General features: G+C 44.8%; 1 protein-coding gene across 5 annotated transcripts; it reads left to right on the top strand.

Annotated features, from left to right (window-relative positions):
* The first annotated feature begins 50110 nt into the window (after positions 1–50110).
* Positions 50111–285038, top strand: C1H10orf90 (chromosome 1 C10orf90 homolog). Of its 5 annotated transcripts, none has more exons than XM_015995841.3 (9): positions 74540–74612; positions 200975–201066; positions 210859–211975; positions 254235–254522; positions 257590–257774; positions 259846–260023; positions 280965–281028; positions 284725–284824; positions 284908–285038. In XM_015995841.3, the coding sequence occupies exons 1-9, from the start codon at positions 74540–74542 to the stop codon at positions 284944–284946; spliced, it is 2136 nt and encodes a 711-aa protein (XP_015851327.3). In that variant the 3' UTR covers positions 284947–285038. The 5 variants fall into 5 exon arrangements, with proteins under 5 accessions (XP_076410462.1, XP_015851327.3, XP_076410443.1 ...); XM_006976934.4 differs by lacking the exon at positions 74540–74612 and adding an exon at positions 194553–194708; XM_076554347.1 differs by lacking the exons at positions 200975–201066; positions 254235–254522 and adding an exon at positions 50111–50296.
* The last annotated feature ends 3320 nt before the right edge of the window (positions 285039–288358 follow it).

The following is a 288358-nucleotide window of genomic DNA, read 5'->3' as shown; positions in this document are numbered from 1 at the left end:
TGGACACCTTCAACGGCTACACCATGTTATTCAGAAGCTGGTGATATTTCCCATGGGTCCCTTCTAGCAGGTGTAGGGTTTGTTCAGTATGTAGACTTGAGTGTTTCCTGGCTGCCCTGGACCTAGGGAATAGGCTCTATGGAGAAGCAGCCTAGGAAGTATGTATTTGGAGCTCATGCATGTTAAACTTTGGGAATCTATTGATTGATTGATTGATTGATTGTGTGTGTGTGTGTGTGTGTGTGTGTGTGTGTGTGTATGTGTGTAGTTTGCCTATGTATGTTTGGGTGCTCATGCATGTGTGTGCTTCTGTGTATGGAGGTCAAACGACAGCCTTCAGTGTAGTTCTTCAGGTGCCATTCAGATATATAGTTTTGAGACGAGGTCTTTCACTGAACCTGAAAACCACAGTTTCCTTGGCTAAGATGGCTGGCCAGTGAGTTGCAGAGGTCCACCTGCCTCCATCTCCCCAGTATTGGGGTTACAGGTGTGCATCGCCAGCATGCTCTGCTTTTTACGTGGTTACTGGGGCTTAAAGTCACACCCTCAGGTCTGCAAAACAATCACCTTACCAACTCAGGGGACAGTTCTGATCGTCTCAAATCCCGTGAGCCTGTGTGTGCTGAGAACGACACAGGAAGCAACAGGAAGTCCACAGCACTGGGAATTTCCAGCCTGGTTGAGACCCCGTGTCTCTGTCTGCTAAAAGACTTGAGTCTTAAGTCCTTTAAATGGTTCAGCACGTGTCTTCCCTTCTAGTGAATGCCTTCTTATGGCTTCACCTCGAGCAAGATTAAATGAGTTATTTAATCTACTTCGAATTCAATTTTGTTTTTCTCATTAAAGAAAGCAGCAGTAGAAAAGAGTTGAATTTTAATTCTTACCTTCATTTAGCATGAAGGCTAAGGGCAAGAGGGTCACTTTGTAAAGCTGAACTTTTTGCTCCAGTACAGATCATCTAAATGTCTCCATAAACCGTTGTTCTCCAATCTTTCAGTGATACGGACCCCTATGTAGGAAGAGAGATCAAATCTGAAGCTAAGTGAGATGACAGTTGTCTTGGTCACTTTTCCACTGCTGTGATGGAGCACTGTGATCAAAAGCCAGTTGGGGAGGGAAAGGTTTATTTGGCTTACACTTCTTCCTCACTGTTCATCATCGAAGGAAGTCAGGACAAGAACTTAAACCAGGCAGGATCCTGGAGGCAAGAGCTGATGCAGAGGCCATGGAGGGGTGCTGCTTACTGGCTTGTTCTTCATCGCTTGCTCAGCTTGCATTCTTATAGAACCCAGGACTACCAGCCCTGGGGTGGCACCACCCACCCACAGTAGGCTAGGTCTTCCCTATTAGTAACTAATTAAGAAAATGTCCTACAGCCAGATAATACAGAAGCATTTTAACAGTGGAAGTTCTCTCCTTTCAGGTGACTATAGCTTGTGTCAAGTTGACATAAAACCAGCCAGCACATTGGTCTAAACACAGTGATGGGGGAAGCTCAGGGTTTTTCAGGACTGTGTCTTATGCCAGCCTGCCCAGTGTTTCCTTCCCTATCCTTGCAGTTATTGGGATAGTGGAGGATGAAATCTGTGGAGATAGTGACTGGAGAGATGGCTCCCACCTGAATAGCACTTGCTGTTTGTGCAAAGGACCTGGGTTCCATTATCAGCACCCACAAGGAAGGCTCACAACCTTAGGTAACTTCAGTTCTTGGGGATTCAGCACCCTCTTTTGGCCTCTTCAGGCCCTAGGCATGTGCTCAGCACACATACATGCAAGCAAAACACACACATAAATGAAAATAATCCTTCGAAAAATCTATAAGGGTAGAAGGGAGATGAGAGAAGAAAAAGCAAGAGAGGAATAACTCCTCCCAGAAACGCCCAGAGGCTTGTCTCCTAGGTGATCCCAGCTCCTGTCAAGTTGACAGTCAACACTAACCACCATCATTGTGGTCTTGGACCCTAATGTGGGATTCAGCATGACAGTCACTTTGTCAGTGTTAAGTGTAAGCAGGGAGTCTGGTGAGGAAGAGCCCCCTGGTGGGAGGGCTATGTACTGAGTGCTGGTTGCCTTCTGGGTATAACGAGGTCTTATTCCCTAAGCACTGTTCTCCTCAAAGGGAGTGTCTTGCTTTTCTTCTGAAGCCCATTCTATTCCCTACTTCCATTTTACCACAGGGCTGCTAGGATTATAGATGTGCATCACTGCATCTGATTTTACACGGCTCCTGGGCATTTGTGGAGTGCTCTGGTGCTCGGTGGAGTTTACCGTGCACTGCTCAAACAGAGCAGTGATTAGTCGCTGGGGGTCCAGAGCCTGCCCATAATTACCAGTCTCAGAGAACTGATGACAGGTTCCTTCTGCAGTGTCTTCGTTCTGTTTGTCACCAGTGGCCTCAACACTGAGCTGCTCAGATTCCAAGCAGAATTGGACAAATGGGAATCCCTTGCCTAGGGTGAAAATGAACGCACTTTGATGGAATCCAACCCTGTCAGCCAACTTCTACACGTTCAATCAATCACCAAATAACCCGTAGAAATTTTAGGCTCATAAATAGAGTTCAATGTGTTCACTAGATAGACTCTTGTCTTTTACTTTATGTGTCCTTTGCCCCAAAGAATATAAAATATCTGAAAATTGGCCATGCATATGGTAAATCCTCTAGCCAGGTAAGGAGTATTCCCACGACAGATGTGGGAATTTACAAGACAAACGTCAGAAGCAGAAGAGATAATGGTTGGCTGAGGCCATTTGGAAACATAAATGTGATTCATTCGTTAGCAAAAGGTTATTTAGCAGAGTTGTGTGAAAACATACATAATTGGTAGTTACAACAAGCTTAAAAGACACAATTATTTTAATAACATATCCATACCCCCAAACTCTTATTTAACAAATAAACAGAAGTCATAATTGCTCTTACTAGAATTTGTCATAACAGTTTCATAAAGTACACAATTAACCTTCGTGACAGCCTGTGAGGCGAGGATTATTTCATTTTACAGAGGAGAAAATGTGTGGTAGAGAGGGCACATGCCTTGCTTCAAGTCATTTGGTTGGTGAGTGGGGGGATCAACCTCACTGTATGAATCCTAATCCCTTTCTTGTCATGTCTGTAATTTTTTTCTAGAAGGATCATCATTGAACATAATAGAAAAGAATTCTTTTTTCTTAAACTAAAAAATATTTTTACGTGTGCGTGGTGGTGGTGGGGATGTGTGCTTACTCCGTGTACATGTGAGTGTCAGAGAACATTCTGAAATGCTGGTTCTTGTCTCTCTGAGATAGATCTGCTGCTGCTCCCTAGATGGTGTATGGGCTTGGGGATTTTGTCTCTGACTCCCATCTCACTGGAGGAGTGCTAGCATTCACAGAGGCACACTATCATGGGTTTACATGGGTTCTGGGGATCTGAATTCAAGCCTTCCCATTTCCACAGCAAGTGTTTTTCCCACAAAGCCATCTCCCCAGACCTAAATTCTTTTTTTTTTTTTTTTTAAATCAAGTGATCGTGGCTCAAAAATTGGCTTGGAGAAACTTTAAGATCTGGTAATGTATACCATTTTCTCTCATGTTGTATCCTTGGTTTTTAATCCCAGTATCTATTGTTCAAAAATTGAGAAAACCCAATGAGAATCCAGATCAGATAAAAGGCCTATATCCTTTTTTTTTTTTTTTTTTTTTTTTTTTTTTTAAAGTTTATCTGCCAACATCACTATCTAATTGGGAAAAAAACACATCATGAAGTGTGCCCAGTCTTATTTTTTTTCTTTTCTATAATGAGTTGTCACGATTCCTTAAAATAGAAGATAAATGTCTCCTAATTGAATGTGTGGATAATGGAGTGTGTAATAAGGGACCATCAGGGACTCAGGACATGAATAAGCAGTTTGATTCCCCAAGAAGAGAAGCATCACTGTCTACATTTCCATTTGTCCACAGCTCACATTACAGACTCACTTAGCTGGTAAGAGGGGTGTTTCTGAGTTAACCATTGCCCCCTCCCCCACTTTTTAAATCAGCAGCTAACATAAAACACCCTGACGCAAACAACTTCAGGGAGAAAGGATTATTTCAGCTCCTAGATCAAGGGTGCATCATGATGGGGGAAGTCAAGGCTACAGGAGCCTGAAGCAGCTGTTCACATCACATTCACATATCGTGAAGCAGAGAGTGATGAATGCATGCTGCTGCCCAGCTCCCTTTCTCCACATATAGAGTCCAGGATTCCAGCCTAGGGAATGGTGCTGCCCACTTTCAGGATGTCTCTTTAGACCTCATTAACATGGTGAAGATAATTCCCACAGGAATGCCCAAGGGCTAAATAATCCCTCACAGGTGTGCCCAAAGGCTTGTCTCCTAGATGATTCCAGACCCTGTCAAGTTGACAGTCAACACTAACCACCCCAATGGTCTTGTACCCTAAAATGAGGTTCAATATGATGGCCACTTTGTTGGTGCTAAGTTCAAGCAAGGAGTCTGGTGGGAAGACAGCTGAGCCACACACACAGGCTCTTCATTGAGTACCAGTTGCCTTCTGGGCACTACTCTCTAAGCTCTGCTCTCCTCGAAGGAAGTGCCTTACTTCTCTTTCTAAGCCCATATCTTGTCATCGGTTTTATGCTCCAGCTCCTGGTGCTACTGTCTGCAGTGTGTGCTGATGCTATGTCTTATTCCTCCCATAGTTTAGGCCCCAGCACCCCTCCATGCAGCCACTACTCAGGTATGATTGTCCATCATCTGCAGGTATGATTGTCCATCATCTGCAGGTATGATTGCACTTCTCTCCCCCCATTTTTTTTCTTCCAAGCCCCTATGATTCCTAGACCTTGTTGTATTACAGACTTTTCCTGAGGAGAGGCAACACACACACACACACACACACACACACACACACACACACACACACTGACTCACCCCAGATAGGGAGTCCCATGGCAGACCAAAGTATGGATATCACTCAAGTACAATTTGGTGAGCCAATGAGTTTTATTGATGCTAATTAAAGGACTGTGGATGAGCAGAAATCACACAAAGACAGCTGCATCACCAAAGCCCACTCACTCTAGCATTGGTTACAGCTCATAAAAGCTGGAAACCTGGAGCACACTGCCCCACAACAGGCTGGAGATTGTCCTTTCCAAGTGACTCAGTTGGTCTAAACATCTTCCAGGCAGTTCAGCTGGTCTTTGTTTCTTCCAGGCTGCTGGGTTGGTTTGAGAGCCTTCTTTGCAGCTTGACTCAGTCCTTACTGCTTTGAGGGAGGGAGGGGCCTAGTGTATCTGGTCCATTTCAGGGACTTCCTGAAGCTATTATGAATTGTTTACCTCCTGACTTCTTCTCTATGGGATGGAGTGTTACACACACACACACACACACACACACACACACACACACACACACACACACCCTGTTGTTTTATTTCCTTTTTACAGTCTATGTGTTATGAATTTTCCCTCCAAGACAAAAGGCTTTAGCTATGTAACAATCCCATGTGACAGTGCTTGACTATTCCTTCTGACCTTAGGCTTGATCTAGCTGACACTTGAACTCATCTGCTCCATGGCATCTCCAGACTCCTAATGTTTAGCAGGAAGTTTTAGACATCAACATCATCCAGGTGACTACAGCTGTCTCTTTTCATGGAGCTCTCAACTGTGTTTTCCGTTTTGGCTTTTACATATTGGAAATATAAGAAACTAAAGAGGTGCATATCCACTGTTTGAAATATCACATTGAGAAAGGACATGAAATTAAATTGTGGACATTTAATGATGGTCTGAATGAGAAATGTTCCCATAGGTTCATCCCCAGTTGGTGCCTCTGTTCGGGGATGTTGTGGAATCTTTAGTACATGGAGCCTTGCCAGAGGAAGTACATCATAGAGGGCAGGGCTTGGGAGTTTATAGCATTGTCCACTTCCAGTTCACTCTCTTTTCCTAGTATGCACAAAAATGTGATCAGCCGGCTTCCTGCTCTGGCCATCTGCCGCTGTGACTCCCCTGCCATCCTGGACTCTGGAACTGTAAGACAAAATGAACTTTCTTCTGTAAGTTGTGTCTAGTCATGGCATTTCATCACGGTAGCAGAAAAGGGACTAATGCCGAATTCTATACTCTGTGCAAGCATTTTGTAAATATATGTGTATATACCTACATATATTATATACATTATTTTATGATGTTTAACAGTTTACTCTTTCAGGCTTAGTTTTTTTTGTGTGTGTAGTTGCAAATACAGATTTATCTTTTTATCTCTTTCTTTTATGTGATACATTTTACTGTATTAAATATTTACTGGAAAATCAATTTAAGTCATAGAGTGACCTATTATATGTATTTATGAACTTGTTCAACAAATATATATTGAACGTCCTCAACAGGCCAGGTACTGTTCCTGATGCAGGAGAAGAAGTACATTAAACAAAGTTCTTGTTTTTATGGAGTTGACATTCTGGAAGAGAAACACAAATTGTAATCAGAGAGATGTTACGCGCATAGTTTGTCAGGCAGTTGGCAGTGATGAAAAGTGGAGGAGAGCATGTAGGGATTGCTACTGTATATCCAGTATGAGCTAGATGGACGTCTTTACTGAGGCTGTGTTTCAGACATCAGGAATCAAAGAGGTAAGAGGGAAACTCAGGACCGCTGATCCCAGGCAGAGGCGTGGTGTGCCGGCAGACAACAGCAACCCGCTCTCTAGGGTTTATTTGCAGAACATTCTGATTCCTGTGATGTAAACGTGGCTGCTGTGGCTCATTTCTAGCTGCCCCCCACCCCACCCCATCAACAAATGCACAGCAGGAGTGAGAGAGGCTTGTCATTTCTGTGGGGCCGATGAGTTTGAAGCATACCACGGATGGACACAGAAGGTGTATTCATTCTATGGGTTCCAGGGACAGGCAGAAGGACCACATAGCTGGAGTAGGCTGAACAAGGAGGAGAGTAGCAGCTGAATTTTAAAAGGCAGCCTGGGGCTAAGTAAAATAAGCCAGCTTCAAAAGGCCAAAGACTGTGTGGTTCTACTTGTGTAGACAGTGAAATTCCTAGAGAGGTAAAGTAGAATGATGCTTGCTTGATGCTGATGGGGTGGGGGAAGGGAGAGAAGTTTCATGGGTATGGAGTTGACGGTTTCTTTTTATTACACTTGTGATAATAAAGTTTACTTAGTGTGTGTATACATGCCACTGTGTGTGTGTGTGTGTGTGTGTGTGTGTGTGTGTGTGTGTGTGTGAATCAGTGGGGTTCCATGCATACTGCATTAATCTCTTCTAAAGAGACATCCCTAATGACCTAAAGACCACTCACTAGGCCCTACCTCTTAAAAACCCACTACCTCTCAACATAGTCAGATGAGAAACCCTGTCTCAAAAATCCAAATGATAATAATGATAATAATAATAATAATAATAATAATAATAATAACAGCAACAACAACAACCCAGGGGAGAGATATGGGTAGCTTGACCCCAGGTGTCCATAATGGAGATGCTGAACTGTGTGTGGTTTGTGTATGAAGGTGTGGCAGGAAACCTAAAGACTCAGCTAACTGGGCATGAGGTGAGAAAGAAATAAAAGAACCAGATGATTCCATAGTTTTTTGACCCAGCAACAGAAATGATGGTGTTGCCATTTAATAGGGCTATGAACCTGCAGGAGGAACAGATTCAGAGAGGACATCCATTCAGGTTTGGGTGTGACGTGTCCCAGATGTCCATCAGACATGAAGATGAAGCAAGGGAATAGGAGTTCCTGGCAGATGCCTCAACCAGAGCTTTAAAGGTGGTGTCATCAGCTTGTGCTGGGTATTACATATTTACAAACAAGGCACAGCATTCTGTGTAGCTTTGTGACTTTTCTGAAACTCACTCTGTAGTCCAGGTTGGCCTTGAAACTCAAACTCACAGAGACCCACCTGCCTCTGCCTCCCAGCACTGGCATTAAAGGCATATGCCACCACCGCCCAGCTAAAGCACAGCTTTCTTATGCTGCTAGCACTTAACGCAACTCTGAAGTCAAATTGAGTGATTAACTAAATACAAGCAGAATTACAATCACAATAAAGTTCAAACCACAATGGTATTGTGACAGATGATGGTGTTTTGCTGAAACGAGACATTGATGTTAGGTTTCCCAGGAGAAAGGTGTGTTTTCACATTTTTCACTTGCTTTTGTTTCTAGTTCATCTTTCAGAGTTATTTTCCTTTGAGCCCTGTGGACCTTGCTCTCCCCTGCTCCACCCCATCTCTACTCCTTTCAGACTGGAAATCATAGCACATTTGAAGGCTGCTATAGACAGAAGCAACAGGCCATTGTTGACTCTGTTGGTGAGTGTCTACCTGGTCATCCGCTTCTCCATTGTTCCTTAGCTACTCTCCATACTGTTACCATGTTATTCTTCTTAGAGCACAGCTGGGATGACATCATTGCTATACTTCAGTTTAAAGGCATCCAGCTGGCTCACTTTCAACTAAACAATGTCGAATGTCTTAGCTGTCATTCACAGAGTCACCATCTGTCATTCTGTGGGCTGTGCATGTGATATGCCCCAGAGAGGGCCCGTTCATGTTTCAGAATCATGGATTCTCCACCACAGACCTCAGCCCACACCCAAGGGTCCAGTTGCCCTAGAGTTTTTTTTTTTTTTTTTTTTTAAATTCTGAGACATCCCTTCAGGTGTGTGTTCTGTAGACTCCAGTTCTTGTTTCTCCACTGAATATCTGTTGATGCCGAGGTCTCCCAATGCCATGTCCCATTTGCATCATCTGGAACTTTCTCTGAGTTCTCTATGGCTTTAAATCCATTAGGAATGTTCTCCAGGCTAAAGCTGTAGGTGTAGTTTTATTCTTTTCTATCTTAGTCCCCAGGGGTCTTGCCCACAAGATGCACACAGCGGATCCTTTGCAACAGTACATGGCATTCACCTCTTTGCCCGAAGCTGGGTTTGCTGTGCTTATGCATTACATAACTAACTGTAAACTGATGTCTGAAGTTGAATGCTTCCAAAAATTCCTATGTTAAGGAGATCCTGCCCCAAGGCCAAGTACTCAGTGAGAAGGGAGAGCTGGCATGGAACATGAGTGGACAGTTCCCTTCTAGGAAGCTCTACGGAGGCAGGCAAGCATAGGGATTGCTTTACAACCTGGGACTCTGCTTGGCTTGGACTGTGCCCACATTCCTTTTAAGACAATTCACCTTGAAGCTTGGCCCTTCCATCTGCATCCAGCTGCACATGTACCCTGTTCCAAACAATGTGGCTGCCACTGACAACCCTTCTGAGTCATTCATTCATTTGTGAAAGAAAGTTGAGTTGTATTAGGAGCATTTGAGTGGGAAAAGAGGGGTGCTTCATGGAAGCTGTTACTAACTTTAGGAATAACACAAAGCTTGTGACTTCTGACAGGAGGGCCGAAGCCCTGCCGTGCTTTACTAGCATGGCAGGTTGCGATGGGCTGAGGGCTCAAAAGGGGGGCGGGCATGGAGATGAGAGAGCTGCTTCTAGGATGCTCACAGCTCATCCCACCACCTGTGTCCTTGCACACTTGCATACATCACTGCTCCAACCCACACAGTCCATAGAACAGGAAGCTATTCAGAAGTAATTTCTTCGCCTCTTGATAGAGCATCTTCATTCTGAAAGAATCAATAGCCCGAAAATGAATTTTAAAAGGACTTCTTTGCAAGTCAGTGTTGTTGGGGAGAAGTGGGAGGGAACCTCGTATCTAGCCCAGAGATAAATACACACAATCTGAGGCTCTCATGGTATTTCACCATCCTAGACTACAAGTTATCAAACACTTAAATATTTAAAGCCTCGAATTAACTTCAAGATAACAGTAAAATGCACCAATATCCTTTACCCTGATAAGAAGTGCGATGAATGGCTCTAAATTAATGCCAGTGCACAAGCTCGGAATCTATTAAGGAAACACAGCAATTTGTATGCCCGGCTAAGCCGAGGCCGGCTCATTCTGCAGTCGAGGGGGGCTGAAGCTGTTGAACAATGCCAAAGAGGAAGCAGCAGCGTGGCTTCTAAACAGCAACAGGAGCAGGCCGGCCGCAGCCTGGGTCTGCCCATCGCAGCTGCACTCAGCCAGCTGCCTTTTTCAATCCTCTCTGGTGACTAATCCCTAACATTGGCATTCTGTGCTGTGTTTTCCCGGGGAGGCCACACAGTGGATCTGATCTTGTTCTCATCCCCCTTTGCTGGCGCGTCAGCAGGGGGTGGATGACCAGTTGTCGTATTATAAGTCAGGAAACTGAGGCACACAAAGGTTAAGCCGCTTATCCACGCTTATGAGCTATTTTACCAGCCTGTCATGTCAGCCCCCTGTGGATTTTTGGAGATCTACTTGACATTGCCTTTTAAAAGTAAAACGTGCATAACTGTGACTCTGCTGTTGTAGTTCTTGGTATCCACCCTATACACACTGGCGTGGGGAGCTCTTCCGGGAAGCAGGAGGAAAGAGCAAAAATGTCAAGGTGCAGACTAGCAGATACAGTAGTTATATAATAACAGACAAACACTGATTTTCATGTGCAGAGACAGGTTCTGGTCAGTGGCTCCGCAAGAAGACACAGCAGCAGCCAGCAACAACAGCTTCTTGGAAGGAAAACGAGGAGTTTATTGGTGAGCATAGCTGTGTGTTGGGCATTCTTGGTTCTTGACTGATTGAGAGCTCCAGCATCAGATAGAAAAGGCTCAGAGCAGCTGTGTTTTCTACCCGTTTCCCCCTGTGTTACAAAAGTGACCTTGAATGAAGCCCATATCTGGGTTTGGGCATCTCCAGAGCATTTTATGAAACATGTGAAATCACTTACAGCAGGACCCCAGACAGTGCTGAAGGCATCCCGAAGAATTCCAACCCCAGGCCCTGACAGGGAGAAACATTCTACACTGGCCTCATCACCTACCACATGTGCAGGGCATATTTTTGCCCCCCCCTCCCCCGGGGGGGCTTACAGATTAAAAGTGGCCAGGTGATGTCATTCTTAATTGTCCAGAAGGCTTGTCAAAGTGTATAAAAGACTTCAGGAAGAGTCTGATACCATGCCAAGAACCCCGCTTTCCCTCTCCCTGCCTTGAGCTCCCGGGAAGGCTCTGGCTGCACTGTGCATTGGGAAGAGGTCTTTGACTCTGCATGAGAAACAAGAGTGCAGATGTGTCCCAGATGTAAACTGGCTCACGGGTACAGGACATCTGAAAGCTCTGTGAACTCGCCGGACCACATTCTCTCAGCTTCACAGTCTGTCTAGAACACAGGCTACTTTTGCACAGTTCCCTGGAAAAAAAATGGCTACATTCCATCAGACTGCAGAACTGTCTTGGCAATGATAAAAACGAAGACCATTTGCCAAATGGTCACGTGAGTGACTGGTTTGGAAGTGCCCAGCATCTAACAGCCCTGCATATGTTTGGAACTGGACTTGCAGGATTTGAAGGTCAGGTTTTCTACTTAATAGAAGCCACAGTCTTCTGTAGAGGTTTTAGATCTGGGTCTCACAGGTTTAGAATCTCAGTTTTTAAGGTTTATGGGAAAACTAAACCTTTTTTTTTTTTTAAGACAGCATTTAATGTATCTCAGGATGACTTTAAACTCTCTGTGCAGCCAAGGATGACCTTGAACATCTGATTTTCTTGCTTCTACTTCTGGAGCGCTGGGATTACAGGTGTGTGCCGTACTGTTTGTGATACTGAAAATGGAATACAGAATTGTGCATCCTAGGCAAATATTCTATTAACTGAGTTATAATTTCAGATTTTATATATTTTCTAAGATAGCATCTTGCTATGTAACCCAGGCTGGCCTTAAACTTATGACGCTCCAAGCTCAGTCTCCTGAGCGCTGGTATCACAGACTTGCACCACCATGCCCAGCTCACTTATAAAACTTCTGTCAGAGTTTTTCTATGTGTGGACGGAATCTGTGGCCCCACCAACCTCACCACTCTGAGTGCTTGCTCTGAATGCAGAAGTCTGATCTAGATATCCTTGCTAATAATTTTTTTATCTCTCCATTTTTATGCTCCCTTCATGATCTTTCTAGTTTAGATGGATCTGCTGGAATCCACACAAAGATTTTGTTTTTTTTTTTTTTTGCTCTATCACCTAAACCAGTGTTGCCAGTGATGGAGTCAGATATCTCTTCCTCATGCCATGGTGAACATGCTTTTCCTGATGGAGATTCTGCAGAAGATACTCAGCATCTTAAAAGAACAGCCATACTCATGTCTGTATTGTTCCTTAGTAACCTGGGAGAATTTTCAGTGACAACAGGAACGTCCAGGCTCCCCAAACCCTAAGATTCAAGATGGGATTTCTTTCATCTCTGAACTAGCCACCTTGCTAGGGCACAGTTGGCTGCAGAATATCCCTTCAAGAGCAGAGGTGACTATGGTCTCTGCAGGCATGGAGGCCTTCATACACAGGAAAGCCTGGGCTTTGGACAGCACAGGAGGAGTGGTGACAGGCGCCACAGAGAACAGGGGGACATTCTTCCAACATCCTCCCTCATGGCCCATCTTCCCGCTACTGAGTGGCCAGGGAAAGGAAGCTTGGCTGGGTGGGGAAAGTGGGGTTTTCCATGCAGTTGGGACCGAGGTACACCCCTGAACCTGTTGGGGATGTTTCAGATGCGAACTGGAGCATGCCCCTTGCCTGGTTTCTTCTGTGTCTGTATTAGACATTTTGATGATGTCCCACATATTTAGTCTCTTCTTCCCTTTGGAGTTCGAACCTAGGAAACCAGGCCTGGTGCTTTTATGTCCTGTCAGCAATTCCCAGTCCCTATTGTATATGCTCCAATTCTGAGATATGTTTTTTCCTATTGTCTTCCATTTCCACGCCTCGGTTTGAATGTTTCCTATTGGATATAATCAGTGCAAATCGGAGCCTTGTATTCTGCGTGTTAAGCTTGCTGGTAACTCCAGCTAATGAGCTCCTAATTCAAACATTATCTTTTCTATCAGGGAACATCCCTTTAGTTAATATTTTTGTAGATTATGAGCTATGCTAACATCATCTTTATTATCATATCTAGTGGCCATCTTTTTCTATCATCATAAACTTGTTGAAAATAGTTATTTTATAAAGTTTGTCAAATAACTTTAACATCTGGATCCTGTGGGCACATTGGTTTTGTGGTCTCTCTCTTGGTTCTGGGTCATATGGTTCCTTCTTTTGCTGTAGCTAGTAATGTTCAATTTTTTCTTTCCGTTTTTTTAGATAGGACTTAATCCTTTCCTCTGGTGAAAACAGAGGCGTGGCAGATGCTTCATCACAGCCAAGGTCAGAGCTGAGGTGGTAGCTGGTTAGCAAATGCAATTAAAAAGAGTGATTAATCTTGGACCTTCCAGGATGCTTTGTTTTCTTTTGCCTTCAATTAAAAAAAAAATTAATTGCGCGTGTCTGTGTATGGGTTTGTGTATGTGCATGCAGTACCTGTGGTGGCCGGAAGAGGGAATCAGACCCCACAGAGCTGGAGTTACAGGTGATTTTGAGTCACCCTATGCAGGTGCTGGGAACCGAACCTTGATTCTCTGTATGAGTAATAAGTGCTCTTAAATGCCGAAGCCAGCTCTCTGGCTCCTTATTTTGTATCAAATAGAGATACAGTGTTGTTTCTGCAAGATGTGTGTAGTTGAAATTGCAAAGTTCAAATTCTTATATCATGAGCCTGTGCTTTCCAGAAGTTTCCATCAATGTTTGCATTGGTGTTCTATGTAGCCCCAGAACTCAGTTAATATCAAGAAGCAATAGATCTGTGTTTTTGATGACTCCCAAGTGTCTGAACTCCACTGCCTTTGCTGTTTTGCAGTGACCCCTACACAGCCTCCTGCTGTACTGTGCACAGACTTGTTGCTAGAGTTTTCCGGCCTTGCCCACAGTCAGGACAAATCTTTGTCACCCGCCAGTCCCACAGCTGCTCAGACCCAACCAAGTAAACACAGAGACTTATATTGCATACAAACTGTATGGCCGTGGCAGGCTTCTTGCTAACTGTTCTTATAGCTTAAATTAATCCATTTCCATAAATCTATACCTTGCCACGTGGCTGGTGGCTTACCGGCATCTTTACATGCTGCTGGTCATGGCGGCGGCTGCAGTGTCTCTCTCCTCAGCCTTCCGCTTCCCAGAATTCTCCTCTCTCCTTGTCCCACCTACTTCCTGCCTGGCCACTGGCCAATCAGTGTTTTATTTATTGACCAATCAGAGCAATTTGACATACAGACCGTCCCACAGCACAGACTCCTCACTCTCCTTTCCAGACCCAGATTCTAGCTGCCCTCCTAGGGTGGTTTCCCTCTCCATGGTCTCTTCTTTGTGAGCTGTTGACTCTGCCAATTCTCAGGCATGACTCCTTTCTATGGCTCCCACACACAAGGCTGCCAGAGGCACAAGAATGGACGCTGTGGAGCACCAAGTATTGGAGCTGTAATGGATGGCAATCTCTAGTTGCCAGCTTCTGAAATCTGTAATGCCCTTGTGCTGAGGCCACTCCTTACAGGGGCTGCCATAGCCAGTGAAGGAAGATCTCAAGGCTGTAAGGCATACCCAGGACTCCGCTCCCCATTGACTGCGGCTGAGGGCTCCCTAATGGCTTAGACTGAACTTCCTTCGGCACCAAAGCTGAGCTCTGCTCTGCCAGCCTTCACAGGCATCATGGTGTGACATGTGTCCCCTCGCCAGCTCCTTTCTTATGTTTCCTTACATGAGGTCACTGTAAGAATAATGTCATCTTTTCTGCTTCTTGGGGACTTGAATTCTTACAGGTTGTTTCTGTATTTGAATCATCTGGGTGTCTGTCCCAGGTGGGACAGCTGGTCGGCCACCAGTGAGCTCAGCCCATTTGGAAGCATGTGTCTCAATATTTTGAATGATTAATCTGTCTACTCCCCAGTATTTCTCTCATTTTTTTTCTAAACTTGTCGTCAGGCTAGGATTAATAATATTAGTTTACCCAAAAGGCCAAGAAATTAAGAGAGTCAAATTTCCCCTTTGTTTTCAAATTTGAGGTAAGATAAGATAAATAAGACACATAATAGGACTTAAAAGTCCTATTTTCTTGTTCCTTTCTTGAAAAAAAAAATGTATCAGGGTATTGGTCAATGCAGTTCAGAGGGGGATTCCCGGAGACAGATGCTGGGGTAGGTTGGTAAATTAAGATGAACTGTTTTTGAGACAGGGTCTCATTATATAGCCCAGGGTGGCCTTGAACTCATGATCCTTCTGCCTCAGTATCCCAAGTATTGGCACGCAGATGTGTATACCATGATCCATTGAAGGTTGAGTCAGTTTTTGTCTCAAAGGGGCTTCCTCTCACAAGGTGCCAATGGGCAAATCTTCACAAGACAGCCCCTACATTGTAACTAAGTGCATTTGGGGTCCTGAGGGAAGCCACAGATCTTCCGAGAGACCCGCCCACCCTGCTGGAGAGCGAGGCAGGTTGCAAGGGCCAGGCCTTTGAGCCAGACCTCCTGGCTGCGACTTCCCTCATCTAGATGTAGGGCTGGGCAGAGCACGGAGAATGAGATTCAGGCTGTCCATCCGGATGTGCTTCCCCGCGGGAGTGGGGAGTAACTTGGTGGTTTTTGCCTTGAGGATGGATCTAAGCTACTTAACATCTGAGGTGTTAGATAAAGCATCTTATCTCTTCATTCTTCCCCTAATTAATTACGACACTGCCGCTGTTTCATTCTCTCGGTTTAAGCCTTTAGAGTCACAGTAACCTTGTCTTTTACAAGAATAATGTTGTTGCCCTTTGCAGAGAACACCTCTGGGCGGGGGTAAGCACAGAAGTGGGACCCGACTTGCAGAAAAGGCAGAAGTTGCCTGTGCCCCGTACCCTGAGAAGTTCTGTTAATACCTCAAGGCCATTGGGGCTGAATGCCTGGGAGAAGCCTCTGCTAACACTTACCTTGAAGTTCCTTTGGGTAGCAAGGGCTTCCAAAGCTGCGTGGTGCTTTAGGGAGCTGCATGGGGCCCAGGAAGCATGAGACACTGAGGCTCTGGGACCTCCTCGCCCTGTTTTAGGAGCAAGGTCCTTTACTTTACTTGGGCCTTCTGGAATCCCACCTTAAGTGGGGACAGACCCCACCCTACCCCCATCCCTCACCCCCGGGATGCACAGGGCCTGAGGTCTGTGTAGAAAAGAAAGCCTTCCAGAAGAATGACAGCCCAGGACCAGGCACTGTAGGACTGCTAAAAGCAAGCTGTGAGTATGTTGTGTGGATTTTCCGGTGGAGACATGGACAAATGTCTACTCACCCCAGATAGGGCACAGACAGCTGACCAAAGGAACTATTCCACTCAAGTCTGGTTTAGCGAGCCAGTGAGTTACTTGAGGTAACATCGCAGGGGAAGTGAGGGGTTCCTTACAGGAGCATGGGTGACTCAAAGGCAGCTTTATCACCCCAAAGCCCACCTAGCATGGGTGAGGACCCCAAAAAGCTGCATCCCTGGAACTCTTTGCACAACTTGAAGGCAGCTTGGCTGGCCACTCTTTTCTCCCCAGCGATTGCTACTGCTTAGGTAATGTCGGGGTGGGGGTAGGGGGGATCTTGTCGCTTTCTGAGTTGCCTAAGCCTGGGAAGTTGAGCGAGTTTCTCTCCTCCCACCAGGAGGCACGTTTTAGTTCAGAGGAAAACAGCAACAGAGAGAACAGGAGATGATGGAAGAGATGTCAAAGCACTTGGGGCTTGACTGCTGTCTGATGCCAGGGGCCACCTTTCAGACGGTGGGGACAAAGGGTTAGGTCTTTGTCACCTGTCCCTCTCACACCCACTTCCCCAGCTTCACCCTACCCATAGAGCACACAGGACCTGGCTCGCTCTGTGTGTCCCATTTCTCAAGACCCATGGGATTCTAAGGAGTCTTTAGCATGCCTTAGTCCCAGTGTCCCCACTGGCAGACTGGACCGACTGTCAGCAGAACAGCCCCAGAATCCGAGTCAGTGTTTCTTCAGAGGGCTCCTGAGCCCATTTCTGCTCTACTTCCTCAGTCCCCAGGGGCTGGGGCGGGAGGAGGAGGTGGGAGCCCAGCAGAAGAGCTGATGTGACTGGAATGTTCTCCTGGCTTCTGTAGTCCCTCCCAGACATTTTTGCCTGAAGCTATCACAGCAGTTGCCCTGACGTCCTTTGAGCCCAGGTCAGCAGATATCTATAGGACAATGGTGAGTTAGAACCCATAGACACCAGCAGAGTGAGCATCATTCAGAGCCAGGTCAACTTGCTTCACCTCACACTGCATCACCAAAGCTGGAACACTTGGGGGCTGGTGCAGCCCTGGCCTATCTCTGTACCTGCTGCATTTCCTTAGCTTCTCTTCCCATATCCTTCTCCATACCACATGCCTGCATCTCAGGTCCCAGCCTGGTCAACCCCACCCTCTTCTTCCTTCCTTTCCAGCTGGATGCCACTTACTGTCTGGACATCTTCCTTGCTTATACCCTTGTTGGGTCCAAATTCTAAGCCTAGTTTCCAATGGCCCAAGGAGTCTGACCTCTCCACTGATGCCTTTATCACATGGGTTTCATGGCTAATCTGCCTTGTTTCTATCTTTGAATCTAACCTCTGCCTGGCAATGTCCTATTTGTTTATTTACTTTTGTGCATAATGTGTATATATGTTACACAGTAACTTCTCTCTCCTCACCTCTACATGGATTCTGGGATTGAAATCAGGTTGACAGGCTTGCACAGGCTTTACCCACTGATGCCTCTTGCCAGCCCCGAATTTCAGTTTGTAATTTACTATGGTGTTGCTTAAATTCCTTCCCTGGGAGAGAGGTAAACAATTTCTACCCCTTCTCCTTGGGTCCCAATGACTAAACCAATATATGAGTCCACCAAAGCTCACCCTGAGCAGCAGTGTGTTTTATTGGACTTTCTACAGAGCATGAGTGAGGGGTTACGGCAGGCACATGGGTGATGTCAAGCAGCCACACTGGATGGTTGGCACCCAGAAGGAATGATGGCTACCGTGTGGTTGTGTGGAGAGAGCCCCCCCTTCAGTGTTCCCCATCTACATCCTCTCACTCCTCCAATAAGACACAGGCAATCACAGTGGAACTACGTATTACTGCTGGGAAGGGGCAGCTGGATATTCAGGTGAAGGTCCCATGACCCTCCTGGCCCTTTTTCTATGAGGGAGGGTAAATAGTCAACAGACCCAGCTGTGATGATCTTTTGCAAGCAGGCCCAGAGGAATGCCTAAAGATGGTGACAGTTAGGCTTGAAGGATAATCCTGTACAATGTGTGGTAAAATACATGTAGCATAAAATCAACCGCTTTAACTGTGGTAAGTTAACAATTCTGTGGCATTTACTATGCTCCTGATGCTATACAGCCTTCACCTCTAGTGTGCAAGGCTTGCATCCTGTCACCAGGAGCACAAGTCCTCTCTTTCTAGTCCCAAGCACCCCTACTCTACATTCTGTCTCTATAAACTTGCCAGTGATGCCACACGTATGACCTTTCCAAGGCATCTTGTGTCTTAAACCTCGAATACTATCAAGATGAGTTATGTTGTAACCAGTCTCAGCATTGCCTTTAGTAAAAGGCCAGATACAATCCTATGATGTGGACAAATCACATTTCATGCCTGTATCTGTTAACAAGCTTCCAGAAGTTTCCAGCATTGGGCTTTTGGGAATAGTACTGCTTTGGACATTCATGGGTGGGTTTTTGTTCGGGTGCTGTTTTCAGTTCTTTTAGGTAGACCCCTTGCAGTGGACTTGCTGGGTTAGAAAGCCGGAGTTTGATTTATGGAGGAGCCCCCATGCTGCTTCCCCCAGCAGCTGCTTGTAGCAGGCTTTCTTTGGGCAGCCAACCAGCTCCCGAATCATGACACAGAGACTTTTTAGTAGTTATTAATGCTCAGCCTTATCTTAGACTTGACCCACTAGCCCTTATAACTTAATTTAACCTGTTTCTCTTCATCTACATTTTGCCTCAGAGCTTTTTACCTTGCTTTCATTCTGTATGTCCAACTCCATGTCTGTCTGTCTGGCAGCTGACTGGCTAGCCCTGGGTGTCTCCCTTTTTTTCCTCCCTCCACCTCTCCTCTCTCTCCAGCCTAGATTTCTCTTACTTATTCTCTTTGCCTGCCAGCCCTGCCTATCCTTCTGCTGCCTAGCTATTGGCTATTCAGCTTTTTATTAGACCAATCAGGCGCCTACATAATTAAACAGATACAGCATAAACAAATGTAACACATCTTTACCTAGTTAAACAAATTCATCATAAACAAATGTAACACAACTTTACATAGTTAAAGTAATAGTCCACAACATACAGATGTAATACATCTTGGCCCAGTTAAACAAACACAACAGAAACTAATGTAACACACCTTTGCCTAGTTAAACAAATACAGCATACGCAAATGCAACACACCTTTACATAAAGTAATATTCTGCAACATAATCAAATGTAACCTATCTTTACATAGTTAAATACAGCACAAACAAATGTAACACACCTTTACACAGTTAGAGTAATAGTCCACAAGAGCTGCACCTGGCCACATTCACATGCAGTGTTGGAAGATCCCAGTCTGTCCATCTTCACTAACACTTGCTGCTTTTCTTCTTTTTAACATCATTGCCATTGCAGTGATACCCATGGGCAGGTGGGATGCAGTCCACAGTTACAGTCTCAGGAAGTGTCGGGCAAGTGGTATGGCCCAGAAGGGAATCATGGTTTCCTTCCTTTGCCACAGGAAAGGCCACCTCCTACCCCATCAGACTCACTGAGCTTCCATGGGTGACTCTGAGAAGGGTCAATGTGTTAGACCTTCTGCTGTGACAAAATATCTGACAGACAGCTGGTGACAGGGCTCAGCAGGTAGAAATAATTGTCTCCAAGTCTGTTGACCTGAATCTAATCCCTGGGACACACACAGCCAAAGGAGAGAACCGAGTCCCACAGGTTTTCCTCTGACCTACACACACACACTGTAGCACCCCCTCAAAACTAGCAAGTGCAAAAAGTTTTTTAAAAAATATTTGACAATTTTAAGGAAGGAAGAATTTATTTTGCTCCTTTATGGTTGCTTCCATCATGGCTGACTGTTGTTTCTGGGCCCATGGTAATGTAGAACATCACAGTGGTAATATCATGTGTCAGAGTCTATTATCCTCATGGTGGACAGGAAATAGAGAAATGGGAGATGAGCCCGGGCTGGGGCAAAATGTAGCTCAAGGACATGGCCCCAGTGACCTACATCCTTCAACTAGTTCTTGCATACTGCTTCTTACTATATGCCAATAACATGACCCTGTTATGAATCCATCAAGAGATCAATTCAGTCATTAGGTGGTCAGAGCCCCAGGATCTGATCTTTCCCAGAGCCCATCAGCTGACATCCAAGTCCTTAATACATTAGTAGGCTGGGGACATTGCATATTGGAAACACAATAGTCACCTTCTCCACCTCCTGTCACAGGGCTATTGGAACATACTGACATGCCCATGGGTGGGGTTGCTCTTCGCAGGGGTCTAGATCCATAGTATCTCTTCCATCTTGTGTCCACCTGCTCCACATGGAATCTTTTAAAGGTGTGTGTGTGTGTGTGTGTGTGTGTTTTAAAAAGGGGTTCATGTAGTTAAGGCTGGCCATGAACTCCTGATCCTCCAGCCTCTGCCTCCCAAGTGCTGGCATTGCAGGCACGCACCACCACACCTGGCTCCACACAGAACCTAGACCTGAGGGACAATTCTCCTGGCCTCTAATGTGCCTGCATGCTAAGGCAAGCTCACACACAAGCCACAGATTCCTGCCTTCTGTTTCTTTTCCCTTTCCTGCTGTGACTTCCCACTCACTGTGACTCCAGGATCCTGAGTTTCTTCTTCAAACGCTGTGCGCAACAGCCAGGTCACTGCCTTCAAGGGCTGCTTTCATGTTAGATCACCTGAAAGTAGTTTGGATATTGGAGCTGTTACAGAAGCCTAGGGCACAGCCCAGTGTAGCACGAATCTTAAAAGGTATTAGTAATAAAAACAAACCTGGATCGAGGTATTGGGGTAAATGTTGGAAGATCAGAAAAGCAGAACAAGCCATAGCCACCTCACCTTGCCAGTTCCTCAGCTGATCCTGTTTCCTCAGACTGGAAGCCTCTGAGTTCTCATCCAAATGGATCTCAGCTGAACTGCTGCTCAAAAGCCTAAAAGCTTAACCAGGCTCTAGTTCCTGGTTTTCACGCCTTATATATCTTTCTGCTTTCTGTCATCACTTCCTGAGATTAAAGGCGTGTGTCACCATGCCTGGCTGTTTCCAGTGTGGCTTTGAACTCACTGAGATCTGGATGGATCTCTGCCTCTGGAATGCTAGGATTAAAGGTGTGTGTGCCACCATTTTCTGGCCTCTGTATCTAGTGACTGTTCTGTTCTCTGACCCCAGATAAATTTATTAGGGTGCACAATATTTTGGGGAACACAATATCATCACAGTCGAGCACTTTGGGTGTTTTCCTTATCCTTCTTTGGGAGGTAACCCTTACTGGAAAACCTCTCGGCAAACACTGTCATTGTTCTTGTCCCTGTAGCTCAGCTGGGGTCACAAGCCCTCTGTCACATTGGTTCAGGTAGCTGTTTGGAAGCAATGCAAGCCGGATTCAGTTAGCCTAAAACAGGAGTTCAAATTCACCTGGAAGGTGCAGTAGGTCACAAATGGATGGCAAACTGAAGGGTAAAGCTTCTGATGAATATCAAAGGGGTAGCCTATAATCCAGTGGTTCTCAATCTGTAGGTAGTGACACCTTTGGGGGTTGAATGACCCTTTTAAAGGGTCGCCCAAGACCATCAGGAAACACAGGCATTTACATTACAATACATAGCAGTAACAAAATTACAGTTACGAAATAGCAACAAAAATAATGTTATGGTTGGGGGTCACCACAGCACGAGGAACTGTATTAAAGGGTCGCAGCATTAGGAAGGTTGAGAACTACTTCTGTAATAGGTACCGCTTTGAGGTAGACCATGCCAGGTGGCTAGGCAGAAGAATGGGGGCTGCAAGTTTTAATCCCACCATCACTGTGTCCATTGTCTGAGGGCTGAGTCCTCAAGGCCAAGGGTAGTTTGAGGAGGAGAGCAGGCAATTGTGCTGCCTACAGACTCTAGGCATGTTGGGAATTCTTTAGTGGTTGATTTCTGCAGAAATGCTCGACAGACCCCCAAGAAGAAGGGTCTTCATGACAGATGTTTCTTCTTTGAACTGGAGTTTTCAGAGGAAGACGTGCCTGTGTTAAAGATACAAGAGTAACTGACTAATTAGAAGTTGCCGCTGTAGAGAGTTGGAATGGCACAGATCCAGGGTCAGTTATCTTGGGCTTTCTCTGGTCCCCTTGAGAGACATTCATTGCTAACCTCTGTGCCAGAACTAACGTCCTTGTGGAGTGTATTAATTTAGCAGATCAGGAACTTCCAGCCCATCCCAGAGCTAAGAATGTCATCAGATGACATCTGTCTGTAACCTGCCTACATACTGTTCCCACCAATGTGCTGGAAAAGTACCCTGAGTGTTGATTTTCTTTTGTCCTATATTTGTAAAAGCAACATGAAACTATTTCCACATTAGAACATGGTATTTGGCTTGACCTGGATCTATGTTCCAGGGCCATGCTCACTCCTGTTTTGATCAGGAATAAACCATAACTTATTCCCTTTGAGGTGAGTGCTGTGTTTGGGGTGACACTCTGTGCTCTGTGGGTGCACCTTGCACCAATGTCTCATGGAGAAGTTTAAGTGCAGTGTCTCACCCACCCCATGGAGAAAACCTCAAAAATCTCTGAGGGTGGGAAAGGGGCTGGAGAGATACCTCAGTGGTTAAGAGCACTTGCTGCTCTTGCAAAGGACCTGAGTTTGATTTATAACCCCAGGGAATCTCAATGCCCTCTTTTGGCCTCTGCAGGCACACATCTATACACATATATCCACATAGACAAAAATAAATAAGAAAATAACCCGTGAGACTGGGGAAATGGCTCAGGGATTAAGAGTACTTGATGTTTGTGCAGAGATGTGGGTTTGGTTCCCAGCACCCACACAGCAGCTAACAACCACCTGTAACCTCAGTTCCAGGAATCTGATGGCTTTTTCTGGCCTCTGTTGACACCAGGTATGTATGTAGTACACAGACATTATAGGCAGGCAAAACAGGCTCTGAGTCTGGATTTCAGCACGTTTTTCTCTGTGATTATGAATGTGGGCCTGGCCCGGGCACACCCTTTGAGCATCTCAGGTTCAAGATCAATGCTCTGACAGCCCTTTCGCCCCCTGAATATTGCAATTCAGAAATCTCTGTGTGAGAAGCAAACTCTACCAGAAGCCAGTGTGTGGGGGTGTAGGTGACAAAGACGATGCTGTATCAAGGAGAGGCAGCAGAGCCTTGGTGGCCATGAAAACCATTTTCTCCATTAGCTAAAGCTAAAACTTAGGTCATTTTGGGGATTTAGCAAAGTGGGAGCTTCTTTTTCCCACCAAATGATAATACAGTGTGTTTGTTGAGTGAGTAACCTTTGTATTATCCTCAGGAGTTCAGAAATGGTGATGCTTTCTCTATGCTGCCCTGGATATTCTAAGCCAGGAAAGAGAGGCACAGAGACAGGCTGGAGCTCACCCTTGGGTGCACAAGTGGTGACTGAGCTGCTAGGAAGTCCAGGCACAGCCAGCCTCTTAGGACACGCTGCCTCTGATTAGCTGATGGATGCTTTCTTACAGCTGGTAGAAGGCCTGCCAGCAGGGGTCATGTGACAATGTCCTGGTACTCTGCTACTCTGTTCTGTCAGGGCAGTGTGGCTCAGGTACTTACTGAAAGCCAGATGCTGGTAGCGAGGGGTACCAGGGACACTGCCTCTGCCTTCATGGTTCTGGGGAGGGCTACAGAAGAGCTAGTCAGAATGCTGGTGGAAAGTATAGTCCCCTGACTCCTCAGCTTGGAGTGATCATCTTCCTGTATTCAGGCCTTGCGTCTTACACTGGACCAATGTGCAGCTGACCTGGTGTGTGCCTTCTCATAGGGATTACCCTTCGGTACCATGCTCAGAGCATTCACCCCACCCACTTAGTTGGGTTCTATTCTCAGCCTTTCTTTGGTCTTCCCAGGCTTCCTTCACAAAAACACATACCATGTGGCTTAAGCAATGGAAATTGGTACTTTGTAGCTGTAAGATTCCAATAGCAAGGGTAAATTCCCAGCTCTGAGAGCCCCAGTAGGTTCTGGCTTGGCCACCTGATTCAACTCACCAGTTAGAGACCAGTAATGGCTGAAAGCAAAGAGAAGATCTAAGTAATAGGTTGGGAAGAGGACCAAATGAATGGTTCTGACAATCCCCAAGCCTGTCTCTAGGGTACTGATGTGAGCTCTAGCTTTATACAGAGGAAGAATGGGGACAGGAACCAGGAAGTACATAGACTCAAGCAGCCCTGTCTAGGTGGAGACTGGTTGACTGTTGTCCTCAGTTTGGTTCAGCAATGTAGTCTGGGAACGCTGGCACTGATGCCACTGCATGGGGGTGGGTGCCAGTTTCGTTCCTTTGAGAAGATGGTGAAGCCTCACCATGGGAGAGAACCATTGTCAGTTGAGGAGTAGTGTGACCTGGGTCTATGAGACTTTGTAGCTCCTAGGCTCCAAGGTGACTGCAGGTTTGGGACAATAACTCTGAGCCTTCAGCCTTTCAGGGAGTTGAGATGGGTTTGGTCAGTGCCACCCTTTGTAGATGGACATTGTTGTATTATTATCATGCCTATGCAGAATCTAGCAAAAGTCTGACCAAATTAAAGGAGACAGACGCAGTGTGAAGCCAGGTCCTCTGTTTGCTGTGATCTTGTGGGCCCTGCTGAGGAATGCTTCTAGCAAAGGCAGTTTCTGATGCCTGTCACAGTAGGTTTTATGCAGCAGCTTCTCCTTGCTTGGAGGTGGCTGCCATATTGCCAAATATCCGTAGGAACAGCTCTCTGGCGTCTGTTCTTATAAGGTCACTAATGCCATCATGGGGACTTCCCTGGTAACTTCATCCTGCCCAATGATTGACCTCCCAAAGGTCCTGTCTCTAGATAACATCACACGACATTAGAACTTCAACATAGGCACTTGGGGATAAGACAGACCACAGGCACAGTCCATAGGTGCTAAATCTGATGCTGGCTCCCCTGCCATGGCCAGGTGTGGAAGACTCTGTAGTTTTTATTTGATGCTCCACGACTAGCTGTCTACACTACAGTGCTGTGTGCTCTGACTGTGGGTCAAGTCCACAGCCTAACTAATGTGTCAGTGGAATGGATTCAAAACTGTAATTTGGGACTTCCTAGCAAGAGGGAAGGCAGTTCCATTTTTGGAGAAAACTGAAAAGCAAATTTCTCTTAGCATCTTGTTGAGCCCTTAGGCTTTCATAGTTACACATTTTTATCTGATTGAGACATCATTCAGAAAAGAAACCATTAGCAATCCCAGGCCATTGCTGGCCTCCCATGTGTGATTTGTTTTCTGTTTGTATTGAACATGGAAGTTTTAGTAATTTCGGATGTATGTTGTAGGTTTTTATTTTTTCCCTGATTTTTAAAATCAAAATTAGTATGTAGCACTTTTTACAAAATTTATATAATAACTTAAAATATCTTACAAAGAAGTATAAATCACCTCAACTACCGCTTTAAAACCACTACTTATATTTCTTTAAATTTCTCAGTGTTTTTCCCCCTAGTACATGTATTTAATGTAGGACCTTGAGAATATAAGGCAAATACTCTACTACATCATCTATTGAGCTACATCCCCAGCCCTTCTCAATGTGCTTAGGATAAGCAAGGCTTGTTCTTAAAAATGCTGATCATTTCAAAACTCTAACAATACAAGCCAGGTGGAGTGTGGCATGCACTTTTGATTCCAAGACTCAGGAGGCAGAAGCAGGTAGATCTCGGAGTTTCAGGCATATACATACTACACTAACTTCTTCTTCTTCTTCTTCTTCTTCTTCTTCTTCTTCTTCTTCTTCTTCTTCTTCTTCTTCTTCTTCTTCTTCTTCTCCTCCTCCTCCTCCTCCTCCTCCTCCTCCTCCTCCTCCTCCTCCTCCTCCTCCTCCTCCTCTTCCTCCTCCTTTTTCTTCTTTTTGCCTTAGCCTCTGATGTGTAACTGGGTGTCATAGTTTTGTTTCTGTTGCTGAGATAAAAATACCCCTACAAAAACAAATTAAATGAGAAAGGGTTTATTTGTCTCATTATTCCAGATTATACTCCATTGTTGCAGAGAAGTTGAGTCAGCAGAAGCTTGAAACATTTGGCCAAAGTTAAGCAGAAAGCAATGGATCAATGAATTCACTCTAGTGCTCAGCTCACTTTCTCCACTCCAGGGTCCCCTGTGTAGGGAATAGTGCTACCCACAGTTGGCAGGTCTTCCCACCTCAACTACCATAATCAATATAACCCCCCACAGACCTAGTCTAGACAGTCCCTCACTGAGACTTCCTTCCCCTAGATAGCTCAAGTTGATAACTAAAACTGATCATTATATTCAGTAAACTGAGATTAGCTATGGTTACCTTAGTCAGCAGCACATAAATCTGCATTGTATCTTGTTTCATAAACTTCCATTTCCTAACATCATTGTGATGTTATGGTTGGCAAATACCAGTCATCATTTTTTTTTTTTTAAAACAAACAAGGGCCTTACTCCTGAAAAGCATTTGTTCATTCACCTTCTAGTCCGATTGCAATCCTCCTCCTCCCTTTGTGCCTGGTGTTACTCTTCTCCTCTCCAGAAGAAGAATGAGAAATGACCGAGAGAGGGGTCTCCTCAGCCACCAGATCTCTTCATTACTTCCATATTAAGAAACGAGTTGAGGAAATGCTTATAGTCTCAAGAGTCTCATGATTCAACTTGAAGTTGAGAGTAATTGCAGCTGTGCAGATGAGTGCAGTACTGGTAGATCTCCCGAGGCCCTGGCCCACTTTCTGCCTAGGTGAGCACCTTATCTAATGATGGTATATTTGTCAAAACTAAGAATCTGGTGTTGGTATAGTGTTGTTAACGAAGCTACAAACTTGGTTGGATAGCCACAAATTTTCCATTAACATCCCTTTTGGTTGCAGGATTGAATTCGGGACCCCCATAGCTTATAGCTCCCAAGGCACCTGCTTGGCAGCTTGAGGAATGCCCTCAGTTTCCCCTGAGGTCATTAACATTGTTGCTTAGAGGATGCGGCCAGTGGTATTATAGGATGTTTGCTCATGAGGAGGCTGGAGATAGAGATTTGGTGGCAGAATATCACAGTGACTCTGTATTCTTCTTCATGTCATATGATGGTCATGTGATAACACCCTGATTCATTACGATTGATGTCAGCCTTGGTGCTCAGGGACAGGATTTTTTCACAATACCGTGAATACATTTTCCTCTCTATACACAGCTTGTTGAGAAATCTCATCTAAAGGGGTGCATTGATTGTTTATGAAACTGTGGCACAGGGGCTGGGGAAATGGCCCAGCTGGGAAATGGCTTGTCATCAAGCACAAGGACCTAAGTTTGAGCCCCAGAAACCCAGATAAAAAAGATAGAAAGCTGGGAGAGACGGCTCATGCTTGTAACACCAGCACGAGGGAGACAGAACCAGGTGGATTCATTCCTAGGGCTTGCTGGGCAGATGGCCTGGTCTACTTGCTGAATTTCAGGCCAACTTGAATGACAAATGACACCCAAGTTGTCGTCTGGCTTCCACACAAATGTATACACACACACACACACACATACACACACACACACACACACACACACACACACACACACACACACACACACGTCCCTTTGTTGGTTCTTCTTGCCAGTCAGGGAGAAGCCAGCCCCATAGATTGTCAGCAGGTAGCTTCACTGGAAGTCTGGGTCTGCCCCACAGTCATGGATCTTGAGTGTGGATCTCAGCAACACTGGGAAACTCTCAGAAATGCAAATTAGCAGGTTCTACCTGACTATAACTTGGACCGTGAGTAGCTGGGAAAGACAGTCCAAATTATGAGCAGCCCCTTCCCGCCAAACCTCCAGGGGTTTCTGAGGAAGCTTCTGGGGACCCCTCATTGTCCTGGTGGTACTTCATGCAACTAGTGGGAGTGTGGCCCAGCACTGAGAGCTCTCGGTCTCCTCAGTGATTTTCCTGTAGAGTTAATAAGAATTTGGGCTCCCTAGCCACGGGCAGCTTTGTGAACTTGCAGTTGAAGCAGACCATCTTCATCTGAATAATGGTGCCTTCTATTGTTTATGGCAGATTTTTCTTCATCTCTCTAATCTGTATCATAAAAGAGTGGAAATGTAATTTCCCAGTTAACTTGTATTTAACATGAAAAATGCCTCGCTCGAGTCAGAACAAAGGGAAGGCATCCTTCCAGGGCTAACTGCCTCTGTTTAGTGGAGGGACAGCCTGCCCCCTCAATTTGCTTTTCCTAAATTGATTATCTTCAGGGTGCCTTTCTCCTACACAGCTTACTTCCACAGATCTGGCCTGGTAGATAAAGAGAGGCAGTCCTCTGGCCACTCTGTTCCTAGTATGAGTGTTTGCACAGGTTGATCTGACTTAAGACCCTCCCTTCTCCCTCTTTCTCCTCTTCTTCCTCCTCCTTCTTTTCTGAGTCAGTGTCTCTTTGTTGCCCAAGCTGGTCTGAAAGCCTGGGCTCCAGTACTCCTTCTCACCAGTGCGCCTCCTGAGTGTCCTGGCTGGATCAGGAATTTCGAGGAGGAATTCTAAAAGGTGATGGTGATGTCTATTGGGGAGCAGGTGCAGTGTTATTTGGTATATTCACTTTCAGTGACCTCTGTGATCTTAAGCAGGCCTTGTTAGGTAGCTAGACAAGTCTCAGCATGTTTGAGGGGCCCTGGGGTGGTCCCTCCCTCATATGATGAGCAGCCTGTAAGACCCGACATTGACACTGCAGGATTCTGATTATTCTTCTAAAGAATGGGCTCTGAGTCTTGTCTTTGGCCTTGAGTGGAGACACGGCATCTGCCTAAAGTTCATATGAATACCATAGAGCTGGAGGCGTCTGGTTAAGAAAAAAGCATACCATCACCCCTTCCCTGACCAATCCAAACAGGCCTGCCAATCATCTGGGCAGGAAAAACCCCCCTCAGGAAGGCCATTTCTTTCAAAGATTTTTACCAAATAAGATAAAACCCACCTAAACATGTGGGTCAGCACAATGGTCCCGTTGACTATTGTCCACTCTCACCCCTGAGTGTTCCCTACACAGTGAACTCTCTGTCCAGTGCTCACTCCTACCCCTTGAGTGTGTTGTCCTCTGCATTAGGTCCTTTGACTATTGTCCATTCTCATCCCTCAAGAGTATGCCCTACTACACAGTGGTCGCTCTGTCCACCCCTACCCCTGGAGTCTGTTTTCCTCTGCTACCGGCTCTTGGGGCATGACTTGTCACCCTTGAGAGCTGCCTGTTATTCTGTGATACAGTCTGCCTTTCCTTCTGCATTATGCTCTGTGTATCCCTCTGAAATCATTTGAGGGAACTCATAGGGACTAGAGAACTGAGGGCACATGAGTGAGGTCCTGAGGCACATGAGTAACACCCTCAGCCTTAGCCTGGTGACACTGGGGGCAGAGTCACCTTGCACATCTTTTGTAGGAAGATATAACCTGGGTATTAATAGTAGGGTGTTAGGCTGCCCCCTTGGCCCCTGCTACCAGATGCCAGTTGTGACAGTCACAGATATTGTTAAATGTTCCTGGATGATAGAGACAGCAAAGTCAACTCCAGCCCTATATACCACCTGTCTCAGGGGGCATATGCCATAGCTCTGCCAATAAATGTCTACTTAGCTGTCCTAGGGGATCAGGGTCTTCAAGAGTCTGGGCTGGCCAGCTACCACCCAGGCCCAGAACCAGAGCTATGAAGTGGTCCATTCCAACATCCACCTCATCTATGAACTGTTGGAGCACGTGAAGGGGATGAACCTACAGATCCAAAACAGCAGGCTCTCCACGACACAGGACAACAAGATATCCAAGAGAAGCCCAGTGAGGGCCCATTATTAGGGTTGTGGCAGGCGCCAATGACTCATGGCAATGAACACTTGCAAATAAAGATGAAGGAACCCAAGGATACACTGTGTGACTTAATGGGCCACACTACAGTTTCCACAAGGTTCTTCTTTTTTGTTTTTCTGTTTTTCTTTTAAATTTGGTTCTGTTTTTTGGTGGGGAGGTTGCAAGGGCCTGGGGTGAATGCGAGGGATTGGGGAAATGAGTGGGATCAGAAGGTATGATATGAAATCCATAAAGAATCAATAAAAGTAAAAAAAAGTCTGGGTTGACTCTGGGGCCTCCCCATCCCTCCTCCACATGGTCTCTGGGCCAGCTTCCACCTCCACACCTACAGACTATTCCCTGTGGGGCTTCCTGGAAGTCCTGAGAGTAGAGGTGAGTATCTTACAGATAGAGTGGTAGTAGTGGAGCATCCCTTGGATCCTGAGATGGCCTAACATCACCCCTAAAGGGAAAGCAGCCCTGCTTTTCCGACTGGCTCTCTGTAACCCTCCCATCCCTGGTCTGTCCTGCAGCAGCCCTGGGTCATGCTTTCCATGCCCGCTCTTATTGAGCCCTTGGCACCCCTGCCTGTTCACTGTGTTATCTGGCCTCAGTGGCTCCTTGTTGATGGTTTCAAGGCTGCCAGCCCCTGGCTAGGTACTGTGCTTAACTGAGCCACTAGCGCTGGGCACCTCTGGGTAGAGTGGCTGCCAGGTGGTAGATAAGGCCCAGGAGTGATCTTGGACCCTCTTGCTTATGTCTTTCCCCTGAAGGCAGTACCGGGGCTTTGACAATCTGAATGTGGGGAGGGAGAATTAGCACACTGGGAGCAGGGGCCTAGGGGAGTCACCCTCTGACCAGTATGAATCAGGGGCCTAGAAGCTGCTTTTCCTGAAGAGCATGGAGTCCTCACTTGGGGCTATAAAATCACCAAACACAGGATGGAAGATACATTTACCTTCCTTTCATGTTCTCCTTTTCTTGGGCCCCTTACTCACCTCCACATAGGCATGTTTATCTCTCAAGGAATGTCCTTCTAACCCAGCTCACCCACTTCAAATCTGAAGACACAGAGATAAGCCATTGCCCTAAGCCGGCAGGAATCTTGGATTCTAAGAACAGCAGAGTCTAGCAGGACAGGCCTCCTACCCCACCATCCTCAAGAGGGCAGTTATCCATCACATCAAGACTGCACCCTAATGCTGTGGGATGGTCTGTATGTCAAATCTGTTGCTCTGATTGGTCAATAAATAAAACACTGATTGGCCAGTGGCCAGGCAGGAAATAGGTGGGACAAGGAGAGAGGAGAATTCTGGGAAGCGGAAGGCTGAGGGGGGAGACACTGCAGCCGCCACCATGACCAGCAGCATGTGAAGACGCCGGTAAGCCACCAGCCACATGGCAAGGTATAGATTTATGGAAATGGTTAATTTAAGATAAAAGAACAGTTAGCAAGAAGCCTGCCACGGCCATACAGTTTGTAAGCAATATAAGTCTCTGTGTTTACTTGGTTGGGTCTGAGCGGCTGTGGGACTGGCGGGTGACAAAGATTTGTCCTGACTGTGGGCAAGGGAGGAAAACTCAAGCTACACCCTAAAGCAGAAGGAACCATCTCCTGAGAAAGAGGCTTGTCCCCTGAAACAAAGACAGCAAGAAGGATTTCTTTGGATCACCTTGGGAGGATACTGTTGGTGAGAGGATGGGCGGGGCCAGACTGGTTACCTTAGAAACTCTTCTTGTCCCATCTACCCTAACCTTTTCCTCATTTAAGTCTAAGGCTCATGACAGCACCTTGAGTGTGGACTTGGGAGCCCTGGACCTCTTTATCCGTTCTTCCCAGCTAAGCCTCCTCTGCCTTTCGGTACCACTTAGGCCTTCCCTTTCACTGGTATGTTGGTGACAGGTGGATGAGCCTAGTTTTGGGGCTTCTGGAGTCCAGGCTTTTATTTTTCTTTCTAAAATCTCCAATAGCACATGTACTTATCCTCACTTCTGTTCTATTAAAGCCATGGAAACGAGCTGAGAGCAGGCCGTTTCTCATGCCTGCTTATCTTATTCTGACATGTGTTTCCCACGCGCGTCCTGAGGCCTACATTTGCCCCCTTTATATAAATATCTGTGTGGCTTCTTTGAAGAGGGTTTCCTTTTACTCGGCTTAGAGGTTAATAGAATCAAATCTTCAAGGCTCTCACTCCCCTGCAGGCCTATCCCGCTTCCATTTGAGTTTTTACCTTGCGGGCTACTTTGATTCTATTAGTCAACCCGCTGCTGGCCTCTCCCAGTGCGTTTAGTGTAGAGAGCAGGTATCCGTCCTTGGCCTGCTGATAGGATTTCATTGATGCCTCTGAGGGGCGATCCTAGTTTTTCTTTTAGAGATTTCACACTTGGAAGAAAAAAGGCAGTTGTTGGTGGGCATTCCCAGCTGTGACACAGGCCAGGGTGTTCCCAGCCCTTCATCCTCATAGGAGCAATCCAGACAGGTGGCAGGTTCTGCTTTCTCAACAGAATTTCCTCCCAGAAGACCAGCGAACCCTTTATAGTCCACACCTGAAGCCTGGAGCCTGGCAGCCCCATGGAACCAAATGTCTGTGAAGATGCCCAGGCAGGTGTCTCCAAGAAACTGACCAGGGAGACTTGTTAGGGTGGCCGGTTAAGGCTATACTGCAGCCTGGTACCTGGTAAAGAGAGCGTGAGACAAAGGAGTGGGATCCTCCAAGATCTGTCTACATTCTTTCCTCTCAGGAAGATTGTGATTATGAGTCTGGACATGTCCAAGGTCCACTGGCTGTGGGGTATGGATTTGGCGTTTGTTTTATCTGAATGTAGATGAGAGCCTCAGCTGAAGGCAAGTGAATCAGTAGGGTTGGAACAGGTTACTCCTATCCAGTGGGAAGCCAAGGTAAGGGAGAGGCTTCCCACCTCCCTGTCCCAACACAGGATGGGGACAAATAGACATTTTCTGGAGGCCAAATCTGGCCAGTAGACGTTTTCTTCCTGTGATAATAATTAATGTTGACCAGCCTGCATCCATGGTCAGTAGGAGCCATGTTATGATTGTCCCACAAGGGCTCACTGAGTCCTCAAAGGGAATGTGGGATATGTGGAGTATGGAGGGTGAGACTAACACAGAAACAACTAAAGAATGAGACCAACAAGACGTGGATATCAGGGCTTGTAAAATCCCAGGGGCTTGAGTGGGAATGAGTTTGAGGATCCAGGAAGGCTTTGTTTAGGAAAAGAGCCTTCTTGGCCTTGCAAACATGGCTTGTGGACAATGTTAGTGTCTCCAAATGCTACAGTGCTCCTCAATTCCCTGATGACCAAACAACAGGAAACTCTGTCTCTGTTGACTCATGTTCCTATCATGTGTGAGGAATCTACAGGCAGAAGCCATAGAGGGAAGAAAGCATTGGCTTATTGGACAGATCATTTCCGTACATGATCAGCTGGTTGGCACCTACCTGGTCTGGATCCTATTGTATTAGGCTGAGGACCACTGAGCATACCCAGAGCCTTGGTTTCTACTTTGTGCGAAGCCTGCTCTTGATTGGGATTTGTTCTCCTCACTGGGTGCTGGGTTCTGGACCTTCTAAGTTTACCTGCTGTTATGCCTCTGTAAACACCAGTCTTCCTGATGGGGAACAATGCATTGGAAAGCTGCATCACAGGAGTGCCCAGGTGGCCCAAGCAGCCAGTTTTCTTAGAGATGGTGTCAGAGCATAGAGGAGCTTTTCACATATCGAGGGCTCCTCTATGCTCAGAATCAATTAGCACAGGCTGGATGGATGGAACTAGGGGCTCCCCCCTACTATGAAGGGACTGTACAAGAACCTCCTGGACACTGACTGTGGCCATTACTCCAATGGTAGGACTACCCAGTGATCCACTGAGTACTTGCCTATTAGATAGGATGGTGGCTACAAGTAATTAACCAGTGGTCTGTGAAGCTCCTTGTTTCTTGGAGATGTAAGAGCCTGAAGATTGTGTGTTTGGTTTGATCAGGCTTGAAATGCTAACTATATGACTGTAGAAGCTATTTAACAAACTATAGCTAACTAACTCTCTCGGCAATTGATGAGCTAGATAGAAACATTCTAAAGGTCTGTGTACATAGTTCTCAACATCTTCCTGATGTGCATACAGTTAGCTTGGCCAAGCTTTAATCAGGCCCCTCTGGGCCTTCTGTTTGATCTGGCTTTGTCTTGACTGTTCTCTTGTCTATGACTTGTCCAGTCTTAGCAAGAATCTCCCTACCCTTGATATCTGATCAAGTTCTTTATCTCTCAGCTTTGAAGTTTGAGTCCTTGGCCTTTGACAAGAATCTTGTTGGGCCCATTTAGTAAGAAGTGCTGACCCTTGGTGCTTGTCCTAGTAATTTTCCACTACCCCCTTGCCTCCCTCTTGGCCATAAATCCCCGTTGACCTTGTTTGGTTTGAAGTGGAGCTCACTTGCTTGCTCTCCTTTTGGTGCAATACAGTTCCATCTATTGCCACAGTCTTATAGAAGGACACAGTTTTATCATGTGTCTGAATCCCTTTTCCTTTAATAAGCTACTTTTCAAGATGAATAAGACAGTATTGCCCCCTTTTACTCTAATGAAACCAAGAATCCCATTGTTCAGCAGATTATAACTCTGGGACTAGAGCCTAGAGCCTGGTTTCTGATTGGTGGGCTCTCTGCTGGCTGGGCGAACTGCACCTTCCACCCACATCTCTTCAAGCCAGAAGCCTTGATGTCCTTCTTCACTCCAGATGACAAGAGAGCCCACCCCAGGAAGGACGGTGAGGACTGATCTTTGCTGTCAGCTTGACTGGACTTAGAATTACCTGAGGAACACACTACTCGGTGTGCTTTTTTGTAGATGTTCCCCAAAAACGTTTGAGGAAGGAAGACCCCAAGCTAAAGGTGAGCCACACTGGCCAGTGGATTCAGGTCTTCTTGGGACTGACTTAAAAGAAAAAGAAGGAAGCCAGCTGAGTAGCCGCATTCATCTCTCTCTGCTTTCTAACTGAAGACAAGAGAGGACCGGCTGCCTCAGATTTCCACCGGCACACCTTCACCGTCATGGCGAACTGCATCTTTGAACCGTGAGTGAACACAGACCCTCAAGTTGTTTCCTGTCATGTGTTTGGTCTAGCGGTGAGAAAATGAACTGATACAGGCGAAAGACATTCGTTGGCAGGAGGGAGAGGAGCAGCCAGATCCTAAGGTACGAACAGAAAACAAGTTTCAAATGAGCCAGGCTCCTGGGCTGGGGGATAGCTCAGTGGCTTTGGTCCCCCAGGACCTTCCATGAGCAGCAGAGGAGGCTGTGGTTTTTCTTCTGTTTCTATCAATACTTGGGGTCATCACCCCCAGCCAGCCTGCACTTAGCAGAAGCAGAAAGGGCGCCTCCAGCAGGTGGTGTGGCCTTGAGTATGTCATTTAATCCCTTTGTGTTTCAGTTTTCTCTTATGTTCAGTGCAAGAGGCAGCCAGCTATAAGGCTCGCAATTCCCACTATAAAATATAGGCACCTAATAGTCAATACCACTTTGGGTTTTGGAAACCGGCTTGGGATAGACAGGGGAGAGAGCCCTATCCCTGGTAGAGTGGAAATCGGAGACTTACCTCCTCTGTTCGCGGACCTTTCTTCTCTATTTATCCGTATCACTCCCAGTGGGCTCTCAGCAAATCTACCTAATACTATGGAGTGCTGGCTACAACTGGCCATTTGGGATGCGAGGCCAGGAACCAGGCGCTAGCCTCCAGCAGGGAGCTTGCTTCTTCCAACTGTTCCTCTGCCTAGCACCATCCATGCAGCCTGGGGCACAGGGTGGGAGAAGTCTGAATAATAATGGTGCAAACAGAGTGATGGAGAAGGCAGGAGGAAAATGAGGCAGGACATGCCTCTGAATTCCGTGTTCAACCAACTTTCCTGCCGGTGCCCTGACCACAGACTCTCAGGACATTGACAGGCAAATCAATTTTCATTGGCTGGCTCATCACAAACTCCTGCCCTCATTGTTGGCAGCAGTTATGAGTCCCTGTCACTACTTTTCCTTCCTACGGTGGGCACACGTACCCCATTAGAATATGGTGTGTTCCTAGAAAGAGAGGCATTGCCTCTGTCTTTAGACCCTTGGTGATTAGGATGGGACGTAATGAACAGCTCTTGATGAATGTGTTATCAAATTTCCTGGATAAATCCCTGGCCAGGGAGGGTTAGAACACAGCTGGAATTCCAGCCTTTCTGGTGATGAAGGGTGTGTCACACTGTGAGAGAACAAGGCTGTATGCTTGTTCTGTCCCTCCCTATGGTGAGATAGTGTACCTGACCCCCCCCCTCTCTCTCTCTGTGTGTGTGTGTGTGTGTGTGTGTGTGTGTGTGTGTGTGTGTGTGTGTGTGTATGCTGGTACATGTGCATATGGAAACCAGAGGACAACCTCAGATGTCCTTCCTAACCCTTGAGCCCCAAGGTCTACTTGTTCTCTCTCTGCTCAGCACTGGTATTCCAAGCATGCACCACCAAGTCTGGACTTTACATGTTTGCTGGTGATTGGGCTTCGGCCTCGTGCTTGCAAAGCAAACACTTTACCCACTGAGGCATTCCCCAGCCCAGGAGCCTGACTTCTCTGAAACTTGTTTTCTGTACATACCTTAGGATCTGTCTAAGAAGTCAAGGAATAATACTCTTAGTTAGTTTATTTATCTACCATGTGTATGTATGTATGCTCGTGGGTGTGTGGGTGTCACAGGCACACGTGGAGGTCAGAGGACAACTTGCAGGAGCCGGTTCTCTTCTACAACATGTGTCCTGGACATAAAACTCAGCTCATAAGGCTTGGCAGCAGGTGCCTTAACTTGCTGAACCATCTTGTTGGCCCAGGAGTATTTTCTGTGATACTTTGAATGGATCTTCTTTCCAAACACATGGCCTTGAATGCAGACACTTGCTCCATCCTGAGTTTGGAGGGATGATTCAGGATTGGGCAGACATGAGTCTACCTACTGGCTGTCCTTGTGCCCAGGTCACTCAAGTAGAATAAGGAACATCTGGGGGTTGGAGTGTGGATACTGTCTTCATGGTGCCCGGTGACCACCGTTACACACTAGTGTATGTCACCCATCTCATCTGAATCCCAGGCCGACCTTCCAGGTACTCTCTGAGCAGTAATGGGAGCCGTCTTAAAAATATTTCTTAAAATTATTTTAATGAAGAATAATGCATATTCATTATAGAAAAGGGCAGTAAGAGGATATTGGCTTAGTGATCCTACACAAATGGCCCATCATGAATGTACATGAATATGTTCTCATTAAGTGGCTTTCCTAGTAGAAGTGCATTAGATAGTACAAAATTGACAATTTTCATGAACATAAGCATTCTAGCCCTTGTCTTTTTATATAATAATACTGTGTGTGTGTATAGTATGATGTATGTAGGATGATGTTCTCGTGTGTGTGTGTGTGTCTGTCTGTGTGTCTGTGTGTCTGTGTGTCTGTGTCTGTGGATGTGTGTGCATGTGGAGACCAAAGGTTGATGCTAGGAATCTTTCTTGAATTCTCTCCACTTTATATACTGAGGCAGGATCTTTCTCTTGAACCCAGAGCTTGCTGGCTCACCTACTTTAGCTTATCCTAGGGATCCTCTGTTTTTGCTGCTAGAGTACTACTGAGCTGCCAAGTCTACCCAGAACTTACCTGGGTCCTGCCGATCTGAACTCAGGTCTTCATGCCTGCAGGGTGAGTACTCGCCTTGCTGAGCTGTCTCCCACTGTTCTTTTACTTTCTAAACAATACCGCATCAGCGCTGCCTCTGTCTGGTCCTGCTGTGGTGAATCCTTAGCTGGGGATGGTGAGGGCTGCTTTGTTCTGAGGACTTTTGCATCCTCTTTGTCTCCTTGAAGATCTTCTACTTGTAGCCTTCTAATCAGCATCAGTTCCAAGCCACTTGATTTCAGAATACTCACTTATTTTTATATGCTAATTCCAGAGGGCTATTGGCACCTCTGAGTGATTTCAGATTCCTTCGTGGATCTTTAGAAAGTCTCTGATTCCATCCAAGGGCATTATGAATGTCCCCTTTTCTCTAGCTCTCTCTACATGTTCTATTTTAATATTTAGCATATCCTTCAATGGTTGGAAATTCAGGAGGCATGATTTGCTTTTGATAACCTCCACTTTAAGATAATCTCCTGTAAGTGTCCAGGGTGGGAGAGGTTGGCTCTAGCTCCCTGGCTTTATGGGGAGAGAGTGGCTCTTGTTGAAATGGAAGAGCCTGGAAGATCCTCCACAGCCACCCACAGCTTCGGTTGGTTCTGGTTTTTCCCTCTTTCCTTGTGTCTTGTACTTCCATCTCGCTCTACCTAACATGTACCTCATCACAACCGTGCACTCTTTAGCCCTCTTGCATTTTGGTCCTCAGTGTCTCACAAGCACAGTGGAATTTGTGTAAAGGAAAGTGGGACATTTATTCACTCTCCTCACACTTCTGGGATATTTAAGTTTCAGCCTTTATCTGGCTTTCTAAGGCCCAGATGATCTTTCCACTTTATTGACAAGAGGCCAGGAGGAGGATCCAGTGGGCCCTGCCTTCCTGGTGGGTCCTGGCCATCTTAATTCTTTATTATGTTCTTGGATTCCTTAAGATAGCAGGCTCCCCTCTGCCATGGTGTGATGATAAAATGTCCCTCACAGGCTCATCTCTTTGAACGCTTTGTCTCCAACTGACGGTAATATTTTGGGACATTGGGAAACTTTTAGTAGGTGGGGCCTGGCTGGATAGAGTGGGTCCCTGGGAGGTGAGCTTCAAGCTTGTGTAGCCTGGCCCCACTTCTATCTCCTCCCTGCTTCTCGATTCAAATAGATTGGAGGTGTCTCAGCTACACACCGTGGCCACCATGGAACAGCCAGCTGCCACGCCTTCCCTGCCATTGTGGACCTATGTCCACTCAAACTGTGAGACAAAACAAGTCCTTTCACCTAGAAGTTGCTCTTGTCACATTTTGGGTCACAGCAGTGAGATAAGTAACTAGTACAGCCCTGCTCTGGGCGAACGTCTGCCACCTGCAGCACAAGAGTCCCAGTGACATGTGAACTTCTGTAAACTCTTGGAGAGTGTTCCCTCCAGGGCTGGAATGTAGCTCAGCCTGAGTACTTGCCTAACATGAGGGGGGACAGGAAGAGGGGGGGGGGGAGAGAGAGAGAGAGAGAGAGAGAGAGAGAGAGAGAGAGAGAGAGAGTTTTCTGCATCTGTATTTATCTACTGATCCCAACGGAAGGAAAGGAACTAGTTTCTGAAACAAATATTAGATTAGATTGGTTGCAAATTAAACAGAGGGTTTGTAGTCAGATTATCGTGAAGAATTTGGTTATATGGTCTTTGAGTATAAAGTTCTTTTCAACTTGCAAATTCTGTTGGTTTTAAAGTAAGGCATCAAGTGTACTAAGCCTTAGAGATTCCCACCATGAAGACTCAGGCGTCTTTTTAGGATATAGCTGGCTGTGTGCCTGAAGCCTTCTCCAGAGGTCCTTCCTGAAGAGCTGGTAACTGAGGAAGGAGCAGAGAGAGTAGAGGGAACGAGGCTGCCAGCCTCAGGGAAGCTTCTGGTGTTGAGAAAGATGGAGAAATGTCAGGCTGGTGGAGGTTTATGCTGCATCATCTGAAGCATCTTTTGATGCTCCATAGCCAGGGCAACTGCTGGACTGTTTGAGGCAGGCGTCTCATTGTTCAAGTCACATAGGACTTACCATTTAAAGCCGGGATGCATTCCAGGGAACCTAGATGAGAGGCTCTGGCCATCTTTGCTACTTAGCTGTTCACTATCCTCTCCACAACGTAGCTTCTCACCATCCCAGTGTGCACAGTTTCGTGCAGTGACTGGACTCAGTCGCCATCAGTGTCTTGATTAGTTCCTGAAACTAACTGACTCCGTCTCTTTGTCCCTCGTTACAACGCTTCTTGGAGAGAATTTAACTACACTTGAATCAAACCTCCATCCTTTATCCCATTATCTGTGGTAACCTGCCACCAGACGACTTAGGGGCCACTCCTATGGAGAGGTTAACTACCCTCAACTTGCTTAGGACAAGAGTGAGAAAAAGCCAGGCATGGTGGTTCTTGCCTACATTACTATCACTTTAGAGGCTGAGGCAAAAGGATTGCCACGAGTTCCAGGCCAGCCTGGGCTATGTAGAAAGTTTTGAGGGCAGCCTGTGCTGCATAGCACGGTTCCAGGTTAGTATGGCCTATATAACAAATTCTAGGATAATCTGGGCTACAGATTGAGACCCTGTATCCAAAAAAAAAAAAAAAGGAAAACACCAAACAAAAGAAACAATACAAATAAAACTGGGTGCTATCTTTGTATATAATAAACATTTCCATAAGAATTCATTCTTCAGCACAGAAAATAACTTACTTTTAGTTTACTTTTTTTTAAAGCAATCCGAAACCTTTCACATATTTCAAGAATGACCCAAACTACAACGTCCTTGACGTAGAAGGAGATTCCCGGGTGGCTGCCAGCTGTGTTTGCCGAGGCGGCCTTCAACTTCACCATTAAACTTGTCTACAAGCTTACAAGGCTGTCAGGCGGTCGTCCCCTCTGCAAACGATAGCTGCTTCTTAGAAGGTTGCTGTGTTGTTCTCATTCAACACATGGGGATGTTTATGTAGCCCTTGAAAGAAAGGAGGTGAAGGAACAGCAGCCAGATAAGGACGCCAGAATGTACGCACTGGAGGAAAACCTGCTGCTCTTAGCTGGGTTACTTTCTACAGCGACGTGATTGATAGAACAACCACAGGACAAGGCAAGAGGAAATAAAGCCAGAGTATGAGCCTATTCATCGGATTAAAGATCGCAGCCCGGGAAGCACTCTGTGGACACAACGGGCTGAGATACAAGACAGAAACACATCCTTATGTCTACCAAGAGGGGGACAGGTAGGACATGAAGGTCATGTGGCCACCGTAGGAAATCTAGTGAGAGTAACAGATGTTTGGCCTTGTAGTGCTGGGTTCTTTCCTTTGCCCTAAGTAAATATACAGCATCTTCTTATCTCTTTCTGCTCTGTCTCCTTTTAGACATGGGTAGCTAGAAATGGTGTTAAAACGGGAAACAGAGTTAATGGCTGCCCATAAAGTGTGTTTTACATAAATTTCATGGTAACTACAGAGCAACCGCTTACAACTGGAGGAACTAGAGATGGGTCAGCAGATAAAGGCACTGACCGTCATGCCTGATGACCTGAGTTTGATCCACATATTGGATGGAGCTGCCCTCTGACCTCTACACGGGCACAGTAGCATGAACCTGCACACTTACATGCAACATCCAAACACACCCTGGTACCCACATGATGTTTAAAATGTTTAAAGAAAGGAAGTGAAGCCTACCAATCAATCCCCAAAGAACTTCACAAGAAGGATTTAAAAAATAACTAGAAAACAACAACTGAGTCAGTCTTTATCTATCAATAGTTACACTGAATGTAAGTAGGTTAAATTTTCCTATAAAAAGACACGGAGTGGATGAATGGATTAAATAAAACCAGACCCAGCTATGTGCTACCTACAAGAGACTCACTTCCACTTAAGGACAAGTATAGACTGGCTGTAAGAGTTGGAGAAAAATACTCTAGAGACAAATGAAAATTAAGAGGCCAAAGGTAGTTAGGATGGTTAATCTGGATTGTCAACCTGTCCTGACTTAGAGTCACTTAGGAGATGAGGTTTTGGTGATGCCTGTGAGGATGTGAGCAGAAAGGTTTAGCTGAAGAGAGGAGGTCATCTCTGTGGGTGATCAACAGTATGTATTCCCCTCTTGAAGCAAAGTAAAGGTTTCAGACGTCTTCTTCGAGTCTCTGTGAACATGCTGCTCACCTGGCCTGGCCTTATACTCCCCGGTTCCTCTCAGCTGTCCAGCACAAGGTTGTTTTCTTCACTTAAAAACAGGGCTGCCGTCCGATTTGAATTTTAACTGCAAGGTGAGGAACAGACAGAGCCGTGGCTGAGGCAGACCTGGATCAGGGAAACAGAAGCCAGGGTAGAGAAAGCGCCGTTGAAAACAGAGAAAGGAATGCTTTGTGAGCCCTGAACAGGGAGGAGAAACTGAATCTGAGGCCCACTTCCCCTTGGTGACCAGACTGGCTGGGAACACACCCCTGGAGGTGCAGCTGAGAGTGAAGAGCTGCAGGGCTGAGAACCTGGAGGGAGGGGTCCACAGGGTGCAGTGGCCTTGCCCCCAGGCCCTTGTGAGTGCACACAGCAAGGGGGCAAGGGACAGATTCATCCAGGTGACCTTTCCTTCCCCATGCTCAGCAAACATGCTACGGTGCACTGTGGGTCTCCTAGCAGGGTATGAGGTCACCTCGAACACAGCAGAGAAACGGGATCTGCTAGGAAGACTGGAATGCTCGGTCTGTCACGCTTATCCCATCAGTTAATCAGAAGCCTGTTGTCTCACAAGGGAGAATCCTTGTGATGGTTTGGGTACAAACTGTCCCTGCAAATGCTCGTGTATTGACGGTTTGATCCCCAATGCAAGTAGTGTTGGGAAAGTGACATCCCCGAGGTGCTTGGGACACTACAGGTGAAGGTCAAGGATGGACTGGGCCATGCACCTGTGGTGAGCCGTGGCAGGACATAAGGAGGAGTTGGAACAGGGCTCCGCTAAGTTCTCCAGAGAATGCCCAGCAGCATCCGCTGACCTGAGAAGCCTATTTCAGGAATGCAGGAGGTAGGGGATCAGGGGCCGGGGAAGCCAGCAATCACAGCAAAAAAGGGGAGCCATAGGTGGCCACTCAAGAGCTATTAGCATGTCATCCACAAACCCCTGAAGCAAGCTTTTGAACAGTGCTTCAGACCTGTGCTCTCGGAGCCATCAAATCCCATGTTCCAATAGCCCTGCACAAAGCTAATCAAGACGTGCACAAAACAGGCGGGAAATTGACTTGAAGAGATTGGCTGGTGCCATAATGGCCTTCGCATACACACCCAAGGGCTGCTGCAGTGACCAGATGCTGTGAATACCTTTTGTCTCCCCACATGACTGAGACTGTCTAAACCTCATGATTCCTTTGTTTAGGGGAACACTCCCCTCAGTACCTACATTCTTCACACCCTATGCATTCTGCATCTTGTTTAGCAATGTAAACAATGGCTAGAAGGTGTGGAAGGGGTACTAGAGGAAGGAGGGGGAGGATCTAATTTGGAAACCGCCACTGTGGAGTGAGCTGGTGCCCTGCTGTCTTGGAGCAAGTGAGAGACTGTAGAAAACAGCCATAAATATACCTGCTAAGGCAAGAACTAACATCAGAAAACCCAGGTCAGGGAAAGGAGTTGTCAGGAAGGTCACTTTGGGAAGTGGCTTCTGGGCTGAGTCTGTGAAGAATGAAGGTGGAGCCAGCCAAGAGTGTGGACCAAGAAGCTAGGGTCCGGGTGGGAGAGTCATTGGCAAATCCCAATTGCAAGGGAGCCTTTGTTGAATTATTTGGACAAATCCTCCCTCCACCCCTTGCTATGAGGAGGGGCCTTGCCATCTTTTTCTTGGTTAATGACCCATCAGTTTGATTTGCTTATATCTTAGTTAGCATGTAAATTGGTTTGTTTTTATTGGTGTTATTTTTGAGGCAGGGTCTCTAGTCCTGAAATTCCCTATGTAGATCAGGCTGGCCTTGAACAGAGTTCTGCCTGCCTTTGCCTCCAGAGCTGGGATTAAAGGTGTGCCTGGCTACAAATAGGTTTTATAATAGAACTTTCAAAACAGTTTGTTTGTATTTCTTCTCTTCCCCCCAGCTCTTCCCCCTCGTCTCCTTATATTTTCATATCACATGTTATATTTTCCCCTCCCTTAATACCTTTTTACTCCTCACTGGTTCCCTTTCTAGTTTCAAAACATTATCCATTCTCACACTCTTGCACACCCACCATTATACACATGTGTAAAAATAGAAGCTAGGATCCACATGAAAGAGCTGTGTGGCATTTGTCCTTCTGAGTCCGAGTTACTCACTTGATGTACGGATTTCCAGATCTGTCCTCTTTCATGCAACTTTAAAATTTTCATTCTTCTTTACAGCTGAATAAAATTCTATCATGTATACGTAACACACTTTCATTATCCGTTCATCTGTCCACAGACTTTCAGGTTGATTCTATTTTCTTCTTATCCTCAATGAAACAGCAGCAGACATAATGTGAAAGTATTTTTGTGGTTGGATGTAGAGTCTTTGGGCTATATATTTAAGAATGGTATACTTTGGTCATGTGATAGTTCTATTTTTAGTTTTTTTGAGAAACCTCCATACTGATTTCCATAGTGACTGAACCAGTTTACATTCCTATCAGCAGTGAATAAGGATTCTACTTTCCATAAATCAATTCCCACCATCATTTCTTGTTATTATTATTTTTTTAATGATAGCAAAGATCTCCAGACATTTAATGGTAGCATCCAGATGCTTAGGTGGTATCCCTAGGCAGTTTTGATTGGCATTTCCCTCGTGGGAAAAGATGTGGGATAGTTTTAAAGATATTGACCATCTTTGTTTCTTCCTTTAAGAGTGGTCTGTTAAGTGTTTTTTGTTGGTTTGGTTTGCTTTGGCAGGTAGCTATTGTTGCTATGAGTTCATGGGAGAATTTGGAAGCCAAAATTCTATTCATATCAGTTGTCAGTATTGGTATATGAGGATAACCCATTGAGCCACATCTGTCTGGCCCCTATCATCTTGAAAAGAAAAATCTTTGGGTTATCACCTTGGCACTAAAAAAGTGGGTCTTTGAGTGTTCAAGGAGATCCCTTACAACCACGATAAGACTTGCTGCTATGGGGTGTGGGATGCCCGAGAGGTAGGGCATATAGAAAGTCATTTTTATTACTAACAATCCAGGACAAAGCACACACATTGGTCAAAGAGCTAGGCTTTATCTATCAGGTGCCCAGAGTCCCACACTTCAGGTCAGCCGTTCCCACCTGTCACATGACATGATGAGAGTTCAGGAGGCTGGCAGTAGCTGTAAGCCAGTAAAACTTTATTTAAGAAGATGAGGCAGCTAAGCTTAATATTGCCCATGGGTATTTTGCTGGTAAATATTGCATTTCAGAAATCTGTTTATGTAAACTCATTAAAAAATTAATTTACTCGCATAAGAAAACATGGCTGAGAGAGATGGTGGATGTGTTTGTGTGGAGTTAATTGGAACAAGCGCGTGTCCACTCTCAGGCCACAGCAATAGGTCTCTGTCCTTTGCTCCTCTTGCCAGGCTTGTAACTAAAGAGCTGCCTTGTGCGCATTGGCAGAGGAAGGCACAGCCGTCCTTTGTGGAGAGGAGAGTGGCAGCCAACTAACTCTTCTTGTTGAGTTAAATTGCTCTAGGATGTAAACAGGAAATTGGGTTTAATATTTCCGGAAAAAGTCAGCTGCAACCCTCCTCCCTCCTGCTTGTCAAGATCTACTCTCTAAAATCAAATGCAATTTCTAAAGTCATGGCTTTTCTTTGTCAAGATCCATTAGAGATGTTGGAGGGAAAATAGGAAAACACCGTGCATTGTCTTCAAATAACTCTCTCCTCCCGGTGGATCTGAAGAAGAAAAATATGATTTTCCCCTAACCGCAGGTTGCTTTGGTTTTCAGCGACATTAGAAGTGGCTTTGAATATTTAATCAGAGCAGTTGGCACAGCACTGAACACCCAGTGGGTGCTAAATAAATGATTCTCGATTGTTTGCAGAAGTGGGGGCAAGTGAATGATGTCGGTGAATGTGCCAACATTGCTGGGATTCCTGTTGTAGTCCCCACCCCCACCCCCTGTGTTTGCCACTTCCCAAACATCAAATTATCATGATTTCCAAACACTCCAAAGGAAGTAGGGGAAAGTTTCTGTTCCCAATAGAGAGAGTGGTGCATAAAACCATCAACTCTTTTTGTTGCTGACTTTTCCTGGGAAGACATAAACAGATGTTTATTTACCCCACATGACGATAGAACAAGGAGACGACTTTACTCAAATCTAGCTTGGAAGCAGTGAGTTTATTGGGGTTACTTACAGTGGCATGTATGAGGAGTTACTTACAGGGATGGGGGTCACTCGAAAGCAGCCACATCATGGAAAGCCCACCTGGAATGGCTGGTGACTGCATCCATGGAGCTCCATGCACATCTTACAGGTGGCTCCACCAGAGAGTCTCCTCTCCTTGTCCATCGGTTGCTTACTGCTTATAGAACCCTAGGGACCAGCCTATGAGTCTTGTGTTGTTCTGAGCTTGTGGAGTCTTGAGGAGCCTCAGGAACACCCCAAGGAGTAAGTGTTTCAATCAGGAGGAAATATCTATATAACATCTCCTATTTCCCACATCTACTGAACAAATAACTTAGTTACTTTTCCCATTACTGTGATGAAATATGCTGACAAAAGGGTTTATCCTGAGTCATATCTCAAAAGTATAATCCATCATGGTGGGGAGTCAAAGTAGCAAGGTCTTAAAGCAGTTTGGTCACATCGAATTCACACTGGGGAAGCAGAGATCAATGCATGCTGCTGCTCAGCACCCTTTCTCCACTTATACTGTCTAGAATCCCAATAGGGAATGGTGCCGCCTGTAGTGGGCAAGTCTTTCCATCCATCTCAATGAACACAATCAAGATAATCCCCCACAGGCATGCCCAGAGGCCACTCTCCTAGATGATTCTAGATTCTGTCAAGTGTACAATTAATACTAACTATCCCACACTTACACTTGACGGCTGAAAGATTCCCCCTTTCCTACCACCTTGAGGCAATCACTCAACACAGCCCAAATATGTAGCAACAGATGGAAGACCAAATAAACTCACAGTTCCTTCCTCTTACGTTAAAAAGCCCAGTTCCCCCTACACCATAGACACAGCACTCTCAATCCTTCTCTTTTGTTCTAGCAGGAACAACTAACAGAAGGGTATGTGGGTTTGCCACAGTCCTGTGTGGCTCCTACACTTATCTATTTGTGTTAAAAGATGCTCCGGCAGTCAGCCCTTGTACCAGGAGACAAACTTCAGTTCCCACCTGATGAGTGAGGCAGTTATAGGTGAAGTGTCTTCCCCTCCAAAAGGGAGACTTGGTTATGCATTCAGAACTCCATAGTCATCTGTTTTTATTGTTGCCTAATGCCTTTTAGATCAGCACAGAGGCCTTGCAGGAAATCAACGCTGAAGCTGCATAATTTGGACGTCTTTCATAGTTGTAAACGGTAATCCCACCGGAGAACAGATTAAGAATTCACAAGCATGGATTTCTGGCACCAGGTACCCACAGTTCCCTTTCTTTTTGAATAATTCATTATTTAAATACTTCAATGCATGTTCTATGCAACTCTGTATATCACATCCAGGGTATGGAGAGTAAGAACCTTGTTCCCCATCTGTCCCAACTGTGAACGTATTTGAGGCTCATTGCTGGGGCTGGTTGTCATGGAACAGCAATGGCCACCAATATCAGTTTCAGTTAGTCACTTTTAGGGCCCATTTAGGGAGATTCGGTTGGACCTTCCACAGCACATTAGCAAAGCAGAGGTCTAATTTTCATAGTGCACAAGATGTTCACTTTAAGGAAAAGAGGGGCTGGGGACATGGCTCACAAGTATGAGGACCTGAATTGAAATTCCCAGAACCCTTGTAAAGCCAGGTGTGGGGATGTGCATTTGTAATCCCAGCGCAGTCAGGAGGCGAGACTCCTCCTCAGGTGGGAAGAGAAACTCTCTGCTGATGTATGTCTGCAATGGTCTGAACGGATATACTCTTAAGTCTAAGGCTGTCAAAACAACCAGGGGGCCGCCGCTGACAAAGGGGACTGATGCTGGAGCCATGGAGCCTCATCCAAATCCATGTGTTTGTTAGGTCATCCATGCAAATTCCTCTCCCAACTGTCTATCAGTGGTTGCTCCAGCCCTCTGACTTCTCATTCAACTTCCCTGCTCTCTGGCCTTCCGTCCTGACTCCCCACACTGATGGCCTCCAGACTCCCATTCAGCCCTCTTGGCCAAGACTCTTGAGACCTTTATTTGGCCACACTACAACTGTGTCCCATGAGCAGCCACTGTAGCACTCAATTGGGGCGGGGGGGAGTCACCCACAGGCCAGGTGAGCTCATCATCTGCCTCAGAGAGCTGGTTACCATAACAACCAGCCAACCTTGAGTAAACTACCCCTGGCTGGTCTTGGAACTTCTGGATAGGTAGCTCTGGTAGCTTCTACATGGCTCAGAGTCCTTCAGTATGTTGTGGTACTAGAAGAAAAGTCTTGATTGTTCTCAGACCTACAGGACCTGCTGGGCAGGAACTCAGAGGTACCAGAAGCAGATTTTGAGGAGGCAGTGGGTTAGACCTTCAGAGCCCAAACCAGGTATACAGATCCCTTTCTTTGTTGAGGTCTTCGATAAAAATTAATTACTTTATGTTTTCCCCTGGCTGCCTTCATCCTATTGCTTCTGAAATCCAACACGGCATTCTTAGCCTCCCTGGAGAGTTTCCAGTGTGAATAAAGCCTGCCACCAGCTGGGTTCTATGCTCTTATTGACATCTTTAGGGAAGCCAGAGTCACAGATGAATACAGTAGACATGCTGTTGTGACCCTGGGCTGATATTCAGTCTGTGCCTACTGTTTTCACACTCAGTTGCAGACACTGGTGGAGATGACCTCAAGCCTTTCCCATCTCCTCCTGAGCTTCAGTTCTCAGCTTCAACAGTCAACTCTTGGCCCCAGTAACAGGAGTCTAAAACCCCAGCATCCAGGCCCTAGCGACGGACTATGACTTGCAGAGACCCTGTACACAGCAGGAAGAAGCAAGGTGTTAGCTGACATTGAGCTCTGCTTCTGGGAAAATCACCAAGGCCTTCTTCCTTCACCCTTCCCTGGCTTGCAATGTGGGGGGGGGGGTGTAAAGTTTCCACCAGGTCATCCTTGGAGAAAGCCAGGCAGAAGTCCCCTGCAAGAAGAGTTCTGTGCCTTGCCATCTGCTTTGTCTTGTGCACACCCTTTGACTAACGGCTCCCAAGACCAGCTGAGTAGAAATGGCCCCAACACAGGAAATGAAAATGGGCGGCACTCCTTCGACTGTATTCCAAGCAGCCTGACATTCAGAATCTAATAACTTTTTGCATAAAGTAAACCTTCATAAACATGGCACTATTGGGTTCTGCTGTGGAGAGAGAACTGTGCAAAATAATTTTTGAGCAGAAACTGTAACTATCTCTCAAGAGCCATGTGTACCACAGCTCTGGCACATTCGCCAGCTCCAGGCACACACAGCTCTTTCCTCGTCATGTAGCTCACCTGATCCTCATAACCTGGGGAGGGGCAGGGAGGGAGGGCCGTTCTATCCCAGTGCTCTTCCTGGGGGAAACTGAGGCTCAGGGTTCAAGTCCACGGTTGACTCTGGATGGGAACCCCTACCTGAGCCTTCCTTCCAGGCACGGTGTCTCTGCATGCCCACCTCCAGCTGTCACTTCTGTGAGCCCCTTTTCCCCTGAGTGTGCTTTTACTTTTTGCAGAACTGAGGCCACGCTTTGTGCCTGCCCGTGGGCAGTCTGTATGAGTTCCTTTCAGGCCCCTGCCAAGCAAAAGCAGGCATTCTAAAAGAGCAGCAATTATCCCTCCTGGTTCCTTTGTTCAGAGCTCTGTAAATAATTTATTTGGATTTGAGGGTCTAGAGACGGAAACCCATATTGAACCTCTCGGTAACCAGGTGAATTCAGAGTCTGGAACTTAAAGGCCAGCAGAAAGCAAGTGAGAAAGAAGCGTGCCTCTTTGAAATCAGAGAAGACAGCAAGACCTCAGAGCCCAGGCGGGAGGCTGGAGTTGGCCGGGCTGCAGCAGAGGAAGTTTTCTCGTGGCATTTAAAGGTCACCCGAGGGGTTTCCACAACTCTCTCGTGAGCCCCCCGCAGCAAGGGTTTTTGGATCAACTGTCTGTGAAGTTGGAAAACACAGGCCTGCACTGGAGCTGGTCCCAAACCCCTCCTGCTGCACTCAATACCTGCATCTAACAAAGAAAATTGTGTTTGCCGGGCTGGCTCGCTGAAGTCACAAGATTCCCAGTGTCACACAGTGCTCCGGAATGCCCGGGAAGCCTCCCGAGGAGGGGAAGGTTGTGCTCCCCACCTTTCAGATAACTGCCTTTAGTACCAGCCTGAAAAACCATGTCATGGTCATGGATTTGGTGAAGAGGGACTGGCTTCCTTCCCAGAGAAGAGCCAAAGTTTGTTTCATCCAAATGTGCCCCGGGCTGAAGGTGGCTGAGCAGCAAGTCAGCAGATATGAGGTACAGCTGGGGCTGGCTTGGTGGGGTTGGGGGGGGAGGGCAGCTGCCCCCTGCGCTTGGAGATACTGATGGAGGGCGATGTGCGAGACCCTCGGGCCATGTGTCTTCTCTGGTCTTGCAAAAACATTGCTTTGTTTGTATCTTGGAAAATACTTTTAAATATCCTTTAACGTAGGATTTCAGTTTTTGCAGTATGTTGGAGGGGATAACACCCTGGGTGAATGTGATCGATATACAATTGACAAGAGAAATCTGCTCCAAGGTTTCCAGGGTGGGTCGCTGGTATCCACACCTGGGGACTGCAGCGCGCCGTGATTCCACTGCGGTTAGCCCTGGGAGTCTGCACTTATCTGCCTCTCGGAAGAAACGTCTATTTGTCTGCCTGTGTGTTTAGAGGGAGCATATTCATGACTTTCTTGCTGGAGTTGAGATAGCAAGATTCCAGACTGGTCTTTTCTTTGTAAAGCATGGGCTTTAGTTTTCAAGCCCAGACAACTTTTTTGGAAAATGGGAAGGACTTTTGACAATTGAAAATGTCAACCTGAGATAAACACATCACCCTGAAAGATATCTGTATTCTACTCTGGGTACCAGCCATAAGTGCTTATCTTTCCAGAAAGTAAACACACATGAAATCTGATCAGCGTTTCATTGTACATGGAATAAATTATGAATGACACTGTAATTGACTCCCAGATAGCTCACTTACCCGTCTCTTTGGATGATTGTAACATGCACATTGCTAATGCTTTATGAAAAGGTAAGTGTTTGAATATTGATGCTGTTATTAGGAAAGCCCTCCCCTGAGTTCAGGCAGATACTTGAGACCTTTAGTCATCCATACTTGGCAGCAGAGAAGCCAGCCTGACTGGAAGGAACAGGTTTTGCAGGGTTCAAGGCTAGCCTTCTTCCAGTTCCAGTCCTGGTCAAGTGAATTTCCATGTTCACAACAGATATGTAAAGGCCACAGGAAAAATGGTGTTAATTAAATTCAGTAGTAGTCCTTATTCATTAATTCATTGCCCAATCAGCCAGAGCAAAAGGTGTGCAATTAGAATATAATTGAAAGAAACCAGAGAAGTTATTATTCACAAGTAATTAATCGGATGGGGACAGAATTTTATCATTGTATAATTTTCGTTGTGGCTATTTTCCAGTCCCCCGGAGAGGAGAAAACTTGTTGAATGATCTCATCATGCATTTTACAGTAGTGCTCATGGCTCCATTTTAAACCTTCCTAGTGAATACCCTCTCTTGCACTCCATTTTTCATAAATAAGACTTCTTCATTCCTTTATTATTGTAGCCACACTGAAAGCAATGTGAAAAAAAGTGTTTTGCAAGAGTTGGTGGGAAAACTTCAAATATGCTGATCGCTACAACTACATGTTTCTGTGGCTGAAATGTTTACTATCATTAACAGCCAACAGCCTAGCCATGTGTGTTAAATGAACCCTAGGCCACTCTCCAGCTAACAGTCCAACCAGGTGGATGGTTTTTACTGAATCTATATATAAGACATGGTGTATACAGGGCTTGCTTCCTGAACTCAAGGGCTGGCCAAGTTTGAAGACAATGAATAGGATCCAGGTTTCCTGACCTTCTGAATTTTGGAGTGGGGAGACATGGATGGAGGTGATGGAGGTGTACCCAGGAGGCCCACAAGCCAGGCATCTTCTCTGGTCTGGCAAACACATCGCATCTGTCTGCTGCCTGGGAGTGGAGTGCAGTTTATTTTGTGTATGATCTCGTTTCTTATCAGATTTCATGTGTTTACTTTCTGAAGAGACAGCCGCTTACGGCTGGTACCATTTACAGAATACAGATATCTTTTAGGGGTCCTGTGTTTATCTCAGGTTGACATTTTTCATCTCCAAAGTTCAGTAGTAAACATTTCAAGAATTTAAAATAGTCTAAAGCCATTGAGCTGTTACAGTTATCCTCGCTGGGGCGTGTCAGTACTGTTTAGAAGGGGTAGGAAAAAGAAGCCCTGGTGCTCCATTTCCCAAGCTGAACATACCCGAAAGACCAATTAACAGCCCAGCCTGCCATTGGACTCAGCTCGGTGACTTCTCCTCCTCCATCAACTCAGAGGTTTCCTGTTAACCTGGGCTTGGCCATAAAGTGACTGATGAGGTAGAAAATGAGCAAGGTCGCTGGGATGAACTCTCAATCCACAGGGGTACTAGATAAAAGAAATGGGTTCATTTTTCAACAAAAGTGAAAAATTTTTTTTTTAAACTGATGTCAAGTTCCTGGGGGAAACTGTGAGTCTGCTGATCTGAGGATGAGTTCTATAGATGGGGAATTCTCTCAAACCATGGTCTTAGTCCTGAGCTGTGTTAATGCTTGGAGACATCGCCATTCATTTGGGAGAACAGTGATTGGTTAACTCCAGCCCAGGCATGGTCCAGGTGTATCTAGTCTCTTCCTTAAACTGTCTTCAGTTGGAGCCATGAGAAGAACCGGTGCTGAGAGATGGCCAAGGCAGGAAGCAGATGAGAGTGGGAATGTTGCAGATCCCAGTGCCTGATATTTGCAAAGCTTGGATTCCTCTTGACCCCAAATGTACCCCAAAGTAACAGGGACATTATGTGTTAAGGAAATTCTTCTTTAAGTGTTCTGTATGGTTAAGAAATTAACCAAGCCATAGGTGGATGTGGATAGTCCCCTCTAAAAACTATGTTTGCTGCTCACATGATGAATATACCTTCCTGAGGTGCCCCACGAAAAGGCTCCGATGGCTTCACCAACCATGGGAAGAGAAGCCATAGAGTTGTACGATTGATATGCATCTCCCAGGGTGGGTTGTTTAAGTATCTCTGTTCTACAGAGTGCAGGGAATAAGCTACAGCACCCATACATTTGGTTTTGAGTAAGTTATTAAGTATACAACAAGCCAAATTAAAAGAGTAAATAGCAATTATCAGATAAAGAAATAGATACATAGTTGGCAAAACATTACCAAACTGGGCATTCAGAACATCTTGCCAAAATGGGGAAGCCCCTTTAAAGCAGTCAGCTGGTGTTCCCTGTAGAGACTACACTGGGCAAAGCAGACTGACTCATCCAGAGATGCTTCCAAGGAAAAGAACTAATAACAACAAAAAGGTGACGTCACCAAATCAAGGTTTACAAACATCTAGCAGAAACCAACTAGGGAAGCCCTGATAAGGCAGTCCGTTGGAGTTTCCAGCAGAGCGGGGGTAGAGGGTATGAGGGTGGGGAGACCCTCAGGTGAGGCTTCCAAAGGAAAAGGAGTAGATGTAGATAATGTTATGGAATCGGGTGCTCACAACATCCAACAGAAACTGATTGGGAAGGCTGAGGCAGTCAGCAGTTCTCCATTGAGCATCCTCCCCATGGTTGGCCGTCCAGCTTCTCCTTCCCAGTGCAGACTCTTTTATATCCCAAGATAAGCAACAGTAACCTCTGTTGGAAACAGTTCACCTTCTCACTGTTCTAAAGGTCACAATTTTAGCAAAAACTAAAGGTTTTGCTCATGGGCTGTTTTGTGTCCCCTGAAACAGAATTGGGGTGGGTGACTCATCCCCAGACAAAGGGCCTCAGAGAAGTCTTTGAGACAAACATGCTTTGGTCTAAAATGGGGTTGGGAATGCACACTCCAGAGCCAGCCCTGGTGATCTCAAATAAAACATGACAATTTGCCATTATAATATTCATTACAACCTCTCAAAAGGTTATTGAGACCTATCTAGTAATAGGTGCATGCCAGAGCTTGAAGGCTGAGGCTTGCCTATCTGTTTTCTGATGGGTGACAGTTTTAAACATTGTCTTCAGGAAATGAGCGAGGGGAAGGTGTTATATGTGGGAAACACTATTTACCTAAGCCTCTTTCACCATCTGATTTTTTATTTTCTACTTAACTTATTATTACTTTTTACAATCTAATGAGGAGACTTTTGCCAGCAAAAGTCTGGCTGCCTAGAAGAGTCATGGTGACATTTGAAAGTCCCTCTATATGTGTGACCGAGCTAAGACCACTGTGACTCAGTGGGCCCAGAGCAATATCAGAGCATCAACACCAAATAGCAAACAAAGTAAAACAATTCCTAGGCGGCTCCTTACAGCTCCTACTTCTCTCTGGTTCACAATTCTCTCTACCTTCCCAAGTACATGAGGCAAACACTAATGGGGGTCCAAAGCTCTTGCTGGTGACACTCACCCTTCTTACTTCCCCATCTATTTCTACTGATCGTTTTGCCTCCTGTTATGAGTTGTGTTTTCTTTCTTCATTACGTACGAGGCAGTTTTTCAGTTGGATGTCAGCTATTGTGACTTTTGCATTGTTGGATGTCTGATCTTGTTCTGCTTCTGTAAAGAGTATTGGCTGGGTTCTGGTAGCAGACTAAGCAGCTTGCAGACAGCTTGGACCTGCTGGGGTTTACCGGGGAGGTCTGTGAAAGGTCTAGCTGAGGCTCTGGTGCAGAGTAATGGTTTTCAAGTACCATGGCTTTGCTCCATGGTGATACCTGGAGACAGTTTTGGTGATGGATGCTTGGAGGAGGATGCCACTGCTAATGGTCATAGATGCTGCTATCTTCTGTGTATGTAAATATGTGTGTGCACGATTGTGTGCATGTGTGTGAATATCTATGGATTCCAGAAGTCAACTTTGGATGATGCCATTCACCTTGCTTTTTTTTGAGACAGGGTCTCTCTATCACTTTTACCTGGAAACCACTGGTTTGGTTAGACTGGCAAACCCTACGAACTTACCTTTCTCAGCATCTTGAAGTCTGAGACTATGAGAGAGCATACCACCGGTCCAACTATTTCTTTAAAATATATTTTCTAGGGATCAAGTTTTTGTTTGCATAGCATGTACTTTACTGACTTATTCCCCAAGCTCCAATGGTGTTAACTTCCTCCAATACACAGCCCAGCTCTCTTCCTTCTGATGGAGAACACTCCAGTCCAAAATGCCTGCAGCATTGAGGGGGAGAAGTCCTATTCTAGGGCATATTTAGTCCCACCATTAAGACACAGCCCTTCTGAGGAGTCTCTCTGGCTTTTCTGGTGTGATGAGACCTTCCTGCAGGTGGGAACGTGAATTCTTTCTGCCTGTTTGAGGTCCTGCTCCTTTCTGGAATTTCTTTCCCCTTGCTATCAGATAGTATTCTCTCAAGCAGATGCAGGTCAGAAACCGTGAGGGGTCCCTTGTGATCAGCCGACACTCCCTTTTCTTACAGTTCCTACCCTTCGTGAATGTCAACCCCAGCCACCTGAGCCCTGCAGATGTCTCCTGTGCTCAGTGAAAACACAGGGTCTGCTGAGTCTCCACTCCCAGGGTCACAATCCGGAAACCACACATATAGGGATAATTGTGGAGTTCTTCTCTCTCATTTCCCCCTATCAGGGATCACAGGCCTGTATTGCTGGCTTACAATGAAAAAAAAAAACAAAAAACAAAAAAAAAACTATTGTTTTGCAGCTTTTACTATTCTGTTATACTCTATTTGTAGACAGAAGTAAATGCCTGGCCATACGGTTTGGGTGTTGTACCAGTGCTGGGAAAGTGGGAAAGTTTGCTCGTGTGTGTGTGTGTGTGTGTGTGTGTGTGTGTGTGTGCATGTTCATACCAGTATAAATGTGAAAATGAGTGTATATGTGTTCAGGTATTTGTAAAGGCCACAGGTGAGGGAGGCGTCATCCCTCATCCCTCTGTAACTTTGTATCTATTTTGTTTTTGGACATGTCTTAATGGCCTGGAACTTACCAAATAGGATAAGGTGGCTGGCTGGCCAGTGACATCCAGACATCCTCTTGTTTCCACCTCCCCATTATGGGAATTGTAACCACATACTATCATGCTTGGCTTTTTAAAAATCTGGGTTCTGGGGATCTAACTCGGGTCCCCAAGCTTGCAAGACAAGCACTTCACCAACTAAACCTCCTCCCCAGCCCCTCTACTATGGACTTTGATGAAGGCTTTCAAGTGACTGGGATGTGTCTTGAGGCCTGGAGTAACAAAAACACTCAAATTTGAAGCGCTCAGGCTTCATGATGACTTGATTCATGGAATGATGAGGTCACAGAGACCAAACGGGAGGGAAAACAAATGCTTTCTTCTCTTGCTTATCAAAAGGGATGTAGCAGAATTACCCAGCAGCTAGCTGAGTTGACAAGTCTGAGCCAGATCAAAGTTTTCCCAATCTCGATTTTCTTCCCGGCCTCAAAGCAATGATTTTGCTGGAGGAGTGTGCTGGAGATTCCTGTTGAAATGGAGGCCCGAGCACTCCAAGGCAAGCAGGCAGAGAAAAGCCAAGTAGATAGCACTGAGGCTCAAGATGATCGTTTCATTTCCTCTTCACTCCAGGGCTTTCTCTCCTCCTCTACTGTCCATGGCTGGTTCAGAAATCCATGGGCTATTGAATTTGTATGTGTGGTGCTGGGAATTAAACCTAGAACCACTGGGCTGCACGTCTAGTTCCAGAACAACATGAATTCATGATCTGAAGTTCTAGAACCATCCTTTGTATCGCTAGGATCCAGTGGAAGGCAACAAAGACGCCAGTATCAACCCCTCCACTGGGAGAGCTGGTGTGTGAAGGGTGGGGGTGGGGCTGTGCACCAGAAGGGAGAATGGCCAGGCCAGGATCACTGTGTGTGTGTGGGGAGCTCAGTGGAGGCAGAGGTGGAACAATGGAGGCTGGTGTGGCAGATCCCTGAAAAGCCTCATTCATCCTCGCCACAGCTGTGGGAGACACATGAGCCCCATTTTTTTTTCCAAAGAGAAAATTCTGAGAGGCTTGGAGAGTTGATACAAGCACCACAGAGACACAGCTAGTGTGGCTAGGAGGACTCTGGCCTCATGATGTCCTATTCTGAGGTCTGTGTTCCTCATGTGGTGCTCAGGAAGAGAGAAGAGGAGGCAAGGTCCCCCCCCCCACACACACACACCGGCAATAACTGCTGGAGAGTGGATCCAGGGTCATCACAGACACAGGGAAAGCCAGTCCTGACTACGGCCAGGGTCAGACGGTGGAAGGTCAAGTCAGGGTCTTCTACTGCCCTTCGGCCTCCTGCTGAAGTCACGGTTCTTTGTCACCCCCTTCTTGCCTGGCACTTCCATCCCTCTATTTTTGCTGCCCCAGTTTCGACTCATGCAGAGAGTAGAGGAAGTTAGGAGGAAACACTCTGGCTGGCTTGCTGTAAAATATCTACCAACCAGCAAAAATCATTATATGGTTTTAATATAGCTTTTTAGAAGTTTGTTGTCCAAGCAGATGATAAGAGTCAAAAGTTACAATGTATATGATGTGTGTAAAGAAAGCCAAATTCTGTCGTATGCTGATTCCCCCGTAAGCAGCTCATCTAGAATTATAGACAACTTTCACAGGTTTAGCATAGAGAGGAACAAACTATTTCTGATAGTGAATGTGGTAGTTTTGTGGCAGGCTTGACTTGATTTGTGAATTGAACCCATACTTTAGGTACTGTGTAAAATGATCTTTATAACTTTGGTACTTTAAAAAAATATATAACATTTTCTGTTAAAATATAAACACCAGGTTTGGCGAGATGGCTCAGCAGATAAAGGCCCTTGCTGGCAACCTGACCACCTGAGTTTGATCTCTGGAGCTCACATGATTGAAAGAGAGAACTGACTCCTGCAAGTCATTCTCTGGCCTTCGCATGTGTTCTGTGGCATGTGCATACCACACCCATACAATAAAAACCTAAATAAAGATAATAAAACGGAATAACCAACACTAATAACTCATATGCACATATCATCTGATCGCTGGACAGTGAATCACAAGAGCATAATTACAATGATGGGAAAACTGGACAAGTTCAATATGAAGGCATGCAGCTTGAACTCCACGTGGAACATTGTAAGATTTCAAGCGCTTAACAATATTGATTTTGGCTTATGAGGCTTTATTCTCTACATGATAAAGATATCTTTTGCAAACACTAATGAGGAAGGCTGGAGAGATGGCTCAGCAGTTAAGAGTACTTGGTATTCTTACAGAGAACGTGGGTTCTGTTTCCAGCGCCCACAAGACAGCTCACAATCACCAGTAACTCCAATTCCAGGGGTCTGATGACCTCGTCTGGCCTCCTTGGGCACTGCAGACATCTGCTGGACATAACTTACATGTCATACATGTAGGCAAGCATTCTGACACATAAAATATGAGTAAACCTTATTTAAAAAGGGAAACAGTAGTAGGGAAGCCATGCATTCACATGAAACAAACACAAGAGTACAGAAGTTCTGCAACCCAAAGCTTGAAATTGTGTCAGCATCTTTAGCATGAGTAAATGTATTTGTGGCTTTCTTTTATGACTATAAAATAAAATAGAACAAAATAAAATATTTACCCGGAACCCCCTATGAGCCAGTAAACTATGCTAGGTGCTGGGAACACAGTACTGAAGTCTGGTTCCCGTGCCTGCTCATCCTCTGGGAGGGCAGCTAATAAATGTCTACACAGAACTTTGAGTACAAAGGACCCAATAAGACTGTTCAGAAATGGAGACATCCGGCCGTGTTCCTCTTGTAAGACTGGGAGGGTTTTGAGGCTCAGTGGTAAGAGTGAGGTATGTGCTAAAACTGAGTAAGAGGAAACTGTTTCTGGCAAAAAGACCAACAATTTCCAAATAGCTATTCGGGTCAGGAGAACCTAAACAGAACCCAGCAATCTCTCTCAGCTGAAGAGACTTGAAGTTATAGATAGAATTCGAGGTCACAGTTCTTGAGAGGAGGAGGCCAACACAGAAATAGCTCTAAAACGGTTGCTGCAGGTCTCCTTGACTCTGGCTGCAAACCTGCCTGTGCTTTGCTGAGCTGTAGAGCCGGGAAAGAACAGCTCTTGAGAGGTCTGAGAGGACCGGTCCTCAGCACTCTCCCAGGGCTATGGGCCACTCAGGTCTTCAACCATCTGGAACAGAGAGACTTCCTTTCCTTTGGAAGCAGTCTAGTAGGGTCACCAAAAGGTCATGCCTTTGTTGTGTGTCCAAAGTAGTTTCTAGACTCAAGCCTCAGACTCATTTCACTACAATTTAAAAACACTGAAAAAAAAAACCACACAAGCGATTTCTTATGTAGTTTAACTGGTTAGCAAAACAAAGTTCATGTAAATATAAGAATACAAAAAAAATCAGCAATGGATAATGTAAAATTTATAATATCTAGCATCCACTTAAAAATGACTAGACATTCAAAGAATTCAAAAGACTGAATCATGAGCAAGATAAATGCCAGTCAATAGAATCGTTCATTGAAATGATGGAATCAGCAAACATGGACTTTCACAAAGGGTATTATCAACATTATAAGTATATTGTTTTTTCTTTGAATTCCTTGTATTTAAAGGGAACCATCATCATGATGGAGAGACACATGGATGATATATAGAAAGAGCAATACAGAATGTCTGGGGAAGAAAAAAGAAATAAACTAGCAACTTTACTGGGTGTAATCAGCTGCAGACTTGATACTACAGAAGGCAAGATCATTGGGCTTCCCAAACTCAGGATGGGAGAGTTTAAAGAGTAGAGGGACCAAGAGAAAGGAGGAGAGTGAGAGACTACATGCAGGAGACAGGGAGCAGACTCAGTGACCAATCTGATGATGTTGAGTCCAGTACACACATTAGGAGAGTCTCAGGAGTGAAGAATGGATGAGGAGAAGAATCCAAGAAGGAGATGATGGCCTCAAAGTTCACAGTTAATGAAATGTATAAAGAATTGCCTGCCAAGCATCTTTATTCCCCAAATGGTGGTGACAGGGTGACGAGCCGGGGTACCCCAATCTAGGGAAAGTGGGTTTCTTGTGGCCATCTTGCATTGATGACTGAAGCATCCAGCTTTCTTCCTTAAGGCCAGGATTACAGCAGCACAATGCATCACTGCAGATGGCTTTAACTGGGATTGGCTCTCAGAGGCAGGAAGCACACCCGGGCAAGAACCATCTGTATTTGTTCTGTATTGCTGTGTAGCAGATGGTCATGTCTGACAGTTGTGTAGACTACAAGCCCTTGTGTGGGTTAGATGGCGCCTCTACATAGAGAAGCCCTCCCCAGTCTGAATAGGTGTCAGCCTCTCACCAAATGCTCAGGGCCCTCTTTCAAGGCTACTGGTAATCGGAGGTAATCGTTGGTACTGCACCAAGGCTACTGGTGCAGTACCAACGTCTCCATTTCCTTGTGGGTTACAGACAGCTATCAACTAACAGAGGCTATCTGCAGGTCCCTGCCATGTGACTCTAGCCAGAGAGAACATTAGTTTGTCCTTTAAAAATTATTTATGTTACTTACGTGAGTCTGAGTGAGGATATGTGTACCACGTGCATGTAGGAGCCCCCAGGGTCCAGAAGAGGGCATCGGAGGGAGATAAAGGCTGCTGGGAGCCACCATGCAGGTGCTGGGAACGGAACCTGGGTCATCAGCAAGAGAGAGATCTCTAGTTCTGTGTTTGCCTTTTCAAGGTCATCTGGAAAAATCTTTCTGCATTCGATCTCTCTTGACTTCTTTACACATTCCACCTGTTAGGTCAGGCCCTCCTAATATATCCTCTAATTCTATTGATTCAATGACAACAGATTTGTAACCTCAGTATCGTCAGCAAAACCTTTTTCCAATGTAACATAGCTTAGCCATAGGAACAGGCTCTGTCCACAGCTGCTGCTCATACTCCAGGGAAGAAGACTATGCAAGGTATACACAGCAAGGGTAGGAGTCTCAGTGGCTGGCTGAGTTGTCTGCTTTCCAGCGAATTTTCAATTATTTGTATAGGTGAAGAAAAGAAAATATAAGGAGGCTTTGGGAAAGGCCACATAGGTTGGAGTCTATTTGAGAGCAGCATGGGAGAGGGTTTTATACATTGCTGTATGGAACCACACTCTTACTTCTGACATCAGATCAGCCTTGAGTAGATACTTTAGGATTGTGCCATAAATAAATGATGAACAAAAGCTCATTAAATATATCTCGGTGCAAACTGGCAGCCAGGAAAGTGACAGTTACTGCACAGATGGTATCTTCTCTGACTCGATGCTTATAGTTGCCCCCCTTGTATACTCAGGCTTTTGAGTGATTAGCAGAGAAACAGAAGGATGATGGGCAGCTGAGTACCAGCTCTCAGTTGGCCTAAGTGAAACTACAAAGTGGAAGTCACCTGTTCGATTATCTTTTCTGTTAATAGGATTCTGAAATAGGGAAATAATCTCAAGTGTAATTCACATCCTCTCTCTGTCTCAACAAGACAACACTAAAATTGAGTATCTTCAGCAAACCCCACAATTTGGAAATGACAATGTGTCTGAGAAGCAAATAGAGCTGACAGCAAATGGAGAGAATAGTTTTTCAAAGCAGATAGCTAACTGCTTACCACCTTGTATGGAAGGCAAGAAGTCGCTTCATGTTAAAGCAACCTCCCACCTAGAGCAAGGGACCGGCCACATAAGGGACTCAACCCCCACAGAGGCCCAGATGCCTCTAATTCAGTCATGTGTTTACAGGAACTTCATGAAAACTGTGATTTTAGCTTATCTCCCACTGATTGTTCTAGGTGCTACTGGGTTCTCTGCACTCTGCTTTGCCCACTGGTTCCTCAGTACTCTGCTCTGTCCTCTGTGCTATGTTGTTCTCTAGTCCCTGAGTGGCGCAGCCTATTGACTGGTGATGGGCCAGGTCAGGCATGTAGAAGGATTGCATCTTGGTTGAAGGGTATGCAGAGAGGGTTCCATGAGTGTAGGGGAGAGATGTGTTTCTTGGGATGGAACAAACGTTGTTGGCTTTCATACTGCACTAGGGATTCAGGAGTACAGGTAGGAAGGTTCTCCTGAGCAGTCTCAGAAGAATGGCCACTTGTATTGGGCTGTGTAATCTGTGGAGAATGTTGCAAAATGAAACCATGAGTAGTCCTCTTTGAAAACAGGGAGAGCTGTCAGAAAAAGGTCTTTAGTAGATTTCAAACTTTAAAAAAATTTTTTCCCTTTCTTTCAATTTTCCACGATGTTTTATTTTATTTTATTTTTTAGTGAATGATCTCTGTAAAGATAAATTACAATTTTACATTATAAGTGTGGAGTTTACTGCTCATCTTTACAATGTCCAATGAATGCTGTCTTTAGCAAAAATGGAGTTACAACATTAACTCTTGAGTGGAATCGGCACAATGACAATTAGGTCGCAGCTCATCTATGGGCACGTGTGCTTCATTCTTACAAGAACAATGTGTTTGCTGCACGAACCAGCTCAGCTGTCTCATTCCCATCCTTGAATACGGTCACTTTCCACCAATGCTCACTGCTTCTAGCTTGCTGGGAAGAAGGCAAGGACTGCACACGTGGTTTGGGTTTTCTGAGCTTTCCTTCTTTCTCCACCATCATCTCATTATGCGTGGTTGATCACACCCAGGGAAGCGATGTAATCATGTTGGTCAGATTTTCTGTGCCTGTTGTAGAAGCATGGCCTAGAGTAGGCCTTGGAGAAACCAGAATTGTTAAGCATGCAGGCCTGCTTCCTTCCAGGAAGAGGATGACAGCTGGACCTGCGTTGCTGGAGTAAGTGGTCAAACAACCCTATGATCCTTTGTTCTTAGGAGCCAGCCTCTACCCGAATTTCCCCCAGATCCTGAGAATTGTTTAGACTCTAATCCTTTGTCTCTCAGTGAACAGAACTCATCCTTGTGAAAGAGGCCCAATGTACTTGGCATCCTCCATCAACGGAATCCATCTTTAAACTTACTACAAATCCTTCCTCTCTAGGCCCTAGTCTAGAGCAATGTTTCCCAGTCAATAGAGCTCATTCTTGTAATAAAGGTCTCAGGAACTTTGCTATAGCTGGTATTTTGCAAGAGATTTTTGATGTGGCCATCCCTGAAGCTTTGTCATGAGAACTATCACATGGAGAATTTCCCCAAAGTTTGACTGTGTTTAAATGTTAAGAAAATTAAATCATCGGATCAGACTGTCTAGAAGTTTTGATCGAGTCTGACTGACCAAGTTTAGCTATACTGCGTTTCCATTCTCATCTCTTCAGGGTTCATTTCCCTGCCAACTGTGATATCTGCAGGCACCCCACCCCCCAACACCTTGTACAAACATATTTGTCAGAATCCTCTAAAAGGAGGAGGATTTATTCTAGCATGCAGTTTCAAGGTATGAAGGTTAATTTTCATTGCCAACTTGACTACATTTGGGGTCACGTGGGTGACATACTTCTGGACTGTGGTCAGGAATGCCCTCAGAGAGCTTTAACGAAAGGGGAAGAACCCAACCTGAGTGTGGGCAGCACTGTGCCATGGGCTGTGGGCAGGACTGAACAAAAAGGAAAAGGGAGGAAGCCAGGGAGTGCCGACCTCCCTTGTTCCCCGCCTCCCTGTCAGGGTGTGCACTAAGGTATGTCCGCTGCTGGGGCTTCCCGCCCCAGTGGCCGGCCTCCCTCCCTCCGAGCTGTGCATCAGAATAAACCTTCCTCCTCTAAATTGTTTCTTATGAGGTATTTATCCACAGCAGTGAGGAGAATAGCTGGTATATGTTAAACTCCTTGGCGCCATGGATGATGGGCCTGCCTTAGGAACTATCAGAGTGGGAGAAGCATGCAGCAGAGGTCACTCACTTCATAGTAGACAGGAATCGGGAAGAGCAACAGAATGGGGTCTGGGACAAGATATAGCCTCTAAGAACACACCTCCAATGACCCACTTCCTCCAGCCAAGCCCAACCTCCTAAAGTTTCTAGACTCTCCCAAAATAGCGCCGCCAGCTGGGACCAAGTCCTCAATACCTCAACACTTTTGGGGGCAGACTTCTTATCTATACCACGCCAGTGAGTAAGCCACCATCGGGCTGTTTGGCGATTTGATACCTGCTAAGTCTGCAGTGAGTCAGGAGGTATGTCCTCCGTGTGGTGGGCATTGTTCTGGTGGAGGCTCCATCTCAGCCCCTGCCATCCATATCATATACCCAAAGAGTTTGGGATGATTGGATGGAAGCCCTACCTCTCTCTCTCCCCAGACCCTGCCCCCAAGAAAGCCCGCCAGACAGCAGCCCCTCTCTAGAGCTGCCCTCCCCGTTCCAGACCCCCAATCTGTGAGAGAGCCCGCCAAAAGCCAGGCCCTCCCTGGAGCTACTCAAGACCACGCTGACAGGTTACTTAAGGCCTGGTAGCCACATTTACCATGTGACTCTTTCCCTGCCTGCCTTTCCAAGCATTACCCAGGATTGCTTTGCTCTGCTCATTAAACCTGGATTTATTAATTCGGCTTGTTGGCTTATTACATTGGCAGTGGAAGAACCCAGCAACCGGGGGGTTTAAAACTTATCAGGTATGTGGACACATTGAAGTCCAGACATGACCTGCTCATCTTGCATTCACTGCGAGTCTATCCAACCCCAGAGTACCACAGGCTTCTGGGACTCTGACCCCGAGGGGTTCCTTATGTCAAGGCCACCATTCCCTTTACCCACAAGCCAGCTCCACATCCCAGCAGACTTTGCTTCTGAGTTGTAAATTTAAAAATAAATTTATTGAAAATTTCAATATGGTAATACTAGAAGCAGAGACCTACAAAAGAAAAACAAGGAATAAACTTGGACTTAATAAACATTAAAGGTATCTGGGTCAAAGGGTGCCAGCAACCACAGAATGGATGCACCTTGAGGATATTATGCTAAGTCAAGGAAGTCAGTATTAGTGGACTCTAGCTTCACAGGACAGCTGGCAGAGTCAAGTTCACAGGAACATAAGGAAGAGCAGGGGCTAGGAGGGACTGATGGAGCATGTGCAGAACTATCTAATGGCTACAGAGCTTCCTTCTGGGGGAGACAACGTTCTGGAAACTGACAGTGGCTGCATTAGTTACTTCACTGTTTCTGTGACAAAACACCAACCAAAGGGAGCTTAGAGAAGAAAGTTTATTTCAGCTTACAGTCCCTGGTAGGAGAGCACGGGAAACCATGGCATGGTGGCAGGAGCAGGAAGCTGGCTGATGACATGTCATTGGTACAGGAAGCAGAGGGGGAGGGGAAGTGGTCTGAAGCCAGAAACCCTCCATAACCCCCGCTCCTGCATCGGTGACATACTTCCTCCAGCCAGGCTCCGCCTCCTAAAGGCGCAGGTCTTCAAATACATGAGCCTGTGGGGGACATTTCCTATTCAACCACAACGGTGGTGATGGCTGAATGACATCACAGAGGCGCTTGATGACCTTCAAAAATGATTGCAAGGGGAGCTGGGAACTGGTTTAGTTGGTAGAGTGCTTGCTTGACTGTAGCTCGGGGACCTGAGTTCAGATCTCCAGTACCCATATAAAACCTTAAACCCCAGTGCTGTGGTGAGAGGACACAAACAGGCATATCCCTGGAGCTCACTGGCTAGCCAGGCTCACCAAACTGATGAGCTCCAGGTTCAGCGAGAGAGCTTGCCTCAAAACATATTATGAAAGATGATTTGGTAGGCACTTAAATTTGACCTCTGGCTTCCTTAGGCATCTGCACATATGTATAACCTCCCCCACATGTACACCCACATGTACATTGGCACACACATGAAAAAGTACACACATATACCCATGTGTGCACACACGTTGCAATGGTGAGTTTTATACTATGTATCTTTTACTACCATAAGAAGTCATTTGAGATGGCAGCATTAAGCCAAATGTGGAACTTCTGTGTACAGACACTTGAGTAAACACAGGTCCCACACTCATAAAGCTGGCCTTGCACTTACTTGTGCTTAAGGTCCATGAACTCTAGGCACACATCTTAGTCCTCACTTGTAGGTTTTTCCAGTGGGTGTTAAGATACCCAAGGGTGACCTACTGACCCGGTTTATTTCCTGTTAGACATGCTGGTTGAGTCAAACTCTAAGCTAAATCAGAGCGTATTCAGGATATGCTTTTTTTTTTAAGCTCACCATTATTAAAAATAAAATTTCCATATATCAATATTCATGGATTTTAAAAAGCGCATAGTTCATTTTGTTTGGGCAGATGCAGACAGTGGTGTAACCAGTACCAAATCGTGATCTGAGACATTTCCACTGACCCGAAGGTTCCTCCTGCCTTATGCTCTCAGAGCTCAGCATCCACCCACACCAGGTACCTGGCAGCCACTTGCTTGCTTTCTAGAAATGACCAATAGCAGAAACCCTGTAGTCTACAGTGTTTTATGCCATCGCAAATGTTACTTTTGTGTTTGTGTGTGGCTTGCATATGTACATGTTTGTATATGCACATGTATGTAGGAGACATGTGTTTCTGCATAGGCAGAGATTGGCACTCTGATGTCCAGTCATTCTTAACCTTATTTTTTTATTACATGTGTGTGTGTGTGTGTGTGTGTGTGTGTGTGTGTGTGTGTGTGTGCATGCCTGCTTACATGTGTTACAGCACACATATAAAGGGTAGAGGGCAGCTTTTAGGAGTCAGTTCTTTTCTCCTATCACGTGGGGTCTGGAGCTTGAACTCAGGTCAGCAGACTTAAGCACCTCTCGTTGCTGAGCCATCTTGCCAGCCCTCTACCTTGTTTTTTGAGATACAGTCTCTCACTGAACCTGGAACCCCTTGGTTCATCCAGACTATCTGAATAACCAGCTCCAAGATCCTCCTGTACCCACTACCTCAGCCCTGGGATTACAAGGGCATGCTGTCGGGAAATATTATTTTAAGGTGTGTTACTTTTGTTTATGTTGCATTTGTTTAACTCTGTGAAGCTGTGTTACTGTGCCTGTCTAAAACACCTGATGGTCTACTAAAGAACTGAAAGGCCAATAGCAAATCAGGAGAGAGAGAGAGGTGGGGCTGGCAGGCAGAGAGAAGATATGGAGGGAGAAATCTGGGAGGAAGAAAGGAGCCAAAGGAGGGGGAGGACTCCAGGGGCCAGCCACCCAGCTACACAGCAAGCCATGGAGTTAAGAGTAAGATTTCCAGAAGTAAGAGAACAGGAAAAGCCCAGAGGCGTAAGGGTGACGGGATAATTTAAGATAAGAAATAAGCCAAGCTAAGGGTGGACCTTTATAATTACGAATAAGCCTCTGTGTGTGATTTATTTGGGAGCTGGGTGGCGGGCCCCCCAAAAGAGCAAAAACAGCAACAGCATGCTGTTGCACACAGCTTTTGAGGTGAGTCCTGGGGACCCCAAACCAGGTCCTTATGCTTATTACCCAATGACTCACCTCCTCAGCCCCAAGTATGTTCATTTTATCATCACCATGACCAAATGCCGGGCAAAAACAGTACAAGAGAGAAAAGATTTGTTTAGCTCAGGGTTCAGAAGTCTCAGCTGATCATGGAGAGGGCATGGCAGAGCAGAGACTCACATCAGGACACCCAGAAAGCAGAGTACGGTTATGATCAGAAGGCAAGAGTGGGATACAGCCCTCAAGGACAGTCCCCTGTGACCTACTTCCTCCAATCAGCTCCCCACCACCTGACAGTCTAGTCACAGCTTGAATCCAACAATGGATTAAACCGTTCAGTAGGTCAGAGCCTTCATGATTTAATCATCTCTGGAAATGCTCTCCTAGACACACCCAGAAGTGTGCTTTACAATCTCCCAGGAGTTTCTCCATCAAGTCAAGTTGACAGTCAAGATTAACAGTCACTCCAAGTTTCCAGGGCAACTTCTCATCATCATAATCAAATCAATCATTCCCTCCTGAGACAGCAGAAGGCTGGATGTGTGGGGCCCTGATACAGTCAAGTTTGTCTTTTAGCATGGCCAAGTTTAACGCTGAAATTGCCCATGGACTGTTGTTCTCTCCATCATCAGTTACTTCAAAGAGCTAACCATTACATTGTGGGAGACCCTTTGACAGTTGCTTCTTATGTAAGATGTTTTTATCATGATGCCTTCAAGGAATGCTGCCATGGGGCTGATGTATGGTCACATGCTGAAGGGGCTCAAGATGGAGTTTGGTGCACAGTAGGGACTCAAGAATACTTCACTCTTGACGACACTATTGCTGACAGTTTTACAAACAACGATATTAAAAATGACACTTCCATGCTGTGAAGATGGGGTTATGGTAGACCCTTTCTTCTAGGGTTGCCATGGAAACCACATAATACCTCAGAAGCATTTAGCACTGCTCAGTTCATGGTAAACCCTCAAGAGCACAGCTGTGATCATTTTCTTGTGATAAAGTCATTAAGGACCAAATTGTGCTCTCCTCCAACAAGTAGAAGGTATAAGTGTCTCTCCCCTTAATTCTTAAAAAGTGTGAAAGTCAGGTATAAAAAGGCTCTCTTTAGATTGCTTTCTATAAATTTAGTTTTTACATATATAAAACAAAAACAAACAAACAAATACCACTCCAGCAGCTACTAGCTTAAAATGTCAATCTCTTCCTCTTAGGCCAGAGGAGGAGTTCCATGCAAGGTCAGTGAAGGGTCTGGAATTGCCCTGATCTTGCTCAGTGTTTTTGATTTTGTCTTTGTTGCCTTGAATAAAGGAAAACATAAATGGCTGAGTTATTACCAGTCATAGATTGGAGAGGACTATTGAAATCTCAGAACTTTCTGGGGTGTTTCAAAGTCAGAGTGACTTTGCTGTTTTTGATTCTCAAGTAGTTCACACTGCGGGGCGGGGGGGGGGGGGGGGGGGGGGGGGGGAGGGAGGGCCAGTCTCTGGGGAAAGCAGGAGTGGCACTAAATGATCACTGGGAGAAAAGTTTCCTCTTGGTACAAGAAACAGATTCAGCTCCTTAGAGTCATCATCTCATGGGAAGTAAGAGAAAAGGAGAAGGATAATAGCAAACGTGATAGAACATGCTGGAAGGAATACTTAAGGAATCAGGGGATGACATCTTCTGAAATACAGAACAGTTTAGTTAAATTTGACCTTGTAGCAGGGTCATCAGCATCCCTGCACTTTGGAATGATTCTACCCACCATGCCTGGTGCTCATCTAGGAATTTCCCATCAACAGCTCTGTTCTTGGCTCCTGTCACTTCTACCCGCAGAAGGCAGCTGACACTGCCCTGGTGGGAAGATGAAGAACAGGGTATTCTCTGCAGACTACTTCTCATGAAGCAGCGAGAGAAAAGACAGATGCCCTTCATGCGCCTCCAAGAGAAGGGGTGATAGAGATTACACCCTGATTTGATGCATTCTCAAACCAGAACCCCACCGGCTTCCACTTTCACAAAGGAGAATGCAGGAAAAGCAAGGAGAGACTGAACCATGCCATCTTCCTTCAGATCCTAACAAGGGAACAATCCTCCATTTGCAATCAGATAAGGGGAATTATCTTCGGTAATAAAAGTCAATTGAGAATCTAAATGAAGAAATCTAATGCTTTTCATGCTGATTTATTTTAGATTAGAAAAAGTTAAACCAGAAGTAAACATGAAGAGACGGAGCATGGAGAGGGAGGCATGGTAGAGAGAGAAAGCGCAGATTTGAGCTATTATAGGTGCGGGGTTGCATTAACCAGAAAATACACTGTCTGACATTAATTACTGTTGCCGAAAAGAGTTCAGAAGATTGAAAACAAATATGTACCACTGGCAAAGATCAATCATGCATCTGACTGGCGGAGGAGAGTGTGTGCTGTTCTAATAGAGCCCTCACTAAACTGTGGTCCAAGGCGACCCAACCACACCACCCCACGTACTTCCTGCCCCCTAGTGGAACTTTATGTATTCCCAGGAAAAGATATTTTTTTTCTGTTGGAAAGAGATGGTCATTTCTTTGGACTCCCAACAACTTCTGTCATTATCCTAAAGATAAGACCCACCCCTAAACCTCTTGGTCTTGGGTTCCTTGGGCTACAACTAGACTTGCGATATTCTTTCCTTTGCTCTGATGACTAATCACCATCGGCAACTTGACTGGATTTAGAATCACTGTAGCCAGCCCATAGATGTGTCTATAAATGGGTGTTTCCAGAAGAGCTTAAGAGAGTAGAGGAGACCCACCCTGGATGTGGATGGCACCATCTCTTGGGCTGGGGATCCTGGTGAAGGAAAGTGAGCAGAGGACCAGTATCATCCCTGTCTGCTTCCTGACTGCAGATGTAATGTGATCAGCTGCCTTATGCACCTGCTGCCCTGTCCTTCTCAGGATGACGGACTGTATCCCCTTGAACTCTGAGCCCAAATAAGTCCTCCCTTCCCTTTAGTTGACTGCTGGGCATTTTGTCACAGCAATAAGAAAAGTACCTAAGGCACATGCGTCTGGAGAGGCGGCGTTAAGGAACTGGGCATAGCCAGCCGGCTTGCATCTAGACTGGAAATTCCCCACTGTTTTTCCCTACTCTCTTCTCTCCTGGGGTATGAGGTTCAGTGTCTGGTTTGCTGACTTGATGTTTTCCAGGCTCAGGAATCGTCTCCAAGGCTGTTAGGCAAGTGCACGTGCACACATGTCACACGCTTGTGGACACTGCACTCTAGTCACAGAAAGGGGAGCTGGAGTCCTTGAGTGCAGAGGTGCAGGGAGAGGGTGTGAACTAGGCTGGGGCTGCTTCTGGCTTGGTGCTTAGGAGGTCCACACTCCCTGACTCTCTGAAGACCTATTTGGGTGCCATCTCCAGTAGGAAGCACAGGACATTACTGAGAATCTGAGGAACCAAAGGAATTATGTTAATTTTGTATATTTTTTCACTGTTTGGAATGATATTTTCATGAGTGAGGGCTTTTACTTGTGTAGCCGCCATAGTGAACCCCTTCAGTGCTTCCTGTTGTGTTTATGGTGGATCACGAGCGTTTCTGCTCTCAGCACTCATCTGTTCATCCATCCATCCGTCCATTGTTCTGTTTGCATTTGGGGGATAAACTATGGACCTGGGGCTGTTGTGGATTTTGCAGTGTGGTTTTGAACAAAGAACTGACCTATTAGGGGTTACTTTTCATGGGGAGGAAATGGAGCACACACCGATCCATACACTGTGTATCTTACAGAGTTAAAACAGAGCTGAGGAGTGTTGTCTGTAACAAAAGCAGCCATCAGGGGCAGCTCACAGGTGATGACTACCATGAAGTTCAGATCTTATCTCTATGCAGGACTAAGTTTGTTAAAAAGAAAAAAAGTAAGTTTGGTAAACAAAACAAAACAAAACAAAAAACTGTCCTTTAATAAGATGCATTCAGATTATCTTAGCATTTGAGATCACTCGTGACAAACTGTAATAGACAGATGAGGTAGATGTAGCCAGGATCACAGGCAATGTCATAATGGTGGCAGATGTCTGGGTTTCATTGTACACATGTGCTGTGACCTACAAAGCTGTTCTCTGATGTTGGCTAATTCAGATACTTCTGACATTTTGATATTATGAACTACTCTATTCAGAAAAAGCTCATGAAAATGAATGGCCTTTACTAGGTTTTTAATCTATTGGGAAAAAAAAAAACCCTGGAAGCTGGGGAGACAAAGAGCTAGGATTTCTTTATGGAAATGTCACAGGTGATGGAGGAGAGAGGGAGTAGGATGTTGCATAGGTTTTCATCAAGGCTATGGGAGACATGGATATGGGATGGTGAGATGCTTAGGAAGGGTAGCCAATAGGAGCAGCTGGTAGGAGCCATCCAGGAGAGTTGGCAGCATGGGCCACTGCAGAGCAGAACAAGAGGAACTCTGGGATGTGGGCCACAGTTTCAATGAATACTGACAAACTGAAGAGTGAGTGGGGATCACGGGAGTGGATGGCACCCTCAGGTGAGTTTGTGGAGAGTAGAAAGTCAGGGAGGAGAACATCTGGGAGGTGGGGGGGCATTGTTCATTTAAGAGTCTGGGGCAGATGGGGATGTTGAGGAAGGTGTGGCTGGACATCCTGATGGGGGAGGTCCCTATGGAGTCAAGCCAATGGATCCTGGAGTACTGTGCACCATGTTCCTAGGAAGGGAGGCTCTGTTTTGGTTTATTCATACACTCATTCATTCCTTTACCTCCCCCCAGCCAGTTCTAATTGAGGGATCTAATGTGTCCAGCCATATATTTGGAGCTAGGAATTTGTTGGCAAGCAGGGTACGATGTATTTTATTCTCACAGGCATTACAGTTGAGAAACAGACAGGTGTAGCCCCATGCTTTCCATTGTATTTAGAAAGGAAGGCATGTGTTCTGAAGGTAAAGAATGGTAGGTGAGGGCATACAGAGCATGATCCTGACCTGGTTTTGAAGGTAATGTCAGGAGAGACTGATAAGGGCAGGTCATATGAGATAAGTTCCATAGGAAGGCCTGGAAAACACATTAAACAAATTCCCAAGTACGGGAAAAGACCCTGTGGTGGATATAAGCGTGTGCAGTCAGGGGGATGGAGAAGCTCACAGAGTGTGACCTGGGGATGGACTGAGACTATCAGGGGCAGACACACAGGGTCCTCTTGACACTTTGCCTTCATCACAGTGAAGGGGCTGTTCTGTATAAAGGGATGGCTGTGAAAGACCTACCGAGAGTAGAGCCAAAGCTAGAACTTTCCAGACATTGTGAGTGGGTCAGGCTGACAAAGGAGTTCCAGAGTCACCTGTCACTGGGAATCCTTAGATCCTTAGTGGCCAGAGCTGCTTTGGAGAAGCAGGGCGTTTGCAGAGGGGCCTAGTCTCTTAGTGACTCATCTGCTGCGATATCTGGGGTCCAACAGACAGAAGCCATCCTCAATCCAAACTGTCACACTTAAGTGTTGGTTAGTTCACAGTGCCCCTGAGGTCTTGATGGAATATAAATCAGAGTAAATAAGTGAAGGTGACACCTGTGATGTCACAGCCCAGCTGCAGTGACTTGATAGGTACCCTCAAAAGTGTATACAGCAGTCTCCTTAAAACAGCTGCACAAGACCACAGCCCAGCTCTAAGCTCACACTGGGCAGGTCCCTGCTTCATCCCTCTACCTCCTGGCTGTTTGGGTCGCAACTGCTGTTGAACTTGGCATTTAAATTGTTTTCCAACACCACACTCAGGGCAACTTTTTCCCCTTCCTGAAAGTATTTCACATGTTATCCTGTATTTCTTGTGACATGTCCACACTAAGTGTGAGACTAGAACAGAGAGGAGTATAGTGGATATGTGAGCATTGCCGGAGTCTGCTGGTCAAATACTAACATTCAGTGATCATGGTGACAGCCATGATGGAAATGATGACAGTGGCCTCAATGATGATCATGGCACTAATGGTAATGATGCATGTCTCAGTTCATGCATGAGCCATGTCCCAGCCCCATTATGAGATTTTAGTGTGTGTGATTTTTTTTTTTTGAGCAATTTGGTGCATGGTTCCCGATCATGAACACCCTTTTGCCGTGTCAAACAAAGTTGGACAAACCTTTTGTAGCCTCACTCTCATCATAGCCAGGTCCAACAGTGTCACTCATGGTGACTGCTTTTACAAAGACTAGAAGAATTTCAACCATTTGCCTCTGAAGGGGAAAATCAGTGTGATAATGTGCTTACAGACAATAGAACTCTTTCATGGACATTAATCTTATTTTCATTGGACTTTACAAGCTAATTCTTGAAATTTAATTGCTCAGTTAGTCGATTTACCAATATTTATTGAATGTTCAGGTTTAGCATCCACCCAACACTGGGAGGTGGTTTTTTGATCTACTAACAAAATCCACCTGGAATCAATGTTAGCTGATTTCAACACCTTCCCCCTTCTTCCCTTCCTCTTTCCCTCCTTCCCTCTCTCTTCTTCTTCTGGCCTTCTGTCTCTCTCCTCCTTCCCTCTTGGACATTTTTGAAGTAATCAGAAACCATTGCTTTACTTAATCAGCAGTGCTAATTCGATGGAGATATGCTCATAACACTCTCTGGTTCTTTCTTGGGAGAACAGACAGATCCCAGGGATGTTTCTAGTTTTAAAAATAATGTATACTCTCTCTCTCACCCTGCCCCGTGTGTGATGTATACGTGTGTGTGTGTGTGTGTGTGTGTGTGTGTGTGTGTGTGTGTGTGTGTGTGTGTGTACAGGCACGCATATGCCACAGTGCATATGGAGGTCAGAGGACAACCTTGGGGTCAGTCCTCACTTCCTACCTTGCTTGGGACAGGGTCCCTTTGTTGTGCACTGCTGTGTGTGCTAAGCTTGCTGGCCTGGGGTTCTTGGAATTTTTCTGTCCTCCATCTTTCCAGAGAAGTCCTGGGGATGGTAGATGTTCTCACCCCGTGCTCAGCTGAACATGTATTGTGGGGATCTGACTCAGGTTGTCAGGCTTACACAGCAGCTGCTTTTCCCACTGAGCCGACTTCCCAGCACTCGGATGTGTGCTATTGATCAGAAAAAAAAAACAGAGAACTGGAAAAGTTTCTGTTGTTTTCCAGATGAACAGTCGACTTTTCTCATCCCCCAACGATGACTCTGTCTGGGAAAGAAATGAAACTCTTTCAAAAGCAGGTAAAGACTGAGCCTCTCAGATCCTCCCCCGTCCCCTGCCCTCCTCTCCCCTCCTCTCCCTTCCTCTGTCTTATTAATAATGAAATGTTATTTGGAGCCCATTTTCTCTTCAAATATGAGGTGCTAGCTAAGTGGCTGATTGGAAGGTCTAGCCTTTAGGCTTTCAGGTTGGGAGTCTCTGAGAAACCAACAAAGCAGTGGTCACCCCAAGTGGCGTCTCTGGAACCTATGGTGAGCACAGGGCACCACAGCTTAGTGTACAGAGCCAGGCCAGTGCAGACTCAGATTCTACCAGGGCTGAGCAACAGGGCAAATGGGAAACATTCTCAGAATGTGCTGGGTGTGGTTTAAATGTAGGAATGATAACCGTATGGCTATAAATCATTTTTATGAGGCTTAAACTCGGAGTCACTACATTGTAAAAACAGGAGGTGAGACGGTTACAGTTCATAATGTTTATGAAGTTTGTTAATATAAATTATGTGAAAAGAGCTCATCCCTACTGCCTTCCTGGTAGAAATCATATGGATTTAGGTCAAATGTTCTGATGGTCCTGAATAATAAGACTACTGGGTTAATAAAATATTCAATTCAGAGACACAAGCAAAAAACAAATTTTAAAAGAATGTTTTAATGTTGCAAATTATGTTTCTGAGTCCTCATTTTAATCTTAATTCATAAGCATGGCACATGAATAGCTATAGATGCAAAGTAGGTATATGTTTGTGTAGAAATGTATGCATGTATATGTATGTGCATTATATATCGTATCTGTCTATCTGTCTCCATATATCTCTTTTCTTTCCAGTATCTGCTACTGCCTGACTGTATAAAAGATATCAGGCACCCGAATGTCTTCCCTCATCAGCATAGTCAACCCAAGACAAAAATGTTATTAGAAAGAAGCCTTCATACTTAATCCTCACTGGAAGCCCCCAGAGTGTCCTTTTACCGCTTGTTCTGTAATAACGGCAGATATTTAGTTTGGGAACATATGAAAATGTAGCCAAGAAGCTGCCCAGAGTCAGAGCATGACTCTGTTGATGGATGAATCTGCCTGGACAGCAAATGCCATCCCTGGAAGCAGAGCTGGCCATCGGCAGCTCCAGGGAGCTCAGTGACATTGAGAGGAGTGATACATTGTCGCCAGGACAGCCATGGTGGTTGTGAGAGCAATCACCCTGGGTAGCTGAAGTGTGTGCCTGTGGTACTATATCTCAGAAATGGGTCATCTCTGGAGGAGCTAATTAGGCTTTCCATAGAGGATGCCGCTCGAGAGCAAGCAAGACTGTGATGGCTCCAGATGGGCGTTTGAGGGTCCAGGCTGCAATGAAATGTGCCCAAGACATTCTGGGTGTGTCAGTGGAAGGGGAAACACAGCCTGAGATACTGGCTGTGCAGCCTGAGGAGTTCACCTTAGAGATCTCTGCTTCGATAGGGCCAGGATCTTGACTGATATCACAGAAAATAATTTTGCAATGAGTCAGTGTGTTAATTGCTTTTTGTCTCTGTGATAAAACACTAGGTGACCAAAAGTGACTTACATAAGAAATAATTTGTTTTGGTTTATGGTTCCAGAGGGCTAGAGTCTTTAATGGTGGAGAAGGCCTAGGCAGCCAGAGTAGGAAACTGAGAAATCACATCTTTAACCACAGACAGGAAGCAGAGAGAGTGAACGGAAGTGGGATGGGCTATGAACTCTCAAAGCCCTCCCCCAGCAATGAGCTTTCTTCAGTAAGGCTCCACCTCTTAAAGGTTCCATAGTGTCCTCAAAACAGCACATCTGCTGGACCAGGTCTTCAAATACATGAGCCTATGGCGGGGAGGGCGGGCATGTCTCATACAAACCACCACAGTCAGTATGAAGCAAAGTTGGGTTTAATTAAGAAAATTAGAGCAGCCACCCAGGAGTGAGTGTGTTTTTCTCTAGAAAGAATAACCCTTAGGTGGCTTTACAGCAGTTAGGCATCTGATTTTGAAGTCACAAAAATGTTTCAGGATATGATTTGCAATCAGGTTCAAAGTTTACATGTTGAGTAAAGTTACTTTAAGTAAGGATGATGAGCTGGCTTACATATTTCTCATCTCTTAAGAATGTCCTTTGTGATGGAGGCTGTAAGCAGGGGTTCTGAGGTAAGTTGTTTAGGTGCATGGGTGAGAGATGGGGCAAGAGTTGAGAATAAGGTCACATATGTGGAATTTGTGGTTTGAATACTTCATGCCAGAAGTCAATGTGACATCTGCTCTAGATGTCTAGAAAACGGGGGCAGCTTGGTGTAGTGTTTAAGGTAGGGTTACAGAATTTTTTAAAAATTTATTTGTCTGTCTATGTATGGAGGGGCATTCTTGTGCTGGTGCATGTGAATAGGTCAGGGATAACTTATAAGAGTTGATTCTCATTCTGGGGATCAAACTCAGATTGTCAGGCTTCGTGGCAAGCATACCTACTCTGGGTGCCATCTCGTTGGCATGTGAATAGGTCAGGGATAACTGATGAGAGTTGATTTTCATTCTGGGGATCGAACTCAGATTGTCAGGCTTGGCGGCAAGCATACCTGCTTGGGGTGCCATCTTGTTGGCTTAGGTTATTTTCTTGCACAGGTTGGCTGAGGAAGCACCAGAAAGGCAGCTGAGAAGAACACGGGAGAAAACGGGAGCTGGGAAGTGTGTAGGGCTGTGAACCATGGAGTCCACATGTGTAGGTAGGAAGAGACCAGCATTCTTGAGTGTGCTTTTCTAGTTGAGACATCTCTCATGCCAACAGGGGACTTAGCCATCAATTGGATTTCACCTTATGGAAGGCCCTGCCATTTCCTCATTTCTTGGGTTCCTGAGATGGGTGAGCATAAGATTTTTAGTCTCTGTGGGGTTGCTCTAAAGCTCATCGATGAGGGGGATCAAGCTGTAAGAGCTTGATCAGGGTACTGGACCATAGGCTAGCAAGGTCTTGGTGCTCAGTCAGGAAGACTCAAGTAATACAGCTTGGGATCTTCATTTCTGCATCCCCAATAGCACCATGTAACTACTCATTCACTCATGTGAATTTCCATCATGCGAGGGCGGAGAGCCTTATGGTTAAATTGCCTTCTTGGCAAGACCTTGAGAATCTGTTGGCTTGAGTAACATTTCAGTTTCCTATGATTAATAGGATCTGAATACGAAGGGAGAAAGAATGTGGGAAAGATGACTATTTCTACCCAAATTCACATCTGCTTTTAAAATCAGAAGATGGTGGAAAGTCCCTTCCAAAGTCCAATTCTCCATGTTCTAGAAGAGTCCCTTTGTCCCTCACTCATCGCCCTGTGGCCTGGCTGCAGGCAAGGCTGCAGGTGTTAGGAAGGGGTGGTGGGGAGTCAGTTAGCCTAGCTGGAGCACACCTGGGAAACAGGTTAGCAGCAATGTCTGTGAAGGGAACAGACAGAGGTTGCCTGAACTTGCCATTACGGATTCTGGTGGCTTAGGGAGGAAAGCAGGGTGAAGGTGGCATGAATTTCCTGCCTCCTGATCAATTAGGGCTGACCTTTACAACTGGCAGTTTTTAAAGGGTGGGTCTATGATGAATGAGAAGGATCAAGTCTTTGTAGTAGTTCCCTTAAACGAGGAGAATAATGGTTTCTCTGTCCAGCTCTACTAAGAACAGAGTCTCACCATCTTTCCAATGATGGTTTTGGCTCCTGGGTATGAGTGGAACAGTAATCCACACTACACACAAACCTTTGGTTCTGCTTTGAGTACTGTCCCATTTCTCCATAACTACAATCCCATTGCAGTTCCCACCACCATCTCTCTGTGTGTGCAGGGCCCCTCTTACACAACCATCTCTTTCTGTGTGTGCAGGGGCCCCTCTTACACAACCATCTCTCTCTGTGTGTGCAGGGCCCCTCTTACACAACCATCTCTCTCTGTGTGCAGGGGCCCCTCTTACACAACCATCTCTCTCTGTGTGCAGGGCCCCTCTTACACAACCATCTCTCTCTGTGTGTAGGGGCTCCTCTGCCTCACAGCCCCTGTTCAGCTTCCCCGGGAGTTTCATTTTTCTTCCACAGTTTGGGGCAGCATCTCCTGGTTTATCTTGTCTACGGATCATCCTGCCTTCAGTGCTATGGGAGCCAAGGATGAGGTACCTCCCTTTCTTCCTTGCTACATCTACCGATGCGTAGAAGTTATTCAATAGATTAAATGGCAGGATTGATATCAGGCAGCTTCTTGGAGCCATTTCTATGTGAGGGGATCTTATTGAACCCCAAGTCTCATAGATGAGCAGGGAGGGAACCTGATTGTGTGATAGTGGTTCAGAGTCTGGCAGGGAAAACATCTGCTTTTGGAAAACATCTGCTTTTAGGTTTCTTCAAGATTCTTTTACATACTTGTTAAGAGGCACCTGACTGTGTGTTGGCCTGCTTTGTCAACGGGGATGGGGTCTGATTTAAGGCTGCTGGGCACTTCCTCTGAGCAGTGCCCACCTTGTTCTGTTGGGGAGAGGTGGTCCTGCTTTTTTGACCCCTTAGAAGAAATATCTGCTGCTGCTACCCACAGAAAGCCCGAGGAGACACAAGTGAGCTTATTGTACTCAGTGAGGTAGGCCATTTACTGGAAAGGACACATCCCTGTCACCCAGGGCCGTATGACAGCCCTATCTGCTGTGTCGTGAAGAATCATGACGGCTGTGTCCCTTCCTGAATTCTACCTACTGGCTGCCTGAGCCTTGGTTTTCTGTTGTATCACAGTCCTCTATAAATAGTACAGTTAGCAGTTCTCTCCGCCCTGTGAGAGTTTCTCTCTGTAGCTTCGTCTTGGCCTTTATCACCTAGTACATAATCTAATTTAAGAATAATTGGTAAAATCCTGTACTATGCAGAGCCCGCCTCTGCTTCCCAGCCCCAGCTTTGTGTCAGGCCGAGCAGCAGTCAGAGGCTTCAGTGTTTTCTCTTGAACTCACCAAAGCTCGCTGCTGCTTTGGGAAGATGAAGGGATGAGGCCATGGTACCTTACCAGGAGCTGGCATGAGGCAGCTTGTCCATGAGGACCACTGCCTTTCATTCTTAGAAGGCTGGAACTTTTCTCTGCAATTTCGTTCTTTCTTTTCCTTTTGTAAAACACAACACAACACAACAAACAACCAGCAAACAGTTTTTTGTTGCCTTGAGACAAGATCTTATTGTATAGCCCAGGATAGTCTGAAACTTAACTGTGTAGCCCAAGCTGACCCTGGACTTGTGGTAGCCTCCCTGCCTCAGTTTCCCAAGTGGTGGGATTACAGGTTCAAGCTGTGTGCCTGCTTTCTATCTGTAATTTCAATTCATGTTCTCCCTGAAGCACACAAGTTCTGCCTTGCCCCATGTGTTAGGGAGGTGCCTCTGATCAGGGAGTGTCCTGAGGGACAGACTGTTGTTTCTGGGCTGTTTCTTCAGGGAAGCATCACTGAGAAGCCTGAGGGCACTATTGAGTAGCAGCTCTGTGCCACTCAGCATAGAGTCAAGATCTCTTAAAATTGCAGGGTGAGCTACTTCTGGCCTCAGAGTAGTACCTACCCAGGGAAGATCAACCTGAACCATCAGTAAAGCTCACAACATAAGGGTCTCCAAGCCCCACCCAGAACCTATAGTATCTGAACCTATAGGGGCAGAGCCTATCTTCTTACCATGAAGGTCCCTGCTAAAATCCCTACTCCACGTCTTCTAGAATATCGTGGTTAGAACGTGAAGTGTCCCCCACAGGCTTATTGTCGTACACTTGGTTCCCAGCTGGTGGCGCTGTCTGGGAAGGTTGTGGAACCTTTAGCTGGGGAAGCCTTGCTGGAAGAAGCGGGTCATTGGGAACAGGTCTGAGATTTGATAGTGCAGCCTTTACTTCCTACCTTCTCTCTACTTCCTAATTGTGGGTGGAATGTGACCAGTTGCCTCACACCCTTGCCATCACTGTCCCTGCCATAATTGACTGCATCCTTTCTTAAATCATGAGCCAAATTACATCCTTCCTTCTTTAGGATTCAGTTAGCAATTTTGTCACAGCATCTAGAAAAGTGAATAGTCCATAGGGTCATCGGCTGCCGCATTTTTAAGAACGAAAGGGGTAATAGTTGCTAGTTTCGTGACTACCATTGAATTGTGTAGAAGAGTCATGCAGAATAGCGTTTAATAAAGGGGTGTCTTACCCATATCCTCTTCAGGTCAGAGGTGAGAAGGAATTCATGCTCTGGCATTATGGGATGGCCTGACAAGACACCTGATGCTGGTCAGAGAAAAATGGCACAAGTAATTACTGGAAGTTACAGACCCTTTCCAGAACTGTGTGTTATCAGGGTGAACCTGCACAAGGAGGCATGTGAACCTCCAAATTCACATGGACCCTGATGGGTAGAAACTGCTTGTATGAGTGAAACGTTGTTAATAAGATGCAGCAAGAATGGACTTGGTTATGAACTAAAGTGGGATTTTTTTTTTCTTACCCAGTTGGCCATTTAAGGAGAGAATTTCTTCCCCTATGAATAAATGCAACATTAACTTAAAGCAACACATGGGATCGAATGCATTTGAAACCCATTGTGATGTGTAATCTAACAGTCACAGTAGTATCCAGCTTGCCAGGACAAAAGGAACATTTACTGGGCAGCTGAGCTGTGACAGAGTCAGAGGGGGTTAAGTCACCAGTCAAGTGAGCTTCAGATGACACCAGACCCTCAGTGCTTCTACTGTGCACCAGGGTGCTCCTGACTTGTATCACAGGTGGGGACTGATGCCAGCACTCTGCTTTGGAGGAAAGTGTCCTTCTGCCTGCAACCCTTGCTCTTGTGAGGTCCAAGTCCCTCTACCTGTGCAGGTGAATGGTGTCAATGGCAAATGGTGGGAGAGATGGATTATGCAGGGAGCCCCGAGTCTGGCCAAGAGAGAGCTTGCCCATGGAAGTAGCACAAGAGGCTACACTCCTTTGTAGCTGCCAAAATTTGATGACCCAGTGACGTCACGTGTCCAGAGACAGCCTGTATCCCCTTGTTTGAGCAAGAGATGGGGGCGATCTGGCTTCCTATTCATAGGTGCCATGGGTCTTTACAAAAGCCTTGGTCTTATGTCATATGCCTACCTTGGGTACACAAGGAAACATGATTATAAAAACCTTCTGGAACGTTCCTCTGACTGGTATTTGACACCCTGTCACTGACTTCTGTGTAGAGAGGGAAGCTCCCAAATAGCATTTTAAGATTCTGCTGTGAAGTTTCTGTTTCCTGAAAACTGCCTTAACCATTTAGGGTGAGCACAGATCACAGAGGGCTAACTTTCCCTAAAGCAGAGTATGTTATTTTTAAATGAAGTCTTTTTGAAAGCATGCCTTTATGTGAAGCCAGTGTAGGAAACAGATGAAAGCAGATGGGCTCGGGCTGAAGGGGTCAGGGAGCCTTGCCTCAAGTGGGCCTTCGTCCCTAAAGAACAAGGCCGTTCAATGGCATGCTTTGCAAGCTGCCCATTACAGCACTCCAAGGAAAGAATGGGCCATTTGAATAAGAATTGACTGGTTGGTTTTGTTTTGTTTTGTTTTGTTTTGTTTTGTTTTTAATGTGGAGATGTCCCATAGTTAACCTGGAGCCCCCATGGACCATATAATTTATCACCATGGGCAGTCCATTTGACCAGTCATATCCCTCTTCCTTATGAATCTGTATACCATTTCCTGAAGCACATGTCACTTTATTGTGTATTTTCCTGGGCACCTCAGAGCCTCAAGCCAGAGCTCATATTGCACAATATTTTCCTCTTCATGGGTGGAGGCCTTCCCTTACAGGTGTAGAGGTGGTGGAAATGTGCTCTGGGATTTTAGCTGCAAGATGGACAGAGCCATCATTCATGATAAGTTTGTGCTTTTAAAATTCTCTTCCTTTTCCAGTCTCCAAAAGCTTTGCATTAATGATATGCAGCTATGGTTTCTTCTAGAGCCTTCTTACTCAAGTTGGCATGAGTCCAGCTCCCCACTCCACTCTGAATGTGGCTTTTCATGATGCTTCTTATATGCTTAGGTTTGATTTGTTCTTCTTATGAGATTTAGGAGGTAATCTGTGAGGGTGATTAAAGGCCTAGATTTGTTTCCTGGTGTGTGTTTGGGGGTGGGAAAAGGGAAGATAGGCAGTGTAAGGGTGGAGTAGATTTTAGGGTGTGGACTCTGCGTACCAGCTAGAGTCTGGGTCAAGGAATAATGTCCTTGCTTTTAGACATGTGAGGACCTCAGACCCTGATGGTCAGAAGGCTTGCTGTAGCTTTGATCCTGAGTCATCATAATTACTGGTTTTTAAACTACCATTTCTGGAGGTCAGTATCCTCACCGGCCAAAACAGTACACATGCTTGTGGGGTGTTACCAGCATTGTCTTCTTTTCTGAAGCATTCAGTTTGTGCTGTTTGGAGAAACTGAGAGGTTAGGAGAGAGGTGGAGAGGAAGGGCATGGAAGGACAGGACAACTTGCTAGATGAACTGTGGGCTGGTGCCAGGTCAGTTGTTTTAACATATGAGGATTAGGGGTGGAGGCAGATAAATCTGGAGGGTTGTAGTGGGTACCAGAGACAGCCCAGGCTCCATGTGGCCTTGGAGATCCGATCATGTCAGAGGACCCATGAGAGAGACAGGAGCCCATGCTGTGGTTCTTCTCTTTCTCTTCTCCCTCCCTCCCTCCACACTCCTCTCCTGACTCCTGGCTCCCACCACCTCTAGCTCCACAGTCCCTCTGCTCCATATCAGAACTTAGCTCAGGCCATCACATCAGAGCCACTCCTCTCTCCTTCCTCCTCTGCTCTCACCCCCAGCCCCTCAGCTCATCCACAGTGACCATATCACGCTGCTCTTGTCTGCTTCACCAGCATCTTTGTGACTCAGTACCTGGTAGGGTTTGGGTTGTGTTGGTACATTGTCTCCTGCAGGAACATCAAGTTGGCAGGCTGGTAGGTGCAGGTGCATCAGAGGCTAAAAATCTCTTATACCTTCTTGTTAAAATGGAGCAATGGTAGTCTCTGCAAGCCAGGGACAAGGTGAGAATAAAAAGAGGTTGCCCTGGCATAGGGCTTCGTACATAGTGTACATGTAGGCAGTGGATGGTTTTATTTCTTTTTTCTTTTTCTTTTTCTTTTTTTTTTTCTTTTCCTAGACAGGGTTTCTCTGTGTAGCTTTGGAGCCTGCCCTGGAACTTGCTCTGTAGACCAGGCTGGCCTCACAGAGACCCACCTGGCTCAGCTTCCCGAGTACTGGGATTAAAGGCGAGCACCACCACCTCTCCGGGAGTAGATGGTTTTATTATCTGTGTTTTGAAAGGAAAGAAATCTGCAAAGTGTCACATGTTCTAATTTAGGATAAATCTCTAAGGAATGTTTGCAAGATAAAAGAGAAGTTGGGGTCTGGGTAGATGGCTCAGTGATTGTGAAGTGAGGGCTTGAGTTCAGATCCTCAGAACTCGCATAATTCCAGAGGTGTCAGTGTATGTCTGTGAGCCTGTGTCCCCAGGATGTTTGTGTTCCCACAGTGAGATGTGAGGCAGAAACAGGAGAATCCTCAGAAACTCATGGGCCAGCTAGCCTGGCAGATGGTCTCCAACAAAGAGAAAGGTGAGGACCAACACCTAGGGTTGTCCTCTGATCTCCACACGTTCACCAAAACATAGAGGAACATAGAGGTACATATCAACACACACACACACACACACACACACACACACACACACACACACACACACACACGAGAGAGAGAGAGAGAGAGAGAGAGAGAGAGAGAGAGAGAGAGAGAGAGAAAGAAAGGGAGAAGGATGGAGAGGGGGAGAGAGACACACACAGGGAGAGAAAGATTAGAGGATATAAAAGCAAGGCTTGTCTAATGACGTTCATGGATGACTCCTGGGTACTGGAGACCCCCAGCATGTTTAACTTTCCCAGCAGCCGGCATTCATCAAGCCCTGCTCTGCCTGGCCCCATCCCCGGACAGTGCTTTATAGTGCTGCTGGCTCCTGTCTCTACTGAATACTAAGTGTGGTTATGGACTTCCTAATGGAGAGGGTTGCTGCATCCACACGGAATACAAAGCATGGGCTGCCACAGCGCTCACAAACCTATCTCCTCACAAACCTCACATGAGCATCCTCCCTCCATCAAGTTTAACTCAACATTTAAGTGTGCAGAATTCAAAATTACTTTGAAAACTTCCCCCCTTTCAAGTCTCTGCGTAAAGAATAGATCTCTTTAGATGTCCACATCTGTCAGACAGCTGGAAGGTCCATCCCCTGCTCTTGCTTCCACACCTGCCATTTGTCTCTGCACAGGCATTCTTGATAATTGAGATGTGTTGTGCATGAGGCCTCACTCAAGGGTGCCAAGGGCACAGTTCCTGGCCAGCTGCTTCCCCCTCATTAGGATGTGTCCATCAGACACCGCTCATGAGAAATCCTTGCCGGGGGTATCTGCCTGCGTCATCCTATTAGCCGGGGTAAGCTGGGCTTCTTGTTCCCTCACCCAAAAGATGAAGTTAGCTCATAAGAAGCTGCTGTCATAAGAGTTTTCACCCTTTACAATTAAAGCAGGAAGAGGTCAATGGTGGGAGATTAACGCGGCAGTAGTCAGCCTTCATCATTCATGAGCAGTTAGGGCCCTAAATGCCACGTTTGAAGGCTGTTCTGCCTTCCAGTTCTGAGGGAGGAGAATGTAATTGTATAGAACACTGGCTGTGTTTGGAATTTTAATTTGTCCATTGGCAGTGTCACAAGGAGTTCATTTAAGACCCCAGATATCCTTGTGATACATGTGTATTGTGTGTATTTGTGTGTGTGTGTGTGTGTGTGTGTGTGTGTGTGTGTGTGTGTGTGTGTGTGTGTGTGTGTGTGTATACCCATACATGTTTTTGTGGAGACCATGTCCATGTGTACACTTGTTTGCGGAGGCCAGAGTTCAATATTAGGTGTCAACATCTCAGGAGCTGTCCATCTTGTTTTTTTCGAGACAGAATTTCTCATTGGCCTAGAGCTTGCTAAGCAGTCTAGGCTGGCTAGTCGGCGAGTCCTAGGAATTCTCTCATCACTCCCTCACTACTATTGAGAATACAAGTGTGCACTGCCATCTCTGGCATTTTTTTTTTAAACCTGGCTTCTGAGGACTGAATTTAGCTCCTTATGATTGCATGGCAGCTACTTTACTGATGGATCTCTCTCTCTCTAGCTCAGGATCCTAGATGCTTACAGAAGGGCCATCCACAGGTGTCTTTGAGGCCAAGGTGGGCCACAGGGCAGAGCAAATGGCTACCTACACAGCCGGGGTAGGGACACAAAGGAGCACAGTGTTTAGAAGAAACAGAATAGCTCAGAGCTCAGCACCTTGTGATGCTACGGCTGACCAGATGACCTCTGCCAAGGAGGAAGTCAAGGATGCATGGTAGGGTAGACAGGTGAACCTGGCGCCAAGAAGCTATAGGAACAGGTGGACATCGTGACTGCAGAGATGACAGCTGCCACCAGAATTGCCCACTAAGCAAAGCAGATTCAAATTACTCATTCAAATTGCTCTGATTGCTAAAAAGCTAAACCAGTGGAAAGCATCTACTTGCTTGAGGCTTACCCCTAGCAAGGTTGTCACTATACCCTGGGCTCTGCTTAGTTTTCCAATTCACAATCAAAATACACAGAGAGGCCTTGGCAGGAGTCCTAGAATTCTTCACAAATAAAGAACCCACAAAAAAATAATCAATGCAGCATGCAGTCTCCTAATTCCACCCACTCACCTATCCACCCATCTATTCACCTACCCACCCCCACATCTTTCCACTCATCCATCCATCCAACATCTAATAGGTACCAACTTTGGGTAGGGTCTTGAAAATACATAAGTAAACAAGACATACACTTTGGCATTTTGTATTTTCTACCATAAATGGGCATCTGGAGGTCTCAAGGATATCAAAGGCTCAGGGATACCAAAGTGATCTTCATGGAAATTTGCTTGTCTGCTTTGACCAATAAGAAGTCCCTAAGCCACAGAGTAGATGAGTGGCCCCTCCAGCAATGAGAACCAGAACTGGAGATGAGGATTCCTCACTGCAAGATGAAGGGATTTCTACCAGTCACATTGAGTACCAATCTTCATGGTTGGAATAGACTTTTACCCTCTAGATTGGATGTCATTTCATGAGTTTTCCCAAGACATACATATTGTTTCTGACAAAGAGAATGAGCAGGACCCATAGTCAGGGAGCACTATGTAAATGAACCAGGTATATTCACTCTGACATAAAGTGGGTGGTACCCAGCAAGAGAAATGAAAGCACACACCCTTGCCTGTTGACCTCAAATCCTCTACCTTGAACTGCTGAGAGGTCAGAATGAACTAGGAGTGATTTCTTTCCCCCTAACAGTTGATCTCTCTGGATCTAAGCATCAACTTTAAAACAATCAATCGAGCAAGCAAGCAAGCAAATAAACAAAATCAAATCACTCTGGAGCAAGTTCTGGGCTTGAGGCATGAATCATAGAGACAAGAAGAAGCTGCTCTCTTCCAGGGCTGCCCTTTGGTCCCCAGGCTTGGTAAGTCAATGTTATCGCATTGCTGTCCATCAAGGTGGACCATAGCAAAGGTCTTCCAGCCACCCACTGGACATGCCACAGTGGGACCACCCCTTAGGATTTTAAACCACTTCTTATGCCCATTATTCTTTTTAGAGAAATCCTCATTCCTATGTGGCCCTGCCATGCTTCTGAGCCTTCATTAGATCTAGTGGAATGGCCATTATTGTAGCACCCAGGCAGCTGTGAAATGGAACCGCGCTTGCAGACAGTCAGAAGAACTGAGAAGTTGTGACAGCCCCAAGGACAGGTACACCTTCACTTACAAATCAAGGTTATGTGCTCATGGTGAAGCACTTTTAAAGTCGACCCGTTTCTTTAATTGCCAGTATCAGCCTACCCGGGAAGCCTGCAGCAACTGCACCAATATAGCTCAGGTTATTGATCCCTGCGAAGCAGGGCTTCTGCTCCAGGCACACTGCAGCACTTTCAACAGATCAGCACAATAGTTCAGAGATCAATCATTATTTCTCCCTACCGGTCCATTTTAATTGTGAAATCAAAGGTGTGGTAATCGCTTCTTAAGTTGGGAGAACACATGTGAAACCAAGGGAAGGTGTGTCCTCCTGGTAGCAAGCCTTTCACATAGAAGGCAAGCTGTACATTTTCCTGAACTGATCCCAAGTGTCCAGCACCCTTGAGCTTAGTGGAGGTTGGGAGCCTGCAGTTTTCCATCTAGAAGACCAGTTTTCCTCCCTCCATGTCAGGAAGACAGGGGTCCAGGAGACATTCGGAACACAAGGTGAAAAGGAACAGTCTGGTTCCAGGATTTGCCTCCTATGAGGGATGAACAGAGTTGCTGAGGTTGAGGCCACCTTCCATGAGAAGCTAGCTTCAATGGACAGAGGTCTCTGAGTCTCCCCACATCTTGGGAAGAGACTTAGCACTCTCTAACAGCTCTCTATTAAGAAACAAAGTGGTTGGATTTTGAGTCTCAAGAGAATTCCCATGTTGCCACCCACCCACTCCATTTTGAGGCTTTGATATCTTTTAGAAAATGTCAACTTGAGGTCAGCCAACTGAATTTCTCCTAGGCATTTTGGAACCAATCAGATACATGAAAGGACTTTATCTTCTTACTCTCTCCTGGAACTAGTTTCTCAAAGGATGTGCAGCTGGATACTAGTTAAGCAGGGTGTGAAATTCTAGTCATATTAAACATCCTTGGTTCTGAGCTGTTTCCTTTACTGGGTCCTGTTGCTAGAGTTTTCCTGCCTTGCCCACAGTCAGGACAAATCTCTGTCACCCGCCAGTCCCACAGCCGCTCAGACCCAACCAAGTAAACACAGAGACTTATATTGCTTACAAACTGTATGGCCGTGGCAGGCTTCTTGCTAACTGTGCTTATATCTTAAATTAGTCCATTTCCATAAATCTATACCTTGCCACGTGGCTGGTGGCCCACCGGCATCTTCACATGGCGGCATCTGGCAGTCAGTCCTTCTGCCTTCCTGTCCTTTTATTTCTCCTCTCTGTTAGTCCCGCCTATCCTTCCTGCCTAGCCACAGCTGATCAGGTTTTATTTATTGATCAATCAGAACAACTTGACATACAGACCATCCCCCAGCACAGCCAAGTGCAGACCATCTCAGACACCTGCACTCAGGCCCATGGTCCTAATCATCCTCTATGCGGACCTGCTGGGTAACGCCACAAAGAACCCAAGAAGGGCTCCCACAGGACATACAGAACATCCCACAGCAGGGTCCCCAGTGTACTGATGGGCCCATTTGCTCGAGTTCTGCAAGCTGCTGTGGTGGCCTTCGCATGATGCCTGTTTGTGTCATGTGGACATGTGGGGAGTGCAGCTCTGGCTTCATGGCCACTGAGACATTTGCGGAACAGTGCTTGCGCTAGGCCAGCCTTGGGGAGATGGAAGGAAATGAGCAAACATCTTCTTAGGTAGATCCTCTGAGCGTCCACGAGCGAAGCTTGTGGGGAATTCTGTGTTTCTTCCAGGCACTCCTCTCAGGACCCCTCAGATCCTCACATTGACTTCCTCTTGTTGAGGTTCAGCAGGAAAGAGCAGCCAGCACTTGGAGGGGAAGGTCAAAGAAGATCTTTTCCAGTCTCTGGCTGCTCAGAACACATCGCTATTTCTCACAAGTGTGCCAGATTCTTCCCGAGGGTTCCTTGACCCACGGCTCACTGCCCTGTTGGGAAAATATCTGGATGCCCGCTTCCTCTTGTGGAAGCTGAAGGAGCCCTTGGCCAGATAATTCTGCTGGATCTTTCCTCTTCCTGCTGTGCATTTGGAATGGGTTCACAAGGTAACCCCTGGATGTCCTTTCCTGGGCCATTGACCCTGAAATGATTAGCATAAGGAGGGTCTAAACCACAGAAGGCCACTTGGCACCATCCTCTTCTCCTGCCTGTCTGCTTGGCAGTGAAGTCATAACTAACTGAGCTGTGAGGTTCCCTGGAGCCCACTTAGCTCCTGCCAGGTGCCAAATCTGTTTTCAGTCTTCTTAGCAATTCTATGAGCTCTGCAAATCCCACTGGCATAGGTTAGCCAGAGGCGGATTCTGATGAGGCCTCTTAATAGAAAACAAGACAAAAAAGAGACCAGGTTGTATTATCTTGTAATCACCCTACAGGGCTGGCACTTGCTAATGTGCAGTGGAAACACCTAGTGAAATTTCAGAGTATTCCTGTTGAGTGGATTGGCCAAGTTTCCCATCTCTTTGTAGTGTGAGGATAGACCCCTCCCAGGTATGATGATGGGGCGATCACTCAAAAGACATTTAATAGACATCCACCATGTCCTAGATTCCATTCTGGGATTGGGAATATAACTTTAAATCAAAGACTCAGTCACACAAAGCTGTTGTTCTATTTGGGGGTGGGGCAGATAAGTGTGGATGTAAATTGTCAAGCAGGGGGGGATAGGGGGATGGGTGAGGGGGGGTGGAATCTACAAAGAATCCATGTGCATGGGTAGAATGAAGCAGGGACACACTTCCCCCTTTAGGTGGTCAGGGAAGGCCTCTTGGATAGAGGGCTATTACGAGAATTTAGTGACCAAGAAAGTAGAAATTTAGGGAAGGCATATGGGGCCAGATCCATGCAGCCTAAAGATCAAGGCTAGCCTAATGATGAGCAAGGGCAGAGTAGGCACAGCAACATGGGGGTTGGGAGATCTAAGAACATCAGGATCCAGGAAAGGGCCAAACAGAAGGGAGCATGAAGTCTACAGTGACATCCATTGCAAGCTCTTTTAGCAACTCTCCAGGTGGCTGACAGGCAGGTGTGGTCTGAGTTTTGAGGGAGTGGTGCATCATCCTGCTTCCATATCAACCCTAGAGGAAAGTCACATAGAATACTAGGAAATCAAATTATATTGTTAATACTGCATGTCAAACCTTCCAATATTGGTACTTAATTTGTGGAATGAGGAGTATGTGTGAAAATATGTGCTTGCACATGTAAATGAAATAATTTCATATCAAGCAGACGCCTGAAGGGTTATTGAAGTTTCTTTGCATGGTAGGAGTGTATTCTTTTTTTAGTATGACAGCATGTTGGCGCTGGCAGAAATAGGGTTTTTGACTGTAATGGGTGTGGCCAACCCTGATGAAATCTCTCCCTGCTATTTATTCAGGCTTCCAGGAAATGGTGAAGGCAGAAAGATGGAAAGACAGTGAGGGTTGAAGTCCCTGGGAAGGATGGAAGGGAACAGCGTTTCTTATCTTCAGCACCGCTGGCGTGGGGAACAGACCTTTCTTTGTGGTGTTTGGCTGTCCTGGGAGCCATGTGTTAGTTACATGGCTGGCTTCTGTCTCCTAGAGCCAGTAGTGCCTCTCTGCTCCAGTCATGAAAGACAAACTGGTCTCTAGACTCCCACAGATGACCCTGGAGAAGGCACATCACTGGCTGAGAACTGCCAGGTGGCAGGGAGAGGAACCTAGCCACTGGGTAAGGAGTTTTAAAAGTGGAAACCTGGGGCTGGGTCTCCTTTCTGATAGGATGGCACTAGCTGAGCTGCAGAAATGAGGAACCTGGAATGTATTTCAGGAATTTTCATCCACCCACAATGCTGGGGTTAATAAAGCCTCAGGGTCTAGAGTAGACTTAGATGAGATTTAAGGTGAAAGAGTGGACGCCAGTAGGAGAGTAAGCCAGGAACACCTCCTTGAGTACAAATGATGGAGGGAAGGTCTAGGTGGAAATGAGGGAGGAACACTAGAGTTTGCTCCATGGGAGGACTAGGCTAGGAGGATGTGAGCTAATCTGGAGTTAAAGGTTCTAGGGGTGAGTCAGTAAGAGGTGGGGATGGAGCAGCATGGTTGAAAAGGTAGAGAATGCCATTCCTTCAGTATTGATGAAAGGAGAGGTAACTGCCTGCCATTTAAAGCAAAGCGTTACACACCCCCACCTGTGTGTGTCTCTCTGCGTGTATGTGTGTGTTGTCAACCTGACACATCTGGGAAGAGGGAGTCTCAATTGAGGAAATGCTTCTATCAGACTGGCCTTTAGCCATGTCTGTGGAGGCATTTTCTGGCTTGTTAATTGACTTAGGAGGGTTCAGCTCACTGTGGGGGTGTCATTCCCTAGCAGGTGGGCCTGGAGTGTATAAGAAAGGTGACTGAACACGATTTTGGGAGCAAGCCAATAAGCGGTGTTCCTCCACAGTTACTGCTTTAAGCATTTGCCTTGATTTCTTTTTTGTTTCCCTTGATAATGATCTACAAAGTGTAACATGAAATAAACCCTTTCCTCCCCCAAGTTACTTTTTTGGTCATGGTGTTTATCATAGCAACAGAAAGCAAACTAGAATAGTACTGATGAGTTAAGGTCAATTCAAGAGAATTCTGTCTAAAGCTTCCATATTTATATGCAGTAACCAGATAGGGGTATTTGTTTGTTTTAAAACAGCCTGATTCTTTATCTTAGGCCCACCTGGAACTCATTATGTAGCCTAGACTGGCCTTGAAATGCAGTCTTCCCATTCCAGTCTCTCAAGTGCTGTGATAGGCATGAGCCATCATACCTAATGGGATTTTTATTAATATCAAAAATAAGTGGGATAGCTTTAGAAAGAAATCTGTAAGATTGTTGAATTAAAAATGAGCAAATTAGGGAGTCTTATTTATAACACATGCCACTGAAAATAAATATACCATATGTCATAATTATCACAACAAGCAATCAGTGTTCATCAGTTGTCCATGAACAGACACAGATGGAGACAATGTATGGAAAACACTGGGAACAGGCAGGCTGCATTCACTCTATAAATGTTGATTAAGCACATGCTGTGTGCTTAGTTGCATTGTCACCAGCAGTGACAGGAAGATAATCTGGGTCGTCCTTGACCTGAAGGGTGCCAAAATTCTAAATAAAGACAAACGGCTATGAGTTTTGTCCAAGAGGTGCCCTGCAGTCAATAAGAAAAGCATCAAGAAATCGTTCTATCAGGCAAATGAAGAGGAGACACAATCGGAAAACGCATCAAAAAATCATTAATCTCATTAAAATGTAAATTAATTCACAATTAATATAGCAAAACAGAGGGGCTGGGAAGATGATTTAGTCAGTAATGCCCTTGATCTGTAGGTATGAAAGCCTGAGTTTGAATTCCCAGCACCCATGTAAGAAGCTGTGTATAATATGTATGCCTAGAATCCCAGTGCTGGGAAAGTAGAGAGGAGGATCCTGGGAGCTTGTGGGCTAGCCAGCTAAATCAGCAAACTTCAGGTTCAGTGAGAGATCCTGCCTCAAAAAAAGTCAGGTGAGGAGCCTAAAGAATGGTATCTGACAACTTCTGTCTACATGTGCATGCTCCCACCCACCTCTCTCCCTTTCTCTCCCTCTCCCCTTCCTAACCCCCTTCCCTCTCCACTTCCCCTCTCCCTCCCCAGCTCATTCCCTCTTTCTCTCTCTTCCTGAACTGAATATTACTACTGGTCATCTAAACTGGTAAATATTCACTGGGAAGAAAAAAAACTCAGTAGAGGGGAAACAACAATTTTTGTTGCTCTGTTAAATCTATTCCTCAAAGAGCCTGAAGCAACCTAAAATATGAGAGTAATGAAAGGATTACATAAATTTTCATAATTTATTCTATCAGTTATTATATTTCATTTTAATGGAAATTATGGGGTTGCCAAAAAATCATAAAGCTATGAAAAATTAGAAAGCAAAAACTGACTGTGTGTGCAGAATAAAAACCAGGGTGAGGCACAGATAGTTTACATTCAGTGAGTTAATTAGGAAGAGAGGCCATAGCTCCCCTCCATCCACTGAAATTTAGAAGAGGGATTTCCTTTCTTTCTTGTTTTGGTTTATTTTTGTTTCTATAATTTTTAAAAATAATTTTCTCTCCTTTTATTGTTTTTTCCTTTTATTTATTCTTCTCAAATACAATATATCCTGACCACAGCCTCCCCTCTCCCCACTCCTCCCAGTCCCTCCCCACCGTCCCTCTCCCCCAGATCCAATCCTCCTCCATTTCCTTTCAGAAAGAGCAGGCCTCCAAACTGAACATGGCATAACAAGATGCAATAAGACTAGGCACACACCCTTTAATCAAGGCTGGATGAGGAAAAGAGTCCCACAAGCAGGCAAAAGAATCAGAGATACCCCCACTCCTACTGCTAGGAGTCTCACAAAAACCAAGATAAACAACCACAGCATGTCTGCAGAGCTTATAGCATAGATTCATGCAGGCTCTATGGTTGCTGCTTCAGTCTCCGTGAGCCCCTATAAGCCCTGCTTAGTTGATTCTGTGGACCATGTTCTCTTGGTGCCTCAACCTCTCTGGCTCCTACAATCCTTCTTCCCCCTCTTCCGCAGGGTTCCCCAAGCTCCAACTAATGTTTGTCCGTGGGTCTCTGCATCTGCTCCCATCAGCTGCCAGAGGAAGTCTCTCTGGTGACAATTGGGCTAGGCACAGATCTATGAATATAGCAGAATATCTTTAAGAATCATTTCTTTGGTCAGTCATGTTTGGTTCTACCCGTAGGTCTCTGAGCCATCCAGCCTCTGGTTCCTGGCCATCCAGTGTCTGGCATGGGCTCCCTCTTGTGGCTTGGGTCTCAAGTTATCCCAGTCATTGGTTGACCACTCTCACAAGCTCTGAGCCATTATTGCTCCAGGACACTTGTAGGCAGGGTAGGTATGTCTTGTGGCTGGGTTGGTGTGCCAGTCCCACCACTGGGAGTATAGCGTAGTTAAAGAAGATGGCTGGTTCAGGCTCCATATCCTCCATTACTCGCAGTTCTTACTAGGGTCACTCTCATAGGTTCCAGGGAGTTTCCACTGCACTAGGTTTTCACATCACCCAGTAAGTGCCCCCCTTATTGTCTCTCCTTGTACTCTCGCCCATTGTTCCTCCTCCTCCCATCTGGTGCCCCCATTCCCATCCCTACCCATCCCCAATCTACCCACAAAATCTAGTCTATCTCCCCTTCTTAGGGAGATCCATGTGTCCCCCTCAGAGTCCTCCTCCTTGTTACTTAGCCTCTCTGGGTCTGTGGATTGGATCATGTTTACCCTTTACTTAACAGCTAATGTCTACTTATAAGTGAGTACATACCATGTTTGTCTTTCTGGGTATGGTTTGCCTCCCTCAGGATAATATTTTTTCTAGTTCCATTCATTTGCCTGCAATTCTCATGATGTCATTTTTTTTTCTAACAGCTGAGCAATACTACATTGTTTAAATATATAATATTTTCTTTATCCATTCTTCAGTTGAGGGACATCTAGGTTGTTTCCAGTTTCTAGCTGTTATGAATAAAGCCACTATGAACATAGTTGAGCAAATGTCCTTGTGGCAGGATAGATCTTTTTTTTTTTTTTTTTTTTTTTTTTTTTTTTTTTTTTTTGAGACAGGGTTTCTCTTTGTAGTTTTTGGTGCCTGCCCTGGATCTCACTCTGTAGACCAGGCTGGCCTTGAACTCACAGAGATCTGCCTGGCTCTGCCTCCCAAGTGCTGAGATTAAAGGCATGTGCCACCACTGCCCAGCTCAGGATGGAGCATCTTTTGGGTATATGCTCAAGAGTGGTATAGCTGGGTCTTGAGGTAGATTGATTCCCAAATATCTGAGGAACCACCATGTTGATTTCCATAGTGGCTGTACAAGTTTCACTCCCACAAGCAATGGAGGAGTGTTCCCCTTATTTCACATCCTCAACAGCATGAGCTGTTACTTGTGTGATCTTAGCCATTCTAACAGATATAAGATGGAATCTCAAAGTTTTAGTTTACATTTCCCTGATGGTGGGGTGGTGGTGGTAAAGAGAGCTTAGGGGAGCGGGAGGTCCCAGCTGGATCAGGAGCAGAGTGGGAGAAGAGGGAGGGAGATACCATGATGAATGAAGACCCCAGGGGAATAGGAAGAAGCAGAGTGCTAGAGAGGTCCCCAGAAATCCACAAAGATACTCTACTGTAGACTACTGGCAATGGTTGAGAGAGTGCCTGAGCTGACCTGCTCTGGTGATTGAATGGCCGAACACCCTGGCTGTCATGATAGAACTCTCATCTAGTGTCTGATGGAAGCAGATGCAGAGATCCACGGCCAAGCCCCAGGTGGAGCTCTGGTAGTACAATAGGCGAGAGAGAGGAGGAACTGTATGAGCGAGAGATATTGAGACTATGATTGGAAAAAGCACAGGGACAAATAGCCAAACTAGTGGAAATGCATGAACTGTGAACCAATGGCTGAGGCGCCCCCATGGAACTGGATCAGGTGCTCTGGATAAGTGAGATAGTTGATTAGCTTGAACTGTTTGGGAGGCCCCCAGGCAGTGGAGACGGGACCAATCCTTGGTGAATGGGCTGGCTTTTTGGAGTTCGGGGCCTATGCTGGGACACTTTGCTCAGCCTTGGTGTAGAGAGAAGGGGACTGGACCTGCCTCGGCTGAGTCTACCAGGCTGGGCTAACTCCCCAGGGGAGACCTTGTCCTGAAGGAGATAGGAATGGGGGATGGGTTGGGGGGGAAGGGCTGGGGGTGGGAGGAGGGAGGGCAGGGGAATCCGTGGCTGATATGTGAAATTAAGTTAATTATAAAATAAAAATATTTTTTAAAAAACCCCCAAAAAAAGATGCTGAACATTTTTTAAAGTATTTCTTACTCATTTGCGATTCCTTTATTGGGAATTCTGTTTAGATCTGTACCCCATTTTAAAAATTAGGTTATTTGCTTTTTTTTTATATCTGGTTTCTGAGGGTTTTTTTAATATATATTTTGGATTTTAGCCCTCTGTCCAATGTGGAGTTGGTGAAACCTTTTCCTATTCTGTAGGCTGCCATTTTGCCCCATTGATGATGTCTTTTGCCTTACAGAAGCTTTTCAGTTTCATGAGGTCGACCTTAGTGCCTGCATTATAGGTGTTCTGGTCAGGAAGTTGTTTCCTATCCTAGTGCATTCAAGGCCATTCCCTACTTCTCTTCTACCAGGTTCAGTGTGTCTGGTTTAATTTTGAGGTCTTTGATCTCTTGAGTTTTGTGCAGGGTGATAAATATGGATATATTTGCACATATATTGTAGATATATCTGCTACGTGAAGATATCCAGTTAGGCCAGCACCATTTGTTGAAGATGCTTTCCTTTTTCCATTGTTTATTTCTGGCAACTTTATCAAAAATCAGGTGTCCATAGGTGTGTGGTTTTATGTCTGGGTATTTGATTCAATTCCATTGATTAACTTGTCTGTTTTTATGTCAGTATCATATGTTTTTTATTACTATAGTTCTGTAGTACAGCTTGAAATCAGGGATGGTGATATCTTTGGAAGTTCTTTTATTGTTCCAGGTTGTTTCAGCTATCCTGTTTTTTTCCCCCCGTATGAAATTGAGTATTGTCTTTTTCAAGGTCTGTAAAGAATTGTGTTGGAATTTTGATGGGGATTGCATTGAATATGTAGATTACTTTTGGTAAAATGGCCATTTTTACTATTTTAATTCTACTGACCCATGAGCATGGGAGATCTTTCTGTCTTCTGATATCAATTCAATTTTTTTCTTCAAAAACTTTAACTTTTTGTCATAGATATCTTTCACTTGCTTGGTTAGACTTACCCAAAATAATTTCTATTTTTTTGTGGCTAATGTGAAGGGTATTGTTTCCCTGATTTCTTTCTCAGTCCATTTATCATTTGCATATGGGAGGGATACTGATTTTTTTTTAATTAATCTTGTATCCAGCCACATCACTGAAATTGTTTATTGGCTGCAGGAGTTCCCTAGTAGAATTTTTTGGGTTGCTTATATATCGTCTTAGGGTTTCTATTGCTGTGAAGAGACACCATGACAACTCTTATAAAGGAAAATATTTAATTGGGATTTCCTTATAGTTTCAGAGGTTTAGTCCATTATTATCATGGTGGGACATGGCAGCATGCAGGCAGACATGGTGCTGGAGGAGTTGGGAGTTCTACATCTTGATCCACAGGCAGCAGCAGAAGAGAATATGATATTGGGCATGGCCTGAACATAAATGAGACCTCAAAGCCTTCCTACACAGTGACTCACTTCTTCCAACAACACCACACCTACTTCAACAAGGCCACACTTCCTAATAGTGCTACTCCCTAAGGGCCAAGCATTCAAACCTGTAAGTCCATGGGGGCCATACCTGTTCAAACCACCACATGTACCATCATATCATCTGCAAATAAGAATACTTTGACTTCTTCCTCTCCAATTTGTATCCTCTTGATACCTTCAGTTGTTTTATTGCTCTATCTAATACTTAAGTAACTATATTGAATAGACCTGGAAAGAGTGGACATCCTTGTCTTGTTCCCAATTTTAGTGGAATTACATTGTTTCTCTCCAGTTAATTTGATGTTGGCTTGCTGTAAAATTACTTTATTATGTTTAGGTATAGCCTTTGCATCCTTAATCTATCTAAGACTTTTATCATGAAGGAGAATTGAATTTTGTCAAAGGCTTTTTCACCATCTAGTGAGATGATCATGAGGGTTTTTTTTTCTTTCAGTTTATTTATATGGTCAGTTTACGTTGACTGACTTTCATATGTTGAACCATTTCTGCATCTCTGGGATAAAGCCTATCTCATCATGGTGGATGATCTTTTTGATAAGTTCTTGGATTCAGTTTTTCTTGAATATTTTTCCATGTATGATCATAAGGGAAATTGGTCTGTAATTCTCTTTCTTTTTGAATCTTTGTGTGGTTTGGATATCAGGGTGACTGTGACCTCATAAAATGAATTTGCAATTTTCCTTCTATTTCTATTTTGTGGAATAATTTGAGTAGTATTGGCATTAAATCTTCTTTGAAAGTCTGGTAGAATTCTGTGCTAAAACAATCTGGTCCTGGGCTTTTTTATTTGAGAGACTTTTAATGACTGCTTCTATTTCCTTAGGGGCTTATTTAGGTTATTTACCTGATCCTGATTTACCTTTGGTAAGTGATACCTATCAAGAAAATTATCCATTTCTTTTAGATTTTCCAATTTTGTGGAGTATAGGTTTTTAAAATGTGGCTGATGATTCTTTGAATTTCCTCAGTGTCTGTTATGCCCCCTTTTCATTTCTGATTTATTAATTTGGATATTTTCTCTCTGCCTTTTAGTTAGTTTGAATAAGGTTTGTCTAACTTGTTGATTTTCTCAAAGAGCCATCTCTTGGTTTCATTGATTCTTTATATTGTTCTATTTCTAATTATTGATTTTAACTCTCAGTTTGATTATTTCCTGCTGGCTATTCCTCTTGGGTGTGTTTGCTTATTTTTGTTCTAGAGCTTTCAGGTGTCCTGTTAACTTGCTGGTATAAGATCTCTCCATTTTTTTTTTTAAGGTAGGCACTTCGTGCTATGGACTTTCCTCTTAGCACTGCTTTCATAGTGTCCCATAAGTTTGTGTATGTTGTGCGTTCATTTTCATTGAATTCTAGGAGGTCTTTAGTTTCTTTATTTATTTCTGTCTTGACCTAATAGTCATTCAGGAGAGAGTTGTTCAGTTTCCATGAGTTTGCAGGCTTTCTGTTATTTCTGTTGTTGTTGAAGTTCAGCTTTAATCCATGCTAGTCTGATAGGATGCAGGGGGTGATTTCAGTTTTCTGATATATATTGAAACTTGCTTTGTGGCTGAGTATGTGGTCAATTTTGGAGTAAGTTCCATGAGGTGCTGAGAGGAAGGTATATTCTTTTGTGTTTGGGTGAAATGTTCTGTAAATATCTGTTAGGTCTATTTAATTCACAACATCTGTTAGCTCTAGTATTTTTATGTTTAGTTTTTTTCTAGATGACCTGTACATTGATGAGAGAGGGATATTAAGTCTCTCACTGTCAATTTGCGAGGGTTGATTGGGGATACGGTAGGTGGGCACTGAGAGATGGGGGGCAGTCCTTGGGTGGCCGTCTACCAGGAGTTCTGACAGCCAGCATGGCCTCTGGTTGAGCAGGAGGCTATGAGTCTATAAGTTTTAATATCAAGAAAACAACTGCAAACAAACAGTTAACTCTTTATCTAATTTTAAAATTTATTTATTTATTTATTTATTTATTTATTTATTTATTTATTTATTTATTTATTTATTTATTAGCAGCTCCTTCCTCCCCAACAGTAAAAATGATCTTGGATCTACTAACTTTTCTTTCCTCTTCTCTTCAACAAGAAGAATCCTGGGTATTGTCATCTCTTCCTTCTCCTCCCCTCCCCCTCCTCCTCTTCCTTTTCCTCTCCCTCCCATCACTTCCTTCTCCTCCTGGCTTCTGAGAGGGAAAATAGAAGGTCAGACTTCTAAGAGAGAGGGAAAAGATGCTGAAGAAATAACATTCAAGATGTGCAAATAAGTTGTCGAGTCAATTTGAAGTTCCTTTTTGTGTGTTCTTTTGACTAGGAGAGTGAGGTAGAGATTCTCGTGACATTTAACATAGAATTTACACCATTAACTTAAGGCAGTCGAGAGAGAGTGGGGCTGATGCAGTAACAGAAGGGCAAGCCCAGAGGTAGGCCACCATGTGGTCACCTGAAGTACCACAAGAAGGTACCACAATGGTAGCACAGGAAGATGGTCCTGAGCTCTTGGATATTTACCCAGGATTCTCTTCTTCGTAGTTTGCTTACCCTAGCTGAAGAACTACTGGCAGTTGATCGCTGCTGGGAGGGAGGCTTGTTTTCCTTTGGGAGCGTGGCTGCTGGCGGGTTCCCCACAGTCAGGTGAATGCCCCACTCCAGGTGCATCCAGATAGCACTAGTTGTACTCAGTGAGTTAGTAAAAGAGAAGAAGACATGGACATTAAGACAGTAGGGAGTACTGTGGGGGCCTCAGAGTAGAGTGAGACGGGGGAATATCAGTTGGATTTGATCCAGATATATTATATACATGAATGAAATATCCAAAATGAATGAATACTCTAAAAATAAATAGACTTTAGGAGATCACATGGTAAATGAGAGCATTACAGTTCTGGAGGAAAAGGTATCCTGACTTATTGGGAAGTCAGATTATACCTGGAGTTGCAATAGGAAAGCTCTGAAGGGTAGGGCTGTGCTGGGACAGCTCTGGAGGCTAGAGCTGCAATAGCACACCTCTGGAGGGAGAGGTGTCCTGACTTGTCAGGAAGCCAGGCTATAGCTGGAGCTGCCATAGCACACATCTGGAGGGAGAGGTGTCCTGACTTGTCGGGAAGCCAGGCGATACCTAGAGCTGCCATAGCACACATCTGGAGGGAGAGGTGTCTTGACTTGTTGGGAAGCCAGGCGATACCTAGAGCTGCCATAGCACACCTCTGGAGGGAGAGGTGTCCTGACTTGTCAGGAAGCCAGGCGATACCTGAAGCTGGGGTGCAGTAGAGAATGGTCTCCCCATAGGAGGTAGCAATCCTGCTGCTCTCCTAGAGAACTTTGCTGGGCTTTGCCCCGACCCTTAAGGGGGCTTCCCAGCAGAGCTCTGCTTCTACTCTCTGGCCCACGATGTTGCTTCTTCTGCTTCACTCTGCTAAAGGGGAAGCCCCTGCAGAAATGTAGCCATCTCCTCCGGCTCCGGTAAAGGGGAAACCCTTGCAGAAATGTAGCCATCTCCTCCGGCTCCGGTAAAAAATTGTTACTTCTTTCTGCTCAGCATTGCTTAACCCTTCCTAAGGGGACATCTCACAAGGTTTTCCTGCTCAGTCTGTAAGGGGCATCTCAGCAAGGTTCTTCTTCTCTGTGCTGTTGAGTGAAGATCTTCTTCACCCAAGACTCTTTTGAGAAAGAGATTTATTTGGGAAGGAGGAGTCCAGGAAGAGTGGGTACCTCTGCCAGGGTGGGAAAGCACAGCCAACAACTGAACAGGCAGAGGGGCTTATATAGGGCTTCTTAGGGGCAGAGTTTCTCCAGGGAGATTTTCTGCTCAGGGATTGGTTAGTTTCCTTGGCCAGGGGCAGAGGTGGCTCAGATTTCAGGACCAAACTGTGCTTCTTTCACTGGCCCTTTTTAGCTTTTTGGCTTTAGTTTACCAAGACATATTTCTTTCACTGGCTCTAATTCTAGGGACAAAGTGTGTTTCTTTGGCTCTGGTTTCGGTGTCAGGGTGTGTTTCTTAGGTTCTGGGTTCAGGGCTAAAGTATTTCTTTCACTGGCTCTGGTTTCAGGGCCAGGGTGGGTTTCTTTGGCTGTCCCCTTTCCCCTACAGTAAATAATTTTTATAGTTGGGGAAAATGTAAAACAACCACAAATGAAAAAGTTATAGAGCTGAATTACTTTAAGATTAAATTAAAATTGAGAATTCTTGCTCATCAAAATATACTATGTAAGAAAAAAAATCAGGCCAGTGAAATGGTGCAGCTTTGGATAAAGGTAATTGGTACCAGGCCTGATGACCTGAGTTTGGGCCCCAGAACCCACATGGTAGAGGAAGAGAATCCAGTTGCTCTCTGATTTCCATACATGAGCTGTGTCATGTGTACCTTCCTCCGTGAAATAAATAAATGCAATAAAGTTTTTAAAAATAGTAAGCATCATGTAATTTATTCCACCAGCTGTTGTGTTTCATTTGTATATTTTATTTCATTTATATAATTTATGATATACATAACTGAGTGATATATCAAATATACTTATATATAATTGAATATGTAAAATATATGCACAGACAATACAAATGAATTACAGCCAATATGCATAATGTATAAGAAATTTCTAAAAATCAACATGAAAAATAATGCAGTTTTCACTTATTTATTATTACTTTTTTTAAAGACTAATCTTGCACTATAGCCAAGTCTGGCCCGGAACATACTAAGCACCCGAGGCTGGCCTTGAACTCATATTGAGCCTCCTGTCTAAGTCCTGGGATTCCAGGTGTCAGCTACCATACCCTGTTATTGGGAAGTTTTTAGAAAGGTTCTTCACTGGGAAGGACAGACAGTGAGCAAGAAGCAAATGAAAATGTTCTCACGGCCATTCATTCATCCTGGGGAGAGCACAGCATGGGCCACGCATAGACACATCATTGAGTGTTGATGCTTGTGTGGGGCAGTTCTGCTTGTTCATTGCTCGTGAGGGTTGGAAAAGGCGGGGCTCCTTGGGACACTATGGAGTGGTCAGTACTGGAACTGAACACATAAGGCCCTGTCATCAGGTGGCTGAACCCCTCCTTATAGTCCCAGCAGCAGCTGTGGTTCTCTCCTGGGGAACAGGTGTGAGAACACCTAAGACAGCAGAATGGTACTTAGAACCGTTGTGAATGGAAAAGTCCAAGAGGGAAACATACAGGTCTGACCGGGAACTGGGTACCGCTGCGCACTCCTGAAGGCTGCAGAATGCCAAGAGACACCGTGCACTTCATTTATGTCTAGCCCAGAGGAGTCAAATGAGGCCGAGGCTGGTTCTGAGCAAAATGGGAGTGGTTAGTTTGGCAGTGAGCCTAAAGCAGACCGGCATGAAGGTGGCTCAGTCTCTCTTTTTTAATCAGTGTAGTGACTCCCCAGATGTGTTCCCTTCATGAAAATTGCCGGCTTATACTCTTGAGACCCACTCCTGCTCTGGACGTAGAAGTCCTGTACCAGTAAAAAGGAATAGGGGTTGTTTGACATACGGGAGGAAATACGATGAGTAGCATTAAGCAAATACAAGATTTTATTTCAAATAGGGAAAGAGAAGCTTAGCTTACATTCAAGAACAAGGAGGCTCAGGCAAGTGCAAATTAAAATACTAGACAATGCGGCTGAGTGAGAGGAATAATTTCTTGGGATCAGGGGTGATTCTAACCTAACAGTGTTTTCTGGGGGGTGGGGGTACTCTCTGACCTGGACTTGTCAGTAAGAAGAGTCACTGGCCAGTTGCCAATAGTTTGGCATCTCCACACTGATGTCAGGGGCAAAGCTAGAGAAAAATAGCCTATCTCATTGTTATGCATTTTATCACACTTGTACACCTCTGCAATTGGGATGCATTCCACGGTACATAGCCCTTTACAATTAATGATAGTGTCTTTCTTTCTTAGGTCCAAAAAAATATAATAATGGCGCATCAATCTAAGATTGCAAGATTGAAAGGCACCTTCAAATTGATGAAATATGGTAATAGAATTACATCTAGCTGTAAGATTCCCTTCCAAGCATCACAGTGAGGGAGGCTTATTCCCCTGGGAAAGCACTCTCTGTCCTTATGGACGGCTGTTCCACAAGAGGGGTCAGAGGGCCCTCGTCCATTATGGGCACTCAATAAATATTAAGCATCAACCCATGGCCCACAGCCAGCTGTGAATAAAAATTGGCATATGTTAGCATTTATTGCTCATAGATTCCATGAGTGATGATCTCAAATCTCTCTCTCTCTCTCTCTCTCTCTCTCTCTCTCTCTCTCTCTCTCTCTCTCTCTCTCTCACACACACACACACACACACACACACACACACACACACACCTCTGTGCTAAAAATGGCAAATCCCAAGGAAGATGCTTTTTGGTACAGAGATGAATTGTGTGAGGGAGAAGTCAGTCAGTCTGCTACATCTTCTCTGAGGGAGGTGACCAGACAGAGGCAAGAGCACGGGTTTTTGTATCAGAACTCCTCGTCCTAGCAAAGACCTTGGAAGTCATCACAGCAAATGAGGCAGAGTGTTGGGATGCTTTTCCTACAGACAGCTGAGGAGTCTCAGTCTCTCTCTCTCTCTCTCTCCCCCTCCCCCTGTGTGTGTGTGTGTGTGTGTGTGTGTGTGTGTGTGTGTGTGTCCGCCCAAAGACTGAATATTCAGCCCTGATACAGACTCCTGCTAAGTAAACTGGCTCTGGCTTACAGTGGTCTAACCCCAAGTCAGTAATTCCAAGTGGGAATCCATAGAGTCTCTTCAGGGTGTGTTAGGCCCACAGAGGTATCTTGCCATGAGATGCCCATGTTTGCCAATTTGCAAATATAACCTCCTTCTCACTGGTGCACCAGGGAAAGGGTTACAAAGCAATCACTAGTCTTATATTCTAGGCCTGGATACCAAATTAGAGCATACATTTTCTTAGTTGGTTAGAAATCGTTTGTGGGGAACCAAACAGAAAGCAGGAAGAAAATTAGCCCAACATCCACACAGAAGCCTGCAGTGTTTTTAGGCACAGTGTTTTTATTTTCTGTTTCCTTGGGTTATAAGAAAGAGGGAGATGTTTCTCAGGGAAGGGATTGAAGAATTTGGTTTCCGAGAGCCATTTAGTACAAGTGCAAATTGGGAGGTCAGTCTTTTATTAACATTGCTTTCAAGCCAGACTAAATGGGTCTGGATAGAAAGGAAATGTGTGTGGCATTGAAGAGAGGCCACATAGCACTTTCCAGGTCCTGTGTTGCTGGGGCACTGAAGGTCACAGGTTCCAGGAAGATAGACCTGCTATTATTTGTCTTTCTCCCTGAGATTCAGTTAGAAGGAGACAGGCAAAGAGCAAGGATCAAAAGGTTTTGCTCTTGAAGTGGCCTGAATCGCCACAAGCTCAGCTTCAATCCCGAGTAGCTATTAATTAAAGAGATGAATTGTTAAGATCAGAAAGACAAGGCACACATACCCCACAGCCCTGCATCTGACCTCCAGAGTAAAGATGGACAGAGAGTCACTCTTTCCCCCAGTGAGAATGTTCCTGAAGCTGCCAGGTAATTCTGCCACATGATCCACTTGGCATCTTTGCCCATGCGGGTGGTCAAATCATCCTGAGACTTAGCTCTCGGGCAGGCACCTCCTACAGGAACAGATGCTCACTGGATGCCAGGCTTTCTAGGAGACGCGGGGGAGTAGGGGAGAGCATGCTGGAGTGACTAATGGACGTACTTCTCCTCTACCTACTGCCTACATGGCATCAAACTCTTCAGGGGACCCCCCCAAAACATTTCCCTGGGATGGGGAGAGCCCACTTAGCCACTATTGGATGGGAAAAGTCCGCTGCAGAAACGGGCCATGGCTGGCGGTAAATGCTAGTTACTGGGCTCAAAAGCCATTACTTTAACTGTGGGACTAGCAGATTTGCATGCTTGTCTTTGCCGTCCCCAGAATAGATAAAACACTTGGATGCTGGAAAGACAGCCTGCTCAGACAGGAGCAGCAGACAGTACAGACCACCAGCTTCAGCAGGGCAGGCTGCTAGCATATTGCTGGCCGGAAGTCCAGGAGAAACAATACTCATTTGTGCCCCAATATTGATAACCCAATATCCAGGTAATCTCAGGGCATGCTCTTCTGGTCAATAGGACCCATCAGTCAGAAGTCCCCTGCCATTCATGTGGAGATATTGGACACCAATAATGATGGTGGGCTGATGGGAAGGCCCTGGTACCTGGCCAAATTGGGCCCAAATGGAAATTGCCTGAGGATACTATGAGTTAAGCAGTGAGGCACCATGGGATATTGGCAGAGTACAATCTCAAGCCATTTGGGTTTTCCTTTGTCCTGCTACTCCCACAATGCCTTCCCCCCTGTTTTATGGCAAGTATTACGACAATCTGGGCACGGTTTTTCTCTCTCCCAGTGGGGTAGAGATCGCAGCTCTGGCTAGGCGCTTGTTCTCTGCCATGCTTTATATATCCTAGGATCTGAAAAGAGACATTTCAGAACAGCTACAAGAAAACTTGAGAGAATAAAATACAGGGATTTGATTAGAACATACGAGGAAATTAAAAGCACGAACTAAATCTTAAATTGTATATTTTTATAACCTTGCTTTCAAAGGCATCATGCTATAAAATCTTATTAATCAGTATAACTCAGCTTCAGGCATCATCTGTCAGTGTTCCGAACACTATCTCATTCATAGGGGATATGCTTTCTAGTTTGTGGTACCTAGGACCTCACATCTGTGGCAACATCTGGAACTGTAGAACTGTCCTCCAATGTGTTGAACCCTTGTGGCTGCACTGTTGAATGTTCCTCCCATGACCCCAGGTTGTGCGGCTTACTTTAGTCAAAGGGACATTAGCAAATGAGCATTAATGGAGCAGCTAGGAGGTGGGGCTCCTCACTTCTAGTTTCTGGAAAGCTTTGTGTCTCCCTAGGACAGAGCTTGAGCTCATTGCCTGCTGGGTGCGAACATGTGGAGAGAAATTCACTGCACCAGCTAGGGCCCAGACACCCCGGGAAGGCCATTCTGGATCGCACAGCTTCAGCCAAAGCAAGAACTAAAGGGGCACCCCGTGAGTACACAAAGCCACAAGGAGTGACAAGGGTGTCACCTCTGGATGTGGAGTTTTGTTATACAGGAGTTTTGTCCACCCCTTGTGAGGTGGACACACAGCTGAGTCTGATAGTCAACATCAAAGCAGAGTGTTCAGCTGCTGCCCTTCCTAGATAAAGTCAGATACTGTCAAACATGTAGATATGATACATAGGAGCTGAGAATCGAAGTCAGTGCCAGACCTCTTAACAGTAGTTCTCAACCTGTGGGCCATGATGCCTCTGGCAAACCTCTGTCACCAAGAATGTTTACATTATGATTCATAACAGTAGCAAAATTACAGTTCTGAAAATAATTTTGTGGTGTGTGTGTGTGGGGGGGGTGTCACCACAACATGAGGAACTGTATTAAGGGCTCACAGCATTAGGAAGGTTGAGAACAGCTGTCTGAGAAGGAAGAGGCCCTTTGGGGTCACCATACAGTGATTCTCCTAGTCAGTACCACTCCTCAAGTCTGGTGGATCTTTCTTGTGTTGAAAGTTTGAGCTTAGTGTATAAAACCATAATGGAGATTGGCCTTGGCCTGCAGACTATACTAAGGATGAAGTGGGGGTTCCTCATCTAGCTTCCCCATGCCCTCCTTAGTCTGTAAAAAGGGCAGGGGTGACTTCATCCTGCTTGGCTCCCAGCTTGAGCAGAAGGAGGTACAAGGTGTGCGGGCTTTCTTACGCCTTTCTCTGGAGTCCCTGGGACATGTTCTTGACCTTGAGGCATCCTTTGAAGATGCTAACTGTATTTTAAAAGTTCTTTTGATGGTATCAGACTACCTTGATTTCTGTCTTATCCTGGTGACCTTGGGTGACTCGTTCAATCTTGGTGGCTTTCTCTGTAAGATGAAGGATGAAATTCTAGCCTTGCCTCCTCGGAAGTGGGCAGAGTGAGTGTAGGGGCTTTGTTCTGTGACCTCACCCCACACTCTTCCCCCGGCTCTTCAGTCACTTTGGAATCTGTGTTGTAACCAGTGTCACTGATATTTCCTGGCATTATTTTGCCTCAATGGGATCCTCCCAACCAATCGGAGGAGGTTAAAAGGCTCTTGAAGGAAGGAGTCTGGCCTGACTTGCCTTAGTGTCGACCTCCTTTGTACTTGAGGTGGTCAGTCTGCCGACATCTCTCAGTTGAGCAGTGAGGATCGGGCTGGGTTCTTAGATGTTCTATTCAGGTGAGAAACATTGAGACTTTGGCTCCTGTGATCCCTGAAGCTCTCATCCAAAGAGAAGAGTTCTGTCTAGCAAATACTTGGTGCTCACTTGCTGTGACTTTGATTTCTCCCGGTGGAGACGGGACTGGCTACCACTTGAACTCCAGATCTATCAACAACACACTTATGCATTAACTTAAAGGAAGCAGAGTTTGATTTTCCAAGTTTCTTCATGCTTTTTGTTGTTGTTTTGTCTGAGATTTTTGTGACACTGGATTAAAATGGTCACTTGCAACTTTGGTCCTTGGTCGTCCTTGAGTTTGTGACAAATGATGAAACTGAATTCTTGAGACAGGTCTAATGACCACTGATATCTCACGCACAGGTACTAAGAGCTCTTGCTTTCATTTCAAGGTGTAAATGAATGAACTCTGAATAATAATCATCAATGGTGTGTAAAATTCCGAATTTGGTATGCTGCATGGCTTCCCGGGGCTGGAATCCAAGGCCGCCGACTCCACTTCTGTATGTGACACGCATTGCCGCTGCAAGGGCACACTTTTCTCTCATAAATGGCTCCGTTAACATTTCTAACATGCTGGAAGTGGAAAATGTTAATTGACTGCTAATTATTAATAACACTTTATGCAGCAGATTCTTTTTTTAGAAATGTGCCAATGCTGGAGCCTTGAATTCATGGAAGAACCTTAGGAAAAAGATCGCTGGAAATGTTTAATATTCCTCATCCCAGATACCAAGCCTTGGGTAGCTGGACTTGAGGGATGAAGAGAATACTTAAATGCCATACCAATTAGAAAATAGCATGGTCTAACGTTTTACATTTCCACATAAAACTCACTGAACTCCCTTTTATCTGCCATTTTCAAGAATGCTGAGCTTCACTGGGTGATTGGCAAAAATGGGCCATGGTGAGGAGTGGTGAGGGAGCTGAGTAACTTAAGTGAAGGGGTCTAGAGACAGAGCCATTCACACAGGCTAGTGCTGTGTGGTGTAGCTGAAGTTTCCTGTGTCCCGGCCAGGCCTGAGGTCAGGACAAATCTCTCTCACCCACCAGTCCAACAGCCGCTTGGACCCAAGTAAACACACAGAGGCTTATATTAATTAAAACTGCTAGGTCATTAGCTCAGGCCTAGCACTGACTAGCTCTTACATTTAAACTCAGCCCATTTTTGATAATCTATATGTTGCCATGTTTTCTGTGGCTTTACCAGTGTGCCGTGACATGCTGCTCCCTGAACAGCGGGCTGGCGTCTCCTGACTTATCCTTCCTCTTCCCAGAATTTTCCTTGTCTGCTTATCCTGCCTATACTTCCTGCCTGGCTTCTGGCCAATCAACATTTTATTTATCAACCAATCAGAGCAACATAGATTCACAGCATACAGAACATCCCACAGCAGTGTGGTGCCTGTTGTCTGTCTCCTTTGATTCTGCCCAGTAGAACACTCGAATAGCTGAAGATGTGTTATGCCCTCCTGGTCCAATATGGAAAACATCAGTCACACATAACTCTCAGAATGTAAAAGGTTACCATGGAGGAAAGGTGTGTGTAGTGGTATACGGTCCTCCATACTGGACAGAGCAGCCCCAGAACATCTAAGGGTCCTTTGTGTAATTTGTCTGGATTCGAAGGTACTGCTTTATTCTTGGTGATAAGAGTGGATTCTGAATGGTCAGGTGCTGGGTAAGCAACTCCAGAACAAACCCTCAGCATGTGACTCTATATGTGGGGTGGGGTTGGACAGCTAACTAAAGTCATTTTCAGTGAAAACCCCTTCTCTTTGGAATGTTTAAGAGGAAACATAATTGCATCATAGAAAATAGAGGCAATAATATGTGTGGGAAGGGCGTGAAGGAATTAGAGTCCTCGCTTCCCTCCCTCAGGTTGGGAGGGAAACTGATGCTACCACCCTGGAAAATGATGTGGAAGTTTCAAAGACTGTGCTGGTCACCACATGCTTCAGAACTTCTCCTTAAGAGAAATAAAAATGGAAGTCCACATGAAGCTTGGACACGTGTCCAGAGCAGTGGTTTTCACAGTAGCTTGAAAATGGAAACAATTCAAATTGTTTTCAAATTCAAATGGATGAGGGGAATGACAGGAAATGGGAGTGATTTCCAATGGATATGTGGTGTCTTTCAGAGCTGTGAAAACATTCAAAATGAAGAAGTAAGCTTGGAACCACTCTGTGGGTAGTCTAAAAAGCATCAGGGTACACAATTCCAGTGGGCGAATTGTACTATATATTCACTATGGATCCATCAAATTGCTAGGTTAAAATAGTATATGAGCAGGCATAAAACAGAAACAAAGAATCTGGAAGGAAACAGAGTGCAGTGTTTGCCCTGCACCTCCAGGTGTAAGGATTTGGGGGTAGCGATTTCAGGGCCTTAGGGGAGTGCTCCTCACTGATCCTTTGCTGTGTGTCTACATTTCATTTGTTAACTCTGGGTGAATGGAGATTTGATCACAAGCCATGGATTGAAATAATGACTAGAGGAGGCAATTAATTCCCATTCTAAAGAGTTCTGGAGCCTTTCATTTAGCGTGCGAGAGAATCCCAATGAAATCCATTCTTCATTCGTTCATGCAGTATTTAACAAGTGAGTACTAGGTGCCAGGAGTTCTTCCTGGCCCTGGAGGACAGCAGAGAGAGCAGGACAGGGGACATGCTGTCCTCCCTCAGGGCCTCCATGTCTAAGGGAATCCTCAGTCAGAATCATGGGGAAAACAAAGAACACATTCCAGATGGATTATTGTGTATTTCAGAATAGGACGGGTTGTAAGCTATGGGCAGGCAAGAGGCAGAGTGCAGGACTCCTGTCAATCATCTCTGATGCTGCTGACAGTGACGGGTGACGTCAGGTTGAAGAGGGTGGAGTGTGGATGGCGGAAGAGCCACCTGTGGGACCTCAACTAACTACAGAGAAGGGCAGCACGGAAGAAGAGGAGTAATAATCTCAACTCTCTCCTTCTTGCAACCTATCTGGGATTCCTTTTGGGGGGGACACAGTGGAGGTTGGAGGCAAGTGAGCCTAGGAACATGGTTTCTGTGAGTCAGCATATCTGGGCTGTGTGAGCAAGAAAGCTGGAGTGGGTTTGGAGAGGTGGGAGGGAAGGAGAGGTGGGTAGAGCTTAAGAAATTCGAGTACCAGATAAGAAGACAGGCTTTCAGAGACACTTGTCTCCAGGACCCGTGGAGCAGCAATGTGATGGCGTATTCTGCCAGAGGTTCCTGAGAAGGCTCCGCATACCAAGCCCCTGTGATGGGAGGGGTTTGCAGTCAGAGCTTGGAGGTACACATCCTGCAGTGTGTGTACTAACCTGGTAGCCCTTAGATGCGAATCCCAGCACCCTTTCTCAGCATCTCCTCTGCCCTTCATCTCACTAGGCACAGGTCAGTCTCTTTGCTCTGGCCAACCATGTGGGCTGCCCAGGCTATCCTGCGTGGCCTCCTGCTCGACGCCTGCCCCTTCTGCTGTCCAAGCACATGCTGCCTTCTGTAGGCACGCTTACTCATCCTGGCTTAGTACAACGCAGCCTGCCACCCACACAGACCTTCCGCTGTCACGCATAGCCACCTTGTGTGGTGGAGGTGGCTCTCTCTGGCAAAATGAGAAACTGTGAGCTGGGATGTGTGTTGCTTTATCTGTGGGGGCCTCCCCAGCCCATGGGACACTTCCAGTAATGAGGTGCCTTATAAATAAGTCCTAGGTAAGTAACAAGATATGACATCATTGATCACTTACCACGGAACAGGTGCAGTACCACATGTGATTGACATGTTATCTCCTTATGACCCTGTTTTCAACATGAAGAAACTAAAGCAGAGGAAGGTTAAATCTCTGGTCTAAGGCCACACTGCCTGTAAGTGGCAGAGGCAGGAAATGTCAAGCCAGTCATTTTCTAGGTTTTGGGTTAGGATTTCTACACTGTGTGTGTGTGTGTGTGTGTGTGTGTGTGTGTGTGTGTGTGTATGTGTCTACTTTGTATGTGTACATGTGTATATGCATATGTGGCATATATCTATTGTGTTTGCATGTACATGTATACATGCCTCTAGGTACATTCATGTGGAGTCCAAGGAAGACACTGGGTGTCCTGCTCCATCATACTCTGCCTTGTGTCTCTCACTGAACCTGGAGCTATGCTGGCAGCCAGAAAGCCCCAGAAATCCTTCTGACTTTGCCCCCACCAATACTGGGTTTATTACCATGTGCCTTCCTATGTGGGTCCTGGGGATTTGAACATGGGCCCTCAATCCTTCTACAGCAAATGCTCTTTCTACTGAGCCACCTCTTTTGAGCTTTGGTTCATGCAGTCTATATCTGTCCACTTTCTATATCTGAACCAGAAATTAAAAACAAGAGCAATTAAAATACAAATGTCTCAGTTGACTTGAAGTATACACTTCTTACTACTTCTAATAAGTAAAGACAAACCTATTTGTGATGACACAAAAACATTTTGATTTAAAAAAAAAACTGTGTTTTTTTTAAATGAAGATTGTAAGAACCCTGGTATTGGTTTGTGTTCTCACACTGTCTTTAAATGTCCGGGTTGATAGAAAACAACCAGATTCACATCCAGCTTCAGCTTGTGTTTTCTTTGTTTATGTTATTCTTTAGGTTTTTATGTGTGCAGTGTATGTGCATGTTCATGGATATGTGTGCATGCATGTGTGCAGATGCATGTTGAGGTAAGGTTGATGTTGTGTCTTCCTCCACTGCCCTCCACCTCATCTTTTGAGGCAGAGTCTCTCACTGATTCTTGACCTTCATTGGTTTGGCTAAGCTGGCTTGCCAGTGAGCTCCAGGGACATACCTGTCTCCACGCTGCAACACCCAGACATTTAAGACTATGTGAGAACACAGAACAATGCCGGGCTTCTTACAATCTTTGTCTTTAAAAAAATATAGTTGTTTTTAAAATTAAAATGTTTTTGTCTCATCACACTCAGACACATGCCACCACATCCAGAGATTGAGTTTTTCTATGTGGGGTCTGGGGACCTGAACTCGGGTTCTCTATCTTGTGCTATAGGCACGTTATTGACTGGGGCATTTCCCTTGCCCCTTGTTTGTGCTTTTGCATGCGTTTGCTGCAGTCTGATGTCTAGATTGTATAAGATGAAGAAAACCAGATGTCTTTCTAGGTTGTAGCTGTGGGGGCATAGTGTGAGAGTTTTTTTCAGATTACAGTGGGAGTTCTCCTTTCATACTTCATCTCAAATTGGGCAAAAGGTATTCTCTTTTTGGAAGTGTGTGTGTGTGTGTGTGTGTGTGTGTGTGTGTGTGTGTGTGTGTGTGTTTTGTGTGTGTGTTAAAATAAACTTACCACCTTAAGAAGTATTAAGTGTGCAGTAGATGCGGAGACCATGTATGATGTTGGGCAGTTATCACGACCACCCATTTCTGGATGCCTTTTTACCTTGTAAAACAAATATATTCTCCATTAAACACCCCATTGTCGCCACTGCAGTCCTTGGCCACCATTCCACTTCCTGTCTCTGTGCTGCCACTTCCTGTCTCTGTGCTGCCTCCAAATGGAATCCCTAGTCATTGTCATTTTTCAGCTGGCTTATTTGACTTTCCATGATGTGATGAATGGCATTTGATAACTATGGAACCATGATGATGAGTTTTCTTCACTTTGTCACTTTAAAACTCACTGGTAGATTGCACACTCTGAATGCATCTTTTATGTATGGGTCTAAGTATGAATTTATGATGTCCTGCACTGGTGAATCAGGACACACACAGTTACATGGATCTTCAACATAGTGGCACACTTTATTTTACAAAACAAAACTGAGTTCGTTAATATCAGTAAACTCATCCCAAAGCTTCTAATTATTGAGAATCTGTCAGGCTTGATGCGGCATAAGCAAGCTTTCAAAATTCGAAGTTGACTTGAAAGTTCAAATTTGAGTGTTGACAACTAGGATTTTCAGCTGTTTTCTTGAAAATGACAGGCTCACTTTGTTTTGGAAAAAAAACAACATCTGAGAAATCATGGTTTGTCAGCCGTTCTTTCAAGTAAAATGATGTTTTAACTATGTTTCATGGAAACAGTGGCAAGTCAGGTTTGCGTCTGCGACCACCGACAGCTGTGCTGATGATTTTCATAAAGATATAGATGTGCAGTGGATAGCAAAGCGTCCCCGCTTGTCACATGGGATGGTGACGTGATAGGCACTCCAGGGCACCTGTGTCATCAAATTGGGAATTTTCCTTGCTTCACCAGGAATGTTGGTGAGGCAAGTTGGCATTTAGATTTTGTTTTGTCTTGTGAATATACGGTTGTGAAGAATACAAAGGCCACCATGGAATTTGGTGCCTCGGCCTTACCCACTATTACTATATACCCCTCAGTGCAAAGAATATCTTCATAATATTAAGTAATTAACACCATATGGAATTTAAGGATTATGGGTACTACAGATCCAATGTATCCCACAACACCAATGGGTCAGAAACTCATTGTTCAGTACTGCAAGGTTGAGAAATGGGGGTCTTCATGATTGACTTAGTGTTGCTATGGGGCAGTGGGTTGTTTACTGTAGGAGTCCATGGGGACAGTGAGGTTACCTCTTCTTCTCCTGTGACCTTATGATTTACAGTCCTTCTTCCCTCCTCCATGGGCAGATGCAGAGTGGGAGCTCTGTGGGCTGGATAAAGCTACTTGCACTTCCCAGTCTGTATCACTCTGAGAGCTATATTTTGTGAGCATGTGCGTGCATGTGTGTGTGTGTGTGTGTGTGTGTGTGTGTGTGTATGTACATGTGGCAGCCACAGGTCAATGTCATGTATCTTCCTCAATTTTTTATGATTTTGAGACAGGGTTTCTTAGAACTTGCTAATTCAGCTAGATTGGCTGGCCAGTGAACCCTGGGGACTCAACTGTCTCTACTTCCTCACTGCCCAGCTGACAGGAACATGCCATCATGCCATGCTTTTAAAATGTGGATTCCAGGAATCAAACCCAGGTCCTCATGCTTGTGTGGTAAACATTTTACTGACTGAACCACCTTCCCAGCCCAAATTTCTTCTTTTCTTCTATTTTCTCTTCCTTCCTTCCTTCCTTCCTTCCTTCCTTCCTTCCTTCCTTCCTTCCTTCCTTCCTTCCTTCCTTCCTTCCTTCCTTCCTCTCCCTCCCTCCCTCCTTTCTTTTCTTTTCTTTTCTTTTCTTTTCTTTTCTTTTCTTTTCTTTTCTTTTCTTTTCTTTCTATAAATTATTCAGTTGGCTGTATTCTGTAATAACAATTCTGAGCTAGAGGAAGACAAAAATTTGGGACAGAGAAGTGGAGTTGTTGCTATAACTAACACCTGGTGATGTGGATGTGGCTTTGCATCTGGGTTATAGAGAGAGCTGGGAAAATTTGGAGGAACAGTCTAGAAAAGCCTAGACCATGTGAATGGCGACTCCAGGGTGATTCTGATGAGGGCGCCAAAGAAGAGGAGAAAAGTTGGGGTGCATGCTGCAAATATTGTGAATGTAATTTTGGAAGTGTGGACAGAAAGGCAGTTCAGAGGTCTAAAATGGAAGTGAGGGTTAAGGAATTGGAAAGGGAAGAAAGGCCATGTTTTTTGCAGGGTTGCAAAGAACGCTGCAGAACTTGGTCACTTTCTGGGCCTTTGGGGAAGGAAGAATTTAAGAGTGATGAGCTGGGAAGCCTGGTAGATGGGGCCCCAGGAAGATGAAGAGTATCATGGAGCTGTGTGCTGTATACAGTAAGAGCCTGCGGGAGAACAACTTCTGGTGGGACATTCAGCAAAAAATGGAGCAGAACAGACTTTGCAAAAGTGAAGCCTAATCACAGGGGTGTAAAAGAGGGGCCGAGATGTGGCTCAGCAGGTAGAGTGCTTGCCTAGCATGCACCAAGTCCTGGGTTCAGTCCCCAGCACTGTATAAATGGGCATGGTGGTGTACACCTGTAATCCCAATACTGTGGAGGTAGAGGCAGGAAGACCAGCGTTCAAGGCCATCCTTGGCTAACATAGCAAGTTTGATACTAGCCTGGGATACATGAGAGCCTGTCTCAAACAAAACTAAAGGAAAACTGAAAAGAAAAGGGAGTTCAAAGCTAGGCTCAGAATAAGTGAAGGAGGAGTTATGACCACTTGCTAAGGCTTTTCGTAGAGTTAGAAGAGGGTCAGACAGTGCCTTTGAAGACATTTCAGAGAACTCCTACCACACTTGCAGGAGACAGATCTGGATTACCGTGCACAGACTGTCCAGGGTTGCCTCTCACAGGTCTCTGCTGCTCCCTGCATCCTAGTGTAGACCACTGTCACTGTCCTCTGTCACTGTCCTAACCATGCTTAAGCAGACCCAGGCATCGCTCACCACATTGCTCCAGGAAGTACAAACTGTAAGTCTTGGTGATATCTGTGTTAGGTTTATTCTGAATGTTTGTAGGATGCAGGGTCTGTTGGGGAGCATCAAAAGCAATCAGTCCATCATGTGTCACAACCAATGTGTAGCACACCCAGCAGCAGTGGGAACCATGGCAAGGGACTGCAATTGTTTTCTCCCATGAGCATTTAAAAGCAGAATCATTTATCTACTGGTAATAGCCTACAAGGGTGACATTATTCATCTTATTAATATCACTTTGTGTTCTGGGTGACATAATTATTTTCTTTCTTCAGAATCTCAATCCAGCACTCTCCTTTCTTGGCCACTGTACCATGTACTGTGGGTGAATGCTTGAGTCTCTGGGATACAGTGGGACAGTGCTCACATGCTCGTCTCTCTTGTGAGTGTAAGGTCACTAACTTTAGTCTCAATGATGAGCATCCTTTCAGATCATAGGTACAGTTTTCAAATTTACTGATTATTCTTTAGCTTGAGAAATCCTTTCCCTTCTTTAAGCTGCATTTTAATTCATCCACCCACCCACCAATCTATCCATTATCTGTCCATCCACCCACCCTCCATCCAACCAACCATCCAGCCAGCCAGCCAGCCTCTGTTCATCCATCCATCCATCATCCATCCACCCATCCTCCATCCATTATCCATCCATCATCCATCATCCACCCACCCATCCTCCATCCATCCATCCACCCACCCATCCTCCATCCATCTATCCTCTGTCCATTCATCCATCCATCTATCCATCCATCCTCTGCCCATCCATCCTCTGTCTATCCATCCATCCATCATCTGTCCATCTATCCATCCTCCATCCATCCATCTACCCATCTGTCGATCCATCAAACCATCCATCATCTGTCCATTTATCCATCCTCCATCTATCATCTGTCTATCATCCATCCATCCATCCATCCATCCATCCATCCATCCATCCATCCATCCATCCATTCATCTATTCTGTTAGTTGGTTGGTTAGTTATTTTGGTTTTGTGAGTTTTTTTGTTTGTTTGTTGTTTTTAATCTATACCCTTTTGGAGTTCTGTTTCATGAGAAGCTACCTTTACAGGCTACTGGATGCTTCTCTACTTTTGGGCTTATGGACTTCTTAATCTATTTCACCATGAAGTATTTTTGCTATCCTCATGACAGGGTTAAAAGTGGTCACTGGAGAAGCAGCTGAGTTGGTAGAGTGCTTGCCTATCAGGCACAGGGTACTGGATTCCATCTCAGTACCACATAAACCAGGTATGGCACCATATACCTGCTATCTCAGCACTGGGAAAGCGGGGACAGGAGGATCAGAAGTTCAAAGTCACCTTTAGCTATACCTTTAGCAACTTTGAGTCTTGCTGAGGATATAGAAAACTCTTACAAAAAATTAAGTCATAAGTTAGCAAAGATATAAAGTCATCTTTAGTTGAAAATCAATTTCTAGTAATGTGTGCAAGTAGAGTACCTTCTGTCAGTAGTGCTGGCTGTTTTCTGGGCTCTCCTGGTGCTCCAGTTCAGGAGGGTGTACTTTAGTGAAATGCCCCCCTCTTATGCAGAATTTCTGTGACCAAATCCAAAGATCCATTAATAGAAAACTATGCACGCCACTCATGACCCATTATGGAAATGTGCCTGATCTACCTAAGTAAGCTGTCAGCTCTCATTAATGAAGATCTGCTTGGGTGCGGAGATCCCTGGTTGGTGGAGCTTTCGGGAAAGTGTGGGTAACCTGCTGCCTCTGCAAGATCCCTGGACCCTTGGGATATTGAGAGACACTTAAAGGGAGAAGCAGGCCCTGTCCCCATGGTCACTGCTGGCTGTGGAGGGGAAGATTATCTCCCATGCATGCATTCTGGGTCTTGTGCGGTATCTCCCATCTGCAGTGACAGGCTGAGGAGCAGCCTGAAGGAGGACCCCCTGATGTGGCAATTTGCATTCTTCTTTGAAAAAGTGAACATATATGGATGGGTTCATAACTTTCTCTTTCATTTAAAGATTAAGACTGAGAAAGGAAATAATAATGAAGCCATCCAACAACACGAGCAAACGAATCAGCTAACTCACTGGAAGCTTTTTCCCTTCTGGGTTCTGCATTGTGGGAACATGGCTGAGGAGTGAACAGCTCTTAGCTGAGGTCCAGGGATGTGGGGGCCTGATGCTTTCCATGGTCCAGTTTCACAGAGAGGTTGAAGGTCAGTTGAGTAGAAGGACAGGCTTGGCTAACAGCAAGGGATTGGTGAAGAAGACCACGTGGCTTCTTCCAACCTGTGTTCCTGGATGGAGCCTAGCCTTGACCTGGGACAGGTCCCACCATGGTGTGTGGACATACAGTCCTTGTGAGGACCCAAGTATGGAGAGCACTGGGTCTCTTTCTTTTCCACCTGACAGAAGGGTTGCTCTGCGCCAACTCCTGCTGTATACATCTATTTGACCTGTCATCTCCAGCATCAAGCTCCTTCCCTTCAGAACTTACCCACCGCTGAACACAGGCCTTGGGGGCACACAGCCAGTGTCTCCGTCATTTCCCAAGGTTTGTGTTGACTGAACCACACCCAGCCGATGACCTTGAGGGTATCTCCTCCTTGATAGTGTCTGTGAACCTACACCTCCTTACATAAACAGCAAGAGGGCTATGTGATCCTCAGAAGGCTTGGTGAGGGGCAGGGCCACTGCACACTGGATGTCAGCCTTAGGACAACTGCCACACTCTCAGCAGCTGTTTATCATGATGGATGCTCATGGTTAAGGGAGAAACTTACAGGCAGAGTCCCAAGCACCCTGTTGTACTCAGAGCCCAGGAGAAGGTGGTATGGACTCCAGCACACGCCTCTGATATGACATGGCTCTTCAGAATAGTTGGCACTGAGAGGGGACCCTCATCCAGGATTGAGGTCCTGCATCTCCTTGGAAGGCCAGCTGTACTCCCAAGAGTAGAAAGTGGTTTGAGAGAAGATGCTCACAGAGCCACACCGATGGCAGTTTAAGTCTCCTGGCTTTGCATCCTGAAAGGCACTTGCTGGTGTTTTGTCCCGGGGAGCAGGCACATCGAGACAGCTACAGAAGAGCAAGAGGCCAGGCTACAGAACATGACACGGTCCTTGCCTGCCCCGCTCCCATATTGTGCCACACTGTACATGCCAAGGTGCTATCCAGTCTCAGCATCTGCCCTCTGAGCTTTGTGTCCTAATCCTTCCCAGGAAGGTGGCTTGCTGGTTCTTCTGAATCCAGTAGGAGGCAGAATGTGGGGAGCCTCCTACATGGAATTCACCAGCCCCCAGATCCAACATGGAACCATAGAACCTTTTAATTAAGACCAAAGAGCCACAGAGAGCAAATGCAATGTTGGTGGGCAAATGTGCCAAAATAACACGAAACTGGAGAACTGGCCATTTGAGATCAGGTGTCACCTAGATGGGAGATTAATTTAAGGGAAACACAGCCCAATTTTGTTCTTAATGTCTCTTAATTGAGGCAAGACACTGCATTTAAACATATGGTAAAGAACATACACACACATACAAGTACCAAGATGCTGGTGTACATATGCTTGACTACATAATCCCACAAACATATACACACATCTGTATGGACACATATGCCTGTGTAAACATACATACCCATGCATACCCATGTGCAATTGCACATGTGTGCAGTGTCATACATGTTCATACATACCCCTGTATACAAACACATATATTTATATATATGTACATACATATAGCTAAGAAGACACACATGTGGATACAAATGTACATACGTGCTGAAGATATACACATATACATCTATACATACACAATGTGCAAGTTTACATGACTGCAAATGCACATATGTATACACAAATACCCCAGTACATGTGTGCATTTGTATAAACACATATGCCTGAGCCAACATACATATATACTAATGCATAATGCATGTGCAAGTGAACACATGTGTAACTGTACACACATATACACATATCTCCTTCACACATATGTGCACATTTGTATAGATGTTCCTGTATATACCTGAGGAAACACACATATTCACAAAAATGCACACATATGCTGACAGGCACCCTATGCATGTACATGCCACACAGACATGCATAGACATATTCATACACATGCACATGACATACACATGCCTGGAGACACACAATGTACACCCGAACACCTCCATATCCATCCATACATAAACATATTCTGCCTGATTAGACAAACCACACACACACACACACACACAATGTACACACACATACTCAGTCTTAGAATGCATTTGAGCCTGAAGTATCTTGGAAATCCTCTGGTCTGAGCAGAAAGGAAGCCAGGGGCAGCTTTTCTTCATTTGAACTTCAGAGCCTGACAGACTTCACAGAAATGGTCCGGGGACAGAGCTAGCTCATCTCTGCTGTCTCCTGAATCTGGCACATGGCGGGGCTCAAACACATTCCATGGGTGTTGCCATGGGCGCAGCAAATGCTCTGTGCTGCTTGGTCATGAGTAGCTTTGCTTCTGCACACAGACGCCTGGGGCAGGTATCTGTCTGCCTGGCCCTCGGAGAAAAGAAAGCTTTTGATATGTTGCCTAGCATCTCCCAGGATGGCAGAAACTCGCACAGCTTGGGAACCTGTGCTCCCCATGAACCTGGTGGCTGCATGCTCTAGACCATCTTGGCCATGAGGAAAGTCACTCTCTGCACGCACACACTCACATGCATGCACACTCACAGGCCCCTCATGGAAGACTGTCCACACCATGGATTCCCTTCAGTCTTAATCCAGATAATTTGCCCACAGTGGCCGGAGTAAAATTCTTGTGGGGCAAGACAGGCATTTGTGTTTTAGAATTTAAAAAGTCTGACAGATTACATTCTCCCTTTCTCTTCCCAGTGTCTCCCAGGGACCACAAAGTTTGTGTTGAGAAATAACAATAAACACAGAGTCTCCTACATGAAAAAAAGAGAAAAGCCAGATACTTCCCTGCCATGTGACATTTTCTCTTCTTCCCTCTAATGAACGAGTTAGTATTTGTTACATAAGGAGAGGGAAGAGCACTTTAATTAATATTAACAACCGGAAGGGGATTAGTGTCCAAATCCCCCATTACCAGTTAGTCTAATCCACCTAATTGTCTGTGCAGCTACTGGTGAAGTACTTGGAAGCCAGCCGGCCAAGCTTAGGGACCAGCAGATGGAGGCAGGCAGCCACACTCACCTCTCGGGAGTGCCTGTGACAGACACCCCTGCTTCCTGTTTGTCCCCACGGTGGTCTGCTCCCCCACCCATTCAACAGCTCTGCTGGCATTTCCAGCTCCAGCTCCGCAGAGTGCCGATGGGCCTAGCGTGGCTGTCTCCGAGGAGCATGAGGAGATCTACTTCCTGCACAGGTGACCACCCTTCCACCACAGAAAGATCCCAGACAGGGGAAATTACAGGCAGGATTAAGTTGAAGCTACAATTGAAGAAAGGTCTCCAAGTTACTGGGCTGGGGAGATGGCTGTACTGGTCAAGTGCACAAGTTCGATCCCCAGAACCAACGTGAGAACACCAGGTGTGGCAGCCTACACTCATGAACCAAGCGTTGGGTACGTGGAGGCGACTGAGTCCCTGGGGCACCCGGCTAACAACCAGTGTTGTTGCAAATTCAATAAGAGGCTTTGTCTTAAAGGAGGCAGACAGCATTCCTGAGGATAACACCCGAGAGGCTGTCCTCTGACCACACCCATGTTCACACACGTGCATGCACACCACACATGCTTGTACCCTTTCGCCACATACACACAAGAATTTTTTTTAAAATGTGTCTCAAGTTTCTAAGTTACTGTTAGCAAAATACCAATAAGAAGTTAACCAGCATGGATGTACAACAGTTACCTTGGGAAACAGAGCCAAGAGGGCTGAGAGATACCAAGAACCAGCCGATCAATGGGAAAGGAAGAGGAAATAGAGGGAGGAGTGGAGGGAAAGGGGAAGGGAGGAGGAAAGAAGGAAGGGAGGAGGGGACAGAAGGAGAGAGGGAGGGCAGCTTTGACTACTCCAGTGCCTACTTCCTCTTCCCCAGGCTAGGGTCACATCCCAGTAACCTCAATAATTTCACCTCATTTTGACATCCCGTTTAAATCCACTTAGACATGCCACTGCTGAATAAGCGCATCTACGAGTTGATTCACGCTTCCCTCAGAAAGTCCAGCTCACTTGGCAAGTCCAAGTGAAACAGTATGCACACAATGACTTCATTACAGGGCTAGGGGGAGATGACACAGAGAATGTGTGAGATACAGGAAGAGAGTGAGCTGAGGGTGTAACACCAGACCAGTGTGATGGATGTTTAATCAACTCGTTTGGTGGCGTGGCTGGAAGACAAGATGGATTTTGTTCTAAATACCTACTTTCAGTGGATTTGGTGTTCAAAGATACTAGTTGCCATGTGGCCAGACTGTCGGATGTGTACATACACACATACACCAGGAAGCAGGGCGGGGGGAAGACATCTCGTTGGAGGATATTTGTTCTTTCTGTCCCTCTTCCAAGAAGAGCACAGCAGATGTAATTATGGACTTGTTTACCACACACTGACAGGAGGACCGAAGGTTTCCTCGGCAAGTGCTCTCATTTGAGACTAAAGCTACTGAGAAAGGGTGGGTGTGATGAGAACTCAGTATCTCCCATGGATAGGGGCATCTCTGCCACCGACCGCTGACTGTGGACCAGAACCACAAGGATGTGCTGAGAGATCTTTGGTGGTGGAGGGGTAAGGACTGTTTATAAGAAGGGGAGGTTGTGTGATGCCACCCACCTGCATTTGGTACTACACATGGAGCTGAAATGGAACATGTGACAAAGGGCAATTTAAGGAAGAGATGGTTCATTCTGGTCTGTTGTGGTGGCGAAATCATGGTGGCTGGAATGTGAGGCAGCTGGAGACGTAGTATCCACAATCAGGAGGCAGAGAGAGGTGGATGCTGCATTCAGCTTTTTATTCAGTCCAGAGCCCCAGCCCATGGGATGGTATCCCCCACATGTAGGGTGAGTCTTCCCTCACAGGCATGCCCAGAAGTTTGTGTTCTAAGTGATTCTGGACCTGTCAAGTTGACCACAAATACTAACAGCTACTGCCCTTCATTTTTGTTGATATGCTTACTAGAGCAGTAGTGTGTGTGTGTATGAGTGTGTGTGTGTGTGTGTGTGTGTGTGTGTGTGTGTGTGTGTGTGTGTAGGAGATGCCATGGGGATGGAGCCTCTGGGTGCCCATGAGGCATCTAACTAGGTTCCTCACGATACCTTGGACAGAAGAGTAGGGAGACATGGCTGGGTGGGTTCTTGGCTGAGAGAGTTGTGACTGGGTACTCTTCTTGTTGAGTTCATTTTCTGGCACAAACAAAGAATTAAACATCGAGAATTCCAGAAAGACCAAACCATAGAGAAAGGGGAAGTAACAGCTTTATTCCTTCAGGATGGGAGGGGTTCCTAAGGCTGGGAGTTTGCTACACTGATGGTGATTTGGATATTTTATAGGGCTCCTGGATCTGCCCCTTTCCCTATTATTGGATCTGCTTAGAAACCCACCCCTGTCTTCCTGCTGTTTCTCCTCACAACGCCTTCTGAAAACAAGATGTCATCATCTCAGGGAGTCCACTTCATTTGCCTTGTCTGCCCATGTCTCTCTCACTCTCCTTCAAGAATGAGATTTTTTGTTCTGAGTCAGCTCAGTGTCATGTCACATGTCCCAATGTTCCTCATGAAGTTTCAATGGCAGTAGCAATGAACCAGATGACACTGGTCAGAACTGATCAGACATGGTGTGGATCCTCAGGGATTGTCCGTGTGCCAGAGTCCCAGGTGAAGACTTGAAGAAGACCTTCCCAAGGACCAGTGGAGCACCTACTCATCTTAGACACTGTGATTTTTTCAGATACTCTTGTCCTCTCACAACAATTCCACACACACACACCTTCTCTACAGCCCCATCCTCTCCTAGCTAGTATCAACTTGTCTTCCAGCAGGTTGTCTCCCAGGAGGTCTGCCAGCCTCCACTCTTCATTCCTTCTAGTTTATAATCTTGCCAGTGTCCATCTGTATCTTAAAAATGCAAACCTGATCAGGTTGGGCAGCTGTCACTTGCTGTCCTCATCCTTAGGAAAGGTCTAAGCTGATGAGCATGGCCCCCAGACCCTCCTCCCTGCCTCTTTCCCAGCCCTTTCTACCCCAGCCTTCTCTTAACTTCCTCTCCAGCCTCCATGCCCTTGGATCTATCCTTATTCAGGCATACTGCATGGTCTCTCACCTCCAGGTTCAGGAATACACCGTTCTTCTGCCCACAAGATATGGCTATTTATTTTCATTGCAGAGTAATATTTTAGTACAAGGATGTACCACTGTTGTGATTGACAGTTCCATACTTTCTCATATAACTCCTTAAGTGAATGATATTTGGGAAGAAAGTGGTAGGTGGATGGGTAGGGGTGGATCCCTAGAAGTAGATTTACTGGGTTGTGTGATAATATATGTTTGACCTTATAACAAACTTCCATACTTCTTTTCAGAGTGACCCATGTCTCACTTTATACCGCCAACAGCAACATATGGAAGTTTGACTGTCTATAGCCTCATCTACCCTCGATATTGTTGTACTCTATCTATTAGTAGATAGTATTAGTTTGGGTCCTTTCAGACAGTGACAAATGAAGTTTCCCCGTGGGAGTCTTGTGACCCTCTCATAAGTTGCCTATCACTGTTTTACACCACCTCATTTCTTAATTTCTAGTTATTTGTCATCTCATTAAGTTATGAGAAATCTTTATATACTGTGAACACATTTTTTTTCTTTTTTCTTCATCCGTGTAAGGCAAATATTTCCTTCTGGTTTGGGGCTTGCTCTTTATTTTCTTACTGATCATTTGAGGTACAGAAACACATAATGCAGTGAAATTTTCCTTTTGTGGTTAGTGTTTCTGGCATTCTGATGAACAACATCTCTGCCTTCCCTGAAGCATAAAGATTTCCCCCCTAGATGGCATTTTATAAATTATGTAGCCGACAGCTTTTACATTCAAGTCTATAATCTATTTCAAGTTCATTTTTGTATGTGGTGTGAGGTAAGGGCTAGGTTCATTTACCCCACCTCTGGTCCTGAACAGGTGGTCCACTGGGTATGAAGAGTAGGAGGCACCATGTTTAGGGATCATGAGGACATCTATATGTTTGGAGGAGGGGTGGGGACTGTGTTAGTCTGAAACCTCCCAGGTGCTCCCCAACCTCCAACTGTGCCCTTTCACTTTTATGTGTAGTTTGAGGGGTCAACTGTATAGTTGAACCAGTGGGTCTCACATTTATTAATATAGACAGCTATCCAATCCCTAAGGTACAAGATGAGATCCAGGGCTGCAGGAAAGCTGAAGCTTGCTCGGTTCCACCCACACCAGACCTGGAGGCAAGGCCTTCTCCCACACCAAACTGATCCTGCTTCAGGTACCCTATTCTGACTCTCATTGGGGGACTCTGGAGGTACCCCCAAACCCTCCACTGTGCAGCACACCCTTTGGCAGTTTAAATACTGAAACCAGGAGGCTTGTAAGCTAAATAATTTAGACGCTCTTCTCTGCTGCTGTCAGTTGCAGGGAGAGAGTGATGGGGCTGTCAGGAGGGGTGGCAGCCATCCAAGGGCTGCACAAGCACATCCTGGATCCCCGGGGAAGAACCCAATCTATCAAGCCCCATGGAGCAGAGGTCAGCGCCATGGGTATCAGTTAAAGATTTTCGCCCCTACCTTCTGCAATGTGATGTGACAGTCTAAGGATCTGCTTATGTTTCCAGAGTCTCCGCATTCCTGCTACTCAGCTAGTACCTGTGAAAGCAGGTGGGCTCACAAAGGAGGCTAAATCCCACCATTCCACTGTCAAGAAGAAGGCCAGAGAGTCGGGACACCTTAGTGGGGCTTTCAGGTGGCCATTTTAATGGCGCCACCACCTCCTGCATCATTCGGGTCTCTGAAAAGTTTAGCTCTGGGTGAAAGGACGTGTGCTCATTAATAGCTATGATCAAAAAGCCCAAGAGAACAACTTAAAAGGAAGAAAGTTTATTTCAGCTCATGACTGCAAAGGGTTTGGTTCATAGTCCCTTGGCCCTATATACTATCTGAACATCATGGTGATGGGAACATCTCTGTGGTGTGAGGAGTATCTTTGCTTCTGCATTTGTACCCTCAAGGACCTGCTCTCAGAGACCTACTTCTTCTACTTGCTTCCCATGTCCTAGAGTTTCCAGAACTTCTCAGTTTGGCATCACCAGCTTGAGCTCTTCTATGAGCTTAACTAGGGGACATTCAGTCTTCTTAGATGCCACTTCTGTTTTGTACCTAAGGGGTGGGACAGAATTCTAACATCATTGAATACAAAAGCCATTTGTATTTATTATTTTGTGTGTAGGTTATTCAAGTGTACATGCATATATGTGTGCAGGTCCATGTGTGCACTTGTGTGTGGAGGGCAAAGGTCAATGTCAGGTGTCCTTCTCAGTTACTTTCCACTTGGTTTTGGACAGTCTATCTGTGAGCCTGGAGATCACTGATTTAGCTAGACTGGCTTGCCAGCTGGTCCCAGGGATCTTCCTGTCTCTACTTCCCTAGCTCTGGGATTCAAGTGCCTGGCTTTTTGATGTAGGTTCTGGAAATTCAAATTTAGGTCTTCATGCCCATGTGACATGTGACAAGTACTTTCCCTACTGAACCATCTCTCCAGCCCTCAAATCTTTCTTTCAAGTGGAACTTTATGAGCCTGTGAGGGGAATTTTACATTCAAACCATCGAGGTGCACACACAAGACATGCATCTTCTCTCAATGTGCTCAGAGCATCACCTAAGCACAGTAGTTGAAATCTTCCTTCAGAAATCACTCCTAAAAACAACCACTTTACAACATTTCAGCTGCTTCTTCCCAGCTCCATCATCCACGCCAGGGGACCAGGCCTCCTCCTCATGGGCCAGTGTCCTGACCTTCGGAATATTGTTCTCGGGAAGCTGGTCACACCTCTCTGCTTCTGTCTTCATCTCTGCAGGCCCTTCCCTGTTTCAGGAAGGAAATGGTCCAGACACTCATTCTTCCTGTAAGACTCTCACATACCTTTTGGAACTCTGCTTGCCCCATTCCCTCTGTCAAGGACCCTCTAGCTACATGGATCTTCAACAGAGAAAATTTTTCTTGGAGCCTTTGGCCTGGTGGATCTGTTATCTAGGATGCTCTTGTTCTAAGGCTCCCAGGATTCTATCTTCAGCATCAGCCAGCTGCTTGGAAGCACTGGTGAAGTGAGAAACGTTTGTTGAAAGCTGGAACGATGGCTCAGTTGGTAAAGTATTTGCCGCATGAGCAGAAGGGCATGAATTTGGTCCTCCAGAAGCGATGTAAAAAGGCAGGTGCATGCTTCTAATCCCTGCATCAGGGAAGCACAGACAAGCAGATTCCTGGTGTCTGCTGCCAGCCAGCCCTGCCAAATCAGAAATCTCCAGGTCAATGAGAGAATCTGTCCTAACACAACAGCAAAAAACAACGGTAAATGAAATAACTGACGAGAGACAGCTGAGGTTGTCCTTTGACCTTTGCCTACACGTGCATGTGTGTGTGTGTGTGTGTGTGTGTGTGTGTGTGTGTGTGTGTGTAAACGGGAAATGTAAATGTAACCAACCGTCTTACTAAATAAGAAACACAGAACCAATGTAAAAGAGAAAACCAAGAAGTCAGAGCTCAGAGCTAAAACCTTACCCTTCCTCCTGCGGTGGTCCTTTCTCTCTGAAAGAGAGCTACTTCCTGTGTGTTTGTCTTTAATATAGTCTTTCTGTTCTGCCTTCTCATTGGTTGTAAACCCAAACACATGACTGCCTGTAAGTACTGCCCTCCAGGTCTTAAAGGCGTATGTCTCCAATGCTGCCTGTATCCCTGAACATACAGTGATCTATCTAGCTCTGTCTACCAAGCGCTAGGATTAAAGGCGTGCACCACCACTGCCACGCTCTTGCTATGGCTCTAATAGCTCTGACCCCTGGGTAACTTTATTTATTAACATACAATTAAAATCACATTTCAGTACAAATAAAATACCACCATAGGGAAACATACATAACTTACTCTCTTTCTGCTTCTTTTTGGTTCCTCAGCAAGTGACCTCTCACCACCCTGTCTTATAGTGGCTCCTTTCACTTGGAAATGGCCCACTAGCCTCTCGCCCTTAGCACAAGGATGCATGCATACTGTGTTTGGCCTGTGCACTTGGCCTGGCCTTCTGTAGGTTGGTAACTGATTGGCCATGGGTATGTGGGTGCTTTTTGCTCAGTAACTCTAGACCACAACCAGTGATGTTGCTCTGGGTTGCCTCTGCTTCCTGGTGCTGACTAGACCTCTCCTGGTCATGTCTTTCCTAGAATACTACTCCTGGAGCATAGAGAAGAGAACTTTCCTACCACTTGCCAAGTATAGTATTTGAAAATATGTAATACCAACAAAAGACTTTAAGATTGCAAGTTTGCTGAGGACACGCATGTAAGGAAACAAACTTGAAATAGCATACCTCTGTAGCCAGGCCTGGGGGCACAGCTCTGAAACCCTAGCTGCTTTGGAGGCTGACTCGGGCAGCTCACAAGTACAAAGCCAGTCTGAGCTGTGGAGTGAACACGAGGCTAGCGTGGGCAGCTGAACAAGACCTCATCTCAAAATGAGGAAGAGAGATGGGGAGCTAGCTCAGTGGATGAGTACTTGTTTAGTATGTGCAGGGCCCTGGGCTCCATTCCCAGTAAATAAATGAAGAATGAATGAATGAATGAATGAATGAATGAATGAGTCATACTTCTGAAAAAATATCTTAGTCTTGACAGATCTGAGCCACCCTTCCCTGGGATCCCCTGATGTCCTCTGTGGGCTATGAGAGCATGAGGTTCTGTGGGTGCACCCTTTCTCATCTTGTCTCTTGCTCCCCTGAAAGCACTCTAGATTTCCCCTCGGCACCTTATTTCATCCATGGCTATGCAGCGGCTGAACAGCACTTTGAACAGAAGTTCATGGGGGCTTTTAGGTTGTATCTGTTGGTGTGGTGCTTTAGCTTTCTGCTTTTCATCGATTTTTATGAAAGGGCTGAGGCCCACAGAATCATCTCACCAACTCCACAATGTGGAATAGCAAGCACAAAAATTAATATTACAAAGGATTTTCTACAGAATACCCTTTTACATCACTGATGGTTGATGGACATGGTCAACTTGATTGAGGAAAGACCTTTGGGTTATTTCCAGATAGATGGGTTCCATTGTCTGGAGCCCCTCTGTCTGTCTGTCTCTACACTGGAACAGAGACTATGTGATGGTCCTTTTCAATGCAGGCCTCTCAGAACTTGGCTGGCTTGGCCCTTGGTCCCCGGGGTCAGGTCCTGAGGTCTACTGAGAAGCAGTCCTCCTGAGATGGGTTGGGTAAGCACATACTTCGCAAGTGAACAGTGTCCTCATTAAAGCCCTGCTTTGTACTCCTTCAGCTATTGCCTAGCCTCTTCCCTGCAGGGGATTTAAAAGCCTTGGGGTCCCTGACCTTCCACACCTGACACCTCTCTCTGAACTTCTGGGGATTAAGGGAGCCAATTAAGAAAGTGTTCTGTAGGTGTGCTCTAAGAAGCAGCCTGAAGTTTAATACTTGAGGAAAGAGAAGAATGCAAATGGCCATTCTGAAGGTGCTGGGCGGCAATTACGGATGTGGCCTCTCAACTCTTATTGTGTGAATGGCATGAGGCAAAGAGAGGTGTCACCCGCAGCCGCACCAAACCTCCAGGTGCCTCACACAGTGGCATCATGCTGCCTCAGAATGAGGCTACATTTCTTTCACATTGCAGACTTGGGGCTCCCTAGCCCCAGCCCCACAGACACTCTGTTACTTAATGAAGGCGGAGGTGTCATGGGCTGTAGCTTCAGGGAGCATCCGCATGTAGGATCCTCATAGCTTAAGCCTTAAACAGGCTTACTGTTGCTCTCTCTCTCTGTCTCTCTGTCTCTGTCTCTCTCTGTCTCTGTCTCTCTCTCTGTCTCTGTCTCTCTGTCTCTCTGTCTCTCTCTCTCTCTCTGTGTGTGTGTGTGTGTGTGTGTGTGTGTGTGTGTGTCTGTCTGTCTGTCTGTCTATGTGTGTATGTCTGTGTACAGCCACCCATTCCTGTGTGTGTGTAGGTCAGCTGTAGATGCTGGGATGTCTTCCACTCTTTTTGAGACAAGGTCTCTCATTGTATTCGGGCTAACCATTTTAGCTAGACTTGCTGGCTGGCAAGCCTCTCAGGATCTTCCTGTCTCTGCCCCTCACTGTTAGGGTTATAGACATAAAGCCTCACCTGGCATTTTGTGGGTGCTGGGGATTTGGTGGGGGCCCTCTTGCTTGCACAGCCAGCACTTCTCCCATGGAATCATTTACCTACCCCATCCTCGTGGTTTTCATCATCTCTTGCTCTGTGATGGATGTTTCTGTGATGTAAACATCCTGGCCCAGGCACTCCTAGAATAATGAAGAGTGCATATTTTAAAATGTAGCAGAGACCTTTAAAGTTGTGGAATTAGGACATGGCATGAAACTACTGAAACAGAATTAGCCATTCATATTTTGTGTAGCTGAAAAAAAAAAACAATTGCCTGGGTTCTGATGACAATGTGCTTCTCGGCTTTGTGATCACTGGCTCCGTTGGGGGCAGATGTGTCCTGAACTTTAGCAAACACCAGAATTGCTGGATTCTGGACCCACTCAGGGATGGGTCTGGGCAAGGGAGGGGTCACTAGCGAACTGACATTTCTGCCTAGCTCCTGGGTCATGCTGCTGCAACTGAGACTGGGACCAGCTGACCCTCAAGGAACAGACAACAGCTATGGCACAAATGCCCCAGCGTGGCACTGCAAGCATGCTGTTCTGCCCACAGCTTGCCTCTCCGGTGTGGTCTGTTTTCATCAGTTTCTTGCTTTATTTAATCCCTCTGTTCTTTTGCACTTGACCCAGCATTTCCCCTCCTCTCTTTTTGCTCCCGTCTCTTTCTGCCCACACCCCTTTCCAATTTTGTTCCAAGACCAAATCCTACCTTCAAGGATCCAAAAATTATTCTGATCTTTGCCCTCATTAGTCTTGCCCGAGTAGCTGGGGTTTCTGTCACTTGTGGTATGAAATATCACAGAAGAGGCATAAAATGTGCCCACACCCATAATGGATGTCTGCCCTGGACGGGGACATCTAGACTAGCATTGCTTGGTATTTTCTATGTGCTATTAGGTGTGTCTATAACCTGTACACGGCTCTGCTTTTCCACCTGGTCCTCAATCCAGGTGGAGATGCTCACTGGACAGGTGGGACAGCTTACAAGATCAGCACACTGGCCATTGCTTTTTGTTTTGTTTTGTTTTTCTCTTGGAGAAGAGCCCTGATTTCTATGCGGTTCTGATTATCATTCCAGTGAGACTTTTGGGACGAGGAAATCGGACAGCTTGGACTGCTTGTCCTGAGAAAGTGTCCCTGGTGGCCCTTCAGCACTGGAAGGGCTGGCAAAACTGAACAGAGAAACTGCAGCCAGTTGTGGTGAGCTGGGACTCATAGGTAGCTTTGGAGGGTGGCCCCTCCCATCCCAGGCTCTGTCAGGGCATGCCTCCCTCCAAATGATAAGAGAAGCTGCCTACCACGCTGAGCTTCGGTCTGAGCAGAGAACGCTGGGGTGATTATTTGAACAGAGATGATAACAATTGCCCTCATAAATATGAAACAGAATGCAATTTAAGAATATAAATCCAGAACTTTTAAACCTGAAATATTACATTGGATAAGGATCTTTTAGACAACTGAGAATCTGTTTCCAATATAAAATCCCAGGTAGAAAGTGATGATGTTTGAGGATGGGAGGCTTTTGAGCCCTGCGTTAGAATTCATAATCATTTTTCTCTTGGAATGTTTTAGAGATAAAAGAAAATTACCTTGAGATTGAGTGGGCCACTTGTGAGTTTTTCTCAGGCAACAGCTTTGGATACATGGACACAGACACATAGACACAAGGGTTCTGAACTTCATCTTAGCAGGCTGGTCTAGCATTCCTACGTCTAAGGAACAGTTATCTGGAGGTAGCTTTGTCCCTTGGGAAGGGTTCTACTGGAATCCGGTGACAGGGGCATTACCAAACAAAAGACAAGACAGACTTCACAGCTTTGTGATACCACCCATCTCTTCCTATCCCTGATGAGTGGTGTACACTCTCCTGTTAAGGAGTCCTTTTGTTCCAAGGATTCCTGCTGAATCCGTAAGGTGATTGGAATCAGCATGGGAGATTGCTTGCATTTCTAGATTCCACCATATTTATGGTATTTTAAAAACAGGAAAGAGGTCTAATCACGAGGAGAAAGTGAAGAGATGCAAATAAGAAGATGGGCGTTTTCTCACTTGTTTCCATAGTTACATCATCACCTAAAAACCCCACTTCTTAACCTCAGTATTTAAAACGGGACTCAGAGGCACCAGCTCCTGCTTGCTGGTCTCCAAGATCATGGCAGATGCTCCCAGCAGATGTAGTTGTACATATCCACATGCCTTGTTTTATATACCTTTGTGCGGGTTTCATTAGGGGCCCTGCGGGGGGAACCTAAGGGAACTGAAAGAGATGGACCAAGGGAGTAGTGTAAAGGAGGTCACTGGACACTTCAAATCAAATATGCAGATATTGTTAAGAGGCCTCAGGGGAGCAGGAGAAACAGCTGTGTTCTCTCTAGGTGTCCTTAGCACATGTCACACTGAAGTGTGGCGTTGATCACAGTTCTTAGTTTTAGAACGAAGAGTCTGATGCTGTTGGTTCGGGGGTTTTGTTAAAGGCTGTCACTGGAGGCCATTGGAGCAGTCTACAGGTTCATTCTAAGAACTGCTTCTGGCTGTAGCTCCACTGCAGAATGCCCAGGTAAAGGGGCTGCCTCTGTTACTAGGTACATGCTGTTTCTACCATAGTTAGGAAGTTATTGTCTGTCTCCTCTTGCCACCTCAATGCTGCCAGCAGATGGTGACTACACAGTCGCCAGCATCACCCTTCTATGACCAGGATGTTGCCACTGTGAAGCTTCAAGGTAGCCTTTATGTTTCCTTCTACAGCTTGCTCTGAGTCAGTCCTCAGGGCATATTTACATTTTTTTTGTTGTTGTTCTCATACCCTACATGTAGAGAACTTCTTCAAAGCATGAAGAAGTGTTTTATTTATTTTATTTTATTTATTTATTTTTTTTACATAGCCACTCACGATATCTGTGTACTGTGTCCGTGTTTAATGCTAGTTAATGAGATACTGGTTAGCTTGTGTCTGTGGAGGAGATGACTAGCTTGTGAGAAGGCAAAATCAGAGCTAGGCCCTAAGAAGGGAGAAGTCTGGCAGCCTGGATCACCTGGTGGTGGAGTCCCACAGAAGGCTTAGGAACAGAGGCTCTCAACCTGTGGGTCGCGACCCCTTTGCATGTCAGATATCCTGCCCGTCAGATTTTTACATTATGATTCATAACAGTGGTGAAATTACAGTTATGAAGTAGCAGCACAATAAATTTATGGTTGGGGGTCACCACCAATATGAAGAACTGTATTAAAGGGTCATGGCATTAGGAAGGTTGAGAACTACTCTCTCAGGGGCCGTCAGGAATCTTTAGTTTGTCCAGGAGTGAGAGCATGCTCAGATAGTATATACACCACACTGCTGGGAATCTGCCTAACAGCCATGGCTTGACTTTCCCAACTAGAGGATATATCTAAAGATGACCAGAGGGTCCAGCTGCCTGGCCCCCTCTTCCTAACATACATGTGCTGGCCAAGCAAACTCTCCAGCTGGGATTCCTGCTCTCACTTTGGTTCTCCTTCTGGGTCCATTGAGTTCTTCAGAAGAATAACCCTGCATGAACACTCCTGCTTGTCCCTCACCGTGAAGAGAATCACTGTGAGAAGTCTGTCTGGCCCAGGCCTTGGCTAAGCAAGCAATAGCAGACACAGTGTGTTTCCCCAGTTTTCTATTCTGCACAGCAGTGAGTCTAAATGGGTTGTGGTTGAGACAAGCTACGCCTGCACTCTCTGGTTAGACACCTGGAGTTTTGCCTTGTAAGGTAAATTAGTGCCTCGTGTTACAGATGTAAATGTCAATCATAATGCTGGAAAAGCAGGACCAAGAACAGGGAAGAACACTGACAATGTCACTAGCAGCTAATCAGGGGGCAGAGAGGGCCATGCGTAGAGGGCAAAGGGAGGATGGGAACCTGTTCAGGAAAACAGGCACATGCAGAGACACAGGCTCACAAAATCCTCCTATACTTGCATACACGCAGATGCATGCATGCACACTTGCATGAGAATTCACAAATATTCATTGATCGTATATTCTCTGACATGCACGTGCATGCATGCACACTTGAACACATGTGTGCGTGAGAATCCATAAACATTCATTGATCATGCATTCTTTGGTACACAGTGTACACATGGACTGCACACACATTTCTTGTTTATGTTACTGAGGAACATATAACACAGTTCTTGTCTTGGTAGAATTCCCTCAAACCTCTCCCCCCCATTGTTGGTTTTTTGTTTTGTTTTGTTTTGTTTTACTTTGGGAGCCTGCCACCTAGCTCCCAAATAAATACATTGAGACTTATTCTTACTTATGAATACCCAGCCTTAGCTTGGCTTATTTCTAGCCAACTTTTCAAACTTAAATTATCCCATTTCTCTTTTACTAGGTTGTGCCTTTAGGCTTTTTACCTTTATTCTCTATATCTTTCTTTCCTCCTTATTCCATGGCTGGCTGGGTGGCCCCTTGGCATCCTCCTCTCCTCTTTTTCTTGCTCCCCCTCCTCTTTCTTTTTGAGCCTAGATTTCTCCTCCTATTTATTTTCTCTGCCTAGCAGCCCCGCCTAATCCTCTCCTGCCTAGCTATTTTGGCCATTCAGCTCTTTATTAGACCATTTAGGTGTTTTAGACAGGCAAAGTAACACAGCTTCACAGATTTAAACAAATGCAACATAAAAGAATGTAACACATCTTTGCATCATTAAACAATTATTTCACAGCATAAATGAATGTAACACATCTTAAACTAATATTCTACAACACCTCACCATGGTCAGATAAACCAGTCCAAATTAACTTTTAGAAAAAAAATGGATTTAATGGATAAGCTCACAGGACCCCAGGAAGAGTTGAATAGCCAAGCCAGAAGAGAGAAGGCCAAGGAATCTTAGGATCATGGCAGGGGGAGCCTGTGCCTTCTTTCTCCTGGGGGTTTGTCTCTACTGTGTCCATATCTCTCATATGGCAACTTTCACACTGACCATGAAATAGAGTCATTCAAATTGATCAGATTTCTGCGCCCAGCAAATCTCCCACAGCCCAGGAAGAGAGCAAGCTGATAGAGTGGCAGGTGCATACCTTTCACTGTGAGCCAAGGTCATTCCCAAGCAGCATGAGAGCATGAGCCAGGCATCCTGGGCTTGTGTCTCATCCATTTTGTAGAAGAGATTGGCAGTCTTGAATGAGCTCTTTAATCCCTCACTTTCCCCTCCTATACAGTGTAGATGATAATCCCTGCATTATGGGGTCACCGGAAGAATAAAAAACACTGACAGCAATACCTGACTTTCATCACTTCACCAACATTTATTTATAGGTAAGATAATTTGAAGTATAATGTAAAAACTTAGTGGCGCCCATTTCAGAGATTGCTCCTGGGAAATCTTGTTAGTTTTTTTTTTCTTTTCCTTTTTGTCTTATCTGTAGCCAGGAATAATATGCACGCTAAACTCTTAAAGGTTTCAAAGGATCTTTGATATGAACAGAGTTCATTGAAATTTGCTCAGTGTAAAATTGCATCAAGAAATACAGATTTGCAAAACCCTTCCAAAATGAAATCTCACAGAAACACCTGTCTGCAAGCGGTTGATAAGTCTGACCTAGTGGCTGCTGTGTCCACTGAGAAAGGATATGGAGTGTGCTGTTTCAGCTGGAGCAGGTGGTTCTAACTGCCTCTGCATAGAACAGAGCTGGCACATCTTAACTGAAGTGTGCTATTTATATGGTGCAATGTACTTATCCTACAAGTACAGTTTCATGAATCTTCAGTGACAACAACTCTGTGACTATGATCCAGACATTCTTGAAGCTTCTCCCCTCTCCTCTCCTCTCCTCTCCTCTCCTCTCCTCTCCTCTCCTCTCCTCTCCTCTCCTCTTCTCTTCCCCTTCTCCTCTTCTGTCTCCTTCCCCCTTTCTCCTTTCCCTCCCCTCCCTCCCTCACTCCTTTCCTCTCCATGCACTCTAATACAGCCCTTCCTGTTGAACTGTTTTGTGTCCTACATCACTAGGACTGAGGACATTGGGTTCTCTTCATTAGGTACCATGACTTAGAGATGCTTATATTGTTGTAGCTCATTGTACTGGTCACCTAGCTCATCTCTGTGATAAAATACTAGACAAAAGCAACTGGGGAAAGAAAGATCTACTTTGGCTCACAGTTTGAGGACACAGTCTACCACAGTGGAGAAATGGGAGTAGGAACCAACTTGTCACATTGTATCCCTAGTCAGAAAGTAGAGAGAACACTGATGCTGAGTGGACTCTGACCTTTACGCAGCCCAGGACCCCACACCTGGCATGGTGTTAGCCATAGGTAGTGTAAGTCTTCCCACCTTAATTAACCCAATATGGAAACTTCCTCACTGACATGAGGCTTGACCCACAGAGTAATTCTAGATCTTGCCAGGTTGACAATATTAACCATCACATTCATTGTGCTTTTTGCTAAGTGTGATTTACTTGTGTGGAACATATGGTTTTACTGATGTTGTTGTGTGATGTCGTTGCTGAGCATCTGAATGCTTTCCAGTTTGAGGTTATACTCAGTGGAGCCACTGTGGACATTCTCCTGCTGAGCAGATAAGCAGGAGTGACTTGCTGGGACTGAGGGAACCACACAGTTTGATAAACTGACTTGGCTGGCATACCAGCTCACCAGCACACCACTGAATGTCTGCATCTCTGTCAGCCCTTGGCATTTTCCCACTACTTTCATATTAGCCATTCTGATGGTTCGTGGTGGCTCCTCCCGAGGTTTTAATTACCCTTTCCCTGGTGATTAACAAGGATCAGCACATTCCCTTTTATTAGCCATTAGGATATTCTCTTTTGAGAGAACTATGTTCGGCTTCATTAAAAAAAGATTGTTTGAGCCAGATATGAGCTCTATGATTATAATCTCAGTGCCCAGGAGGTAAAAATAGAAGAATCAAAAGTTCAAAACCAACCTCAGCTACATAACAAATCTGAGGTCTGCCTGGGATACATTTTTATTTCTAAAAATAAAAAAATAAGTATTAATCTTTTTCTTACTTGTTACATAGATGCTATCCATATATTCAGGTTACAAATTCTTTGCTGAGTGTATGCATTGTAAACACTTTTCACATAGTATGGATTGCATTTTCATTTTTCTCAATGATACCTTTTTATTTGGAGTTCTTAATTTGTAAACATACAATTTACTAATTTTTTGCTGATAAAATATGAAGGAAAAATAAAGGAAAGGCAGGGAAATAAGGAAGGAAGGACAGAAGGAGGAATAAATAAATAAAAACTCTCATTGCTTAACAATAACATGTTTATATTGCAGAAGGCATCTTACTCTCATTCTTGCCTTGAACTTGGAGAGAAGTTTTTCATTGTCTCACTGTCCAGAATGAAATTTGTTATGGACGCCACAACTATATTCCCTGCATTAAACCCCACTTCATATATCATTTTTTAAAAAATTCTATCATTCCTTTGGACTTACTAATCTGTTTAATTAGTTTTCAATTTTTAAAGATTTATTTTATTCTTAGTTATGTGTGTATGTTATATCTGTGTATGGGTATGTGCACATGAGTGCAGGTGCCCAATGAGTCCAGAAGAGGGCATTGGATCCCCTGGAGCTAGAGTTACAGGTGATTGTGAGCGTAATGTAGGTTCCAGGAAGTAAACTCAGGTCCTCTGTAAGAGCAGCACTTTGAACTCCTGGGCAACCCTCCCAGCCTCTACTTGTTTCTATTTTAAGGGTGCTTCAAGCATTAATGAAATTTGCCTTTTATCTAACACAGGAGTTGGTGGAACATGCCTTTAATCCCAGCATTCAGGAGGCAGAGGCAGGTGGTGGATCTCTGAGTTCAAGGCCAGCCTGTCCTACAGAGCAAGTTCTAGGACAGCCAGGGATGTTACACAGAGAAACACTGTCTTGAAAAACAAAAAACAAAAAACAAAAAACAAAACAAAACAAAACACCACCACCAACAAAAAGGGCAAAACAAACAACAAATAAAAGCTTCTGAATTTTGGATCACGATCCTAACCAGTCTTATTAAATAAAACCCCGAGTCAGATATTAGGGTGAAAGCTGCAACATCTGAGAAGCAGAGCAGCAGCAGTAACAACCACAAGAGAGTTCTTACCTCTGTGAAATCTCAGATCTCTCACCAAATTGGGGGGCTGAGATCCTGTCCTGGCTCAACATTCCTAGTGCTGGGATTGAAGGTGTGAGCCACCACTGCCTGGCCTCCCTGGCTAACTAGAGGCTAGCTCTGCCCTCAAATCTCCAGGCAAGCTTTATTTGTCAGAACACAAACAAAATATCATACAACAGAATTTGGAGTCTTGCTTTGGAATTATTTTCTTATGAAGATTATAAAAATATACCCCTTGTGGTTCTTCTATTGTGTTAATTCTTGATCTCTAAGTCTTGGTTATTACAGTTTAATTAGGAACGAGGAAAAGAACACAGTTTTGCTACCCCAGAGTGAATTTCAATAAATCACCAATACAACTGAAGGGCCGGCCCTCCCAGCAGAGCTGGGCTGGGTTCATTTTCTTCTCCTCACCCATTCTGTCTGCATGAGGAGGAATTTGAACAAACATTCAAAATACAACCATTTACTAAGGTTAAAAATACAAGTTTAGAGATTTTGGAACCCAAACTAATGTTAAGCATGCCTGATTTCATGTCTAGGAGCAGGTGGGGAACCATTGGAACTTCTGGTCTGTCTATAGGCTCCATGCAGGGCAAGTTGCTCTCTGTCTCCCCATATAGGCAGGGCGTTTGCACAACGTGGAGAAGGGCTCATCAAAAAGCACATGTAGCTGGAGTTTTCTCTCTGGGTCCCGCCAATCCCTGGCAGTCCAGCAGCCCACTTATAAAATAAACACACAGACGCTTATATTATTTACAAACTGCATGGCCGTGGCAGGCTTCTTGTTAACTGTTCTTTTATCTTAAATTAACCCATATCTATAAATCTATACCTTGCCATGTGGCTCATGGCTTACCGGCATCTTCACATGCTGCTTGTCATGGCAGTGGCTGGCAGTGTCTCCCTGCCTCAGCCTTCGACTTCCCAGAATTCTCTTTTCTGCTTGACACCCCCCCCCCATACTTCCTGCCTGGCCACTGGCCAATCAGCATTTTATTTATACAGTGATATCCACAGCAAGCACACTAGGCATTCAGGGCTACAGAGATACCATAGGGAGAAGATGTCATGTTAGGACATCCCTCAGAAGATGGTTTGCTGGTTTGCTGGTTCGCTTTCCTTTGTAAGTACTCAGGCCCTAGCTGCCTGTACCATTGCCAGTGTGTGGTTTGTGTTTGGTGGCTGGAGGCCAGAGGTGGCTGGTTTGCTTTGGTGCAGTCCTAGGTTCCCGGGACATGCTATGCCTCTCTCATAGGGAGTTGCTGAGGAGTTGCAGAGGGTCAGCCCAGGTGGGGATCCTCCTAGGTCCCTCTTCCCAGCTCACTCTGGCTATCCCCTGAGGGGAGCACTTTTCCTTTGAAGCTGGGAAGAGAAATGGATGCCTTGGTTAAGTAATTTGAATGGAATGCTAATGAAGAGAGGTGAGAAGCCTCTCACTCATTCATTATTCATATATTGCCTCCTGCCCTAGCCTCCTCCCAGGCATGGGACATCCCAGCAGCTTCCTGGAGGCAGAACAGCAGGTGACTGTGGGTCCCTAGCACCTGCAGTTTCTGCTGCAGGACCAGCCTGGCTGCCTAGGTTCCAAACTAAGCTGTCCTAGGTAAGTGGAACCCCTGGCTCAGAGCCTGCCTTCCTTGATCCTGGAGGTTCTTACCTACTCCCTGGTTTGGAAGTAGATCATGGAGCTCCGTGGTGGGTAAGAAGGCAGCATTCTTATCTTTGAAAAGCAACCACATGCACTCTTCAGGAAGGACTCTGCAGGGCAGTGGCTGAATGCTCCCAGTTCTGGCTGGCCCCTTCTTTCTGCTTGCGACTTCTCCAGGAGCAACAGGTGCCAAAGCCAACATTTATTTCCTTGGCAATCTTCTGCTGGTGAGTGCATGTATTTTAGCAGAAGTGGAGAAAGCTGTGTGCCAAGGATGGGGTGTGCAGAAGGAAGGAATCAGAATGCATTGGAGGTGACCCCACTGTGGAAGGCCGCACTGAGAAATTGTGTTCTAGAAGAGATTCTATAAGGACTCAAATAGTTTCACTCATTTTTTTTACCCCTCTTTTTAAATGAGATCACATTCATTTGAAAGACTCAGAGAAAGCCTAGAAGTATGACAAGGAGGTTAATGTAGCATTGGGGGAAAAAGCAGCCAAGGGTACTGACAGGGCTCTGCTGAGGACCCAGACAAGGGACTGAATTACCGGATTTGCTTCTCCCAGGACCCTGGCATCTTTCTTGTCTCGCTTCTTTGCAGCAAAATAGCTTCTGTGAGTCTGTAAGACACAGTACCCTTGAGAGTGATTTGCAAGAGCTCAAAAACCCTTCCTGGGATTTCCCTGAGATAAATCTCATGAATATTAGTGCGCCATTCCCGTCTTCTGAAATTTGCTAAGAACCTTAGATAGTCTCTAAATTTTCCTAATTAAGTTTTAAAGTCACTTCTTTTATTGCTTAAAAATCACTAAGTGCTACATCATGGTACCATGAAATAAAGCCGTACTAACTGGGTAATAATGTATTAACTTCTTGGGGTCCATTTAAATGTGTTCATGTCCTGAAACTTAAAGAAACTGGCTCAGGATGCTGAAGGAAAGCAGGACAGTACCCAAGGTTTAGTATGTGCCATACAGGAGAGCCAGGGATCTCTCGCTGATTGGCAGCAACCATAATGAAGTGCCTGCCCTAAGGGGTTCCAGGGACTGCCGGCATCCAGTGTGCTGGGCAGGAGAATTAAAAAGAAGAACGATAACACAGCATCAACTAGATCTACTATAAAGTGGAAGAATATGATTAGTATGGAGTGAGGCCAGGAGGGTACCACCAGGCCTCCTGGTGAGTTCCAGGCTTTATTTAATTTTTAAAGAGATATTTCTTTTAGATGCACACAGCTGCCTCTGGTTCTGAAGATTATAATAAATCATTGACTATAGCCACCCATGCAATGGGCTGGGTCCCCAGCTAAAAAGAACCATCATGTTGCTTTTCTCCCTGATCTTCTATTTTACTTTATTTTAAAAGAAATCTTGGAGGTGATACATCCTTCATTTTTTCCCCCTCCCTGCAATGTTGAGGATAAAACACAGGGCCTTAGGAATGCTTATTGGTGGTGTCCCCAGTCCCATGCTTGCTTCCTCTCTGGCTCAGAGAGACTTCGGGAGTGGTAGGGTTTGTTCTAAATTGATTTCCTCTTGCTAAGGGTTGGTTTTAATGAGGCTAAGCACAAGAACCGCTTTCAGCGTGGTTTTGGTTGGCAGAGATCTTCTGGCACTCATTACCATCTGGCTATGTAGCTGCCCAGCAGGTTTTTCTGTGAGATCAGGTGACACACCTCTGTGAACTTCTCTTTCTTGTCATTTTCTCAGGACACACCCTTCTGTTTGTTCATGCCATCCCCTGCTTCTTGAGTTTTACTTCTACACATCTTTAAAACTGTTTTGATCAGATGCCTCCTTGGTTTGTGCCTTACCCCATTGTTCTGTGACCTTTGCTTAGCTCGGACCAGGTCAGGGTATCCTCCTGTAAGAGTTGGGTACCAGCTGAGCACATGCTCAGTACAAAGTCTGGCATAGGCTTGGGATGAGCTGTGCCTGGCAGGTCATGAGGAACAGTCTCTCTTGGCTGCTTTCCTCGGTGATGGCTGATTGGGAGGTTTGAGCTGTGATGGAGGAAGCTGGCATCATGTGAGACCCCAGCAGGAGATGCCACTTTGGTCTCCTTGACTTTAAGCCCCAGAAAGCCACAAACCTGTGCCTAATCAACACAACTGTCTTTTGGCTATCTCTTTCCCCAGTAGCCATGCTTGGAATTAGAGGAGGTGTCCTGTCCCCTCTGGCTCCACTACAGTTGCCAGGTTGTGTGTGTGTGTGTGTGTGTGTGTGTGTGTGTGTGTGTGTGTGTGTGATATGTGGGTACAGGTGAGCCCTCAAGTATCGTTCCTCAGAAGCCATCTACCTTGGTTTTCTGGACAGGATCTCTCATTGGTAACTTAGACTTAACCATACAGTTAGATTGGTTGGTTGACGGATCCATAGATCTACTTGTCTCCATCTCCCCAGCTCTCATTCCTGATTTTGTACATGGGTGCTGCAGCTCAAATCCAGGTCTTCTTCCTTACACATCAAGAGCTTTATAGTCTGAGCCATCTCTCCTGCTGCCAGGCCTTCCTCACGCCCTTCTTGCAAAGCCCAAGTGAGTGAAATACCATCATACTAACGCCACTCATGCCCCAGGCAATCCCCACCCACCCACCCACCCACCCATCATGGCTCTGTTCCCTCCTTTTCCTCTATGCCCAGCCTCTCACTTCTTGAACTTCCTCATCTTAACTCTTTATCCCTGTGTACTTTCTCATCTCTTACCTGGGTAGACAGACTTGTCTCTTGTTGTGAAATAAGCCACTAAGAAGAGCTGAGTCCCTTGTTTTCCCAACTCTCAGTTTCCAAACACTCCTGTTCCCCTTCCCCTCTGTTTCTTGTCCTTCTTTCCCCCAGAGGTAGAATTCTAAGAACCTGATGGCCTGGTGTACATGCCCTTTAATTGGTAGCCAAGCCTGTGAGCATGATGGGATACTAGCTATTATGATAGTAAGATGAGTCATTGGTCAGAGTGAACTTAATCAAAAGCTGCCTTATCTGGTGGGCCTAGCCTAGGTGGGTGAACCCTGGGAAGGTCCAGAGACCCTTAGTGTGAGGGATTCTGTGTGCTGAGTCACGTGGTGAGGACTTGAGAGGTAACACTGACCCACAGTAAGAAAACTGGGGCCCTCAATCTTATATTCAAAAGGAATATAATGCTTCCTATTAACTCTCTGAATGAGCCTCTAAGCCTTGGAGTCTACGGGGCCTCAAACTGCAGATGAAAGGCATCTCCAGCTGACAGCTTTTCCAGCTTTGCAGAACCTTGAGGTTGAGTCTTGTCTTCTGCCCTTAAGAACAGAGCAATCATTGGCTATTATGAGCTTAGGTTGAGGTGGCGGTTGGCTGTGGTATAGTAGCAGAGAATGGTGCAGGCTACAAGTATGCCTTCTCTTGCTAGAGAGATTGGCAGCACATGGATTGATGTGTGGATTTTAATGCATATCAATTCAAGCTTGGTCCGGAGTCTTACTCCTAAACTTATCATTGAGTCAACACAAAGGGGTCTCGATTTTAATATTTAAGTGCATGCCTCAGGGAAGGTGAGGTGAGCAAAGGGCGCTGAGCAGACATGCTGCTCAGGAGCAAGGAGGAGGTTGCTATGGTTTCAATCAGCCACTGTCTCCACACTGCTGAAGGCAAACTCTTTCCTTTCTGTCAGAGGCAAGCACTAGGAAAGCATGTGATCCCAGGAACACCGAAGTCCACTAAAGTAGAGTTAAAGGTAAGGGTTGGTGGTAGTGCGTAGAACCTGTGTGTTCTGCCCACCAATGATACCTTTGCTTGTGGCAGCCCAGGGCGTGTGTGTGTGTGTGTGTGTGTGTGTGTGTCCATGTTGTTTTAGAGAGACAAGTGGAATATGGGCTATGATTTCCAACTCTATCACTTGACATTTGTGTGGTATGGTGACAATTTGTCAAGCTTCGTGAGCATGGCTGTTATACATCATGATTTTTCTCATTCCTTATTTTGGTTTACTACTGACACATTCTGTGACCTTAAAAAGTCATTTGGAGGACCACAGTTTCTTTGTAAGAAAGGAAGGATGCATTTACCCCATATGGACAAGGTTGCAACAGTAAGCCTGGGATACAAATGTGAATGACACTTTACTCTGCCCAGACAAGATCGTGGTTCCTGAAGGTTAAGTTATCAGCTCCTTGACTATTGGCATGCACAGAGGCTGGCATCCTGTCCCTATGGCTGCTTCATGGTAGATTACCCTTGTTGACTTTTAGGGTTCACCATAAGGATCCAGGTCAAGGTTATCCCCCCAAGAGTGGTTTGCTGTGCTCACTCAAGTCTGGTGAGCAGCTGCCTGTAAGGGTCACCAAGCTTACTGAAACCCAATGCTCAGCCAGGAAAGAAGAGCACCGGTGGCACTTTGCCTTACACTTTTCCAAATGTCTTTAGAGCCTACAGCCTGCAGAGGCCATGGTCAGATGCCCTGCTGTGTTCCCCAGCCCATTCATTGAGCAAGTAGCCTGTCTAGGAGATGATTCTTAAGCAGAGCAAGTTTGAGACTTTTGTGATGAACTGGTGGCCCAGGGAGATGTGGAGATTACTGGCATCTAGTGGGTAGAGCCTAGGGATGGTGTTAAAGTTCTCATCTCAGCTGTGCAGAGAATGCACTGGGACCATATGTCCATGGGACTGAGTTTGGGAGACCTGTCACCTGGTTGGTCCCTGGGAAGTGACAGTTAAGGAATAAACAGTGTTTTCCTTCAGCCTTAGCAGCCAACCTCTCTGGTCTAAGGACCAAAAAAGCAAAGCCTGGATACAGGATGCCCTGAGCTATGTTCCATCTGTGTGGAGCTCACAGATTGCTCAGCAGCATCCCAGCAGGGTGTTCACTCATCATAGTCACTTATTCGGACTGGGCTCCATGCCATGTGCTGGCCGACATGTTTCCATGTGGATAATCTCATGTAATCCCCATGGCAGCATCTGAGGAGGCAACTGCAATTGTGCTGGGGAGAGGTAAATGGCTTCCTTCTGCCCTTCTGGGTTCTTTGGCTGGGCTACAAATTGAATTGGCAAAAGACATATGAACAAGAGAAAAACCGGTTTTAATTACATGCATGCACATGGGAGTCAGATGACTGAAATGTCTCTAAGCCTCATGAGGGCATGGAGCTCGGAACTTCTGAGGGGCAATGGAGATGAGCTGTGAGGAGGGAGAAGGAAGGTGCATGGTGAAGGAAACTGATCTTGTTAAATAAAGTCTCCCAACATCTGCTGATCACAGTTACCCCCAAAACATCTCCTCTCTGGTATCTAGACTTTTACTACTGCAGAGAGTCCTCAGGTTTTCTTTACAGATGAATTTTTTCTTTTCAACAAAGAGTCAGCCTTTCAAAGTCATGCCTGAGCTTGTGCTTGAGATTTTTGTCACTTGAGATTTCCTGAAGTTTCTTTTGGGGTGGTATGTTCTGGTCCCCTACAGTTGTGGTTTGAGAGGAATGTGTCCTGAGACCCAATACCTGTCTCTCTGTTACAGATAGAAGAACAGTTTCATGTGGCCAGACTCTCACTCCAGTACACATCTGGACTTATATTTGGCCATTTGCATGCCATGGTGAGACCTAGTAAATCCACAGCAGGGCTCCCCTCATAGAGCGAGGTTCTGTTTCACTGTGACCTTGTAGCAGAAGCTGGAGTCTTGGGCCTTTCTGTCACATGTCAGTAAGCACTCTGGGGTGGTTACTCTGACTTGGGATGCTTGCATTTCCTGTGTTATAAGCTCTCCACTGTGGCCAATGTCTAGATGCTTTTGACATTGACGCCTTTGAGCACAGACGTGAGATGCTTCTAAAAGCTGGGCTGCTGGGCTCTGGCAGGCTTCACTGTGTGATGGGAGCACCTCTCAGGTGAGCCATGGGCACTCAGTGTCTGCTGTACCAGTGCCATCTCTAACACCGCAGACAATGTCCATGGAAACTGACTGGCTCCGTAATCTAGTGGTTCTATCCCAGGAAAAGGATAGAAACACTGATAAAACCACTGAATGTTTTATACACATGGCTCTGTGCCCGTTGAAGGCAAGGCAATCTGTACACTAGAAAGGACACTTTGTGCTACTGTGGAGAGCATAATAGCCTCGAGCAGAACTAGACACTTCTCTCTGGTGTGTCTGAGACTATCGTATCTCAGTCTTTATGCAGACAGCAGCTTTCTGTCATTGCTTTGGGAGCTAGGAGGCTCCATTCCCCACAGATCCTAGGGTCTTAGTGGAGGACGACTATACATGGTATTAGTTATGAGTGAAATGTTGACCCTTGCACATGGTCCCAGCCTGTGGACTTTACTTACACACTGGCTATGAGTGTGTGTGTATGTGGGGGGGGGGGTAGGGCAGGGTGGGCAAAGCTGGCCAGGCAAACCCAAGTGGATCTAAGAAGCTGCCAGATGCTAGTGTGAGCAGGCAGACAGAGGAGGGATGCTGGCTAGCCCATCGGGGTTCCTCTAGGTGATGCCCACAAAACCCCATGGATCGATGCTGGCCATCAGCTGCTGAGCAGATAGCTTCCTCTGAGCAGCCTGACCTGCTGGGCCAGAGGCAGCAGAAGCAGTCAGCACCTCTCCCAGCGGGTGGCCTGACCATCTCTTCAGCTGCCAAGCATGAGTATTGGAGGAGAGGCCGTGGCGGGCGGCAGGACTGCCTGTTTGTTGATCAGTAGAACTTATAGGACATGGCTTCCACCTCCCCAGCTCAGCTCCCAGTGCTGGGGATTCTTCCTCACTCAACTTTCAAATTTGCTCCTCTGCTTTCTTCACAGAGTACTTCTAACAGCAGGTGTTGATGGGTGCTTAACAGGCCACCTGAGGTGGGGGAAGGAGGGCAGAGCTGGCTGGCTCCAGCACCCACACATCTGTGCCTACTGCTCCATTGCCCCCCCCTTCCTGCCTTTGGCTCTGTATGGACCATGGATGCTGCTTTTTCTGAGAGCCCCTTGTTTAAACCACAGCTGTGGTTCCATGAGGTGACATCCTTGGTCACATCCAAGCCTCACTGGGCTGCTGACATATTGTGGCTCCCCTGGCACAGAGAACAAAATATCCCTTCCTCATTGTCAGCCAGGCTACCAAAATTCCACATTTCCACAACCCGATTCTGGGAGCGAATTTTAATGAATTCGCCTGAAACTTGTGCAGCAGTGATAAAATGTAATTGAGTGCAATTTCACTCCCACACCCGCCTCTGAGCTGCAGAACCCCGGCCAGCTCTCTGGTAGGCAATTTCATCACCATGGAGTTGCTGTGTCCTAAGGTATGTGAGCCTTGTGCAGGCTTGAATGAAATGTGAGGTGAATTTTCATCAGGACATTACAAGAGGAGGCAGGCAGCACCACCATTAAGATTAATTAGAGGGTGAGAGCTCTCACTTGGGAGCAGTGACAGTCCTGTGCACTTCTCACAGATGTGTTCTCCTAGACCATCCCTGGATTATTTTTCCAGCTGTCCTGGTACTTTACAGTGCACATGTAGATTCTTCTTCTTTTAATCCACTCTGTTCTTTACTTTATCAGAAAGGTTGAAAAGCGACTTCTGGTCTACCATGAACACATCTTTGCCCAAGGCCAGGTAAAAGTCCATGACAGGAAGTGGGGACTCTGTATTGCTTTTGTCTGGTATTTCCCATGTGAGCTGAGTTTATCCCAGGTGGCTTGAGGGATGCCTGAGACCTGTCTATACGGTTCTAGGAAGTCAAACCACTGCCTGATGTGTGAGACCTCTAGGGTAGGAATGCCTTCTACATGTTTACATGTTTTGGAGAGAAAAGAAAAACCTAAACCTACGTGGCCTATGAAAATTAGATCAAATTTACATCTCAATGTAGAGTAATAAAATTGAGAGGAATTCAACCATGGCTACTCAATTATGTGTCCCCCAGATTCATAGCTACTTATTTGCATGTTGCTAATGAGCCACACCCACCTACTTGCATGCTACCCACACACTTGCATACTACCCACTTACTTGTATAATACCCACCAGCTATGTTCACAATTACCACCCTAAAGCCACACCCATTATTTACATATCATCCCAACCATGTTCACCTGTTTACATACTGCTCACAAGCCACACCTACTTATTTATATATTGTCCTATCCCCTTTCCTGTCGCTTTGGAACAGTTGAATCCTTACTATGGAGACAGGATGACCCACAATGGCAGTGGTGTTTATTCTCTGACCCTTTACTTCCAGCCCCTGATATAGAAGCACACTGTCTCTATGGGGGTGACTTTGGTCGCTGGGCCAGTCCAGAAAAGCCTCCGATTCAGTGTAAAGGTATGTCTTTTAGTGATGATTGTGAATTAGATCCCTCTGGTTTGGGATTTGTACCCTCCGGGGCCATTGGTGGCCCCTGGGAGTCAGATGGAACCAGGGAGCAAGGTTTGCTGTGAGAGGGAGCCTCGTGGCTATGGGCCTCCAGCCACGCACTGAGTGTGGTGGCAGCTTATTATTTGCTATTTGCTACTGTGCTTTGAATGTTCAGCAAAGTGAAAAAAAAATGGTTTGCCAATGAGGTAAAGCGGAAAATTAATTTTCAGTTTCCCCCATTCCAAGTAAAACGCTGCAATCAGACAATGATGCCTCTCGTCCCTAGGATGTCTTCACCTTTAGTGGAATCTTCCCCATGTAAAAATCAGGGAAGGCACACTTATTTTAAAAATAGTATTTTCTGGGCAATGGGAGCCATATAGCAAAAAGGGAAATATTTTCTTTGCTATGTGGCTTTGCCCTAAGAACAAACTGAAGATGGGAACCATGGGGTAACTATACAGGCATGTAGGGCACCGACTTTGAAGAGCAAATAGTGTACATTGAAAACCTGAATCTTCATACAGTTCAGCCTCAACAGCTGGCAGGCATGGGAGGAAATAAGAAAAAGACTCAGACTTAATTAAAACCTTTGTTTTTTTTTCAGTTCTGGCAATTGAATTCAGGGCCTTGCTTGTGCTAGGCAAGTGCTCTCTGCTACTGAGCCATCCCCAGGCAGGCCGAGGACTCTACAAGGCCAAATGCTGTGCAGTTCTCCAAGGTGCCTCACTTTACATTCCCTATTATAAATAATGAGCTGTAGCTTGCTCCTGAGGGTCTGATTCTAGTAGAATTCCCACCAAGCATCATGAGCTTGACTAATGTTAGCAAGTGCTTAGGAATACATCCCTGACTCTCTTACTGAGAAGAGCAGCTCTGGGTAAAGGCATATAAAATGTCCTGAGTTGGCCTGCTAGAGTGGATCTCCCTAAAATGTACTCCCTCAGTATAGTGATATTGGTCTACAGCGCCTAGAGGGATGTGTTGGGGTATGAGGAGGAATGGCAAGAATGGATCTTGGCCAACCTCACTGATGAGTCCTTATTCATAAGTGACTGTACTAGTTGCCATGAGAGCAGGCTGCTGAGAGGCAACACAACCCCCCATGATTTTTCTAGCAGCATGGGTCTGCTCCCTTCATCCTCTGTCAAGAGTTGAAGTATCACCATGTCCTTACCTGCACCATGCCCCGGGATGACCCAACCTCAGACCATGGGCACAAGTCAGCCTCTTTTCTTCACACATTTCTTAGACGTGGATATTCTGTGACAGCAACAGAAAACAGATCAAAATAGTATCCCCTAAGGACAAGGAAAGTTTGTTGGTTATTTGGTTTGGATCTTCTTCTTCTTCTTCTTCTTCTTCTTCTTCTTCTTCTTCTTCTTCTTCTTCTTCTTCTTTTGGTAGTTTTTTATTTGCTGTTGATGGTGTTTTTGTGTATGGTATATGCATATATGCATATATGCCCATATGTGTGCATAAGTATACTTATGCATGTGTAGAGGCCAGAGGTTGACATTAGATGTCTTCCTCAATCTCTTCTCTGCCTATTAAAAAATAAAACAAACAAACAACAAAAACAGAATCTCTCACTGAACTTGGATTTGCTGCTTTGGCTAGACTTGTTGGCCAATGGGGCACCAGACCCACTTGTCTGCATCCCCTACTGGTAGGGTTCCAGATACAAGTCACCATGTCTGGATTTTATGTGGGTGCTGAGGATCTGAACTCATGCTTCCATAGAACGTACTTTTCCTGCCGAGGCATCTCCCCAGCCCATGGTCTGATTTTTAAGGCACCAGTAGCTGCTTAGGCACAGCAGAGATACTCAAGTATCCCTGGTTCCATCTTAGATCATTTTATCCACACGAACCAGTAGCAGCAATTGTGAGAGGCTCTTGGGCAGCAGGCAGGAGAGGAAGGTTAGGGAGGGTAAGCATGGCCCTGCAACCATGCTGAAGTAGTGGCTTTTCCAGCTGCTTTGAGACCTGTGCTCAGTGGCAGCTTGAGCAGCACAGTAAGAGGCATGGTGTGAGCACTTGACCTTTGGTTGACTGAGAAGTGATGGATGGGGAAGAGTGAATGCCATCTACAGAAAGGAAACCAAGTGGCTGTAGAAGTGAGACGCCATCCCTGCTGAAATACCAGAGGCTGAAAGATTCTGTAACAGAGAGCGTCGTTGTCCTCAGGTGCCCACTGGTAAGCTCAAGAAGCCCCAATGGGTAGTTCCAAACCCACGATCACACAGATGGCCTTGGTAGGTTACAAAACAAAACATGAAGACACGAGCAGGGGATAGGGGCTTGTGGGGAGGGGGTTTGGCAGGGTGGGAGTGCAGAGAAATTCAAATGTATTTTATACCTGTCTGAAAGTGTTAAGGAAGAACGTTTAACAAACAAAAGGAAGCTTGCTGGGACCTGATGGGACAAACCTTTAGGGGATCCTGTGAGGAGGCTGGTTCTGATGAGGATTCAGGAAATATGGGAGATTTCACCAATGCCTATCTTAAAAATTCCAGAGAGCATTTCATCAGGAGTGACCCTGCAGTGTGAGCAATGGGAGGGTGAGGCAGTGAACTGTGGGGAGACAGTGGCTATACACAGCTCTTATAAAGTGTTATCCTCTGAGCCAAACTGCTGCCATGACCATCTGTGTCTACTTTTGAGGGTCTATCATGATGGGACCTGTAGGCTGTTGACATTCCCTACTAGAAGGAGTGGGTGGGGAGGGTCATTAGACCTTTTCCAGCATCTGGCCACTCCTCTCAGCCATTGCATGAAGTTCTACCCTAATCTACCCTCATGGCCTCATGGCCTCATGGCCTCTGTAGCTGGAGAGTTTTCTCTCTGGGTCCTGGCAAGCCCTGGCAGTCTGACAGCCCACTTGTAAAATAAACACACAAACGATTATATTATTTACAAACTGTATGGCCATGGCAGGCATCTTGCTAACTGTTCTTTTATCTTAAATTAACCCATTTCTATAAATCTATACCTTGCCACGTGGCTCGTGGCTTGCCAGCGTCTTTACATGCTGCTTCTCATGGTGACGGCTGGCAGTGTCTCCCTCCACCTTCCTGTTCTCTCAATTCTCCTCTCTGTTAGTCCCGCCTATACTTCCTGCCTGGCCACTGGCCAATCAGTGTTTTATTTATTGACCAATCAGAGCAACACATTTGACATACAGACCATCCCATAGAAGGCCTCTGTGATAGGTTAGAGAACAGACTGTGGAAGACTAGGGGGAGGAGCTCCAGCTATGTAGCCATGGGAAAGCCATCAGCCACACTGGGTACAGACTTTCCAGGATGGCTCTTTGGAGTCACCCACACTCCTGTCAATAATTCCTCACTCATGCTCTGTAAGGAAGGCCAATAAACTTATTGATCCCCAGGGAGAGCTGTGGTGGAACTGAACTTTGGTTTGTCCTTAGCATCTTGGTGTGTGTGTGTGGGGGGGGCAATTACATATTCCCCAGGGAAGGCATTTATTATTATTATTATTTATTTTTTTGCTACAATAGCCCATCCAGTGTGCCAGAGAATGCTGGCCAGCTGGGCCAGTGAGACTTTTTTCTTCAAGAAAATCAGATGCAGAGATCCACAATCAAGCACCAGGTCAAGCTCTGGGAGTCCAGTCGAAGGGAGGGAAGAGGGATTCTATGAGCAAGGGGCGTCACGATCACGATGGGGAAATCCAGACACAACTGAACCAAGCTCATAGGAACTCACGAACTTTAGACCGACACCTTGGAACCTGCATGGGACCAGACTAGACTCTCTGCATAAGGGAGATAGCTGTGTGGCTGGGTCTGTTTGAAGGGCCCCTGGCAGTATGATCAGGATCTATCCCTGGTGCATGAGCTAGCTTTCTGGATCCCATTACCTATGGCGGAACACTTTGCTCACCCTTGTGGGGAGGGGCTTGGTCCTGCCTCAACTGAATGTACCAGGCTTTGCTGTCCCATCATGGGGAGACTTATCCTTTTGGAGGAGGGGATGAGGGTGGGTTGGGGGAAGTGGGGTGAGTGGGAGGAGGGATGAGAAAAGGATCTGTGGTTGGTATATAAAATGAATTTAAAAAATTTTAAATTAGGCCGGGCGGTGGTGGCGCACGCCTTTAATCCCAACACTTGGGAGGCAGAGCCAGGCAGATCTCTGTGAGTTCGAGGCCAGCCTGGACTACTAAGTGAGTTCCAGGAAAGGCGCAAAGCTACACAGAGAAACCCTGTCTCAAAAAACCACAAAAAAAAAATTAAATTAAAAAAAGAATTTTTTTCTATATAAATTACTAAGTATGGGTATTCTAGCTCAAAGGGATGAACTTCAATGATGTGGAAAAGCCATGTATTCCAAGTTCCATTTTCGTAGTAATTCACATAATGAGATCAAGGCCCTTCCGAATCTCTGGTGGCACATTGCCCTCATATTCTCCAGGTGACCTGATGTGGCTCACACACATTTCCCCATCACTGCCAGGGGTAAAATGAACTGGGTCCTGGGGACATGGGGTGTATGAGCACAGCTGAGTCCTGGGGTCACAGGGTATATGAGCACAACTGAGTCCTGGGGACATGGGGTGTATGAGCACAACTGAGTCCTGGGGACATGGGGTGTATGAGCACAGCTAGATCCTGGGGACATGGGGTATATGAGCACAGCTGGGTCCTGGGGTCACAGGGTATATGAGCACAACTGAGTCCTGGGGACATGGGGTGTATGAGCACAGCTGGGTCCTGGGGTCACAGGGTATATGAGCACAACTGAGTCCTGGGGACATGGGGTGTATGAGCACAGCTAGATCCTGGGGACATGGGGTATATGAGCACAGCTGGATCCTGGGGACATGGGGTGTATGAGCACAGCTGGATCCTGGGGACATGGGGTGTATGAGCACAGCTGGGTCCTGGGGACATGAGGTGTATGAATAGCCCTTCTCATTGGTTGTCCATCTTGTGGGAAGAATATATCAGGTGAATACCTGCTCATGGGCAGATGGCATGCAAAAGACACATGTGATGCTGAGGGTCATGCAGCAGGCCCCTCCCCCGGTTCAGGTAGGGTATTACTTTTATCAATGTTAACAAATACAAGACAAAGTGATTTAAAGGTTCATATTGGTTCAGAGTTGGAGGGGGTTACCAATTATTATAGGGGAAAGGCATGGTGTCAGGCACATCTATGGTGTCAGGATGTATGAATGGGACCCCTCACATGTTGGTGGAACAGGAAGCAGAGAAAAGGAGAACGCCAGCATTCATGTAGCTTTCTCCTTTTCCCTTTTAATTCAGTCCAGGACCACAGTCAATGGGAAGTGCCATCTACATTCAGGATGGATCTTGCCTCCCCAGTCTTCTCTAAAAACACCCTTAAAGATATATCCAAAGGTGTGCCTCCTAGGTGATTCTGAATCCATTGGACTTCACAATGAAAATTAGCCATTGTCTTAGTTAGAGATTATATTACTGTGAAGAAACACCATGACCACAGCAACTCTTATAAAGGAAAACATTTGATCAAAGTGGCTTATAGTTCAGAGGTTTAGTCCATTATCATCATGGTGGAAAGCATGGCAGCATGCAGGCAGATATGGTGCTGGAGAAGGAGCTGAGAGTTCTATACTTGACTCACAGGCAACAGGAAGTGGTCTGAGACACTGGGCATGCCTTGAGCATATATGAGACCTCAAAGCCTGCCTCCACAATGACACACTTCCTCCAAGGCCATACCTTCTCCAACAAAGCCACACATCATAATAGTTCCACTCACTTTGGGGGGCCATTTCCTTTCAAACCACCACAGCTGTCTTGTATGGAAAAGGCTCAGGAAATGCCTGCTAAGGATATTTGGAGAATCTTGAGGGGTCAGTAGCCATCACTGGCTGGGCTAGGGAGGGAGGGAAGGAGAGGGAAGAACATATAGAAGAATTGTGTGTGGCCAGAACATGTGGCCAGGGTGTAGGGTTTCACAGTTCTTTGGGGCAGAAGTCTCAGGGGATATACCTGCCCAGGTAGGCAGAGATAGGATCATAAAGTATCTTATATGACATGTTTTGGGGATTGGATTTCACCTTGAAGGTGGTGAGAGACACAGGAGGATTTTAGGGCGCACGGGGCGGGGGGGCTGATAAGATTCATGTTTCTGACTTAGAAAGATGTTCTCCCATTGAGACTGGAGGCTGGTAAGGTAGGAAATACAAGTGCAAGGTCATGGTAGCCTGGCCTGGGATATTTGTAGTTGAGATGAATGAAGATGGACTTGAACCACAAGAAGGCAAGGAGATAGCTGGTAGGTGCCTTTCTACAATGCAGTGAAGAGGGGTGGACTTCTGATGTTAACATGAGGGTGAGGAGGGATGCCAGATGCCCAGAGGCAGCTGAGAGGGAATGTTGATGTGACCTGTTAGTCTTGGGCTGACACAGGATGGGGGAGATGAAAGATTCTGGGTTTCTTGGTTTGACACAGGGATTTGCTATATACTTCAGGCTGGCCTCAGCCTCCTAAGTGCTGAGATTACAGGTATGAGCCACATTACCTGGTCATGTTTTTGTTTTGTTTTCTTGCGGTGCTGGGGATTGAACCTAGAATCTGTGTGTACTAGGGAGGATGTTACCACTGAGCTACAGCAAGTCCCTCCCAAGATTCTTTTAAAAAAAAAACAACAAAAAACAAACAAAACCTATGTATGTGTGTATGTATATATGTTGGGAGGCCAGAGGGTAACTCTCAGGAGTAGGTTCTCTCCTTCCACCATATGGATCCTGGGGATTGAATTTAGGTCGTCCGAAGTGGCAGCAATCACCTTTATCCACAGAGCCATCTTACCAGCCCCCTCCCAAGTGTCAACACTAGGAGGGATGGAAGGTGGAGAGGCAGCATGTGTGCATGATGGCCTTCCTCCTCAAGCACATATCTTCTATAGCCAATTTGGAAACTGGAAAAGAGAGAGAGAGAGAGAGAGAGAGAGAGAGAGAGAGAGAGAGAGAGAGAGAGAGAGAGAAAGAAACAGAAAGAGGTTTCCTGAGTAGTGGAAAGGAATCGACTGTAGCCTGGGTGAATCTCAGAACACTGAGCATCGAAAGGGAAGTCTAATGGGATTCAATAGAATAACACTATTGCTAGTCATTAGTAACCGGCGAGGTAATGCCTGGTATTGCTAAGAGCTTCACACATGGTAGGACCATGGGAAGCATAAACATGAATTCAGGATGGGGTTCGCTGGGGGAGGATATAATTACGGAAAGGATCAGGTGTTAATACTTTGATAACATCTTTTTCTCAGTTTAGGGGGTGCCTCTACACTTTCCTATGCATTATACTCCCATATGTCTTAAATATTGCATGATTTTATTTTATTTTATACTAGAGATCCCATCTAGGGCCTCCTGTGTGCCAGGCAAGCCTTCCATCCTTAGCACCCCTTTTTGCTTTTTATTATGAGACAGGATCTTACTAAGTCGCCCAGGGTAGTCTTGAATCTATTTTGTAGCCCAGACAGGCTTTGAACTCTCCATCTCCTCCCTGTCTCAGCATCCTGAGTTGCCGGAGTTATAGGTCTCCATCACCAACCCTGGTTCCTTTTCAAAGCTGTCAGAACAGTTTCACCACCTGAGATGATCATTTGAACGTATTTCCTAGAAGCCGCCCTATTGTCTCTGTAGAGTCCCCATAGAGGCCCCAGATGTAATAGTACTGCCTGCTACTTGGGTTCAGAGCTGCAGGTCTCCCTCAGGTTATTTGGGGGTCACAGTGGGGTGTGTAGAAATGCTCATGAGCTCTCATCCTCCCTGTTCTTTCTATTCCTCCAAGGAATAGACTGAGTTGCCATTAGTGACTGAGACTCCTGACTGCAGCCCTCTGGCAATGAACTTGAAGAACATCCCACCCTTAAAGGGTTATTTGCTCTCTTTCCCAGAAGCCTGGTCCTCCAGCTAGCAATAGGCTGCTGGAGTGTTATGGCTGTGCTCTGCTGGAGTTCCACAGACTGGCTCATAAATTGAATTTCATTTTCAGAACTGGGATGAAATGAGGAAATAATTTCACATTCTATACATTTATTGAAATTATATCAAAATAAGCAATGAAGGAAAATTTCTCTTGGTAATATAATTTCAAGGATCATTTCTTGAGTGTGCAGCTAGGAAAGCATCCACAAATGTCCAGGTTTGATAAGCATGGGGAGGAACTGTCTGTCTGGGCTCTATTTTGAACTTGAAGGGGATAGACAGCATCACACATTGGTTCCCTTTGTGGAATCTTACCTCAGTGTTACCCCTGCCCACCCCCCTTTTAAGTTATAGTGTGTGCATGTGTGTGCGCGCGTGTGCTCGCATATGTGCATGTGTGTGCTTGTGTGTGCCCATGCGTGTGCCCGCCGTGCACCATTGCACACATTTGGAGGTCAGCCGACAACCTGTAGAAGTTTCTTTTCTCCTTCTATCATGAAAAGCTGGGGCCCTGGGGAGCATCTGCCTTTACCCACTGAGCTAGCTGGGCCACTGTTCCCCCTTAGCTTTCTTTTAAATAACATACAAAACCATTGGTAAAACCACTCTCCCAGTTACCCACCTCTTTCTCTTCCCCCTCCCTCCCTCTCTTTTTCTTCATTTGTTTGTTTTGATCCCCCCCTTTTTTTTGAGACAGCCTCACTCTGCAGCCCAGGTTGGCCTTGACTTCACAGCACTCCTCTACTCTCAGCCCCTGAATGCCAGAGTTATGGCATGTGTCATTGTGCCTGGTTTCCTAGTTCATTTTTCTGTCCTGGATCTGGTGCTCAGATCCCACTACACTTGGGGTTTTCTATACTCTCCCTGCTCTCTCTACTCCCCCACCCCTACATCAAGCTCCATTCATTCATTTTGTAAACAGGCAAAGTCAACTCAAAGTCCAATTGTGATTCAGTGAGAGATGAAGCCCTGAGGAGTCAGGTGGGACCAGCTCCCTTGCTGTTCTAGCCTTCCCTGTTTAATTGGTTCTAAGGTGAAATCCTTCCTGGTAATACACATGTGGCACATATCAGCAGAAGCTGCTCCTTTTGTGGGCATCACATTCAGATTGCCTTTCCTGGAGTCATGAGATGTTCAGAGGAGGCTTTCAAACATGTTAAACACTCTCAAGGGAGGCGAGTGCCTAGGTTGTCCCAGGCTCTCAGCTGCCATTTTCATGCCTTCCTTCCAGTTTGGTGCTGGCCTGACCATGCCACACATTCTGTGGAATATCTAATGCAGGTATCGTCAGCGGGAGAAGTCGTTTGAAATAAAAGTGTCTTTGGCTTCCCCACACGTTTTCTGAGACAAAAAAGAAAGCAGAAGTTATTTTTAGCTCAGAAAGTATTGTGTTGTCTCTGCAGTGTTCCTGGGGAAAATTGGTAGTGGGGAATGTGCTAGAAGAGGAATCCATCATTGTGACGACAAAATTAACAGAAATGATAGATCGCTAACTTTCCCTGTGATCACTGCATGTCTTGCATAGCGCTTAATGGATTTCTGTTATGTCTAATGAGATACAGCAATGAGTGTGATGTGTATGCAAATGTGTATATACACACATGTACACACCCCATAGCGACCACCAAGATCAAGAGTAAAAATGCACAGTGGTCTCGGCCCCTTCATGTCCTTTCCTGGGCTATATTACTCACCAAGGTCGCCCTGTTCTTTTTTCTATGACACTATATTACCTTTTCCCCTTGAACTTGATGGAACCAAAATGATGTAACACATACTCTGGCATCTGATTTTGTTTGCTTTACACAATGTCCAAGGTTTAACTTTGTCGTAGTATGGTTCCATGTTCTAGTGTTCTAATATAGTCTATATCTATATCTAATTCTTATCTATCTCTATCTATCTATCTAAATCCATCCATCCATCCATCCATCCATCCATCCACCACCCCCTGCTATTTCTCTCTTCTGCAGCTGGTCAGTATTCAGCTTATTTCCACAGTTTGGATGTGATGAACAAAGCTACCACAAGCATTCCTGAGTGCATTTTCTGTAAACATGTTAATCCACTTCTCTTGGATACATGCCTGCAAGTGAGATGGCTGATTCTAGGGTAGGCACATGGGCTTGCTGTGTGGATACGGTCTGGCTGTTTCCCAAAGTGGCTGTCTTACTTCTCAGTGGCAGCACTGGCGAGCTGGAGTTGCCCTCATCCTCTCTAAACCTGGACACTGTCCAATACTTTAATCTGAGCTCTTCTGCTCTGTTTCTCTGCTCTAGTTACACAGGTGACTGGCAGTGCTCAGCATCTGTTCCTCTGCTTGCTAGATATCTCCCTGAAACCTTTAGCCAGGCTTTAACGCTGTGTCCTTTGCTTATTTATTCTCAGGCATTCTTAAGATATTCATGGCTAAGGATATATGTATTATGGATACCCTTTCTCCATCTATGGCTTGAATTTTCCTTTCTTAATGGTGTCTTGTGATGAATATGGTTTTGATTTTTTCTGAAGTCCAATTTATCTTTTAAAGTCCAAGCTTTCTTTTGTATTCTTTGAAAGAAATCTATACTAGCCCCAAAGTGATGACAATATTCTCCTTTGTTTTCTTCCGGAAGTATTAGTGTCTGACCTTTCTTCTGCAGGTCTATCACGTATCTGGAATTGATTTGTGATGATGGTGCGAGACAAGGTCAAGGTTTCCTCCCACCTCCCAGGCAGATGTCCATTTGACCCACAGCAATTGATTGAAAATATCTCCTCTTATTCAGTGCACTTTGATGGTATGCTAAGAGTCTTATGTGTTTTGTTATTTAATTCTCACAGCAACTTTAAAATATAGGTATTTGTTCTGGCAAGATGATTCAGTGGGTAAAGGCATTTGCTGCTGAATCTGATGATTTGATCAATCCCTGAGACACAGAAGTAGAAAGAGAGAACTGACTCCTGAAAGTTGTTCTCTGACTTCCACATGTGCACCACGGCTTCTGTGTGCCCCCTGCAAATGAATGGATGAGTGAACAAATAATGTAATTAAAATATAGACACTGAATTTATCTCCATCATATGCACAAGGAAAGAGAGGCTTAGAGAGACTGACTGAGAAAGGTATCCTGATGGCGTCATAGGAGCTTCAAGTCTTCCTCCTTCATTCCTGGTCTCTGTTCAGAGACACTACTGCCACACTTCTTGTCAAGCTGTGAGTGGTGGGACCAGCAGAGAGAAAAAGGCGAATGGACAGCATCTTCAGACTGCAGGGCAATGGGATGGCTTTGCATTCCCTAGAATTGTCTTACCAGCCAGAGTTTCCTGCTTTGGCTTACTCTGGCCTCAGATCAAATCAGACCCAGTCTCTGTCACCCTCCTCCCACTCCCCCCCTCCACTCCCCTCTCCACTCCTTCTCCCTCTCCCCTTCCTTCCTCCCCCCTCCTATCTTTCTCTCTTAGTTTTGAGAGAGAGAGAAGAGAGAGAGAGAGATCACTTACGAGTGTGTGCCCTGAAGAAGAGCCATCACTGGGTTTAACAGCTTAGTAGGTGTAGCTGGGCTCCGCCTCTGCAGAGAGATGCTAGGATGATTTCCTAGAGCTCTTCTGCTGCCAGTAAGATGTTCCTGACTGATCGTGCTCATTTCTGCTGTGCTGGTTGCTCAAATGTGGTGGTCATAAGGAGATGTCAGGCCATTATGGAGGAAAGACAAATGTGGATCCCAGTATCACGCTACACCCAGTAACCCTGACTACCTGGGCATAACAAAGGCAAACTCTCCACAAATCTAATGAATATTTGAGGATCAGTTGTGTGGTTCTAGGCACTGGAAAAAATAGCAGTGTGTTAAAGAGATGGAGACCATTGCAGTCAAGGATCTCCCGGACAAAGGAACATCTCTAAGAGTTCTTCCAAGCAGGTAGACCTGAAGCTATACACACAAGAAACATTATATGAACTGAACAGGTTATATTTAGGGATATATGCATATACCTATCTATATGTGTGCAATAACAGTGAAAAAAGAGGCCATGGATCAGGAGATCAGGGAGGGTATATGGGAGGGCTTAGAGGAAAGGAAGGGAGAAATGTAATTATATGATAGTCTCAAAAATAAAATCAAACAACTTTAAAAACCCACTTCCCTTGCCAAAGAGGTCTCCACTACCAAGGACAGTGACAACTTAGTTCATCTCAACTCTAGCCACAGGCAGTCTTTGAGACCTTTAGCTACTTCTAGTACATTACCTCTGCTCTAACTCTAGACTGGAAAGCAAAACGGGGCAGCTGGAAGCGCCTTGGAAAGGGACTGTGTCTTGCTTGCTCTAGCAAACGAACTCAGATACCAGCATTACCATCTCTGGTTGTAGCAACACATGGACACATAGCTGTCTTCCTTCCCATTCTGCAGACCTTTTCAAGTTCATATGCAGCAAGACTATGCAGCTCTCCTTAGTAATGAGGAAGTCAGGTTGGGACTTATTCCTGTGTGGTGATTAATTTTAACCCTCAACTTTCCACAACCTGGAATCACCTGGGAGAGAGTCCCAATGAAGCATTGCCTAGATCAGGTTGGCCTGATCGAGCATGTCTTTGGAGATAGTCTTGATTGACTTAACTTACGTGGGCAGACCCGGACTGAAAGTGAGCATACCCTGGTTTGGGAGGCCTGGACTGTGCAAGAGCAGAGACACTGGCTGAGAACTAAACTTGCCCACATTTACTCTCTCTGCTCTTGGCTCTGTGTGTGTGTGTGTGTGTGTGTGTGTGTGTGTGTGTGACTGGCTGCTTTGACTTCCCTGCAATAGTGGACTCTAATCTGGAATCAAAGACGAATTAACCCCTTTCTCCCTGAAGCTGCTTTTCGTCGGGGAGTTTTATTACAGCAACAGAAAGAAAGTTAGGATACGCTGTAAACTGCTCCCTATTGCGCCTCTCTTTTTGAGACGTGATATAAATGGTGTCAAGTGCAGTTGGTAGCCTCAGACATGAACTTGGAATACTTGGACTAGGTGTCAGAATCATATGCTTTCTTTGGTTTACTGAGATACAGTTGATTTCATGTTACAGTCATTTTCATTCTATTTACTAATTCTTAGTTTTTCAGCCTGAAATTTTGCTGTTATATTTCCCACACGATACTTTATACCATGAACTCAGTCCAGCACACATCTCTGAGGCAGCTAGCATGTAAAAGAATGTTCCTAGAGGAAGAGCAGGTGAACAGAGCCTAGTACATTGCTTAAGGAACTCCCAGTCCTGTATTAAGGAACTTAAATCCCGCCATCCATGGTACCAAGTGAGGTGGACAGAGTCCACACGGAGGTGATGGTAACAGTTACTTGTTACTAAGCATTTGTTATTCTTCAGGCCTCCATGTACATTTTGCAAACATTCTCTCTAACCTTGGGGTTTTTTTTAAGTAGATTTATTTATTCGTCTTTTGCAAGAGATAATAGCATAGTCTACATTTTACATTTGGTATATAAAGAGCAAAAGATTTAAACCCCCAAACACCCAGTCCTAAGGTTGACTCATATTCCATCTTCCAACCTCCCCCTGATGACTTCAGGGAAAAGCAAAGGGAACATTGATCCTGGTTGAAGGATGGTAGTGGTGTTGGAACTGGTTTTAATTAAACTGTTAAAACATTTAAGACCAGTGCAGGCTCACTGCAGTTTCAAGAACTGATGCACAAAGACCCTCTGTACTGTTTATCCTGCTTACCATCACTCCCTTGCCTCGATCATAACATCTTACAGAGAGACAGTTCAGTCTCACAACCTGCGTATGACCATGGGTATAGTCAGGACAGAAGACTCCCCTCTGAGCTAGCGCCCCCTGCTGTTGACCTTATACATTCATGCCGTGCAGGACCCCCCTTCTCTTGTTCCTATGTCCCTAATCCCAGAGAAGCACCCATCTGTTTCCCATGTAAAGAACGTTAGAAGGGTGAAATCACAGAGCCCATAGCCTCGGGGAGTGGCTTCTTCACCCAGCATTATTCTTCAGGAGTCCATCTGGGTCGTGGTGTAGTTAGTTCCTGTTGGCTGCAGAGTGGGTTCCACAACTGGATGCACTACTGACTGTCTGTTCACTCACTGCAGGATGTCTGGGTTGCTTCAAGCTGTCTGCCATTGCAAATTAAGCTGCTGTAAACACTCAGACACAGGCCTTTTGTGTACTCATGTCTTTATTTCTATGAGAGAAGTATCCAGGATTATAATTTTCAACACACACCCTTTTTATATTTTGTTAGAGTTAGACTGGAGTATTATATTATTTTGAGCAACTATAAATACTATTGAAAAATATTTGGGCCTTGAGTTCTTTCCAGTATATCAAAATAAAATTAGTTTTTGTATATTTATTTTTATCTTACAACATTACTGAATTCTCTCATTAGTTCTGGAAAATATTTTGTGAGTCCACGGGATAGTCCTTGGAAAGTCATGTCATCTGAAAGTAGGGATCTCTCTCTCTTCTCTCTCTCTCTCTCTCTCTCTCTCTCTCTCTCTCTCTCTCTCTCTCTCTCTCTCTCTCTCCCTCCCTCCCTCCCTCCCTCCCTCCCTCCCTCTCCTTTTCCCTTCCTTCCTTCTTCTCTCCCCTCTCTCTGTATATGTGTGTGCCTTAACCATCCAACCGTCCTTCCTTCCTTCCTTCCTTCCTTCCTTCCTTCCTTCCTTCCTTCCTTCCTTCCTTCCTTCCTTCCTTCCTTCCTTCCTCCTCCCTCTCCCTGTCCCTCTCCCTTCCTCTCTGTGCTGAGGACCAAAACAAGGACTTATATGCATGTATCCCCATCACTAAGTCATATCCTTAGCCCTATTTATTTTTCAGTATTCAGCCTGTTAGTTTTCTTACCCCATTACATTGGTGAGAAATTCTCATATTATCCTGACTAAGAATGGTAGAAAGAAGACATGTTTTTCCTGATCAGGAAACGTTCAGTCTTGAATGAGGCATAATGTGACTTGGTTGTTTTGTAGATTTTTCTGATAATAGTGTTTTTACAAGGGGACATTCAATTTGTGAATTGGATGAATTTGGACAGTGAGGTTATTTTTCGTCTCAACTATAGTAGGTTACACAGTTTTTAATATTGACCAATTGCTGTGGGATGTTCTGTAGGTCCTGTGGGAGCCCATTCTCAGGTTCTTTGTGGCGTTACCCAGCAGGTCCGTATAGAGGATGATCAGGACCATGGGCCTGAGTGCAGGTGTTTGAGATGGTCTGCACTTGGCTGTGCTGGGGGATGGTCTGTATGTCAAGTTGCTCTGATTGGTTAATAAATAAAACCTGATCGGCCGTGGCTAGGCAGGATAAAAGGACAGAAAGGCAGAAGGAGACGCTGCAGCCGCCGCAATGACCAGAGAGGCTGTAGCCGCCGCAATGACCAGAGAGGCTGCAGCCGCCACCATGACCAGAGACACTGTAGCCGCTGCCATGACCAGCAGCATGTGAAGACGCCAGTAAGCCACCAGCCACATGGCAAGGTATAGATGTATGGAAATGGATCAATTTAAGATAAAAGCACAGTTAGCAAGATAAGGACAGTTAGCAGGAAGCCTGCCACGGCCATGCAGTTTGCAAGCAATATAAGTGTCTGTGTTTATTTGGTTGGGTCTGAGCGGCTGTGGGACTGGAGGGTGACAGAGATTTGTCCTGACTGTGGCCAAGGCGGAAAAATCAAGCTACAACCAATAGCCTGTATTTCTCTTATAAGCCCAACTTGGTCACAAATGTCCTTTAAAATATTATGAATTCCACTTGCTAAGAGTTTCTGAAGAGACTTTTTGCTGTATTCACCAGAGATTGTATTGTAGCATTCTGTCTTATGCATCTTTCTGGGTTGGATATTTCAGGGTAATAACAGTAGATTAATATAATAGGAGAGATGTGTTCTACCATTTTGATGGAATTGTGTAGAATTGATGTTAAGATTTTTTTTAATTGATAGAATTCTTCAATGAGATCATCTAGGCATGGACTATTTGTTTAAAAAGAGGTTTAAATTATGAGCTTTAAAATTCCTTGGATATCTATCAGGCTAGTCAAGCAGGCAATCTGTTTCTCAAAGGAGTTGGTTGTTATGTCCTGGTTTGTCAAGGCTTTGTGTGTAGAGTTTGTGATGTTCTCTAGTTGTCTTTTGGCATCTGCTGGGTCTTTTGGTACACCTCAAGTTTGTAGAGTTGACTATAGCATTCTCTAACTGTCTTTCTAGTCTGTTGGGTATGTGAGTATCCTGTATGCTTGTTCTTGATTTTGACACTCTGTTTCCTTTTCTTCTCTATTTTTTTTAGAATCTTATCAATGTTACTGATATATTAAAAATACCAGTGGTTAAGCATGCTTAATCACTAAGTCATCTTGCCAATTCTATTTTTAAATTTTCATTCAAGACAGTTACTTTAACATCAAAATACCAGCTGTTTTTAAAATCAAAATGAATTTCTTATAGGCAGCAAATAGTTGGCTTTTGTAATACATCTGCCAAAATCTGACTTCTAATTTGTGTATTTAGACCATTTATATTGAATATAATTATTTATCTATAAGGGCTTAAGTCAAATATCTCTCTTATTCTCTATTTTTAATTTCTTTGTGTTATTTTAAAAATGTATTTTAAAATGTGTTTGTGTGTCGGTGTGTATGTGTGAAAAGGGAGTATACACATGTGAGTATAGGTGCCAGAAGAGGCCAGAAGTGTAGGATCCCTTAGAGTTGGAGTCACAGGCAGTTGTGAGACATCTGTCATAGGTGTTGGGAACCACATTCAGGTCCTTGGAATGACGCCAAGTACTCTTAGCCACGGAGTCATCTTGCCAACCCTATTTTTAATTAAGTCAGTTACTTTAACATTTTAAAGCAATTCAATTATAACTTCTGTGTTTTTGAATGACTTTATATAGCTTTATTAGTGGTTATTCTAGGTGTCAGTATACATATACTGATACCATCATTTTACAGGTTGGGTACTTAACTCTCCTTCCTCTTGTTTATAATATACTAGTTTTAAACACTTTTCCATGCATTTAGATCACATCAAGCAGCACCGTTATTCTTTTCTTCATCAAATGTAATCACAGAAGTCAAGCGGAGAAAGCAGCTGTTGCCTTCAGTCAGACTGACACCAGTCAGCTATGCATTCCCTGTCTTCCGGGTGTTTTGGCTGTGTGCTCCCTGTCTTCTGGGTGTGTTGACTGTGCGCTCCCTGTCTTCTGGGTGTGTTGACTGTGCGCTCCCTGTCTTCTGAGTGTGTTGACTGTGTACTCCCTGTCTTCTGGGTGTGTTGGCTGTGTGCTCCCTGTCTTCTGGGTGTGTTGGCTGTATGCTCCCTGTCTTCTGGGTGTGTTGACTGTGTGCTTCCTTCCTTCCGGTGTGTTGACTGTGCACTCCCTGTCTTCTGGGTGTGTTGACTGTGCGCTCCCTGTCTTCCGGTGTGTTGGCTGTATGCTCCCTGTCTTCTGGGTGTGTTGACTGTGTGCTTCCTTCCTTCCGGTGTGTTGACTGTGCACTCCCTGTCTTCTGGGTGTGTTGACTGTGTGCTCCCTGTCTTCTGGGTGTGTTGGCTGTGTGCTCCCTGTCTTCCGGGTGTGTTGGCTGTGTGCTTCCTTCCTTCCAGTGTGTTGACTGTGCACTCCCTGTCTTCTGGGTGTGTTGACTGTGTGCTTCCTGTCTTCTGGGTGTGTTGGCTGTGTACTCCCTGTCTTCCGGGTGTGTTGGCTGTGTGCTTCCTTCCTTCCGGTGTGTTGACTGTGCGCTTCCACCGCCCCTCTGGTGTCTTGGCTGTATGCTCCCTCCCTTCTGGTGTGTCAGCTGACCCCTTGCTCTCACTTGTCCCTCCACTGCCTTTAGCCTTTCTCTTAGGGTTAGTCCAATGGTCACAAATTCTTTTAGTTTCTTTCCCTTACAAGAGTATCTTGATACCACTTCCATTTCTGAGTGATACTATCCTTGAGTTTGAGAGTCTGGATTTGACAGTTCTTTGGAAAACTCAGTGTTACCTTTTGGTCACCAGGACTTTTGGACAGAAATCTACTACATAAAAGCGAATTTCCCCTGTAGGTGAGACACATTTTCACCTTCTGCCTTAAGATCTTATTTTTGCCTTCTTTACCTTTCAGAAGTTTAGCCGTGATGCTTTTGCTGTGTTTTTTAAATTTTTCTTTTGCTTTATTATCATTGGATTTACCCCAAATTTTTATACTGTAGGTTTAGGTCTCGTGTAACATGTAAGATGTTTCCAGCCTATGTTTCTTGAAGTACTCCATCCCCCACATTCTCATCTTTTAGAACAACACTGGTGTGTGTGCTAGAGCTGTGATTAGAATCTCATAGGTCCTTGAGCCATTGTTCAATTTTGCTTTTGATTTCCCCTGCTTTGTGTTGTTCAGTTTGGGTAATTCCAAATGCTCTGTCTTCTAGGTTACTGACTCCTCTGCTGCCTCCCCTCTGAGCGGCTAGTTCCATTATTGTCTCTTTTGATTCTAATGTTTTCCTTTGGTCTTCTTGTAGTTTCTAGTTCTTTGATAAGACTAGTTCCCTACTAAGCCCCTGTCCCATTTACTTCAAGTGTGCTTAGTACTGATTGTCATAATGTTTTTTATCATGGCAACTTTAACAAAAATTTCAGATAATTCTCATGTACCTTTCATGTTGACTGGCATCCATTGACTGTCTTTTTCTTTTTCCCTTTTAGTTTGAGATTGGTTCTTGTAATGACATCCGAGCTTTTCACTTAAAATCTGGGCATTTGCATTTTGGCATGTAATGCTAAGTCTTATTTACCACCACCACCCCTTTCTGAAATTGAATTCTTCTGGCGGTGTTTTTGCCTGTGAAAAGTAGGGTGCTACCTTGTATCTGTTGGGTCCAGGTAGAACCGCAAGCTTTCCACTTGGGGTCTGTTGTTCCTAACAGGGCTCTTCATGATGGCTGGCCACTAGAAGTAATCAGACATCTGACTTCCCATTAGACCTTCTCTGACCCTCCCCTGGCTGAAGTAGTTTGTTGCTGTAGCTCATGTTTCCACTAACACTGTAGTGAGGTGGCCTTGTTACTTCCAGCAGCTGGGAAGGCTTTAAATCTCCATTTGGCCCCACTGGGTACCACCACAGAGGGGAGTGGAGGGGTACCTCACTCCTGCCTCGTAACAATGGAGGTCCAAGCGTTCTTCACCCATGTATGAGGTGGACACATTGCTGGCAGGGATGGAAATTCTAGTTCTCTGCTTGTCTTGGCTTTCCACTATACCGTGCTGTTAGTGGTGTGAACATGAGACAGCTTCATCCTCCAGGGTAGTAGAGCTGTGCTTGTCCTTTCAAAGCTTCCTGCCTAGTTAGAGTGAATCTCTTTTATCACTGGGCTACGGAGCAGGCTTTGGGGGACTTTAAAACTAATCTTCACCCTTCAGCATTTTCAGGCTACTGTTTGTGCAGCTCCAGGTCTGAGTTACAGGAGACCAAAGGTAAAACCCAGGGAGTTTATCACTGTGTCATTCCATGGGTCCTGAGGTCTCTGGCTTGTTCACTTTCTTCTCTCCTTTCTGAGTCTCCCTGTGCATATAGATATATCATGCAATACATTGGTTATATTTAGTAGGGGAATACAAAGCATGCCTTTCCATCTTCAGGGGCCTAAAGCAATGACTTGAAGTCATTACAGCCATCTTGGTCCTTTAAAAACGTGCCTTTTATGTCTCTGATTTTTTTCTTTGTTGTATTTGCTAAATATACTTTATTGAAACATGCTTTCTTATTCAAGGGGACTGGAGCCCAACACAGACATCCCAGTGAGTTTTCACAAATGAGCACAGACGTGTGGCACGGTTTGGATGTGAAATGACCCTTATAGGCACATGTGTTGGAACATTTGGTCTTCATGTTGTGGCTCTGCTTTGGAAGCTGGGTTCCGGCTGGAGGAAGTGGGTGTCTTGAATGACAGGCCTTGAGGCTCATAGCACGGCCCCTCTCCTGTTCCACCTGTGTTTCTTGATCAACCCAGCTGTGAGCAAGCAGCCTCACACCCCTGCTTCCACAGCCATGAGCTACTCCTGCCATCATGTCTTCCTTTTCATGATGGCTGTTCCCTCAGACCATGAGCCAGAACAAAGTTTTCTTCGCTTAAGTCAGGGGTTTGGTCACAGGGACAAGACAGAGAACATTTGCAACCCAGCCATTGGACTCCCCCAGACCACTCCATCCTAAGGCAATCACTACCCTTTCCTCCTGCCTTCCATCTTGGAGGGGAGAGGAAGGGGCATCCTGTGTTGAGTGCTGCACAATGAAGTTGGAGCATCCTCATATTTAATTTTAGGATTTTCAAAGAATGGATTTGCCAATGAGAGAAATGGAGAGAGGTCAGTATTCCAATAAGGTGAGGATTTTACCTAAGTGTTGTGTGAGCACCTGCCTCCAAGCTCCACAACTATCTTGGGATCTCGGGCAATGGATAGAGCTGAGCCTGAAATAGCTGTAGCCTGATTGGTCAGAATAAGCAAATAATTATAAAAGTTTCTTTACCATGACTCTGAAAAGTGAAGCTTTGTGTTTCCATGCTCCAAGGATACTTTCTTTAACATAGCACAAAGAGAATGATAAGAATTAACTGTGATTATAGAGACTTATTGACCAAGACTAGTAGAGAAAGAATCAGAGGGGCTTGAGAGACTAGGGGCACAATCGAAGTGGGAGGGGTCCCTGGGACAGGAGTGCAGTGTTAGGCACAGCCTCCTAGGCAAGGTATCCTTTATTTTCTTGTAAGGACAGTGTGCATAGATCAGTGTTTATTTCTTTTAGAAATGATGGTCATATTTAAAAACCCTTGTGCCCACACCAAGGGTAGGAAATCCATCTTAGGAGTTCACTTTAGCATCATTTGCCCAACATCTGTGCTAATCAAGAAGGAAGGACAGATGCTGAAAATCACCAAATGTGCATAGGTCTCCACCCACTGGCAGTGCTTGGCAGAGAACAATAGGTCCGGGATGGTCACCATGCCACTGGGATGGAATGGGTTTCTGAGTAACCCTCCCAAGTGTGAATTATGCAATTATTCACTCACCTCACTTAGGAAAAATCGATGCTCTCCTGGCATTGCCTGTCGACTTTAGAGTTCCTTCCTGACCGACACCATTATTCTTTATTTCACTTCAGATAATCTTTCCAAGCGCTCCACTCACCAAGTAGAGATGCTGGGTGTCACACATTCTGCTGTCAGTTTTAGCAGAAAGGAAAACAACTCCCTAGCATGAAGCCTGGCTGGAGAACACGTGCTGTGGTCTGTTTCTGATGTGTTTTCAAGGGTTAACTCTCAGCTTGAAGAGGTAGACTAGGACTACTTTGAGGCAGGGAGGATGGGCAGGTGTTAGAGGTAGGGAAGCCATCTCCCATGGCAGCATGGGCTGGTCATGACCCAAAGTCACAGCTGATGGTTTCCCCAAGACACACACAGACATGCCATGCCACACAAGTCACCACTGGGCCCCTCCTGGGCCAAAAGTATTTAGTTGACCTTGAAGACTTGACATTTATTATGGATTCGTTGAAAATATTTTAAAAATTGAAGATTTTTCTCAAAATATTTAGACTGAGAATTTCTTTTACTTTTTATTTTAGATTTATTTATTTTATGTGTATGAGTATTATACCTGTGTGTCTGTATATATGTATGTGTGTATGTCACATATGGCGATATATAGGCATGTATGTATTACATATGGTACCTGGTGCCTGTGGAGGTCAGAATTGGGTACTGGATCCCCTGGAACTAGATTTGCAGATGGTGGTAAGTCACAATATTGGTGCTGGGAACAGAACCCAGGTCTTCTGTGGGAACAAGTTCTCTTAACCACTGTGTCATCTCCCCAGACCCAAGAGAATTTCTCTTTAAAAACCAGAAGATTTGAAAACCCCCGACTTATGCCAAATTGAGCTGAGTCAGCTGAACTGCATAGGGCCATTCCTAGGCAAGGGCCTGTTCAGTTAGGCATACTCCAGCTGCCTGCCTTTCATATCTGTGGCACCTCCTTGTGGGTGACCTGTCTTCTTGTGACCCTGGTACCTGGTCCATGTAAGATGACAGCCAGGGAGCCCCAGTCGGCAGCATGCTGAGTCCTTCAAGGAAGGTCAAGTTGGTATCAGCTTTCAGGGTGTCCTTTCTACTTTTATTTGAGAAAGGATTTTCCTGAAAGTAATGGCACTGCTAATGAAAATTGATTTTTCTTTCCAACAGTTTATTTTCCAGGGAACAAACACAGGAAACTGGTAAGCATATGCGTTAATGGAGCTAGCAGGAGTGTGTAGAAGATGAATCTGACCCCTGTGGCAGGGAGGGGGACATATTAGCTTTCAGTCTCAGTGGTGAGCCCTTGACTTGGTCACAAGGGATGGGTTGATTTGTAGCTTCTGTAAGGTTAGGGTGGTAGTGAGAAAGTGGGCCCATCATGACCTTGCTTTTCTCCCCATGGTACCCATTCCTACAGCTGCACAGCCCTCCTCACATTGAACTACAGGAAAATTTCAATTAGCTACTTCTTTCCAAATGTCAACCATTGAGTACCTAATAACATCCCACATTTGCAGGTGCTTAAGACACACCAGCGCTGACGTTAAGTACTTTATCTGAGAGGATTCACTGCACCCTCTCAATAACCCATTGAGGCAGGTATGTCAATCATCCTGCTTTTCAGATGAGAGAACAGAGCTGGAGGAATGCTTGGCTATATCTGTCAACAGCCAGAGCCGGTAAGTTTGAAGAGTTACAGACCAGACCTTCTGAGGTCTGAGCAGTGTAGTACTTGAGTGGTTTGACTTTATTATATCCACTTTGTGGAGCCACACACTATACATCATAGTGTAAATTAATATATGTGTACATTTTTATTGCTTGTGTAGTTGTTGGCACAAATCATGTCTCTGGAATTTATGGGTGGTGTAAAAAGTGTTCAAGGGCAATTAGAGACCAATTGGTTATTTAGTTTCTTTTCTGGGGCTCTCAGCATAACCAACAACACACATTGCTAGATTTTTTTTTAATTGTTTCACTTTGTAAACAAATAAAATATTTGTGGGCATATATAGCTAAGACTTGTGTGGAATTATGTCTTCTAAGTGAAGGTGATGGACACAAGGAATGTGCATTTCAAAGATTTATTTTAATTTTATGTCTGTGTTTTTTCTACTTGTACATATGTCCACCACATGAGTGTAGCCACAAGTTTTCTTAGGTTCTGGGTTCCTCCAGTTCTGCCTGGCCCCTGCAGTCTTTCAGTCACTTATAAAATAATCATCAGAGGCTTAATATTAATTATCAATGGTATGGCCTATGGCAGGCCTCTGTCTAGCTAGCTCTTTCATCTTATATTAACCCATTTCTATTAATCTATGTATTGCCACATGGCCATGGCATTGCCGGTCTGCTGGCATGTCGCTCCTTGGACAGCAGGCTAGCATCTCCTCTACCTCTGCCTTTCTTCTTCCTGTCTCTATCTTGGATTTCCTGCCTGGCTATAACCTGACTCACCATAGGCCAGAGCAGTTTCTTTATTAACCAATCATAGTGACAGATATTCACAGCATACAGAAAGACATCCCACAGCACTTCTCCTTTTCTGTCTAATCAAAACGGAAGGTTTTAACTTTAACATAGTAAAATTACATATAATAGAACAGTTATCAAGCAAGAATTACTGTTACAATATCTAGTCTATTTGTATTTGGCAAATTTAAAGAAAATACTCTATCATCTATCTTATTTCTATGAGTCTAAATTTTCGTATCTAATTTACCTTTCTTCATAACTAAGGATAACTATAATTATAACTATCTAGTCTTCAACTCCATCAAAGACCCCAGAAGGATATAATATTACCTAAGTAGACAGGAAGTGCTTTGTAAGCAACTTCCAAAATTCTGGAAATGACAGAGACATCTGGCTTCCAGGAGAGTCACCCAAAGTTCCTCTGCAACATTGGGGCATCCATCTTCAGCCTTTAGGCCTAGAGTCTGTAAGTCACTTTTCCCTGGGTCCTGAATAATGTCTGGCAGTCTCCTCTGTGAAGGACCTGAACCTGAAGGACCATTTTGCCTTATTTTGGCAAATTTAGTGGTCATTTTCCTATGTGTCCAATATATCCAGTTTATGCAACATATTATCAAGCAGTCTAGATAAGAGCAGTTTCTTGCCCAAATGGCTAACTTTTGCCATAAAGAAAGCAAACTCGATATGAAATTTCTTTGATGCCCATAATCTTCTTTGAAGTAAATCTGTGCTGCCAAGAGCAGATATGTCTCACTGTCCAGAAAGTCTAAGCTTTTAAAACATTTTAAATGCTGTATTCTGTAGGTCTTTGAAGTGTTTGAAGATTACCTATGTAATTGAAATATATCTATGTATACTTAGAAAACTTAACTAACATGACTATAAGTTTGACCATCATAGAAGACTAATTGTTAATCTGTATTTCTTAACTATATATTACAATTTCAAATGAGTTGTACAAACATAATACCTTAAACAAGAGTAGAAATATACATACAGTATAACAAAATTAACTTTAAATTTGTATCAATAAACTAAAATCCATAGCAATGTAAACAAGTTGTAGCTCTCTAAAAGTAGATTCAATAATCTACTCTTTTATCCTATCATATCTATATCCTACATTTCTATATAATATCCCCCTTTCTTCTTTTAGAAAGAGATTGACTATGACCAATAACAATTTGTAACCAAATCCTTGCTATATAAGATGTGAGGAAACAGGAATTCATGCTCTTTAGACTGAGGCTTTCTGGGAGGTGAGCTAGTGGCAGCAGCAGTTCACCTGTGACCCTCAGGAGTGAGGACTCAGAGGCTTTCAGTCTGAGGATTCATGGAAACAGGATCAGTTGAGGAGTTGGCAATGTGAGGTTGGCTGTGGCTTGTTCTGTTTCTTTGATCTTTCAACTTTCACCCCAAAATCTGGTTCCATTTTTTTTATTAATAAGACCTTTTAAGATTCATGTTACAATGTGGGTGCCTAATGCCTGTGGAGGTCAGAGAGGGGATCAGATCCCCTGGAACTGGAGTAATAGGTGCTTGTGAGCTGCCATGTGGGAGTTTGGAATCATACTTAGGTCTCTGTAAGAACAACAAGTATTAGCTCCTGAACTATCTCTTCTGTCCCAGGAAAATGCATTTCAGATTTCAATAATCATTGTGGAATTTCCCTCCCTACAATGTTCTGCTGTTCACATCTGAGCAGAGAGCCCACATCTCAATTAGGGATTCCATAGGAGCGTATGTGAATAAGTGTAAATGTGTATGTGGAGTGGGTGTATGTACACACTTGTGCTTGTGTGAAGGCACACATGTGTTATGAGTGTGCATACTATATCTGGGGGATATTTGATTATATATACACACTTGTGCTGTGTGTGTGCATGTGAGTGGTATAAGTATGTACACTGTAGTCATATGTGTGCACACTTGTGTATGGTATGTGTATATGTGTTTGTGTATATGTGCTTGTGTGTTGTAAACTTGTATGTTTAGCATGCTGTAGTCATGGAAGGTGTGAGGCTGTGTGTTTGCTAAATAAAGGAAAGACAGCATCTTGTCATTCCTTTGTACAATGAGGTAAGGTCCACTCAGCATCATCTTAAGCAGTTTGTTGTGCAGTGTTGAGCAACTGCTACGTCTATCTAGTTTCAAAAGATTCTAATTACCTCCAAAGACAGCCTTCCATTAATATGTGGTCATCCCTCTCCATCAGGCCCTGAGAATGACGAACCCACTCTTCTCTAGGGATTCACCTAGTCTGGGTGTCCTGTATAAGGGAGTGCTATCATCTGACGTATCAAGTTTGGCAGCATTCTCTAGCATCCTGGTTTTTAGGTTTAGCCACAGTAGCACGTAGTACTTCATTCCTTTTTGTGCTTAAATAGTACTCCCTTGCGTGTAGGCACAGCAGCTTGTTTCCCATCATTGTTCACAGTCTGAGGTTTGGTTCCACCTTTAAACTGCTGTGCACAGTGCTGTGAGAATGCTTTTGTGATTGTCGCCAAGAACCCAGCCACTCTGCGTTTAACTCTTTGGGGAGGTGCCAAAGTGCCACAGCCTTTGCACCCCCTTGCATCCCATCCACAATGCACGGGGTTGCCATTTCCCCACAGCCTACCGGCACTTGCTGCTTTCTGTCTTAGTAAACAGCCCGACAGGAGTGAAATGGTGTCTCATTGTGTTTGTTTGTTTTTATACTCTAGTCACCCAGGCTGGCCCTTGAACTAACTCATGGCGATCCCTCTGCCTCCATCTCCAAGTGCTCAGATTATGCTACCACACCCAGTTTCACTATGGTTTTCATTTATTGTTGTAGATTTTTGTCAGTAAATGTCTACCGAGTTTCCCTTCCTGTGTCTACGTTGACTTGCTAACCGTTTTATTGTTGAGTTAGGAGAGATCTTTACACCTCACACCTCCCATGACCACAACATGATCCTATCGGATACAGGATTTGTGATACCCCAACCTGGAGGTTGTCCTTTTCTCTCTTGATGTCCTCTGATACAGAAGCTTCACTCTGTCACATCCCTCTACTGTTTTGTAGGTCTCTAATTGTTGAGCAGCTCTGGCCATTATCTTCTCAACATTCAGTATCATATTGTAGGTCCTCATTCAGTTTTTCTAAGGTGTTTATTCTAATAGGCTCATGAGAATTGCTTTTATGCTTTAGATTTTAATATTTTATTCTAGTCTATTGCAGTTTATAATTTTGCATGTATGTCATTTGTTATATAAAAATGACTCATTACTTCATAGTCCAATTATTAATCTTTTATAACCTCTTGAAGCTCCAATATCATCCAGTAATATTTGGGTGTTAACTCAGTGTGCTCTTCTGGGCTGAGGTGTCGTCTGAGACAGAGCACCAGATTAGCGTTCTCAAGGCCCTGAGGTCAGTTTCCAGTTCTACAAACAAAGAAGCCAATGAACAAACACTTCTATCATTCTAAATTCTTTTTTGCATCTTTATTTTTGTGTTTTTAAATATTTAAAATGTAACACTGAGTGTGGCTTTAAATATAGATGCAAGGGCCTGGAGAGATAGCTCAGTGGTTAAGAGCATGAGCTGCTCTTGCAGAGGGCCCATGTTCGATTCCCAGCGCCCACATGGCAGCTCTCAAGCACCTGTAATTCCATTTCCAGGGAATCTGACTCCCTCTTTTGACCCTCTACAGGTACTAGGCATGCACGTGGCGCACAGACCTGCATGCAGACCAAACACTCATATGCATAAAATAAAAATGAAAGATACATAAATGTAGGCTGTGGCATGATCTTATTCCTAAACACATTACTACTTTCTATGCTTCACTGCCCTTTGGCTTGAGATCTCTTGCTCACAAACTAAATTCTTGTAAATTTCTCTCTGCTATGTTTTCCTGGTCTGTCCATCTCTTCCTGGCCTGAGACCACATCCTTACTTGATACCACTCTGAAGTAAGCTTTGATAAGTGGTGTAGCCATCATCTACTCTCTCTGTATATCTTTAAAATAACCCTGACTCTTTCAGTGTGTTCTCTTTCCTACATACCTTCACAGTTTAGATTATGGGCTAAATACGGAATCATATAAATTCATCTGGGCAGGATGGATTTCCATCCTCTTTGCATCCAGGAACATGTCACGCCTCCGATGTTTAGTGTTTCTTTCATTTTTCTCTGGTATGATTTTACCGCACTTTAAATGCAGGTTGTGCATATTTCATTTTCGAGGTGTTTCCAGATTTGCTGGCATTTTGTTGCTAGTGTTAATTTGTTTTCTCCTAGTGTTTTCTTGTTGAATACTGCTGCTCTTCACGGGTTACTGTCCTTTGACTCTGGCTCAATGGCTCCCACTCTCTTTTTAATCATTTATTTTTTAATTTATGTGTCTATATTCCTACAGATGTGTAGGGGCTTGTCTCTACAAGACAAGGACAGGGCACCAGATCTTCTGGATTTGGAGTTATAGGCAGGCATGAGTTGCCTGAGTTGGGAATTAAACTTGGGCCCTGTGAAAGAGCTAAAGGCTCCCTTAACTGTGAGCATCTCTCCAGCCCACCTCCCATTCTTTGGTCTCACTGCTCATGGGTCCCGTGGTCTTGCTTCCCAGCTTCTGATGTCTTGTTCGGCTTTTCATAACTTGCCACATTGAGCCTCACTGTTTGTAATGAGTCCCCCCCAATCCCTAAGTCATATAACACATTTAATAAGTACCTGCTGGAAAAAATAATTCACAGACTTTTAGAGTATGTTGCTTTTAGAAATTTTGCCCATTTAATAGAAATTACCAAAACCCATTACATTTATGTTGCTTTATTTTCAATTTTTCTGGGATTTTAATGTTTGGCCATTTTGTTCTAGTTATGGGATGGATTTACTTCTACACCATTTAGCCTGTGTGAGTAGAAGAGGAGAAAATGCAAGACAAGTGCGTTTACTCCTGTCACCTTGAATTTTAAATAAGAGCAGTAGCTGGAGGAGACTGCTTTGAATGAAACCTTTGTCCTGTCATAAAGTATGACTGAAGAGGCTCCCATGAGCAATTAAGAATCCTTACCTGGTACATACACACACACACACACACACACACACACACACACACACACACACACACACACAGAGAGAGAGAGAGAGAGAGAGAGAGAGAGAGAGAGAGAGAGAGAGAGAGAGAGAGACAGAGAGAGAGAGAGAGAGAGAGCGCTATTTCAGCCTCTCTGTTGCAGAACAAGACCCTGGCAGGGATGTGTTATTCCATTGATGGCAGGGCTCTTTCCCCTGTTAAATACACTAATCCTAACTGCAATAGGGTTTCTGAGTATTCTGATGTCAAAAGCACTTCCAGGTACCCCCACAAGCCATCATGGTGCAAAGGTCCCTGAGAACTGTTCTGTTCAGTGTCCGGACTCCGGGGCCTCCTCGAGCCTCATACTCCCTGGAGCCCTGGAGGTTTAATCAACTTCAAAGCTAATTTAGCTCCAGGCTCAGCTTTCTGTAGCAAGAGTCTCTTGCCATCAGCAAAGACCAGTTCCTGGCAGCAGCTCAGCTGGCAAGATGCCTCCCACCATCATATTAAATATTTCATAATGCTTTGGCTTGGGGGTTTCCCTGCCTAGTTAGCAGATGGCCTTGCTTTTAGTTACTTGGGGGGGGGGAACCCCTTCAAGTCTAGAACAAGAGGCCAAAGGCAAGGGTCACAGTATGGGCTTCCAGATAGAGCTTCTTTTGTTTAAATTTCCACCACTTTACTTGGGGGCTGGAGGAGTCACAGCCATTTATTTGCTTCTGTGAGCCACGGCTTCCTGAAATGTCAAATAGTTAGATGAGAAAAGGCGACAAGGACCTATGACCACAGGTGCCAAGTGCACACTTCTCAGAGATCCAGGACAAAATGCCATAACAGTGAAGAGGCTGAGACAGACATAGAAAAACTCTCAGACACAGACAAACTCATGCCTGTAACTTGCCAGATAGCCGAGCTCAAGCTAATAGCAAGGTTGGTTGATTCCTTCCAACATCCAGGAATCTGCCTCAGGCCTCTGTCAGGATTCTAGTGGCTTCTAAGTAATCATTGGGATCCCTGGTCTGGTAGAAACATCACCTCATCTATACTCATATCATTTTGTTTTTGAGGCAGTCTTGTGTAGCCGAGGCTGGCCTCAAGCTCATCAAATAGGCAAGAATGACTTTTTATTAAGCCAAAACTTTCTGATCACCCTGCCTCTGTTTTCCGAGTGCTGGGATTATGGGTGTGTGCCACTATGCTTGGATTTTGCAGTGCCAGGGATCCAACTAAGGGCTTCGTGCTAGGCAATCACTCTACCAACCGGCCCCTTCTGCTGGCATCTCCACTTGTCATGTTCCTTGTATGTTTCTGCCTCCAGTTTTCCACTTTTACACACTAGTCAGATTTTAGGAACCACCCTGCCCCAAGACCTCATTTGAACTTGTTTATGTCTTTAAGACATAATCTGCCCACATAGGATCACAATCTGAGGTGCTGGAACTAGTATTTGAACACAAGGGTTTTGAGAGCACACAGTTCAACCCACAACAACAGTCAATAAACATGATGAATGTTAATTTTTTTTTTTCAGGAAGATGCCACAGCCTGGGGAATCAAGTCTGTATGAAAGAGTGCAATCTATGCTGAGGAGAAATCAAAGAACCATAGACAGGAAGGAGTTAGCAGCTGTTGAGCCAAATTGTAGGGAAACTTGAAACCTGGGGCTCTAAATCTTGCAGGAGAATGATCTGTGAAGCTGGGATCAGAGGCCTCTGGGCTCCTTGTGCACCACAGGGTTGACATCTAAGGAGGCGCTTCACTCTGGTTGCTCCATCTGTGGGATATGTTCCATTTTTGTGGGCCAGGTAACCCATGGAGCCAGGACTGAGGGGATTTCCAGGTTTCTAAGCAACAGTATTTACCTTCCCTGGGAAGTGCCCTGCCCCCTTGTCCAAACATCTCTCTTTAGGTAAAAGCTACCTTGGGACCGTTGATGACAGTTTACAACGTCTTTTCCACGTGTGCTGCTATCAGCTACCGGAAGCCCTCCTGTTGGACGGGACTGGCTGAACTTCTTTGCCAGACCTTGGCTGTTTTTCTCATTAAATTGTGTTAGAACATCTGGGAGACTTGACTCAGGGTCCTCAGAAGAAGTGGCCCTTGAGGATCTGTGTGCTGCACAGCGTAGGTGTGATATCAAGCCACCTTCCTTCTTTACTTTCAAATTCTATGTGCAAGTGATAAAAAAGCAATTACTTCTTATCTGAGTTGGGAAAGAAGATAAGCGCTGACCTCACTTTCAGGCCTCAGGATTTTTACTCTCCTGTGCTTGTTAAATCTCAATGTACCTGTGGCCCTAGGCCTGGCCAAGGGAATGGTAGAATTGCCTAATCCAACCCTCGGTGGCCTTATGTTTTGGGAGAGACACAAAGCTCTTGTGAGCAATGACCTTTGAACCTCTGAGCCTGGCTGGGCCCCTCACCTGTGGGATTTTCAGGGGACTTTTGAGTGGGGGACATTTTTTTTTTTTAAATCAGAGTCAGACAGGGTTGTGGATGACTCAAGAGCATCTGGTTGGTGAACACACAGCTGAGCTTCATCCCTGGTCTTAGGTTAGAAGGACAGGATGAAGGTGCTTTGTTTCAGTGAAGTCGGCTTAGCTTGGAGGGGCTGTGAACACATTTGGAGACCCTGGGTCTGGCTTGAATTCCTCTCCTCCAGCTGCCCTGAGTCTCAGCTTCTTTTTTTTTTTTGTTTTACATTTACATTTAATTGAGTTTAATTCATGCTTTGTTTGTTTTCCTTTCTTTTTAAGACAGAATCACTGTGCAGCATGAGCTGGACTGGAACTCAATACATAGAGCAGGCTAGCTTTACCCAGCCTTACCTCCTCAGTGCTGGGATTGAAGGTTTGCACCATTATAGCAGATCTTTTTGGTGGTTGTGCTTTTTGTTTGTTTGTTTTGAGATAGTCTCATGTAGTGCACACTGACTTCTATGGCGGCTATGTAGCCAATGATAGCCCTGAACTCCTGCTCCTCCTGGCCCTAGTTCTAAGTGCTATACTTTGTATACTACCATCCCTGGTTCCTCTTCTTTAAAATGGGGTCCCACAGAAATAAGGACTACGGAGATGATAGTGCAGGTCAGCTCCTTCACAGTTCTCGCATACTCAGGGAAGCAGGGCACCCTGACCTTCCCCTGAGGTCTTAGCAGCACCAAGACCAGGGCTGAGACTGAGTGAGGCTTGCCAGTACCCCTTGCCAGTGGGTACTTTTCTATGCTGTGTGGTATGAGGAAGACCCCTTCCCCATCCACCTGTGCCCACATCTAGAGGAAGGATGTTTGTTTGTATCCAAGAATAGAGGAGATTGTTTCCAGATTGAGGAGGGCCCCTGCACAGTGCTCACCACAGAGCCCTCTGGGAAATGGGTAACAAAGTACTGCTATTGGCTGTGGTGCTCCTGTGACCCCATGGTCCTGCTCAGAGCTGGAGCAAACTGTGGGTACAAACCAAGGTTCTGAGCCACTGTTACATCCTCAGGGACCCACAGTGCCTGGCTCAGCTTGTTTCTGGGTAAGAGCAGCCACAGGCAAGGATCTGAGTACTCATGCCTCTTGTGGCAGGTGTTCCGGGGCAGCCCTGGTTTTCCGGGCTTTATGGTTCACTGATATTCATGCTGTGTTCCCTAATGAGGAGGTTCAGGAGGGAAAGGCCTGCAGGCTAAGGCTGATGAAAATGTGCTGCTGCTGCCTAGTTAGGAGATAGCCATGATTTCTCCATGTTGACTTCCAACTGGAAAATCCAAAGAAAGCTAAACATTTCTTTTAGAATTTCATATATACATACACACATATATACATACATTTGTATATATATATACATATATACATATATATATCACCATGAATTTTAAACTTCTTAAAACTATAAACCCATATAAACTCTTTCGTCTATAAGTTGCCTCGGTCATGGTGTTTTATATCTCAGCAACAGAAAAGTAATTAATACATCATCTATGCTAGGGTGCAGGATTTTGAAACTATGGTTGCTTTGGGGCCACTCACACTTCTGTAAGTAACCCCTCACCCATTCTTTATAAGTAAGTCCAGTAAACTAATTGGACTTAAGTGCATCATTTCTTTAGTCCACTGGTTCTCAACTTTTCTGATGCTGTGATCCTTTAATATAGTTTCTCATGCTGTGGTGACCCCCAACCATAAAATTATTTCTGTTGCTACTTCATAACTATAATTCTTCTACTATTATGAATCATGATGTAAATATCTATGCAGATGGTCTTAGGCAACCCTGGTGGAAAGGTCATTCGGTCCCCGAAGGGGTCATGGCTCACAGGTTGAGTACCCATGCTTTAGTGTTTCCTTGATGCCCCATCTGTGCTGACATCTCCCCAGGAAAACAAGGCAAAAAACAAAGCAAGAGGCCTCCATGAGCCTCAAGCTGGCAATCACTAGTCATTTCACAAGAGGGTGGAAGGATGGAGAAACAGCAGGTTCATGCCTCTCACAGTAGGCTCTGGCATGCCTTCTCCATCTCCTTTATGCAGCTTCTGCTGCAAGCTTGTTCCAGTACCCACAGGGTCTGGGTCTCCTAGGAAAGATGCTATCTGAACACTCTGGACTGAGTCCCTCACTGGAGACCCAGAGCTTGTCATTCAGCCCAGCTCAGCAAACATTTAATTAGCTCTCATCCCTGTTGGCAGCTGCTGCTCCTTAGCTTCTGCAATGTGGCAGGCACTTGTGCTAAGAACTTTCCAGGCAGTAATCAACTCCAGAAAGGGAATGGGAGTCATTTTCTCATTTACAGAAGAAGAGGGGCATTGACAGGGCCAGGATGCTGAAGTCATAGCTGGTGGCAGGCCTGTGTGGAACCCAATTCCTGGTAGCCTTACCCCCTCGAGCCCAGGACCAGTGACTCCTGCCAAAGGGAGGGGGCTGCAGTGCATCCAGAGAGGCAACTATGTAGCTGCTGCAGTGTGACATGGGGACAGAAACATGGAAGAACTGAAATAGTTGATGTTGGGTCAAAAGCTCCTTGGAAGAACCTGAACCAATCCTTAAATGGTAGGGTAGATTTCTCTGAGTTGGCTAATGTCTATGGACTTAGAAAAGCTGTCATTTTGGCCTTCAGTGTGCAGGGCTAAAGTATGTAGCCTGACTAGGAGCAGATTAAGTACATTGTCTGTGAAGCTAAGTGTGAACACCACACTTCCACAGTTGGGAGTTGGGTAAGGTTAACATGACAGAAGCATTTGCTTCATGCTCACTCAGAGGAAGCTGAGTCCAGACTTCACTGACTGGGAGTTGAATTGGGGTGACTCGTCTTTGAGCAGGTCCAGGGAAGTACCCATGCTAAATCCTAAAGAGAGGGGTTAAGGTTGCTTTCAGTGAGGTTTCTAGAGCCAAGAGCAGTGATGGGAAAAGGGATAAAGATGCAGTTGGAATTGCTACCAATTGATGGAGGGCAGCTTCAGCTCCTAGCTTTTATGCCCTCAGAGAAAATTGTGTTTACAGTGAAAATGCAAAAACTGAGCATTGAAGGTCCTCTGAGTTTGGCTTCTATTTCTGTGATAAATACCATGAACAAAAGCAAAGTGGGAAGAAATGGTTTATTTGACTTATGGGTTAGATAGCCCATCATCAAGGGAAGCCAAGGCAGAAACTAGAGGCAGGAACCTGGAGGCAGGAACTGAAGCAGAGACCATGGAAGAATGTTGCTTAATGGCTCTATTCCATAGCTTGCTCAGTTTGCTTTCTTATATACCCATAACCATCTTCCCAGTGCTGGAACTCTTCACAGTAGACTAGGCCCTTCTGCATCAACTGTCAACCAAGAAAATGCATCACATACTTGCCTACAGTCCAATAGGATGGGGGCATCTACTCAATTGAGATTCCCACTTCTCAGATCATTCTAGCTTGTGTCAAGTTGACAAAAAACTAAGTAACACAGAGGTCATGATAAAGTAATCCGTCATATGGATACAGAAATTAAGCCATAGGTCAAGGTAGGGAATGGGAGGCCTGAGGGGATAGATATGGAAGGAGCCAGACATAGTCCAGGGTCCTGCAAGCACAGTTGAGAAGCGTTGGCCGCCCATCCTTCCTCCATAACCAAGTTGTAGAGGACCCAGTAATTTGATGCCCTGGGTGAGATGGCCTGAGTTTATATGTCACTCCCAGCTGCCTAGCAACATCCAGAGAAAGGGAACTTGTTGCCAACCCAGGGAAGACAAGCAGATGTTTGGTAACTCCATTTTACATTGAACTAGTTGTACTTTTGTTAATAATTTGAATGGCCTTGTCAATTAAATATCCTGGATATCCATCCTTTGATAGAATTATAGATTGCAGTTTTTTATTCCTGTCTGTAGCAGCCTTTTCGTTTTTTATTATATCTCCTTGTGAACAGAAGATATAGCTTTACTGAAGTTCAATTTACACTCCCCCCCCCTAGTTTATTGCTGTTTCCTGAGTCTTATATAAGACAGCGTCACTGACTCCTGATTCACAAAGAGTTCTGCCATGTTGTATTCTAAAAGATGTTGGTCTGTGATTTGTCCCAGATTAATATCTGTGAAGTGTGAGAGGAAAGGGGTCAGGTGAGCCTTTCCCCAGTGAACTCTATGTCTGTAAGGAAGTTTACTTGGTCAGGATGAATCAGTCCTGTGTAAGGATTGTTGAATTGTCTTTGCAAACCTCATAGGATTTTTGTGTCTGTGTCAGGGTTCCTACTTCGAGAACTATTAATATTCTGGCCAACTAATCCTTTGTTATAGCTGTCTACTTTGTGTAGAATATGATGGTTAGGGGCATTCTTGGCCTCAGCCAATAGCATCTTCCTCCCCAGTGGTAACAACTGAAAATGATTATTTTTTTTTAAAAAAAGAAAAGAAAAAAACCAAAAATGCTTCTTGACAAGAGAATTTATAAATAGATCATGAGATATTTATTTAGCTGTCAAATAGTGAAAGTGAATAAACTTGAGATACAAACGTGGGCATAGGTAACAAAAGCAAATCAAAATAATAACAGAAATCAATGAAATATAAAAAAATTACAAGAACGCTAAGGGCTAGTTCTTAAAAAAAAATCAATAGAAATTTATCAGAAAAAAAAGTTTTAAAACATACCAAGAGCCACTGTCAGGGATGAGAAGGGAGGCGCCACTACAGAGCCTATAGATGCTACCTATCTTTTGAGTTGCTTAAAGGACCATGTCTCCTTTAAGAAAGATCTGTTTTGATTTCATCACTTTTCCCATTGGCTTTCCAGATTAATTTTCAGAAGATTTTAAAAATTAATTTTGATGCTAAACTTTTATATGTTATGAGTTTCAATATTGTTTTTCTAATCTATGATTTAGCCTCTCTCTACATGGGATTGCTTAGTGATGAGAAATTATTCAAAATAGTTGGCTTTATTCAACTTTTATTTAATAGTATTTTCTTTGAGATCTTTCTAAAGACAGCTTTTCCTATCCAGGGTGACAAAAGTATTAACTATTCTGTATTTTTTTTTTTTTTTTATTTTGAGCTAGGCTTTTATCTTCCTACTCTACCTCCCTAGTGTTGTGGTGTCAGGCATATACCACCATTCCTGGCTTTGGAAAAGAAATGTTTACTTTCACATTTTTTAGTTTATCAGCAGTTAATTGGTGGGTTTGGTAAGCAATAGGGATGCTATTTGAGTTTTCAAAATAATATGGATTATTTAATCATCATTTACTGCCATTCACTGTTTTTATTGCTAATATCTGCTAATATGCTATGCCTGCTCGTTATTTTCTACATTTCCAGGTGTCTCATCTTGTCTTTTGTGGTTTTTGTCCTTTTCTGCCAGTTTGGTGTTGTTTTTTCTCTAATAATACGCTTCATTTCCCCTCACTTTTATAGAATTTACCATTTGATAGGACAAGCCCGTGGCTGTTTCCCATCTGTCTTTCTGCAAATGCAGCCTTATTGGTTCCTTGATACCCCCTATCCCACACTCTCACCCTCCCACACACATAGAGATTACAGTCATCAGACTGCAGAGAATCCCACAGGGACCCTGGAAATCAGCTGCAGCTCATGTTGAAAGGCTGTCCCCATGGAATGTTCTGGAAAGATCTGGCATCCAAGTACCTGGTTAGGTCAGAATTGCTGGGCAGGTAAGGGAAACTGGAGAAGTTCAGAGGCTTGCAAAGTTCTCAGAAGTGGCCTTAAGTGGAACTGGCAGTGAGTGTTGGTCCATGGGACGTGTTTCTATCATGGCTTTCCAACTTCTGAGCAAAGCAATCTGGCCTTGAGACCTCATTGGCTACCGGTCCTAGGGGCATCCTTTGTGTGGTCAGGTTTTCTTCTTCCTTTAGTAGCTTCACCTAGCCCTGCTGCGTATGTCCCAAGCCCCCACCTAGCCCTGCTACAAGTCCCAAGGCCCCACCCTACCATCCTCCATATCCAAGCCCCCGCTTAGCTCTGCTGTGCATCCCAAGCAGCTTGAGCCATTTCCATTGCCCTTTGCTCCCCACACAACTTTTTTCATTTGATTTTTGTTTCCTATCATTTTATGCCTCTAAATCACTCCTAACTTGGAAAGTGTTTCAGGACTCCTTTGTGTAGATATCTAGAGATGCTAAACACTCCCCTCACCCTTGTGCATGTGTAAGTGTGTGTGTGTGTGTGTGTGTGTGTGTGTGTGTGTGTGTGTGTGTGTGTAAACTTTTTACAGCCCTGATAACAAGTGGACCTACACCAAGTGGCTTCTTGGGCCTCTTCCCTTTCAGGCTCAGAGAGGAAGGCAAGGCCACACCTGGAGCTGACAGAGAGCTACAATTACTGAAGCTAAGGCTTGGGCTCTCACTAAAGTTCAAGTTCATTAGTGAAACTCCCTTTGTCTTGTCCTCTGCTTTCTGATGAACTGGTACTTATTTTGCAATCAAGAGTAAAACCGTTGAATTATAATAATAACTAGCCTCATTAACTCTTTTGAGAATGTTAGAGCTCACATAAGCTCCAGGAGGGCAGAGATTTTTCTGTCTGTTGTGTCCATCACTGTGACCTCAGTATCCAGGCCAGCACCTCATCATGGTGGATGCTGCAGTAATGCTTACTGTGGAGGTAAAGAAATGAAATTCAACTGATGCTTCCACCAGCAGGCAGTATGCTGAGGGCCTCCTCTCCTCCACCTCTCTGGGCACTCATAATAATCCAGTAAAATAGAAAGCATAATGCTTCCTTGTAGATAGGGAAACTGAGGCACAGGGAAGGAAGGTGACTTGTCTAGGTTGAAAACTTCAGAAGCTGTGCAGGATGCAAGCCCACATCTGTGGTATTTCCTCAGCCTCATTTACAATACCAGGCCCTGTATGTGGAGTTCTCTTGTCCCAAATGCCAGCTCCAAAATAACCACAAAGAGGCTTAATATTAATTTCAAATGCTCAACCAATAGCTCAGGCTTGTTACTAACTAGCTCTTACAACTTAATCCATTTCTATTAATCTATGTACTGCCCCCGAGGCTCATCGCTTTTACCTCTATCCCATTTTGTGGGTCCAACTTGTTCTGCATCTAGCTGGCAACTCCAGACTCCACCCTTCTTCTTCCCAGCATTCTCCTACTCTGGCTTTTCCACTTTACCTTATTTTGTTCAGCTATTGACCAGTCAGCTTCTTTATTAAACTAGTCTCAGCAACATACATTCACACAGTGTAAAGGAATATTTAACAGCAAGCCCCATCTTTGACTGTCCACTGCTGTCATTTCCCTTCCCAGGAATACATGGTGGAGGGGCGGGGAGGATTTAGCACATGAGAAGATGCCCAATGTTGTCAGCCATCAAAGAAATGCAAGCACAGTGGGCTATCAGTTCACATGCATTTGGGTAGCTATAAGGAAGGATGTGACAATAATAGGTGTTGGCAAGGATGGAAAAACAACAACAGTAGAAACAAACAAACAAACAAAAAATGGAACCTGCCTATGCTATCACCCATGACAGAAGATGATCCAGTCACTTTGGAAAGCAATTAGTTTGGCAATTCTTCAAAATGTAAACACAGAGTGACAATACACCTCAACATTTCAGTATATGTAGGCACACAGCTGCATGAAAATCTGTACACAAGTGTTCACAGTAGTCTGGGTCACCCTAAATGCCCATGAGCTGATGAATGGATATCAGCTCACATGCAGCCTCTCCATGTAACAGAGTATTATCCAGCTATGAAAATGAATAAAGTCCCAGCGTGTGGTACAACATGAGGCAACTAGATAAATGAGGCTAAGTGAAAGAAAGGCAAAAAAGAAAGTCACATATCCCATCATCCCATTAAACGGAGCGTCCAGGATAGGCTAGCCAGAGAGCAAAGGCAGGTTAGAGTGTAACGAGGGCTGGTGTGACGGGGCCATGGGGAGTAACTGCTAATGGGTCTAGGGCTGCTTTGGGAGGGGATAGAGGTGTCCTGGAGACACTGAACTGTGCTTGTCCTGTTCAAGATGGAAGCTTTTGTTTGTTTGTTTGGTTGGTTTTGGTTTTGGTTTTGGTTTTTGGTTTTTTGAGACAGGGTTTCTCTGTGTAGCTTTGGGCCTTTCCTGGAACTCGCTTTGGAGACCAGGCTGGCCTCGAACTCACAGAGATCCACCTGCCTTTGCCTCCCGAGTGCTGGGATTAAAGGCATGCGCCACCACCACCCGGCTTTCAAGATGGAAGCTTTAAGGAAACTAAGTTGTACTCCACAAAACTGTTGTTTTAAACATACAGTTAATCATCTGGAGATGGGAGGAGCAGGCATAGCTCAGCTCAGCAGGAAGTGGTGTGGTTAGAGAACAACCAGGATGGCGAAGATCCAGGCCTCCGTTTCTAGTTTCATTTCTATTGCTGTGATAAAATATCCTGAGCAAAGGTGACTTAGGGGAGGAAAGGATTTGTTTAGCCTAATTTCTGGTTACAGTCAATCATTTTGGAAAAGTCGGGGTAGAAACTCAAAGCTTCAGCTAGTCATGTCATATCTATGGTCAGGGGCATCGGGAATGAAGCCACCACGCTGCCTACTCACTGCTGCTTTCATCTAGCTTTCTACTGTTCTGTAGAGTTCAGAACCCCCTGCCTAGAGAATGATGCCACCCACAGTGGGCTAGGTCTACATCACCTAGCAATCAAGATCAAGGCCATCCTTCGCAGACATGCCCACAAGCCAGCTTGGTCTAGATAATTTCTCATTAAGACTTTCCCAGATGATTCTGGATTGTGTCAAGTTGACCCTTAAAGCTAATAGACATGATGTCATTGACTGACTGACATCATCAGGTTTGACTGAGTGAGACTGATTCTGCTGCTTCCTGCCTGAGGCTTTAGGGGGAAGCCCTGCCTATCTTGGGGCCACCATTTCCTTCTTTGTGTTGAAGTAGGAGTGGCTAGGAGAATGTCTCTGGAGGCTTTTAATTCTTATGTGCTTCTCACCTCCAGGGGCAGTTTCTGTGATTCTTGTCCTAGCATGAGGTTTATTTTAAGCAGAAAGGCAGGGTAGAGAGGACAGGGACCACTGAGAGCTGTGACTGCGTTCAACCGTGACAAAAAGCCTGAGAACTCAAGGGGCAAGCCTTCCAGGTGAGAGCAACCTCATTCTAATTGTTCAGCATGCCTGATAAGCTGTTAGAGAGTCCTGCAGAGGCTCCTTCGCCTTCTAAGCAGGGATCCAGCTAATGGCAGGAGTGTGGGCAGGTCTCTCCAAGCCTGGGCTTTTCCTCTCCTGTTGGGCTCTCAGATCCAGCCCAGCGATGGTGCATCTCCCCACTCTCCACCCCAGCTGCTTGATGTGCTGTGTGCAGCTAATGGCTCTTCTAATGACAGACTTACCACGTGGGGCTTTCAGACACAGCACCAGCCTCATTTGTCCAGCTCTTGGCGAAGCCTGTAATCAGCTCAGTGGGCTCTGGGAACCAGGCTTGCTGCTCTGGCCAATTCAGCCAAACAGACTAACAACAAGAAGCCACGAGTCCCATACCCAAGTGTCACACTGCTCCACCCTGACATCTTATGAGAATATTTTTGCATCTTATTTCTCTAATGAACCTGAGTTGACAGGTTCCTCTGATGTCCCTGGAGTGCATACTTGGCAGATGGTCTTAGGCCATCTCTGGTCCTCTTTTGAAGAAGTTTCAAAACTGTCCCATTTTCTGTCCCCATGTTTGGTCACCCTTTAGCCTTGAACCCTTGCTCATCCTCTAGAAAACTACATGCCTGTGCCTAATGACCTGGGCAACTGGGTTTCCCTTACAGGCTGGATGTCATGTGGGCTGAAGCTGCAAAGGAGGCTTCCTCTGCTTGGTCACCATTGCCCCACTTTTTTGCAGCTACCCACCTGAATAATGGTTTCCCCTGAAATCAAATGGCTGACTTCAATAGGGTATAATAATGATTTGTGTTTGGCAAGCTTGATGAAGAAGAAAGTATAGCATGAGAAGCCCAACGCAAACTAGGCCAGTTTCTTCTTACTGAAAGGACAAAGTTCAAGTGGAGACTGCCGCCCTCTCCTGTAGCTTGAGTTTTCCTGCCTTGCCCACAGTCAGGACAAATCTTTGTCACCCGCCAGTCCCACAGCTGCTCAGACCCAACCAAGTAAACACAGAGACTGATATTGCTTATATACTCTATGGCCATGGCAGGCTTCTTGCTAACTGTTCTTTTATCTTAAATTAATCCATTTCCATAAATCTATACCTTGCCATGTGGCTGGTGGCTTCCCGGTGACTTCACATGCTGCTGGTCATGGCGGCGGCTGCAGCCAGTCCTTCTGCTTTCCTGTCCTTTTATTTCTCCTCTCTGTTAGTCCCGCCTATCCTTCCTGCCTAGCCACAGCCGATCAGGTTTTATTTATTAACCAATCAGAACAACTTGACATACAGACCATCCCCCAGCACAGCCAAGTGCAGACCATCTCAAACACCTGCACTCAGGCCCATGGTCCTAATCATCCTCTATGCGGACCTGCTGGGTAACGCCACAAGGAACCTGAGAATGGGCTCCCACAGGACATACAGAACATCCCACAGCACTCTCCCATACACCTTGGCTCACATGTCCTCAACACTTCATGTCCCAGCCATGGTAGGACAGGACTCCATGAGAGAATGGGGCATTGAGCCCTCATGAGATGCCAACTGGCTTAGGTTACAGCTGAATGGGGTCTGGAGCCTAGTGTCCCTGCAGCCTGCCTGCACTCTTCCCAGATGACCATGCTGTGCCCTCCTAGAGCCAGAGGAACAAAGACAAGAGTCTCTCCTTCCATCTTCTTCCATCAAGTCTTCCTATGATATGAGGCATGGCTCTCCACTTAGGTTCCTGTGGAATGGCGGGATGTTTAGTACCCACACCTGGGCCCTGATTTCCCCGACTGGGCTCTACCCACTAACTCTGTAGACTACTCAGAAAAAGAGAAGTCTCTCCTTCCTTTTCACCTCCAAATCCACTTTGAAAGAGTGTGGGCCACATGACACTATTTGCCCATGTTCAGTTGCAGCCATCTGTCACCACTGATCAGGACCTTAACCATGATCCTACCTCCCATTTCCCCCTCACTCCATGCAAGCAGTAGCCTAGGAGGGAAAGATAACTCGTTAAAAATGGTGGCTTTCATGTGGCTGCTAATATGGTCTATGTATCTGCCTCTCTCCCCTACAGATTTTCCAAGTAAATACTGTAGGGCTGGGGTGATTGAAAGACCTGAGTTCAACCCAAAAAAACATAAAAAAAAAGCTGAGCACAGTTGTACATGAAGTCATCCCAATGCTGGGGAGGCAAAGTCAGGCAAGTCCCTTGAGCTGGCTGGCCAGCCAGCCTACCTTCTGTAGTGAGTTATAGGCCAAGGACACTGTCAGAAACCAAAGCTGGTTAAAGTCTGAGGAATGATGCTCGAGATAGCTCCCTAATCTCCATGTATGAAAGAACTGTGGTCTACCTAAGAGACTATCACATAAGATCAAGACAGAGCCACAGAATGAAGGGCAAAGCAGAAGCTGCAAGAAAGAATGAGAAGCCAAGACCCAGATATTTGTGCATCCACTGTATTCAACATTACTCAAGCAGCCAAAATGCAGAGGCATCCCAAGTGCTAGCTAATAAACGAATAGATAAGCAGATTGCCATCTATCTGTACAACAGGATGCTACTTGGCCTTCAAAGGGACAGGGAATTCCAACACATATATAATCCCGAGGATATTATATTATATGAAACATACCCGTCAACAATGTTGCTTGTATGTTCAACTCAGATGCCGTTCCTAATGCTGGGGACTCATAAAGGCAGGAGGCTAGGTGCCAGGGCCTGGAGGAGTGTCAACAGAGAGTTGGTATTTTGTAAGGATGACTTCAGTTCTGTAAGATGGGAAGTTCTAGGAGCTAGATGGAGTAACTGTTGTGTAGCAACCTGACTGCTCTTAGTGCCACCAAATCTCATGCTTTAAAATAAAAGAGATGGGAAATGTTACATTGTGTATGTTTACAACAGATCTTTACACCCTTAAGAGGCAAAGATCTCCATGTCACCTCCCGCTCCCCATTAGGCTATGGTCTCTTCAGGGACAGGGACTTCTGAGTGCTGTGTGTCTATGTTCTTCTGGTTCTGTACTGTACCAAGGCTAGGGGTGGTGGTGCTGATGCTGTCATGTGAGCAAGCCTCACTATGAATGTGGGATTTGTACATGCCTATCATATCGGGTGGTCTTCACAGTTGAGGATAGTGGCCTTGCTCTGCCCCCCCCCCAGAGGAGACTCACATTCCTGCCACTTAGCAACAGAGCCACTGCATCAGATTTCCAAGAAACTGTGCCTCACACTCTGGGGGTCTTGCTCAATTAGATTCCCTGGGACTGAAAAAAATCCACAGGCTTTTTAAATGTCTTTGTTTTACTCCATAATTGACTAATTATATGGACGGTGCCTAGCCAACATCTGCCTCGAGGTCAGCCCTCCATCCAATTCAGCCATTGTGACCTGATGGTGACACACCTCGGGTTCAGCCAGTGACATTCACATTGCCCAACTGCTTACAAAGGCACTGCTCATCTAGATAATGACCACGCTGTGGATGCCTCATCCCAGAGCATAAAGCTGTCACCATCCCAAATGATCCGTTTCATTGAAGGTTCCGAATTATGCAGCTGGCCAGATCTCCCCTTTGGCCTTAGCCATTGCATCTCATGCTTGAGTAGTGATTCATGTGTGGCAGGGCCATCTCAGCCCAGGGTTTTCAGTTCAGCAACTTCTGTAGTGTGTTACTAGCTCCTATCCCAGTTTAAACAGCACATCTCTATGTGGTTAACCATAATCATCTCCTTTACCTGTGCATTCACTGTTATGGTTTGTTTCCTGTATCCAACCGTAGTCTGAAAGTATCAAGTGGCAAACCCCAAAAGGAAACCACTCATGTTTTAGAAGTTGGATTGTGCTGAGGAGATAGGTTGATGGGTAAAGTGCCTACAGCACAAGCCTGAGGACCTACTTTTGATTCCCTAGAATCTACATTTGAAAAAAAAAAAAAAAAAGAAGAATCCAGAGTTAGGGCTGGAGAGAGGACTCAGTAGACTGAGCTCTTATTGAGCAGTGTGAGGACTGGAGTTCAGATCCTAGCACCCAGGTAACAAGCTGGGCATTGTCACTTACAGGTCTGTAACCCCAGCGCTAAGGAGGTTAGAGGTAGGACAATCGCTGGGGCTTGCCAGCTGCTAGTCTAGCTGGAAAATGACCAGATCCAGGTTCAGCTAGAGACTCTACCTCAAAAGAATAAAGTAGGCAGGCCGTGGTGGTGCACGCCTTTCAATCTTAGCACTTGGGAGGCAGAGTCAGATGGATCTCTATGAGTTTGAGACCAGCCTGGTCTACAGAGGGAGTTGCAGGACAGCCAGGACTGTTACACAGAGAAACCCCCTGTCTCTGCAAAACAAAAACAAAAACAAAAACAAAATAAGGTAGAGAGTGATAGAGAACCCTCCTTTGGGCTCTGACAACACACATACACAAATGTATCAGTACACACATGGGCATATACAACACACACACACACACACACACACACACACACACACACACACATCCCAGCATGATGGTGCATATTTGTAATCCCAACACTGAGAAGGTAGAAACAGGCAGATCTATGGGGATTATTGGCTGGTCAACCTAGCCTACTTGGTAAGTTCTAAGCCAATGAAAGATCCTTGTCTCAAAACAAACAAACAAAAAAATAAAGCCAACAACAACAACAAAAAAAAACAGTATAAATGGTACCCAAGGATTGATAATGAAGACTGTCTTCTAGCCTCCACCTGCACACACACACACACACACACACACACACACACACACACACACACCACAGAGTTTTACTACAGCATATTATGGTGATTGTTCATGCTTTGTCATTGGTTACTGTTGCCAATCTAGTATTCTCTCTGATTTTTCAATGTATTTGTCATAGGTCACTTAGTACAGGAAAGGCACAGTATGTAGATAATTGATACCATCTGCAATTCTAAGACTCTAGTTGGGTCTTGGACTACTCCCCTTGCTAGAAAAGGGGGAATAACTGTAGAAGCAACTTTAAATTGAGTCACATCTAAATCACAAGATAATCTTCTTCATATCTTAGGGTCAAAGATAGTTTATTTGATTGTATAAAAGCCAACCATAAAGCTATTACAATAGATGGAATGTCATATTCCTGAATTTGAGCTAGACTAACATAAAAAAACTATCAATAAGTAGATTAAATTGTTTAACATTGTGATGTTAGCTGAGTATATTTAGTCTTAAGAAACTTTAAAAATGATTTATTTTTATTTTTTAAAATTATACGTATCTGTACAAGTCTGTGTACATGTGAGTGCAGGTCTCCACAGAGTCCAGAAGAGGGTGTTAGATGCCCACGAGCTAGATTTACCAGTGGTTGTCATTGACCTAGTGTGAGTGCTAAGAACTCAGCTTTGTTCATCTGCAAAAGTGGTCCATGCTCTTAACCTCTGAGACATCTCTGCAGACCTCCTGAGGAACATTTACACTGACCGACTCACTGCTTTAGTAAGTAACTGACATTGTCACGGCAAATGAAACACAAGAAAGTAGAGGCAGGTTGGGAAGAAATCTTTTGGCTCTGGATGGTACTTAAAGGTTTTTTCCTCAGGTCTAACTGTTCCCTGTAGGAAGCTTTTAAACAATTCATATGAAACTCATTGTACTTTTCAAATGAGTCTCAGATGTTAACCCCAAATTAGTGGTGACGAGAAGTGACCTTGAAGTGGCTATACACCACCTGGTTGCTAGGTAAACATTCCAATGATTTCATCAGCCAGACCAGGGTGGAACGTTGGAAGCCTGACTCATTCTGAGAGTAGCAACAGATACAAACTGTGGCTATGTTCCTTGATTTGGCAAAGCACATCTTCATCATTAGATGGTCTCTGAAATGAAGTAAGATGGCTTTTAAGCATCAGTGGGACATGATCAAACTGTCTAGGGAAGGTATGTTCTGTTTTTTCCCCTTCACAGATATCAGAATATAAATGTTATGTTTGTCTGATGTATACTTGGTGTCTTCAACTGACCAGACATCATTGAAACCAAGTTCCAGGAAGAGATGTGATGTTAGCTGGAGTCAAACTGATTATCAGGCACAGGAGGATGTGTGCCTGGTATACATTTGTCTGGGACAGGGCTGCAAGTTGACTTGTTTCCCCCTGAAAGATGTGTCAAGCCTAACCCTTGATGGCTTAAGAATAACCTTATTGAAAAGCAGAGTCTCTGAAGATATGGCTGTGTTAAGGGGAAATCACACTGAATTAGGGTAGTCCCTACACCTAGTATCTTTACAGGGGCAAAAGGATTTAGAGAAAATGGCTGTGGGAAGATGGAGGCAGAGGCCTGAGCCAGGTGGCTACAAGTCAAGAAAATGAAGGGATTCCAGCAACGTCCAGAGTCTGGGAGTCACAGGAAGAACCATCCCCAGCAGCCATCAGCGGAAGCACAGCTTTCCTCAGTTTCCTACGGTCACCTTAGTTTCCAGCCTCAGAGCTATAAGAGAATAAATTATTGTTGCTGTGAGCCTCACGGTTTATGTCAATCTGTTATGCCATTTATGGACAACCTGTATAGACTCCAACACAGCCTTGAATGTGCAGATAAGTGCATGTCAGAGTCCTTCTGAGAGGAGGTGACTTTGAACTGTGTCAGAGGTGAGGGGTTAGGAGTGATCCCAAGGAAAGGCTGGGAGGCAGTACATGTAAACAAGTTGTGGGACAGTACAAGGCTGTGAAGAAGTTCATGGTACCCACATCCAGTGTGTGAAGTAGTCTTATTTCAAGGGTTCCTGTCCTGGTTCTCTTTGAGCCTCTGGGTGCCCATACATGTGCACTCCAATGTCATATTTTCTAAGCCATGGAGCCTCTGTATGAAGTCACTGCTGGTGGTGTTCACGGGTTTTAGCCAAGCTCGCCAGGAACTTTGGTTGGTAGCCACTGGTCAAGGAGTTAGCTTGCCAAGACCAGGGAGCACAGGAAAAATATACTGGTGCCATGGAGAGGAGCCTTTCCACAAGACCAGCTTTGCCTTTGGGGAGGATCCTGGGAGTGAGAGAAGGCAGGGATGCAAAAGGTAATGCTTCTATTTGTACTATAGGTAGATGTGGTTATGACTGCTCACCAAGAATGTAGGCAGAGGGATGCAGTGGCGAACTCTAGGGAGGTTAATTGATAGCATTTTGGGAAAGGCTGAGTCAGGGATGACTTGGAGCAGCTGAGCTTAAAGCTGGTACTCATGAAGGGGATCTGGACCCCCTGACTAGATTGTTCCAGGTGGGTGTGTTATGAAGCAGAGGTGAACAGAAGACATCAAGGAGAGAACCCAGAAAAGTAGACAAAAGGCCACATTGTTCTAGAAGTCCCAAATGGAAACCTCTAGAAGCTTAACTGAGGTTAAATCCCACAGAGACAGTGAAATCTAAATCTTCAAAGGGGTTTTTCTCTATGAAATGTGTTTTAAAACAGTGAAAGGAGACAGAGTAAGCCATGGTTTCTGTCAGATTAGAAATGCTCTTCTACAAAATCCACCAGGACAGGGGAGAGGGGTCTGAGTGCACCTTGCCTGTGACACCATGGCTGAGATATAAAAGGAAGTGCACTCAGGCACACACCCAGGACCCATACACTCCCCTGTTTGCATGTGACATTGATGGATTGATTCATTAAGCTATACACAATGGCTCTTGTCGGCTGTGTGTAGGGACACCTCGAGTGGTGTTGGACAACGTGTGGGAATTTATTATTCTGTATGTACATCCTGTGAGTTATCAGAGTGTGACTAGCTCTTGTCTCTATTCTTCACCTTGCTCCGCTTTCCCTCTTCCTTTTGTCTTCTGCTTGGTTGTGAAGCTTTTTCCCCACCCATTCCCATTTTTTTGTTTCCATTCTCCTATGATAATCTTCCTAGCTATCTTGACCTAATTCAGAATCACCTAGGAGACATACCTTTGGACGTGTTTGTGAAAGTGTTTCCAGAGAGATTTAACTGAGGTGGGAGGACCCCCTGAACATGGGCAGCACCATCCCATGGCCTGGGGCTCTAGACTCAATAAAAAGAGGCAAAGGAGAAAGTGAGCTGAACCACCAGCATTAATCTCTGTTTTCCGACGGTGGACAGCATGTCTCAGTGTGGCCAGCCCTTCCCCAGCTAGGATCCCTCTCCCTGATGCACCATGATAGACAGTAACTTATGACTATGAGCCAGAACAAACCTTCCTTAGTTCCTTTTGTCATTATTTTGTCACAGCAATAAGGAAAGTCACTAAGGCATGCCATACCTGGTGAGGCCACTTCTTGTATCCTAAACTTTCCCTTGTCCTCTCAACTGGAAGAGCTTCCTGTGGCATTTTGAGGCCCATGACAACAAGTCCATGACATTGCCTTGATGTCCTTTGGAGGGGAGGACATCCCTCCCACCTCTGCTCCTCAGCCCAGGGCCTGTCTCTTTGGCAGGATGGCTTAGTTTGTTGGTATTGGCTCAGCCTGCTGTGGCCCCTTGGAGAGAGATCAAGTGGTAGAACAGCTTTGGGTATGTGGCTCAGGCTGAGTTGAGATACAAGTGTGATTCTTCCAACAGACTCAGGAGAGATCACCTCCTGGCATATGCTAGTGAGTTAGTGAGTAGACAAACTGCCTGATCACAAAGGACCAGACCACTGAATACCATGCATCAACAAAGATGACTGTAGATCATTGGATGATTTTAACTAGCTGCATCATAAATATCAGCTGGCTGATGGTTGCAGTAGGCTTATACTAATTGAAGCCTCGTTTTATCCCCATGCACAGAGGTGGGGCACAGATCTTTGCAAGTCACAGGGTCATTTTTAAATCAAAACATCATGGTTCCCTTCTGGGTCATCAGACTTATCATCTATAAGGGATGTTGTTAGTCTAAGACCATGTTGTACTTGAGCTACCTCAAGTGTGCTGGAAAACTGGCTGAAGCATGGATGGAAGTCTAAGCTCCCCAATAGGATCCTCATAGGTGGATCTGGGGATGGTACCTCCAGAACAGATGTTTCTTATCAATTCCTCTAATGCTGGACCTTTGCTGGAGGGGCACACTTGAAGAGACTCTGCTCTGGGATAGAATTGAGGCATGGTTAGCCATCATAGCTTTTTCCCCAAAGTGCGAAGACAGAGGTTGAGGGCACTCAAGAATAAATAGAGCACTCTCTAAGAGATGATCCACAGGCAAGTAAAGGGTACTCAGCAGAAAGGGACCTGAGCAAAGGTGTTGTCCAAGGTCAAGTTTGGCCTTTTGTCAATGTTCTGTCTTGGTCTTTTATATGATAATCACAGTAGTTATGGTCCACTATATGGTGAAGCATTATTGACAGTAAGTTCCTACCAGCAAAGGGATGGAGCAGCAGTCCAGCAAAGGGATGGAGTAGAAATCCAGCAAAGGGGACTATGAGGGCTCAGCAGCATCAGCCCCCTATTCTGACTTTGTAGTTAGAGAAAACAGAAGCAGTGAGGCAATAAAAGTTGTGTGCAGTCACATGACTACAATTGATACCTCAGCTATGAGTCTTGAGATAAAAAACCTAACTGGGTATGAATCCTTCAGTTGGTCAGGCCCCACAACCTAGGCCAGTTCTTTCCACCTAAGGCCATTTCTTTATGAGTCACTTTACTGTCTTTGTAGATTGCCTCATACACTGTATTAATGTCACAGTCACATGTTCCATAGGCTTTTGGTTCTTTTCCATAATGTGTTCTTGTGTTTTTCTGTGTTGTTACATAGACTTAGTATGCATATTTGAAGGCTCCCCAGTCTCTCTACCTGACTCTCCCCAATTATTGTGGTACAGGAAATAGGATACTCCAAAATGTGTGCATGTTCTGATCCATCCTTGAGATGAAGACAGTACCTTGGATTGTCCAGGTGGGCTCACTCTAGTCCAGGAACCCTTGTTCAAGGAAAACACTGAGTAGGGCAGAGTCAAGGAGAAGGGGCAGCAGCCAGCACAGATCTGGAGGGAGGCAGGCTCAGGTTAAGGAATATGGACAGTATGTAGCAGCAAGAAATCCTGGGGTCAAGGACAGTAATCCCCACTGCCCAGCATCCTCAGAAAGCAACGCTGGGCTGCTCATTTGATTTTTATCCCAGTGTTGGACTTGACTTCCACAACTGTAGAGGATTCATTCATCTTGTGGCCATTATTTACAGCAGGCATAGGAAGCTTATACTTACTCACTCATGCTTCCCAATCCTGGCAGCCTTCCCTTTTCCCCACTAGAAATGTGCTTATTATGATATGATATTACGTTCTGCACATTGCACTGAAATCAACTTAGTTCTGTCACTCAAATGTTCCTAGTAACCCTGTGAAGTAGCTACCTCCATATTCTCCATCACACAGGAACCAGGGTATGCCAGGCAATGTGTTCAAACCTATCCATGTACCCAGAGCTGAGACCCAAGCCCTGGGACTCCGTGGTCCAATTTTAGTGGCTGCCTGACCACTGGTACTACCACATTAGTGATGCTGAACTTTGGCAAGACCTTGGGCTGTAACAATGGCACCCTCTGCCATTTATGGCATATTTACCTGGTACTCCATCCTTACCCAAGTGCTTTGATGAGGATCTCCCAGGGCAGTGAGGGCAAGGCCTGTGTTTCTGTAGGAGATACCATTGTCTGTATTTATGGGCAATGACAGGGTCCACAGCTAATTCACTGAGGGTCAGCTAGGGCCAGTCTAGAGAAGATGAAAACCCATATGGTTCCCAGGACTGTGCTGATTCAAAGTCCTCACTCCCATGCCACGTTACACAAGCAGGCCAGGTGACCTCTGTCTTCATCGCTGTCAGATCATCGTGAAGCATCAACATTTTACAGGAACACCAGGCCCTTCAGGTCTGATAGTAGTGCTTCACAGAAAGTAATCAGTGCACGTCACCTTGGATGACCCTCTGTCACTCAGTGACAGTCATAGATGGAGTCACAGCCCAAGTCAGAATGTGATGGAAGTTCACTGTCACTCAAAGACAGGATGTAATGGAGGTAGGATTTGGGTGGGTTAGAGGTGACCCTTGAAAACCCCCAGAGTCAAATCCTGGCCCCTTCACAAATCTGCCAAACTTGACAGTACTGTGGTATATGATTTTCTCCAAAAAATGCCTTAACCTTTATCTAAACAAGCAGGGAATCCTTTTTATGGTACTGGAGATGGAGTCCTCACCCCTACGCTAATTCTATCATATTCTAGAATTCTGACATAGCATATTAAGTTTAGAGAGCCTGTTTTTTGACATTTTTAATCTCTAGGACCAGCATCATCCATTGTAGTGTTTTGAAAAGTCACATTCTAGAGAATGTGGTTTAGAGAGACAAAGTTTTGCCTCTGGTCTGAAGAGACTAGTCTCTGGCTATTCTTGCCAGCTTTTCCTACGTCTGACTCACATTTCCATAGGAACATCCTGGCAACATTACTGTGAGAGATCTCAGGGTCCATTGCTGTCACTGTGAACCCTCAGCCAAACTTGGCTCAGTTCTGCCTCAGGACACAGGTTAGCTTTAAGAAGCTCCTTGCTTCCATCCACAGATGCTTTCCCCAAAAGCACCTCTGCCTGGAGTTCTAGGAGTCAGGCAGGGTGGGTTGCATCCATCAGGAAGCTTAAGCCAAGAGACGTTTTGTTTATGTATCTGTCCTTATCTACATCCAGTCCTTACCACAGCCTCGGTTGTCTCTACAGCAGAAGCTCCTTATGTCGTCCCCAAAATATCTTCACACTCTCTAAAGCGGCTAGACAGCCAGTGCCTGGTCCCCCACTGTCCCTCTAGTTACGGTTGCATTGAGAAATTGGCCAAATTTCTGTATTTCTGTATTTATGACTTGATGCTAGAGGTGGTTGGAAATGTAGAAATGTGGTTTTCTCTCTCTCTGACTGTAAACTCGAGACAATGGAAACATGATTAGAGCCACATCTGGCCAACCACTTACTGAATCTGAAGAATAGAAACAACTGTATGGGGAAGGACTTTTGTACCCGAATCAATAATAATGAGCCCTGAGAGCAGAAGTGACTGGAACAGTGAAGAGAGGACACAGGTTTTGTCACAGCTTGTAATATGCCGGAGCTGCTATTGGCTGCTATATTGTGTGAGTGGGGGACATTACATTTGATAGTAAAATTGAAGTTGTGCATTCTATTTTATCCTTTGGTGTACTAAAAGTAGCCGTGTCATGTCCTTTTGTCTAGGATTACTGGACACGCGCTATAGTACAAATGATCAAATCGCCCTTAAAAGTCTCCAGTCTGATGTTACAGAGAGGAAGTTGGACTTCGCCAAGGTAACATATATTTGAGACTTCTAGACTGGTCAGCAAAAGGTGTTGGACTATAAAACACGATTGCTGGCCTGCTAGAGATAGGTTTGCGGTTTGTTTTCTTTAATCGAATGTCGAGTTAATGAATCCTGAAAAATCCAACCACACGTGATTAGAAATTTTACAGGAAACTATAGGTGTGTGTGTGTGTGTGTGTGTGTGTGTGTGTGTGTGTGTGTGTGTGTGTACATTTTAAAGTAACTCTTCCATAGTCTTCAACAATTTGTAAGTTTGCAGTATCAGAGAAGAGTATGACAGTCTACCTCAATTTGAAAGTTGGGGAGGGGATCCAGACTATCATGCCATGTAGCCCCCTGAAGGTCATGAGGAAGTACTTTGAAATATAACAAGCTAGTACAGATGTTTTAACTGGAAAAAATGTCAGCAGTGTGAAATAGAAACAAAAATTAGAAGTCATGTTTGCATAATGAAGCGATTCAAACCAGAGGGCGAAGAACTCTGCACACAGTGGTTAACATCAATATGCCAGGGTCTGTGCAACTGGTTGGCTCGTTTGATACTTCTGTTGGCCCACAGTGTGAGTCCTGATGTTGAGCCCTTTGTCCAGAAGCCAAAATGAAGCTTCCATGTAAAGCCATGCACTTCACACATGCAAATCTTGAAGCGCCTAAGCTGGGCACCCCAGAGCTCTCATTTCCTCCTTCGCTTTGGAGGTCTACCCCACAGGAGAGCTCACCTGCCGTGTCTTACAAATATTTTCTTATAACAGAGTTAAATGGTAAATATGTCTGTTTTTTTTTTCTAAAAAAAAAAAAGTGTTTTATTTAACTCCGCATTTAGTTAAGATCTACAGTTCATCTAGGGATCCCTGGCCCTAGTCTCCCAAGATAAAGGATGCTATTCTAGTTTGGTTTCTGTTGCTATGACAAAACCAACTTGGGAAGGAAAGAGTTAATTTGGCAAACAGTTCATCACCAAGAGGAGCCAGGGCAGGAGTTCAAGGCAGAAACCTAGAGGCAGGTACTGACTCAGAGACATGGAGGAGTGCTGCTTACTGGCTTGCTCCCCTGCTTTGCTCAGCCTGCTTTCTTACACAGGCCAGGCCCACCTGCCTAGGGATGCGCTGCTCATAGTGGGCTGGGCCCTCCCACATCAATCATTGATCAAGAAAATGCCTCACAGATACACCCATAGGCCAATATGATGGGGGCATTTTCTCAATTGAGATTCCCACTTCTCACATGGCTCTGGTATATGTCATTAACAGAAACTAACCAGTGTAGATGCTGTTTTGGCCCCCAAGATGTGAGATGTAGTTGTTGGCATTCAAAGCCTGTTCTAGAGAGGCACGTCATGTTTACTGTGACAAAACTTCAACATGCCTTGATGTGCTTGATTTGCTCCCTGGGAGCAGAGCAAGTACACAGGGTAGAAACGGGTAGGGGTAAGCAGGAGGAGCTGTGGACCACAGGAGGAGCTGTGGTCGCTAGAAATAGAGGCTGGGGAAGGAAGACTTGAGTCTGGGAAGGATGGGGGCACTGCTGAGATGGATTAATACTTTTAAAAGAAAGAATTTAGGGCTAGAGAAACAGCACAATTCTAAAACTTTTGCATAGCACACACAGCCCTGGGTTCCATTCTCAGCACTACAGAAAGGAAGAATATGTTCATGTTCGAGCTGACCATAATCCCCTTCTGTTCTCTATACTGAGCTGGAAAATTCCAGTACTGTCCTATTGATGTCAACACTAGTCAGTGTTTGATTGTTAATTATGATGCAGATCTTTGGGGCCATGTGGCCAAATCTCTGTCTCTGTCTCTATCTCTGTCTCTGTCTCTGTCTCTGTCTCTGTCTCTCTCTCTCTCTCTCACACACACACACACAGGGAGAAGGAGAGGGAGGGAGGAAGAGAGAGAGAGAGAGAGAGAGAGAGAGAGAGAGAGAGAGAGAGCGAGAGAGAGCGAGAGAGAGCGAGAGAGAGGAGAGAGTTGCTCTTTGTGACTGAGTCATATCCTAGAAGTCACACCTTCTCAACATCTGCTTTGGAATTGCCTGGATCATCTAATAGTGTGACTTTCTAATTTTCCTCCTAACCAAGAGCTTTGAAAGCTTGTCCTGTGTGTGTCGTAAGGCCACTGCCAAGTGATGAAACACACTCCGGCAGATTCTCCTGCCTGGGTTAGGGCCCTAACTCTCAACCTCTCTTGAGAGCCTGTACAAGACTGATGACTTCCCTTCCAAAACACATCAAGGAGAGAGAAGATGGGAAGCCATGCCTCTCATCAAGGAGAGAAAGATGGGAAGCCATGCCTCTCATCAAGGAGAGAAAAGATGGGAAGCCATGCCTCTCATCAAGGAGAGAAAAGATGGGAAGCCATGCCTCTCATCAAGGAGAGAGAAGATGGGAAGCCATGCCTCTCATCAAGGAGAGAGAAGATGGGAAGCCATGCCTCTTCTGCCAAGTGGTTGTTTAAGAGTAAAACATGGAGCACAATCTCTTCTTCGAAAACACTACATATGAATTCAAGTTTTCCTTACACTAAAACTCATGACAATATCATGTAGAAACTTAGGAAGTTAGGGGCTTGGAGATGACTCCGTCATTAAAGTATATGCCTCACCAACATGGGGACTTGAGTTTGGACCCCCACCATCCCCCCAAAGCCAGGCATGGTGGTGTGCACCTGTGACCCCAGCACAGGGTGTGGGGCAGGAGAGGAGCTGCTAGAGTTTACTGTTCAGTCAGTTTAGCCAAATTGCTGACCTCCAAGGTCAGTAGGAGACCCCCTTCCCAGAGAGCACAGAGAAAGACACCCTGGTTCAATCTCTGCCCACCCACCCCCCCACACACACATGTATGCATGCTGGTGCATCTGCACACATGCAAATGCACAAATACAAAAAAGAAACTTACAAAAGCACAGAAATGTATACAAAAGAAAATATTGCTTGCATATCCTTTCCTTAATTTCCCTGTGTTTAAAAAATCGGCATTAAAAGTGTAGATCAATTTTCATGGATTTCTTCTGTCATGCACTATTCCAACATTCCTGTGTCATTTAAGGGGTTTATAATTTTTATTTTTAATTTCTTCAGACTATAAGAAGCAATTACACATATCATGAATTACTAACTGCCTTCCCCCTTTTTTAAGCATTGATTCTTGTTGGTTTCCAGTGGCCATGAGGAGGAGGGAGTGGGGACTTGTATTTAATGGGAACAGAATTTTAGTTTTATGAGATGGGTTCTGGGGATGGATGGTGAGGGCTGCCCGGCATTATAGGATGCATTTGACAGCAGGGAAACATGCACTTGGAATGCTTAAGATGGTAACTCTTGTATCTATTAACCATAATAAAACACGGGAGAAAGGTTGATTCTAGCCAGCATTTTACTGCTGCTACTCACCTGAATTCTCTAGTCTTTACTGACTGCACAGAAAGACAATGGCTTCGTGATGAGGAACAAACAAAGCTCCCATTTCCCATTTGTTTTGAAGCCCCGAGTCCCCGTTGCTTCTCTGCAGAGTAAATGCAAGTCTGAATTGCCCTTGTATCCAGGACACAGTAGTGCTAGGTTGATAGATTACTCAGCAATGATGCTTCCAGGTCTGCTCTATGAGGGTAAGCAGGTATGCAGTGGGTGAGGGCAACAATGCAGAGGGTATCTGTGAGGAGATAGATTTGAATCTGAAAAATAGAGTCATAGGTGGCAGAGCTATACTGGAAAGGAAAGAACTGTCTTACCCAGGGGGGAAAATGCATATTTTAAAGGTACAGATCAGACTGCATGCTTCTCCTTCTGAGATATAAATTGCTGCAGGAAGGAAGTCATTTTCACCTCAGTGGCTCAGGCTAGGATTGCTCTGAGTATCTGCCACTTATCTCCCTCTTATTTCAATTTAGGAAATGATGCCCTTCTTAGTCACATGCCTTAAGGCATAAATAAAAAGCAAACACAGTCGATAAGAAGCATGAAAACAGTTACCAGCTCTACAAAATCACGCTGGAAACATTTAAAATAAATCAATACCTTAAAACATTTAAAAGAAATCGATAGCAGCATCTATGAGCAAGAGATTGCAAAAATTATCTTAGAAGATGCTGGTCAGCAGACGGTCCATTGCCAAAGCCAGACTCAAACCCAGCCTGGCTGTCACTCACCTTGAACAGGCATCACTTTCAATATCTGGTGGTTCTCTTCATCCTTTCAAATCCAGCTTTACATCTTTTAACTTTATTTTACATGAAAGATATCTCTCTTCAAAGCCACCTCTAGTTAACCTTTAGTTAAAAGGCAGGGGGAGTGCCACCCCAAAATAGCTTGATTTGAAACAATCTGTGCTTTTATAATTTGTCCCTTCTCTCTCTCTCTCTCTCTCTCTCTCTCTCTCTCTCTCTCTCTCTCTCTCTCTCTCTCTCTCTCTCTCTCTCTCTCTGTGTGTGTGTATGGCTGCACTCATCTGTGCATGTAGAGGCCAGAGGTTGACATCAGTGTCTTCCTTGATTGGTTTCTACCTCGTTTTTGGAGATAGGGTCTTCATTATGTTGCCTGGACTAGTTGGCCAACAAGCCCCAGGGATCCTCTTGGTTCTGCTTCCCTAGTGCTGTGGTTACAGGCACATGCCTTTACGTCCTACTTTTTCCTGTGGGTGCTAGAGACCCAAACTCAAGTTCCCATGCCTCTGCGGAAGTGCTTCATCAACCAAGCTGTCTCCCCAGCCCCAGGTTGCATATTCTATTTGATTATCTATGGGTCTCAGTGAGAAAATGAGATTTGATGAACAAAACTTGCCTTTCAGAAGCATTGTGTATGATAAAGGGTGAAAAGTCCCTCATTTTCTTTTTAATTTCTCTAATTTTATTTTGGGGATCTTTAGTGAATTGTCCAATGATTGTCCTGATCATTTGGATATTGCCTCCAAGCTATTAATTCCAAGAGACCACAAAGGTTTCTGTTACTCAACATTCACCTAGCATGTAGTATTAATAGATGTTCAATAAATATTTGTCATCTGAATCATTAAGCATACGGTTTGCCTATAACTGTAATGTTACAAACAACACCAAAAAGCAATTACAGGCAAGAATAAGTTGGATGAGATGCCTCTGTTGGTTTGATCATGTCAGTTATCTATTAATTTCTGCTGAGTCACAGGAAAAGTAATTTATACAAATGCTTGTAATAATTAGTGTTAATTGACAATTTGACAAAACATAGTATCACCCGGGAGATGGAACTCAGCAAACTTTTGGGGGACTCTCTTAAGTCAGCTGGCATGGGAGGACTCATCTTAATTGTAGGTAGCACCGTCTCATGGATTGGATCGTGGGCCTCTTTACCTTGGACATGGTGTGACGAGCTACTTCTAAATGCTGGACTGTACCTTGAACTTTGAACTAAATACACCCTCCTTCTTTCCCTCCCTCCCTCCCTCCCTCCCTCCCTCCCTCCCTCCCTCCCTCCCTCCCATTACTTTTGTCCTGGTATTTTATTACAGCAACAGAAAAGAAACCAAAGCGAGGCTTTTGATTTGAGAGACACTGTCACACTGTCATCTCTTTTTGTCCTTCACACCTTCTCTGTGAAGAAGAGAAGGCAGACAATTTTTCCTGGGCATGGTGCTGGCCAGCATGTATTCACCCAGGAACAGTGTCATCCCGAATAACACAAGAGCTTGAGAAATAAGTTCAGATTCACACTTCTCATTAGAGCTATTTCTTCTTTCTTTTGATGGAGTCAAAAGCACAGCCACACTTTCCAGGCCTCAGGTAGTGAAAAGACAGCTGGCTTTTTATCCAGGCTCTTCTAGGCCTCAAGATCCTTTTGGAATGATGCCCAAGGCCTGTGGCCCCAAGGAAGGCCTCAGCAAGTATGTCTGGAGCTCTGCCTGGAGGAACCAGACTGCCATTGCCAGTATCAGGGTCTTTTCTGTGGAGCTCCAAGCTGAACTGCCAACTCTTTATTCCTAGCAATACAGTCATGCTAATTCCAAGGCCTAGACTCTCACGTGATCCTGGGCCCATGATGGGGGCCTTTGACACGTGATTCCAGTACCAGGGAGGGTGCGTCTTAACAGACTCCATTTCAATCTTCTTCTTACATTACAGCTGTGCAAATCAAGGCTTCTCTGAGGTCTGGGGCCTCTGAGAACTATGACTCAGGATGGGTCTCAGGTCACCTAAGTCAGCTCAACCTCCTTCCTCCATATCCATACACCCTCAAGGGCCACCCAGGAGCTGGTTACAAATGCAGATTCTAGACCTCACCCCGACAGGGCCTGATTCAACTTATGCCTGGAGATCGAGGTGTTCAGGGATCTCTGCCCCCACCCCATGAGATTTTCGAGGGAGGTTGTCACTAGTCCAAACTCGAGGAATCACTACCCTGCAGAGTATGAGCAGGTTCCTGAGCTGGGTTTTGATTTTTCCTCCAGAGATCAATGTCAAAGGAATTCCCACTGGGTATGATTACACCCATCATGGGGTGCACAGGAACAATTATTATCAGCACTAAATTTAACTAGGATGGGAGGGACTGTGTACTGTCAAACGGGCGCCAGGTGCACCGTCATTTTCTTGTATGCAAATCACAGCCGTGAGTGTGCTGCAGGGAGAAGGTAGAGTAGCGGGGTGCCACAGAAGCACAGGATGCAGGGAGGGGGGTCCACAGAAGCACAGGATGTGGGGGGGGGTGCCACAGAAGCACAGGATGCCGGGGGGGGGGTGCCACAGAAGCACAGGATGCCTGGGGGCAGTGCCACAGAAGCACAGGATGCGGGGGTGGGACAGTACCACAGAAGCACAGGATGCCTGGGGTCAGTGCCACAGAAGCACAGGATGCCTGCTGGAGACACAGAAGCACAGGATGCCCGATGGAGACACAGAAGCTTGAAAAGCACTGACAGCTGCCTCCTCCAGCCAGTTCTGGCCTCCTAGAGTCTACTGGTTTGTCTAAGGTGGATGCATGGGCTTCTGGGTTTCACTAGCTACAGGTCATTGTCTTGTACTGTAGTATCCGAGGTGCTAGGGAGGCATCTCCATGCACACCTGGAGACTCCATTTGACCTTGAGCTGTGAAATGACCTTGAATTGGAAGGTGGCAGTGAGGCTGGAAGGGAAGCTTGAAGGAAGTTTAAAATGGACTCCCCGTTTCTTCTCCCATCTCCAGTTATCTTTTGAAATGTGAAACTTCTCACATATCTTTAAAAAGAAAAAAGGGCACAGAAACCGAGGAAATCGGACATGGTAGCACATGCCTTTAATCTAAGCACTTGGATGGCAGAGGCAGGACAAACTCTGAGTTCAAGGCCAGCCTGGTCTACATACAGTGCTGCTTACTGGCTTGCTCCCCATATCTTGCTCAGTCTACTTTCTGATCACACCCAGTAACACCAGCCAAGGGGTTACACCTCCCACAGTGGACTAGGTTCTCCCATATCAATCATCATTCAAGAAAATGGGTACTATAGACGTGCTTATAGGCCCATCTTTTTTTTTTTTTTTTTTTTTTTTGGTTTTTTTTTTTTTTTGGTTTTTCGAGACAGGGTTTCTCTGCGTAGCTTTGCGCCTTTCCTGGCGCTCACTTGGTAGCCCAGGCTGGCCTCGAACTCACAGAGATTCGCCTGCCTCTGCCTCCCGAGTGCTGGGATTAAAGGCGTGCGCCACCACCGCCCGGCTCATCTTTTTTTTTTTTTAAGTAACAGTGTTTTTCATTTATTTTACATATTGACCACAGTTTTCCCTCCCTCCTCTCCTCCACTTCCCTTCCCCCATCCCATCTACCCTCTTCCCCATCCACTCCTTCTCTGTCTCCATTCAGAAATGGCCAGGCCGCCCATGGACCTGAACAAAGCATGGCACGTCAAGTCGAGGCAGGACCAAGCTCCTCCCCTTGTGTCAAGGCTGAGCAAGGTTCAGCATGGGGAACAGGTTCAACCTATAGGCCCATCTTATGGAGGCATTTTTTTTTCAGTTGAGAGTCCCTTTTCCCAAATGACTCTAGCTTGTGTTGTCATTGGGTTATGTGTAGAGTCCCATGTCCAGTCTACCATGTCCAGGTAGAGGAGAACACTCAGCTATTTGAATATTAAACCTGAGACAAAGAAAACACAAATCCTAACCTTGTTCCCCTACATCTTGGGAAAGGCAAAGCCCAGGCTTTCATGGTACCTAGGCCCACCCCTTGTGAATGCATTTCTTCGAGATGACAGTGGGCCACCTGTGACCCTGTTCATGATCCCTATCTCACCTACATCACTGGGGTGTGGGGGCAAAAAGCCCCTGTACTCCACCATCGAATCTCAGGCCTGGGGAACCTGTGCTCCCAATGTTCTAGGTGATGCTGGGGTTTGAGATCTGCTGCCTTGAATGCCGAGCACCCCAGTGATGCCTTTTGGCTTCCAAGGCTAAAGTTTTTACCATTATCTCAGGGGCTGTGCAGTTCTGTACACAAGTTCATTTTAGACACATAAAAAATGGGACATGGCTCTGTGTGCACTAAACACGGGGCTGTGGTCAGCCTTCTGCAGCACTCAACACACAAGCATGAAGATACAGCAAGAGCACAGGGATTCTCCTCCTTGATCCTAAGCTGGTTAGACACGGTGCAAAAAGGCACCGTGCTTCATTCTGTACACAGCCGTGATTTACATAAGGACTTAGGAACTGCTAATTAGGAATTCCTTGATCATTTACAAAAGCTCCTCACAGAATAGCATCGACCTACAGCTATACTTTGCATACTGGTATACATCCATTTTGGTACACCCCATCCTGGTGAGAGAAGCCAAACTGATTGGCTAGCCTGGGAAACTGAATTTGGGCATCTGATTTCCCTCATCTTGCTCTCTGAGCATGGACTTCGGTGAGGCCAAGCAAGCAGAGAGTAACTGGTAATTCCAGCAGCAAAGGTGGAAGACGGTGAGAGAAGAAACTAGGGAGGTGACTCCTTGTTACCACATCTACTGACACTGTCAACACAGGGCTGACCCATGGCCTATCACTTCCCCAACTCCAGTTCTCAGCCTCCTTGATAATTTTGCCTCCCTTCCCTATCAAGGCTGTGAGATTTTTTTTTGAGGTTCTGGGGTCTGGCAGAAGTGACTATCACAGTCAGAGGGTCTCTACTAATGGAGCACAAGGCTAGTAAACTAAGACCGACACCCTGCTGAGTGAGTCCATCCTTCTCCTGATTAGGCTAACGTGTCTGGAACACTACTTCCTCACAAACATACCTAGGTTTCCATCTCTTCAGAATGCTCAGATTTGGTATCAAGAGTGTGTAGACTTGAAGTTTCTCGTCCCACTGGACCCCACGGTCCCGCAGCCGTTTATGAAATAATACTCAGAGGCTTATATTAATTACAAACTGTATGGCCTATGGCTTCAAGCTTCTTGCTTCCTGGTTCTCTCATCTTAAATTAACCCATTCCTATTAATCTATGTGTTGCCATATGGCCATGGTGTTACTGGTCTGCTAGCATCTTATTGCTCCTTTGGCGGCGGCTGACGTCTCTCTCAACTCTGCCCTTCTCTCTGTAGCTCTGCTTGGATTTCCCACCTGGCTGTAAGCTTTCTTGCCATAGGCCAAAACAGCTTTATTTATTATCCAATGGGAGCCATACATATTCCCAGCATACAGAAAGACATCCCACAGCAAGAGTGTCTTGAGTCAGCAAGGCTTTACTGAGAAATCTAAGTGTTCCTTCCCCAGCAATCTCATGACCCACGAGAATTCACTGATTATTCCTGTGAACTCCTGGAATAATTCAGATTTTTCTGCCTGTTTTCTAGGAGACATTGGCATCACAAAACACAAAAATGATATCACCTATCATCATTTCCCAGCTGATTGATGAGAAGAAATCGATGGAAAATGGAGCCGTGTTGCCTCTGCCACAAGCAATCGTTCAGCCTCAGCTGTGTCCCATGAAGCCAGCTTCGGCCAGGCGCAGTGGCGTGAACATGCACAGGCCATTTGCTCCAGACAGATTGGGAATTCTGACTCCATCAGACGAGCAAGGACTGGAGATAGAACCGCTGTCCACAGGAGACAACCTAGGCAGAGGCCCCCACAGAGGGTTCTCATCTATCACCATTACTGCCAGACGTGTGGGCCCTCCAGCCAACTCCTTGGTGTGGGACACTGTTAGGGACCCACTGTGTCCCAATTGCAGGGCCAAGGATACTTTGCTCCAAGACGCCCCAGCTCTGGCCAGTGGTGTCCATCTATGTCAGCACAATGGATCCTTCACCTGTACAGAGTTCCCTAGCAATGGCTCCATAGAAGGGCTAAAGGTTCCCCAGGCTCACACAAGGCTGTGTGCAAGGCAGGAGTACTGGGTCACCCACATGGATGACAAAGAGGACAGTTTTTCTTCAGACAGTTCACCATCAAGAAAAGTCCCACTGATGTTCAGTTCCTGTGTCCACCTCCGGGTGTCTCAGCACTGTCCCAGTGCCATTTACTATTTGGACAAGCCTCTTTCCGTCCCTCTTGAACAACCTCAAATTGCTAGCCCCAAAATGCACAGGTCTGTCCTGTCTCTGAGCCTCCGCTGTAGTTCCCACAGGTTAACAGCAGATGGAGTAGACAGCACAGCTAATGGAGAGCCAATCAGCAGAGCCCTGCCCCAGGAGCTCTTGAAGGGAAAGCAGCATCTCCTAGGTCCACAATGGGGCCAGCCCCACGAGGGTCACTGGAAAGAGAGTCCAGCCTTGGTGCCAGCACATTTGGGGAGTGGCACATACCCTAGGACTGGCTCCCCTCCCCTGGAAAATGTCAAATTTGCAGATGTGGGAAGGAACCAGGTTCCAAGAAGAAAGGAGAAAGGGGACTGTGCAGCATGTCCCACCAGCAACCATGCCAACCAACTCTCCATCCATATTCCTGGCTGGAGTTACAGGGCAGGTGAGTAGATGTCCACTTGCTGGAGGGTGCCCAATATCAGTGTTCAGCTAAGGGAGTGCTGTTGAATTTCTTCTGTACAACTCATCCCAGGAGATCTTTCGCATCAAGCATTTGGTCATCTCTGCCTCAAATCAACAACTCATAAGTTGGTGCTGATGTCTGATTAGAAAGATGTTCTCATATGAAACATTTATAGATAATGAGAGACCTTCACTCAAGTTCCCTATCCCAACAAAAGAGTGCCAGACCACACATGCAACCCATAGCAAACAGTGGCTCCCATAGCAGCTGGGATAGAGCGTGCTCACATCACATTCCAGAACTGGGGGAATAGAATAGAATGCCACCCACACCCAGATTTTTTTAAAGCTCTTCAGGGATTCAACATCTGAATATTGGGGGGTTTGTCTAGAATTCTAAGGTTTTTACTTTTTTTTTTTTTTTTTTTTTTTTTTTTTTTTTTTTTGGTTTTTTCGAGACAGGGTTTCTCTGTGTAGCTTTGCGCCTTTCCTGGAACTCACTTGGTAGCCCAGGCTGGCCTCGAACTCACAAAGATCCACCTGCCTCTGCCTCCCGAGTGCTGGGATTAAAGGCGTGCGCCACCACCGCCCGGCCTAAGGTTTTTACTTTTAAATCACATCATTGATAAATATGTTAGCATCGACATTTAAAAACTACACCTGCGTTCTATAATGGAATGAAGCATGTGGGCATTAGTGTGTGTGTGTGTGTGTGTGTGTGTGTGTGTGTGTGTGTGTGTGTGTGTGCGCGCGCGCATGCGCGCGCGTTGGGGGGTGGGTAATTACAGCATGTTTTCTAATGGGAAAGTTGGAATGTTCCTTTCCAACCAGCAGCAAAAGGAATCATGTGGCCTGGGTTGTGTCTAGAGGATGCTGGCTGGGATTTGTTACTATTTCTGCTATTTCAGGGCCAGACAGAATTTCCCAGGTGGGCTTCCCTGAGACCCTTTGGCTTTCAGGAGAGGAAGTGAGTCTGTCTTGGAGAGAGGGAAGTGGCACAGATTTCTCTGTCTCTGAGTAAACTTCTATTTTCAGTTGTACTTTCTATGAGAGTGACTGGTTTATGAGTCATGGACTTTCCACTTGGGGAAAATATTTAAAAGAAATAATAGTAAAACTGAAAACGCAGCATATGCATAATAATTTTATAGTATGACTTTTTGTCCATTAAGCGTTTATTAATTAATAAAAATGACCATGAAACACTTAAAACTATAATGCATGTGGAAATGTTAAATGATGTAATTAATTTTAACAAGTGTAGATATATTGGATGCTGAGAGAACTTTAAAGTAAGTTCGATATAGCTTCTGGGTTGATTAAACGATGGAAATGCCTGAATCAACAGACTCATTGCATGCAGGAAGACGTAAGCAGCCGTTCTGTGTTACAAAGATAAACTCCACTTTAGTATTTAAGGCAACTGCTCAAGCTGAGCACTTCATCTTCCTTATTGATGATGATTCCAGAAATAGAGAAACTGCATTATGTGGTGAGCACGACTTGATGTTCCATCTCATGGTATAGAATAATCACTTGGATTTTTTAGAAAATTTCACCAAAGGCCCTTTAAAAATAATCAGAGCCAGATCACAAAAACCCATCTCAGAACAGAGTGGCTTCCCTATGGCTTGTAAAGAGACTGGCTGTTCCTGTCAAGGGTTTTCTTAGGTGGGTTAGAGGAGGTTAGTTCTGCCTCCTGTGGGGCTGACATCCATCAGAATAGTAATGTATTGTAGAGACTCACATTTAGAACCTGACTCTAAATCTCAGGGTCTCATCCTGTCATTTGAAGAAAGCCGCAGAGGAACCCTGAGCATATTCTCTTATTTTCTAGCTCAATGAATGTGGACAGTGACACCACTGCTCTGAGCTTATAGCATTCACTCAGTAATTAGTGCTCTTGAACGTCTTCAAGCTTAACTTTATTTTCCATTCTCTATCAGCCCCAGAAGGAATTTTTGAAGGGAAGGAATACATGTGAGTCTCAGCAGTTTCTACCTTAATATCCAACACCACAGAAAACATCAAGGATTGAAGAAACGGACAAAGAAACAATTCCTAACCCTCAGGCCCAAAGGAAAGCAGAGACCCATGTGTCTTTTAGAAAGCTATGCTCTGTTAAAATAGGGGCTTGTTTAGTGTTTGGGACATGTGCTTCCGGTGTGCATGAATGCACAGATATGTGTGTACACACACACATGCACATACTTACTTGGTTTGCATACTCTCTCACTCATATAGCTACACTAATTTTCAGTGGCTATATTTCTTGTTGAATAATGAGAAAGCATGCTACAGAATTCCTGCCTGAAGTTTACAAGCACTAGCTACAATACACTAGTTCTAATGATCCTAGTCTATCCTGATACAGGGCACACCATCATCCCAGGGTGCACTTGCAAGCTCAGCCACTACCCTCACAGAGCCTGTTAGCCTTATTGCAAGTACTCTCAGACCGTAGCAATGCTCATTAAGACTCAGAAGACCTGTGTATCTTCCTGTCCATAACTGGAACAGTATCTGAGGCGCTCTTGATGGCTTCCTGTGGCTACACACACTATTAATGGGCATCATCCTTCTTAGTGTCTGAAGCCAACTCCTTTCATCTAAACTCTTTTCAAGCAGGAACCCCTCTGAGCTCACTTTGCTGACATCCAGCTGCCTTTGTAGATGCTGCGTGGGAGAGTCCATAGACAGAGTCAAGATAGTTTTGGCTGTAGTCATTAGGTCATTGGATAGCAAGTTCTACAGATGGTACTATTGAGTAAGCCTTGAAGATATGCTTGCACTCAGGAAGACTCCTAAAATGAGGGGAGATGAGTTACTTGCAACCACTTCATGGAAAACAGATAGTCCTGTCCCCTGGGACAAAACATCCCAGCAGACACATGGGTGCCTGCTTCTCCTTGGGACAGAGGTTAAGAATCAGTTCTCTTTTTGCATACCTCCTTAGTCCTTGATGCTTTCTCTTCACTGTTAGTGAGCATCCTGCTGGCACCATAGAGGTAAACATTGTACAAATCTCTGGCCCTGTAGTGAGGTAAACTTGCATCACTGTTACCATCCTTGTTCTAATCAGCATCCTGAATAATCATGATATGTGTTGTAAAAATCCTCAGTGCCAGGCCTTGGGTTATATCTGCTATTTTAAATCATCTAAACAATTCTGTAGGGAAAATATCAGTTAAGTCTACTTTTAGAGAAGACAAATAAGGCTCAAAGGTTAAATGACTTACCCAAGTCCATGTATCCATTAAGTACCAAAGTTATATCCATGGCTCCTGTTGCATCCTTGCCAATAACAACCCTTGGCAGAGTAGTCAGGGCATTGGTGGTGCCCAGCAGCGGACCTTTCTCCACTGTCACCATAGAAGGTAGTATTTGAAGACTGCTTAGGAGCATATTCTTGGGTAGTGGCCAATGGGCTACAAATGGGGTTCTGATGAGATATAATAAGTTGTTTTGTTGATTTGGCTAAAGCTCATCAGCTCAGAGATCTTTTCCTATCTGAAATCTGGGTCTCTGTGCCATCTATGGGTTTTTTATATTGATCTGAATGGTTCTGATATCACTGTGTGACTGATCCACTCTTGATTATGAAACACTGTGTTACCTAGTTTCTTTCGTACTGTGGTCCAGTTCTGATGCTCTCTTCCTTCATGAGACATCCAAGTAAATAGAGAACAATGATGTTAGATGATATTGGAGAAAAGACTAAGGAATGCTCTGCCCACACTGCTTGCCTAGGTTCCTGCTTTGTGGTGGGCCTTCTGGACTGGTAGGCCCTCGGCAAGTGCACATGTAGCTCTCAACCTGTGGATCGTGACCTCTTGGGGGTTGCATATCGGACATTTACATTGCAATTCATAACAATAGCAAAACTACAGTTATGAAGTAGCGATGAAAGAATTTTATGGTTGGGGATCACCGCAACATGAAGAACGGTATTAAAGCGTCACGGCATTAGGAAGGTTGAGAACCTCCTCTCTAAAGGCATTAGTTTGCATGGCTGGAAGGAAGAAGCCCTGCCGGGCCACCACATGGACACCAAATCTGCTTGTATTCTCAGGTGTGTGTAGTGAGCTAGCTTCATCATTTACACACCAGGCTTACCTGAGAGGAAGGTGGCTTCCTGGACTCAACCCTCTCATCCCAGAGGACTTATGTATAGAGGGCTCAAAAGGCTTGGGAAGAAACTTTACTTGGCAAATGTGTTTCCTCCCTCTGATGATCTAGAGTTACTGAAGCAACCTTTTGTCCTTCCTTTTCTCTTCCCCTCCCCTTCCCTCTTCTTTTCTCTTTGCTCCTCTCTCCCTTCTTTTTTGCCCCTCTTTCCCTCTTGTCTCCTGCCCTTTCCCTTCTCTCCACTCTCTCCCCTTTCTTTCTCTTCTTCTCCTCTCCTTCTCACTATTTCCCTCACCTCCTCTTATAAAGGAGCATGTGTTCATCCTCACAGACCCTCTGATTTGTATGGCATTTACTCAGCTCTGCTGTTCTGGTGGGAAAGCACTGTGATGCATTGACTGACTTGGCTGTTGCCAATAAAGCTTTATTTGCAAAGGCAAATGGTATGCCAGACTTAGCCTGCCTGTAATTTACTGATTTCTGATCTAGAACTCAGACTCTGAGGGGGAGATCCATGAGCAGTCTGTAGCCTAGGGAGTTCTTGTGAAAATGACTTGAATTGAAGGAAGAGGGAGAAGACATGAGCAGATAGGGAAGGCACTTGGTAGACAGACAAAACTCGGTAGAGGCCATAGTAACCTCAGAGTTGGGAATGACTCCTCAGTGTTGCTCTGAGCTGGAGCAAGAGGGCTGGGCCTTTGTATTCCAGGGAGCAGATGTGACCTTGACTGAGAAGTTTTCTCTTAGTAGCTAGTTCTCTAAGGTGGACTGGTGAGGGATGTCTTCCCAGAGTGTGCCGTGCAGTGCCCATCAGAGCTGGCCACTCTGCCATTTTCCACTGTGCCTCCACCATTCTCTGAAAGAAGTCAGGTGTCTTCCTAGGCTCCTTCTAGGGCTGTGGGTGGGCCATGGACTGTCATCTTCTCACCATAGAAAGATAGCAGTGAAACATTCTCTCCAGTTGACCTCTGCTCATTCACTCGACTGTGAGAATGGACCCAGAGCCATGTTTGTTTTAAATTTTGTATACATTTTAAACTAAAATATAATTACTTCACTTTCCCCACTTCCTTTTCCTCTAGCCCCTCCAAAGTCCCTTTCTTCCAACTACTTCCATGCCACACCTCTTGCTCTCAAATTGATAACCTCTTCTTCCCTGAGTATTACTGCTACACACACACACACACACACACACACACACACACACACATACACACACACACACACACACACACACACACCACAAAAACATGACTATCAATAAGACATGCTAGCTAGGAAAGGGCAAAGTCTCAAGTCTCATAGGGTCACACCCCTGGACAAGGAATTACAAGCAGTTGCTGACTGCTGAGAGAGGGAGAGCTAGCCTCTGCAAGGGATGCAGAGATACCGCTTTTGGTTGTCCAGTATAAAGTGGTCAGTCCTGAAATCATATATATATATATATATATATATATATATATGTATATATAAGCAACACAAAATGTACTCAACAGAGGCATGTTTTGAAGGTGAACCAGCAAGGCTCGCCAATGGACCAGATGGATTGTCAGCTGTAGAGACTGGGATATCGTATATATTCCTCTGGATTTCCTGAGGCTGCTTCTGTCTGCAGCACTTCCCAGTGAGATTGCAACTAACACTATAGCCACAACCTATCCATCTGATAAGATAGGTGCATGGTCATGACCAGGTAAACATGGTTGGTATTTTCTTACCCTTACCTTTCTTGAAGCAAGAATTGGGGAAAATGAGTTTTTGTTTACTTTATTAACCACAACATGAGCCAAGAGCTGTTTGTGTATGTGAATGCACAAAGAACCTGGAACCCCATCTCACTCAACAGTTTGAGGAGAGCAGGTGTCAGTAGTGACTCAGGCCAATCCCACAGCCACCGGTGTTCATTTATACAGTGTTCCCCAGCCACTCCATAGTGACATAGTGACAGAGCTCAGAGTCAGAAAAGAAACCGTGCAGCCCATAAAGCCAAAATGTCCGTCACCCAGGCCTTTTGACAAAATATATCACCCCTACTCAAGGATAATCTTTTTAGAAACTTAAATTAGTTGCCAGCAAGGTCCTCATCATTTAGTGGGAGAGGTCAACCAGATGATCGCTTAGACTCTTCTTTCCTAGTCTAGTAATTCATTGGGGAGGGACTACAGCTGGGGTTTCTGTCATGGTAGCTGTCAGAAGAGCTGTATTTTCAGGGGAAGTCTCAGAGGCTGAGGGAGTGATGCCCAAGCAAAGGGAGATGTGCTTTTGTCTCCCACCCCCTCCCACCATTGACTCTAAGGCTATCTTATATCTTCTGGCCAAAGCCTGTCCAATTCGCTCTTGCTCTTTTCCTGGTTCCTAAACTATTCATCATGGCAGCTATCCCAGATGCCCCTTTTATTGACAGCAACAAAGTCTGTCACTGTGGCCAGTCACCACTGTTACTAACGACTGGGGCATCTGTTCAGTTCTAACACCTTCCGGTACCTCCGTACCAGAGTTCCACTTGGACAGCCCATTCTCTTTCCTTACTTACTTTATAAGCACTGGTTCCAGGCACTGGGTTGCTCCCTGATTCCATGGTACTGAAATAAAACTCAGGTACGTAGGTTACAGTCTTTTAGGTGACCTCTTTGCTCACTGGAGGTCTTTTTCCTTCTAGGCTGCACACTCTGAAAAGGCAGAAACCTTGTGAGTCATTGTTTCCACCCTGCAGCATACCGTGGGGCTCAGAGTAGATAGATATTCAGGATCTGAGTGCTAGGTGGAGGGCAAGATACTCTGATGAGCCAACAAAGCAACTGATGTGACATCAGGCCCATTAAGTGCCCCGTGTCTCCTTCTTGTACTCCCTCTCCTCACACCTGAACCTAACAACCTCTAAGCAGGAAAGGAAGGGAGTCATGTAAGATTCACCACCAAGAGGTAGGTTGTGAAAACTACAGAATCCCCAGTTGGTTTGAACACTGGGACATGAGGATCTCCAAACTGTTTCCCCTGAGAAGTCAGTCAGAATAGTCAAATATTATCATGGGACAAGTCTGTCATCTTTCAGATGGTTAAATGAATATTGAGAAAGAGGAAACATTGAGCAATGTTGCACAAAGATGTGGAAGGTTTTCAATTTTGTTTGTTTGCATACTGGTAAGTCTAAATAAGGTAGGGTCTTCTCTTCCAGGATGGTAAATATTCTTCTCAGAATATTATTCCATCATCTACAAGGACTCAAATTTGCCCGTTTTCATTACCCCACTTTCAAAGACAAGACCTATCTCTGCCCACTTTGTTTTATGAGTACCACCCTCCATTATATGAATGGACTATGTCTCTACAATGTCAGGGAGAAAGTCATTACTAATGCTCCATTTGTTCAGGTTTGCCAGGGATTCATAAAGAGAAATGGATTCAAGACTGACCAGATAATGGTCTGAATTTTTAAATTAGGAAACAGTAGAGCAGCTGTCTAGACAGGAATGAGTCACAGTGATGGTGAGGGCCACCAGCAGAGGTACCGTGGGCTTTGGATACAGGACCCATTGCATTTCCGTCCATTGAGTTATTCACTACCTCCTCTAGGTGGTTCATGTGCATCGAGCTACTCACAAGAGTGAATTCATAGTGGGACTCAATACTGTTTTCAGTGTGGTCTGAGCTGTTTGCCGGAAATTAATGCAAACATAGTTCAGGGAGGACAAAGTGATATACTGATGAGTTATGTAAGGGAAAGTGTTTTAGGTACAGATAACTTGGAAAATGAAAAAAATTGAAAACGTGAAAAATAGATGACATATTTTAGTCTTTTGTCTCAGTGAAGTTGTTCTTTCACAATAACCTTAGAGCAAATCTGAGCCCTTTGGATGAGATGTGATCTTCTCTGGTGTTGATAGCCAACTTTGGAGAGCAGGAGACAGGTGAGGATGATAGAACAGACTCAAATCGTTTTAAACTCTGCTTTCAGGAGAGTTTGCTGTCAAATGTGGAAATGCTTTTCATATTGTTATCAGCACTCCATTTATTATGTTAGAGCACAGCAACATGGAGGCATCCATGTTGGTAAAGGCCCTGGTCCAAGGCTGGGGCCCTTTTAGTGCATGATTTGAGGCTGTCTTTGGAGAGTATAGCAAATTGTTCTTACCCAGGAAGGACATCACCTAGGAACACGCCACCCAACACTGATCCTATGTAAGAACTGTTGCCTCCAAACTAGTGTTGTCTTGTTTGAGCCATTTGGTGAAATGAGTATATCTCTTCTATGTGTCTTGACTCTTAGGGGCTCTCACAGACTCTTCAAGGTTGAGGTGTCCTCAAGGGCAGGTATGTATAGCAGTGGTCTTCTTTTTGCAATAGACACACACAACCCTTGTCACCACCATTGGGATTAGACTTTGCCCCCTAAAGTGCCTACCTGCCCTTGCCCACTCTGATTATTGTGACACATGACCTGTGGGAATGTCTCCAGGCATAACCACTGGAGGAACTTATACATTATCTTCTAGGGGGTTGTCCATGGAATCAGAAATTGAACACAAAAGCTACTGCAATTAGTCTTTTTGTAACCATTTTCTCTCTGAGTTGTAATGTTTGTACGTATGGACTGCGTCCTTGAATCCCCTGTCGACTTGGGTTCATCATTTGGTTGGTGGGTTGGCTGACTGGTTGGTTTTGGTTTTCCTGAGACAGAACCTCATTATGTAGCCCTGGCTATCCTGGAAGGAACTCGGCTGCGACCTTTCTGCCTCTGTCTCTCCAAGTGCTAGGATTACAGATGTGTGCCACCAAACCCAGCTGCCCTGTGCTCCTGTGTGTGCATAGAAGCCTACATTAAGTGTGTGGCCATCATTTATTCATGACATCATTCATGTGGGCCCCACAAGGAAGAGGAAACTCTCAGTACTCTCAGAGCTGGGCATCTTTTGGGCAACTCGGGTTTTCTCAGACAGAGCCTTAGACAGTGCCACAACTGAAGTTACTGAAATTTATAAAGTTGCTAAAAATCCAGAGCCAGCTTTGGAATCCAGCTCTTGCAAATATGTAAAAACTCATGATGATGGTCTTTGCACAAAATATGCTCCTCCTGGCTCTGCCCTATCTTTTGCATGTGTGAGCACATGGGTCGAATGAGATAGAGGTTATGTAGTTTTATTTAAAATATGTTCACTCCTCACTCCAAGGATCAAACGGACAGTTAAATAAAGTGGAGTAATGTTTTCATTGGCTCTGGAATGTTCTGGAGTTGAAGATGATTAAGGCTCATTGTATTTTTGACTGGACAGACCATGCTTAGATGTTTCTGTTCAGATGGCCCATGAACACAGTGAACATATGATTTTCTCTGGCACTCGTGGGCCAGCATGAATGCTCTTGTGCATATAAGACGCAGTGAAACACTTCAGTGCAGGAATTACAGCCCTCAGAGCTGTGAATTGTAGAGCAGCAGAGACTGACCACGGGATTTGGAGAGGTGGCCAACCAAATGCATGGAACGTCACAGTGTAGTGCATTTGGAGGTCACTGAATGTGAGAGGGACGTTATCTTGACCTGATTTTCTGTGTCCAAGCCCACTTTGAGCATCTTTAAAACTTGCTTGGGTTGTGGCTCTATTGGTGGCTGTAGTTTCTTCCTGGTTTAGTATTCTGTGAAAATGATACTTAGAAAAAAGTTTAGATGAATCAACTCTTCTTTTTTTTCTTTCACCATTTTTTCTTATTGAAAAAAATAAAACATGCATTGTAAAAATTAAAATTGAAGTAAAAATAGAAACATGAACATTAACCTTAACCCTGTTACTCAGTAAGTCTTCACACAGGTCACATGAATTCTCTTGTTAATGCACCAAACATTTCTTTTTCCTCAACATAGTGCTTTCTTTTCTTTTCTTTTTTAACAAAAAGGAGATCATACACATACATTGTCCACTTCTGTTGTACATGGTTCCCTGTTAAATGCCTAATTATTGCAAAGCCTTCTACTATATGAATTTATTTAACCTTGAAAACCAAAAATCTTATTGTTAAATATATTTTTATTTTAAAATTTTTAGAACAATTTTAGATAAATATCCTTAGAAAGAAATACAGACATTTCATGTGGTTTTCTTAGCAAGCTTTCTGGGACTTTGGTGAGAAGTTAAACATAATCATAAGGTTTATGAGCATGGATTCCCAAACGGACAGCACTGTACTTCTCCACAAGAACTCCAATTTCACTTAGCATCCTCAAGCATTATCCATCGCCATTACTGCACCCTCCACACATTTTAAATGAGTGGAAATGGCGTTCATGATGAAAGTTTGTAGCTGTTAAAACTTCCAGTTTTTAAATAATTTCAGATGAGCAAAGAGTCACAAGAGAGCAAGAGAGGTTTCCAAGTAGCCTTGACAAGTGTCTAACTCTTCTGGGCTCATCATCATCACTTCTGGGCAGTACACTTGGCTAGCAGCATTTCAACCTAGATACTGGGGTATTTGTAGCTATCAGGTAGTAGTGTTGGGAGCTTTCCTGGTCTCCCCTCATAGACGCTAGCAGCATTTCTCCCTGATCCAGTGAGGGGTGCAGTCCCATAATGTCTCCAGACACTGCCCAGGGAATCAAATTGCCTCTTGTGGAGAATCACAGATCTAAACTGAGCCTCAAGTCTGGTCCCATCAATAGTCTTAGCTAAGTGGCAAGTGATGCTTGGGTTCCTGGAGTCCTCACTAACATCCCTTTTCTGTTCCAGGATTTCTCCCAGGGTGCCATCTCGCCTTTAGTCATCATGCCTGCTTCTGGTAATTTTCCACATTCGGATTCATTGTTGCCTCAACCACCGACCTTTTATCTTTTCCCCAACAGGCTTAGAGAGGTTTCCCTGGCCTACATTCTTCTCTTTATTTAAATCTGTACTCCTTTCACATGAATTTCCTGTGTGGCGTAAGACAGAAATCTATTTTTCCTAGAGGCTGTATGCCACTTATCCATGGGGACCATTGATGAGAAAACTGTTGTTTCAGAACTGGTTAGCAGTACCAGCCTGGTTTGGAATACTTGTTTATTCAAGGATTTCCCTGGCTTACACAGGTGTTTCCTTGTAGGAATTTCACGCAATATGAATAGTGTGTGAGTCACAGAAGCTCCCATCCATGTATGGGAAAGATAGGGGGAATCCTTTTAGCTATTCTTAGTGTGCCCCAGTGGCATGGACAGATCTAGTCACTGCAGGAGTCAGCCAAAGTGCTATCGGACCTTGTCAAACATTAATTTTATACTTTATGAAAGCCCTCCCAATCTAATTCTGTACTCCTTTATACACTGATTTGAGACATTGTTTACTTACAGATATAGTATTATATGTCTATGTAGATAGACTGATAAGGAAAAAGATAAAAGATTATAAGATAAACAGTATGTTTAAAGGCATATAAAATGGATAAATAAAATTGAGTGGGGAACAAGAGAACATAAAAATATTCAGACTGATTTCAGAAGCTAAAATAGCCTTCTAGAAATGAGAAGCACATTAATTGAAACATATTTTAAAAGTCACAGAACTTTGGATACAGTTAAAAGCAATGACACAGAGATACTAAATTTTTCTGTCACCTCCAAAACATGATCTTTGATAGTCAGTGTCCTACCACTCTCAGCCCTGTGGGTCAATGTTTGTGTCCATATTAATGGAAGCAAATCTTTGGTCTTCCATTATGTAAGGTCTGGTTTCCTTGCATTTTCCTTAATGTCCCTCACCAGTGTTTTATAATTTTTCAATGTAGATAAAATAGATCTTTCTTCATATTTGAATGCTACTACTAATTAATTATATTAAGGTTTTTTTTTTTGTTTTTTTTTTGTTTTTTTTTTTTTTTTTGGTTTTTCGAGACAGGGTTTCTCTGTATAGCTTTGCGCCTTTCCTGGATCTTGCTATGTAGACCAGGCTGGCCTCAAACTCACAAAGATCTACCTGCCTCTGCCTCCTGAGTGCTGGGATTAAAGGCATGTGCCGCCACTGCCTGGCTTAGTTATATTACTTTTTTAAACAATCCATTTCTCAATACATACATAATTGATTTCTATAGAATGATATTTAATGCTAAGTATCTCTTAAAAGCTCTTACCACATACAGAATTGTCCATATCCTTCTATTAAATACACTTGCTCTTTGACAGTTTTATACATGTGGACCTGGCTGTAAATAAGACATTTGTTCTACTCCTCTAAAGCTCAGGCAATGTTGCAAAATGGGGAGTGGAAAGAATATAGGAGATGGGAGATGGGGAGATAGGAGAAGGCTATAGAATGTCATCTCTATGCTTGACTTTGTTTTTCTTGCCTTATTGCACTAGGCACCATTGCCAGTAGCAGGTAAAGAGAGGTACTGAGAGGCAGCACCCTGGCCTTATTCCTTGTTAAGTGCAAGGACTTTTAAAATGTACATTCTATCTATACAAAAGACCGTTTGTATTTCCCCCTTTACTGTGAGAAATTTTACTAGTTTTTAAGTGAGCAGTTCCATGGCATTAAGTAAGTTAATGATGTTTGGTAACTGTCACCAACCCATCTCAAGAATTCTGTCCATTTTATAAGTTAAAAACTCTGTCTCCATTAAAACTGACACTCCATCCCCTGGTAGCCAGAATATACTTTCTGTCTCTGAATGAACTCCTCTGGGGACCTTGGATAAGTGGAACTATACATCATCTGTTCTTTTGCAAATGATTTAATTTACCTTCACACAATACCTTCGGGTTTTATCCACAGTGTAACATCTGTCAGTCTCCTTCATTGTTGAGGCAGAATAACATCCCCATGCATGAATATGCCCTACTGTGTTCATCCATATTGTGATGGATACTTGGATTATGTTTACCTTTAGTCTACTTTGATTAATGCTCTCATGAACATGAGCATACAAATATTGCTTCGATGCCCTGCTTTCACTGTTTGGAGGTATGTACCAAGAAGTGAAATTGCTGAATTACGTGTCAATTCTATTTGTAAGTTTTGAAGAATTGTCATACTGTTTCCATGGCAACTGAACTACTTGACATTACTACTGGCAAAGTACAAAGGTCCTCACTTCTATACACCCTCACCCATACTTGCTCTGTGTTTACTCTAAATATTCATCCTAATTAGTATGGAGTGCTAGCTCATTGTGGTTTTGACTTACAGTTCCCTAATGGTTCTATAGTGGTTGAATATTGTGTGTGTGTGTCTGTGTCTGTTGAGCATTTGTAGACCTTTGGAGAAATGCCTATTCAAGCCTCTTGTCTGGTTTTTATTCATTCTATTTTTTTTCATTTCTGCTACTAATTTGATGAGAACTCTTATTTTGCCTGGACATTTGAGCATTGACAAGTTCTTTTATGCCCTTATTTGCATAACAATAGGACTTTTCTTTTTTATTTTATGAACCTGGAGAACTGCATTGATTTTCATGCTAACTTGGGATTGCTACTTGGATCATGATATATTACATCATAAAAATAATATTGCTAAATTCCATTTGCTAATATTTGGGGATATATTTTTGTGAGACACTGGTGTGTTTGCTTATGAGGTACTTCTGGCTTAGGTATCATGGAAACACCAGCTTTTAGAAAATGAATTGGAAGCTATTCTCTCCTTCTCTAGCTCTGAGTGTTGGACTGGACTCACCAGAGAAGCTCTCTTGGCCTGAACTGCAGTTTGAGGGAAGGTTTTCATTACAAACTCAGGTTGTTTTTTTCACTTGCATTGTGTCTTAGGTTTCTATTGATGTGATAAAACATTATGACCCAACGCAACTTGGAGAGGGAAAGGTTTATTTCATCTTACAGCTTAAGTCCATCATCCAAGGAAGTCAGGGCAAAAATTCAAGGCAGGAACTGGAGCAGAATCCATGGAGGAACACTGTTTTTTGGCTTGCTCCTCATGGCTTGCTCAGCCTGTCTTCTTCTAGCACCAAAGACCACCAGCCCAGGGATGGATCCACCACAGTGAGCTGGGCCCTCCCGTATCAATCATCAATCAAGAAAATAGACACACTCTTGCCTTGAAAATCAGGTGGGGACATTTTCTCAATTGAGATATTCTCTTCCCAAATGACTCTAGCCTATGTTGGGTTGACATAAAAACTAGCCAGTTTACATGGTCATTAACCAGAAGTTTTACTTCTTAAAGCCTGTTTGGGGAATTTGTATCTTGAGAGAATCTGCCATTTCACTCAAGTCATTTGTGTAATTCACATAAAACTGTTCACAGTATTTTCTGGTATGCTTGGTCTCCAGTGATGTCCTTGGTTCATCTCACATAATAGCGGTTTATCCTTCCTTTCTATCAATCTACCAAGACATTTTCTATTCTATTGTTTTTATTTCCCCCCAGATCCATGTTTTTATTCTATTGATATTTTCTATTTGCCAGTTTTCTACTTGGTTGAGCGTCTCTAATCCAAAATCTAAAATGTGCCACAGTCTAAATATATTTGAACAATGATATAACACAAGAGGAAAATACTTAACTGTGGAATCTGTGTGAAAAATTATTCAAAATTGTGTTTTAAATTACCTTTGGGCTATGTATATAGCATGTGTGTGAAAGATAGGTGAATCTCCTGTTTAGACTTGGGTCTTATCTCCCCAAATGTATAAATATGTATTTGCAAATATTTTAGAATCCCAACTCCTTGAAATGATATACCTTCATGATATTTGATGTTCAAAGTATTTCTGCATAGGCTTTCTTGAATATCACTTTATTTTAATTGTGTCTTTACAATGAGATATAGAGAGAGTAAGACTGTGTTCAGTATTTTTCTCTCAAAGCATTATAAGCCATTCCAAAATATTTAAGCAAAAAAAGAGCATTCACAATTTTCTTAATTATTGATTTATGTTCATATCTGTCACATTATTTAAGTTTTCTAGGTTTCTCAATTCTTTTTATCTCTTTCATGGCCATCCAAAAAAATTTTTTTTCTCATTCTGCTTTTTATTTCTACTAGTTGAAGACTGTTCTCTTTATTTTTGTGACCATATGAGTATAACAAAGTTAATGGATATTTGTTCTTATCTTCCCAACAATACAACATCCTGGGATAGTCTACTTCCATCCAGACAATGCTGTACAGCTCTTGCCCATCAGGTCTATCTTTCTGGTTCTGATGCTAACAGACTGACCATTACTTTTACCCAATATCTGCCTCTGCCCTATTTATCATCATCTCTGCTTCCTTTCCATTGTGCATGTCAGATCCATTTTCACCTTCCTAAAGCATGCATGGGTGAACTTTGATGTCAAACTGCTTCAGACTAGCATGAGGCTAAGGGAAGATACAAATCCTAAGATGCGTATAATCCATAATGTTGAAAGACTTGATGAGGGCTCCCACCCTGTGCCAACAGTGATTTCTGCTCATTACTTGGAGAGTTTATTCTTCATGTGTTTGGCTTTATCTGTTGCCATGGAAAAGGTAGCTGTGATGTAACTATCATAACTTTTGTGCTTTTCCTCTGGGCTACATTGAAGAGGTCTCTGTGCTTTATTACACTTCATAGTGGATTTAAATGTAAGTGTCTTCTTTTTGTAATTTCTTTAATTTTTTAATTGAAAATAGATTCTTCTCTCATACAATACATCCCAAACACAGTTTTCCCTTCCTCCACTCCTCCTAGCTCTTCCCCCACCTCTCCTCTTCCCCAGACCCACTCCCCTTCTGCTTCCTCTTCAGAAAAGAGCAGGCCTTCAAGAGATGATAGCCAAACAGGACAGAACAAGACATAATAAGACAAGGCAAAAGCCTTCATATTGAGGCTGGACAAGGCAAGCCAAGAGGAGGAAAAGAGTCTCAAGAGCAGGCAAAGGAGTCAGAGACACATCCACTCCCACTGTTAGGAGTCCTATAAAAATACCAGGCTAACAGCCAGAACACACACAGAGGACCTGGTACAGACCTATGCAGGCCCGTGCTTGCCATTTCTGTCTCTGTGAGCCTATGTGAGCTATGTTTAGTTGATTTAGTGGCCCATGTTCTCTTGGTGTCCTCCATCCCCTCTGATTCCTATGGTCTTTCCTCCCTGTTTTGGTTTATGTTCCTGATTCATTTCATGGACCTGATAGTTATTGTATTTGTTGTGAAGATTTCTTAGATGTTTATTTCCTCCTCCATTTCCTCTGTTGCCTCTTTTCAGGTTCTACTTAGATATGTTTTCTGTGGACTACCATGCTGTTTTCTCCTAACCTGTCTTTTACATTGTCTACTTCTGACTCTCTGTGTTCAGCAAAATTACAGATTTCTATTTTACTCAATTATTTCACTCTTAGCTGTTTCCAAATTTGTGTGAATTTTTAAATTCCACTTAATGTACTTTTCATTTCTAGGACTTTCATCTCTTTTGAAATCAGCCTGGCTATTTTCATAGACTCTTGTTCCTTACTCATGACTTTAATGATCTCTTTTATATGCCTTTAAACATATTGTTTATTTTTTTTATCCTGCTTGTTATTATTAATATCTAAGACATATGTGAATCCAAGTCAGCAGTCAATATTACACACACACACACACACACACACACACACACACACACACACACACTATAATTATAAGTTCATGTTCATTGGAAATTCCTGAGATAAGGATGATTTCCTCCAGAGGAGACCCCATGTTCCCTTCATGGTACTCATCTTCTGTGAACTTTTGTTCATACCAAGCAGGCTGTGTGGGTTCTGGCCCCTGCCTGACAGGAACCAGCCTGTGCTTATGAATGGCAATAGCACTTTATGCAGAGATTGCTTGAGTTTCCAAGCCCTGGGTTTTATCTCCTCCCTCTATTTGGCCTTAAACTCCAGGCTAAAGTTGAAGTCATAAGTAGCCTCCACAGCACCTAGGTTTATTCTCCAAGTTTTTTTTTTTTTTGTTGTTGTTTCGGTTTTGTTTTTGACCTTTGCAGAGTTTTCTTGAAAGATGAGCACTATATTTAAAATATGTATTTATGCATATTTCCAAGGTTCTAGTTTCTTCATAGCATTTGAGTCTTGGGGTACCCATTCTACCACATTGCAAGAAATAGTATGTTTTTTAATGTACATTTTTCACTAGGATTTTGTGACAATGGCCATCTATTTCTTTAAAAGTTAAAATAAAAATTCAAATCTGGAGCTGGGGAGATGGCTCAGTGGTAAGGTGCTTGTCTCAACAACATAAAGGCCTGGATTTAGATCCCCCAGCACCCACACAAAAGCTGGATGTGAAGGCTGTAACCAGGAGCTGGGAGGCTGACAGAGGTGGACCTGGAAGCTCACTCACTGTTCAACCAGTCTAGCCAAAATGATGGGCTCCACAATAGGCAGAGAAGCAGTCGAGGAAGACATCTTGAGTCAACCTCTGACCCCCATAGTCGCCTACATGAGTGAGTGCACCCACACATATGCACACCCCCTCATGAGTGCCACACCCACACACCTCCCCACACAAATCAACTCTAGATAAATGTGTCATTGTATCAATATTAGTTATTCTATGCATGAACATGGTATGCCTCTTCATTTATATATATTGATTGGAATGGTATATCTTAATCTGTTCATGCTACTACAGTGAGTAGGAAAGACAACAGAGACTTTCTACCTACAGTTCTTGAGGCTGGCCCTGTGTGATCAAGGGATACAAGGTTGGGTTCTGGTGAGGGCTCCTTTCTGGTTACAGACTTTTATTTCTTTTTTTTCTTTTTTCTTTTTTTGGTTTTGTTTGTTTGTTTGTTTGTTTGTGTGTGTGTTTGTTTGTTTTTGAGACAGGGTTTCTCTGTGTAGCTTTGCGCCTTTCCTGGGACTCACTTGGTAGCCCAGGCTGGCCTCGAACTCACAGAGATCCGCCTGCCTCTGCCTCCCGAGTGCTGGGATTAAAGGCGTGTGCCACCACCGCCCGGCCAGACTTTTATTTCTTATTGTAGCCTCCTATCACAAGGACTTCTTTTAAGGACACTAAATACCATTCATGAAGCCTCTACCCTCGTGACTTGATTAATTTTTTTATTTTTATTTTTGAGATTATCCATTAATTACAATATTTCCCCTTCCCTTTTCTCCCTCCAAACTTTTCTATATTCATTCCTTAAAATTCATGGCCTCCTCTTTCATCATATTGTTATTTCATACATATAAATATTTGTATATACATATATATTCCTAAATATAACCCATTCAGTCTACATACTGTTACTTGTACAAATGTTTTGGGGGCTAACTATTTTTGCCACAAAACAACCACTGTGTGCTCCTCCATGGGGAGGGCCACCTCTCCCACTCCCAGCTTTACTCAGTTACCTATAGTTCTTTGTGTAGGCTTGAGGCCTTGTGGGCTTTTCCACATCTAGTTTGGCATGCTTGCTGGTATCCTCTTGGTTCAGCTTGAGTGAATTCTACCTTTTAATATTGCCAGACTAGGATTAGAGTTTCAACATGTGGATTTGGGAGAACAGACCACTACCCATATGTAGCTAGAGTTTTCCTGCCTTACCCACAGTCAGGACAAATCTTTGTCTCCCACCAGTCCCACAGCCGCTCAGACCCAACCAAGTAAACACAGAGACTTATATTGCTTCAAACTGTATGGCCATGGCAGGCTTCTTGCTAACTGTTCTTATAACTTAAATTAATCCATTTCCACAAATCTATACCCTGCCACATGGCTTGTGGCTTACCAGCATCTTTTCATGCTGCTTGTCAGGGTGGCAGTTGGCAGTGACTCCTGCCTTCCTGTTCTTTTATTTCTCCTCTCTATTAGTCCCACCAATACTTCCTGCCTAGCCACTGGCCAGTCAGTGGTCAGTGTTTTATTTATTGACCAATCAGAGCAACTTGACATACAGACCATCCCACAGCACAGCCAAGTGCAGACCATCTCAGACACCTGCACTCAGGCCTGTGGTCCTAATCATCCTCTATGCGGACCTGCTGGGCAAAGCCACGAGGAACCCAAGAACGGGCTCCCACAGGACATACAGAACATCCCACAGCACCCATGGCTGTCCTCTGTCTATCCCCAGGTCTGTCCTCTGTCTATCCCCAAGACTGCCCTCTGTCTATCCCCAAGACTGTCTGCCCTCTATCCCTAGGGCTGTCCTCTGTCTCAGAGCTATTTTGCTAAGGTTGTTCAGGCTTTTCTAATGTTGAAGTTTTTATGAAGCCGGAAATCAGGGTAACATGTTTCCGTTGCTATTGAAATTTCTCTGTAACCATGGTCTATTAGCTACTTTTCCATTGCTATGATAAAATACCATGACTGAAGCAACTTATGGAAGAAAAAGTTAATTTTGGTTTACAGTCCCAGAGGGATAGAGTCCATCATGGCCAGGGAAGCATGGCAAAAGGCAGCTATGGATTCCACCACAGGTAGCTGGGAGCTGAACACCCTCAACTGCAAGCAGGAAGCACAGAGTGACCAGAAAGTAGAAGGAGACTGCAAATCCTCAAAGCCTACCCCCAATGGCATTCTTTTCCAGTGTGGCTCCAATTCCCAAAGGCTTCAAAACCTCCCAAAGAGCACCAGCAAGTGGAGACCAGGTTGAACACATGAGCCTATGGGGGTACTTCTCACCCCAACTTCCACAGCTATGGAATTTTCACCTGGTGTGGCCATATATGCTCCATAACTATGTCCCTGCTGGTGGAAATTCAGCTTGATTCCTGTCTTCCCAGCATTTAAAATAATATTCAAATTATATCTGTGTGTGAAACTTTGGCCACATGTCCACTCACGTTCTTAAGCCACATTCCTAGCTGGAGAACTTGGGGATAAAGTGTTTGAGCATTGCTAAGACTTTTGATTTTATCCGTTGCTTTTGTTGAGGCTTAGAAACATACTTCAAAGTATGGTGCCCGAACAAAATTCAATCAAGGAGCAACCTCAAGGTTAATTTGGTTCCATTACAAACCCTCAGAGGCAAGTTTGAACTTCCCAATGCTTGGTAACACATTGTACTCATGTACTGACCTTGGACTTGTCTCCCTATAATTTCTCTCGAATTGAATATATATATATTTATATTATGCATTTATATATAGTTGAATATATATACATATATTTATGTTTTGCTAATTTGCTTTACATAATTTCAAATCATAAATAGTTGTTTATTGGTTGTATATATTTTCTACTTTGGAAATTACCTCATGTCCCACATCCTTTCATCCACCTTACTGGTACAATTTCCCCACCTAGAAAATGAGTCTTCAGTGTGTCAACTCTTCCATGACCCCAGAGTCCATGGTGGTTAGCCTGTACCGAGTCCTTGTACAGTGACCCCGAACAACCTTGAACTTGTATTTTACACTTCTCTTAATATACTTCCTTTTACTTTAAGAATCTGGGTGGGTTTGATCTTTCAAAATAATGATGTATGTATTCAGAGGAAATTGGCACAAGCGTTAGGAACCTGGGACACAAAAATAACACATTTTACAGTTCTCTTGAATATAGACTACAAATGAGCCATCCATGCTTGATGATGCAGTTGAAAACGGGGTGACTTTCTCCTTTCTACCCTGCACATGGGGAGAGGAAGGGCACCCAACTACCAGCAACCAGTTGCAACAAGAGTCACAAACAGACACCTGGGGGCGGGGGGGTAGAAGCTCCACACATAGTTGATAAAAATGCAGCAAACAGAACAAATCTTTGGGTCCCCTGGGGCTTGATGGCTTTAAAACAGGAAAAAGTAGTTTAGGATTGAGCCAGGACAGAGGTTGGGAGGGGATGTATTATACCAAGTGATGATTTCAGGCCTCACTCTGAGGCCCCTGCAGGGCAGAGGAGAGATTAAGGCATCCTCTCAGCATGAAGCTGGTGTTCACAGGGTGAATGTTAATGTCTAAGTCCCTTGTATTCCTCCATTTTCAGTCTTCCTTTACAAAAATACATCCCATGATGTCAAATCACAATCCCAAATCATGCTTGTGTTTTCCAAACGGTGCTTGCAAATGAGCTTTCTGCTCCCCGCTCCCGCCCCCTTTCCCCCAACCTTGATCCACTCCCACACAGGAGGCTCCAGGTCCTGGATTAGCAGAGAAAGGATTGAGAAAGGATTTTTAAAATGATGTAATTGGATGTGAATCGTTAATTACATTATGAAACGGCAAAGCTCCCAACCTGGAGTCTCTGCAGCTGACTTGAATTAGTTCTTCAACCAAAGAAATTAGAGTACAAGTTAGAAAACTTGCAAGGACTGAATGCCAAGTGCACAGCAGAGGATTTCCCCCAGCTCCACCTGCCGAGCAGGAAATGTTTTCCGTTTGGTGCTGCATGGATCCCAGCTGTGTGCCTGCTTCAGAACCTGTTAAACATGTGCCTATTTGTGTGGCTTTTTAAAAGGTTTATTTAACTTGGGGAGATAGCTCAGCCAATGACATGCATGTCTCGTGGCCAGGAGAAACTGCATGTTTCTCTAGTGCCCATGTGAAAAATAAACCAAGCCTGGTGGCCTGTGCTTGTCTTCCTGGGACTAGGGAGGTAGAGACAGGCAGATGGGCAGATTTCCCAGCTTGCTGGCTAGCCAGCCTGGCTGCATCTGCAAGCCCCAGTCCTAGGGCCCAGTAAGGGATATTGTCAAAACAAAACAAAATAAAACAAAACAAAAAACACACCAAACCCCAAAAACTTAACAAACAAAAAACCAAAATGGGGACTGGAGAGATGACTCAGAAGTTAAGAGGACTTGCTGCTCTTGCTGAAGGCTAGAGTCCACTTCCCAGCACCCACATTGGGTAATTCAAAACTGTCTGGAACTCCAGCTCTCTAGGAACTGGTACCCTCTTTGGGTCTACATAAGAACCCAAATACACATGTGCACACTTAAAAAATAAGGTGATCTCTGGTTGACCTCTGGCCTCTACAGGCATGCACACACATGTGCAGATGCACACTACACAAATAATGAATCAAGTATTTAGTTATCATACCTTCACTCAGATATTATTCACATTCTGATCCAGTTCCTCTCTTGCGTTACATGACATCTGCCAGCAACGTTTTCTAGAAAGTCTTCTTTTAGAAATGTGTGAATTTCTAAAATGTTGCATGCTGTTACATACAGTTCAGAAGGAGTACCTGATGTCACAGATGCAAGGGATTTCCCAAGCCAAGCCCGCTCTGTGACCCTGTTTCTAGCAGAGGAAACTCCCCTAAAAATGTAGGTTCTTTTTCTCTGCAGTAATGTTACTGTTATGATTTATTGCGTGGGGAGTAGAGGGGCCGAAGGTATCCTGCACCTGCAGGGAAACATGCTGGCATGCTGGGCAGATGCAGCGGCGGGCTGGCTGACAGGCAACCCGCTCCATGTGGGCATGACATCGAGGCAAAGGGTGGACATTCACAACACAGACACTGCATCCACATGGAGAGTTTATTATAATAGAGAGATGAAGAGCCAGAGAGACAGAGGGGGAGAGAGAGAGAAGGGGGGTCTAGGGGTGCACACCTCGTGGGAGTGGAGGGGGAGAGGGAAGAGAAGAGGCAGAGCTTTTCCTTAAAAAGAGACTTTTGTGTCAGGACACTGAGTGGTGCCAAGGGGTGGGATCAGAATATTAACTGTAGCAGGAATCTTAAAAGTTCTTATTAATAAAATTAAACCTGAGGCCAGTTATTGGGTCAATGCTGGTAGATCAGAGAGACAGAACAAGCCACAGCTATCTCACCTTGCCGGATCCTCAGCTGGTCCTGTTTCCTCAGACTGGAAGCTTCTGTATCCTCATCCAGAATGAATCTCAGCTGAACTGTGTTGCTCCAAAGCCTGAAAGCTTAACCAGCCACATGCTTAACCAGCCAAATGCTTCTAGTTTCTGGTCCTCACGCCTTATATATCTTTCTGCTTTCTATCACCACTCCCTGGGATTAAAGGCTGGCTTTCTGGGATTAAAGGTGTGTGTCACCATGCTTGGCTTTTTCCAAAGTGGCCTTGAACTCACAGAGATCCAGAGGGATTTCTATCTCTGGAATGCTAGTATTAAAGGTGTGAGTGCCACCATTTTCTAGCCTTTGTATCTAGTGGCTGTCTGTTCTCTGACCCCAGATAAGTTTATTAGAGTACACAATATTTTGGGGAACACAATACCACCACAATTAACAGTTACTGCTCATTCATCTCAGTCCCCTTTCCTCCCTAATGATGAGCCAGGATTTGCTCTCTGGCTTGTGTAGCCCACAAAGCTGACCTACTGCTTCTTTTCTGAAAATTGGACTTCCGTGGCTGGGCTTCTATCTGATGGTAGGTCATCTGGGATAGTCAGGATCCCACTAAATTTTCTACAGATCTCAGGTGAAGTAAGAAAGTCAGTAGAGTATCAGAGAACCAGGTCCACAGGGTGGATGTAGAGGAAGAAGAGATGGGCTGACTCAGGGGTGTCTTAAGATGCACATCATAGTGTAGGTTGATGAGTTCCAAGAGACCAAGCAAGAGTTAAGGATATGCCTAGATTTGGAGGTGAATAAGTCACTGAACTAAGATGTGGGGGCCAGCACAGGTCCTACCTCATCCTTCACCATTCCCTCTCTTCTTCTTTTTTTAACTTTAAACTTTATAGTAAGAAAAAGTTGAACATGAAAACAACATCACACACCAAAAATGGAACAGATCTAAAGGCTATAGAACTCAACAAGCATCTGTACAGTTTGGAGAAAACGTTGAAACAGAAGCTTTGGGGCTTCACTGGACTTTGTACTTTCACTATCTAATATAATTATATGCACTTATGCACCACCACAAACAAAAAGTCCATGACAGAGTTAAAGCTAGAAAGCCAACGAACTTTTTTTCTAAAGGGAGAGATGTGGAAGTAGAAAGCAGTCATCAACACTGTGGGGGGCATAGAGAAAGGAAGAGATTACAGCAACATTAGTCTAAGGACATAATGTTTTAGACAGAGTCTCCCCCTGCAGCCTGCACTGTCCTCAGACTCCTGATGCCTTTGCTTCAGTCTCCTGAGTGTTGGGATTATAGGCGTGAGCCACCAAATCCATCTCAAGGAGGTATACTTTTGAAATATGTTCCCTGGTAGAAAGAGAAAGCTCAATTGTGAAGAATGAAAGGGTTAGCACATACTAAAATCAATAGACATAAGTCTATGCCTGGGTAATGAAAAAACATTTTAACTTTAACAATAAATTATTAAATCTTGCACAAAGTTAGGTTACATGCAAAGAATATCATTCTGGTTTCAGGTAGCTGCATAACACTGGAAGCCAAATACAAAATTTCTCTATGAAAGTCAGAGGAAGACACAGTGATAACTCACAAATATAGTATTTAGACCAGCATCCTTGTGTCAAACAGCATCGTTGTGTGGAACAGCATCCCAGAGACATTTCTGTTGCACAGTACCCCAGCACTGAGCACAATGATTGAAGATGTGCTCTAACAAACAGCAAACTAGTTACCCCAAGTGCTCTTCCTTCTCACTGTGGTACCAGGACTAGACATTTGCAATGTGTATTGCAGCCAGGCTCTACAAAGCACACAATTGGCTCTGTTGAAGTTCCTACTCCCTTTTTTTCCTTTTTATTGAAAATAGAATTTTTCTCACATACTCTATCCTGATAACAGTTTCCCCTCCCTCTCCTACTCTCAGTTCCTCCCTGCCTCCCCTCCCATCTCGATCCACTCCCTTTCTGTCTCTCATTGGAAAACAAACACAATTCTAAGGGATAATAATAAAAATATAACAAAATAAAACAAAAACTATCACATCAGAGTTGGGTGAGACAAACAGAAGGAAAAGAGCCCAAGAGAAGGCACGAGAATCAGACACCCGTTTGTTTGCACACTCATAAAAACAACAAACTGAACGCTATAATATATACACAGAGGACCTGGTGCAGGCCAAGACAGGCCCTGTGCATGCTGCCTCAGTGTTTGTGAGTTCATACGAGCTTTGCTTATGTTGATTTAGAGGGCTTTGTGCTCTTAGTGTTCCCCATCCCCTTTGACTTTTAAACTCTTTCTGATTCCTCTTCTATGAGGTTCTGAAAGTCCTAGGGAAAGGATTTGATAGAGACATTCCATTTAGGGCTGAGTGTTCCAAGATGTCTCACTCTCTGCATAATGTCTGGCTGTGGGTCTATGCGTTTGTTTCCATCTGCTGCTAGAAGAAGCATCTCTGATGATGGCTGAGAAGGGCACTGATCTATGAGTATAGCAGAATGTCATTAGGAGTCATATTTTGCTACTTTTTTTTTTGAACAATAGTATTTAGTTTTACTGTAGGTCTATCTAGTTTTACTGGACTATCTAGCTTCTGGTTCTTGGTCACCCAAGCAGTGCTGGATATGGGTTCATCTTAGGGAGTAGGCCTTAAGTCAAATTAGATATTGCTTGGTTACTCCTACAAGTTTTGTGCCACCATTGCCCTAGCACATCTTGCAGGCAAGGACATCATCATAGATCAAAACATTTGTGGTTGACTTGGTGCTTACCTTTCTCTTTTAGTAGGGTATAGCATACCTTCCTGTACCAAAGACACTAGAACATAGGGTTGAAGGTTCTGTGTAGGCACTTGCTCACCATCTCCATGTTCAATAAGTTGTGTAGGTGTTGTCTTCAGCAGTGGGGCCTTGCCATCAGCTGTGGAGAGCAACCAATAGCCTTGGCAACAGTGTGGGTGGTTTGGGAGATTTCCATGAAACCCCCTTTGCCCAACAACTTAATCAGGTGTAACCCAATCCTGGAACTAGAAACTTCATTTAGTGACAAGAGATGGCCAGCTGGGGCTCTGTTGTGGAGGTCCACAGAGGTTTCCTAGTGAGACCTAAGCTTGCTTTATCCAGCAGGGCTGAATAAGAGGATGGCTTGACCACATGTGTGGTTACCAGGTGTATGTAAGGGTCTGTACTTGGCTGTGCGGTATGCTTTAATCTAGCAAGGGGGAGGTCTTTTGCCCTGCCCCTTGGCATTGTGATAAAAAGCCCTTTTGAAGAGACAGAAGGGGCCAGTGAATATTGATCCAGATCCTCCCGAAGCTATCCCATGTTTCTGTCTATCTCAATCTCCGCTATCTTTCTATCTACAAGTTTTTCTTCCCTCTCTCCTCAAGAGTACCCTGGGTAAAAGTGGGAGATGGCCTCCCACACTCTGTCTCCCCCATTATTTGGTTATTTCATTTAAATTACCTTCATATATATATATATATATATTATATATACATATACATATATATATGTATATATATATTAGGAAGCTTCTACTGTATTAGGTTTCCATACTAACCTTCAAATAGCCCTTGATTTTAGCCACCTCTCCCCATATTCCCTGTCTTGTCCATTTCTCCTCTCCCATTCCCCATTTGATCCTCCCATTCCATGCCCCCTTATTCCATCCATCACTATGTATTCTATTTCCCTTTCCTAGTGAGATCTATCTGTACCCCTGGTCCCTTACTCTATACCCAACCTCTGGTTCTACAGATTGTAGCATATTGTTGGCTTAACAGCTAATATCTACATATAAGTGAATGCATGCTATATTTGTCTTTATGAGTCTTGGTTACTTCACTCAGGACTATTTTTTTCTAGTTCCATCATTTACCTGAGAATTTTATGATGTCATTTTTTATATGGCTGAGTAATATTCTATTGTGTAAATGTACCACATTTTCTTTATCCATTTATCTGTTGAGAGACATCTAGGTTGTTTCCAATTTCTGGCTATTACTAATAGAGCAGCAATGAACATAGCTGAACAAGTGTCTCTCTGGTAGGATGAAGCATCCTTTGGGTATATGTCCAAGAGTGGTAGAGCTGGATCTTGAGGTAGATCAATTCCCATCTTCTGAGGGACCACCACACTGAATTCCATAGTGGCTGTATAAATTTGCACTCCACCAGCAATGGATGAGTGTTCCCCTTACTCCACATCTTAGTTAGCATGAGTTGTCATTTGTTTTATTGATCTTAGCCTTTCTGATGGGTACAAGATGAAATCGCTAAGAGTTTTGATTTGCATTTCTCTGATGGCTAAGAATATCGAACATTTCTTTAAGTGTTTGTCTTCCTCTTGAAGAACTCTCTGTTTAGATCTGTATCCCATTTTCTAATTGGGTCATTTGTTTTCTTGATATTTAGGTTTTTGAGTTCTTTACATATTTTGGGTACTAGCTATCAGATGAATAGTTGATAAAAAAAAATCTTTTCCCATTCTGTAGGCTGCTACTTTGTCTGAATGACAGTATCATTTGTCATGCAAAAGCTTTTCAATTTCATGAAGTCTCATGTGTTAATCGTTGGTCTTAGTTCCTGCGCTATCAGTGTTCTGTTCAGAAAATCTTCTCTTGTGCCAATGAGTTCAAGGCTATTCCCCACTTTCTTTTCTCTCAGATTCAATGCCTCTGGTTTTGAGTTGAAGTCTTTGACCTGCTTAGACTTGGATTTTGTGCAGGGCGATAAGTCTGGATCTATTGAGATTCTTCTGCATGCAGATGCCCAGTTTGACCAGCACCATTTGTTGAAGATGCTGGCTTTTTTTTTTTCCAGTGTGTGTTTCTGACTTTTTTAAATATAAAAAGTCAGTTGTCCATGGGTGTGTGGATTTATGTCTGGGTCTCCAATTTAATTCTTTTGATCAAAATGTCTGTTTTATGTTAATACCATGCTGTCTTTGTTGTCATAGCTTTGTAGTATAAATTGAAATCAGTGGTGGTGATACTCCCAGTAATTTTTTTTATGGTTCAGGATTGTCTTAGCTATCCTGGGTTTTTTGTGTTTCCATATGAAGCTGAAAATTGTCCTTTCAAGGTTTGTGAAAAATCGTGTTGGAATTTTGATGACAATTGCATTGAATCTGTAGATTGCTTTTGGTAGGATGGCAATTTTTACTATGCTAATCCTAACGATCCATGAGCATGGGAGATCTTTCCATTTCCTGATAATTTCTTCAATTTCTTTCTTCAGTGACCTGACGTTTCTATGATACAAGTCTTTCACTTGCTTGGTTAGAGTTACCTCCATGATATTTTATATTATTTGAAGCTATTGTAAAAGGCATTATTTTTCCTGATTTTTTCTGCTCAGTTTGTCATTTGTATATAGGAGGATTACTGATTTTTATGAGTTCATTTTGTATCCAGCTACTTTGCTGAAAATGTTTATCAGCTATAGGAGTTTCCTAGTAGAATTTTTAGTATCAATTATATATACTATTATGTCCTCTGGAAATAAAGATATTTTGACTTCATCCTTTCCAATGTTAACCTCTTGATCTCCTTCAGTTGTCTTATTGCTCTAGCTAAGATTTCAGGTACTACATTGAATAGGTATGGAGAGAATAGGCAACATTGTCATGTTCCTTATTTTAATGGAATTGCTTTGAGTTTCTCTCCATTTAAGTTGATGTTGGTTATGAAATTGCCTTTCTTATGTTGAGGAGTGTCCCTTGCATCCCTAGTCTCTCCAGGACTTTTATCATGAAGGGATGCTGGACTTTCTCAAAGGGCTTTTCTGCATCTAATGAGATGATCATGTGGTTTTTGTCTTTCAGTTTGTTTATATGGTGGATTACATTTATGGATTTACATATGTTGAGCTTCTCTGGGATAAAGCCTACTTGATCATGGTGGATGATCTTTTTGATGCCTTCACCATTTTCAAGCAGATGAGATGCTGAACAAACCACTCTGTGTTCTCTAGTTGCTGGGGACAACCTCCATAGGCAAGCAGAGACAAGGTATGCCTGAGGTTTACCACGTTGTGCTTGGGAAATTCAAACTGCTTGCAAATTTAAACAGGGGAAGGACCCCAAAGAGTGACATGGAAAATTAAAGAGTCAGAAACAATAGAATACTGACAAGCTTGTCACATGCAAAGCTTATCATGCATTAGAAAACAGGACTGACTAGAAATTTATTTGATTCATTTCATGTTATTTTTAATGGGCCAGCAATATTTAGGAAGATTAGTCTAACTAGTTGGTATTAAAATTATGGGATAATGTAGTTTTTTTAAGGCCAAATATTTCTACACATGCAATTGTATTTCAGAATAAGAGGTATCACAAAGGAGTAAATCTCATGAAGAGAAGAGTCATCTGGGGATTAGATCAGGTTTACCTACCCATTTAAGTAGAACATTCTAGTTTTTAAGCAGGAAAATGAAAGTGTCATTTTGGAATAAATCTAGGAAAAATATAATTTATTCACATAAACTTGAAAAGATTATAATCCCTATGACTATTCTTGAAATAATAGTTTTTAACCCTTGTTATATATTTTTATGTTTATTATATTTTTTTAAAAAATTTAATTGAAATATATTTTGATCATATTCTTCCCCTCCCCTAAGTCCTTCCAGATCCTCTCCCCGTCCCTCCCTCCCAACACACACAACTCTGTTATTTCTCAAAAAAAAAAAAAAAAAACCTAACAAAAAATCCAATAGAACAAAACCTCCCCAAATCAAGAAACCAAAATAAAATACCCAAACAAACAAACCAAATACCCAAACAAAAAACAAACAAACTGCAACCAAATAAAAGCACACACAACACACACACACACACACACACACCAAAAATCTGTGGAGTTCATTATTTATTGGTCAACTACTACTGAACGTAAGCTCTGTCATGGAGTAGTTGATATTCCTAGTGTCACTCGATTGGAGAAAACTGATTTCCCTCTCACAGCACACGTAAACAACAGCTCCACTGTTAACCTTTACCCTAGTGGCTAGGTTTTTATTCATTCATTAATTTAGAAAATATAACAAAATAAAATATAATAAGATTAGACAAAAGCTATCACTTCAAAGTTGGGCAGGACAAATCAACAGAAGGAAAAGAGCCCAAGGGAAGGCACAAGAGTCAAAGACCCCATGGTTCACACACTCAGGAATCCTGTAAAAATAACTAAACTGGAAGCCATATTGTGAGCGCAGAGGACCTGGTGCAGACCTGTGCAGGCTCTGTGCATGCTGCCTCAGTCTCTGTGAGTCTGTATGAGCTTTGTTCGTGTTGATTTAGATGGTTGTGTTTTCTTGGTGTCCTCCATCTCCTCCAGTTCTTACACTTTTTCTTCCTCCTCCTCCTCTTCTGAAGGGTTTCCTGAGCTCAGAAGGGAGGGATTTGCTAGAGATGTCCTGTTTAGGGCTAAGTGCAGCAGTTCATTTCAAGCCTTGCTTTTTCTGTGACATTTTGGGTATGGCAAATTAGCACTTATAATTAAGTGCCTTTAAATGCCTTTGATTGGCATTTTGTTACAGTTTTTTCCTTGAATGTGCATCTTTATATTTTAAGTGCGATTTTTCTCATATCTGACTAACATTTCCCTTTTATTCTTGCTGTTACGAGTAACAGAGTCATTAAGAAAATACAATTCCCTTTTTTAGAAATTTTCTCTGCAGTACACTTCTCTGGAACATAGCTCATCATCTGAGCCAACATGCAGGAATCATTCCTTGTCAACATACCAGGCAGCACATGCCAGTATCCCAGTCATTCAAGAAAAATGGGGCGTGCTTGTCAGGTGGTTTAGGTTCGAGTGTGTGAGAACACTTGGTCCCCAGATGGTCGTACTGTTTGGGAAGAGTGTGTAGTGGTTAGGAGGTGAGGACTAGCTGAAGGACGTGGGTCCTCTTAGGGTTGGGCCTTGAGGTTCATAGCCCTGCTTCCCTATCCTGTCCCTGTTTTCTGATGTGCTCAAAATGAGCAAGCAGTCATGCCTCCTGCTATGCTATGCCTTCCCACCATGATGGACTCGACCCTCAAACTATGGGCCAAGTCCTTTCTCCTTTAAGTTGCGGCTGATCAGGAATTCAGACACAGCAATGAGGAAAGCAACTGGTAACACACTGGCACTTGAGCACCCCTTACACATTGTCCCACCTGTAACCTGCCCCGACCTGTAGCCACTCTGGCGTTACTACCAGGAAGGGACTAGATCTCCCTCATGCCTTTCTGTTTGTGGTTTTACAATCCCATATAAAAACAGTGCATATGTTTTCCTTCTCTGCAGGGTATTTTTAGAATATCTGGGAGATGAAATGGCTTTGGTTCAGCCATATGACTGCCATTAGCGCTAATGGGAGAAAGGCATCTTCATGGACAAAAAGTCTAATCCCCAAGTGTATAAATAGCAGCAGGCTGTGGCCAGAGGGCAGCCTTGACATGGTGAACATCACATGCTGTGTTCTTGCGTGGGTAGCCCTGTTCAAGTCAGCCTTCCATGTGAGGTGGGTTGGATCAAAGCTTGGGATTTCAGAGGTCCTGTCCCTGACCCAGTTTTGGGCCCCCACATCTGGACAGAAAGGCTCAACAGTGCCTGTTAGGAGCCTTGTGCCTTTTGGTTGAACTTTGCCTCTTAGTATGTTTTCCCCCACTTTTAGACAAAACTGTGGGATCCTACACCTGCTCTAGTGCCTGAGCTTTGCTGAGTAATTAGTACAATCGGTAATTCAATTCTGGCTGTGTGTCTGAGCCCCAGTTCTGTAGGAGGCACATCAGGAGGGCCATTCCCACCCTCAGGTCTAACACTTCCCTCAGTATTTGTAGCCTTGTGATCCAAGGGTCCAAATGTCTTATGCAACTAGACTTTGAATTGCTGAATTGCTCTATCACTCCTGGAGGACTGTAGAAAGAAAGTTGGGCCCCAATCTCACTATACATCCTATGGCCCCTTTTCCCAGCTGAGTGTAAGTATCTGACTAAAGTGTTCAGGGCATCTTCATCTTTGAGGTGAGGGAGTTAAAGTGTGGTTACCGAATGGAAACTGTCTCCACAGAAGGGAAGAGCCAGAGGCTCTTGTTGTCCTCATTTTAGATCTGACTTTGCATTTCAAGTATACTTAAGGGTCTCAGGTAGTTCCACCCATCTCTCACCTATTTCTGGTCATATGGATGTGGTGGTGCATCTGGCATGTCCAGAGGATAAGACTGAAGCTGAGGGGTGTGTGTGGGGGGGGGGTGCTGTACAGATGCACTCCCTTCCACAGAGCAGCTTGTAGGCCCTGGAGAATGGTTGTTGGGTTTGCTCTACTGCTATGTGGGTGCTATTCTGGAAACAAAGACAGACATATTTGTGTCATGCTACAATGTCAGAATTCATTAAACAATGACACTGGTATTCATTAATGATTTCCTTTAATAGCTGGCCATTGGCAACTAAAGGCTCTTCTATTTCAGTGTTAATTATCAATATTACTCTTAATTAATAGTATCTCTTAGAAGGAAAGTCACACTTCACAGAGTAAGGCTTGTGTGTATGTGTGTGTGTGTGTGGTGTGTGTGTGTTCATAAGTTATAGAATTGTTAGAAAATGATAGAAGAACTTGGAACTGGCTGGGCAGTTTGTTTATAGACACATAGTTGATGGGTGGCAGAACCCAGGTGAGGATGGATACTAGCTCTCTGCTACTGTATTCCAAGTTCTTTCTCTCACTCTCTCTGTTTCTGAAATGAAGTATGTTGCAAACTCAGCCACCCTGAGAGATTTTGGGTCACAGTATCTGAGGGTTTGCAGGTAGGTGTGTGACCAGGCTGGATGTGGTTAGACAGATGGCTTCTCTCTGCTCACCAGCATATTGGCTGAAACACTGAGCTCCATGGGACTTCCTGGGTGTTTTAGTAACTACTACTTAACCTGCATGTTTATGTCATATCTGGTAGCTCATATGACAGACATGGTCATTTTGTAGTCTCTAAGAAGTGACTTTATGTGAAAACCTGCTCTGTTCAGGACTTTCCTAAAATAAAACACTAAGTTTTAACCAGCAGAAATGGGACAAGAAAGTCCAGAGACATTCCTTGTGTCCCAGCTCTGTTGCCCAGATATTCACATGTGTATTAATATTGACTGTTTAAACATGTTTTTCATAAATCAATGAGCACCAGTGTACCCTAAGGACCTACTGCCTAAAAACTCACTTTTTTTTTTCTTTTTCTTTTTTGTTTTCTGGAGCTGAGGACCAAACCCAGGGCCTTGCGCTTGCTAGGCAAGCGCTCTACCACTGAGCTAAATCCTCAACCCAAAACTCACTTTTGAAAGGGGGCCTGTGCTCATTCCACATTGAGACCTCAGACTCCCTTGGAATATGTCGGGGGGGGGGGGGGTTATAAAGATGGCTCTGAGTAGACCCAGGTGTAGAACATGGGAAATGGCATCCTCAGAGAAGCTCTGGGCTAAATGATGCCCTGGGGTTTAAAGGCCCAAGGAAAACCAATGAGCTGCCCTCCCTCCTCAAAGACATGATCTTGCCTGAGTCGTCACACCAGTATAAGAAGGCCAGATGGACGAGCACAGCGGAAGCCCCATGGACCACGGCAGCATGTTATAAGGGGGGGAAACTTGCTCTCCAGACTGTGGCTCACTGCTGGAAGCACAAGTTTATCTGAGATAACAGGGGCAGTGTGTAGGGGCTGAGCATTTTTAAAATGCCACAAGTCAGGACCTCATCTCAGCCATCATTAGGCAGCTGGAGGATGAAAGTTGTGGTGATCTTTTGTCCTTCTTCAGACTTTGTATATTAAGCCTTGTTTGGGGCTGTGGGTGGGGCACTTTTCAGTGATTTTCCCTGTGTGTATATGTATAATTTTCACAAAGAAAGTCCCCCCTTTCTAGGGCATACTGGAGATACTTTCACAAGACAGTAGCTTTTAAGAACCAGTTAAAAACATTTCTAGTTTTCCCAGCCTAAGTGGTCTCCTGAGTGAAGCAAAGACTGTTCCGTTTCCTGCAGAACCTTCTTAGTGGAGAGAAATAAATAATAACCCGGGAATTCTCCACAATACAGGAGGAATCAGAAAGCAGAGCTTTGGTGAGACACCACCTGTTCATGTCATTGGACACGATGGTCCTTTGGGGGAAGAGAGGGAAATGTCAGGATATTAAGTGTCCAAGTCTGAAAGTCGCAGGGGAGGAAGGCAGAGGGATCCAGCTAGCCTTGCTCAGTCAGTCTCCTTCTGGGCCTTGACTTTTCGTAGTTACTAGTTTCACACGCCATGTGGTTCTCCATGGAGGCCCTTGGGAACTTCTCCAATTCCGAATGTCAAAAATAGCCTTCAAAAGGCAGGGCAATCTTAGGAGAGGCTGCGTGCCGAGAACGTGCTTCCAGCTGGGTTGGGTTGATGTGTGTAAGACATGTGACCCACGTGATAAAACTGGAAAGCTGCAGGGACACTGGTCAGGAAACTCTCTGGCTGCTCTGGGAGCAATTCTGTTTGCCCCAAGCAGGACTAAGAAGCCCAGAGCCATTTCCATGGGAATCCTCCAACCTTGGAATCTGCTTTCTTTTCCGATACGGGGTCTTCAGGAGTATTTTTACCCTTCCTGAATGGGGGAAGGGGTGGGAGAGGAGTCGAGGGATAGCATGGTAAGCAGATGTCTCTTTTTTGTCTCTTTCCCAGCCCCAGCTCTCCAGAGTGCCACAGTAACAAGTTCTTAGTGGAAAACTGTCCTAGGTGGTAGAGTCATCAGAGCCACCAAAGCTTTATAAAATTCTTCGTTTCATATCTCATGGGTTTAAGCTCCATCTTGGTCATGTATGTTTAGCATTTCAAATCATATGTTCAGTCTTTTTTATTCTCTTCATCACTCAGCACAAGCTGGGCAGTTTCTGACTAAGGCCCCCGATCTTGAGGTCCGGTTGAAGGTTCTCGTCCTCCAGCTTCTCATAACCAAGTTCTCTTCTTGTCCTCACTGCTGTTAAGTCTGCACCACGTGCATTCATGTACCCATTTGCTTCCTGTTTCCACAAAAGCAGGAAATGCAGGATGCGTTCAAATTATTGCCAGAAAACAGCATCCCAACAAGAGCCTTGCTTTTGCTCCAGGGGCTTGTATTGGTCAGTGACCTGTGGACTTTCAAAGGCAACATGCAGCTATCACTGTGACTATTGTTCTGAACACGAGGAGACTGATGGTAGCGACACCCAGACCTTGCTGTGTGTGGACCAGCCTTAAGCCTGGAACTCTATAGTGTCTCCAGGATGACAGTGAAAGAAATTAAGGGGAAGGTTACATCCCAAGGCCCAAGAAACAGGCCCTACCTGCCCCAGACAGCCACAGTAGGCATTTTGTCAGAGAGGCTCAGAGTGTCAGTTTTTACAACTTCTAAAAAATAGTTGCAGAGGTAGAATCCAGGGCTTCAGGTACTCTAGACAACAGCTCTACTTCTGAGCCACACTCTCAGCCTGCTATTTTAATTTTTAAATACTTTTCTAAAATTCAGATTTTTGACAGCATTTGTGGCATTTTTCTTTTTTAGCTTAGGAAAAGCTAGTTTGATGGAAAGAAATCTTAGTGAGAAATGAAAATCTCTCTTCAGATGTGACCAAGTTCTGAGAAATGTTGAAAATGTCTGTTTCCTACATGCTTCTGGGTCTGAGGAGTGGTGCTTCGGGATAAGGATTGTGGAAAGAGAGATGCTCTAGAGACAGCAGCTGAGGGGATCACAGAATCTGATCTGATAGCTGACGAGCCTAAGTGTCTCGATGGTGCTTGCAATGTAATAAAATGTTCCTGTTGCCGAGAGTGGGTGTGCACACTAATGTGTGAGTGTGAATTGCGACTTCTGTACACATTTTGTTTGTTTAGACTTTTTTTTTCACTAACCGCATAAACCTCTAATGTTATGTGACGTGCTAGGAGGAGCAGCATCCTTTCTGGTCGCTTTCTGGGGGAAATAGGCATTACTGTTTTTGCTGAGATTATGTGTATGAGTCTTATAATAAGTGAGAATTGCACACATTGTTCTCCACATGGTGTGAAACTTAACCTTTGAATAATACAAGTGAACACATCAGGTTTTTTTCCCCCTCTTTCTTTCAATGTAGAGTACTTTTCATTCCCGGACTTTGACATGTGTTAATAAAGTTGCCCGGGGGTCAGAGCTATTAGCAAGCCATAGGAAAGCAGGGCAGTGGTGGCGTACGTTTGTAATCCCAGCACTTGGTAGTCAGAGCTAGGTAAGTCTCTGTGTGTTCATGGATACAGCCAATATTAGATACACATGCCTTTAATCTTAATACCAATCAATAGAAACCCTGGAGGTCTATACAGACAGGCCGTGATGAGGCGGTCATAGTTGGGTTCACAACCAATGAGAAGGCAGAACAGAAACACTATAAAAAGACAGACACACAGGAAATGGTTCTGGTTCGGAGAGTAGGACCACTGCAGGAGGAAGGGTAAGGTTTTATCTCTTAGCTCTGACCTCTCGGCTTTCTTCTTTGCATTGGTTCTGTGTTTCTTATTTAATAAGATGGTTGGTTACATCTACAGACATGTGTGTCCAAATACCACAGTGACATCTCCATGGCATCTCTCCCTGCCCTGGCACCTACCCTGGCTTCCATGGGGAGTGGGCTCTTTCTGCAGTCACCAGTGAGCACAAATACTTTTGACAAGCCTGGCTTTCCTGGTCGTTGGCCCCTCCCCCCTTCATCTGCTCCTTCAGAAAGAAAAGCTGCTGGTATCTGCATGGGTAGAAGAAATCTGCTCTCTGCCTAGGGCAGGGCTGGCACCTCCAGGAAGCCTAGCTCCTGCAGGGAAGGACTCTAATGGGCTTCACCTCTACACGCTCCCCAACCTGTGCAGCACCCCCTTCCATGTGTGTGGTGTGTGTATACATATGTATAAGCACGTTTACATGTGCAGGGCACTTGTATATGTGTAGGAGCTAGAAGCTGATGTGGACGCCTTCTTCAGCTCTTCTCTACTTTGCTTACTGAGGAGGGTCTCTCACTGAGCCCAGATCTTCCCAATTCAATCCACCTAGCTATCCAGCTTGCTGCAGGGATCCGCCATCTTTGCCTCCCCAGTGTTAGAATTTCAGGCTGGCTGCAGTACCCCATCAGCATTTACATGGGTTCTGAGAGCCTAATTCTTGTCTTCACACTTACATGGTGAGTACTTTATCCACAGAGCCACCCTAGCTCTCCTCCCCTTTCTTTTTTGTTGATTTTTTTTTTCTCCCCAGTGGTAGAAACTCTGCTTCTACTTCATGGATCTCCTTGAGGGTCTTGTAGGTGGCATAGGACTCCCTTGCCTCTCAGGCAGGAGGGAGCTGTTTACTCTATTTCCTCTCTGCCTCCTTGCCCTTTTCCTTCCTCCACCCTTCTTCATTGGGATGTCATGCAAGCTCTGCAGAGACCGAGCAGAGATATGCTGCAGCAATGATTGTCTGATTTTAAACAGAAGTCTGGTGTGGGTGGGTGTGCAGCACTACCTCAGAGAAGCCCATTTCCACAAGGAGACCCTTCAACCTGCAGCCAAAGGATGGAGCCTGGGGCAGACAAAAGGAGAGGGAATCCCCCACCAGCCATGCCCGTGGAAAGACTCATTCTGTGTTCTATTTCCCCCTTGTTTCTCAGTGGCCACAGGCTAGCTCTTCTCTCTTTTACTTCCATCTCCTTGCCTTGTAATTGAAGGATAAAGGAAAAGAACAAAGCAAACCTACCTGCTGGGGAATCGGGCGCTTAGGAAGCCACCATCCTTTATGTATTTTCCTGCCTCCTTGGAGGCCTTGGCATGCCTTGGGCAGAAGCCTGCCTACCCCCTGCTCCTCGACAGCAGCCTCCTCTCATGTCCTCGTGCCCAGAGAAGGGACTGCAAAGCCCCACTGGGCAAGCTGGAGTCCTCCCTGCAGGACCTGCCTCTGTATTTCTAGTGGGTGCCTATCTGGATGAGCACCCACCCTTCTCAGGTTCACTTACCTGGTTCCCAGTTAGATGCTGTGGTTATGGGGTTTACTGAACCAGACCTCTCCAGTGAATGCACACACAGAGGTGTAAAGGCAGCAGGAATAGAGAGTCAAGGGTAGTCGGGGACCACTTAGAGTGACAGCAGAGAGCATTGGGACCTCCAGGACATCCTGAGACGCGTCCCCTGCAGTTGAGTTTAGAAACTGATGTTTGTACTAATGGTCCAGAGACATCATCACAAGCTTCAGCTATTGTATTTCTAAGATGAAGGCAGTTGAACAATGGTCTGGCTTTTGAGGGAGTTCATGACCACTGGAGGCAAACGTGGAGGAAACTCATGGGTTAGACTTAAACAGGCCTGCTTTATTCACGGGAGGCTCTTTGGTAGATTAAGAATCTACATAATCTGTTTTAAGGAGGTGGGAAGCTGTGCTCTGAGCCCCAAGTATTATGTCTACCAGGATGAATGTTCTAGAGAGCTGAAACCTCTTCTCCAGTCTCTCAACATCCTAACATACTTTAATCTAGTTCAGGTATCAATGATCAAAACATGAGTTCTGCATGTGAGACCCGACCTGCACGTGGACCATTCCTGCAGCTGTCCCTTATGGGCTCTTGTGTCCATTTTCCTGGATTTCATGCTCTGCCTTTGACATTTGGCTGACAGAGTCCTAGTGTTGTGTGAGTCTTTGTAAGCAGCCGCTAAGGACTTTGTTGCTGTCTGCTATGATCCAGAGCCCCTCGGTCATTATAGCTCCAAGATCTGTGTACCTCCTGAATACTGGGAAAGGAATAGGAAAGTGACTTTCCCCATCAAGTCAGTGTGCACGGTGGTATACTGTGGCCACTGAAGGTAAAGAATCTAGAGAAATGCCTATCTTGTTCTCCTGCTGTACTAAGAACCTGTGTAAGCTGGTAATGACCTAACCTAGCCCACATATGCCCCTTCTCAGCTGATCTGGATGCTGTGTTGCTGGGTCCTTCCTATCCTGCTTATTTATATTTATCCCATTTATTTATCCTATCCTCCTGTTGAGGGCCCTAGTTTACTTCAGGGTTCCCTGACCTACCTGTCTTAAGGTCTGCTGCTAAACATGGGTAGGTCAGGAGCCAGAATTGTGGAGTCACATACTCTGCCAACCCCACAACCACTAGCTGGTATGCCTGACCACATAGCAGCCCTGCCTGGTCTCATTGGGGTTAGCCCTGTATGTTTAGGACATGATTTGCCCAGAACTTCTGGCCGTGCCACTCTGCTGAACTCTCTTCTGGAAGCTTTTGCATAATCAACATAGTAACCTGACAGGGGCTTTGTGTATGGTGTACAGAACTTTGGTATGAAGAACATGCATGTACAGGGTGATTGATGAAGGTATAAGTGGATGCTGTATGATGGCCCAACATTCTTCCCAGCCAAGGATAGAACGCCAGTAGAAGCAGACGTTTACTGCTGGGCAAAATCTTCTGTTCGTGTCTGTTTGCTTTCTGGTACCCAGCTCAATTCTTAGGCAGGCAAGTGTGCTGGAAAATGGAGCCCCGGTGCATCAAGCAATACTACGAAAGGAACCTGATGGTGTTCCTGTTTGAAAGAAATGCCTAGTGCCGAAGTCTCTCTAGGTACAGCCTCAGGAAGAAGGCAAACATCACAAGACCTGGCATAGATGCTGCTTTTTCAGGTTTCTCTTATGGCAACAGAGCCTGCAGTAGTCAGGTACCAACTCGAGAGAGTCGTGGTGTGGGTGTAAAATGTCCCAGACAGGCTCCTGTGTTAGAACAGTTGATCCCAGGGGAGCCGGGGAGGTGGCTGTTTGGGAAGATTGTGGAAGCTTTAGAACACAATGCTTGCTAGCATACATAGGGTCACAGAGATTGGGCGTGAGGGTTAAAGGTTGCTTGGCCTTTGGCTGGAGTTCTCTCTGCTCCTGGTCAGAGGAAGTATGAGGAAGTTGATTCACAAGCTTCTATGGTCTAACACCAAACCAGCCTCAACATGATGCCTTCCCACTGTGAGGGGATCTAGCCCTTCAAACCATGAAACAAAATAAACGTTGTTTCTGTTAGGTATTTAATTGCAACAATGAAAAAAATGAATACAGGGTATGATTGAAGAACCTGAAGTCTAATCTCGCCAGTGTATGGGACAAAAGGGCCATTAATACTGCCTGCCTGTGCAGGACCATGTCATGGGTTCATTCTTCCTTGTATGGTAGACACTTGAGAAAACAGAGTGTGAATCGCCTAACTTTCATTATTCCAGTGGTACCTGTTCTTTTCTTCCCTTTCCCAATGCATAAGTATTTAGGGGGCCCTTCTCACCGGCATGACTTTCAAGGCCATGTTTCAGAACTCACAAAAGAGACACTATCAGCAGGGTACCCATAGAATTCACAAGAGATACATGGTCAATAAGTTACCCAATATAGAAGCTGTATTCTACTCCCTGGAATTGTTTTAACCCTTTCAAGTCACAAACAAAGCATTTAACTCTCACTGATTGCATTAGAACATCTAGACAGACAGATAACAGTAAGAAAAAAGAGGAGGCTGCTGGGAAAAGGCAGATACGAGATGGGTGGGAATAATGACCTATTATACTCCATAAATCTATGAGTAAATACATTGATTCAAATGTGGATGATCTTTGTTAGCAGAAAGACAGAGATTGTATCCCTGATAATTAGCTGGTTTTTGTACATTTTTCTGAGAGTCTCTAATGAAAGGAAGCCACATAGGAAGGTTGACTGTTATAGGCCATTTTCTGCCTACAGTATTTTATAATTAAACATAATTGGTGATTTTTGGAGTAAAGGTTTATAAACATGTTTCCATACAATTTAGCAAAATACAGCTTTATTGTATGTGGGGATGTCTAAACTCCAAAAACAAGATCTAGCAGCTGCCACACATTCAGCACTTTGGCCTAGGACTAGTAGAAATGTTTTCTGTGTTTTCCTTAAGAAGCATACAGAACACAGATGCACTGCCAACTTGACTCCTCTGGGCTGGACCCAAAATTCATAAAGGTGATTTTAGGGGACCCTATGCCCTAATATTGCTGCTTTTCATACTGGGCAGCATGGCCTAGCTTTACCTACAATCAGCTGTTTTCAGAAACATATGGGAAAAGCAAGCTACAGAAACTGGGACATTGTTGACAGGTCACCAGTGACATCCTTAGAGCAGTGTCATGGGTCCATTCTTTCTTGTATAGGACACTCTTGAGGAAACAGAATTGTGACTCTCCTAACTTTGATTACTCTAGTGGTACCCACTATTTTTCCCTGCCCTAACACATAAACATTTAAGGGCCCATTTCATTTACAGTGGTTGCTCCTACCTCCAATGGAGCTTTTCCTTTAGGGACATCAGCATGGGGTGATAGTAACTCAAGAACAGTCATGACTTTATTTAAAACAGGCATCTAAGTCATTGAAAATTGTGAAAGAAAGTTTGGGGTTTTATATATATATCAAAGCCTATTAGACATCAGAGAAGGAAGTATCTCTTCCATTCTCACTCCTGGCCTTCATTGTCCTTTTCCTCCTCATCATATTTCTCTAGAGGTATCCTATGCAAAGAAGCGTTTGCTCTGAATGCCCCTCATTTTGCTTTGTTTGTTTAACAATATAGTTGCAAGATGAATGCACATTTATTCAACACCTGTCTCTTTAAGGTGCTGCAGAACACAGATGTATATAGCTTCTTTTCCTGGTCCCTGATGGGTAGACATAGGTGTCTGGGGAATTGGATGTCACACTGTAGAAACAGCATGTGCCACATATCTATAGATCCATCTCTTCCTCAGAGATCGACAGAGAAATGATGTTCTGCTTGCTGCCTCTGCACTTGCTGTAACATGCAGCTTGACATCAGTTTCTGTGATAATAGGAATAAGCCAATGCTTAGTGTGTATCAGATGCTCTATGCATTATTATTTTCTTATCTGTTTGAATATTTGATATTTACATAAAAATGTTATTGTTCTATATTTGTTATGTAAGACCCAATGAGAGAGTGAATGAGTATTACTTAGTATTCACTCGTTCTATCATCACCTCACCTAGATTTTATAGATGAGGCTGTGAGTTTAAGTAGTAGAGCTGGGATTTGAACTCAGATACCATGGGTCAAGTCCAAGTTCAAGATGCTCCATTCCCTATTCAGATGAGCATGATAGGAAAGGTAATAGGACTTTGAAAGGCACCACTGCAGAGTCCCTTCGCAACTAAATGTATGGTGCCAGTGTATAGACATGAAGCCAAATTCACGGCAGCGGTGTATACAAACAGAGCTTCTAAGCTGCAGTTCAGAGTCAAGTATGCTGACCACATGTTGAGAGTTTGCATATAGCTGTACCAACTATCCAACGTTCCCTGAAGCCCGGCTATCGCCCACTAGCCAGCAGAGCAGTAGTACAGTGCATCGGGCACCTGAGAGGCAGCTAAATCAGTCATTTTGAGTCACCTCTTATTTTATTTTTAATAGAAACCAAAGTATTTTCTGGAAACAGCAAGGAGCAGCAAGGAGAAGCACAAGTGACCCTTCCTGCTTCCCCAGTGGGACAGAAGCCCATTAAACACTTCCCTCCTGACGGGGACAGTTCACCCAGCAATGATGGTCAGTCTAGCATCTTTTCTGAGCCCCAAGAGAGACGGCACCCGTACTTCCTGACACCCAGAGTCCCTTTGTCTGGGTTTCTTTGCCCTGTACAAGCTGCATGTGCCTCTCTGCAGGAGGATGGTACAGTTCAGATAGAAAAAGAGTTCCCCAAAGGTAAGGAGTGAGGGTGGCGGTCTCAGGGCTCATTCTTGGTCCACATAAAGAAAATAGCTCAGTGTCTTTCTGGGATGGTTCATGCAAGCTGGTCTTATGGAGAGTCGGCAGGAAGGGGGTGCGGGGAGAGAAGGAGCAGGACTAACAAGTAGACATAGTGGGTAAGTCACACCTCACAAGCAGATAGAAGGCAGCTCTACACAGATCATGAGGCCCCAGACTGACCACACCCCATGCCAGTGCCAGCTAAGGCCCAGAAGGCTGCCCAGGGACACAGCAGACTCTGTGGCTGAGCTTTGGAAGGTCTGGGGAGCTGGTGCAGGTGCCATAAAGGTAGCATGTGTTCCCACACACACACAGCTGCCCAGGCCCCCAGCAACTGGATGACAGAGATTATGGCTCAGGGGTACAGCCCTGACACATAGCTAACACTTCACATGAGCAAGTTGGGCCCCACGGTGTACACAGTCAAGTGCCCCATCTCCATTTCCCACAGAGGAAATAACCAAGTTGGATATAGGCATCATATCCCTGTAGGTCAAGGTACTGACCACTCCTAAATACTGTTCTGAACAATTCTGTGTGAAAAGACAGAAGACCGTGACATAGAATGGCCTCTGGGGCCTAGTCATACGGGCTGAGGTCAATACTCTCTGCAGAGCAGAAGGCACAGTGTAACTGTTATATGTGTGCTGAATAATGTGGAGCCTGAAGGTGGCCCACACTCAGAGAGGGTCTGGCAGAGGTGTCTCTGTCCAAAATGATTCCCAGCTGGGACTTGAGACGTCAGTGTCATTCGAGGTTTAAAATGAGGCCAGAGAAGAAGACACACTGAGGGTGAAGGGAAAGGTACACAAAGCGAAGAGCAGCCCCAGGGAGGCCTGGGCTGGTTTGGAGAATCGTGGGGGGCCCAGGAGACCAACACCAGAGCCAGGGGCTTCTGATTCCTCAAGGTCCCCGGGGTGGATGTTGGAAGAGCCTCTCCACCCACTGCAGGAGTCTAGGCTACAGGCAGGGCCAAGGCTTTGAAAGAAAAGACTCTCCGTGGGGTGTGTATTCCAGGTGACTGTCCCGCGAGCAGTATGTGGACAGATGGGAGAGGGGCTAGGCTGGGGCTGAGATCCAGTCAGGGAATAGAGAGGAGGTCTCTAAGGTGGGAGGAGCCACGGGGATGGAGATGTTGTGCATTTTGGAACAGGTGCCATGAAAAGTGAGGAAGCAGCATGCCAGGACTAGCCCCAGAGTTATCGTTTTCACATGAGGATGAAGGAGGAAAAGGGTGTGAAGACCCTGGCTTCTCCATCACAGGGAGACATGGGCACAGTGTGGTAGAGAAGGGGGTTAATTTGGGAAGAGAGGGTGCTGGCTAGTGGCTAGACCTGAGCTAATCCGAGCTACTGACTAGGCCTAGAAAGTAAGACAGTGAGGAAATCCTCTAGAAGGAACAAGAGAACATGCTTGAAGGCTAAGTAGTGCGGGATTGGCAGAGAATCACGTGACATGGGGTGGAGTAAGAGCCAAGACAGGCTGGGTCATCTGTGGACTGAGGAGGTAGGGAGGCTGAGTAGAAAAGGGATCCAGCCAGAGAGATGATAGCTAGAAACAATGAAATGATAGCAGGGGCTTGGATGAAATGTCTCTGGTGGCCGGGAGAGCCTCCTCAGCCACCTTGCCTCACCCCTTTCTGGGCCCTATGCCTGGTGCTGTGGGTACATGTGAAATAAGCATTAGATGGTACAGTGAGGTCAAGACATGATCCTTCCAATGGCTGTGGAGCCTGCATGGGACTGGACTAGGCTCTCTGCATGGCAAGACAGTTGTGTAGCTTGATCTGCTTGGGGGGCCCCCTGGTGGTAGGATCAGAATCCACCCCTGGTGCAATGAGCGGGCTTTTTGGAGCCCACTACCTAGGATGGGACACCCCGTGCAGCCTTAAGGCAGGGGAAAGGACTTGCCTTTACTGGATATGCTTCCCTATGGGAGGCCTCGCTTTCTTGGGGGGGGAGGGGCACTGGAGGATGGGCTGGAAGGGGGAGGCTAGGGGGCAGGAGGAGGGAAGAGGGGGATCTTTGGTTGATGTGTAAAATGAATGAAAAAATTTTCTTAGTTTTAAAACAAAAGAAAGAAAAAAAGACAGGATCCTAAAACCAGTCTTATGACTATGCTGCAGAATTTAGGTGGCAGGGTGCATCCTGTCTTAGGAAGGGAAGGAGGGGCCCTAATAGTCAGGACTCAGCTGGAGGTGGAAATTCACCAGGAAACAGAACCAAAAGCACTTAATGGAGATCAGCGGCCATTTGGGGCAAGAAGATGCTGGGCTAAGACAAAGGGGGAGTTAGGTGAGGCTGGGGCTGAGGAGATGCAGTGGAGAGTACAGGTCAGAGGGGAAGCATGGGCTAAGGGTGACAGATGGGCCTATCCTTGCATTTGAGACCAAGGCTTAGTCAGGAGGTAGCCTGGAACAGTTGCTAATTCTATTCTACTGACCCCAGAGATGGCCTCACCTGGGTGCTAAGGGGTCAACTCATATTCTGACTCTTTCCACAAAAGGAAACGAAAATGGCCCCAGGAAAGGGCCCCACCAGCTTTGAGAAACCCTCTGATTACTTATGTGAAGCCAGTGGTGGACTCTGGAAAATTAAGGGGAGGGATACATAATTGAACACCATCCCTGGTCATTATATCATTAGTGTGGCAAACACAAGACAGATTAATATGCTGTCTTGAAACAAGCGAACTGTAATAATTACACAGGACACACTTAATATGAAATCCAGACTAGAAAAGTCTCCTTTCATTTCGAGCCAGGCATTCTGAACACTGCAGTCTAAGGAACACCTCCGTGGCCTAACTAGCCAGCCATGGACTCAGGCTGACTGCCACAGTGACTAGGGCAGCCGTGAAGGTCTGTGATGAGGCTGGATCTCATGAGCTTAACAAGGTCCATTAATAACTCACTGGCATTTCTATTTTCTAAATTGTCTTGGGTGTCTTCCTCCTGTGTCTGGGAGCTGGGCAGGAGAGCCACTGGGTGCCTTCTAAATGGACTGTAAATCTGCTTTCCTAGATTACACATGCTGCGACTTGGTTGTAAAACTAAAGGAATACAAGAAGCATGAGGACCACGTTGCCACCCCCGAGCCCTCACCAGCAATGTCCTCTCCAACAATGGCAGAGGAACCACAGAGCTCTGACCCATTGGAAGATGGTTCTGAGCCTCGGCATCTGCTGGCGAGCTCCATGACCTTGCAGGTAAAGCCGCCTCCCCATCCTGCTTGACCCTATCCCAGGGGAGTTTTTTTCCTGGGAAGTGTGGCATTCACCTGACCTCACTGATGCTGCTGGTCTCCTTGTCTCAGACCCTTCCCTAACCTTTTCTAACCTCTCTGCTACTGTTTGCCTCCTGGAGACGATGACACATGACTTCACCAGGTAGGAATGAGGACTATTGGTACTATCAACCATGACTATAGCAATGAAAGGTGCCCAGAGGTCACATGGGTCACTTCACATTTGATTTTCAAAAGATCCCTTTTAGATGAGAGCCCCTATATATACTCCATAGTCAGATGAGGGTGCACAGCCTTTGAAAGATTCAGGAAGCTTCCCAAATCATGCAGCCATGAGTTGAAGGATGTGAAAGATGTTTTTTCTTTTAGCTTCTTCTCTGATTATTGAAGTAACCATACATATATTGATTAAAGTTCTATCATTTAAGAGGCTAGATGAGCTTGGAGAAAATTGCTGATGCTAGCATTCTGCAGAGTCAGATGCACCTTTGGGGAAGGCACTTGCTATGGGTTACACCTCTCCCTGAATGTAAAGAAAGCTCCATTGGCTCACCACTGCAGTCCTGGGCCTTGATGAGCCTGCAAAAAAAAAAAAACATCCAGGGTGTCTCCCAAATCTTGAACCTCTAAGATGTCCTCAAATGAGTGAACAGTAAAGCAGCAGCCACACTTTGGCCAGCAGAGTATTCTCAGGGGCTTTGTCTTGACCCTTCTCTGAAGCTTCTGCACATTTAGTGACTGGTGAGTCAGTGACTCAGTAGCTGATGACTCTCATTGTCAAAGAGACTCCTTTATCAGTGCAGCTGCCAGAGGCACATACATAGCACACATAGAGCTCACGGTGTGTTCCTCTCTGAGCCCCCTGTAGGCAGGGAGGGAAATGGGACCAAGGAGCACTTCTACCCTGGCAGCATACCCAGCAAACCTGTGCTGAGCACGTGCTGTAGACAGACCCAGGACAGTGCCTGTGAGAGATATGAAGTTATTGAGATGTGGCATGTGTCTTCTCTACAGCTTAGCATAGAGTGAGCCATGTGGGACTCATTCTTGCACAAGGCCATTTGTGAGGTACCATGGTGCTCTGGTTGACCTTGAAGACCTAGTAGGACCTACTGGGAGTGGCTGCCGCTGGCATACTTTCTAATGAAACACTTTGAGTGGACACATTCAAGGACTAGGAAGCTGGGACAGTGAATGGTAGCAGGGAATAAGTGTGGAACTTATCCTACTGAGCATCAACAGATTGTCTACAAGCTACCTTGGGCCTCATTGCTTACGTCTGTCCAATAGGAATAAAGACAACTGACTTCCAGAATCTGTGTGGGGATTCACAAAGAGGATGGGCACAAGTAACTTCCCCAGTGTATGCCATGGCAGATCTATACATGCTGCTTTGTGCAAGGAGATCAGAGGGATAAGACCGCTGTGGAGATGTAGGAGATTCTGATCTGTCCTGTGAAGCTCACAGAACCACTCTGTATAACAAAGACTTCTACCTCTTTCTACCCAGGAGAAGCAGTTCCCTTAAGCCACAGATGAGACTTCTGAAAAGTACCATTTTCCCATGCTAGTAGGACAATGTCTGTGCTTCTTAAGACTCTACCCCCAGCAGAAATGAACATGCAGATTTCTAGCACCTGCCTTCCAACCCCACCCATGTCTCTTAGAATGTTGAATTGTAGAGCCCTCAGATTTGAGTTCCTTGCCAGTGAGTGGCTTGGCAGTGTGAATCCACAAATGGACAGATGTTGGCTATTTGTACTCAGTGGCTTCAATGCTAGCTATTGCTTGGTCCTGCCACAGTGGGTTCTGTGTTGCTGCCTGGAACTGACCTCCAGCAGCTTGTCATCAATGTGCCCGTACCATCTTTACACAGGATCACAGGGGGGAAATGATGACATGGATTTACCCCATGGCTTTTGCCTGCCGAGTGTTATATTCTTGATTGGCTCCCGTTGAGTAAATCAGGTGGATCTGTTGTTCCCTGGTCTCCCTTCTCTTAAAAAATGAAATCTGTCCTTTGTCCCAATTAGGAAGCACTGGAAGTCCGTAGACCTCAGTTCATCTCGCGCTCACAAGAACGGCTGCAAAAGCTTAAGCACATGGTACAGCAAAGGAAAGCCCAGCAAAAGGAAAACCCGGGGCAGAAGCAGAGCCTACTTCCTGTTCGTGTCCACAAGAAGCAGTTCACCGTTCCCCATCCTCTTAGTGGTAAGCTGCAGGTGGCTCAGGAGGCCTGGATATAGAGTGGGGACAGGTATCTGCAGGCTCAAATGATGTTCTCAAATGATGCTACTGGCATGCACAGACCTCAGCATCCTGAAGCCTTCTCTGGGAGCCAGCTCATTTTGAGAGGTTACATATGGGCATGCAACTCAGCAGAAATAACTTGGGACACAGATTCACTATTCTAGCTGGGAAAGGAGCCACATCACTGTAGGAGCCAGGACAATAAGTTCAAATTCTTGGCTTCTAACGGATGCTTGCAAGTGATCTCCTTTGCCCTTTATAGATTGCAAAACAGACCTCAGGGTGAGAAGTTGACTCCAGCTTGTCTGCATCAACATTTGTCATCTTGAGACCTCTTCCTGCTATGAGCTCAGAGGAAGGATGGCCAGCTTGCCCAGCACTGTGAGGCCAGGGTCAAGTCGACCCTGAGAGGCAGGGCACTCTTGTAGGAAGAGTTAACAGAAACCTTTTCTGGGCCCAGCACTAGATGGGGACTGGGAACATCACTGTGAGCAAGACTACCCTCAGTCTTCTTCATGGACCTCATAAACAGGTCCTTGAACTAGCAAGAATAACAAGAGATGAAGGGAAGGACTGGAATATCAGAGCACTTATGTAGGGCTTGCCAACCCAAATCTTAAAATCTGCAGGCTCGGAGAAGCCTCTGGTTTATTGCTGTGAGTACAGGAATGAGGAGGTCTCCTTAGGAAAATGTTTTGGTCCTCAGGAGATGAAATCATAAGTATGATTCTGAGTAAAAGTCCTCTGGGGGAAATAACCATATTCAGTAAACTGCAGCTTAGCAAGCTTACCAAGATCTCAGGAGGAAGGGGATGCAGGAGACAGAGAAGAGGACCTCTCTTATAGGTTTCTATTAGACTGTTCTGTGGGCTACTGGCTCCTTCCTGCCATCCAGAGCACTTTAGGAGAGCCATTTGGAGACCAAAGCAAGGCCACACTTGAATGCATTGTTGTTGTGCAAGGGGTCTGGCAAGTTACCTGTTGCTTCCATCCCATGACACATTCCAGGATGAGGAGAAATGAAGACACTAGAGGGATGTGCAAAGGGCTGGCCCATTGCATGCTGTGTGTCTAGCTAGTGTATCAAGCTAGGTACAGACACAGGCTTGGTCCCGATGTGTTCTCCAGGCACTGTTCAGTCTCTAGCTCAACAAAGAGCTCCTGTTTCAGGCACAGATACTCCCACAGTGGGAGTGTCCCCTTGGCACCTTCACTCACACAAGGTACTGAAGATTTTACTTGGTCTAAATATTAGGCTACCGACACAGATGTCAACAGATAAGCACTATAAGTGTACACACACAGGATAACATTGGAGGATCTCCATTTCTAGCCTTCAGTTTGCACAGGAAGCAGCAGCAGAGACCTGTGGCTGTGGGGAGCTTATTCAATATGGTGATGTGTTCATTCATTTTGCATCACTATAACAAATACCCGAGACAAATCGACTTGCAAGGAGAAAAGGCTTGATTTAGGCTCAGTTTTTGACGTTTCAGTTATATCGGTTAGCGCTATTGCCTTTTGGCTTATGGCAAAAGAGCACATCATGGTGAGATGGGCAAAGTGGAGCAAAGATGCTCATCTCACAGCACCGGGAAGCAAACGAGAGAGGAGACCAGGATCCCACAGTCTCCTTCCAGGGCACACCTCCAATGACCTTGAAAATGCCCACTTTACCCCATCTCTTAAAGTCTCTACTACCTTCCTGCAGCTCCAAGCTGGGGGCTGAGCCTTTCACACACAGGAAGATAGATACTACAGATCCAAAATGTAGCGATTACATACCTGTATTGCGTTCTTGCTGTGCTGTAAGATATTGCCACATACACGCTGGCTTAAAATCATGAACGTTGAGTCAGGTGGTGGTGGTGCATGCCTTTAATCCCAGCACTCAGGAGGCAGAGACAGGAGGATCTCTGTAAGTTCCAGGCCAACCTGGTCTACAGAGTGAGATCCAGGACAGGCACCAAAACTACACAGAGAAACACTGTCTTGGAAAAAAAAAAATCATGAACGTACATTCTCTCAGAGCTCTGGAGACCGGAGGTCAAAATCAAGGAGCCTACAGGGTCAGTCCTGTCTGGAGGCTCAGAGTAAAGCATGCCACAGCCTCTCTCCCAGCTCTGGTGGCTTCTGGCCTTCGCTGGTGCTCCTTGGCTCATGAATGGCCCCCTGCAGTCCCTGCCTTTGTCTTTGTATAACCTTCTTCCTATGTCTGTGTGCTTTTGGATCCAATTTCCTCCTCTCATACTGAGCTAAGTCCACCCATCCAGTGTGACCACATATTAACTTGATTATATCTGCAAGGACCAGACTTCCAACGGCCAGGTCAAAAGAAAGTCACAGTCACAGTCTTAGGAATTTAGACTTGAATGTATCTTTTTGTGTATATGCGTGTGTATGGGAGGGGGTGTACAATTCCTCTTGCAACATCAGTCAACTTTGATGTTTTTCCCAAAACAAATACCCTTATAAGTTCATGTGCCTCTAAATGAACATTTTAAAACTGTATATAATAAAAGGGGCCCAGTCTGGATGCATAGTATTAAATAGCCAAGTCACCTTTTTATTCCCCAAATTCCAAGACAGTCCTGGCCACTGGAACGCTCTTGGGGGGACTTGACCAGCAGGGATTTTATGGCCATTCCAACTGTCCCTATGGTATGGACGTGTTGAGGAGAGCTTTATTTCTGTGTTTGTTTGTGTTAGGTCAGTTAGATCAGACAAGTTCTGAAACCAGAGCCTTGTGTAAGCTCGGGCTAGTGAGAGGGAACGTTTAAGGCCCCATTAAACAAGTCTACAGTACGCATCTTGTCTTCAGCCTGTCTGCTGGCAAGATGATAAAAGCAAAATGCAGATGTTTCCTTACATGCTAAATTAGTTCATAAATCATGTGCGCGAACGAGCCCCGGCTGCAGCGTTGAGACGTCTGATGGAAGGAAGGCTCAGGTTTGCTTTTCCATGCTGGAGTAGCTGCCCCTGATGAGAGGCAGGCAGTCTTGGCTCAGGGACAGACCTAAGTGCTTCAGGTGGGAGCTCTGGCACCTGACGAGGCTGAGAGAGGCCTTGGATTTGCAGGAGCAATGACGAAAGGGACCAGGGGCCAGCTGTTTCACGTTGCCTGCTAAGTTTTCAGCAGCCTCGGAGGCTTAGGGACAGATTGCGGCATGTGTGTGCGCGCACATATGCATACATATGTGGGTGTAAGTGCTAATTAGGGCTAAGGGTCTCTGTTTGAAGGGCAGGGAAAGTTTTATGAGCAGTTGGGGGTGACGGAGGGCTCATGAAGTAGCTTTATAAATTCCTGGCTACAGTCCCCAGCTCCTCATGGGGAGCTTCCCATTGCATGGAGGTGAATGGAAACTAAGCAGGTGGGTTCTGGTGCAGGGTGGGTGAGGAGAAAAGCACAGAAGTGAGAAGTGGCTGGAGGTTCTCCATGTAACTATGGAAATGGGGTTAAGGGAGCTAGGAGGGCCAAGAATCAGCTCAAGGAGAAGTGACGGCAGGGAGCTAAAGGGTATAGCTACTAAGTTTGTCTTGTGCAGGGTCAGAAGATGGAGCAGCTTGCTGTGTATGTAGAGTAGCTAAGGGCCCGAAGCAGTAAGGGCAGAGGCTAGGGAAGGTCCTGGGGTGTAAGACAGGTAGAAAAGGTTCTTGGGAGGAAAAGTAAGTAACAGGTGGCAACTATTGAGCTGTGGAAGAAAAGCTGAGATGATAAATACTCTAGCCTGTGGGTTTCTGTCTTCTCCCAGGTCAGCACCCTGTCAATTCACTAGAGTCACTTGGAACTGTAGGTGACGCTTCTCCATCAACTCTGTGAGGGATCGTGAGTGGATCGAGCCATGTGCAGGTTCATAGGTAGACGGAGCCTTGTGCAAACACTAACTGTAACCTGATAGTTGAGTGTTTCAGAATTAGCTGTTGCCTCTTCCTTTCAAATGAGCCCAAAGCAGAGTAGCCTGATTGTATATGGGAAGCATATACAATCAAGTGCAGCCACGTGGGCACCTGTATTTGGCAGGGTTTGTATCTGGAAGAGGTAGGTGGTGACCCTTGCCATTCTCTATCGACACATTCAGGACTTCATCCTGTCCTCACTGAAGCTCCCCACACTTGGCCTTGACTGTCTTCCACTGGAGTCTCAGACCCTCCCTGGGTCACATCCCCATCATGTCCAGATCTCCCCTCCTATGTCTGCCACCCCTCCCTAGTTGATCTCATTTTCTATCTTCCCTTAACTCCTAAATGATGACAAAATGCAGGATGAAGCATGTCTGCCCCTTCTCTCTGCAGCATGGCACCCTGCCTGAGCTCATGTCTAGGCTCTTTAAACTTTTACCCCTAACATCCCACCCCTTGACACATAAGCTGGTATATGGAGGCTTTTGCTTCTCAACTGAGCTCTTATTAAAAGATGAGCTACTAAGGCTACCTCAATGCTACAGACTCAGCCTGACAGGGCCTCACACAACCAGCCTGTGTGGCCTGACTGCTTCCTCAGCCCATCTCCCATCATCCTCTTGCCATGGCTTTCTTCCATGGCTCTTCCAGTTTTGGTTATGTATCTGACCTTTAGGCATGCAGAAAAACTACCAGGAGCATCACCTTTCACAAGCCCCTCTTTCCTCTACGCCCCCATTGCTGTTCGGTTCTTAACACTTACAAATCTCCCACCTCCATGCCTTCTTCATTTTGGACTATCTTCTGTTGGTATGTGCTGGGGCAATGTCCCCCAACCAGAAAGAAGCATGGGTGGCCACATGGCACACCAGACTCCCTGCTGTATCTCATGAATCAGACAGACTTAATCTGAAGTTCGTTATCCACACTTCCCAAGGTGGGCCAAGCCTTTCAAATCACGGGCCAGCAGAGGGGCGGAATTCTCTAGAGGGCACTTGCAAATTTCCTTTCCCAGAAGACTGTTGACAGTTCTTGGCTGCCTTGCATTCTCAGAGCGTCCAGGGGGAGATGTGACTCAGTAGATAAGCCATAGCAGCAGATGTGATGGCCAGAACTCCTGCAGTCAGCCTAGCAGGGCCGCGGCATCATCTCTTCTGCCCCCATCTGATCCCATGAATGCTTTCCCATAAAATATTGAAAGAAATATTTGTGGTCAGCTCTCCCCAATATTAACCTCAGAGGAATTTTAAAATGTGCTTATCAGAGAAAAGTAAATTTTCCTTTATCAGCTCACAGAAAAAAAACACAGGAAGCATGAGCTACTTGAAGACTCCTGACTCAGAGTCCTTCATAGGCAGACTTCAGACACTGACATGGGGTGCTCTACTGCAATGCTTTGTATTTTTAAGAAGTTTGTGTCTTTTTTAAGAAGGGTAGAAAGAAAAGACCAACTTTCAGCTATTGATTAGAGTTAGATTTACAGGAGGAGGTCATTTCCAATCACAAAACAGTAGGAGCTCTGGTCTGCAGATGGTGGGAAAAGGGCTTTATAAGCAATTTGCCCAATGGCCTGGCTTTTGTTTTCCAAATGACTCCCTTTGTGCTCCACAAGACAGCGAAGTAGTAAACTGTGTGGAAACGCTGAGGAACTCGTTGATAAAGTTTGTCAATGTTCTGTAAGTCTCCATTTCTTACGGTTCTCAACACAAGCCAGAGCTCCCTAGACTTGCAGCAAACTCTTGGATGAAGTTACTCTTTGACTAGCAATGGCTTCCGTGGCTCGGAGCAGGGTGTGTGACTTGTATTCTTCGGTTTAAACTTGTCACTGAAGAGCACATTTTCTTTTAGCTTTACTCCAGTTTTGTTGACAAAAATCATATAAGCTTGTGCTGTGCCCAGCCCCTTCATAAAGGAGTGTACTGCAAACTAATTAGATGGCTATAACATACCCAGCCAGCACCAGCCCACTTATTTTTTTGTGTTGGGGACCATTAAGACATCTCAGTGATCTTTAGGTCGTATGCTTCCTGATTATCTCTGCTCACCTCAATGTAAAACAGGTCTTCAGAACATTCTTTCTTTTAAATAACCCAAACTCTGTCCCCTGGACCAGCCTCTCCCAGACTACCTCCCAGCTCCTGCAACCTCTGGGCTAGTCTGTGCTAGTGAGTGCCATTGTGAAATCCTGCCATGTTTGGCTTTCTCCAGCCTGTTTTTTTTCATTTACCACAAAGGTCATTTTACAATGACTATTTCTCTTTTAAAAAAACCAAAAAATAAATATAAATAAAGCTGAGACATTAAATCTCCCTGAAAATAAAAAAATAAAAATAAAACCTAAGCTCTATCCCCTTCCACCCCAGTCTCCTTTTCATCAGAGTCCTCTGTTCAATATATATTGTTGTTATAAGCACCATTATATATTGTTAGATATATTATATGTGATTTATATCATTATATATTGTTATATATGCTATATGTAATTTATATCATTATATATTGTTATAAAAATGCAGCAATGTACACATGAGTGCTGATGTCTTTTCAACATATTGCTTTGGTTTCCTTTGAAATGCAAGGCAATAGTCCCCCTGCAGTGTGAGTGCCCCACCTTTAGACAGTTCTTTTTTATTTCTAAGGAGTCAATTCCTACCAGCAGTGTGTACTGGTCCCTCTTCTTCATCCCTCTCCAATAGTTCCTGTGGGTTTTTTTTTCCATTGCCACTATCCTAACAGATTCAGTAATATCTGAATCTCAGATACTCAGTTTGTATTTCCATGGAGTTGTATATTGTGAGCATTTTTTCCATACATCTAATGGCCACTTAAGAAATGGCTATTGGGGTCTTTTACACACTTTAATAGTCAAGTTCTTTTCTTGATGTTGTTGGAGTATTTTCCTCATGTATTTTAGAAATTAACTTTTTATCAGATGTATGGTTTATAAATATCTTCTCCTGTCTTATAGGTTATCTCTTCATGTGGTTGATTTTTCTCTTGGATGCACAGAGTGTTTTAATTAGAATCCTCTAACTCAGCTTTTGTTTCTTGTGCTCTGAGAGCCATAATTCAAAAATGCATTGTCTGGAACAGTGTCGTGAAGGCTTTTCCAAATGTTTTCTTAAAGTGGTTTTATTCTTCAAGGTCCTACATTTAAGTCTTTAGTCCATTTCAGATTGATGCTGTAAGATAAGGGTCGTTTTATTCTTCTGCATACCCCAACACCACTGATTGAAGAGATTGTCCTTTGCCTACTGTGTATTTTCAAAGATGTTGTCAGAGATCAGTTGAACATAATATGTGGAGTCATTTCTGGATTCTCTCTTCTGTTCTGCAGTCTATCTGTCCGTTCTATGCCAGAGTCATGCTGTTTTCATTACTACTGCTTTATGGTAGATAGTAAAGTCGGGTAGCATGGTGTCTCTAGTGTGTCCCTTTACTTGAGATGCCTTTGTCTAGTCAGACTTTTTTGTGAATTCATATGAATTTTAGTATTTTTCCTGTTTTTGTGAAAAGAATGTCATTTTGGGAATTGCATAGGCATTGCATTGGATGTGTAGATCATTTTGAGTAGTAAGGGTATTTCAACAATATTCTTCAAATTCTTGGCAGGGGGTCTATTTCCCCTTATTAATGTCCTTTCCAATCTTTCTTCAGCATTTTATAGTACAAACCTTTCCTAGCCTACTTAAATTTATTCCTATTTTCATTTTTGGTGAAGCTATTAGGATGGGAAGCTCCTTGATTGCTTTTCCATCTATTTCATTGATAGCATATGGAAACAATGATTATGTATGTGCTGAATCTGGTTCCTACTCCGAAAGTTTCAGCTGCTGTCTTTAGGAATTCCTCCATAACGAGATCGTGTCTTCTTCATACAAAGGTAATCTCACTTCAGATGCCCGTTGTCTAATTCTACAGACAAACAGAGGTGGTGAGGGTGGGCATTCTCGTCTTGTTCCCAGTCTTAGTGGGAAAACTACCACATTTGCAGCGCTCACTTCATTTGTCATTTCTGCCCTGCATTAAGCTGATGGATATTTTCTCTTTACTTATTATCTTAATATGTTGAGGTTTTTTTTTTTTATTACAGGATGTTGAGATTTGTCAAGTAATGGTTTTTCTTTTTGGTTCTATTAGTAGTGTAACACACACACACACACACACACACACACACTCCCCAGGGAAAAATCATACTTTACAGGTGAACAAACCTTTAAATCACTGAGAGATAAATGAATTCAGCTTACTCATTGTTCATCAAAGATTTTTGCAAATAAGTCCATCACAGAAATTGACCTCTATTATATTTGTCTAGATTGGATACTAAGGTAACACAGCCACTTAAAATTAATTTGAAAGTATTCTCTCTTCACTTGTCTGCAAGTGCCTTGGAAGGCCTCTATTGGATCTCACTGAGCTCTTCCGTAGAAGTCAACAATGAAGCCTTCAGGCTTCTCCTTGGTAGGATTTCTTTTTTAAAGTTTCTTCCTAAGTGTCTTCATGTGCTATTAGCCTGTCCTGATTTTCCCTTTCTTCTAGACTTATTCTTGGTAGATTTTATCTTCTTGGAAATTTATGCCCTCCTTCAAGATTATCCAATTTGTAGATATAATTATACACAGCTGTCTCGCATGGTCCTTTGTACTTCTGTGGTATCAGTTGCAATGTCTCCCCTAATTTCTGATTTTATTCCTTAGAGTGTTTTCTTTCTTCATCTAAAGCCTTATCAATTTTCTTTACTTTTTCAAACCAACTCATATTTTTAAAATTAATATTCTGTGTGTGTGTGTGTGTGTGTGTGTGTGTGTGTGTGTGTGTCTGTGTGTGTACACCAGCCTTTGCTTGCATGTGGGAGTAAGATGACAACTTTTTGGAGTCCATTCTCTTTCCTACCTTTACATGGGTTCTTTACATGGAACTCAGGTCATCTGGATTTCTGGCAAGCACCCTTACCTGCTGAGCGATCGCATCAGCCCTTAAACCCAACTCTTTGCTATCTTAATCCTTTGTGTTTTTCCAGTATTTCACTCATTTTGGCTTCGGTTGTTGTCAATTCCTCCTCCTCCTAACTTTGGCCTTGGTCTGTTCTTCTTTATCTCATCCCTTGAGTATAATGTTACATCTTTTGAAATCTTCATGCGTGTAGGCATATGAACTCCCTCTCAGGGTTGCTTCTGCCAAATCCTGTGTGTATTGTTCTGCCCCTCCACTTCTGTCCTGTGATATTTATTTCTCCTTTGCTTTCTTCTTTGGGCCATTGGTTGTGCTAATGCATCTTGTTTAATCTTCATGTATTTGTGAACTTTCCTATAACTGATTTTCGCTTTGTACTACGATGGCTGCAGAATTTCAGTCTTAGGCTTGCTTAGGCATGCCTATGGCTGAATATATGATCTGTCCCAAAGCATGTATTATATGCACTTAGAGAAGAATGCCTATGTTGATGTTTAGGGGTAGAATGTTCTATGTATGTCTGTTAGGTCCATTTGATTTAAAGGGTAGCTAAAGTTGAATGGTTGAATGTTTCTGCATTGATTTTCTGTCCCCTGACAGAATCCATTATTGAAAGTGGGATTTCATATAGTCCCCAGTATTGCATGACTTTCTTATTTACCTTCAGGCTTGTTGCTTACTTGGTGCATTTTAGGTATTCCTATGTTGAGTGCATATGCATGCTTGTATGTGCACATGCATGAGTGTGCAAGTATATGTGTTTTATACTCTTCATGAAAAGCCTCCTGATCTTTAGCAGTATTTCTCCATATCACATCATTAACCTACATCATTGCATAAACCACCTTGTCTCTCTCCCTGTGTTTGGCTTGGTCTATTTGTCCTGATCTAAACATAGCCTCTCCTGGTCCCTTTGTGTTCCCCTTGATATGGAGCATGTTTCCTATTGATATCCTTCTAGTTTATGTACCATTAAAGCTAGAGCAAGTTCTCATACACAGCACACAAGTCTGTTTTGTTTTGTTTTTAGTTATTTATATTTACATCTATTTTTATTTCTACTCTCTTGAGAGAAGGTCTTGCTTGCTATTGCTATCACCTAGGCTGACATTGAACTAGAAATGCTCCAGATTCTACTACCCAAGTTCTGGGATCACAGACGTGTGAACTACACCTGACTGTTTTTGTTTGTTTGTTTGTTTGGTTGGTTGGTTTTTCAAGACAGGATTTCTCTGTGTAGCTTTGTGCCTTTCCTGGATCTCACTCTGTAGACCAAACTGGCCTCAAACTCACAAAGATCTGCCCCTGCCTCTGCCTCCCAAGTGCTGGGATTAAAGGCGTGTGCCATCACTGCCCAGCCTGACTGTTGTTAATCTGTGCATTCACTCTGTGACTTTTCCCTCCTTATTTTATGTATATGGGTATTTTACCTGTATGTATGCATGTTATCACATACATGCGGTGCCAGCAAAAGCCAGAAGAGGGAGTCAGATCTCCTTGGACTAGAATTATAGATCATTATGAGCTGCCATGTGGGTGCTAGACATTGAACCCTGGTCCTCTGGAAGCACAGTCAGAGCTCTTAACCACTGAGCCATCTCTCCAGCACCCACTCTGACATTTGGTAGAGAATTTAATTCATGTGCACTCCAGATAATTGTTGAAAAGTAAAAACTTCCTACTGCCAGTTTCTACTTTCTTTTTTATTTTTATAGCTTCTTGGTGTTTTCCCTCCCTTGATGTCTTCGTCTGTGTTGATGGTATTGTAGTGATGGATTTGATCCTTCTTTCTCTGTCTACTTCCAAGACTCTGTGTTTGATTTTTGGATATTTTGTCGAGTGTGTTGGTGTAGTCTTCTCTGAGAGGATCTGATTGGAAGCATTTGAGATCCCTGCACTTAGATGTTAATATCTTTACCTAGACTTTTAGCTTTGTTTCTTTAAACAAACTCCCTGCCCCTTTCTCTTTTCTTCTTGGAATCTTGTAATACATTATTTTAGGTTTCTTAATGATGTCTTCTAAAGCATGGAGATTTTCTCTATTCTCTTTTATTTTTTTCTATGACTAGATATTTTCAAATAATCCATTTTTGAGTTCAGATTCTTTCTTCTGCTTGATCAGTCTGACTATTGACAACCTATTACATTTTTTCATTTCATTTATTGTAGTCTTTAGCTTCATTCAGAATTACAGAATTCTCCCTCTTTTCAAAAAAAAACCATTTCAATCTGGTAAACTTTTAATTTTGTTCACTTGTTGTTTTCCTTATTTCATCGAACTGTTTCTTTGTGTACTCTTATAATATGGTGAGCTTCTGTCAGTGATTTTGAATTTTTTTTCCGGGAATTTATAGATCTCTGTCTTTTTGGTATCAGCTGCTGTACAATGGTTGTAGTCTTTGGAAGTGTGTGTTTCCTTGGATTTTCAAGTTTCTTGCCTTGTATTGACATCTGCACATGTAATGGAGCACTAACTTCCTCCAAGCTTTATAGGCTGGTTCTTCAGGGTTAAGGGTAGTCAGTTCTGTGGATGGGTGTAGATGAACTAATTAATTGGTGGCTTGCCACTTCTGGATCCAGTGATAGCACAGTGAATTAAGTGTGTATAGCTGTTAGTTGAGGTTGGTCATACCTGAGATTACTAGTGTTCATAATAACAGCAAGGGCTGTTGGGGTCTTCCTGATCTGTCTTTCTCCTACTGAGGAAGTCATAGACAAGGAGCCTCTTTTGGCACTTGGTCTGGCTTTCAGGAGGGATGGCAACAATATTATTCATGATTCTGTACAGTGCCATAGATTCAGGGTTTGTAACACAGGCACTTTTGGAGGAATCAAGGATCAGAACCTGCATATTTTCCAGAAAATGTGAAGTATGCCAAATTGTATAAAATAAAATTATTATTATATAACAATTAATAATAATAATAATTTATTAGTATTAGTATTATTGCTATCAGCAGCAGCAAAGCCAGGTTTTGCTATGTAGCTCTGGCTGACCTGGTACTTAGTATGTAGCTTAGGCTGGCCTTGAACTCATGGCAGTCCTCCTACCCCAACTTCTTCAGTGCTGGGATTATAGGTGTCTGTCACCAGGCCTAGCCAGATTTTCTTTTATTGAAGACAATGAAATCCTACCCAATGAGCACTGATAATTTTGGAAAATATAAATTAGTTAAACTTAATGGTTGCTCTCCTGTAGCAGGCTTTTCTTTTTTTCTCAGTGTCTTCTAGTCCAATGCTACCTACAGTTCCAGAAGAGGACCTATGTTTCTTAGAGTCGTTTTTAAAAATGTTTGTGCTTTTCATAGTGTTTTCTCTCCTAAGTTCATAATTCCTAGGATTGTTAAAGACCCTTACTGCCGGGGTGGTGGCCCATGTCTTTAATCCCAGCACTTGGGAGGCAGAGGCAGGTGGATCTCTGTGAGTTTGAGGCCAGCCTGGTCTACAGAGCAAGATCCAGGACAGGCACCAAAACTACATAAAGAAACCCTGTCTCAAAGAACAAACAAACAAACAACAAAAAAACAAACAAACAAAAAAAAAACCCTTACAAGTCCTGCACTAAGGATAAGTGTTTAAATCCACTTTATCTTATTAACCTTGAACTGTTCTAAAAGGCTACTTTGGAAATATTGTGCTGGGATTTTGTTTGTTTGTTTGTTTGTTTATAGCCATTACACTTACTAAAGAAGCCCCAATTAGAGCTGTGATTTTCCCATTTTTTTTTCCCTTGGGAATTTAAGACTGTGAGGAAGTACTCTCACTGTCTGCCTGCGGAGCTTTGATCCAGCAATGCCTATAAGTGATGACTGGAGCCCTGGGAACTGTCTGGGTAGCAGACAGTCCAGGGCCTGTTTCTATCTGTGACTGTCTTTGCCTTGCTGGAAGGTTGCCTCGCTATGGTCCCTGCCCAGAACTGTGGCCATGCTGGCTCCCAAGCTATCTGTGATAGTGACCAGCATGAAGTCTTCTGGAAAAAGAAGAGCCTGTCATAGACCCTGGGAAAGTGCTTCAAAGATGCTAGGGTATAAAATCAGCACAGAAAAGAGAGGAGCCTGCCAGACAGCAGGACTTGAGCTGACAGCATGACCAGAAGATGAACTGGATGGTAGAGACCTGACATGCATGGGCTGCTTCCCCCGTTCACATGGGGGGCCCTGGGAGTGGGGCCTGATGCTGTGTTCTCGTGACATGGAGAGGTCTGTGAATACACAAGTACAGCTTCTAGATTCAGCAAATGGAAATGTCTAATGCTGGTATGTCAGTTACTTTTCTCACTCCCGCGTTCAAATACCTGAGAAAAGAAGCTTCAGGAAGCACAGGTTCCTCAGTTTAAGGGTGCAGCCATTATGGCGGGGAACGCATGGCGGCAGAGCTGACTGTGGCTGGTCACATTGCATCTGTAGCCAGCACCAATATTAACTCTCACACCAAGTCAGAGTGGCATTTACAGATAACTCCTTGCATAACTAGGTTTCATGCAGCATCTAAGATGTTCTCTGTACTTTAAGGGTTTTGTTATTCATCATAAGTGCAAATTTGGCTGGGCACCCTGTCTGGCGCTCCTGTCTCTCTCAAGGGCTTGGCTTTCTTCTTCCCCTTCATACTACCTCCTGTCACAGTAACATGGATCCTCAAATGTAGGTGTCTTAGTTTTTTGTCAACTTGACACAGGCATTACTTAGCTATGATTCAGGCAAGACAAAAGAGTCACACTGTGTACATCATAAAAGCATAATATTTAATTTACGGGTACTTATATTATCTTTGTGTAGGATTTCCTGTCTTGTTGAGTTAGATCATCATGGATCAAGGGTTATTAAATTTCAAAGTCCAGTGAAGCTGACCATCTTCCAGGTGGAGTTCCTTCTACTTCCTAGACACGTGGGAGCTCCTAGGATGCAGCAGGCATATACCTTTCTTTGGAAGTGGCTAGCGGCCCTTTAGGGTTCACTTTGGGGCTTCTGGTTTCAAGGTAGGAATCTGGTTTAGTTTGGCAGTCTCTGTTGCTGCCAATACTAATGAATGAAATTTCTATAACTGTAGCTTCTGGGCCCATATATCCTTTGTGATCTCTAGGAAGATTGCAGACTAGCCTACAGGCTATCTTTCTTTGGTAGTCCCTCTGGATTTCATAGGGAACTAATGAAGATTGTTTGATCCCATGATCCCTTGCTGTTCCAGGCAATAAGTATCAGTGTGGGGCATCTTATGTCTTCTGGTTGGAGGAATGGAGTATGGATAGGGAGGAGAGGGAGTACTGACCTGGGCATTGGGAATGGACAGAAAAAGGACTCTCCTTTGGGGGTTTATATGCCACTTTGGGGAAAGGAGGCAGTAGACAGATGTAATTCAAGTCTAGAATCCTGTAGGAGAGAGCCTCTATGGAGTCAGGACAAGGATGAGAATGACAGGGGCCCCAGAACTAAAGCAGAATGGCTACAAAGCACATCAAGAGCCATTTGACTGCAAAAATGATTTTCATCGATGATGTTCATGATGTGTGGCTTCACAGCCCTGTCACTGCCCACTGCAGCAAGGTTCCTAGCTGCCACAATTTCAGTGTCCCCCTTCCATTCACCCTTCCCACAGGACACTTTGCAACTCAGTCCTCACTCCCTACCACCTGGTCTTCTCACGTGACTCCAGAGATGGTGGCCCTGCTCTCAGCTTGAGGGTGACTCTCAGCAGAGAGAATGCTTTCCACAACCCACTGCAACCTCTACCCCATTTTATGTCTCACAGCATTTGTGGTCTGGAGCCCCACGTGGGATTTTTCCTTTCTTCCTTTAGTCCGGAAGGAACAGAGGGCACTGCTGCCTTTTGCAACTCTTGCATGTGTTTGCATGACAGTGGGCGCCCAGCCTCATCTTCACGGTCACTCCAGCTCTCTGGGGCTTCCACTTACGCCCCATGCTCCTAGATCAAGTTGTTCACCAGCTGTCATCAGGGACAGGATTCCACATGAGCCGGATGGGACTTTAGATAGGTGCGGTTAATTCCTAAAGTTCTCTTTAGACCAAGAGAGATCACCCCACGATTGCCTACTTCCGATGAGTTAGTGGTTCCACAGAGGTGAGGTAGACAGGCATGAAGAGTGTGATAGAACTGAACTGAAGCTCAGAAACCATGGCGTGACGGCTCCAGCCAGCTGCTTATTGGAGATCACTCAATGAGTTTCCCTGTGGTCTTAATATATATTCAAAGAGAGGTGTCCTAGAACACATTTCCACTCTCCCCAGAAAGGCCAGTCTTTAATGCTTTTACAGAAGACTTCAGGAGGTGCAGGCCAGGCATCTACTTCCCAGGGCAGCTTATTGGCTCTGCTGTGTTCCAATAGGCAGGACTTGGTTTGATTGTTTCTTAGAAGTAAATGTTGCCGGGCGGTGGTGGCGCACGCCTTTAATCCCAGCACTCGGGAGGCAGAGCGTTCAAGGCCAGCCTGGGCTACCAAGTGAGTTCCAGGAAAGACGCAAAACTACACAGAGAACACAGAGAAACCCTGTCTCAAAAAACCAAAAAAAAAAAAAAAAATAGAAGTAAATGTCTAAAACATTCTTTCATGAGCCCAGATGACCAAGGAAAGGCTCCTAGGAATTCATTGTCAGAACAGGTCTTGTAGGGTTGATTATCACATAAATGACTGAAGGGGGGAGATGAAGCTTTACCATCCTGTGGGAACTGTAAGGGTTTACAGGATGGCAAGTCTCAGCCCCCCCACCCCACTCCCGGCAACCAGCTATGTTGCCATCCCGGTGGTCCCGGCTGCTTCTTGGTGACATGACACTGTCCCCATATGCGCTCTCACACACAGTTGGTGTAGAGATTATAATAAATATCTGCCCATGTTTATCCAAATGAATAGGATTTGGGGACTTGAGTTTTACAAAAAAAAATAGCCTCAGAAAAGAGGGGTGATACCTAGTTGCCTATAGACTTTGAAACAGATGGGAGCTTAGGGAAGCCTGGCCAAATGAAGTCAGAAAGAGGGCCTGGTGGTAGCAGTGGTGTGTGTGTGTGTGTGTGTGTGTGTGTGTGTGTGTGTGTGTGTGTGTGTGTGGTATGTGTGTGTGTATGTGTATTTGGTATGTGTGCTATGTGTGTTTTCCAAAATGTAGCTTGCCTATTGAAGAAAAGTCCCCTCTATTTGAGTGAAAAGAGAGTAAATATAATTGTGATCTCTTTCCTCCAAACCAGTCAGAATATATGAGACTCTAAGAAAATCCATAAATGATCCAGAAGGAGGCTGAAAATGAGTCTCACCAGTGCCTTCGTTTTGTAAGAGCAGAATCTCTGAAAGCAGGAATGAGCAGCTGGGATTTTACCATGTCTTTGGGCAAAGCACATGTGTACAGGATGGGCTTCTCACCATGGGACTAAACAGCTGGCGAACCAACAGAAGGGAGGAGGGGTTTCTTGGGGCCTCAGTTGGAGGGTGTAGGCCATCATGGTTGGGGAAGGCATGTCAGCAGAAGCAGCTAACAGCTGTGGTAAGGTAAGAATGTGAGGTGGTTTGCTTTCATCTGGGTGGGTCAGGAGGTAGAGACCCAACAGGAAGTGCAGCCAGGCTATAGAAACTTCAAGGCTACTCCCCTAGCATCCCATTTCCTCCAGCAAGGCCCTGCCTCCAAAAATGCTACCAAATGTTCAAACTCATGAGTCCATGGGGGACATGTACCCTAAGATACCCCATGAAATGACTCCCCCATGAGTCATACTGTCTGTATCCGTAAAAAGCTATAAAAGGAAGAGTGTGTGGGAAAATGATTTTGGGATTGATCTCATGAGAAATGGAAGAACTCTTGTTTGTAGTTCCCAGAAAGCAGAGTCCGTAGCCACAAGTTGGTGGCAGTGTATGGCAGTCAAAAGTGTAAGTGTATAGCACCAGGCTAATGGGGGCTGAAACTCAGTCCTGCCTCTCACTCATTTACAGTGAACCTGGCAGGTAAAATTTACTCTTTGGAAACTAATGGATACCAGCCCTAAAATACAGAATATCACAAACATGTCCCAGGATTGTAAGGAAGAGTGAAATCATGGAAGGAAGCTTCTATAAGTGCAGGCAGAATCATTGTGACCACTCAGATGCCCAATGTCCCTACCTCTTCCTGGCCACTTCCCCTCACAAACTGTCAAAGGCCATTTGAGGTAGTTGGTCAACTTACTACAACCAAGAATCACCAGTGAAGAGAGTCTCAGTGAGAGATTGATCTAGACTAGGTTGGGTGTGTGTGTGTGTGTGTGTGTGTGTGTGTGTGTGTGTGTGTGTGTGTTATGTATGTGTGGTGTGTGTGTGGTGTGTATATGGATGTGGTGTGTGTGTATGTATGTGAGGTATGTGGTGTGTGTGTGATGTGTGTGGTGTGTGAGTGTGGTGGGGGAAGAGTTCATGGTGTGTGCATGTAGGATTGTCTTAATCATCTTAATTGATGTGAAAAAACCCAGCCTGAAAGTGGGTGATACCATCCCTGGGTTTAGAGCCCTGGAGTCTGTAAGAGTAGAGAAATCCAGGGGAACAGTAAGCGATCATGCCTTTATTCTTTCTCTGTGGATATGACTAGCTGCCTCAGGTTCTTGCCTTGACTTCCCTGAAATGATGGACTATAACCTCGAATTGTAAGCCAAATAAACCCCTTCTCCTCTAGGGTTTTGTTTTGTTTTGTTTTGTCAGGACATTTTATGACAGCAACAGTAGCGAAACTGAAACGCTGTTCCAGGCAGGTGGAGTCTTCTACTCCAGTGACGATGGAGCCACTCAGAACACATCTGCATCTTATTCACACCCTCTTGGGTGGCGTACCCTCTGCCTTCTGCCTCTCCCTTTTCTCTTGGCCGGGAGGTCCCCATCATTTATCCCACTTATCAGAAGTGCTTGGTGATATTAAGCAAATTCAAAATCCATAGCAACCACCTCCCCCAGAGTGGCCTTGAGCCTTCTTGGATACAGACCTGCTTGTTTTGTACCCATCAAGAGCTGCCGGGTCCAGGATTTGACCTCCTGCTCTCACACAGCAAGCTTCAGTCCAGAAAGCAAGCTACGGAAGTGTTGGGTAGCTCAGGTTTCCTCTGGAAATAGAACCAATGTTTAATTGTGGTGTCAGGTGCTCTGAAGAAACAGACCGGGGAGAAAATGAACACCTGATTTCCAGAATAGACCACATACAGTCGATTGGGGATTATGAAAAGTTGCATTCCCCCCCCCCCCCCCCCCCGCCCCCAGGATACAGTGCATCTGTCTATACTGGCTCCACCCTGGCCTCCAGTAGCTCCTAAAGAATGCTAATCCAAAACTGGGGCTGAGACTTTGTGTTAAGGCTTCCTCTCCCTCTCTGAGGCAAGTCTCCAAATATGCACACATTTGCTTGCCCAAGATCCAGACAGACTTAACTGGTACTCCATTCATTCTGGGAAATTCCAGGAGCCCCGCCTGGGGTGGAGGCTCGGGTGGGGCTCCAGGAGAAGCTGTGGCTCATCGCATCCTGTGGGGATGTCTTCTCTCCTCTCTCAGCCTCCACCTTTCTCAACAGTGGGGACTTTTCCCCCTTAACTGGAAATGCTGGTGTCTCTCTCTCTTCTGTTTCCCCCTGGACTCTTGTCTTTGAAGTTCATAAGAATGCCATATTCTTTTCTTTAGTGGCTGGTGGGACAGGGTGTAAGCTTGTCCACAGAGGCATTTTCCACACTATGCCCTGGTGACTGTTTTATTGTCCAGAGGGGAGGACATTCTTTAGTAGTACTGTCTCCCTGTACCTTTGAGGAAACCTGTATGCTTATGCTGAGTGAAGGCAGTCAGCTGCTTGTCTAGACTTTCCAGAAAGGATGACAGCTGCTCAGAGATTCTCCCTTGTGGCAAGCACCCTAGGAGAACTAATCGGACTAGATCCTTGGCTAAACTAAGGCTGAGAGTCCCGTGGGCATTCCAAAGTCACTGCAAAAGGGCCTTTTCAGGTATAGTAAACAGTATAAACTATTTTTTAAATATCCCATTTGAAAGAGATTATACATGTATGTATGTGTGTATTATTATATATGTATATATATGCGCATTGTTTTACTTGCATTTCTATTGCTGTGATACAATACCCTGACAAAAAGCAACCTAAGGGAAAAGGTGGTTTATTTCACCTTACAGTTCATCACTATGGGAAAAATCAAAACAGGAACTTCAGACAGTGGCTCATTTCATAGTCACAGCCAAGAGCACAGAGAAATGAACGCATGCATGTCTATTTGCTTGCTTGTCTATGCTCAGCTCCATTTCTCTACTCCCCTACAATTCAGAACCCCCTGCTTAGGGAATGGTGTCACCCACAGTGGGCTGGGTGTTACCACATCAGTTAACATAGTTAACACAGCCTACCACTGATAAGCCCAAAGGGCAGCCCAATGTAAACAGTCCCTCACTGAGGATCTATTTTCCAGGTGATATTAAGTTTTGTCAAGTTGACAATTGAAGCTAACCATTACATGCACTTAAATTAAAAAAGATTCAATCTCATGATCTTTGTCTACTCCAGTGTACCTTTTTAGTCCAAGGACACTAGTATATGTGATTTTGATCTTGTCCCATGACTTTTCCAGGCCTTACAGTGAGATTAAGAGGGCCTGCTTAGGGAGGAGGGCCGTGGACCTGCCTAAACTGACTCTGCTGACTCCCCATGGGAGACCTTGCCTTGGAGGAGGTGGGAATAGGGGATGGGTTGGGGGGGGAAGGTTGGGAGGTGGGAAGAGGGAGGACAGGGGAATCTGTGGTTGATATGTAGAATGAATAGAAAAATCTCTTAATAAAAAAAAAAGGAGGGGCCTGCTTATTGTAGAGGCAGTTTCCAAGTCTCCTTGATGTAGGACTGCAGGCAGGAGCCAGACCTTCTGCTCTCAGAATGGGGATGATTGGGAGGTTTGCCTGTCCTTAGAAACCTCAGAAACCTAGTGCAGGGATTTTCCTTTGAACAGACAGCCTGGCACTGTTCACTTCCCCACCAAGACATGACATGGTTTTTTGCTATAAACAAACAAACAAACAAATAAATAAATAAATATTTCTTTAAAGTGTTTGGTGGGGTAGCTGTCTGTGTAATAGTTCAGGTGCTATGACAAAAAAAAATCCTGTCAATGGGCTGGAGAGATGGCTCAGAGGTTAGGAGCACTGACTACTCTTCCAGAGGTCCTGAGTTCAATTCCCAGCTTCCACATGGTGGCTCACAACCATCTGTAGTGAGATCTGGCACCCACTTCTGTATACATAATAAATAAATAAATAAATAAATAAATAAATAAATAAATAAATAAATAAATAAATCTTAAAAAAAAATCCTGTCAAAAAGCCAAGTAAGGGAGGAAAGGGGTTATTAGGCTTATAATTCCAAGTTTCAGTCCATTGTTGGGGAGAAGGTCAAGTCAAGAGCAGACAGAGAATAAGTTCAGGGATCCTTGCCTGCTTGTGAATGTGGCTCTTAGCTAGCTTTTTCTGTTTTTTAAAGATTTATTTTTATTTTATAAATATGAGTGTTTATCTGCATATGTACATTGCATGCATGCCTAGTGACCATGGAGGCCAGAAGAAAGTGTCAGATCCCTTGAAACTGGAGTTATAAACTGTTGTGAGCCACCCTGGAGTTCCGGGAGCTGAATATGAGTCCTCTGCAAGAACAGCCAGTGCTCTTAACATGTGCAGGGCCCAGCCATGAAATGGTACCAGCCACCTTCAGTGTGGGCCTTCCTACTTCAATTAACAATCAAGACAGCCTCTCACAGATATGTCCACAGACCAGCCTGATCTAGAGCCTTCCTCATGAAGACTCTCTTCCTCAGTGATTCAAGCGTGTCAAGTTGACAACGCAAACATGCTGACATTTTGCTTCTGCCCTGTTTAACACATGCTGAGACCAGCTGTTGTCTGGTCAGTTGGAAACCTACAGCGTTTGTCACAGGCTATGGCTTGGAGGAGGGAGCACTCAGGAGAATATTCTGGACCTACCTCAGGGTGACTCCATACATTGTACTATTCTGTATCTCCTGGAATTAATCCCCTTTCTTTTTCTTCCAGATAACTTGTTCAAACCCAAAGAAAGATGCATTTCAGAGAAGGAGATGCATATGAGATCTAAAAGGTACTTGGCTGTTGTGGGAGGGATGGAAAGAGCTGGGGAGGGAGGCTTGAAGGGCACAGACGCTGTCCCTTGGGCCACGGCTTCCAGACCCACATTTAAGGGCTGAGGTCTTGGCTGCCGATCTGAAAACCTGGCTGAGGTGAGCAAAGTTGCTGAGCTGTACGTCGGAATGTTTATGCTGCTCTTGGATCAACCTCAGGAAAGTGGTGGGTCTTGGATTCGGCAGTGGGCCCATAATTGGTCCCTGAGTGATCAGCAGATTCTGAACTGGAACTCTTTCGACGCATTTACCTTGTAGCTCTGGGCAGGAGCCATGTGCGGCTGCACCTTTGAAAGTAATTTTATGAGGAGGAGAGAACCCGCTTCTCTGGAGGGCCTTGACTGAGACGGTCCTGAGGAAAAGCTTCCAAACTGGAAGCCAGCAGAGCATGGGAGCCAGAGGGGCCTCGGAGGGGCCACAAACCAGCTTTTCTGGCATGTCTGTCTCTGGCAGTCTTGGCAGGAGCCACCAAGGTACTCCTTGCTCTGCCTGGCTAGTCACTATCCAAGACTCCCACTAACTCTTACCACCCTGGGGCACACAAAGGCTACTATTCTTTTTGGGACCTGGCCTCTTAACCAGGACACAAAAGCTCAGCAGGGTTGGTCATGTTCACACACATAAAATGTCATTAAGCTGTAATAAAGTGCCTAGCCCTAGGAGAGATTATAGTAATTAAATCAAATTGATAGTGCACTCAGAGACACCACCAAAATAGGAAGAATAATTTTGCCCCCACTCCAGACCCTAAATTTCTGCTTTTATCGTGATTATGTTGTTTCCATGATAATTAAGTAACTTTGGTTACCTACAGGGAACCTCTTTGAAAGTAAGAAAATAAGAATTAGGGGCATATATTAATGATATGACTCCCAGCATTCTAACTGGGGCTTACAAAGGATCCCTCCATTTGAAGACTTGCTGTTTCATAAATGAAAAGTTGTATACCTTGCAACAAAAGCATTCTCTTCAATTTAGTGAAAAAAGAGAACAAAAGAAAAAAGAAAAAGAAAAAACTTTCCTTATTGGTCCCCAAACCTAAAACTGCTATTACAAACCCTTGCCTACCAAGCAATTTAAATAATGGACTTCCAAGCAGCATTGGTAGACAGAGTTCTGTCCTGACATGTCTCTGAGGAAGAAACTGACATTTGAGAAGGACCAGTAAGCTAGATGATGTTGTACCTAAAGCCTTCAGTGGCGCTTGACTGGTTCTAGAAGGACCAAGCAATTAGATCTCTTTGCTAGGTGGAATGTGCCAGGCTGGGCTCTGACCCCGGCTCCCCACAGTCACTTGAAACTGCTTTTTCTTCCTGTTCCTTGTCATGTATTATGTCGGTTATATTTTCATTTAACTCAAGCAGGAGAGTAAAGCTGAAGTTCCCTCAAAACCGTTTAGCCAGCTGCCCTATGCTCAGTCCCAGGCCTCTCTGCTCAGTTCCAGGCCTCTCTGCTCAGTCCCAGGCCTCTCTGCTCAGTCCCAGGCCTCTCTGCTCAGTCCCAGGCCTCTGCTCAGTCCCAGGCCTCTCTGCTCAGTCCCAGGCCTCTCTGCTCAGACCCAGGCCTCTCTATCTGCTAGGATGCCCACAGTCTGTCTCCTTTCTCTTTCCCTTCAAAGCCTCCCATTTGTACCTTTAAGCAGACACGTGTTCTTTAACCATACATGGTGTTGTACTGTGTTTGCCTTTCCTTCTATAGCTTACCATTTCCTGGTATCATCTGTGAGCTTTCCCAAGATACAGACTTCAATCCCCCCGGGGTTTTGGCTGTCTGCGCAGTGTATTTTGTGTGGGCATGCTATTAAAAATCATAGGATCTCACTTGAGGAAATAGTGCAGGGCCAGAGGTGGGACACAGAAGCTTTGTTTCCACTTCCCAGTTGAGTTGGATGGGCGGCTCAAGGAGAGGCGGTCTCTGGATTGAGGAACTGCCCTCTTGAGGGCTTTGGGATCAGCTCCCTGTGATCTTTTCTCCTGCTCCTAGTTCCAATCCCTCCCAAATGCAGCAAAGGTATATTCCTTTATTCACATGTTTACTCAACCCTCACTAATACTCATGACGTGACAGGTACCATCAAAGCACGGGCCCCTGCAGGACTTTGTGAGTAGCCCTGTGCTACATAGTTGGGGCACATGATTTACAGTGAGTAAGAAGCATTCAGCTTGAGATCCCAATGCCAGCCCACCATTAGCCAGCTGAGGGCTGTACCCAAACCTCTTGGTCTCGGAGGGACTCACCTTCCTTGTTTTATGACAGTGGGACCTTACGGACCTCTTCCAGCTATTGTGAGGGCTGCAGGTGTTTAGTCATGTCTGGTGACTAGCCTGATGCTGAGTAGCCAGATGTCACCTGCCGATACTGTCATCGTCCTTTTATACTTTGCACTCATGCTTCTAAGTTCAGAACAGCTTAGCTCTGTTTCATCTGACTTTCATACACAGGAGAAAATGAGAAAGAGATGTTTGAGTTGGGGGCCTTGTATAGCATGGTAATCTACAAGCTCAGGTTGCAGTGAGTCCATTGGAGAAACATCAGGTGGCATCAGTAAGGAGCTGAACAGTTTGTGTTGGGGAGGGAGCAATCTTCCAGACAAGGGCCCCTGAGGCCCTGCTGGTAACTCAGATGTTGATGATTTACATGGGGACAAGGACAAAATATTTGAGTCTGGAATGTGTTTAGAATCAGCTTAATCAGACACACCACAGGCTAAGAGGAAACAAACTTTTTTTTAATGTTTTTTTTTCCCCAGTATATGATTCTTGCTACTGTCATGTATCTGTTGTTCCTCGTCCAATCACAGTAAGTCAAAAATTAGATGGCCACAAAGTGGGGATATGCAGGGAATGTTGACACTCAGAATAGCAAACCAGTACGTTAAATATCCCTCCTTTTACAAGTGAATCATTATCACTGCAAATACAGCATGAGAAGTGACTTCCACATAAATACCTGGCCTCTGCAGCTACACTGCCCAGGAAGTATCATTGAGACACTGTCCCCAGAGTGTCTATGTCCTGGGACCTCATAGTCCTTTTTTTTTTTTAGGGCCCACTATGGATTTAATATATATAATAAATATTTAATATATTTATAATTATTTATATTTATAATTAAATTATATTTGATTATATTTAATATAATAAATGTTTTTGTATCTTTTTATTTTTTTGATCTTTTATTCTTTTTTTAACAAACCAAAGTATGATAAGAAAAAACAAAGCCATCACATTGAAGTGTTGGACAAGGCAAACCAATAGAAGTAAAAGGGCCCTAAGAGAAGGTGCTAGAATCAGAAACTCACTCACTCATACAGTCAGGAATCCCATAAAAATACTGAACTGACAGCTATAACATATATTCAGAGGACCTGGTGCAGGCTTCTGCAAGCTGCTTGCTGCTTCAGTTTCTGTGAGTTCCTATGAGCTTTGCTCGGTTCATTCAGAGGGCCTTGTCCTCCTGGTGTCCTCCATCCCCTCTGGCTCTCACACTCTTCCGTGGTGTCTCTGTGCTCTGAAGGGAGGGGAGTTCTTCAGACGGCACCTCACCATGTGAAGACCCTACCTGTGGGTTCCTTCCTGCTGACGAGCCAGGCTGCCCCCCACCCCCAGCCCAGCACCTGCCGTCTTGTTCCTCATCATGTCTTCTGTCTGTTTCAGAATCTATAATAACTTGCCGGAAGTTAAAAAGAAAAAAGAAGAGCAAAAGAAAAGAGTGATCTTACAGAGTAACAGACTCCGAGCAGAAGTCTTCAAAAAGGTAGCTGCCTGGGGTGCAGGTGTGATGTGGGTGGTGCACAGAGAGATGGGAACTTGACATCTTTGTTTCCCTGGCCCCTCCAGCAATTACTGGACCAGCTCCTTCAGAGGAATGCAGTCTGATCCCAGGTGGCCCTGCTAGCCACTGCCTGGATCTGGGAAGACTTCCGACGCTGGATGAACCATTAAACTTAACACTATCTTCGCACGTGAAAGATACATTTACTTTACTTTTTTTTGTTTGTTTGTTTTTTGTTTTTTGTTTTTTTTTTTTTGTTTTTTTTACTTTCTAAATGACCCAAACAAACAAAAGCAACAGTCCTGGAGTCAATAGGTCAGCAGGTCAGCAGTCTGTTGCTGGGACTTCTATCCCTTGGAACCTACTAGACTTAGTCTTTTTTTTTTTTTTTTTTTTTTTTTTGGCTTGTGAATTTTACCCATTGCTTCTGAAGTTTTCAGTATATCATTTCCAACCAAGAAGGAAATTTTTATATATTCAAGTGTGCTTAGATGTTGGGTTATTTTTTTTTCAGGAGGGGGGCATGTTTGGGGTTTTGGGTTTTTTTTTTTTTTTCAAATTTTTGAGGAGTAAAACTATCATATTTTAATTCCCAATCCCAATGGCTGCCAGTTCTGAAATCCAAAGTCTGGGTCAAAGTCTGTTTAGCATACACATCGTGGAGTAGCAGAGGCTGACTTTGAAATGGAGAGACGAAGAGGCAGCCAAGTACAGACAAACTGGAGAGCCCTCTGCCTCTCTCCCACCCCACCCCACAGTGCCCGCCTTCGTCAGTCACCAAAAAGTTTGTTTCAGTGGAAGCTTGAGAATGGCTGGGTGAGGATGTCAGTGTTTTCAGTGCACACACACACACACACACACACACACACACACACACACACACACACCAGAAGTTATCTTAATCAAATGACCTAGTGATACCCACTCTAATTTTTTCTTTCAAGTATTCTTCATAAATATGTATTTGTGGAGTTAAGAACAAATTAGTTTTTGCAACAAAAATGGAAATAAATACATTTATTTGAAATTCAAGTATTTCTCTGCCATGTGTTCTGCTCAGTGTGATGACACCTGCCATAACACTAGGGTGACACCGTGCCTCCTTCTCCTCTACCTCTGGCCACCATAAAAGTCCCTGTGCTTCTGGATTCAGGGCAAGGAATGCTGCCTCTTGGGAGCTGGTGCAAGAGACCCAGGAATGACTGCCCGGTATATACAAACATGCATGTTCACATGTTCAGGTGCAGTGTGTGTGGGTACGTGTGTGTTTATTTGAGGAGGCCAAAGGACAAGCTTAGGTATCAGAGTTCAAGTCCCTATATTTAAAAAACAAAAACCAAACAAAAAACACCTCATTGGCCTGGAGCTAGCCGAATAGGCTTGGCTGACTGTCCACTGAGCCCCAAAGATCCATCTGACCCAGGCTCACCAGCACCGGATTGCAGACTGGCATTTAAAATAACAAGCAAATAACCTGGGCAATGGTGGTACACTCCTTTAATCCCAGCACTGGGGCGGCAGAGGCAGGCAGATCTCTTAGTTGAAAGCCAGACTGGTCTACAGTGTAAGTCCAGGACAGCCAGGACTACACAGAGAGTAGTCTTAAAACAAACAAACAAACAAACAAACAAACAAACAAACAAACAGAAAAAACCCCAACCAACCAAACAACAAAAACCATGGGCTATGGGAATCCATCTCAATTTGGTGTGCTTTCCCATGCCATGGGCAAGCCATCTCCATTGACAAGAGTCTTCCCATCTGCTTCATGCCTGCCCTGCTCAGAGGAAGCAACATGACAGAACCACTGGGAACAGAGGCTGTGTGTCACTGCTCTTCCTGGTCTGTGGCCTTGGGCAGAGATGCCAGCCAGTCAGCATCTCCTAACCAGGAGAGAAACCACAGTGATCTGGAATGTTTAGACTGAATTATTAACCATATAGAGCACTGTCTAGTAAGAAGTGGAGGCAGCTCTGAAGAGCCCAAGTAGCCACAGAAATCAAGGAGCTGCTCTGGAAGGGTTCAGGTGTAGCTCCACAGATGACAGAAAAATTTGTGTACTGCCACACCTGTAGAACTTGCTGAAAATCCACCCTCTGAGGCTTGCCAGAATCCTGCCCTGGAAATGTGCAAGGTTGAGCCCCTCTGCTAGAGCAGTGGTCGGGGAGTGGGGGGCGGGGTCTGCATGCTTTACTGGGCCTGGTCCCGAAGCCTGCTGAGCTGTATCTCTCCAGCGCCCCCTACTGACAAAGTTTAGCATTTCCCAGCATCCTAAGGGAGACTATACAAACTCCATTTTAACTGAGCAGACAAAAAAGGGTGGATTTGGAGGTGAAAGGGAAAATACAATGAAGACCTGGCACAGTAGGTTGTTTAGCATTGCCTCAGTTTCCTTAATTGCCAGATGCAAGTAAATATAGTACCTTCTTCATGCTGTTGCTATGGAAACAAAGTGGATGTGAGTGGAGTGTGTGGAAGGATGTCTGGCCCAAAGCAAATACACCATGAGTGTTTCCTGGCATGCACAGAGGTGGGAGGAGGAATACATGGGCCATGAGTTGGTTGAGAGAGCTTGGCAGTGAAATGCTTTAAAAGGCCATTGAATGCTTGGCTTTGCTGTGGCTGGTCAGTCCTGTAGGCAGGAAGTTTCATTATACAGTTTGGTTGGGGGCTAGGGAGGTGACTTCTTAGGTAGAGGTTTTCCCTGGGCCTGACAAGCTGATTTTGACCCCTGGGACCCACAGAGTAGAAGGGAGAGCTAACTCTCACAGATTGTCCTCTAGACCTCCTCTTGTGCACCATGGCATGTGCATGCCTCCACACAAAAACAATGTGAACTAATAAGTAAATAAATGCAAAATGTTTGGAAAAGTCAAGTTTGGAGTTGATTTTAGTTTTAGTTTTTTGAGTACAGTTTCGTACAGTCCAGGCTAATTCTGAACTCTCTATGTAGCAGAGGCTGGCCTTGAACTCCTGATTGTTCTGTATCCACTTCCCAAGCTCCGGGCTTCTTGTAAACTCACTCATGCCCTCTATGTTCCTCTGACTTTGGGAACCATTTCAAAGCAGCTCAGCAAAGTGATGCTTGCTTTTTTTTTTTTTTTTTTTTTTTTTTTTTTTTTTTTTTTTTTTGTACTGTTAGGGCCTCTTCAGGTGTCCCAGTGAATTCCTATGTACCACTTAATCGCTTTTTGAAAAATACACATTTTAAGTCAAATCTATGATAGTTAAGGACAGTCTTTCTTGTATGAAGATCCTGAGACATCTGTCCTTACTTTTCTTTAGTATCTGCAGAGCAGTTCCAAAGCTTTTTCCCATACATTCAAATTCGGGGCCCAGCTGTTTCCAGACTGTTTGATGATGCTTAAGGAGGTGAGTCTGTGTTAGCTAACATTTTAAAGAAAGAATGCTAGACAGAACCGCAGTTTTCAAGAGGTCATAAAACACTCACCTTCAATGCAAATCTGCTGCTGAGATTTCAAAGTCTCAGAGAAGGGAGAGTCAACCGTAGACTAA

This window comes from Peromyscus maniculatus, chromosome 1 (genome assembly GCF_049852395.1).
Source record: "Peromyscus maniculatus bairdii isolate BWxNUB_F1_BW_parent chromosome 1, HU_Pman_BW_mat_3.1, whole genome shotgun sequence".
Classification (NCBI taxonomy): Eukaryota; Metazoa; Chordata; class Mammalia; order Rodentia; family Cricetidae; genus Peromyscus; species Peromyscus maniculatus.
This window is presented reverse-complemented; position numbering and strand designations above follow the sequence as displayed.

Excerpts from the sequence above, each read along its gene's own strand:
- C1H10orf90 (XM_015995841.3), top strand. The coding sequence starts at position 74,540 with ATGAACAGTCGACTTTTCTCATCCCCCAACGATGACTCTGTCTGGGAA. Across the intron at positions 74,613-200,974 it reads TGAAACTCTTTCAAAAGCAG|GATTACTGGACACGCGCTAT; the intron begins GTAAAGACTGAG and ends CCTTTTGTCTAG. Across the intron at positions 211,976-254,234 it reads TGGCTGGAGTTACAGGGCAG|AAACCAAAGTATTTTCTGGA; the intron begins GTGAGTAGATGT and ends TATTTTTAATAG.